We start from the raw sequence: 284,850 nt of genomic DNA, 5'->3' as shown, positions 1-284,850 counted from the left end.
ACTTTCGTAAGAACTAGAATTTGTAAAACACCGGTTACGTAGATCGGGAATCGCTGAGAAGAGGCACTTGTGAAATAATGAGCACTGAAGTTGTAGCAACGTATGGACTAGGGACTATTCAGTATTCGCAGCAAGTTTGAATTGTTACAGTTGTCTCGCGAGATTGTCGACTCAGCAAAGCATGATTGGTGCGTGACATACCTCTGAAGAATATCATCGCAAAATTAACTAAATACAGCAGTCAGCGTTGACTACTACTAAGCTGTTTACACAGGGCGGTGACCTGATCTCCAAGCAATTAAATAGTATATTAATATTGAAATGAACCCGAATATTTTCGGCTGACACTCGTCAGGGGTAATCGTCAGCAACTAGTAGAGAATTGGAAAGAACATTGTATATCAACAATCGTATTACAAAATATGACGTCACCAGCATGAAATTTCGAATGAGAGAGCGTTCAATGTACTATTTTTAGGTGATACACGAACTCCTTTTGTTGACAGAGTTTTGGTTGGTGTATTTTGATAAAAGTTGATTCCAAGGCACACAAATGGAATTGTGAACGGCCTCGACCTACGATTCGAAATCGGTCGTCTCGATAATTATTCGCACAAATCGGATTATCCAACAGATGTTTGCCGATGGCAGAATTAATTGCCTTTGATCGATCAGCATCAATCTTAAGTGGATGAGTTAAGGGTGAGCTTTTCACATCGCGTGACGCACGTGTTCTGATAAATCTGGGGACATGTTGGTTTATGCGGTCCTGCAGACGTCTTGACGTTCTTCCCACGTAGCCACAATCACAGTGGCACCTATATTCGTACACTACATTACTTTGTTGAAGTGATCTCCAAGCGTTAGTTCGCTAATTTGTCATTCCAAAACTTGAACGCCGCCGTGTACAAACTACTCATATTGTGAAGAAGGGTCGAGTCGATAATATTAATTCCCTGAAATCGTATTATAGCCAGAACTTGCCGCCTTCGGAGAACGCCATTGACTTTCCTTTCATGAGAATTTAACGTGAACGAAATGTTACTTTATTAGCTGAGTGACTTGCACTATAGAGGATATAGTAGTCCTACATCTACTATATTTGCACTTTGCACAGACTTTATAAATGCAATGATATTGGTTGTGAAATGATGGACAAGTCATTCATGCAAATCATTGTAGTAAATGACGTGTGCAATATGGTATTGATTGACAGGCCGCCATCACACACTTATTTTCGATGGGAGGATGGTAGCGGCAGGAAGGTACGAGTAGATTGGACGTGGCTACAGCGTTAGGTCGGCAAGTTAAAACAATTGGATTTGGAGTTATTGCCTGTATTTGCATCAGGCGAACTATTAAAATATAGGTTCACCTTTCCAACTATATAAACCTGATTTTGAATGTGTCGACAGACATGAACTGTATTTGTTTGCATTTTGACTGACAGTTTTGACTTTCTAAAATGGCGCTATTGGTTGAAAATGATAAGATTTTGCAAGACAGGAGTTGAATATCTTACATCAGGAAAAACTGATATTGATTGAGTTGATGAGCTCTATAGAAGCCTATCGCTGCAGATTTCACTTTTCAGTAATGTACCGTCAATCGGGGTGACTTTGATAGTTTTTGGCACTTCTGATACGTTTTGAGTAAGTTAAAGGGGTTTTTCATTTCTTATTCTTTGAACTAGTAACAATGTGGCTCTTGGCTATCAATATAACAGATCATTTTTTCTATCAGCTTTTGTCTTCATGCTTTTTCAAAAGGTCAAAAAAATATCAAAGTCACCCCGACGCCGGGGTGACTTTGATATTTTTTTGATACTCCATGAAAAAACAATATGTTATCAAATTGAAATCCTTATTGGTGTCTCTTTGATAACCAATTGTTTAAAAAATAATACTAGACATAAAAGTAACATCCACCAGCACAAATTACTCCACCAATAAGAAGTTTTCTGAGATGTTCAGACACCACCATAATTCTGAGAGTTGGAACTTGCAGTTGCACTGATTTTCCCTTCTGTCTCAAGGCAGAGTTCATGTAACAGGTTATCACAATTGTCACACTGTTCCCAGAGGTAGGTTCATCTTCTAACATCCAAGTTTAGTGTAGCAGCCCGTCAGAATCGCGTCACGGGACGCATTTGGGGGCAACCCTAAAAGACGGAGAAGCGGAGGCAGCGGAGACAGCGGAGGCAGCGGAGAACGGACCCTAAAACGCGGAGACAGCGGAGACAGCGGAGAGAGCCAAAATGCCGATTCCTAAAAGACGGAGATAGCGGAGGAAGCGGAGAGCGGAGCTTTCGGTCATTGACCTTTATAGACACGCGCATACGCAACTCTAAAACGTGTAGACGGCGGAGAATAACGGAGAAGTCAGCCATGCGAGTTTCAGGCCAATTTGGTGACTGATTGCCCATCGATGAGATGACATAGCGGACGGTTATAATATACTGAAAGCGGAGTTCGGGGCGTAGCGAAATATATTTCGAAACAGCAGAGAATAACGGAGAAGTCAGCCATACGAGTTTCAGGCCAATTTGGTGACTGATTGCCCATCGATGAGACGACATAGCGGACGGTTATAATATACTGAAAGCGGAGTTCGGGGCGTAGCGAAATAGGCCTATATTTCGAAACAGCAGAGAATAACGGAGAAGTCAGCCATACGAGTTTCAGGCCAATTTGGCGACTGATTGCCCATCGATGAGATGACATAGCGGACGGTTATAATATACTGAAGCGGAGTTCGGGGCGTAGCGATATATATTTCGAAACAGCAGAGAATAACGGAGAAGTCAGCCATACGAGTTTCAGGCCAATTTGGTGACTGATTGCCCATCGATGAGATGACATAGCGGACGGTTATAATATACTGAAAGCGGAGTTCGGGGCGTAGCGAAATATATTTCGAAACAGCAGAGAATACAGGAGAATTCAACCATGCGAGTTTCAGGCCAATTTGGTGACTGATTGCCAATCGATGAGACGACATAGCGGACGGTTATAATATACTGAAAGCGGAGTTCGGGGCGTAGCGAAATAGGCCTATATTTCGAAACAGCAGAGAATAACGGAGAAGTCAGCCATACGAGTTTCAGGCCAATTTGGCGACTGATTGCCCATCGATGAGATGACATAGCGGACGGTTATAATATACTGAAGCAGAGTTCGGGGCGTAGCGATATATATTTCGAAACAGCAGAGAATAGCGGAGAAGTCAGCCATACGAGTTTCAGGCCAATTTGGTGACTGATTGCCCATCGATGAGATGACATAGCGGACGGTTATAATATACTGAAAGCGGAGTTCGGGGCGTAGCGAAATATATTTCGAAACAGCAGAGAATACAGGAGAATTCAGCCATGCGAGTTTCAGGCCAATTTGGTGACTGATTGCCAATCGATGAGACGACATAGCGGACGGTTATATAATATACTGAAAGCGGAGTTCGGGGCGTAGCGAAATATATTTCGAAACAGCAGAGAATAACGGATAATTCAGCCATGCGAGTTTCAGGCCAATTTGGTGACTGATTGCCCATCGATGAGATGACATAGCGGACGGTTATAATATACTGAAAGCGGAGTTCGGGGCGTAGCGAAATATATTTCGAAACAGCAGAGAATAACGGAGAAGTCCGCCATACGAGTTTCAGGCCAATTTGGCGACTGATTGCCCATCGATGAGATGACATAGCGGACGGATATAATATACTGAAAGCGGAGTTCGGGGCGTAGCGAAATATATTTCGAAACAGCAGAGAATAACGGAGAATTCAGCCATGCGAGTTTCAGGCCAATTTGGTGACTGATTGCCCATCGATGAGACGACATAGCGGACGGTTATAATATAACATCTTCCCCTACGCCCCGATCTCCGCTTTCAATATATTATATAACCGTCCGATACGTCGTCTCATTGATCGGTTCCATCGTTCGGTTTATTAGGAATTTTCAGTATATTATAACCGTCCGCAATGTCATCTCATCGATGGGCAATCAGTCCCCAAATTGGCCTGAAACTCGCATGGCTGAATTCTCCGTTATTCTCTGCTGTTTCGAAATATATTTCGCTACGCCCCGAACTCCGCTTTCAGTATATTATAACCGTCGGCTATGTCATCTCATCGATGTGCAATCAGTCACCAAATTGGCCTGAAACTCGCATGGCTGAATTCTCCGTTATTCTCTGCTGTTTCGAAATATATTTCGCTACGCCCCGAACTCCGCTTTCAGTATATTATAACCGTCCGCAATGTCGTCTCATCGATGGGCAATCAGTCACCAAATTGGCCTGAAACTCGCATGGCTGAATTCTCCGTTATTCTCTGCTGTTTCGAAATATATTTCGCTACGCCCCGAACTCCGCTTTCAGTATATTATATCCGTCCGCTATGTCATCTCATCGATGGGCAATCAGTCGCCAAATTGGCCTGAAACTCGTATGGCGGACTTCTCCGTTATTCTCTGCTGTTTCGAAATATATATCGCTACGCCCCGATCTCCGCTTTCAATATATTATATAACCGTCCGATACGTCGTCTCATTGATCGGTTCCATCGTTCGGTTTATTAGGAATTTTCAGTATATTATAACCGTCCGCAATGTCTTCTCATCGATGGGCAATCAGTCACCAAATTGGCCTGAAACTCGCATGGCTGAATTCTCCGTTATTCTCTGGTGTTTCGAAATATATTTCGCTACGCCCCGAACTCCGCTTTCAGTATATTATAACCGTCCGCTATGTCATCTCATCGATGGGCAATCAGTCGCCAAATTGGCCTGAAACTCGTATGGCTGACTTCTCCGTTATTCTCTGCTGTTTCGAAATATAGGCCTATTTCGCTACGCCCCGAACTCCGCTTTCAGTATATTATAACCGTCCGCTATGTCGTCTCATCGATGGGCAATCAGTCACCAAATTGGCCTGGAACTCGCATGGCTGAATTCTCCGGTATTCTCTGCTGTTTCGAAATATATTTCGCTACGCCCCGAACTCCGCTTTCAGTATATTATGGCAATATAACCGTCGGCTATGTCATCTCATCGATGGGCCATCAGTCACCAAATTGGCCTGAAACTCGCATGGCTGAATTCTCCGTTATTCTCTGCTGTTTCGAAATATATTTCGCTACGCCCCGAACTCCGCTTTCAGTATATTATATAACCGTCCGCTATGTCGTCTCATCGATTGGCAATCAGTCACCAAATTGGCCTGAAACTCGCATGGCTGAATTCTCCGGTATTCTCTGCTGTTTCGAAATATATTTCGCTACGCCCCGAACTCCGCTTTCAGTATATTATAACCGTCCGCTATGTCATCTCATCGATGGGCAATCAGTCACCAAATTGGCCTGAAACTCGTATGGCTGACTTCTCCGTTATTCTCTGCTGTTTCGAAATATATATCGCTACGCCCCGAACTCCGCTTCAGTATATTATAACCGTCCGCTATGTCATCTCATCGATGGGGGCAATCAGTCGCCAAATTGACCTGAAACTCGTATGGCTGACTTCTCCGTTATTCTCTGCTGTTTCGAAATATAGGCCTATTTCGCTACGCCCCGAACTCCGCTTTCAGTATATTATAACCGTCCGCTATGTCATCTCATCGATGGGCAATCAGTCACCAAATTGGCCTGAAACTCGCATGGCTGACTTCTCCGTTATTCTCCGCCGTCTACACGTTTTAGAGTTGCGTATGCGCGTGTCTATAAAGGTCAATGACCGAAAGCTCCGCTCTCCGCTTCCTCCGCTATCTCCGTCTTTTAGGAATCGGCATTTTGGCTCTCTCCGCTGTCTCCGCTGTCTCCGCGTTTTAGGGTCCGTTCTCCGCTGCCTCCGCTGTCTCCGCTGCCTCCGCTTCTCCGTCTTTTAGGGATGCCCCGCATTTGGTTCGCCCAGATCTGAACTAATCCTAGCCCCAACTAGTTAGAGAATTCCACACTATTAGATCGTATCCTTCGCTGCTTTAAAACTTGCTATTTGAACTATGGTTTTCATACATCCTCCTCAGGAGGATTTGTCCTCCATTTTCAAGAAATGTCGTCCCTTCGCTCAAATATTCTCCGTTTTGTCAATTTGTTTTCCTTTTTAGCACTAGATGCCTCAAAAGACCGTAAATGACATTAAATTTTGGCCTAAAAGATAGATCATAGGTCACATGCGTGTATAAACTGGTTTTATTTTAGTCAACACCACAAAACTGTAGGTAAAGAGTGGGTAACTCGGGACTCGAGCCGAGTGATGACCTTTTTTCACAGTTATCAAAGTCACCCTGACTATCAAAGTCACCCCGATTGACGGTATGTGGTGTGTGGTGTATACAACTGTGCACTACCTCCGTAGATTACCAGTGAACCCGTCCCTCGGTGAACCCGTCCCGTGAACCCGTCCCTCCGAGGGACGGGTTCACCGAGGGACGGGTTCACTGGCAACCTGGCAACTGTCGTTTTCCATTGTGTCGCATGCTCATATGTCGGGCAACCATATTTTTGATTACCAGTGAACCCGTCCCTCGGTGAACCCGTCCCTCGGGAAATTTTGTATTCACCGGCAACCCTAATATCCCACCTCCGGCAACCCTAATATCCTACCCCAACCCTAATGTCCCCCCACCCCCAACCCTAATATCCCACCTCCGGCAACCCTAATAACCCACCTCCGGCAACCCTAATATCCTAACCCTAACCCTAATATCCTACCCCAACCTTAATATCTCCCCTCCCCCAACCCTAATATCCCCCCTCCCCCAACCCTAATATCCCATCTCCGGCAACCCTAATATCCTAACCCTAACCCTAATATCCCCCCTCCCCCATCCCTAATATCCCCCCTCCCCCAACCCTAATATCCCACCTCCGGCAACCCTAATATCCTAACCCTAACCCTAATATCCTACCCCAACCTTAATATCTCCCCTCCCCCAACGCTAATATCCCCCCTCCCCCAACCCTAATATCCCATCTCCGGCAACCCTAATATCCTAACCCTAACCCTAATATCCCCCCTCCCCCATCCCTAATATCCCCCCTCCCCCAACCCTAATATCCCACCTCCGGCAACCCTAATATCCTAACCCTAACCCTAATATCCCCCCTCCCCCATCCCTAATATCCCCCTCCCCCAACCCTAATATCCCACCTCCGGCAACCCTAATATCCTAACCCTAATATCCCACCTCCCCCAACCCTAGTATCCTACCCGAACCCAATGTCCCACTCCCCGAACCCAAATGTCTCCCTCTCCCCGAACCCTAATGTCTCCATCCCCCCTACCCTACCCGACCCTAACACCCCACCTCAACCTACAGTTGCAATAACGAGCAGACCACGCGTGGTTGATATGTGAGCAATAACAATCGTTGGGATATATTTTTCATCTGAACAAGTCACACACAATATACAATGACCCAATGCGATGTCATGAACACATACGAGGATGTGGAACGTCGCATGTCCGCCCCTCGCCAAGTCAATTCAACAATGAGCCGACCACGCAATCGTGATCACGTGATCTGATCACTCCGTGACCTCATGATCTACGCATGCCCTGACCACTTTACAAGATCGACAAATCAGTTGATAATAACATTATTAGTTTAATAATTCATATTAATACTTGTTAATACACTTAATTTCAAAATTTCCCGAGGGTGGAATTCACCGAGGGACGGGTTCACTGGCAACCCCTCCGTATACTGGAGCTAACACTGTGTTGACTGTAAGGTTCTGTACTATACGTCTGATCGGCACATATCCTTGAGATGACAAGGTGAGCTGTCCATTGAATTAGTTGGTCATGGTGAAGGGTTGAGGCTGGTGAAGGGTTAAAGGGGAGTAGTTGATAATTTGATCATGATCATCATAATGCTTTATGTGATTGCTAAATCCAGACTGGTTTCAAACAGACCATTTTCCTCAATCCTACGGCATTTTAGAGATTTCTTGACCAACCAATGTGATTAATACGAATTACATAGTCAACTCAACACAAATGTACCGTAGTGTATCATTTATTTTCATCCTAAATATATCTTCAATTGTAAGAGAAACTTGTGCAATTGGTAATTATAATTGCACTGGTAGCCTAATTATCAGCAAACGTGACCAGCGCAAATTTTAGAGATGAGTTTTATTTTGCTAACCATACCAATATTCATACTGCGCAGTAGATCGTAAGCATACACTTCTTTCATTTTGGTAGTTCTGTTGGTGTGTGTATTTCGGATCTTCTCGAAGGAGAAAGAGGCAAATTAATTTCATTATACGTCAGGCCTACATCACGGAAATTTATGTTAAGACCGTTGTGGAGAAGTCGGATAAGGTTTAATGATATTAACCAATCACACAGTGATCATTACGATGCATGCATGGCACTCTCATTTTCCACGCTGTAATTTTAGCGTTTTCATCCAATAGCGATGAAATATAATCAGTCTTAGATGTTTAGTTGCGCCATGACTGCGATCCCACACAATTTTACCGATGTCGACTGCCCAACATACTTCAGATAACTCGGAATTGCGAAAAAGACGACAACCCAAGAAAGACATGGTACCGAGAGCGTCACATAACGTAGAGTACAGACGATTACCGAGGGATGATGAAGACGAATTGATTACCGACGCTACCATCCTTCCCAGAGCAAATATCCCAAATAAGGCAAAAAACTCTAACATACAACTGGCGGATTTAGTCCCGTCAAAAAACTGCAATACATTCTCCGAAGAATCGCCGCCGTGGTTGTCTGATGATGTTCCCGATACAATAGACTGTGAATCCTATTCCGAAACAATATTAGGATATGATGATCGTAAAAAACTGTTGCCGCACCGAGACGGCATGCGTCTCGATGAATGTGACAAGTTGGTTCCGGAAGAGACTTCGTGTACGATTGCGCTGCAGATTTCATTTCCGTTTCTCATTGCCGGACTGGGCATGGTCGCTGCTGGATTGGTACTTGATAAAGTGCAAGTGAGATTATTATATTCTTGTATCACTGGAATCAGGAATCCTTTAAGGAAAATCGATCAGTGTGTCATCTTTTGTTCTATTTCATTTATCGATTATTTTTCTGAGCTATATTGACTGACCTATAATAGAACATGGATTGTGAACTAAACTAGACAAACTTCGAACTAGACGCGGGTTTTTGAAAATCTCCAATCCATACTACTTCCCTTATATTCCCAAGAAATGTTGGTAATGACTTTAATTACAGGCCGGGAGAGTAATTTCCTTAATTTCCGTTGACAACCGGGAAGGCAGATATTGGTATTTAACAAATATATTACTATCGCTATTTCAACAATTTTTCCATGGTTGCTTAATGGTGCATAAGTTTATATTTGATGTAACAAGATATTTTAAATGTGCATCAGCAGCCGTATTGAAATTTGTTTTCACCGTAGAGCCGTGTTTCTTGTAATTCCTAACAGTCCAATACTCTGTGTATTACCGGTAGATGTTTTCCTAATACATAGGATAGCCGCAAACAGCGATGCTGTATGCTTCCGTTGGCTGAAGGCTAACCTATTGCTACCTAAATCAAGCTAGTGAAAAGATTGAAAAGTATTCGAACAAGTCATTTTAACATGTATGTTTGACTGAGGCCTGAGACCTATAGCTGTAAGAGGTGTGCTACCTCGAGAATTGAAAACTGACTTGCACAAAATGGCACTTTTCGAAAGAATATGCACTGTTCACTGTTCAGTTACTGTCATGACAATTTCACTCGTAATGATGATGCAAACCTATCCAATTACACTACTTTATAGCCTACTTTATATATTATTCAAAATCTAAAGGATTATTAAGTTTTGCTTTTAAACACCATTCAGTTGCAGTAGACTAAAAGCATTTCCACGTAAAAAAGTAACGTATGTAGGCAAAGCCTATTTGAGTCCTGTGGAAATACACGAGTATCGAGCAGTTTGTTGGTGATCTCTGATTATTGCATAAGAAGTTATTGCCAAGAATGTGCTTTCCACTTGGCAGTCTGAAACAAAATGTGCATTGTGTCATAACACAAGTGTCAAATACCTGCTGTGGATATACTGCACGGTATTGTGATATTATTGGGAAATAGTTCGCTATGTCAGAAGTACAGGAACTTCTCTCAGCCTCGGAAAAATGTACGAATAAGCGTTCGCGCTCACTTTGAATTATTCCATGTGGTTGGCGTAGGCCTACTCAAATCATTATTGAATTAAAAACAATTATTTGTATTAAAATGGACCAACTAATCCATAATTTTTATTCTGGCCGATTGCCCAATTTTATGAAAACTTTATTTAGTTCACGTCGACTCGGTCAGAACAGCTAAAAGTTTAAAGCGAATTTCGATCCCATTCTCATTCATTTTTCAGCATTGGGAGGTTTTTCAAAAAGTGTCTGAAGTTTTTATACTCGTTCCTGCTTTACTCGGTCTGAAAGGAAACCTAGAAATGACACTCGCATCAAGGTTATCGACCGTGGTAAGACAAGTAATCGGGAAGTCCCCCCTTCACCACCTCTGGCTGCTTTCTGAGCACCTTGCATTCAACAGGCGCATCTCGGGCACCTTGATGACCGCAAGAAAAAGTGGTCCATCATCGCGGGGAACATGATACTCGTCGAAGCGCAGGCGATGGTGGTGGCTTTTGTAGCGTCGTTGGTGGCGATGGTACTGGGGTGGATACCCGACGGGAAGTGGGAGACCAACCACGCTCTCATTCTTTGTGCCAGCAGCCTTCTGACTGGAGCTATCGCATCGGGAGTGTTAGGTACTTTATGGTCTTTATTTTTTGTGAATTGAACATAGGCCTAGGCGCATAGGTATTCGTGTGTTATACGTTTGAGCCATTCATACGGATAACTTCGATATTCACCTCGAACGGACGTTGAATAGGTAACCCCGACTATTGCATAATTTGGGTATTTATGATTATTATTAACACCGCATTCTTGAAAATAGGATCGTTTGTACTGGTTTGTTCGATTTTCCCCGAAGAGAATGTCGAATATTTGACCTTAGCTATTGTGTAATTTAAGTATTGATCTTATAATTGTTCATAAAGTATATGTTTGGGTCACCGGTGTGGGTCTTTGGGATTTTCACCTGGATTCAATGCTGAATATTTGACACCCCCCCTGAGTATTACTGTTAACATTGTTCGAATGTTTGAAGGTTTGTAATGAGTCACTCTGCCATGGCATCGGAATGCAGTTGGACCAATGTATGGAATATAACGCCACACTATCTATCTGCAATCTGATTAATCTCGATAATGAGGCCATTGAATGTCTACATTGCGAGGACGTAACGAGTGGTCGAATTCGGCCGGTTTTATAGAACCGTCTCCCGAAATTTTATGAGATCACAGGATCGGTTACCATTTCTGGCTAGGTGGCTACTGACGGTGACTTTGTAAGGGAACCAGCTGAAAAATATGATATTAGTGGTAGAACCGACTGACAGAGAATTTGAATCTGACCACTGGGCATAACTATAAAGTGCTTTATATTTTGTCGCTTACCATTCATACTAAGATCGTCTGTTTAGGCGCGATTATGATAATTGTGATTTTGATGTCACGTAAATGCGGCGTTAATCCCGATAATGTCGCGACGCCAATCGCAGCTTCGCTCGGAGATCTCACTACCCTATCTTTGCTGTCCGGAATAGCAATGGTAAGCATAATCAGTAATATCCTAGCTATGCAAAGAGGATTACAGCAAATGCTTTTCCAGGGCTTGTATAATATCCTGCTTGATCCATCGAAGACGTGGATTGTGTGGGGCATCATCGTCGTGTTTATCATTCTCACCCCTGTCACGATTTACTTTTCGTACCGCAACGAACACACAAGAGACGTAATACAGAATGGGTGGTTTCCGATTTTAGCGGCGATGGGAATAAGCAGGTGGATAACTGCGCCTAAGACTCGCACCATTATAATTTAGCGTTGACATTTGTAATGCATACCCTCGGAATTGTCCAATATTTACAAATGTTGCACTTTTTTTGGAATTCTGAGTAAATAAATAAAGTTACTGATGAAAAAACATTGGGGTGGGCACAAACTTGAAAATCCATGTAGTATTTCGTTTACACAAAAAAAAATATTGCAAAATGTACTCTGAAGCAGTGTGGTTGATATAAAATTGGATTTTCAAATTATACTCTATTCCGCCATGAAGCAACGTAATTAATGACGGTTGCCAACATGACATTTTTATATACCGTTGGCTAATTCATGGTGAAATAAAGTATAGTTTGAACATCCAATTTTATACAACTATACTCCTTCAAAGTACATTTGGACATAATTTATATTTGTGTAAACGGAATGATACATGATTTTCAAGTCCGTGCCCCCCCTCCCAATTTTTTTCATCTGTAACTTTTTTTTCGTTGATTTTAGAGCAAAAAAGTTGATTTTTTTCAATTCCTTGACCCCAGAATTGGCTAATAAGACATTTTAGTTGGTTCTCTACCATTATGAAAGCAAAAAATATTGATTTAAAAACTTTTTGCATGCAGCGCCACCTAGTGAAAAGAGAATTTTATAACCCATTATCTTCTAAACTGCTGAAAACTTCTCAATATCTTTTTAAAATTTACTCAGATTTCAAAAAAGAACAACATTTATAAATATTGAACAATTCTGTCGGTATGCATTACAGCCCGTGCTAAATTATAATGGAATTAGCCCTAACGTAGCCTTGACGATTCGAGCTGACCGTGGCCACCTTGTTTAGCATCGGCGGCTTTATTCTGGATTTCGCAGTGTCCGCCAACCCGGGGATAGCCGTTTTTTCTCCTGTGATAAACGGAGTGGGCGGTAACTTTGTGGCGGTTCAAGCCAGCCGGATATCGACGTATTTGCACAAGTCTGAATATCCGCTGGGATCGTTGCCGTCGGCACGCTGTTGCGACTGTACGACGCCGTGCGTGTTGTACTGCGGGAAGGGTATGTGTTTCGACGGCCGTTGGTGTTTGGTAATTTCGTTGTAGGAACCTGTACCTGCGCGGAAGCGATTTTGTGCACATTGGCGCCATTGTAATCTAGGCATGACTTTTTGCACAAATACCACGGCATGTCCACTAGCGCCTCTCGTAATACTCAAGATTACTCTATTTCGCGACTCGGTCAAGACTTGTCCTTGAAACCCGCAACTAGAAGTAACAACCTTTAAAAATTATCAACTAACCCACCAAAACACATCTAGCTAGATTCAATTTCGAAGCAATCCATTAATTTTCTATTTTATCGGAATCGGATATTCTGTCCGGAAGAATAAGACCTACAGAACTTGACATGGGAACCGTTTCGACCCAAAAAACCTACATCCTGGCTACGCCACTGTTTGTAGCGATGACTCTGAGCTAGCAATGGCAGCAAGAACGTCACACAGTAGAACAGCGGTATCACGGCTCATGTCAAATGCTGACAAGTGTTTCCTAACTGTTTAAATGCAGTTTAAATGCACAACTAGGACTAAAACTACTCTTAAATCCATAACTAGACCGTCAACTATATTTTAATTCCGGACTCTGTCTCTCCAGCCCTGGCGACATTTAATCTCCGATAATTTTTGTTTGAGAAATGAGTTTTAGAATGTTTATCCCGTGCGTGAGAAATGCAATTTTCGGTACCCATACAACATTTCACTGAATTTGAGCGCAAACCCTATTGAAATAACGTGATGTCTAGGTCAAAAATTTAGAGGCCGCATTATGGCCTTTTACCCCCTGGCTATGGCACTGAGCTCACCGGCTTCGCTGATCACAATGCCACAGCTGTGTCTTGATGAACAGTGATTTGTTTCAGACAACCCACACGCAAGAAGTGCCCGGGTGATGACCTTTTTAGCAATTCCTGGACAACTTCTTTTTCTGTTGGTAATTGCATTCTTAAACGCCGGGCATACGTCTATAACGCCGCAATTCGTATCGGTGTACGTCATCGTCTCGCTAGTACAGGTAAGAAAGCACCGATGAGTGGGATGAAGCATGTAACATTTTCCTGTCCAGTGTGGCAGGAATACATAGGTCTGCGCACTGTCATAAATGCTATTCGGGTACTGGAACCACAGGCAGCTAACAGTTGAAATGATACGTGTTGAATAGTGATGGCTTTTGTCTTTGGTTCTTCCGAATACTGATAACACCCTCCTTTGCGACTGATGTATTTTTAAACAGCTTCTTTGAGGTACAGAACTTCAATATACAATTGAATAGTATATTCATATTAAAATGAACCCGAATATTTTCGGCTGACACTCGTCAGGGGTAATCGTCAGCAACTAGTTGCTCTACTAGTTGCTGACGATTACCCCTGACGAGTGTCAGCCGAAAATATTCGGGTTCATTTTAATATGAATATACTATTCAATTGATGTATTTTTGTGTTGTGACAATGTGACATACAGTTGTTATGACCAGAGGTGGTCAAAGTAGTCAAGAAAGCTACTCGAGTAGAAGTAGCGACGAAAAAATCTACTCAAGTAAGTAAGTAGTTGTGAAAACGATCGTAATTCGTTCGCATGGATTGTCAAAAGGTGCAAATTGAGCCATGCGAAAGGTGCCGAGCTTGATTCATATTGATGCATACCAAGAGGGATTCAAGTTTCGACAGCATAAGCGTTCGTCCGCATCATGGAATGACTATGGAAATGCGACACTAATCCTCCGTTTAATCGAACGGCCCGTTCTAGAAAATATCACGGTATGGCGCCCGCCCCCATAGTATAAGGCCCGTGGTTTAGTCGAAGAGCAATACGGAGAAGTTGTATAGGATACGGTGTGAACACTTTGTGCGATTAGTGAATGTGAATAAAAAATATGTTGGACCATAAAAATGCTATATTGTGTAGCTTTATTTCTGGAAATTGAAGGCATCAATAAACTTGCTTTTATACTTCAACATGTTTGTTATCGATACAAAACAACTGATATTAATTAGAGCTCAAAGTATATGATACTGGGAATTGGAAGTGAACTATAAAAACCACTTCTAAACGCGGAATATGTGTTTCATGTCTAAAGACAGAAAGTTTCAAAGGTGGTATGCTAAAACAGCTCTAAAACTGAAAAAGAAGTCAGAGTCCACTTTTCCAGATTAGGACACGCCATGGACTGCTAGATTGCGATATGATAAGTAAATGCTAGATTGCGAAACGTCAGTTTCAAACGTTATTTTGAGCCATATATACTGTGGTGAAATATTCCATATGGGCAAAGGGCGACCATGCGGTGTGAACAAAACGACACCAACCCGCTACCCAAATTGTCTACACCGATATTTTCGTGAAATCATACTGTGGTTACTCCGTATCCACTGAGCGCGAAGCGCGACGAAAATTCTGTGTTTTACCCAACTTTTATGAAAATTAAATGTCGATACTCCGTGAAAACAGCCCTGAAATTCCTCAGGCTATCTCCCTGATTGGAGGATTGAACTACTTCTACTTGACAAACTGAAAAGAGCGAAAAGTAAGTAGATCACAATATATTACGAAGTAGAAGTAGCAAAAATCAGAACTACTTGTGTAAGTACCAGAAGTAGAGGAAAACTACTTGAGTACTTCCAAAAAGTAGAAGTACTTCGTTACTGACCACCTCTGGTTATGACATGTGGCAAAGGTCCGTTTGAAGTGAATTTCAACCCTCGACTATTGTCCATCCCATTGGATGTTCGTGGAAATTTTAAAAGGGCTCGATATCATGGTATCAACTTATTGACAATGATCTTGCAATGGGGATACTCGAGTACTCAACTTTTAATCAACTCGGTAAAATAATTGATTTTGCTGGACATAAATGCGTTAACGTTAGTAATTGCTTCACATTCAATATTCAAATGAGTGGCATTTTGTCACCAGTTATGATCAGAAGTTTAAACTGCTGAAAGTGACCACTGACCATCATTCAATGCGCTATACCCAAGCCAAATTCATCTAAAATGTTCGAATCAGCATTTTTCAAATCTGTACTAATTGCTGTTCCACAAGGTGGGATGAGAATGGGAACATGTAGTCGGGTCCATCGCGGCCCAATTTCTGCAATGCACTATTGTAATGACCGTATGTTGGACAGTTGCAGTCTGTAACTTATCCCTGCTTGTTACAATTGCCAGGACGCTAGTCGGCCATGTTATCGTGGATATAGCTATAACGAGTCGGCCAAGTGCTGTTAAATATTTGCGCCTCCATTTTCAGGTCACTGTGCTCCTGTACGTGTGTCACTGCCTCGTTCATAGATTGTGGAGGACTGGCCAGGACCCGGACAATTGTGCAATACCATATTTAACAGCTCTCGGAGATTTACTCGGCACTGGCCTGCTGGGTCTGGGATTTCTGTTTCTGTGGAGCATCGGCGATAGAGATCAAGATGTCGGCGATTGATTGCTTTTGCCGCGCTGTCACTGTTATTCCAGCGTTGAAGTTGTCAGCGTGGAACAGTCATTTCAACCGATAGAAGCTCTCTCCAACTGTGCCATTATGTATTTGCGCTTACGAATTCTGGAATTCATATGTTAACAGGGTTAAATATATGCGTTTTTCGAACTAATTACTAGCGAGTCACGTCGAGTATCTATGATGTGTTAGTTGTGCGAGCTGTGAGCGGCAGGACAGAGTAGATACTGTGACTCTGAGCGAAAGGAGTGATTTTGAAAAAGCTTTAGATAACGGTGCGCAGTTGGTCAATGGTCAGGTACCTGTTGTGTTGCCTATGTGCAAATACTGCATATGCCGTGTTTGCTTTCAGTATTGATAACAGTAAGTATCTGTAGCGCGTGCAGTATCTCGTTGTTTTAGTCGATTGCTGCACCCCGGTCCTGGTAAGGCTTGAATGGATGCGAGTTGGTGAAATATAAACGACGGGTCGACGCTGGCCTGAGTCATGACTTTTGAAATGAAGAACATTCCTGTCTGAGGACGGAGTTTTAGGTAGTACAGTAATTCAGAGGACAACGGGACATATGAGCATTTGGGTTGGGGCTGTACCTAGTGTATTGTAGACCATTGAGACACAGCCAGGGTGGATCTTGACCGGACCCGGAATGAAGACAGTCTCGGTTGGTCGACAATGTTTTTGATGAGAATGAATGCGGCCAGGCAAAAACCTTATTAGTCCCATGGAATGAATACATGCACATTGCACATCTCGACGGATTACCAATAGTAAACACTCGATTATGGTCAATACTGTTAGTCACACGCCTGTGTGTTGTAGCGGCCCGGGTTTTCTCTCCGCAATGCTTCGCTCCCTGACTAATACCAATATGCGAGACACGTCATGAGGTCATCTTCTACTTTCCATGCTTCAAGTTCAAGGTTCGTCACGACATATTGGCGTCACAAACTGATTTTTCTAGCTGTCTAAATTTCCGTCCTAGCCACACCTTTGCATATCGCCTCATTCCATCACAGTGGCTCTCAACCTGAAAAAAATTTTCGCGCTACGCTCGATTTACCTCCAATTCACGCGTTGTTTCTCTATATATAGACCGAATTTCATATTTTTGAATTCCCTCATCAACAGTCATAACCTTCCATTCCATCAAACAATCTGTTGGGGTTGCTAACATCCCTGTTGGATTTTGTGATATGACGATAAGAGGGGCGTGAAATTTTCCACTATCATGAAGGGGGGCATGTCTAAAAAAAGTCTGAGAACCACTGTTCTAGGATGATGGAGACTTAGCTTCTACTTTTTCGGAGTTCTCAAGTTGGTTTTGATGAGTCACATTACTTACTGGTTCCATAGATTTCGGGCAATACTACTTGTTTTTTTTCACAATCCTGATCTTGAAGACTAGATGGTTTTTGGATAAGTTTGCATTACTTTTATGAGATTGTCATAAAATCTGCGAGAAATAGCATGTATCAACTGGAGTACTTTTCAAACTTTCATTTTCTGCTTCCTCGATGTTCCTGGAATCTCTATTTCTACTTGTAGTTTAATAGAAATATACTGTGTCACTTGTCATTTTACTCGGATAGCAATGGCGACTACTTGCGTACCTCTGGATCCTACCTACTGCATACAAAGGCACTTGACATGGGAATTAATATTTATGTATATATAACGAATAGATTCATTTCTTTTTCTTATTAGACACTTTTCTACCGTTTTCCATCGCTTTTAAGCGCTGATCCAGTTTCCTTTGAAGGGCCGCGTGTTTTTCGGGCGGCAGCTTTTTACTGGGAGTCCCGCTTCCCGGATAAACCATCCGGTCGCGCCCTATCTGCCGCCTCGCGGCAAGCCGGGCCGCGTCCCCGCAACCGTGTAGCTCTGGCAGATGATGCTCCAAGCAGAAGAGTCTTTTACAGAAAGGGCAGTTCTTACCGAGGACAGACACGAATTTTTCACAGCCTCCAATGGAACACGATTTGTTTGCACTGATTGCTTTTTCCAATATTTCCTCTTCCGTTTCTTCCAGTCTTTCTCTTTGTCTGTCTTTGACCTTTTTCTCGCGGCTCTGATTCCTAGGTTTTTTCTTACGCTGTTTCACTTTGGCGGCTGGCTGCGTTTGTAATTTTTTCTTCATCGCCTCCAGACGTGCACAGTGAATTTCATGAAGGCCGATGTTGGATGTCGGTATCTCACGACCACAAATATCACAAGTACAGGCTTTGGTCTTCAACTGTGCTTGAACCGTGGGTAGCAAAGCCTCCTCAACGTGTGCAGCCACATCTAAACCATCTTGTGACTTGACTTGATTGTTTTCTGTCACATTAACATCCAAAGTCTGATTCACACTGGTAACAGATGCTATTTCAGTAGAAACATGATGGCTCTCTGTCACAGTATTATCTGAAATCTGCTTCAAGTGGATATTGGACGGCGTTGCAGTATTCACGACTGCGTCGGTATCTAAATTTTCCTTATGTTTTTCCACTATAACGTCGACGGTTGAAGACAAATTTATGCGACTATCGTAAGACTTGCTTGGGACATTCATGTTCGATTGATCAAGTGAGATTTGCGACGGTAGTTCTGCTTCATTTGACACCTCCTCGTCACCACGTGTCGGATCTTCAACCCCGATTCGGATGTGTCTGTTCTTATCTTCCCCAGTGCTCGCGTGATGCAGCCCCATTTCTTCGCACAGTTCGTGTACGGCCAATCTTTCGTATCCGAATAGCGTTTTTGGAAAGTCATAAAATTTCGGACCCCCGGTTTTTTCTCGCTGTACGAAATCGTTGATCACCTTCCTAAACCGTTTCTTTGTCTCCTCCAAGTCATGCCGGTCGTTGGATTTCCCTACGCCACCATCAGTGTTCTTGTATTTCGCAAGATTTTTCGGTGGTGTGTGGCATTCTACCTCTAAGTACTCAAGAGCGGTCTTAATTTCTCCCTTTTCCGACATGTAATCGATCAGACTTTTCAGGAACTTATGACGACCGACCGTGTCCGAGTCTCCGACCACAGTCAGATGTCTCCTGGCGCGGGTGACAGCCACATTCATCCTTCTGACATCCGACAAGAATCCAACTACGCCTCTCTCGTTCGACCTCACCATGGATATAACAACCGCCTCTTTCTCCCGTCCTTGAAATCCGTCGACGGACCGTATTTCAAGCGAGCTGTACCTTTCTTTAAGCAGCTTTCTCAACATATCCACTTGCATGTTGTAGGGCGATATAACCGCAATATCGATTGGGTTGACTCCGGATATGATCAGAAATTCAACGTGCTGTGCGACTATATTAGCTTCACCTTCATTACCTATCGATTCGCTATCGGCTGTTTGAAGCTCAGGCATATCGCAACCCGCGGTATCAATAAAAAGTAAAGGAGTGATTGTAGCTTCATTATCCGCGACATTGTCAAGTTGATGGAGAGTGTGTCCAGCTACAGAACAGTGCGCCTTCAATTTCGAATCGTACAACTCGAAGGACGACCAATTCATAATATCCGCATTCATCCTGTATTGTGTATCCAACATTTTCACGACATCCTTATGCAAGTTTACAATACGTTCCAACAGTGTGACTGACAATCCTTTCTCAGCAGCAGCTCGTGATTTCACGGTAGGCGGGAGTTGTAGGTGGTCCCCCGCTAGTATAACTTTGGGCGCGTTGAGAATCGGTATCCAGCACGACGCTTCTAATGCCTGCCCGCATTCATCGATCACGACTACGTCAAAATGGTCGGTTGGTAAGTGTTTCAAGGGACCGTCACAGTGCGCGCCGACGTTGGTAGCTAGCACGACTTCTGCGGATGATAATATCTCAGTAATCGCCTTTTTCTCGCGTTCCCTCAGCTCTTTGGTCAACAATTTCTTTTCGTCCCGCATCTTGGCACGTTCTGTTTTGTTGTGTCTTTTCCTAAAGTGCGAATGCAACCCGTCTATGTCCTTACGGACGTCTTGGACTATTGCGGCGGAATCGCTTTTGGCGATTATCGCGTCTAGGGAGAGCTTCTGTAACTCTGGCGTTAAAATTCTGGCAGGATGACCGAGTCTTATTGTTTTAATCACAGATTTTTTACCATCGCGTCGGTCCACTACAATCCCGGACAACTTCTCCAAGATATTATCAATGGCTACGTTGGAAGGCGCGCATGCTAGTACTTTTTGCTTGTTACGTACAAACTGCGCGATGACTTCGGCTACCGTGGTTGTTTTACCGGTGCCAGGCGGGCCGTGGATCACAGCAATGTCGCGTTGAGACAAAGAGAATATGACAGCATCCTTTTGAGATTGGTTCAAGTCTCCGTTGTAGTATTCGATAGTTTCTATTGACCCGGAGTAGCTCGTGGGCTGCGCATTTCCGAAAATAATCTCCGCTAGATTAGTGGCAGGTCCGCTGTGATGCAGCAGTCTGTCTAGACCTTTCTGAAGTCGCTTATACGTGACTTCATTCGCAGTCTTGATAAGAGTCAGGCTAGTGTCACAGGAGTACAGTTCGTTGATCTTCGCTTGCGAACCTTCGCCGTCAACAGCTATACTGATTGATGCATCTTTCACAGTGAGAACAACTCCCTGTATTTCAGGCTTGGTAAAGTCTGAGGTTGTCTTCAAGTGCACATCAACAATATCTCCCGAAGAGAAACGGTTGGAGGGCAAAGACCTGCCGGACGAGCCTCTCAATCCAAGCTTAGCGACAATCCTGCCATAAAGGCCTGTTTTCACCGAGAATATGTGCACTTTTCTCAGACAAATCCCACGATTTTGCAATTCTGATAACGGCAGGGATTTGTGGAGAGTTAAGCATTCGTCGATTTCAGCCTGATGCTCTTCTTTCAGTAGATCCTTCTGCGCGGCGACAAATTCCTCCATAAAATATTACCAAGAAGAGCGAGAAAGCACACCTTTGCGTTTATCATTAACATAAATTGTAATGTTACAGTATACGGTTCTGTTGGACAAAATGGATCGTATACTGTTTATCACAAGCTGAATTGCTTAGCCCGATTCATATTAATCGGAGGAATCTAATTGTGGCGCATTGATACACATTCGAAAAATTCTAATAACCCATCGTAACTTGGTAACTTTCTCACAGCTGATTCTGGTTAAGCAGTTTCGTGAAAATTAAAGTCAAGATCATGAAAGATTTGCGAACAATCCAACATTAATTGTGGCGAAACTGACGCAGGGAACACAGAAGAAAGTAACATTTTATTTTCTATTTGTAAGGCGAAGGTGACTAGTAAAGGGGCATCGCTTTTATATATACTATACAGTGTGAAAAGGGTCTGTAAAGTATCAGTACCACATAGTCATAACTTGAGCACGTTATTTTTAAAATTACTCAACATCAACATAGTAAAGTGAATTATCCGACATCTCCCTTTCTGCCTCTGAATCGCGCTCTCATGTCAAGTATCGAACGGCGACACAGATAATACGTATATTTAACATTTTGACACGATTCGGTGAGGTCGCCATTTTTCATACAGTCACTGGCAGATCTGCCTTCCTTGAGCATGCAGTCGCTTTCCATAATGCATTTTTTCAGTTCGCTTCTCAGCATCCAACACGCTTTAGTTGTGTCTTCGTCGATTTCGATCGGCCTCTCAGCGGGAGGTTCGATATATGAAGTCTCCCCCGGAGTGGACATCGGTTTTGTGAAGATGAAATAGCTTTATAATTCTACAAACACATGCTATTTGATTATTGAATAATGCAGTTACTGCAAATTACGTGGAAATCAAGAGCTTGCATAAGTCGCCAAGTTTAAAATTATACATACAGTAATGATGATGCATAAAAAATAATTCAATACAATTAATAATACCCCAACATGAACCAGTCAATCATGTTAATCTAACAAATGCAATTTCGAACAATAGTCTACAGTGTTTTTTGCGATACGGGTACAACTCCAGAGCCATTATTATGGTTTTGTAAATTTCATATAAAACAACGTAAAACTTGACTAATAGAAATCACTTTGATCGGAAAATATATGAAGACAAACATTATTTGCGAGGAAATTAGAAGTTATTTGACCAGTACAATGACAAAGCTGCATTTCATTGCGTACTAGCACTTATCCAATCTGCTATTTTACATTTCATTTGATTTTATATTCAATTTGATTAATTTAGAACTCTGACGGCTTCTTCGATCCATCGCTTCGGATTTTCCAACATCCAGAAATGCCCGTTTCGCTTCACTATAACCATTTTAAAATCTGGCACCATCGTTTCGAATGACTGAGGTATCGTTACTGGCGACACTGCATCAGAATCCGACCATATAAATCGCGACGGGATATCCAATTCACGCAATGCACCAAACCAACGAAATTCAAAATTGGACCTATCCCACAAATAATAACATAATTTATAATTATGTAATATTTTGTTTTTATAAGCATTGAGAATATATAGGTTATGTATCTCCCGATCGCGGTCCTCAACATCCTCCACAAAAGGGCTCCAAACAGACAACAATTGTTTCTTAAAAGTGTACTCTGTAGCACCCATCATGTTACCAAACTTCACCAACGGTTTCGCTATCATTGGATACATGCAGATACTCTGAGTTATACGGAAGTTGATCAGATCAAACCTCATTCCACCGTTTGTGAAAGTTACACTTTGAAAGAACCTGTCAAAATACGACGGAAGCATTTTGCGATGCCTCCGCGCTAGAATCTCTGTTATGACAGAGTCGCCCATGTCGTGAGCGATGACGTGAGCTTTTTTCAATCCAGCGTGTCGCCATACTGACAGTAGGTTTTCTGCCGCTTCTCCTAGTGAATAAGTGTAGTTATCCACGGGAAAATCAGAAAGCCCGAAGCCGAGATGATCATTAACAAATACGTTGCCGTACATTGCCAACTCGTCGATGACCTTGTGGTAATCATAACTTGATGAGGGGAATCCGTGGACGAGGGCAAATGTTGCAGGCTTCTTAACGGTTTTATCTCGGCATTTTTTGTAAATGAAGAACATTTCGTGTCCATTTATGGTCACAGTTTTTCCCAAGTCCCTCCATCTTCTTATATCCGATGGTAAATCCTCAAACTTCACCATCAATTTGTTAGCATCACGCTCGAGTTTTGTTCCTAGAAAATATACAGCGATCCCTAGAACGACGGCCACGTATTTTCCGAAAGCCATACCTACATTCACGGAACACGGGTCTAATACATCACTTTCGCACAACTATAAGTAAAGCAGAGGAGTGAGCATTTAAAATTAAACATAAAAACAAACACACTAAAGTTTGACCTGAAACTAACCATCCATAATCTACAAAACTAGATAACTAACCTCCGAAGAGATTCAGGAAGGGGGAACCACCCAAATTTCGAGCAACATTGCAGAATTCCGTTTTGCAGTCGTGAATTATTTCGTCATAGTCGATGATTGGAAGTATATTTTTCACGAATAGTTTTTGCATATTTTTTTAACTCTTTTGCGTGACTAGTTGCTGTGTGTTAGTGTAGAAATATGTCGTTCATTACTTCATACCATTTGAGATCCGTCCTACGTGTTTTTGGTAAGTACCGTCTTGACAACATGATAGGCCTACCTGTGATTTGCAAAGGACGGCCATATTCATCTGAAATCAAACAAGTCACCATGGTACCTGGAGATGGTGTTGGTCCAGAGCTTATGGCGTCTGTGCGACAGGTGTTTAAAGCAAATGATATTCCTGTTGAATTTGATGAATTCTGGGTTAGTGAAATACAGGACAAGGCGGACGAGGGAATGGTGCAGAATCTTGTGAATTCAATCAACCAAAATAGAGTCGCATTGATCGGTGATATTTCATCGCGATTGTCAGCTACCGACGGGGAACTAGCATCTACTAAATTTCTAGTAAGACGAAGACTTGACTTGTATGCTAATGTAGTTCGAGTGCAAAGCTTCGCGGGCTATGAGACGAGACATGGCGGATTGGATTTTGTGATCATACGAGAGCAAACAGAGGGGGAGTATAGTGCTTTGGAACACGAAAGTGTTAAAGGGGTTGTAGAATGTCTCAAAATAATAACAAGAGAAAAATCAAGAAGAATAGCAAGGTTCGCATTCGATTATGCTGCCCATCACGGAAGGAAAAAAGTGACTGCGGTTCATAAAGCTAATATCATGAAGCTTGGTGATGGTATGTTTCTCGACTCTTGCAAAGACGTTGCCAAATATTATCCGAGCATCGAGTTTGAGTCAATGATTGTTGATAACACTTGTATGCAGCTCGTCTCCAACCCAAATCAGTTTGATGTCATGGTAATGCCGAATCTATACGGCAATATAATCGATAACTTAGCTGCGGGGCTGGTCGGGGGCGCTGGAGTTGTTCCTGGAGAGAGCTGGAGTCCCAATTGTGTGGTCTTTGAGGCTGGCGCAAGACACCCTTTTGCTCAAGCCGTTGGACGCAATATTGCAAATCCAACTGCCATGCTACTGTCAGCGGCACGTATGTTGCAGCACATGGGTCTCCGGGATCACGGAAATTCGCTCTCTGAAGCAGTCCACCACGTCATAAATGAAGGAAAAGCACGAACGCATGATCTTGGAGGATATTCAACAACTAATGAATTTACCTCGGCCGTGATATCAGAGCTGAGGAAATCCCGTTGATAAATCTCGAAAATATGTTCACCGAGTCTTGCACATCGATGGAAGGAAAGGTGTAGCCTACTCTATGCGGAATAATTTGTTGTCATAAGTATTGCCCGATTTCTTGTCTTCATCACGAATTATGCACCAGTCTTATAATATCCATTATACACCGACATCTACAATGTCACAAATCTAACTATTATGAATGTTGAACTTGTCAAATGTTTCTCGCTATAACTGTATCTATTCGTGTGAATTTCATTGAATCATGGATAAAATCAATTAGGCTTATTTCTGCAGTATTGACAAGGGAGAAGCCCGATATCGAATTGGAAATCTGCACTGATAAGATGAAAGTACAAAATAGCCCAATGCAAGTTTTGACATCCGCTGGACACGTTGATCTGATAATTTTCATATATTATTTATTCAACTGTTAGATGGAGCTACAGTGTTTCGACTGTAGTGGATAAACAACGGTTACCGATAAACCCAGAATAGATGAGTTGTGTAGCCTATATAGGCCATAGGTGGTCAGCAACAATAGTACGCTATTTCTACTGTTCCGGAGTACTCAAGTGAGTTTTCCTACTTGTAATACTTATTCAAACTACTTCCACTTCTACTTGACAGTTATGATGACTATACTTAAACACCTCTGACGAGAGCCGCTGTTAGTCATTATAGCGGAATGTCTCTACAATAATCTATGCATGATTAGCAAAGGTTGGCTTCCTTCCCTTAAATGCTCCCGTTATGTGCAGACTGCGACTCTTCCAATTGGACCTTGACTATCGTAGATCTCGCAATCGTACGATATCACTTTGGCGTTAACTTTCCGCACGCCAAACTTCGGCAAACAATTGCGAGAATTTGACACTTGACCTCTACATGCACAATGCTTTCACGCTGGCTTAGATGCGGCTAATGAAAACTAATTGAGTCAACCACAATCACAGAGAAAACATATATATTATAAATTTTCAGTAATAAATATTCATGATAAATATAGATGCCGACAAGCATATAGTACACGATACAGTATCCGACCAGGAGGCATGAATTGGAAAAAGGCGGTGATATGTTCTCTCAAATATCAAGCATTATACTTTTCTTCTGCCATAGAATACACCAATAGAAAATATTGTCCATCGCATAGCTATACTACCAAACGTTATGGCCAAGATAGCAGTCCATCATCTAATAGACCTATAGCAAGAATTGTTTCGAATAGTGGTCCTCAATAGGGGCCTAGTGTAGGTTTCCAGAATCAGAAACAACATTCATTTCTCGCGAAAGTGATGCAATGAGTGGCAAGAATGTGCCCTGAACCCCACAATTTGGAGAGCGAAGATTGAATTATTTGCTAATTCAACAAAAATATATATTTTGGCTCGGTGTTTTAAAATTTCAAATTTTAGTCGCATTTCGCGGAATCAATGTGTTCCAGACCACCATTAACTTTGATGTGTGGACAACAATATGGCGGCCCAACTCCAAATATTTTTGAGGAACTGTCATAGTCCTGTAACGGCCGCTTTCGCAGAAGTGTCTGTTACAATATTTAGTATCGGCAAGTCTTATCTAAAACTTGGCGTATTTGCGACATTATTATTGTTCAATATGATTGATAGCTTTTGAAATGGATGTGTTAATTGAAAAAGATTGGGAACCACTGGTCTAGAAGAGCCAGAATATTCGAAGAATTTCGATTGTTCATTTGGTCTGGGCGATGATTTCGAAATGCGGACTGAAATTTTAAATTTTGGATATACTTGCACCACATTCTCCGTCACGTCCCACGGAAGGGGTATGTGCCAATATAGTTCTCCCAGTCCGTTAATATTATCTCTACTACATTAATTCCAAGTGATGATCAGGGCATCAATAAGCTGTTTTCGCCCATTGTACAGGAGTTTTTGCACCATGGCTCCCGTATAGTAGTGTAGATAGGGGCAATATATAAATACGACGTCACGAGTTAATTAATCGATACGAGAAAGAGGAAAATAAAAATCACAGTATAAGCCGAAACGTCAGACCTCACTTCACTTAACATCGGTGCGTTTCAATACCGGTACACAGTATCATCATCGTCGACTAATCTGATCATTTCGGGTTGCACGAGTCTGTCTGTTCTGTTCGATTCTTCTAATTGCGATCTTCGGTATTGGGTTGCACGATTCACCCTTTCGAGACCGTGTCGGAACGCTTTAATCAACCGAGTTCGCGACGGAACGATTGGATCTTCTTTCGTTTTGGTGCACGAATGATCGTTGCTGCAACCGTCTGAAAATTTGAAAAACGTACACACGTTTTACATCACACATTCTGTCAAAAGCATGGCTGTATCAATTACCATCATTACAACACACTCCTCCGTCGATGCAAACTCCAGGCTTTTGTACTCCTGTCCGCGGCTCGCGGCGGTTGCAGACCGGGGCGGACGACTCGCATTGGTGGTAGAAGCGAGATTCTTTCTGACACGGGGCGGTATATTCGTTGTCGCCCCATAAGCAGCCGGTACCGGGCGCGCAACAAAGATTTGACATCATGCATTCTCCCAGGCCGTCGGGGCCGCACGTAGGACACTAAATTCAAATTCATGCGTCGAATTAATCAGAACTACACGACGGACACTAAGTAGGTTATAATGCATGCAGGTACTGCTCATATTTACGGTATTTATACACATTATATGTTATATTAATGTAGTATCATCAATAATTTATCATTGAATAAAATTCCGGCATAACAAAGATATCATATGTGATCACAGTGCTTCACGTCTAAACTATTCCAGTCTTGTGACATATACATAAAGTCTTTCTTTTACGGGGTGTTAACATCGATATGAAGATGTGGTGCCTGCGGAGACATGGTATGTATATTATATGCATAAAGATGATTTGTTAGATATTTAGATTATTGACATTTCCCACGGTATAAATTAACAAATATAAACTCAAGCTATTTACCTTTCGCGTTGTCACTTCCACGGAATCTCGCTTTTTCTCCGAATCGAAAAATCGTTTACCGATATAATATTCTGAATTTGGGCAGTCTAGTACGTAGCAGCTTTCGGCAGTGATAGCTCCGCAAATCATTAGCAAAACTCCGCGATATAAGTTACTCATATTCGAATTTTTCCGATTTAAATTATACAATTATAACATCAATCTGATTCAATAAAAAAAGAAGGTTAATATAGTACAATGCGGATAACTGCACTGTTGTCTGCGGCATAAACATAGTCGAAGTTTGCCCAGGATATATATTTCTATAACTTTTGACGATAGATGACTCCGGAACTGATTTCATCAGAAGAGAATGAGCTTAGAAGGTACAGTTGAGGGATTCATCCTTGCTGAAACGCTGTCTAAAATTCTAATTCATATCGCCTGGTTTTCGGCGCAAAAATATCGTACGATTTTCCTGCGCCAATAGCTATTCCGACCAGCTTGTTGGTTTTATACGCCTCATTTTTTTCTACATAAAATCAACTTTTTCGGAAAGGCAAAGGCTGGAAAATCTGAACACGTGGTCCCGTTTATCTGATATCGAGAATCTCGTCTTCCTCCACATAAGATTTTACTAGTTTGGTACATGAGGTGATTTTCCAGAGTTGCATCATTCCACTGTAGTATAGTATTTTACCATTACGAAACGTGGTCAAAGAGGGGCACCGAGAGATTGATTCTCTCCTGACTAGATATCTCTCGGTGTGCCGTACAGATAGTAGTATCTTGTTGAACAGCTTATACTATATGGTATAGCGTAAAACAAAGCTGTGCTTATTGCGCCATCTCATTCACCGACGTTTCATGACATCACCCCGTGATTTCATAACCACGAAAATCCATTGATATAAGTCTCCGCATGGAACGAAAATTTGGCCGTAGGAGAATAGAGCGGATTTAACGAAATTAAAAGTACTGTCATTGTTAATTACGCTTCCATATAAAGTAACCGCAAAATATTCCATCCCAAATATAATCGCTACCGGTTGATTGCCATTTCTGGATTGCGTCACGAACAGGCGAGTCTAGTGAAACTGTGTTTATGAAGTCAGAAGAAATACAGACAGAGTCGCGCATGTAACAATTTCCGGGTTCAGGTAATTGTTAACAATATTTGTGTTCGATCTAGTTTTGATAGCCTGACATCTTTGATATATGGCGACAATTCCGACAATTCCTCGCAATAAAACGCCAATACTGGAAAATTGTAAATCATTGATTGCCAATCTCTTATTAAACCGTAGCGCTTGTCCCCGTTTGCTATCTGGTTGGAAAACAAGAGTGGACGATTACAGAAAAAAATTCCATTACATCTCGAAAGCATGTATAGATCTGATACGGAGTTGGATTTCATGATCTCACTATATTTGAACAATTCGTCGGTTGAACAGGAATTCCAACTATGCTACATACCTCGAAACGCGTCAATGTGTACGGCTCTAATAGCTGTCGATTGCTTAGTCATACAATTGGAAAGTATTATCGGGTGTTTGAGTAGTGTTGAAATCGGGCATCAAGGGACCTTGTGAGGTGAGTTTCTCAACGTGCACGGATCACTTAATCAAGCAAATAATGAACATAACAGTGATTGATAGAGGACAAATAGCATGCTGGAATCCGTAAAATCTCCATTGTTTTCGACTTGGCTGAGGTTGCCATTCGGAATCTGATCTCTCATTGCGTTTGATTTTTATTAGTAGCAATATAGTAGTAAAATCGTGATAATGGCGCTTATCACATCACAGGTTTTGCTGGTCCCGTCTATAAGGGTAATGACAAGATTATAAATTTCATCGTTTATTGTTTGGTTAATTGGTAAGGAATATTGCAACGAAAACAACGTCGCTTTCGAGAAATCACTGTCGCCACCCATAATCACCAAATTCCGAGACACGGTATTCAGGATTTCGGTAACAAGGCACGTGGTTACAGAAAGCTGCGATCCCGGCATGCCACCGACATCTTTGTCAAGGTCCATCGTAATTTTGTTTTTACATCTCAGATATTTTCACTTACATGATGTAAAAACAAAATCACTATGGATATTGACAAAGATGTCTGTATTGCTATCTTAACATGTAACACAGATACATAAATTATACTGCAAGTTAACACTGAATGATAACACATATTTTGCCTGAAATTTTAATTTCTATGATTGCTTGCCAGTACCTAGCGCATCCACCGTGCGCAAAGTAAAAGCCCTTTTCGGTTTATCATTTATAAACTTTATTTACGGTAATCTTTTTTTCAATTTCGAAAGATGCATCCCGAAGAATGATAAACATTTAGTCCGGCGGAATGCATTTTCACAATATTATTCATCAATGCCTTCTTGTAATTCGTCATAAAGAGAACAACTGGTTATGAGGTTGCACTTTTGATGTCGCGAACGGTCGTGAAAGCACCGAAGATATCCCGATCTTGCGGTACGGTAGTTTATGAAATTCTGACCATCGGGCTGATCTTCCGGCACCAACCACATTTTCTAATACAAGAGTCCTTCAAAGCTTTGATATGATTTCGGATAATGACACTTCCACATACTGTGACGTAAATGCGATAATGTCCACGTCGGCAAGGAAATGCAGACCGATGGTGCCCTTATCACATTCTTAAATTATATATAGCCGATTCAATCTCGGTATGGATGTAACACTCGGCCCATCAAAATGTCAGATTCTTCCTATGCTCGTAAATCTTTAATCGGGTGCAAATTGTTTCGGCTTGAAAGTGCACTTGCGTCAGAACACGTTAAGCTCGCTTTTGCATCGACTCTGATATTGCGGGTAAATATAATTACTCATTGATTAAAGATCACAAATCCGGATCAAGCACATGTACAAAGATACCAAAGTTGCAACACATTTCTACTTGATATTTTGTGAATCATAAATCGTAGTCGCTCGTCCTCATTCCAAGTCGTTGCGATGGATAAACTGGACAGTGGACACGATTCATCGGATTGCTCGCCCGAACTCGTATCTTTTTGCGACATATTACCACATAACACGACCCGCAGACTGAATAGTAGTCACGAAAATGGTAATAGATACATATAAAACGGCTTAAATCTAGATATCCGCTCATAAGAACTCGTACCCTCGCAATACAGGGTCTCACACATGAGCTGACAACCCGTGCAAGTTTTCATTCATTGATTACTTTACTGCGATGCGAATGTTCAATCTAGGCCTCAATATCACTCTTAGCTTGTGTACAAATTAGTTCCAGCAGGTTATAACATGAAGTAAGTCCCACAGGGAGTCACGATCAATTTGTTTTGTTGTTGGCGTTCTGTCGGAAAAGGTGCATGTGTAGTGTAGCAAGGACGGATTTGTTACGTTTTTTATAGGTCGTACCGACCGTGTATTTAATAAAGATGTCATAAAAGACCGCGCGGTCTTCTTCTTATTTCATTTGCTGAATTATTTGATGAAACGGTCATTCCATTGTTACAAGCAAATGATTGTCGCATGCGCAAACGCGGGAAACGCGAATTCAAGTTAAAAGCTACGTGATCGAGAAATCGCGTATCTTACGTTGTTCAAGATTCACTTGATAAGGGGTGATATTCAGTTCTGCGATCCTACATACGAAAGTTATGTATGAATATTTACGACGATTTCGCTTGCGCCTGTCGACGTTCTCAATGACTTGTCAATATGCTGTGAATGACTTAATCATTGAAATTTATGGGATAGGCTAGATTCTACCATGGCACCGCATTGGCAATCCTCTATGTTTAGGGAACTCAGCCATATGGTTGATGCATTTTCCGATATCATTCGCGTTTAGGCTGCAACTTCCAATAACGATACTCACGCGCAATATTATCGCGTAACCATGGCATGGTCCGATATTATTTTAATACCGTGCACATGCACACATTCTTTCGTCATTAAGCCTTTAAAAAGCTTTCGGTACGATTATTGAGACATTTACGATCATATAACCTGTGTCATCGCGGCTTGTAAATGTGTCAGGTCCAGTCAGGTAGCTATCATTTATAATGGTGTCGAGGGTCGTGGTCACTATCGCTAAACACAATTGAACCGATACTAAGGTATATATTTGGAAATTGAAAATAAACCTCACTACAGCAAAATAAACTTCTATTGAGCCAAAAGTTACCTAATATGCATATCGACTAGTTCACCCAGACAGAAAAACGGAAATAACCCTGAACTACGAGACAGCATTAACGAATAGTGAGTGTGAGTTCAATAACACTTAATATGGGAATAAGATAAAACCGCTTTTTAAACACTATTTCACTTCGTCTTGGTTAACTTCCATGTAAAGCATCATTATTTCGCAAACGAAAGTCATTTAGATTTCATTCACATTGCTTTGTACGTGTCGCATAGTTCTTGAACGTGTAATTTTTGCCGGTCTATAAAATTATAGAGTATAAAGATATGTAGGCAATTACTTATATGTGGCGGTTGACTTTGTGGATTTGGCAAAATGGCAGTTGCCGTAACCGCAAGCTCGCCATTCCGCTTCTCCTGTCAACGTTGGGCAATGTGGACACCGGACATGCTATACAATCACCCACGCGCTGTTTAGTCACCGGTTTGGTGACAAGAGAGAATTAGCGATTAGCAAAAAGTTGTGAAAGTGAAAATGGCATTTTACCAGTTCCGTCGAAATCGATAGGCTCGCACCTCAAAGAAACTTGAGGTTAAAAATATTGTTTAAATTTAACTCCACCGCAAGCTGAAATCACCCTGGGCCGGGAAATCAAAGAGCAAACACGTATACGAAGTCTGCTTCCGTATACTTCCGTGTCATTTTAAACGATACCGAACGGATGAAAATTAAAGATAAATACGTATGAAAGTCAGAAAGCCATAAATACATTATCGTCCCATAAATATGTGACGATGTTTTGGGTTAACGCTGACCTACAAATCATTATCGCTGCTGCCATCGCTTGATAGTACAAATTTATGTTAGAGACTCCTGCATTCAAAAAAACTTCAACAGCATACCTCAAATATTTTACGACCGCGATGTTTTCCAAATCAACCCTCTACTTTGTAATCACCATTTCGCGAATGTCGGAATAGAAATGGAAAGATATGACCTTGTAACGAATACCGCGAGGTTAAAAGGTTTCCTGTTCGCCATAGTTAGGGAGTTTCGGAAAGTCTTCATTTCAGTGTTGTTTGTATATGTAAATTGTTGAAATATGGGATGCAGTACATGCATGCTCCTCCAATTTATGCTGCATCGCATTAAATTTCCGCATCCATTTTACATCCAAAAGTTTAGCAATAAAGGGTATATAAATTAATATCTCTGAGTCGACTGGGATATTAAATAGATATCAACTGAGAAATTGTATACTGTGTACTTGGTTGTTGAAAAAAAGTATGTTCCGCGGAACGTTCATTATATGATGTCATGGAACAGTGGTTCTCAACCATGTCGCCAACGCCCCCTGGGGGCGATTTTTATTTCAAAGGGGGTGAAACACTCCGGGCGATATGGGGAGAGCTGGGACATTATTGGGGCGCCAAAGAAAATAATGTAACAGTACAGGTGGTGTAGTAGTTGTCACAGGAATACAAAGTTTTATAGTTCTATATATATCCTTGAGATCTCTTGGCAAAATACATTCATTCATTCCAAACAAAATTTATCAATTATCCAAAATTTTAATTTGCGCCTCGCGCGAAATATACCGACGATGTATTAGTGTTTCCGCGAATGTAGTTGTTGCTTTCATCCAAAATGTGTTTTTGTGCTTCATGCGCGTGCTTTTAGATAGCACAATCTCTCTGAACACAGTTCTATTACACTAGATAGGGAGTTTTGAACTAGGTATTATATATTGCAGCACACTGCTTCTCGTAATGTGGAGGCGTGGTTCTATACCACTTTTGAGAGTGAAAGCCATTGGTACAGTAAACATGATTTGAAGCGTTCTGACAAGATTGATCAAATCAATATCCTTGTTTTTGAGAGCTACAAAATACAACGTCACCGAATCGGAGTGTGCACATTGGGCTCATGAGCCCTTACCCAACAATTAAGAACCTTGATTTGATCACGAAAATAGTTCATACAATGATTAGATCATTAATTAGTCGAGTGGTCATCGGACGCGATTCAAGCTCGAAATATTTCCAATAGTAAATTCCAAACCCGAAAAATGGACTGGACATGGACCTCTACCCATCATCTTTAGTCATACAGTTCGTCGAATATGGGGAGGGGGCAAACCATGGAAAATTTTCGAAGGGGCGCTCGATGAAAAAGGGTAAGAATCACTGTCCTATAACATTAGAAATACGACTATGAAACGAATTTGAAAGAGGGTATTAGACTTCCTTGCAGCGCATGATTAGTGACAAAGTACAGGAAATTCTGTGTCGCAAGATCCTATCCATCAGTATAAACAATATATAATCAGTCGTTGACAGGATTCGGCGTGGTGCGATTTTCCTCTTGAAACGAAGATAGCCAATGCTATCCGATCCGAAATCCCAGTGCAAGGAAACATTTCAACAATCTGCATTTTGCACTTTTCTGTTTTTCCATGCTCGATTGGAAGCATGGCATGAGGATTTCGTTACCGCAAAATCGATATAGGCTGTTTGTGACATGTGACGTTGTCGGTGATTTTTAGCTGACGATGCGATAATACATGCATGAGCATTGAATACTGAATCTGTAGAAGATCGATTTCAATTATTTTGAAGTAGGCCTACGGGACGCTGTTCTGGATTATCCAAAGATACGGAACAAAATCGTGAATCATGTTTTTGCCGTGCGAAGTGTCGCATATACGCCGTGCGCATCAAAACAAGACTTCCTCCATCTAATTTTAATTGAGATGCTCAAGTGGACGCCAAAGTGTTTGAGAAAATACTTTTCCTAAAATTTATTTGTTTCGATTTTACGAATGCATGCTACGCGCACTGATTGTGTCGAAAATGTTTTTTTAAGAACTATATCAGTCGAAAATCTCGAAAATATTTACGACAGAACTGTCAACGGCGTTGGGATTAATGGTTACTTTTCAAATAAAAATGATCAACTGTCGCTGGCCAGCGACTAATTTCATGTAAACAAACTTTAAAACAGACAGACAGTACCTCTTCAAGCTTTAGCTATTCTTGGTATATTTATTGTCGTGTCTGGTAATCAATTTCCCCATTACTCTACAGAGCCGAAAAAAGGTAATTAGCGCACTCATTTGCGGTGCAAGGAAGATCGATCTACGCGTCTTGACAGCGTGTTCCCATGAAACGCATCATATGGGCGTATATAGGGCTCTAATTCAATTGATATACACATTGATAGCAATCGCATGTCACCTTATCTTTCCGCAGGTATATTCCGGAGCGCCAATCGTACGTGCGAATTGTCTCGGAATTTAAGGAGCGCTGATTCTATCTATTATATTTCAAAATCTTAAATCTACACTATGGACGGGGGCAGACTTCTAGTAGTAATTGCTGGTTTTCCTTCAGTACTTGAAAGCGTTTATCGTGAGCACGACCCGTGTACAAATGTAAATATGCATGTACGTACAATGTACATACATGTGTATAGTTATATAAAGAAGTATTATTTGAAAACTTCTACGACGTGATACCTTGACAAAGACAATTGAAGATGCGATTACACTGTTAACGTAGATTTATTCATATACTTTTCCATCTTTGCACGCATATAAAAAGGCATTCAAATCGTCATATGTATCTACTGATCCTATTCTTGAAACCATTCTTTGTTTTACTAGATATTCAACTCAACAACCTACGTGTAGGTAGCCCTATTCATTGTACAGATTTTTGTTTTCAATATGTAGTGAAGTCGACAATAGCAGTTTAATATTGCTTTGGGCATCTCACGCTGCCTAAGACCGTGAAAAAGTTAGGGAATAATGCTTTGGGAGAATTCCGACATTATTTTATGCATTCGGTCTGCGTAGATCTCGGAACGATGAGTAAAGCAACGGACGGAATATGCGAAATCTTGGATCAGCAGAACTACGTCTAATTCAGATTCCATAACTCCGGCATTTAGTTGCAAAGGAATGTTGGTTAGTCTATAGGTCTGCCACTTAAATATTTTGCAGGAAACATATCCGAGAGCAACTATTAGTCGAAATTACGAAAAAGAACACCACACGGCTTGATTCATGTCACTATAGCCAGTCAAGAGAAGAAAGGCAGTTTGATCGCTGACATTTGACTTTCGATAACGATCTCAGCAAAATGACCGAAACAATTGCTCACGTGACACATTTTTTTCTGCGTGGCATCAACGTAAGCGAATTTGGTATGGAATTACGAGTTATTTTGTCGGAGCCGGATGGGATCTGGAGTCAAAACTACCACTAACACCCCTTGCTTAATTACTGTGTGGTTGTTCAAGCAACTGAGTTACATTTGTAGCAGATATGCGAGAACACGTTAGTAATTGGATGTCAGGAGTCTGAAATCATCAACTTTCCGCACTAAGACGTATATACGGCAATCACAAATCCGCACCGCATCGGCTATTAGAGTCAGAATCATATTTGTGTTCACACTGAAACTGTAACTTGAAACTGTCGAACACAACAATATGTCTGGTTCACAAGTGCGACGGCTCAGAGAAGTGAGCCGTGCTACAAGTCGGCGGATACGGAATCAAAATAAAGACAATCGGCATCTGATGGTGTAAATGACCATTGCAGTCGACAAACACCGTGAATAACACAAACAGCAACCAACAGGACCAAAGTTGAACGTGCTTCAGAGAGAAACAGGAAGAAGAAGACAGTTTATTTTCGTCTTCACCGGCGTGGGGATTGGACGATGAATATGGAACGAGGTCATATTCTGCGGTCCGCGATCTCATTTGAGATTTCGGAAGAATGCAAAGTAAAACATTTCGAAATGCTGAAATTGAGTTCAGTTTCAAAATGTTGTTGGTGTATCAAAATAAGGTATTCGCCTTTGCCCAACATTTCCTCACTATAGCAAAAACGGATTCGGCGATGGAAACAGAATTCCAACGAACAGAATCGGTTGATATGAATGGGCAATAGGCATATTACTTGAAGGTGTAATTTTCTAAACACTGCCAAGACTAAGACGCTTAGAATACGGCCGAGGGTTTCCCCACGTGACCAATCTTTAGGGGGGAGATAGTCTTTCGGCTAGTTTCGTGTCCCAAACTAGCCCCAATATCGATTCCTTAGTCGCTGAAAAGCGTTTTCAGGTATATGGTGCGCAGCTCACTGCTCAAAATAAAGCGATATTTCTTGTTGTAATTGTACTCCTTCAATAAAATATTAATTCTTTTGTGGTAACTATGCCCGTCGCGCATGTTAGAGAGCACAGCGTTGTATTTAGGTAAAGTTTTAACCGTGGTTGCTGAGTGGCCTATTTTGGCTTGATATTGCATTCTTGCGGCCTGCAACCCGTTTTGAGTAGGCGGCCCCTCATCTACAGCCTATTATTAGGGCGATTTTTTATTGACCTAAAAAACGAAATATTTTGACCTAAAAAATCTAAATTTTGACATTTTTTTACCTTAAAAAACTAAATTTTGACCAAATTTTGACCTAACGTATGCAAATTAGGTATTTTCCCAAAAAATGTTAGAATTGTACTACTTATCCTCATTTCTGGTTTGGGCTGTCTGTTCTTACGAAGTAGTTTTCCCTGAAAAAACTATTTTGACTTAAAAACTGACAAATTTTTTCATGACAAAATATTATTTCAAACAAAATCTGGCCCTATGATGAATGCCAGTACATGACATAATATGGCGAAAATAATTAAAATTTGTTGTAGTAGAATGAAAGATACTTTCCTACATTCTCGGCATGGATATTTAGATATCTAGTTCTAGATACCCCTGATTCTCGGGTGAAAATGTCTGTCTTTACTGAGTAGCTTGCCAAGGATGGAGATGTGGCGAGATAGCGTAGTGGGATAATCCACAGCTACAGCACCAATGGGTTGTGGGTTCTAATCCGACCGAGGTCGACTCCAGAATTCCTACCCAAGTGTTGAAGGTTTAAAAGGGCTTCTCCTCGCCGTCTCATCCGCGTAAGCGGTGTCTTACAAAAAGCATAGAAGTGGGCCGTGCTACAAGTCGTCAGATACTCGGCGGATACGGAATCGAAAATAAGGAATATCGGCCTGGTGTAAATGATCATTGTAGTCGACAAACACCATAAATATACAAACAACAACAAGAAGAATGAAGAAATAACGTTCAACTGTAGCAGCTGTTGGGTGACAACACTGAAGTTGTGTGTGCGTACACTGGTCGTGACACACCGTGTTGCTTCATTCTGACAATGGTGTACATCTCAACTTTTGTAAGAACCTGCCCACGCAGTCTTGCTTCACTTAGGATATTGCGGTACGTTGAGCATAACACCGTGTCAACCTATTTGTTTCATTTCCCTGTTTATGATTCACAATGAGCAGACAATGCGCCGTCTGCAACGGTAGGCCTATAAAGTAGTCTACAAGCTGTAAAATGTCAAACGATAAGTACACCGATTGTGCAAATACTACAATACAAATGAAATGCAGGTTGCAAAAAATGTCTTGTCTTTGTAAACAATTTTGACATTTTTTGACCTAACGCTGAAATTTTGCCCTTATTTTGACCTTTTTTGACATGTCAAAAAGAAAATCGCCCTACCTATTATATATTACAGTTATACCGGAATGTGGTCAAATTGGCGCTACAACCGCAACTGGAATTTTACCTCAGTGGTGAGAGTGTGCGCATCTCACTTTCTTGATTTTCAAGGTCGCGTGACGCGCTCGCGCTGAAGGAAAAATGTGCACCCGTCTCTTTCACATAACTGCCTCTGCGCTATGTGCGCATTCTCGAAATAACCCATCGAAATAGCGTGGAGTACTGTACGGAAATTTTCACCGCCACGGTAAAATAATAATCCGCATGGCGTTATAATCCGGCGATGATCGAGGCACCTTCAAGATAATGTTTTTGTGGCAGCTGGTTAACAAACAGGTTAAACCGCTCTCGCATTTATCCGTTTCACCTTCGTATTGATGCAATGCGAAATTGCGAATACAAGACAGGCGAAGTTGAATCAATTTAGATTACGCATCAGCCTAAGACACGCGTCCATACGTGGTACCAATCACTGAATTAAACGTAAGTGTCACTTTCACTCGTCAGAGGTGGCATACCAAGAGACACATAGAATGAAAAAGCAAATCCAGAGCAAAGATCGTGCGCATATTTTATTGTTACTGTCTATGTGAGGTTTCACGAGACTAGACTTTTCTCTCGTACATGACAAGCGTTACTCGTCTAGCGTTGTGCTGGACTAATGGGCATGGAAGCATTAGTGGCACATGGCAAAAGATGGTTTAAAGGCGCTCTTGTATACTCTCAAACTCGGGGTTTCAGCATCATAAATAGGGTTGTTTAAAACATGATGCTTGTTTAAAACATGTTTTTTTATTGTTTATGTTTTTGATTTATTAGCCAATTAAATATTTGTGACGTCACAGCGGATTGACATTGACAATTGAAAATATAGGGTAAATATGACTCCTTCAACGAAAAGGGCTACCGACCACTGTCATAAACAGACCAAAATATATTTAACAAGGACTACATCGTTATGTAGCATTTCTACGGTCGACGGTCATCATCATCAGAACACCCATTGCTGTAACTGTTGAACCGATTACGATTTCGAGGGTTCCAGCTACCCCATATCGTGTACGTCGACTATATCGGCTGCAGATCGTCCGTAGGGTCATACCACATGTTTTTCGAAAGTATTCAAACAATTATTGCATCATTATACAACGTTTGAAAAAAAAGCAATTAAAAAAAGGCATGTGTTCAAAACACTGTTTAAAACATGTTTTAAACAACGTGTGTTTTAAAACACCGAGTATTTTAAATGTAACCCTAATCATAACGTAACATCTAGTCTGGGGATGGTGCAACCGTTCGGTTCATGTTCGTATTCCGTATGCGCACCTTTATATAATGCAGAGGTCCGCGTTCGCAAACGAAGGTCGGCGGGTTCTATCCTGCGAGCATTGTGAAATACCAATATTTCATAGTAATGTATAATCATCAACGATCAAAATTCCTTGGATTTGAACTGTGTCACGATGACGGCAAGAGAAATTCAACACAAAACTACGAGGAAATCTGTGACGTAATAAATTACACTGGATTTTGAGAATGTTGCTTGCCATACCACCAAGCATAGTTATTTTTGGCATATGCCAGAAATGTCACAAATACTTTAGTTTTTGCATTTTCAGGCTCTCTTTTTGGCATGGCCATGAATCAGTATTTGAATGCTCGAATCAGTCATTCAAAATTTTCAGCACAAACACTAATCCAAACACTACTACTTATGAGCCTCGACGCCACTTACGCAGGAGGAAGTATATCTGGGCTCATCTTCCACCTGTCGTCGTTCTTGCGGCGACAAAAAGCCCAGAGAAAGACCTGACGAAGGACGTATACTCAAGAAGGAAACCGAATGGAAAGAGCAAGAAAGGAAATAAAGATTACCATCGAAAACAATGACATCGGGCATTAGACCAAGGTGGATGCCAGATTAAGAGACCGCAACTGGTCGTTTCGGCATCCTCCTATCTGTTCATTACAACGTATTGTGTCTTGTGCATCGCATTGTACATAGCGTGTGTGTTGATCGGATGAAAATATATAACTCGGCCATTATTGATTGATCATTACTAGGGCGATTTTTTGACATGTTAAAATAAGTCAAAATTCTGTGAAAAATGTAACGTTAGGTCAAAACATGTCAAAACTGTTTACAAAGTCAAAATGTCTGCAACCTGCATTTCGTTTGTATCGTAGATGTTTGCACTGTCGGGGAACTTATCATTTGACATTTTACAGCTTGTAGCCTACGTTATAGGCCGACCGTTGTAGATAGGGTTGCATTTAAAACAAAAATCAATTTAAAACAAACATGTTTAAAACAAGGCCCTAATTTGAAACATGCTTTTTATTGTGGTTTTTTCAAGCCATGACGTCACGAACATGCAATTGTGACGTCATAGTGGATTGACATTGACAATTGAAAATGTAGGGTAAATATAGCTCCTTTTGACGAAATATCTGTACTATTAATGTTGAACCGACTATTTTGAGGGTTTCAACTAGGGATGGTGTGAACGTGAGGTTCACGTTCGTGTTCTGTGTGTGAACCTCGGAAAATTTGAGGTTCGCGTTCACAACAGAACCTTGGTAGGTTCTGCACTGTGAACCTTTTTCATATATTGCAATTTTCATTTCATTATAACATCTTTGGCTCAAATTTATTGACTTTCAACTGCGGGACACTTTATGCATGGAGCTGGGAGCATAAACATTCAACACTAAACGAGCATGCCCTTGACAATCTCAAAAAATATTGTTGCAAAAGTTTGCTCGAAATATCCAGCTTTCCGTTTGTACATGTATTTTGTCAGCGAATGATCCTAATTCAACCAATCAATGAGATTGATATCGTCTTCTGATGTAAAAATCTAGCAGGCGTACGGGGTCAATCTTGACTACATATGTATACTGTGTCGTAAAAACCAAATCCGTGCGGCTGGGGTGTTGGCTATACTGCTGTATAACTTGTTAATGGGGTAATATCGGTAGCAAGTATAGAAACCTATTTTACACTCTGCGTAATATCCATGTGACAATACTCAGACGCCGAATACATTGTCCGATCAGGTCGAAATTTATGGCAAAGCGACGCAAGATACTGATTTTATGGGATTATTATATCATTTGATTGCCTCAGTTGATACATTTGGTGACGTTTAAAACGTCAATATGTATACTTAAGTATTGAGCTATTATGTGGCCGCTAGTCGTCGCTCGGTATCGTGTACAGTAGATTAATATAGGCAATCACCTAATTGAAATATGGGGTTAAAATTAGCAATATGATATCACGTGACGTCATGAAGTTCACGTTCGTGTTCACACAGAACCTTTCAAAAAGGTTCACGTTCACACGAACCTGAACCTGTCAGAGGTTCACACCATCCCTAGTTCCAACTATCCCATATCGATATACGTCGGCTATATTAGGTGATAATTGTCCGTAGGCTCACACAACATGTTTTTTTGAATATTTACACAATTATGGCATAATTTTACAGCTTGGAAGAAAAAATTTGCTTATTTTAAAAAGGCCTTTGTCTAAAACACTGTTTAAAACATGTTTTAAACAAAGTGTTTTAAAACACCGTTTGTTTTAAATGCAACCCTAGTTGTAGACGGCCCGTTGTCTGATCATTGCGAATTATAAACGGTAAAATGAAACAAATAGGTTGACATGGTGTTATGCTCAACGTTCGTGAACCATGTAAAAATAGTACATTGAACGCTCTCGCATTCGAAATTTCATGCTGGTGACGTCATATTTTGTGACACGATTGTTGATATACGATGTTCTTTTGAATTCTCTACTATAGTTGCTGATGATTGGCCCTGACGAGTGTCAGCCGAAAATATTCGGGTTCATTTCAATATGAATATACTATTCGATGTAAAGATTGCCCAGTTTTTAAGTCAAAAAAAGTTGTTTCGTGTCAACCTACTTCGTAAGGACAGACAGTTCCAACCGAAAATGAAGACAAGTAGTACAATTGTAACATAATGTGGGAGAACACTTAATTTCCATATATTATGTCAAAATTTGGTCAAAATTAAGTTTTTTAACGTAAAAAAAAGTCAGAATTTTGATTTTTTAGGTTAAAATCTTCCGTTTTTTAGGTAAAAAAAATCGCCCTAATCACAACATTCCATAGGGGTTCCTCACACTTTTGGATCATAGCATTCCCTACCTGACCAATGGTTAGTAGCCAAGAGTAGCTTTAATTTTCAATACATTCTGAACCCATATCGACCTGGAAGAAATGCTTAGGAAAGGGACTGAGTCCTATATATACTACCATGTCTGTTTATTAATGAAACTATGTCCCTACTGGAACACGTGGCAGAATCTATCAATGAGTAAACTGTGTAGAGCAGGGGTTGCCAACTCAAAAGGGGTCGCGGGCCACTGTTCAATTTCGTACAGTCTGCGGGCCGCAAGAATGCAATATTGAGACAAAATAGGCCATACCCTTTAGCAGGCATGTTTTTAAAGCTTACGTCAGTACAACGCTGTGCTCCCTAACCTTGTCGAGGGGCATAGTTGCAACAAGAAAAATAATATTCTAGTAAAGAAATTTAAAATACAGCAAAAAATATCATGACTTGCAATGCTTTTCAGAGACTAAGGAATCGATATTGGCGCTAGCGAGAGTACGGTACTGTAGCTGAAAGACTATCCCCTCGTAAAATTTGGTATTGTGGGGAAGGAATAAGCATTTTTCTAAGCGTCTCGGTCTTGGGAGTGACTTGGCCATTGCACGTCAAGACAATGGCCCAATGCCCATTGATATCATCTGATTCTCCCTCGATGAAATGCTGTTGCCATCGCCGAAGCCTTTTCATCTAGTGAGGAATAGTGAGGTTGGACTCAGGAGAATAGCTTATTTTGAGATAAAAACAACAATATTATGAAACTGAAATCATTTTCAGCATCTCAAAACGCTTTACTTTTCGCTCTTCCGAAATGCCAAATCCGATCGGAGGCCGCAAAGTATGACCTCGAGGGCTGCATGCGGTGTTGGTGAACCCTGGTGTAGAGCAAGCACTTTTCAATAGCGAGTTAAAGCTGAATATAATAATCTGATATCAATACGCGGGTCGAGCTAAATACAACCTGGATGTGGGCCGCGCGTAGCGGTTACATGATGTAACAAAATGCCCGAGCGTCTCATGCAGAATCATGTCGTTGACGACAGGAAAATGTTTTTAATTGAGCTAAATTCACAGATTATACCAATCATTTATTGATTGCAAAATCTTCTGATCACTACTAAAATCCTACCTTTTGGTGCAAGGATCATCTACTCCCTTGTGGCTGGATTGGCCGTAAACCCAAAATTAATTACTCGACCTATTCACTTCAACCCTAATATTATCATTGGCCGTTCACGGACCCCAATTAAGATTTCGCTTTGTACACTTCTTTTTTCGCTGGAAATGCGCTCCTTTTAATCCCAATTGACGTCTCTTTTTTAATTTCCATGAATATATATTCCTCAAAAAGCCTTATTTTGAACTAATTATTTTTTTTTATTTTTAGAAATTTTGGCATATGGTTTCAGAAATGCCCAAAATGACTCAGACTATGTCTGTGTATCACCTATTTTAGTTCCGTCACTACCATGGGGATGGCCTCGGCCTATAGATATTCCCGCGCAGTGGCGGACGTCTGATGAAACCAGAATATAATATTTGGGTCTGTGGTTCAGCATATTTCTTGGACACGGAGATTTTTTTAGTATCCCTATAATACAAGGTACGAATCCACTATGTCAAGTAAAATGAAACCAAGAAGAAGAATCTACCATCAAAAATGAAGATAGTCGTGGAATGTGGGTTTCCTGTGTATTTATGGAATGTGTCATGTTTTAAATTGATAAACGCGCATATAGCTCTGATTATTTATATTGCATCATGCGTACCCACGTGGACAATCAGCCCAGACAGCAATAGAATGTAGTTTCAAAATTTTACAAGGGATTATGTCGTGCAATTGAAATAATCGGATCGATGTCAAGATTAAGTCTTTGACTGTTAGTAAATATTTATCGCCAATAAAAATGCACCGTCTCCTGGCGGTCAGCATTTTACGACACGCCATACGATTCGTGGTAATTGGTTTAAAATTCTTCTTGAATCTAACCGCTGTGGATCTGGAATCACAGAAATCGTTTTGATAATCTTGAGATTCTACCACTCCGTACAATAAACATTAAATTTTTTTGGGAGATATGGTTCAATGCATACAATGGCAGAGGTTCTAAATCAATACCACGGACATATTAATAGCATATTATCGTGAGGCAAACTGAGTATTCGTGGATCGGGATATAGTATATATAAAGTATACATATGTAAAGTCCAAAGCATGCTTGCGCAATGGAATCTTATAATTACAACTCGCGGTTTAAATATAGTGAACCAGCAGCGACCTTCCGTGATTAATTTTAGCGCAGATTTAGTGATTGATAACGTGCAGGTAAACTATCGGTACACGTATGCGTGTAATTACCCGCCACATATTTAACATTATCGGCTTTACGTATTCGCCGGGATATTGAGTTAATTGTTGACGATAAATAATCTCAGCTGACATCGGTTATATAATTTGAAGCAGATGTGAGTTGTGAAATAACCGCGAAACGTGGAGAATTATGGTGAAATTGCTTTGAAGTAAACAACGCATTGCATAACTTTTTTAATCGTACTATCGCTTTTTGTGATGTATCCTTTCTGGAACTGTACTGTAGCGTTGTTCAAAAATAACTTTTTTATTTAAATTTTACTATTCAATAAATTTTTTAGGTGTGCTGAAAATACGACAAACACCAAATTTGGCTCAATTCTAACATGCAAAAGCAAGGCTATTAGAGCTCGAAAATTTGTGATTTGTTGAAAAAAAATTAAAAAAATCAATATTTAAATTTAACTGTCAACCACATGAAATTGTTAAGTTGACTAAAAAAACGATGGACGACATATTAAGCTCAATTCCAACTTGTAGAAGCGAAGTTATCGATGGTCCAAATTTGGGATTTAAAATAAACAGTGGCATATTTAATCTCAAATTCTTCAAGTTTTGTTGCTGTGTACTATAATGTAATGCGACAGCAAGTCAAAGAAGAATGTTTCGTCGCCGCGGCATTCCATTCGCATGGAATGGCGTTCCGATGTGAGCTCGAGGTTACACATTTGAGGGTAGGATACCCATATACATTGCCCGTAGATCCACATTTTGGCAAAATAGGCAAAATCTACTTGAGCACTATTAAAAATTTATTCTTCGTTCCTGACCACTTGCGATGGTGCAAGATGCGTCAGCAGCTTGTCGAGCCACACCTGATTCACTTCTGAATGAGTAATTGACGAATAATAACAACATCAACAACGGGTCGATGCACCAGCAGTGGCTCACGCACTTAACCCTATTTCTGCACGTGCCGTCAATGTAATGTTTGTCGGCAGATACATTGATATATATTACTAGCCGGGATAATGTCTTTATATGTAAGGTTTAATGCGCACTTACCAGAGATAGTCAGTAACGAAGTATGTCTACTTTGCATTTTGTAACCTGATCTATCAGATTACCTATCACTAAATTTTATGTATTTTTTGCTTAATATTCAATTCTGAAAATGTAAATGCTATTCTATGAGGGCACCAGAACCTCCCCTAAACCAGCCAAGGCCATGGCATATAGGCAATCAGGCATTGTTTCAGACAATCGCAGCGCATGGATCAGGGTTATAGCCAAGTCACAAGGCTCCGAGTCCCAAGTCAATCTCAGTTTTGAATCGAGTCAGGTCGAGTCATTTTCAATTCACCACCGAGTCAAGTCCGAGTCCAAGTCAGCGATCAGAGAGTCGAGTCCGAGTCCAAGTCATTCTGTTGAATGCTCAGTTTCCAGCCTTGTTTACCCACTTTTTATAACTCTGTTTGGTGATATCGAATGGTTCGCATTCATAATATACTAATTTTCCTCGCTTTTAGCAGTTTCTGGTCGCATTTTCGAGTACCAGTACCACTATGAGACGAAACCAATTCTTCGAAATTACAATGAAATGTCGGTCTTGGCCGTCTGAGTCTCGGGTCATATGACTTCGTTCGAGTCATACGCAATGACTCGAGTCCAAGTCGAGTCAATACACAGATTGACTCGAGTCAAGTCGTGTCATTTCTGAATTTTGCGAAAATGACTCTCGAGTCAAGCTGAGTCATCAGAAAATCGTGACTCGAGTCATTGCAACCCTGGCATGGATATAAGCACTGACAGTTGACATGTGTAAATATCATTGCAATGCATATATACTTTGCAACAGAAAGCATAGGTGCTAGAGTCAGTGCCGCATCTGTCACGAATCTCACCGCACGTCAATGTACAGAGGACAGGTAAATTAATCGGTACATTTCCATCATAATAGTTCGTTGAGTCTTTTATAATGCTTAATGCATACCAGACGTACATAGAGAGATTATCAGCAAAAATGTAAAAAGACAATAAATGTAGACGACGAGACATGTTAATCTGGTACCATCGTCGTCAATGTGGTTATGCAAATATACCAGAAATACCTATGGCGTGCATTGAATCATTCACAAGAGATTGGGCGGGTAAGTCAAAAAATATTAGAATCGCCGGGTGATTGTGTGCGACTGTGAGTGATCGTTTCTTCTCGCAATTTTGGCGTGAACTCAACTGACATCGACCAATGTTGCATTATAGAAAAGGACATTTCTATTATCATATTCTTTATTCACAGTATATATCTGGTATATACACACGTAATCCAGGGAGTAACCTACTGCCTAAGGAAAAGGAAGAGATTGAAGTATACTTTTAAAATATCAGTAATACAGTCAAATTGTTATTCCTGTGCAATGCATGACCATATAATATTACAGGATTGCGGTGGATGAAGAATTGCAATTATTAATATTAATATTGAGTTTTACTGGCGCCCGCCGCCGTATCAGGCCTATGCGCCTCGGATAATATTATTCCCTCCAGTACAATGGTTCTCAAACTTTTTTTAGACACCCCCCCTTTTATGATAGTGAAAATCTTCGCGCTCCCTTTATCGTCATATCTTAAAATGCAACCAGAATGCTAGCAATCCCAAAGGATAGTTTGATGACGCGGAAGGTTATGACTGTTGATGAGAGTATTCTTCAATATGAAATTCGGATCATACACAGAGCCAAAAATCCAAGATAGGCCAAAGCGCGAAATTTTTTTCAGTTGACCGGAGCTTCGCGCCCCTTCAGATGGTTTCAACCCCAAAATGGAGGGGCGCCCCCCCAGTTTGAGAACCACTGCTCTAGTATTTGCTTTCTACGCTATGGGCCAGCAGCGAGGATAATTGAAAACAATTTTAAAACTGGTGGCGAGATAGCGCAGTGGTGTAATCCGCGGCTGCAACACGAATGGGTGCTGGTTCGAGTCCGACCGAGGTCGACTTCAGAATTCCGATACCTAAGTGTTGGAGGTTAACCTAGGCTCCTCCTCGCCACCTCATCCGCGTAGGCGGTGTCTTAGAAATAGCTTAGAGGTGGGCCGTGCTATAAGTCGGCAGTTACGGAAAATAATGAACAATATCGGCCTGGTGTAAATGACCATAGTTGTCGACAAACACCATGAATACCACAAACAAACAAAAACAAATTTTAAACCTAGATAGGCTTGTCACATGAAACGATAAACCCGGCGACTGGGGTGGAATAATTGCGGCAGGATCAGTAGATCATGCATGTGTCGGCAAGGAATGTTCGGTATTACAGAGTAGCAATAACAAGATATGGTAACTTGTTTCGAGAACACTACACCTTACACGCTTCACAAGGTTCCGAGTCAAAAGTCAATTTGAATTTTAGCATTTTTACTTTTGAGTCGAGTCAACTACGAGTCCAATTCAAAGAGAAACGGGTCGAGTCAGAGTCACGGTGTTAAGACTTGAGTCCGAGTGCAAGACATAGTTTTTACTGTTCAGTATCGAGTTCAAGTCAGGTTCAACTCAATTCTGTAAAACTCTTGGGAGATATCGAAGGCCTCGAATTCATAATACTCAGTTTTCTCACTCTAAACATGTTTATTCAAACGGGAAAAAGACTGTTTCTGGGTCTATATTTTGGTTACGATACTTTAATAAGCCATATAGAATATGTTGAGTCAGATGACTTGGCCTGGTCAAGCGCAATGAGTCGAGTACAAGACTCGTCAATGCATAAATTAACTCGAGTCGAGTCGAGTCATTTTACATTTTTGTTAATGAATCGACTCAAATCGAGTCAATAAAAATTGCGACAGAGTCGAGTCATTTCATTTCGCGTAACTATATAACTGTGAAACATTAACACTATTAGAGTAGGCTACACCGGCATACAAAGGATTATGAATGAATGATGATCGAATGAACCGATAAGAGAAGGACGGTGAATTTTCGTCTGGATAATTGAGGGGCTTGGACTGCATGGGGATATGAGCAGAAGGTCATCGAGTCAGTACCACCATTTTCGTGTTCACGCTATCCTGTCTTCATTAGAGACCAGCTTGAATAAAATGCAATCACAATCAGGGATCTCAAAATGTGATGCCATCGTTTCGGTTCATGTAAACTGGTGTAACTTTCAGTTTTCCAAATACTACCTTCGCCACAGGCCGAGAAAACGCTGACCTACATCGCGGAATGTTGCCCCCACCCCACCTGAGCTGTAAAACTTGCCCTTCACCATCACGTTTGCATTCGAGAGCATTGATAAATATAGATAGCCCCATCAGCCTAGCACACAGCACTATAGACTTTTAACTCCGTAGCGCCACCTCAGTTCCGGTTTTAGGAATATGTCGGCTCATTTCTGCCTGATTGCACAAGATGCTGCTGCAGTCGTAATCACACTCTGATTGGTAGGTTTTTATTCCGTTTCTGTCGATAGCAGGTTTAAAACCTGGTGGTTTCCTATAAAACCATGCCATCGTAATCGCAATCTATCCGGAGGTGACTGAAATCGATTATAACGTTGAAATTGATGTTAGAAACTTGTTGATGGTTATATTCAGACTGGTTCATTCCTTCTCTTACACTGAAAATCACTCCTTACAGTCGCGGTTTCGTGGAATAGGTTTGAAGAAATTAACGGTATAGTTTATAGGGCAAGACGATGTGGCTATGCGACTATGCGAGTAATGCGGGTCTATTGCTGTGGTCTGATATCTGTGAGCGACTCCAATACCTTTTGAGTAACCACAATCTTTACTGGAGGCAACGACATAACATGTTTCAAGAAAGTAATTAATTACAATGGACCTTATGAACAGCGATCGACAGACATAAACAGATGAGTCTTGCGTTCGCCGGCTCGTTCGTAAATCGCATTGAGCTTGAATCGTCACGTGTATGACGTATGTCTCTGTGTCCGTGAATTGTATGTATGAAGGGAAGTGATGAAGGAATCCATAGAATGGTGGAGGTCTGCGACACTGCGGGACATTGTTGGTCCCCAGAAGTTGTGTTGATCCCCAACGGGCAGCCAAGACCATCCATCGTTTTGGAGTTCTGTTACGAGTACGCTTAAACAAACACCTTTTATCTCCGGTCAAGTCATCACATACCACCCCCCCCCCCCCCGCATTATTTTCAGGCTACGCCACTGGCTCGCTGTACCCCATTATTGGGTCCTCTTTAAAATTCAACATTCCGAATAACGGTATCAGATAGCCCCAACTACGTTTTTATATAACCTATTTTCTATACAGTCCGACCGATGACTTTAATAATTCATTTTTAAAGATTGTAAAGGGTAATTACTTTGCTTTGATTCAACCATAGGTGGTCAATGTAGTCAAGAAAGCTACTCAAGTAGAAGTGGAAGTAGCGACGAAAAAATCTACTCAAGTACGAGTAGAAGTACTTCTTCCATAAGTCGGCTAAAACTACTTGAAGTAGAAATAGAATTGACTGACTTTAAATCTACTCAAGTAAGTAAGTAGTTTTGAAAACAGCCTTAATTAGTTCGCATGAACTGACAAAAGCTGCAAATCGAGCTATGCGGAAGGTGCAGAGAGCTTTCTTTCAGATCATGAGATGCGAATTATAGTATTGATATGAAAATGCGATACTAACCCTTTGTTTACTAGAAGACCCCGTTTTAGAGAATATCATGGCATGGGTCCCTACCAGTGTTGGGATCAAGTCACTACTTTCGAGTCACGAGTCATTTCGAGTCATTGCGCATTTTGACTCGAGTCAAGTCAAGTCAATCGATTTTCAAAGGTGACTCGAGTCAAGTCAAGTCACTCGATTTTTGGAGGTGACTCGAGTCAAGTCGAGTCAAGTCAAGTCAAGTCACGAGTCAAGTCACAATTCAAGTCAAGTCGCCTTTTCGAAGTAAAGTATGAAGCATGATAACGTCATTGCATTTTGCTAGCTGTCTGAAATACAGATTGAGTGGTCATTGACTTTGAACCGATGAACGAATATAGAGTTAAATGTACACACAAGAAGGCGCTGTATCGCTCACATATACATAACTGCTAAACCTCAGTTCAGCCAGCCAAGATAGAGAATAGATACGAATTGATAAGATGCAATACATTACGCATTTACAAATCGATATGATACAATTCGAGCCTGCGCCAATGGTTGAGGACTATTTAAACTATATTCGATCAGTTTCAATAAAACAATAGGTTTGGTTAAGGTAAAAACAGAGAACAAAAATTACTTTACTGTACGAGTTTACGGCCACGTAAGCTGTAAGCTTCGATCACATCGTTTGCGGTCAATTTATTTGTGAGAGAACAATGGAGGCTCAGTAAAACGCACGATCATTAAATGATTGGTCGCTCTCACGGGTTACACAAGCGTTTCACGAACAATACGACCATATGCAAGATACGGTGATTTTAATCGACACCGATTACTTGATGACTTGAAATTGACTCGTGAATTTTGCTCCGAGTCACGAGTCAATCCACATTTCTGATAGTCCGAGTCAAGTCAAGTCGAGTCATTTTAGCAAAGTGACTCGAGTCAAGTCAAGTCATACGAAAAAGGTGACTCGAGTCTGACTCGAGTCAAGTCATGACTCGAGTCATCCCAACACTGGTCCCTACCCCATATTATAAGGCCCCAAGTTTAGGCGAAGAGCAATGCGGGGAAGTTGTATCGGATACGGTTTCAACACTTTGCGATTAGTATACGTTAATAACAAATATTGTGGACCGTAAAATTTGTATTCAGTGTAGCCGTAGTTTTATTTTCGGAAAATAGAGGCATTACTACACTTGCTTTTATGCTTCAACATGTATGGTCTGCAGACAAAAGAACTGAAAATAATAATCAGTTAAGTGAAGGTATCATACTCGGAATTGAAAATGAAATACAAATACCACTTCTAAAAAGCGGACAATATATTTCATGTCTTTTGTCCATAAACCTTCAAAGGTGATCTGCTAAAATAGGTGTAACGTTCCAAAAAGCCGGATTTTCCAGATTAGCAGGACACGTCATGGGCTACTAGATAACGATAGGACAGGTAATTGCTAAATTGCAAAACGGTAGTTTCAAACGTTATGGTGGGCCATATTTACTGTGATGAAATATTTGATACGGGGGACAATGCGGTGTGGGCGAAACCATAAGCAATCCGGTACCTAAATTATATTCACTGATAGTTTCGTGAAAACATATTTGTCACTCCATAACTACTGTAAGCGAAGCGCAACAAAATTTATGTGCTTTAATTGACTTTTATAAATATTAAATGTTGATGTTCTGTGAAAACAGCCCCGAAATCATCTTTCGTATTGGGAAGTAAATTACTTCTACTTGACAAACGGAAAATTGCGAAGAGTAAGTAAATCACACAATATTACGAAGTAAAAGTAGAAGTAGCGAAAATCAGATCTACTTGAGTAAGTACCAGAAGTAGAGGAACAATACTTGAGTACTTTCAAAAAGTAGAAGTACTTCGTTACTGACCACCTCTGGATTCAACACAGCGTGAGACACATAGCGACTTGCCAGGGGTGCTTGTTGTTGCAAGCCGGCGACCCGAACTGCAAATGTATTCAAACCGGTATTATTATAAAGCTATTATAGATTTTATTACAGAAATGCATTCTCTGCACACCAGTCTCTTGTACTGCATTACGCAAATCGCCTGGTCTCCAGATAATAATCGAACAGCAGCGAAACTGCGCCGTCCACTGTGTCAAAGCCATGTATCAAGTTTGTTTAGGCACCGAAATCAGGCGGGCTTGGCAAAGTTTACGTCGTGACGCAGAGAATGAGCAGCCTGTGCCTTTCCTTTCCAATCACGAACCGTAACGTCACCGAGATGTACGTACAGAAAATCCGCGCGTAAACTGAACAAGGTAATACCCCATGCAATAGGCCTATACTGCATTACCTCACATCACCCTTGAGCGTTACAAATGAAAATGACACTCTCGTTGCTATTGAGAGCCACTGCCCTTCAGTCTACTTTACACAGTCGCAAATAAAAATTCAACAGTCACTCATTGTTTTGACTCGATGTCATTCAGTCAGTTTAGTTCAGTCTAATAATAATGTCGTCATTCCAAAACACCCTTACGATTCCGATAAAATGAAAAGATAGCAGTCGAAGCGACTTCGACTAGTGTAGGCTTTCAATTAAATTCCAACATTGGCCTATGATGCATACATGTAAATCAGAACCGTAACAGCACTTAGCCGCCCCCCCCTAAAAAAAGTTGGTCTTGGGCCCCCCATAGGGTGATAAACCAAACTTCTGGGGGGCTTCGCAGGCTCCACAGGTTAGTCGTGTTTTCCGCGACTTGTAACCGACATTTATTGTACTGTCTAGTGAGACGCATTACTTCACCTAAACGCGCCAAGCGCGAAAATTTTCAACAAATCATGATGGAATCGGTCAGCATAAGGGCAGTCCATTTCGGCCCCGGTTTTCTCGTCGCCGCCCAAGTTTTCACGACGCCAATCGTTCTGGCACACTTCTTGGAGTCGCATGTTGCATGGCCTGAAATTGTATATGTCTTGGTGCGTCGTGTCGTGGTAACGGCCGACGACGAAATGCCCATTTGTATAAATCATGCGTAAGCCCCCCTTCGAGCTCGCCCCTCCCCCAATTGGGGGGTTCGGGGTGCGGCAGTTATGACCATGATGTAAATAAAGACCCAAGTACACTGAATTAAAAGTAACAGAAGATTAAATACCAATGACAAGCGATGAATATGAAGTGCAATGCGTCCGTATGTGAAATAGATCGTGGTCCGGTAACCCGAGAGCAGACTATATATAGCATTCACTCAGTAAAATCTGTTGATTTTCGGATATGCTGGGCGACTGTCTGATTGCCGACGAAATATTCTCCCAGAATCGCGGTCCGCCCTTACTTGGGAGAGTGATGCGTTTTCTTGTAATTCGTTCTGCTTCTGAACGTATGGCAATTGGACGACGACGACGACGCATACGTGTTGTACAAATGCTCTTCAGACTCGTAAGTAAAATGGGGAAGTGATACAATGGAGCTGATGCATAAACTTGACATTCACGCTCAGCAATGCATATATTTGGATTTAGTTATTTTTAACTGGTTGTTTGGCGATTTAGTTACGGTATGTAGTCGTACACCGTACGGTACCGGCGCTCAACCAACTAGGTCTATTTTTCTTTGAAGCTTGTTAGCGGTGCAGTAAGACGGTAGCAACTATGTTGCACTCGTCGCTGGTACTTCTTCCGATGAGCGCCGGTATAGTACGGCTTCGCACTTACAACTTAAATTTGAGTCCACATCATATTTAGAGCGCAGTGCCCCTTTAATTGTAATGTAGGAATGAAGTTGAAGCTTGTGGAGGTATGGCGAAACACGTGGAAAACGAATTGGCAAAGAATCGGACTCAATCTAATGCCATCTTATAAGACCGCTGGTGCACATAACCCCAGTGGTCGAGCACAATATGTATCGATACACACACCTGACAAAGTGCTTGGTAATTAAGAAAACATAAAACCTTATTCGTCACTCGTATGGGAATGCGGCTTCAGTCCGCGGCTTCAGTTCACGTGCCGTGAATAGTTCGCAATAGCAGGCGTGTGTTTGTCAATTTATCGCTTTTCTAATGTAAACAAAGGGGCAGAGCAACAAGATCCGCCAACAATACAAGCATTGTGGGCATCACGTAGGCTCCTTTCGTTATCTTATCCATTATCGTTAACCCGTATTTAAATTGTTGAGTTGTTCGTGTGGGTTCCTAATCTTGGTGTAAGCGTGGCGCGGGTGAACGAGACAGGGTTAAATATTAAGAACCATATGTGCTTCATGGATTTGTGGAGGTGAAGTTGTATTTTTGCGACATCATAACATATAACAACTTTTAGATGGTATTGAGGATACGAAACGCCTCTTGAGTGAGATTATTCCCTGTTAGATACATATAGGTTAGATAAGATCGATATGACGACCGTAGTCATCTTTGCTAAAAGACCAGGGATTTGCGTGTATTGTCGCCACATCGGCAGCTGAAATACACTATAGCATCAGAGAATGATTATCCTACGCATCCAACGACGCTTTGATCCGCTAGATAATTTACGGTGTTGGTTGTCATGATATCGACCAAGGAAATTTCAATATATGTATAATTGTATATTTACCGGGAATATGCTACTGTTACGTGATTCTTTAGATACAGATACATAGTCTACGTACTACGTATTCGTACACGTACAAAATGCTATGGTATATGTAAAGGCGAGGTCAGGCCTGTGTGGTATATGACATAGTAGTACATATTAGGTGGATGCGTAATGGCGTATAGTGGACTTCAGGTATAAATGAACAATTTGTCGGTTTCACGTCACTGAAACGCTGTCCTGTCCTTCCATACCTTAATCTTAGGCTTCGAGGTGCCAGGATATTATTTTACTGATGATTTACTCCTCCTTAACGTGTTTATAAAGACGCACATAATGTTTGTCCTGTTTCCGAGTTCAAATTTAACAATCCATGTATAGTTAAAGAGACCCGTCATGCTATATGAATAACGATCTCGAATTAAATTTGCCACACACGTTGGATTAATGACATTTTACCGCTGTAAATTTCATTTAGCGCGAGCCGATCTAATATCGGTATTTGGTTTACGACCATATCTCAATCCGATTTGCTCAAAGATTCCTACAATTTAAACAAAGCAAAGAATTAATTCTTTTCAAAGTTTATATAACGGCAGGGATATGTAGGCAAAATGGTCTCGTATAAAAGGCCCAGTGGTGTCATACAAAAGTAAATATTACCTGATTCAATTGCGCACAGCAAACTATAGCCATAGTTAGCGATATACACATAGAGCAACTGTAGATTGTGCAGTTAAGGACATAGGTCGACGTGAGCGTCCCCAAATCTCCGTTATAAGCCAACACTCGCCGTATATATTCAGAGCGGTAGGCCATTGGAGATATTTGTACAGCAAAGATTTTGAAAGACCAAGTCTCGGCGAGAAAAAATACTTCAACGGATATGTATCTTTCTACCAAGCCAGACCCTTGTCGACGTGATAGCGGTGTGATGTCGGATGTTGATTCCAGTTCAAGCAAATGCGGAACCCCGGTATAAGCGACTATGATAAGAATAAATTTTCAATTCGGACATGCTTTGAGTGTAATATGTTTAGGAAAAAGCCGCGAAAGAAACAAGTAGCTTGGAGTACGCAAAGTTATGGGAGGTAAATTTTAATTTTCACTGAAATGCGTCAGTTTTTATGTGCTTGCTGAGTATCAAACCAAGACCATTGGCACAAAAGTGGTTCCACTTGAGAAAACATGCAATTGTGTCAATATGAATCCGTAGATGCGAGCCTGTCTCAATCAACAAAGGCCAATACTTCCTGTCCTTGAGCAACAAGGACGATTTCTTGCCAGCGCTTCTTCTTTTTTGTTATCGGTTAATATCTGGGGTATGGTCTTAGTTATAATATTATTACCATCATTATCATATATGGAGAATTTTGTGGCGCAACAATCTGGAATATAAGTTTCATAGGTTTGTTTGTTTGTTGTATTCATAGTGTTTGTCGACTACTGTGGTCATTTACACCAGGCCGATATTCTTCAGTTTTATTCCGTATCTGCCGACTTGAAGCACGACCCACTTCTAGGCTTTTATAAGACACCGCCTACACGGACGAGCGGATGGGCGAGGAGGAGCCTAGATAAACCTTCAACACTTAGGTGGGAATTCTGGAGTCGATCTCGGTCTGACTCGAACCCACAACTCATTGGCGTTGCAGCTGTGGATTTTACCACTACGCTCTCTCGCCACGTTTCATAGATTATTTGAGACAATGTATACTGAATATAACAGTATGTCTTAGCTTAATATGTCTTATAATCGTTAGGAACTGCGAAACACCGGTCAAGGACTGGACGACCTGTTTGAACAGAGCAAAAACAGTGCATATGACATAAAAAGCGCATATGACTCAATTCACCAACTCATCACAATTAACGAAGGGCGAAAGCTAAAATACTATGAGGCACTTACTAGCAAGAAGAAATTTGAAGAGGAGAGAGATGAATACTTCAAGGTTTGAGCTGTCCCTACCATATCAGATACATATGCTTTAATATGCATCTTTTCAATATTTGATATTGCGTGTGATTGATCAATATCTTGTCTACAAGTCGTTGGACTTCTATACCATGCAGGCATTGTGTTAGTGTTTAGCTAGTGTTTTATAATGTATTGACCCAAAGTCGGCGGTTGGGATTAGCACCATTTGAAGATAAAGAAAACGTTTCACTATAATTTTATTATTTAAGCGATGAACAAATTATTGATATTCATATGCGTTTATACACATAAGCAAGGCATTCACTGTAAAGCTATCGATGCTCTGTGATTTCCCGACGAACCGTTGTCATGTAGCAGTGATGCTTTCATTTCCTTGTATGTGTCCTATTGATGCGGATAAAACTTGAACAGGCTGATGTTGAATTGGCGAAGAGAAAGGACGAATTCATAGAAGACAGCCAAACGCACGCCTTGCAGCACTCCAGGTGGGTGATGGTTTAGTGTTGAAGTCCGAAACGAGAAAATTTTTCAATCGCCTAATGATGTGTGGTCGCCGGCTACACTTCGAATATATCCGCGGAGATAAAATTATATACCCCGGATTTGGAAAGAGAATGCAATCAACTATTGTACTGCCGTTATTTTTAAACAGATACGTGGAGTACTCGAAGCGATTTTCGAAAAGAAGAGAAGAGTATATCGAAAGATTGTTGAAAGATGTGGAGAGATATCTTAATCAAGTGGAGTCTCTTTCCAGAGAAAAACAGAATTTAAGGACAGAGGTGAGTTACCTGGATATGCAACTGTAACGACAACATGCAGTTTCGCCTATCCCGTTGAAATGTATCTCCGGTACGCACACTCGCACAGTCGCGCACGAACCGAACTATGAGATGCTTGCTGCTCCTAGACCATGTATGTATTCCTAAAAATCAACCGTCAATATTTCATGCATTAGAAAATTATAGATATTATGTCAGTGACCACTAATGTATCTCTAGTGGACTTTATGCATAAGTATTTCCGTTCGTAACTTTATGATCATTCTCAAATTAATCGTATGGCACTGCGATTAACGTCATCATGCCGACATTCTTATACTCGATTCTTCGGTTCGTATAGGTATCCAAACAGCGCTCAGAAATCTATTCACTGAGAAACAATTTAAAAACGCTCTCCGCGCAACACGAAACTGCCCTTCAATCATGCGAGAAATTCAAGAAAGAACTGGAAGTGAAAAGGAAAGAAAACCAATGGCTTAATAACCAAGTGGAGAAGCAGAAAGGTATTTATGCTATATTCTCAAGACCCTTCAGAAACATAGATTATGTCTCCGATACAATTTATTTTACTGACCCGGTGAAGAGCTCAGACGGTACCAACACTACGACAATTATAACATTCGAGTACAATGTACGAGTTTTGGGTATTACTTTCATTTTGCATATTATTGAAGATTAACATATCATTCGTGACTGATTTCTTACTTGTAATTCATATTTCACAGCGACAAAACAGCACTTGGATGACGATATCGGTAACCTGAAACGTAAGGAAGAAGAGCTGCAGAACGATCTTCAAAAATATGTCAAAACAATAGACGAGCTATCCGAAAAGCGCAGAGAGCTTGTAGACAGGTTTGATATGACTCTATTACCGAGGTCGGCTCCTGGTCGTCTGTCTATACACAATGAATACTATATGGACTGTTATGGACCACGCTCTGGTAATGCGTATATAGCAGAGGTGTTCAGTTACGAGGTAGCCTATACTTCTACTTTTTCAAAGTACTCAAGTGGATTTTGTCTATTTTCATTATATCTATAGGGAGTTGCGTTTTCAGACTATAATTCAACTTCTGTTTCAACAGCTTTTGAAGTCATGCTCACTTTCTACTTTTGATATTTAGTCAACGTAGAAAACAGTATATGGATGGATTTGCACGGGAGGAGTTGGTATGGATAACTGGTCCCCTATTAGCTATTTTTCGTCGGCCAGGAAGACGCTTTGGCGATTGAAAACTGGCGTCAGTGTGGGACACACAAAAGTTTGGAATGTCGCGTCCTAATCTAATTTTTCAAATAGTACATACATATACGCGAGTGCTTCTCATATCTGTTCGATTCTACTTGAATTAGTTTTGGTATGTTCGGAAATCGCTGCTTTTACCGGTGCATGGGTAGGGTACCAAGAATGACTACTTTTACCTTCTCTGTGGTGTAGAGCTGCTACATAGCTGTCCACTGACTATTATGGGCCCCTTTCTCGAGTATGGAAATAATAGCATGCTAATGTAATTTTCATCGGAGGCTGAAGCGTGTGATCTCATTGTTCATATATTGTCTGTATTCAATGTAGGTGCTCCCAACTCAACCAGTTGCTGGAAGGCAAAACGGAAGAGCTCGCTGCCGAAGAAGAGGAGCGGGATTTAGATAAAAAGAGACACGAGGAAGAAGTGCGAGAACTCCAAAAGTGTCTTAACGATACTGAGTGTCAGAAACGAAATCTGCGAGATAGCAATATCAAACTTTTGAAGCAGTTGGGGCAAATGAGAAAGCGGTAAGCAACGTTTCGTGCAATGCAATCATTAATTCCTGCTTTCATTGAATGGTATTTTCGAGGTGGTCATAAACTCTCAAAGCAATTTATGGCGTAAAAGTCGATTACGCTTAATTACGCTTAATTCGGATACTTTGTTTCTGCTTACTTGGGCGGAAAATCAATTGCTCGTTTCACGGTCCTGCGTAAACGCAGACCACCGCAATAAAATACTAACTGTTGCGTAATAAATGAATTGCAGGACTGATCACATAAAAGCATAACATGATGCAGCTATACCATCAGGTTAGTTGTATGGTATTGTATAGTATTTCGATACCAAACGACTAAACAAATACTGTATATTGTTGTGTTAAACACACGTATAGGGTAAAAATAGTACAGTTTTCTTCAAATACAGTACTAAGCCATATGCAGTAAGGGCTGAAACGGTATTTTCTCTTGATAAAAGTATATGAAAACCGTGTGAATTAAAGCAAGCTTTTAGCGGGAAGAAAATAATGTATGGAAAAACTAACAAGCAAGCGTCTTTACTTTTGTTTTCGTTGTGTTTAGTGACCAAATTCACTTTTTCTGTTAAACTTTTTGTGTATCAGCCTGTTCTACAAGAGATAGACGCAATTATACTGAAGTAAAAGCGACTACAAAGCTGGCACGGCCCAATATGAGTTCATTGTCGATTGTTACTGTACGGAATGTCATCGTTTCGCCGTTATCACTCATAATGCAATTGCATCTTGTGTTAAAACGGACGAAGTAAATGCTGTTTATTGTGTCATACGTAACGATAGAAATTAGGAATCTGTATCCAGAATTAGGCGGAGAATTGTCCGAATTAACGGGAGTTTATGTGCAATATTTACTTTTGTTCCGTTTCCGAGCATTTTGGCCAGAATAAAGCCGTTAGTTGCCCTGGTTTTCGGGTGTCAGAATTAAATGGTTTCGACTGTATGTGAAACTGTATAGTGTATACTGTGACATTTTCCTACCAGTACTGATTTGGTTGGATTTCAGCGGTGTGTTCATGTCACCATCTATATGACTGTACCCTTACATATAGGCATATGCACATATTTGATAGGCTATTATTGAATGCTACAAGATGACTTAATAAGTACCAGGACCTACACTTGGGCTACCTCAATAAGCTAGGACGTATTGATATTAGCATTATTCGCTCTGGAGGTTTCATCTCATTAATATTTTATCGGCATATATTAAAACTCCGGTTTAATTCAGCACGTTCCGGGATTATCGCTGTTATGAAATATTTACCATATACCTAATGGATATTTGAAAAGTAAGACTTTGTATGTGAGTTCTATTTATTTATCCAATCCATATAGCTTTGACGAAACGAAGAAGAGAGGCGCCACCGTCGAGAAAGAAAAGAATAAATCTGTTAGCAGAGAGCATCAGACGAGTGAAAAGAATGTCAAATTGACAACGCAACATCTTCAACTTATCGACGAAGTTCTGGCGCTTAAGAAAACATTCTACGAAGATCAAGAAAAATTGAAGCGCGGGGGAAGACAATACAAGAGAATGGATGCGAAAATGAATGCCCTGAAACAACAGGTAGCGTTGAGGCTATATAATTTGAGCTATGTACAATGGACACAACACAAACTGTGTCATACACCATTATAGTCCGAATTATAGCTATACGTCAATGGCGTTATTTCATCGAGGATGCAAAGCAGTCAAAGTCTTTTCACGCAAAGCCTGATATATACGATTGGTGTCGGTATAAACATAACCGAAAGGGTACATAATATATAATTATATTATTTATCATTAGATTTCGGCATAAGAGCAATTCTGGCATTAGTCCAATAATAAGCCATTATATATGCTAGGGGTCGCCAACTCAAAACGGGTCGCGGCCGGGCCACTTTTCAAATTTCGCAGAGGCCGCTGGCCGCATGCATTCAATATGCATTCAATAGTCAACAACCACGTTTAAACATGGACCACGGGCATAAAGTTACCACAAAAGAAATAAAATCTTATTAAAGAATTACAAATACAACAAAAACACCATGGTCATCGCTTTCATTCCATTTTGAACTGAGCTGACAATACTTGCCGAATCGATGTCGCGGTTAGCTATAGACGCCGTATATTCACAGGATAACTATCTCCTCGTAAGTAAGGCTTGGTCTTGTGGGGAAGCCCCGAGTCATTTTCTAAGCGTCTCGGTCACGGCCGTGTGTGGAATCATAATGTCCTATATGGTGAGGACGCAGCGAGATTGAACGGCTCACAGCATTTGGGTTACGTCATACTTTCCATTTGACCAAAGGCAACTTTACAGCCATTTTTGACCGGCTTGCCGAGCGCTGAATTTGATAAAACGGGTATTAATGAAAAGCTGCTGCTTTACTGATTACGAAAATATAAGTTTTATTCTGCTCATGGTCCTGGAAACCCCAAAATCAGACTCGAATTTTGCATTGCGATTAAGTTTGGCATTTGTGACGCAACAATTCTGTCCGACAAAACGAGAGTGAAGCTAAGAAGACAGCATTGTTGCGTCACCGCTGGGTGTTCCATTTGGCGTTTGGGTCTGGGTGTTCCATTTGGCGCATTCGGGGAGTCTATAGCTGTGTCGGTCGCTAATTTGAATCGGAGCAGTAATTACCTGGAATCTAATCAGAGGACTACATAGCTCGCGATTCATCGGTATTATAGAAGCAGAGCCAATACAGCAAACAGTAACAATATGCATTGTGACGCCCAAAAATGAAACACGAGATATATTACCTGAGTCTAATAACTACATATGGAGTACTTGCGTGCTTGATACTACAATACGTAGGCAGTGGTGGCTTTTGGGGTGGGCGAGGTGGGCGTCGCCCGGGCCCCCCTGGTCGAAGGCCCCTCCCCCTATTTGGATTATGCGCTTTTTTTCAGGGATAATAACGAATATACATGGAAATCCGTGTACCAAGCAAGAATAAGATTCCGTACGGATGTGTCAATCATCATCAAATCGCTGCATTTGTTAGAAAAGTCCCGTATCCCGATAATCATCACGTCTTTGCATGAGGTAGAATTTTGATGTAGTCTATCCCTGCACACGTGCAATAATAGACATGGCCGAATCCAGAACCTGGCCAAACCTAGCCGTGGTGAAATATAGATAATAATAACAGATGCGAAAGGGGGGTCAGAAGTTACGGTTAGATACTTATAGGGTGCCCCCGGTAAGTCTCGCCCAGGGCCCCCCGTTCGTAGGGCCACCACTGTGTAGGCCTATATCAAGATCAACACAATTACAGTTTCGGAGTTCGCATGGCCAACTCGTTTGGGCGAGCGGCCGTATACGTTTAATTCGATGTTCCATTAGTCACATGGGCATTGGGCATATATGACGCAGGCCCAGTCAAAGCATTTACAGTACCTACAATTTTTGTACTCATAAAACTAAATTTAAAGCTACCGGAAATAGATTGAGAATGCCTCTGATCTATTCAAATATCCTATGCTCTTCTCGCAACACCTGGTACTTTGTCGCTGTATCGTTCATAACTATGAGTAAATTCGCCATATACACTATTATATGATTTCGACAAATTCAATACCGTAACGATTCCTATATCATTTTTTACAGATTGATATACTCAAAGAAAATCCCATGGTCATGAATCCGGAAGAATTTTCGAAGGACTATCGGGAGCAAGTGGTAAAAAGAATCGTCAATTCGCCTGTCCAAAATCCACCGAGATATGGGTCGACGTATCACGATACGGTACCAAGGAGTAAGAGAACTCCGGTCATAGGTCACGTATCCAAACCCAATGTAAAACCTGATGATGCAAGGTTGCTCGACCATCGACTCCGACTGAGCAGAGGCTAATCACTTCATGTAACCATCTATAGTTCGCGATGACGAGCATATCCAGAATTCATGTATTATGAAGATACGGTTATAGTTGAGGGTATCGATGCGACAGTCGCTCAACTTTGAAAGATACGATAGCCAACATCGGGGCTCGGAGTATCAAATGATTACAAGCATCAGCATCAGTCATACTACATTGATAGCAACTGCAGTGCTGTTTTTGTTATATATATATATCGGCTTTCAATTAAATAAAAGGGCAAAAGAAAACAGGAAACAAATGAACATCAAGATAATGAGTTTTGGGCCCTTATTAAGCGCCTCCATCGTGGGCGGTCGTGGGCGTCTTCGAGCGATAGCCCGCGTTGCGCTAGCTCGGTCTCTATTGTTGAGCGCCATGTGGTTCTATTCCAGCCACCTCAGCGCCATGGCTCCGTCGGAATGTGGTTGATGATGTTTTTGTTCACACTTCGCTGGGTTAATTATGACATGAATACACACTGACTTTTCATGACACAGTTGTCATCGATTTCGGATGGTTATTTAACTCCTAGATCAGGGGTTCTCAACCTGGGGGCGCGAAAGCATCTGAAGGGGGCTCGAAGAAGCGGTCAACTGACCATTTTTTCGCGCTCTGTGGGATTTAGGCCTACCTCCAATTCACGCGTGTTTCTTTATATATAGACCGAATTTCATATTTTTGAATTCTCTCATCAACAGTCATAACCTTCCATGCCATCAAACAATCTGTTGGGGTTGCTAGCATAGGGTTACCATATTTTTGAAATCCAAATTTCGGACGCTCTTGAGCACCCACTAGCGGATTTCAAATGGAGGTATGGGCACATTGTGGATCAATATGACGTCACACCAGCTAAGCTATGTTTATCGACTAGAGGTGGGCACTAGGGATGGTGTGAACGCGAGGTTCACGTTCGCGTTCTGTGTGTGAACCTTGGAAATTTAGAGGTTCACGTTCACAAACGAACCTCGATAGGTTCTGCACTGTGAACCTTTTTCATTTATTACAATTTTCACTTCATTATAACATCTTTGGTTGAAATTTATTGCATTATAACGGCGGGCCACTATAGGCATGGCACTGGTAGCATAAAAAATCAACACTAAACGAGCATGCACCCTGACAATTTCAAATTTTCAACTTGCTTTGTTACAATATTTAGTGACTCTCTGCTATGAGCTTGACCCGCAATCACAAAATATCAAGACCGAAAAGCGATTGATGCTTATTCAACCAATTAATGAAATTGATATCGGTGTCAGATGTAATAAATCTAGGAAGAGTACGGGGTTCATCTCGATTTCATATGTTTATTGTATCATTAAAACCAAATACGTGCGATTGAAGTGCTGGCCACTGCTGTCTAACTTGTTAATGGGGTAAAACCCGTTTACACTCTGCTTAATATCAACGTGGGAACACTCAAACGCCGAATACATTGTCCGGTTTGGCCTAGACGGTTAAGGCGTATGATTATATTCCCATGCAAGTCCTCGTCGAATTGTTGACTAAGTGACGGAAGATATTGATTTTATAGGATAATTATATCATTTGATTGCTTCGCAGTTGATACATTTGGCGACGATTAAAAAGTCAGTATGTGACAGTATGTGACCCGACTCGGCGCTTGGTATCTTGTACATTACTATATATCCCTTCACTGAAATGTAGGGTCGGAATTAGCAATATGACGTCACGTGACGTCATGAGGTTCACGTTCGCGTTCACACAGAACCTTTCAAAAAGGTTCGTGTTCACACGAACCTGAACCTTTCAGAGGTTCACACCATCCCTAGTGGTCACGATCCGGTTCAGGAGTATGTGGTTGTGTGTTGTAGGTTGTAACTAGGGCCGAAGCCACATTTTTCAGCCTCCTCCCGCCCAAATAAACACTGATCTTGAGCCCAATCGATGCAATTTCTGGGGCTTACTATGTGCATCTGGTTTCTATATGCATCTGGTCGTTAAATGATTTAAATGAATTATATCAATAATATTGTTTTTTTCATATATTACTATATAATTTGATCCGCTCTCCGCCCACATGATCAGAGTTTGCGGTAGAGCTGGTGGAGGATGATGACTTCGAAAATGCATGAAGCGTAATTGTACATCGTTAAGTCATGTCCAAACGACCTAAACCGGCTCTATGAACATACCGTTATCTTGTAATTGCGATAAAAATTAGATTCATTTCTGTAACTGACTGTTATTTTTATATATTTTTGATCGCAGTTTTGGAAGGTGGTAGTCCCACTGAGCAACTTGTCCCCATATTAAAACCAATGTACATGGTACTAAAAATTTCATGTAGCCTAAATATGCCAAAAAATAATGTTGATTTATTGATTTAGGAAAAATTATTAGCTTACTTTAAAATTCCGTACATTTAGGCATATTTCAGAAATTCATCCCGGACGCAGTTTTACCAGTGAAATTCCGGACATGTCCGGGAAATTCCGGACGTATGGCAACCCTGCCAGCATCCCGGTTAGATTTTGCGATATGACGATAGGTTGAGAACCATTGTCCTAGATAAAGACTTCTGCTCGCGCAAATCCTTCCTTAGCACAATCTTTCCAAATTGAAGTACTTTGATACCATAGCAATTTACGACGTTGTATGTTGATACGGTCCATAAGTCGGGGGTATTCAAGCGTTTCAAGCGGTCAGTTTGTTTTCATCAGTTCGTTATCGGTATCGTTGGTATCGGATTTCGTTGCTGAATGTTGAGATTTGGTCGGTCATGCTGTAATACGCATTTCGCCGCTGTTGACGATCTAAATTTGGATTCCGCCACTCAAAAGTTGATTCGTTTTATAAAAAAGTTGATTCAACGACATGGAAGAATGTAGAGCTAGAAGTTATCAAAATAGGCTCTCTCCCATTATTTCACGAGAAGAGGACAGCCTGTCTTCCGGTGCGGGGCTCAAGGACAATACACGCAGCAGTTCCTCATGTACTACCACAAGCAGCACTTCATCCTTAACTCACGATGTCGTCACGGAAACTTTGAGAGATGTAATTAACCTACAGCATTCTGCAATGAGTCGGATTCGTGATGACGCCGAAAAGCAAAAGCTTGACTACGTTTTGAAAGTAACATACGACGACGTAAGTGATTCTCATTTATGTATGGTATCCATAAAAAATGTGTTGCTGTGGCAGAAATCGATGGATATCCATGAATTACGATTTCAATTGGGTCAAGAGTCCTGAAAACCCAGAGTGGAATCGGTGGCAACGGCATGCGCAACGTTGCGCGAGCATTTATATCTGATCACGCCGATTAATGAATTATGCTGACGTCACAAAGCGATACCATAGTCCAGATCCTGAATAAGGCACTTGCGCTTTACAATGAACTCAAACAAGCGTGGCATTTGCGTAACAGTGAATATACGGCGTAGCCCTAGTCCCGCGTCTTCCAGGTCTATTTTAGCACATTGTGTCGTTTAATAAGTAGCCTAATTAAGTATTGAATCAGAGCGAAAAATATCTCCGTCACGCGACTGAAATTTTCCAATCACGCGAGAAATCCGTCTGTCACGCACAACATGACCCACTGATTCCAGTCTTGCTAAAAACTATAATCTTGTAGTTTTCCTGTTACGTGTACACACACAGACTGTACTATACTCATCTCATCTTAATTCTCACTGTTCGTTTTGTCCAGTAGCTGCTATTTGTATACTTCTCTGACTGAGAAGCAATCATTATTATTATTTTCGAAAATCATATCATTGACAGCAAAATTCAGTTTTGATCGGATATGTGCTTGAAATGAAAGCAGATTTTAATTTTTTTCTCATCATAGATGTCAAGAACAGAGAGTCTTGTCCACTGCAATGTTCCCACTTCAACATATTTGTACTCAGAATATTCGAACTAATATTTCCAAGAAAATGTTTTCAATTTTTGTCCATTATAGTGATCCTTAAAAAACGAATTTCGGAAAGTTGTTGGTCTGACCCTGTCAAAATGTTCCTTTTGACTAGAAAACACACTGTGTAAAATTTTATTGATATTCATTGATGTTTAGAGGTGGCTCATCGGATCCGAAATTTTACCTAGATATCAGCTATGCCATGGAGCATATAGGCCTATAGTAAATACATAGGTGCTATTGGGTCAACACTGGAAAGCCTGGATTACCTCGTCTGGTTAATAGCTGATCATTGGTGGGGGTACCATGATGACCAACATCATTTTATTTTGCCAAGTAAGCTCTGTTTGATGGTGTTGGGGCACATTTTGTGGAGGTCAGCAACAACCCCAAATGCAAACTGCAGTTGCTCCTCGTTTTTTTGTGAGATGGGCATAAACATCCTGAAGCATTGCGTTGGACTGAGCCACTGGATTGAACCATCTCTAAACATAATGAAAATCAATAAAATTTCACACAGTGTGTTTTTCAACCAAAAGGAACATTTTGGCAGGGTCAGACCAACAACTTTCCAAATTTCATTTTTTAAGGACCACCCCAACGTCCATGTACTCTTCTAGCAATAGCATTATTAATCATACTGCTACACCATACCAACTTCGAATCAAAACATGAAAGATGCGTAAATAATTTCAGCTCATGTATTTGGAACACTGGCAATACTGATTAGTGATCTATCATTTGGTAGGCATGTACAGTACATGAATAAATCAATATCAGATATGCATAGGTCGTAATTTATTAAGACAACTTGTTGCTATATTGACTTCTCATAAGCTTTAGAACCATAATCACATATCTCAGCTGTTGTAGTTTTATTTCTGCCAAACTGTGATAAAAAAATCTAAATCATATTCAAACTTAATAGCCCGAAAAAGATCAGTTTATCACAGTATTATAATCCTGTGATGAATCAATTTGGTAAAATAACATAATATGAACCTGTTCCCCCATTCGTAAACTCTCTAGGTAAAATATTTGCAGATCTTCGAATCAATTCATCAATTGAGCTTATTTATTTTGTTATCACAATAAATATGTCATAAATCAGAATAACGAAGGAAAAGAGATAGGCCTGATACGGCTGCAGGGAATGGATAGAGAATCATTAAGTCAACTGCAGCATTAATCCAGATTCACTACTTGGTATTATGATGGTTGCTTCTAGATCAGGCCTGGGCAAAGTGCTGCCCGCGAAGCTATTTTGTGCGGCCCGCGAAAGGTTGCTTGGAATTCAAAAAATAAAACTTGCGTTTTGAATGACTGTAGGCTGTATCAAGTGAACAGGAAATTCATTTACTTTGAAGTCTGTACATTAATATGCCACGATTACGCTGCCGACGTAACTCTCATGCGTAATCCATATTCCAAATAAAGGCAATGTGACAAAGTATGAATAGCAATTAAATCACAAGAAATCACTCTGTCCACATAGTTTAGTTGAAACCTTCTTTGTTGCCGTTCTCACATTACGCATTTTACGGTATGTGTTGCAAATTGTTACGTTATACGTTTTGAAATCCCTAATTCGCAAAACAAGTCGATCAGTGCTGGCGATTACTATATGACTGACCATATCGATCACCCATTACCGGGCATGGCAAAAACAAGAAAGCAGAAAACTGAAATTCAAAGAAGGTTAAGACTTAAGAGCACTAAGTATTTGTATACTGGAGTCAGGTGTAAAGCTCTCCTTTTAGTTTTGGCCGAGCATGTCATCGAGATTAAAGATTATATTTAAAGTCCGTCTTCTGACAAAAACAGGAAACACTCGGTCAAGGGAGGTTAAAAAAAGTTTAAAAAAGATGCTTCATGAAAAAATGAAAAAATTTTTTGCGCTCCTCGCGATTTATCCCAAGCTTATACTTATTGCTCTGTGTATTGTCCGACTTTGATATTTCAGAATTCTCTCATCAATAGCCATAACTTTCCATGCCACCATGGGATTGCTAGCATTCTGGTTGCACTTTTTAATATTTTGTGATATCATCATAAGGGGGGCGCGAAAATTTTCACTATCATTAAGGGAGAGGTGCCTAAAAAAGTTTGAGAACCACTGTTTTAGAGTCTTAATGGAAGAACGTTGATAGGGCGATAGGGGTTTAAAGAGAGTTGAAAATGTATCGTATTTAACATTGTTTCGAATCCTGACGGCTAATAGATATTTTTTAATTAATTGTCACTTTCTAATCACCTAACATCAACACATTATTCACAGAGCGGCATTTATTAACAATGTAATTTAGAAATAAAATTAAAATACGTTGGAGAATATAGCTGAAAAATGTCACTCGGCCCGCCAACATATTTGTACTTCCCATTTGGCCCACGGAGGAAAATAATTGCCCACCCCTGTTCTAGATGGTAAAACAATGCAACGAAGAAAGATTGGAACATTCAAAAACGAAAATTCTTCTCGAAAAGGAGAGGGAAAAACTAAACTTCACGCTAGGAGAAGTAGACATCCTCAAACAGCATTTGCAACGGGAAAAGCGCGAGCATGATGAACTGATAAAATCCTCAGGTCAAAGGTACTTGAATTTGATTTCTTATCTCCTTCACTTGTTGCATTATCTACATCAAACATTTCATATTTTTGTGGTAATAGCCAGCAGTAGTTGGCATCTTCGGTACCGGAACCTAAGTACTAGTAATAGCAACATGGTAAATTTCTACTAGTACAAGTAGTGATTTCCAAGTTGAAAAGTATTCTAGGCCTGAAAATAGTAGAAGTAGTCTATAATCAAAACTAGAGCCCGACCGATTATCGGTTCGCCGATAATATCGAATCGATATCACACTTTGAAAGAATTATCGGTATCGGTCATTAGAGGTTAAAAAATATTGGCATTTTTCGTGACGTCACAACATGGTTGTAGGAAGTCAGAAAGCTATAACCCTTGGCCGTTAGAGTGGGAATATTGCGTTATTTCATATAGCTTACACTTTCAAGATGTCAAGATGCAGCCTTTCTAGTTTATTTCATGTTCAAGTGACAGTGGCTGTAAATCTGTTGAAATAAATGTTCTGAAGCTTTGAAACAGGCTTTTGGGGTAGATTCCACCTATTTGAATATCGGCTAAATATATCGGTGTTATCGGTGAAGGTGTTAGATTTCGGTTTTATCGGTATCGGCCAAAAAATCCAATATCGGTCGGGCTCTAATCATAACCACTAGGGATATTAGTTCAAGTATGCAAAAATTTATTGTGAGTACTTCAAAAAGTAGAAGTACTTCATTACTGATCACTAGGGCGTTTTTTTTTTACCTAAAAACGAAAGATTTTGACCTGAAAAATCAAAATTTTGACATGTTATTGACCTAAACAAACTTTATTTTCACCAAATTTTGACATGACCGTATGCAAATTAGGTGTTGTTGATGTTAGAATTGTACTACTTATCTTCATTTCCCGTTGGAACTGTCTGTCCTTTCCAAGTAGTTTGACCCGGAAAGAAAATTTTTTGACTCAAAAACTGACAAATTTTTACATGAAAAACATTTATTTGAAACGAAATCTGCTACATTACGTATTATGGTAGAAATAATTGAAATTTGTTGTAGTACAACGAAAGATTCAGTGCCTCAGATCGTGTATTTTACCTTTCTAACGTTAGCAATCGTACAAACTGTCCCTATACGTAATCAACCAATTTGAAACGCAATTGGGAATTTATTTGTAGACTGTCAAGAGAATCCAAGCGAAGTGACTTGCTGCATCAAAAGTGTGCCCAGCACAAAGACCTGCTCCAGGCCAAGCAAGATGAACTGGATTTGAAAGACAATGAAATTGCCGCCTTAAAGCTGAGACTCCAGTCGCAGAAGGATGCCCACAAAAAACTGCTCGCCGATATCGAACTGCAACACGCCCAGCAAGAGTATATGTCCAAATCTTTGAATAAGGATTCTCGGAGATGAGCTACATTTTATTTAAATATTCAATACCTTTCTTTACTATATTTTTACTCTTATAGCTGTCGTTATGCTATTGGATTTTGCTATTGTATATGAATTATCTGGTCTTCTTGGATGGAAAGGAATCTGGAGGGAATATAGTACAGGTACACTGCTCGAAATACACCTCGTCTGTCACTGTAGCTCCGTGGCTGCTGCAGAACACAAAGTGACTACTATACATAGGCTTACCATACGTCCCGTTTTAGGCGGGATAGTCCCGCTTTTTAACGTCTTGTCCCGGCGTCCCGACCAGTCAGCCAAACGTCCCGCTTTTTAAGGCCGTAAGGTAGGCCTACTGCTGAACTAACAAAAATTTCCAAATTTTTTTTATTGCAGAATCCCGAAGTATGAAACTAGTTTTTTTTTTCAAAAATGTATTGCTTTTGTCTGATTTCGAATTAGAAGTATGTTAAAATACGATTTGAAATCAGCCATTTTGAGGGATTGAAAAGTTACTTCAACTCCCAAGAAGTTTGTCCTACTCTCATCAAAAAATGCTTCGAAGAACCACCACAAGAGCTCTATTTGAAATTTGTTCATGGGCAGTTGAAATACTTCAACGAGACTATTCTAAACTTAGAAAAGGAAAACGCTAGTGCCGTAGATGTGGCACATGTTCTGTCAGAGCTAAAGCTAAACATACTTGAAAAGAAAGAAAACGACTTCATCCCATCTGCAGCATTGACTCTCTTGGGCAAGCTAGAAGAAGCAGGCGAAGTAAACGTAAATTTGTTTTGCAAAGAAGCAAGAGATTTTTACGATAATTGCTTATCGTATCTGGATCTTTATGATGGTTCTTATAAAGATGTGCTTCCTCATCTTTGGATCGACCTAAACAAAGAAATATCCTGGGTGCGAGTGTGTGAGTCTGCGGAAAAGATCAACATAATGTTTGGGAAGCAGATGATCAACAGCGACTCTCTTTTCGACGAACATGTACTAGTGAAAAGGCACATGTCTGAACGTTGTAAGGGAGAGAGCTGGCAAAATCCGTCTTTGGAACAAAAGTGGGCCGAGATGTTCAAAGAATTTGAAAAAAAGGCATACACGTTTCAGACTTTCAAAAGCTGGTAGAGTTCATATTTTGTTTACCCGGAACATCCGCACCCGTTGAAAGAATTTTTTCCATTATGAAGAGCATGTGGTCTGAGAGCAGAAGCAGGATGCTGGACAGGGATATCTAGATATCTAGATATCCCTGATGCTGGAGCAGAACGTGGAAGCCGTTAACACATGTAAAATCAATACTGATTGGTCCTGCTCTGACTTTTACGAGAATGTAAAATTGAACAATGTCTTTTTGAGTAAAGTGTTATCTACAGAAAAGTATGATTGGGCGAATAAGTAAATTTTGTATCGTTAACGTCAATTCCTTTCTATTTTTCGAACTGAAACCGATATTTAGACAGAGAATATGCGCATGAACTCTCGATGACAAATATGGGCCCATGTAATAATATCGGAAAATGTAAAGTTAAAAAATCACAGCTAAGTGGTCTTGGTCTTTGGAGGCGTCCCGCTTTGAAGTCACAAAAATATGGTAAGCCTAACCATACAACACCGAAAGCATTTATAATGTGTCAAGTTGATCGACTATTTGTATCTTTACCAGTATAACGGCGAAGGTGAACTCAACATCATCACCATCATTAGTTTATTTGCAATTTTATCAGTTCAATACACCACAAACAATGCGATACAATGAAAAGACAGGAAGATGTCGAAGCGACTTGGGGTAGTCTATGGAATCAGACACCCACCTTGGCCTAGGCCAGTGGTTCCCAACCTTTTTCGACCTATCGCCCCCTTTTCAGGGTCAACTCCGATCATCGCCCCCCAAATTTTGTGTACCGAAAATTGGGCATACAAACTGTAAAAAAAGGTCAAATTTTTGGATCGATGTCTAATTTGACACACTTTTGTAACAAATTTCCGTGGGTTGACTAAAAAAAAAGGTCAGCCGATTTGACGCGTCATCGCCCCCTAGACCGCCAAATCGCCCACGTTGGGAACCACTGGCCTAGGCGATGTAAAGAGGAGGCATAGGCCTACACATGCACACTGAATGAAAGTAAAGAAGATAGTATAGAAAGAAAAACGACAAGAAAACATGGCGGCATTTCATGGGAAGCGAGATCGATAGGTCAGTCGTGGTCCGGTAATCTTGAGGATGGACTGTATTTATTTAGTAGTAATTGCTTGTATTTCGACTTGAATGTGGACAATGGACATGCTCGCCGACTGTCGTATGGCCGGCGGGATACTGTTCCACACATCAGGTCCGGCATATGAACTGTGAGGAAGTTCTTCGAATGAAGAAGCTGGGATGGCAGGTCTTTCGTGCTAATTGATCAGTCGTGTTGATCGAGTGAATTTAAGCATTCCTTACCCTCGGTAAGACTGCGAAGAACTGTATAGATGCCAGTAATGGATAATAGTTCTATGCAAGTTCAAGTTTATTCATAAAATTTCATCACTTCAAAACATCACAAGACTGCAATACAATGAATGATGGGAAGATGCCGATGAACGACTATAGGAGTCGCCTTTGAGATCAGACACCCACCTGGGTCTCTCTATAGGCGATGCGCGATTGAAAGCGGCGCAACTGTGGAGAGAGAGAGAGAGAGAGTCTTTATTTTCATCGAACCAAAATACATAACAAACGGCAGTGAATGTGATACAGAAAATATGCGGAAAATGTGTGGAAAATGGCTTCTCTATCACATCATCATCATTCGTATATTAGCAATTTTAATCTGTCCAATATACCACAGAATGCGATACAATGAAAAGATAGGAAGGTGTCGATGCGACTCGGCGTATAGTCTATGGAATCAGACACCCACCTTGGCCTCTAGGCGACGTAATGAGGAGGCAAGCACTGCACACTGAATGAAAAGTAGAAGAAGATAGTATAGAAATAAGCGAGCGACAAAAACTAGGGTGGCATGTCACGGAAGGCGGGATCGATATATGTCAGGTCGTGGTCGTGGTCCGGTAATCTTGAGGATGGATTAGTATATTTATTTAGTAGTATAATTGCTTGTATTTCGACTTGAATGTGGACATGCTCGTCGACTGTCAGGTAGCCGACGGGATACTTCTACTGAATCTTAACCAGAAATGATAGACCGTTTATTGTTTATTTAATGGACGACTGTAGGCCAGATAGTTTAGCCCGCATTTATATATGTGAGATTCCTCGATTAATTTCGAAGATACAAGAAAGTGTAGGCCTACCGATTGTTAATGCCGAATCTTGTTGGGAGATGTGTATAGGTTTAATGTTACGTCATTGAGAGAGAGAGGTGATATTCTTCTTCGCCTGCACCAACGTGATGCTTTGACGACGGAGATGCGATACCACCGTAAGGTAGCGTTACCATATACTGGAATCGGTGAAGGAGGATACTTTTTCAAAATTTTAAGAATTTGGAATACCGGAGGAAAAATAGTAACTTTTTCCCACTTCGTGGTGTGTCGACTAAAAATAGGACAACTTTCTCGCTCAGTGCCCAAAATACAGTTTTTCTTTCACAATCAGGTGGTTGACCAAAAAAATGTCGACTTTCTCTCTCAGTCACCAAAATACAGTTTTTGTTTCACATTATCAGGTGGCTGACTAAAAAAAAGGTCAACTTTCCGGCTCACCTCCCGAAATAGCCGCGGTCCTGCGGATACCAGATTTCGGTCTGACCATAGCAATTTACAACGTAGCTACGTTGTAAATTGCTATGGTCTGACCCTGCCGGGGATCGAACCCACCTACCGACCAAGAAGCCGGACGCATCACCATTACACCATCTCGCTGATTTTATACAAACAAAATTACTTGATATGGTTGCAAGATCTCCCATTGTAATCCCCAATATCTTTCGTAAAATGGGTCATACTGAAGCACTCCTGGAGGGGGCGGGGGGTGGAGCTACGTTCATTAAATCACAATCGGTAAGTTCATGATTTCTGCAGTGTGAGTGAAAATTAGATTCCATCGTGATCGTATTCAACTATTCATGCTAGAATTGCCGTTCATGAATACATGACTTGTGTAACTACCGTACATATTTCTGAAGAATGGACGGGATTATATGAGTAACTGATCAGTTTTTACTACTAGTTAATCAAAATCAGTCGTAGCCTATAAACTGCGGCAGGGCTTGCTTGGGGGAAATTGGAGCGTTGTCCATCGTTTTCTGAAAGTGCTCCATGCGTAACGGATTGTCGTTTCAGCGATTTCGTCCATCGTCGGTCCTTTTCTACTTCTCGCCGAAGTGGCTACGTGTGTCTGTTGCTGTCCTGCCAATAGTCTTTTAGAATCTAGAAGAATCGGATTTGAGTCGCGACAAAATGCCACCCAAGTTCGATCCAACTGCTATTACCGTTGGTAAGTTGCTATTTCGTAAATATTGCTGATGATTCAGTCTGATTTCGAAACCGAACGCTCGTTTTATACCACCACGTCAAATCCTGTTCGATTTTGCTACATTTACGAAGAGTTGAAGCAGTGCTTGACAATGATTTGATATTTCAAATGATATTCATATAGATTTCCTGGCAGAAACTGGTCTCTCTGCCCAAATTTGGGGGACAATAACTTACTATTTATATAACCAACAAATTGCGTGTGACAGTGACAGGAGGGTTCTTGCATAAAATAATGAATTCATTAAATACAATATTGCATGTGACATTGCCACTAATTCCACTCATGCAGGAATTCCTGCATTAGTATATAGTCATATCCCAACCCAGTAAATAACCAGTAGAGCTATTCAGTGTCTCAACTCGCTTTGGATTATGTCCAAATAAATATGGCAAAGAAGCAAGCTTCGGCTATATCTCAACGTAATATTAGAGTCATTTATTTCACAGTCTACCTCAGAGCTACTGGGGGCGAAGTAGGAGCCACGGCAGCCCTTGCTCCAAAGATTGGTCCACTTGGTCTCAGCCCTAAAAAGGTCGGAGACGACATCGCAAAAGCGACACAGGAGTGGAAGGGTCTACGAATCACTGTCAAGCTCACTGTTCAAAACAGGTCAGTTTGCATTATCTGGTTCGACCACTTGGCCTAATCTACTTCTTTATTCTGTCTCGAATATAATTTCCTATGTTGTATACTTTTTCTACTAGAAGTAACCAACCAACGGTAACTACTTCAAACACCACAAGTCTTACATGCTCGCTCTCTCTACAGGCAAGCTACAGTTTCGGTCGTCCCATCCGCCTCCTCTCTCATCATTCGCGCTCTCAAAGAGCCTCCGCGTGATAGAAAGAAAGTGAAGAACAGTAAGCTGGCTTGCAGGCTTCTCGCTAGCTTTAGTTTCGCTACTACAGAGGTGGTAGGGGTTGGCATCCCATCCACGCCTCATGACGAGGTCTAGTTTCGCCTTCGGTGAGCGCACACCGACATCAAAGCATACAGATAGAACTCTGCTATTCCCCCGTTCTTTGAAGGTTATTTTGCTTTCTAGTCAAGCACAGCGGAAATGTCACCATCGATGAGATCATCGACATCGCCAGAGTGATGAGGGAGAGATCACTGGCTCGTGAACTTAGTGGAACCGTCAAGGTGAGAATTTGCTGTATTCAACAGAAGTTATTGATCAGGTGTGGGCATATCGCTTCAACTGTTGAAATCAATGTTGGGTATCAAATTTGATTATTAGAGTACTGAAATAAAATTATACGCACCTCAAACCCTTACCACTGATGGATATTTCATGAAGAAGAGTTGTCGATTAGATATATTTTTATTTGCTGGGCTTTGAATCTGGATCATGGCGTATAATTGACATTCTCTACTTCGTCATCACCATCTAAACCCCTGAATTGTACATATTTAAACTCTTAATCTGTCATTTGCTCATGTCTGGTAGAGGATTCTGATCGGAAAAATAGGCAATGACAGGTTTCTATGAAGAGCAAACTGCTGACAATCGAAATTCTGGTTTTTACTTGTGGTAAAAAGTGTTGTTGTTTTTCATAGGAAATTCTCGGCACAGCACAAAGCGTTGGATGCACTGTAGCCGGAAAACCCCCGCACGACGTCATTGATGAAATCAACGAGGGGTTAATGGAAATCCCGCAGGTACTGGTATTAAAAAATCAAGCCCTGGTAGCGTTGCCTCAAATGTGTTTTCTGTTTCAGGAATGAACCTGTTCGAACGTTGAATTTCAATTCTTGGGGATGCAATAAATGAAAATGATATATGTATTTGTCTGTTGCTATGGTGTGTTGGGATCGACCTGAGATTTGGGTCATATAATTGCAGTGCTGTGCAAACTACCCAATTTCCGGATCGAAATCCTTGTGCGGTTGAGTGTAGGTTTGAGTTCTAGTTGAACTGCATATAATCAAGTACTGAGTAGGCTGGGCTGAGCTCCAGGTAATTAGTACAAATAGTAGTTGTAACATCTCAGAAGGGTGGAACGATAACCAGTGAACGAACGGATTAGTATTGAGGAAGTGGCCACTTTGCGCAGATGTGAGCTTCAGAAATCCTTTGCAGAGTAAAATGGTCTAACTCAGTGGAACTTTTTTAAATGCCCCCTTTATGGTGGTAATAATTCAAGCGCATATTAGTTATATCACGAAATATATAGTATGATGGCTTGGATGGTTATGGCTGCTGATGCGATAGTTGTAAGATATGAAACTAGGCCTACATAGTATATACACAGAACAATGACAAGGAGATAAGATGGGGCATCGCTTTGAGAACCACTGGTCTAATCGTTGAGTTGACAGGCAAGTTGTTTGATAAATGGAATATGAGTATGTTGTGTAATGAACGGTCCATGAATTCTCATTTCACTAAGGTGGGATTTGTAAATGTAATCGGAATGGTGGATGCAAAATCCAATTGTAGATCCGTGTTGGTGTCACTATATCCGGACGACTGATCGCTAATTAAACCCAAAATTCAATGCTTAATATATTATAAAACAAATGAACTTGAGAAATAATAAATCAATAATAACTAGCTACTTGGTTATAGCAAGGGTCCTATCGCAGCTCCACAAGACGCTGAGCGATTGTCCATTCAACACAGCCAGATTATCCAGTATGTATACACTTCTAAGAGGGTCGATTGGGACAGAACAATTTCTCTTGATGACGGAGTCTTCTCCTAGAATCCACGACCCCTTCCACTGACCAGATTTCCGTTCATCGTATGGGACAAATGGTCTGGCCACCACGACTTCGTATCGGCCAGTAGAGAGACTCCATGATAATATGAACTCGGCTTGTTGGCATAGCGGTCTCTCCTGTGCAACAGAGAGGAGTAGCTTGGTTTTGGAGTGTCTGATGTTTAAAATTGCAGCAATGTGGACAACAACGGACCTTGTAGCAGTGCAAACATCCAGTATATTTGCTTCGTAATCAACCAAGTATCCATACTTGTAGGCAGTGTAACACCGTGTACGCAAGATATCAAATATGACGTGCTCCAAATCTAATACCATATTTTGACTGTAAGCCTGAATGCGAGAGTGCCCCTTGTCCAAAGGGTGGAGTGTTTCTCCAAACCCTCCAGTACAAGACATCGCACAGAACTGGACGCTTGTATCTCCGGCTGGCAACGGATGGTCTTCATCAACCTCGCTACTGTTAACTGGTCCGTAAAAGGTTTCGCTGAATGAGACTAGGCCATCTGAATTGGGTGGACCATTGGCTTTTCCATTGTATATCGGAATGCCCGAGTCAGAAAATGGTAAGCTACTGCTTCCGTCACTTGCTGTCGGACTTGGCGTCATGAAACTAAGCTCAGAGCGAGAGTTCATTCCTGAAATATGTCTTTCATTTAAGACAGACGGGTGCGCGAACCATGTCAAGCTCTTTATTTTGCTAGAAGTTTGACAAGAGCACCCACCTTCAATCGAAGTACTCTGTGACAGAGAACCATGGTTACAATTATTGGAGACGGTAGAACCATTTCTAGTATTGGACCAATTCAAGACAATGCTTTTAGGTTCAGGATCATAGTATGGATCAACTTCGAGGGATATCTGGGTTTCAAATATTTCACAGTGGTTTGAATACATGTTTTCTTTGTCGGCTTTCCGTTTTGGACCTTGCCGGCTCAAGTTGATCCTCTCACAGTTTTCGTTATCGTCAATGTCATATACACTAGGATTAGAGCATTCCTCCTTGACGGAATAGGACTCGTCAGCATTGCTCATACACGATTTTTTAAGTGACACTCCGGCTGATGTATCGAGTCCACTTTTATAAGTAAGATTCATATCCGCAGCTGGATTGCACGATTCTTCAGGCACTAGGATATCTCCCTCCATGTCAACCATTGGTTCCTCACAGGCACTTCGTTTTATCTGACTTAAAGGCAGGTTCTCTAAATCGGTATCATCAAAGAGACTTCCAGTGCTGAGAACGGCAATTGAATGTCCAATGTTCAAGACAAGAACATCATCAATTTTGAAGCTGCTACGATTCAGCACGCCAGTATCTGAAGTCCCCGAAGCCTGCTTGAAGTGAACAGTGTATCCGTGTTTTATGCATAGTGGTTTTGAAGTAGGAGCTTCTTCAATTCCATGTTCAGTTACATAGGGAGTCAAGTCACATTCTTTGCAAGGTGAAAGTGATGGGACAGTAGCTATTGTAATGTAGGCACTGTCACCATATGTTCTGAATCCATACAAAACGATATGAGATTTTGATGTTGGCCATTCAGCGTAACATAAGAAGAGGGAATACTCAATTTCTTCATTTCCGAAAAGTCCGACTCTTCCCACCTGCTTTGCTTTGCGTTGAGGCTCCCATAACCACCAATACAGGGTATAAACATGTGATAAAAATCCGGAATGCCTCGACTCCGCAAGAGCTTCAGTGTATGAAATCAGGAAGTTATTGCAGCTACTGAAGCCAAGAAACACATGACCTTCTTCATGCAGATAGTGGTCGTCGATAAGTGACTTTATGGGGAATGCGAATCTTTTCGGAAGAAATCGTTTCTTACTCCCACCAGATGACAATGTCTTGCTACAGAACCCATTGATCTCACGGTACCTCAATCGAGTAGGAACCGATGGTAATGCCCGGTGCTGTTCTTTGGTAGAGCGCAGGATTTTGTCGCGGTTGCGACGATTTGTAATAACTTTCGAGTCCATGCCTTCTAATGATATAAATATACATCGATACCATCTATACGAGGCTACGGTACCATCAAAGCCGATCAGGACGTTGCAATACCGATAACCAATGTCGCCTTCGCCAAATCATAACAAACGCGCTGGTCAGAGCCAGTGTTGCCAACTCCGGACGGACAAAAATCGCTAAAACTCATGTAAAAAATCGCTAGATGTCGCTAAATCTTGAAACAAAATCGCTAAAAAATGTCGCTAAATCCGCATTAATTCCTAAAGATGTTAAATTGAACCAGTAATATCCATACATTCTTGTCAGCTCTATTTTAATCGTTTATGTCACATTACACTTATCCTATTTCTAGTTCGTAATACGCAAGAGTCATGTCAGTCATCTCAAAACAGGACAAAATGCGCGGTGCATTTCAACAAACTAGATCGCTCCCCGCAATGATCGCCCTGCATGACCAGGTTTGCAGTCCTGAATACTCACTATATAGGCGTGACACAAACTGCCGCTGAAAGGGAAGTGGATGTGAAAATCATCCTGGATATACAAGTGCTTTGCTCGATGCGTCTACGTCAGTGGTTCTTAACCTTGCCCCCAGCGCCCCCCAGGGGGCGCTGGCGATGTTGAAGGGGGGCAGAAACGCTCAGGGGTCGATATGGGGGGCGCTGGGCTCAGGGGGGCGGTATGGGGGGCGCTGGAGAAAAAGGCTTCGCAGTAAATGATGTGGTGACCAGAGTTGGATCAATTGTAATTTGTAATTGTAATTGAATGTATTTAATTACATTTTTCAATGTAATTGTAATGTAATTGTAATTGAAGCATTTTTATTTTGTGTAATTGTAATTGTAATTGTAATTTGACAAAAATTTTGCTCAATTACAATTTCAATTACATTAAATTGCTATTGAGACCTGACAAGCACAACATAAAATAATTGACTTATAATGCATTCTCTTTAAATGTCGACAAGGAATTTGGTGGATCCATTCGCGGAAGCCCTTGACTGCGCCCTTGCGGGCGAAGTTTTTTTTATTTTTACCGCTATGCTGGCATCGGCTGCCATTGTATACAATTTTTAGATTACTAACCAACGGATGGATTCGCAACACGTGACTCACGATTGAATACGCCGAGAAGCGAACTGCTGAGCCGGCTAAAAGCAGCAGAATTGATAGTCCCATAGCTGGCGATCCAAGCGTCGAAATTTGATATGTATGGTCCTAATCGAAAGCTAGTGTCGCACTGATTCCGCAATAAAAGTATCTTTCCAGGCAATGGTACCATCCCAAAATAGTCGTGAAAGTCTGGGAATCGGCATTGTTCTGAACAATCGCTGGGCGTAATTGGTAATTGTTGTGGTCATGCTGCTGCAGCGCTCTCACTTTTCAGAACAGTCGGCCTTAAACGGCTATTTTGGAGCAGTTACATTGTCTTGACGAGATTTTATTTTGTATTTTCGGAATTAGTACATCAATAGCTTACGATAAAGACCAGATGCATCAAATTTGGACGCTTGGATCGCCAGCTCTAGGACTACAAAGTTTGCTGCTTTTAGCCGGCTCTGCAGTACGTTTGTCGGTGCATTCATCCGTGACTCACATCTTGCGCATCTATCCGTGGGTTGGCAATCTACAATACGATTTCAGATCACGATGCTGCATCGTTACTTCGTCTGGCTAACTAACCAGACCACTGGATATTATATAACTTCTTATCTGACAAAGCACGGTTTTGTTTTTACTCCTCATCCTAATTCCTACGTCCCTCGATAAAAATAATATTATTTCTTTAATTATATACTATATACGCAAATCCAACACGTGCATATATTATAATACTTTTTCAACGACATACTGCACCCTATCCTTAATCCTAACCCATAGGAAATTAGCTAAATAACATTTTACATTTCCAATTACGTGAGCCATAATTACCGAGCATACAAAACACGCTTATACTACGTCACAATGACATCTTACATAGCATACTATGTACTCACATAAACGCATTTATTACTACACAATCTGAACTAGACTTGAATTGTTGTTAAATACGACGCTACAGTTGTCAAGGAGCATGGTTGAATTTATGATTATTCAATTACATGTTTAACAGCAGCAATTGTAATTGTAATTGTAATGTAATTGAAGCATGCAAGGAGTAATTGTAATTGTAATTGTAATTTGATATTTTTAGCATTGAGTAATTGTAATTGTAATGTAATTGAAACATGCATGAAAGTAATTGTAATTGTAATTGTAATTGAACTGAAATAATGTAATTGATCCAACTCTGGTGGTGACAGGACATATCCTTAATGAGTATTCAGAGCAAATTATCACCGAAAACTTCGTTACATATAGCCTTCAAAATACATATATGGTTAATTGTCCATGGGCGCCTAAAAACTGACACCGAATGTTCATGTCTTGGCAATCTGAACCCCAGAAGACGAATTCCATCTGGCAGGGAAAAATTATATGTCAGTGAAGAAATACCAATCTGAAATCGTGTGCGTCTTTCAGTTTAGTACGATGGGGCGACAGGGATATTCCTGTTGGGCGATATCCCCATTGAGTGATTCTATATTTTTTGATATTGCAGACAGGGGGTCACGAAATAACATCATGCAACGAAGTCATACCAACGGGTTCGCCCGCCCGAATATGTTTAATTATTAGTAACGGGCCCTACAGTTTCCAAGAAACCTCACAATGTTCGCATCAAGTTTTGATGAGTCTGCGCACACTCAACAACTCACTGCGCTGACCCCTGGACAACAGTGCGTATCGACTAAAAAAAAGTTAATAACTTCGGATTTGTTGTGCGCAACGTAGATTTTCTGTGCGCAGAGACCGTGTCAGCACTGCGCACGGGCGCAGCTTAGAGGGAACATTGCACCTCCCTCAGCTCTACCGGTAAATGTGTTTACGTGAGCAGAGAGAGGATAAAAATTAATCTCAATTTACATGCAATTTCCGATGATATTGACCAATTCAATCATTAATTAGTGAAATTTTTCGCGCTTCGCGCGACTAGGTGACAATAGCTGCCTCAGTAAATGGACACCGAATGTAGATACCTAACAGGCTTTCAGCAAATAGAGGACAGCCTAATGGGGGTCTGGGAGTGAAGTCCCCCGGAAGCTCGGTTTATCACCCAATGGGCGCCCAGGACAACGTTTTTTGTTTGGGGGGGGCTGGCGAAGTGCTGTTACGGCCCGGGTGACGAATAATTGTGCCTGCGGGCACGCCCGAATATGTTTAATTATTAATTACGTGCCCTTTATCTTCCCATACAACAGCTCACTCAGTTTATCGCGACGTATATATGTAATTGCCACCTATTCATTCATGCATTATAGAAAATTTTGGTACCTAGGGTGACCAGGCCACACAAACTTTGCTGACCATCGAAATCACGATAGGGGGTTCGTGGGGGCGAAGCCCTCAGAAGTTCGGTTTATCACGCTATGGGTGCGCAAGGCAATCGTTTTTAGGGGGTTGACGAAGTGCTGTTACGGCCCTCCCTCTTACTCATTGTCTTTATTACATTCCTTACATTATGAAGTTTGGGGGGGGCGCTGGAGCACGATAATTTTTGAAAGGGGGCGCTGGAGGAAAAAAGGTTAAGAACCACTGGTCTACGTGATGCGATATACAGGTGATTGCGGAAAGCCTCTTGCCGCCCCTAACTGGGTGGGAATACTTGAACGCGACATGACTTGCAACGGGTGTGCCGACAACTATAAGTAGTGACGACGTCCATTCTAGAAAATAAAGGAGGGCCGAACCGCTGAGTAGTACATACCACTGAGTAGTACATACCACTACCTAGAGCGGCTGGCTATCCAATTATATATTTCCATTTCCCTATCCATCCACCTGATCAATGGTATAATGTCAATTATTATGTATGACATTTGTCCGAGTATAAGTAGGATGTTAAATCTCAATGAAACTTGTTACGAATAACGAATATTTATATCATTTTTAGGAGGGGTGGGTATTTAAATCTTGTTCGAATGCTGTTACATCTTGTGTGGTGTCAAATGTCCGTGGCGTATACTTGGCGTGGCGTATCTTTCGCGAATCCAATATCAAACTCGTTATTCGACATTCGAGTAATGTGGGGATGGACGATTTGAACCGCGTGCTCCCATTGGATATCGATAGAATTGGATACGAATACTGGTATGGTACTGCTGCCATTGTTACGTCTCGTTTTGGTGAGAAAAGTCCGATGTAATACAGTTTTCTTAGTCATATTGAATCCAGCTACCCCTATAGAAAGTCGCAATTTCAGTTTTGGAGGGTCGACCCTATATTCGTCAGGCGTGGTCGCAAAGAATTCATATATCGGACCTTGTATAGCACATTGCATTGGACGAGCATACATGATTATGATTACCAGTATCGTGTTGGGAGTCAATTGTTCGGGATCTTGACAACGAGTTTGGCGAACAAGATATTGTAGATTTTTACGGCGGGAAAAGTTATGACTAACTTCGCTTCCATGGCCATTGTTCAGTGTTCATTGACCAGAAAAGTCAGTATAACACGTTCCTATCCATGCGTGCTACCTGCTGACTGCTGATGGGTGATACGTGCTGACGCAGTGGCGCGCATAAGATATGGCGAACGTGCATGATGTTTGCTGCTCAAACCTGATTATTATCAGATATTTTCGAAAAAAATCGCTAGAAAATCGCTAAATATTTTTTCAAAAGTCGCTAGATTTATCGCTAGTCGCTAGATCGATATTTTTGTCGCTAAACCGAATGAAAAATCGCTAGATCTAGCGACAAAATCGCTAAATTGGCAACACTGGTCAGAGCAGATATTTCGTGTAGGTCTGCTGTTTAGTTAAAATGTGCAGAATCGGGATCCGGATCCGTTTGTGTTTGATGAAAATAAAATCCGATTCACATAAAATAAAACTTTGTATCATTACGAATATATTAGTCAATTTCTGGGGAATTTCCTCACCTCCAAAGTATCTTAACTCTTAACAATTCTGTCTGGCAAAACGAGAGTGAAGCTAAGAAGAAAGAGTCTGATAGTTTCGGTTTATTTTCGCGCGAACTCTGGTCAATAATATTGAAACTAACATATTTTACGCAATCAGATTAGATTTTTTAGTGTACCTCTACCCCAAACATAAAAATGGAATAAACGAATAAAAATAGACATAAATTGATTGTACATAATTCAGTCTGTATCCGAAATCATGATAGAACTATACAGCACAGGGCAACGAAAAGTATTTTTTTCAAAAATCATGATATGTGAGATCGATTTAGGGGCATATGAGGGGCGCTGATTCCGAAAATTGCATTACTTTTGCCGAATTAGCTCTATTTTTGACTCATTGCCTCTTCCTACATATTCCATGAAAAGTAATATTTTGTGGGTAATATACAGGTAAACTCGCGCTTGAGGAGGTGAATATAGGCTTAGATTAGTTTATATAATTTCCCATGTAGTACTACCATGTGTGTTGTAGTGCACTGATATAGCAATAGTTAGTTTTATCCTGAAAATTATCAGTTATAGAGACTATTTTTCCGACAGATTAAGTCAATTAACACCCCCCTCATTTTAGCTACAGAAAGAGTCAAATGACACTCATCTCATCACCGATGATTAGTGGGCTATAATTCAACACGCTTCCCGAAGCTTTTTAATATTAAATACTGTCCCTTGGTATCATTTTCAGAAATTTCGATTCGTGGGTGTTTTAATATGTATGTTGAAAATTGAGTGATAGTTGGAGAGAGACAGTGTCGTAATGACCTAGATTTGTATTGCAACATATATGTTACAAGAACACGTTGAAGGTTGAACATGAAGCGATTCAAAATATCAAATGTCACCAAGTGCACTTGCAAGGAGTAGCCTACTTTGGTATGACGACGTTGAGAAATCAAGATAAACGCCGGCCACCGCAAAGGTCCGCCAGCATTAGGCTGAAGCTTCGCACTTATGGACTCAACGTCAAGTCTAAATGATGCAATTTGTAATACCCGCAGTTTTGTGCGAGCCAAAGAGCCACCATGATGATTGATATTTTTACATGAATGAGATGTAAGGTTGGAACAAAAACAAGAAGTCATAGCACTTCCTCGACATTGACTCTGCTCCACAAATTACCCACTCCCCTGAAATTCCAGTTGCAGCTTATTACGTCTCTGGCAGATATGATTTCGAATGATGCTACGATATAGGATGTAGTGGAAGATGTAGATTGCAATAGTATATGCTGTAGAAAATCCATTAACACCGACTCCTCAACATTATTACGAATACCGAGTGAACCAACGCCTACTAGAGATCGGCTAAACAACGAAGGTCTTGACTTGTGTCGAGCAGAGTTGGATCAATTGTAATTTGTAATGTAATTGAATGTAATTAATTACATATTTCAATGTAATTGTAATGTAATTGTAATTGAAGCATTTTTATTTTGTGTTATTGTAATTGTAATTGTAATTTGATAAAAATTTTGCTCAATTACAATTTCAATTACATTAAATTGCTATTGAGACCTGACAAGCACAACATAAAATATTTTTTTTACCGCTATGCTGGCCTCGGCTGCCATTGTATACAATTATTAGATTACTAACCAACGGATGGATTCGCAACACGTGACTCACGATTGAATACGCCGAGAAGCGAACTGCTGAGCCGGCTAAAGGCAGCAGAATTGATAGTCCCATAGCTAACGATCCAAGCGTCGAAATTTGATATGTATGGTCCTAAACGAAAGCTAGTGTCGCACTGATTCCGCAATAAAAGTATATTTCCAGGCAATGGTACCATCCCAAAATAGTCGTGAAAGTCTGGGAATCGGCATTGTTCGGAACAATCGCTGGGAGTAATTGGTCATTGTTGTGGTCATGCTGCTGCGGCGCTCTCACTTTTCAGAACAGTCGGCCTTAAACGGCTATTTTGGAGCAGTTACATTGTCCTGACGAGATTTTAATTTGTATTTTCGGAATTAGTGCATCATTAGCTTACGATAAAGACCAGATGCATCAAATTTGGACGCCTGAATCGCCAGCTCTAGGACTATAAAGTTTGCTGCTTTTAGCCGGCTCTGCAGTACGTTTGTCGGTGCATTCATCCGTTACTCACATCTTGCGCATCTTTCCGTGGGTTGGCAATCTACAATACGATTTCAGATCACGATGCTGCATCGTTATACTTCGTCTGTCTAACTAACCAGACCACTGGATATTATATAACGTCTTATCTGACAAAACACGGTTTTGTTTTCACCCCTCATCTTAATTCCTACGTCCCTCGATAAAAATAATATTATTTCTTTAATTATATACTATATACGCAAATCCAACCCGTGCATGATTATAATACTTTTTTCAACGACATACTGCATACTGGAATAGTTCGAAAACGTTTTTCTTTTATTAATTACCGGGTATTTGCGTATCATGAATGAAACATGAATACTTGAATTGTTGTTGATTACGACGCAACGGTTGTCAAGGAGCACGGTTGAATTTATCATTATTCAATTACATGTTCAACAGCAGCAATTGTAATTGTAATTGTAATGTAATTGAAGCATGCAAGAAGTAATTGTAATTGTAATTGTAATTTGATATTTTTAGCATGGAGTAATTGTAATTGTAATGTAATTGAAACATGCATGAAAGTAATTGTAATTGTAATTGTAATAGAACTGAAATAATGTAATTGATCCAACTCTGGTGTCGAGGCGAAAAAATATGAAACTATGGGGATAACGTGGAGGTGATGCTGTTCACGAACGTTCTTGGATCAAGGATAAGCATGAGGATAAAACTTCAGCATCATCGCTTCCCCGAAAACCCGGAAAATATGAGTGAGAAACGAGGTGGAAGGTTTCTTCTATAAATCAAATAAATGGAAGAGAAATATCAAGATAGTTGGAATGCTCACATTATGATTGATTACTGCCAGCTGCCTATTGCGAATCTGTCCCCATCAAAATCGTACAAGAGGAGTTTTCTGCAGATGACTTTAAGCTAATTTGAGTTAATAACTTATAACAGGAGTTGCATCTAAGAACTTCACTAATGCACATCCCGATATTGATTCGTTTCTACGAGAAGATTTGAATACTCATTGGTAAACAAAAAATATTGCTTGCTTGTTTATTTCGTCCGTGTTTACAAATTGTCGTCGTTGTGTAGGTCCAGGCATACTTGGTTTGTTATTACCGAATTACTGCTATTTGTTGTTCACTTCAAGCACATTGATCGGTATAGGAAGCTTATTGTCACAAATTACAATATATTAGGAGCATCCTATGGATTACGAATAAATGGAGTATTTTTGTGTTCGATATGTCGAAAAGAATAGATTTATGCAGCATAGTTTCGTTTCGCTAATCTAATTGTGTTTTACCTTTCTCACATTCTCGTGGTTTCAATAAAGACGGACCTACTAAAACATTTAATATAGGCTTTTAAGATAAAAAGAATAACCTAGTTTTAATAAGATAAAAAATGTCCAAATCCGGGATATCTTGAAAAATAGAGCCAAAATCTGTATAAACCAATGCCAATTTCCAACTTAGCGCCCCGATTTATGCTAAATATCGTTCTCACCTTCAGTGATGAATTTTTTGTTGCTGTCCAGTGTAATCAGTATCGCTCAAGGCCGTTGGGATTCTTTAGTCTAGGGGTGTGCACTTTAAAGTAATTACTTATTGCGGGTGCGGTAATATTTTACGGATGCATTTTGGCGCCTGCCATTTCCGCAAGAGGACGCACCAAGACATAAAAAGTTACAAGAAAGTTCGACGGCGAAAGAACCTTGGTCCAAGAGGACCAAGGCATATTGGTCTTCGATACTTATATAACCAGATGCAGAGATGGGCTTGGCCGTATAGTCCTCATCCTTGCAATCTGAATTCCGCGACCCAAACCCGCGGAGGAAAAATTTTCACTAGTTGGTCCGATTCGTGTGAGTGATTTCAATATATCTTTTGGGTAGCGACAATGTTGCAATAAATTATATATGCTCCTAATCCGACAACTTTCTTTGTGGTCCTTATTTTCACTATTTTCCTTGTGCAAAATAAAGAAACCCCTGAAAACGTGGATTTTTTGAAATTTGATCAACCCTGAACAGCGCTATTATTCCTATAATATCCAGTATGAAATACTTGCCAAACGCATGCAGAATTGCCGTTCCGTTCATTTGGGTTTATTAGCAATTTTTATCAGTTCACTGCACCACAAAAATTGCGATACGATGAAAAGATTGGAAGGTGTCGAAACGACTTGGAGCATTCTTTGAAATCAGACACCCACGTTGGCCTAGGCCCTAGGCCAGGGGTGACCAACCCATGGCCTGCGGGCCACATGTGGCGCGCAAGAAGGTTTTGAGTGGCCCGTGAGGTAATTATCAAAATCAGTTTTATTATAACAAATATTGCCCGTGTAATTTATTACGAACTTGCAAAGACAAACCAAAATTTGATTAGCCTGATCGCGAAATTTGGGAGGTTGATGACTAAGATATCAGTTAGGACGATGCATAGCCACGAGCCACAATTTTCGTAGATCTTCGTATGACCATAGAGTAGAATATATCGAGGCAGATTTATTTGACTTGAAATTTTTCTCAGCACTTCGCGCCATTTGTTTCCACTCGATTTCTTGCTTTTAGCATGGGTAACCCCAAATACGTCCAGAATACAGAATCGATACTACCTAGTAGGCCTAACTATATCCGCAATTTGAGAGAACCTGTCGTCCAACAGGCGCCTTCGCGTCTGCACTGGCAGAAAGTTCGTCGGCGATAAAACCTTTGCACAATATGATAGATGCATGTTCGCCGAAACCTTTGATATTGATATGTTCATTGTCCAAGCGCTGATTGATCGTGCACTTTCCCAACGAGCCTAGCGGTTAACAGAGGCGACCCGTGATATATGCGAGTAACAATATAATTGACCGAATTCATTCATTAGCTATGAATTTTTTCCCTTCGCGCGGCTACGAGTTTTTATGGAATAATAATAGTTATCGATTTTGATGCAGTAAGATATAGATCTTGTTTCCACCGTTACTTAATCCGGTTTACTCCTATCGGACGACTAAAAAGGTCATCAAAATTCAAGTGGCCTGCGCAATGGTTCGTAAATCGCATGCGGCCCTCTGGCTGAAAAGGTTGACCACCCCTGCCCTAGGCGATGTAAAGGAGGCATGCACACTGAATGAAAAGTAAAAGAACATAATATAGAAAAGCAAGCGACAAAAATGAGGTGGCATGTCACGGAAGGCGAGATCGATAGGTCAGGTCGTGGTCTGGTGATCTTGAGGACGGACTAGTATTCATTTAGTAGAAATTGCTTGTATGTTGTATTTCGGCTTGAATGTGGACATCCGTCGACCGTAGGATAGCCGACGTTTCGCTTAACTATTCATAAATTTCCTACGTCGTGCAAATATCTAAACGTCCGTTGCCTCGTGAAGGCTGTTGGTAGTTAAGCAGTGGCGGCTCGTCCTATAGGGCAACTGGGGCATTGCCCCACCTAAAATTCTGTTAAATAACAATTCTTTACCATTTATAGACGCACACCAATCTATATATACCGAAATCACAGCGAAAATGGTATTCTTCTTGTCCTTTCGCTTGTAAATGCCCATATATATAGCGAAGTCTCTGCGAAAATCGAATTCTCTTCTGTGTTTTCGCTTTGCGAATGCCTTGCCTAGCCGGGGCATGCCCCGGTAGCGCTCATAACAAGCTTTCACTGTCTATTCTCTCAAAGCCGCGCACAATAAAGAAACGGTGATTTACTCTCTTCTATTCATAAAATTACCGAGCAACCGGGGCACAATAGCTCTGTGCCCCTAAGGTGTGATGTAACAATCGTATCTATAGCTGAACTCAGTTACCGTCATATGCGTTTGGTCGACCTTTGCTGGTATGGGTTGATTTTGATGGTGTTTCACACCACGAAAACTCTTGAAACTTGGTATGTCATGTCGTGATGGTGGTATTTAACACTGCCCCAAGTTTCAGGGTTTCTGCTTAAAGTTTAGGGTAGTAATTCCGTTTCCGAAGTTGAGTGTGTGCTGATCCGTCATGTATCGCAAACAGATTTTACTCAAAAGCCGGTATTGGTATCTATTGATTTTGACGATGTTCAATACTGAGATCGGTTATGACATTTGGCACGGTAAGTCTTAATGTTAGTATCGAACGCTGTACCAAGTTTTAAGTTTGTCACTGGACTGTGTTAGTGGTAATTTCGTTTCCTAATTCGAGTGAGAGCTGACTCGTCATTTATCGCTAACAGATTATACGCAAAGCCGGTATTAGTCTCTATTGATTTTAACGTTGCTCCTTACCTAGATCCGTCATAAGCTTTTGTACGGTATGTCTTGATTTTAGTATCGAACGCTGTGCCAAGTCTCATGGTTGACACTCAATGATTAGGGCAGTAATTTCGTTTTCAAGGTCGAGTATGGTAGAGATGTGCTCCGATCTGACACTTAAGCCTACAACGCATTGCGGATTTCACGCAAAAGCCAGTGTATCTGCGGTAACGTTAACTGAGATGATGATATCATTCTCAGTTTGCATTCAAATATTTACTTTGATATTATATTCTCCAATGTCAATTTCACCGTGAAATTGTGGCCTTCAAGCCTTTGCTTACAACCCCCTGTCAAGCGCGATAGCTACTTCGTTTTCGATGGCGTCTAACAGCTGATCACTTGATCAGCCTATTCCTCAGTAAATTTTACGCAAAATTCGGTCTGTTCGCATTAATTTTGACAGTGTGCCATACCGAAAAGGGCCATGAGGCTACTTCTTGATCATGTCGTGTAACAGTGTACTAAGTTTACGGCTTTCATCCACGTATTTATTCGGTAATATATTTTCCAAAGGCGATTTCGCAGCAGACCTATAGACAGTAATAAAACCATATGTGTCGTGTTACAGTCTCCAGTTTCAAGGCCAAAATCTCCTATGCTGTACCGAGACCGAGTTTCCGAGACTGCTATTCTCTTCAGAATGATGTTTTGGATTCAATATGACAGGCCCAATCTATGAGATAACAATTGCGTATCTGTCCGAACTCGTTGACCTTTCCAATTAGGCTTACGCTATCTCTCGAGGAATAGTCATTTCCATTTCTGCAGATAATTAGTCAGGTCTAGTGCGAACATGAACCATGTTGAATCTTTGTTCCGTACGCCGTTTACGCAGTTACCACACTTCAAGTCACAGCTCACCGGCGGGTCTCTCGTGGCACATCGTTAAAATCACTGTTGGCGGGAAATTCATGTTACCGTGCCCAGTGGTGGCTTTCGGGGTGGGCGAGGTGGGCGGTCGCCCGCCCCCCCCTGGTCGAAGCCCCCCCCCCCCCTATTTGGATTTTGCGCTTTTTTCAAGGAGAATGACGAATAAACATGGAAATCCGTGCACCAAGCAAGAATATGATTCCGTACAGATGTGTCAATCATCATCATCAAATCCCTGCATTTGTTAGAAAAGTCCCGTATCCGTATCCGTAAGTTTCGCATAGATACTTATAAGGGGCCCCCCGGTAAGTCTCGCCCAGACCCCCCCCCCGTTCGTAGGGCCACCACTGACCGTACCATCATTAAGTTACTTGTTTACGTTGGAAAACGCCATTGTGACGTCATCTTGATAAAAAGTCGCTTGCAGCCCTTGCCCCACCACCCGATATTGTCACGAGCCGCCACTGTTTAGTATTGATAGTAAATATCCTATAGTAGACTTTTTAGATTATGATCAAAATCATTACTCCCGATTTTCGTCATCCGTAAGGTAGCGGTATATGCTCATTGCTCCTGGTCAAATTGTGCGATCAAAACGAAGCAGGTTTTGAGCAGGCATGTGAAAATTACATTCATGAGACGTTCACGGCTCGCGTTGGCGGTTTCGAGACTGTTCCCAGGGCCTCTTGACTGATTCTGTAAATTGAAGCGAAAAATTGACCGGTCGCCTGTTCACAGATCTCCGTGACTTCCTGTAGATTCAGATTTTGCCGAAGGCGAGCAGAAGGATCTGTAGACTATTGACTATTCACGATCGGTAACTCGCAGTGACTCACAGTCATGCAGCGTAGCCGTAAATCCCTTGTTCATCATGAGTCGATGACCAACGGATCGTAGCTGTTCTGTCGTTTGAATGTTACCGCATATCAGTTGTAAGAGTTGGCCAAACCTATTCTGGAATCAAGTTTAGCGAAAGAGACGTCAACTAGGACCAGGGCTGCACTTATTGTTTTTTAGGTCTCAATCGATATACTGCGCTCGTTTACAACAGCTGATCGAATGTATTGAGATACTGTAGTAAGGCCAAGGCAGCCTGTGATTGCCGACTAAGATTGCTGACCAGGAGGCCTCTGCCATAGCTGGTTGAATTCGACCGGCAAATTGTACTGCTTTCAAACTTACGCGCATTGAATATCATGCATGTAAGTTGAATCGGTATTCGGCACTCTCGATGTAACCGATTTATTAATTCTTCACGCTCTTTGGCACGTGCGATTCTTGACTTTATTCCATTGTGCCTCACTCGTGTCTAAGATAAGTTTATTACTTAATAGCGTATATTTGCCGATAAACCAAAAACGTCGACTTGAAATATCTACCATGTATAATAATATACAATACATACGTTTCTTTAATTCTGTTACGGTACAAGATTTGTCAAGTGTTGTGATAATTGACTTCAATTCTATCACAGATGGTCTTCAAAATTGCATAATTTTCCGTTATTTCTTTGTTTCTTATTGTTTTCTTGCCGATCGGCCCGATGAGTCAGGAGTCAAACGTGCGTTCTTCTTCCGACATCGAATTTACACGGAGTTTACTTTGCTCCAACGCAGAATGTAATATTTCTCGTTATATAGGCATATATAAACCACCGGCGTGATACAAAGCGTTATTATCTGTTTGAGTGCACGCCGCTACGAGAAGAGTTATGCTCAACAAAAAACGGAAATTACCCGGGAAGGGTGGGAATAATGAACTTCATTGCTACGACAACAAAGCTATGATATCAGAATTTGGGTAATTCATTTCTTCGATTTAGACACATATAGTTATATCCACGATTCAAATTAAAGATTTCGTCTCACAGAAATGGGACGGAAAAGTCTGGTTTCGAAAATGGTGATGAATACGACAAAAGCGCGATGGAATATTCAGTGAAACTACCGAAAATCCACCGAACGACAGAAGAAAACCCTGCACCTACCTCATTTATATCCTTAGTACGTTAACGCGCTTTCGTGATGTCCAAACACATGTAATCTCTAATATTGAAATTCCATTCAATAGTTCAGGCACTCGGATGTGTCAGACAAGCTCCTCATATTATTAGGCATCATTGGCGCTATCGTTCATGGGGTATCTTCGCCGTTTATGGTTATTGGTAAGTACACTATTGTATTGTTGAGGTGCCGTTGAACTTGTGATATGTTCTGAGATTCCTTGCTCATACTTGATGCTTTAAGACGTCGTGTTCGCGAGAAAAATTTCCATATTTTGCAACATCAAAATATCTGAAGGTATAGCGAGGTATTGGGGCCGTTGTCGAGACTTTCCGCTTGATCGGTGATTTAATGAACAACATTTATCATGCGTAATTTCGATAAAATTATGAACACATCGTATCGTAATCTAATTTCCTGACCACAAGGATTGTTGCCCATTCCGTACTCAGACCTTGGATTTATTGCCTACGAATCGTACCATAACAAACGCGTAATAACTGTAAATGTAATTCTGACAACAACTCTGCGAGTCACATTCTACAATCTACATAGTCTCCATACACCGCAAGTCAGGGTTGCCATTTGGGGGTTTTCACCGTCAAGTAGCTAAAATATTGTATTGCATATGCACTAACGCTCATTCAATTTCTAAACGTCAGATGCCAGAGTTACGAGATCCGTTCGATTTTGAGTTGTCTTTTCGAGAACGAGAATGCATGTAAAGGCGCAGTGTAGGCGATAGGTTGCGGTCAACTCCGATGTAATAGCCTGTATATCATCAAGTCGTGACCAATTATATCGGACTAACATAGAAATCTGCTTTGGTTGTTCGTCATAACACCACCACGCTTACTTCAGCTTGTCTGGTTTATACATGCGGAGATTGGAGAATGGAGAGGTTGACTTATGACTAGTTTCGTGGTTAAATTTGTTCTTCAGCGTGCCTCATGAGAGTCTTATGAAATCTCGGCTTAAGCCGCAATGCGTCATCACACCCTTTAATCGGGGTTAGCACTTAACCCGCTATGATGATTCGAAAGAGTATATTTTCCTGCCTTCATATCCAATTCGGGATTAAACTCGGCCGCTTTAATTGTCATTACATAATTCGTGCGGTGAATCTAACTGCGCTTCGTCGTGTATCTGTATAATATACAGTGTATATAGATCGGCGTTGACTTATTTTTGCCAAGACATCAAAATGCCCTAGGCACCCAAACGCCTTCCGCACACAAACAAACCTCTGCGAAATTGAGCTCAGAATGAACGTACTCATGGACTTTCGGCGCAATCCGGGTTAGAGTGAATTCGCATTCGCCTGCACATTGCACAAATCATCTGCATGTCGTGGGAACTTGCCTGCTAATGCGAGCCGTTTCGAATTACTAATCAGTCTCCGACTGCGCGATATTATTTTTGACGGTATTGTTTCGTGGTATGCGACCTCGGCTGTGTGAGCGGGATTTACCTGTTTTAGGTTGCAACAAATTGCCTCGTATCATTACTTTGAAACCGCATCGTTACCGATGGGATATAAAATTCTTTTCGTGATAGAGATCTTATCTACGATTATTTATATATTTGTTGCCATATTTCTCGGGTATCACCGTTCGTCTCGATTATTACGGGCCTTAGGGTGAGCTATAAAATGTATCGGATTTCCGCCACATTTTTGTACTGCCGGGTTCATCCGTTTACTGCGACGGGAATGTTGGTCTCGAACCGCGGCATCATTTCATATATACTGCGTCACTGTAGGTGTCTTTGTTTGTTGTATCGGCGATTGCGGAGTTGATATCGCGCTAGAAAAATCCCGCGTAATGTCATCGCGTTCTGGGATCTTCGAATAGCGTGAGTTTAGGGACTTCTGTTTCGCTAAGCACTGCGTCTTGATATCACTACTCTGGAAGAATTCACACTTTCTTTACGTCTTCAGATACCACGTTTTCGATTACCGCTAGTTTCAGTTGCTAGCTTTCCGCAGCGCTCGCGCGCATCGGAAGAGATACAAATCATCTTATTGTCACTGCTGTCGAAATTGCAGGAATATTTAGAATTACAAGTCCAACATCTTTTCCCATAGTTATTTCATATGTTTTGAACTACTTGCTATTCTTTCTTCCACAATAAAAATTGTATCAAGCACACTCAGAAGCCATAAGATCATGCATGAAGCGATTCAATGTCGGAAAATTAAATTAACGGTTATCCGTCATATAGGGCAAGTTTTGACAACTTTTTTACAGCTTTCGGCAGCTTTCTAAATACTCAGAGGTTATGTGATATGGTGTTTTAAGCTATTGGTGAGAATCTTATATTGCAACCTTTTGCAACTTTTCTCCAATTTTTGCGACTTTTTCGATTTTTCATGCAACCAACTTTTTACTGGAAATATTTTTCACTATATGTAAATAGATCGCTTGGTTATTTCACTGTCGTTTCAATTTGAGGTCCTTTCTGATTGTACGTATATATTCAGGCTAGACCGCCGAAAATTATATTTTTACTAGGTCAATTTTTTCAGGCTATTTGTTTTGTTTAAGTCGCCAACACCGAGTTTTGCTACAGTGCGTTGGATACGGATCGATTCGAGTATCTCATACTCTAATAACTGCGAGGAACTTGTCCATAAATGTAACTTTATACTGCAACTTTTGTGAAAAATAAGTGCACCTTTCCAAAAACTTGCCCTATAGTCATAACTTATCAACGAAAATTGTAGTTTCGATATCATTTTCCATTGTGGTTGTCATATCGTAGCGAAGAAAACATGTATTGCAAAGCTATATCTTTGTGGTGTACAGCGGGCGTTATATTCTTTGAGGTAGCATATAAGGTACGTCTTTGAACTTTCCATATCTTTCATACCGTTTTGACGTCATAATAAGAGATATGCTCGAATACTCGACAGGACTCGAAGCCTAATACCCGAACATTGGAAGAATTCCTTATTGTCTTGATTTCGTCCTCTTCCGATCCCAACTGGGTAACCGAAAAACAGGTTAAACGACATAATATGCTACATTATAGAAGAGTAGGGGAAATGTTACACGTGACTCTAGATTTGGATAAACGGAAGTGAAATTAGCGTATAAATATAACAGACGACTTCAATTATATCAGATTGGTTCCTTAATGCAAAAGCACATTTGCGTAATCCTGATAAACATATCCATTATCCTTTAATGATGATGGAATGACAGTTGAATGGTATCAGAATCCTGTTTATGATTATTGTGTCTCCCAAGTCTACATGCTGGCTACATGCTTATCTGTACGAGATTTTGACGCCTGCGTTATTGCGGTACATCCTGCACTTTCGTATTTGTATAGTTTTGCGCGACACGGCGTGACCGAAGGAGAATTACCTTTAATACAATATCTTATTAACTTGGCTGGACGCCAGTTTCTATTCACTTGCAAAGCGTCGACTTCCTTATAATTATTGCGCTGGAAAATAAAACTGCTTCGTCATACGATCAAATGTCAACGAGGCCACGCGATGAATCATTGGAGGATTTGTTTGTTGTATATGCCAGCATTAATTTGATAGTGTGGTATACGCAAACGCGTTTTCGAATTTTGGAGCGCTTTTTTGCGCTGTGTGCCCTTGGTGCATGCACTGATATACGATATATTTATGTGTTACATCAGATGCTTTTGACGCAACTCAATTAATCATGACTGTTAATAATATTTCAGACTCGTTGTGTAGGTGAACTGAAGACCCGCACAGTTACTTTCTGTCTCCCAAAAGAAGGTCGTGCTAATCAGGCTAACCAAGTGTTATGACCATTTTTTATGCTAGACCAGTGGATCTCAACCTTTTTGACTTCACGGACCGGTAAAACGCCCAAACAAATCCTGCGGACCGGTGAACTGTCAAAAATCGAATTAACCCAAAGTTTATTTACGAGAAGTGTATGCATCTCAAATGTAATGTGGGAAACTACATTTCTGCTGCCTTTTCAATGTTGGATATTCACACGTGGTTCTGTTGAAGGACAAGGACCAGGATAAAAATATAAAACGTCCTAATCGTAATAATAGTTCACATCGCGTGAACTACGTTAGTTACCCGGGCATTGATGCATTGTATATTGAAGTTTCTGTTCGAAGCTCGCAAAATCATGTCAAAGATCTCTAACCTAATTGTGATTGATCTGTATTTTTTAAAAGAAATGTGACTTTGCTGTTTGCTGAAGCCTCTATTATACTGTCAGGTGTCGCTTAATGGCACTTACGGAATTTAAGGAGGTTTGTTTAAAAACAAGTTGTAGTATAGTTTTGAATTAAAACAATTTCGTACCGCACTTGCACCATCGTTACGTAGCTACGCGAGGTAGACCATGAACTCTCTATTACGACACCATGCAGAAAATTAATCTCCAAACGTCTAAATCGATTTAAAATTATATGTTTTATTTCATTAATAATGGAGAACCGTCTAACTTTCCTTTTTTAAATTTAGATATAAAATTTTAATATATTTCGCGGACCAGCAGGAAACTTGCCACGGACCGGCGGTTGAGAACCACTGTGCTAGAAAATTGTCCGGATCGAGTACATCATCATATATAGTCCGGTTCCGAATCTTTGAAAATCCGTGGCCCGGGCATAGAGGGGCGTGCTATTGGTACCTCACACTGACGGTGCCTCGAAAAATATCAACAATAAAATTTCCCTTGAGCCTGAAAAGTCGGCAACTTCTGAAATCAAACAAAATCATCGCTTTTAATTAACAGACACTCATCGAACGTACTGTACTCCGACAAAATGGTTAAAGCTTAATCTGGCACAGCCCACGAACTTGCTCAACCGCGCGGGATTTGCCGGGCCGTATTTCTGTGAAACATGTCCCCTATTCATGTTTGTCAATGGTTATTAGTTACTGTTCATGAAATTGATTATCGTGGTAATTTATAATACTAATGCGGACCGCGGCGAATACATTTTAGAATATAAGATCAATAGTAGCCATCAGAGGGCCAGTTCGGCATCTGCGATAAATTGTGGAATCTCCTGTTGTATATTGGAGATAACAAGATATTCATAAAATGACATGACATAAAATGACATAAAATGACAGTGTGGCAGAGAACACGCATTGTTTCAATCAGTAGTTATTATCAATACACTCAGACACTGTGTAGTTTTATTGTAGGTGACATATATCCTACCCTACCCTACAATGAATTGGACTGGATTACGATTTAATGTCTTGTAGGATCGTGACCTGTCATGGAATTATAACGCACTTTGGTGTTAGCGACAGGAAAATCTCCGTAGTCAAGTTGGTGGGAATTCCGTAATGATTCTCGCTTGCGATCAAAAGTTCATTCTGCGTTATTTTAAATCCGACATCGATTTCGTTTTAGTGTTTGGAGAGCTTGCCGATTCATTTGTGAGATATTCCTCTTGCATCGGCGTAGCGGGTGAACCACGAATTCGTAACATCTCAACTACGAATTGTAGCCAGTACGCTAACCTCGAAACCAACGAAACCGGAGGGTATGGCATTGTTTCTGTATTACGTCACACTGCCCGACGTTGAATTATGCCAAATATTGTGTTTGCGTCTCGAAGAAGTCGATTACCGTGTCATTTGTCAACAGCAAAATATATCATTTTCTGTATTTCATGCGCATAGGAAAATTCGATGCGGTTGGTTAATGTGAACAACGCGTAGTTGCTCACAATACTGAAAACCTTAACACGATAATTGATCACTGATCAGTCGATCATGGTCTGACACGTGATGTATGAAAATGTATGATTACTGCCCGGAGGAATACCGTGTAGGTTTCGCAAATAGGAATTAACCTAGGCCTAGATATTACGTGCATTCCGTCTCTTGAAACTCTATTTATCGAACGGTAAGCTTGCAAGGCCGGCGTGAAATTAGGTGGAAAAATGAAGTGAATTGAGTTCATTTTGCTTTTCGCGCGGAGCTTGTAGACGCTTGTTGTGTATTATTTGCATAACTATAGGATGCACGAATATGTGTGTAAACGCCGAATGAACAACTTCACAATACATTCAGTAAACATGTTATTTCTAGACATCAGTTTTGGTTTTAGATCTCACGCCATGTAATAATGTTCCTTTCGATGATGCAATTGCACTACAGAAACACAACATTCTACGTTGTGCTCAAATAATGGGTTTGGTCATTATGGCTGTTTGATGTTGATGGTGCGTTTTCATCCAACAAATTCCATGTACTATATTAATGGCAATTATGTTGCTTAACCAATAAGCGGTGTTCACCGTACTGAAGTCCTGCAATTAGCAAGTGATCAAAATTATGTAGAGTATTCGCGTTAAGTACAGAGAGTGCTTGATATATAAACTTGTGCATATTTTTGTAGATCTGAAGACTTGACCACGCAGATGGCATACTTTGCCGTATACTATCTCATATGCTCAGCTGTTGTTTTAGTCTGCGGCTTTCTGCAGGTAAGACAAGACAAGTGACACGCTTTCAAATTTCCTGATGCCTTTGGCTGGAGGGCTACTACTTCCAAGCACTTACGTGAAATTTCTTGTGACATTATCTAATTAGGCGCCCACTGTCATGGACTATAAATTTACAACTTCCATTCAAGGAGATTTAGAAGATTCCATAACGTTCGTATCGATAATTGAGTGCTCTTAGTGAAACATACAAAATTCGAAAGTTTCGAGCACTCGGCGATTAGATGTAAGTACGCTGTCATTAAAAAAGGGGTGCCAAAACTTTTTCACCTTGCGCCTTTCGTAAGCTTCCGAGGATCACACCATTACTTGAGTTGTTGATATTCCTAACATTGTATATTAATCTTTGTGCTACCGTTAGAAATTATAAAATTTCAGAACTGGTGCCATATCATGCAGTACGTTTCATTACCGACCATGGATTCATTAAATGAACAACTTTTTAGTAGACAATCTTAAGTCAAGAGACTATATTGCACTTTGGCACATGTAGTGTACAGAATCTAGATAAGGCTTACAAGATCGAGGGGACAGCACTTGCCACCCTCTCGATTACGCTAGTGACTATATTTACTATAACTTTGATTCGTGGCTCAGGTCAAATTCGCCGGGCACCCGTTTGAAAACAAGATACGCATACGAATTATATTTCTATTTCGAATTCGAATACACACCTTTTCTTTTGTGATTTCACTGAAACTGAAGATTTGTAATGATATTGAATCGCACCATAAGCGAATAAATAGTTTCAAGTTACGATTATTAGATCGAATATAGGAAGCTACTCAAAAATCGCTATGCAAAAAGTATAACTTTCAATGATTATGACCCTTCGGTCCCTTTTATAAGCCTGACCTCACTTGCGAATTTTGGTCGTGGCAATAAATCTACTGATTACAATGATTAGTCTGAGTCGAGTAACATACGGAAACAATGGAGTGCGAAAATTTTTACTGAGTCAAACTCCAAACAACAACAATCCAATCATATAGCGCCTCGTCATAAGTACAGCACATGGATCATTTCGGCAGGTGTTTTCACTGTCAATGTCGGCGAACCGTCAATCCAGAAGAATACGATATCTTCTCTTCCGGTCCATCATATACCAAGAGAGAGAATGGATAGATAGCAGGGAGGCGCACGAAGTCAACACGAAACTCGATAGGTATGACGGCCATTATTGCACATGCGAAATTTAAAACGTAACAGAATCCGTTCGCAGTCCTACCTAAATGATATATTCCACGACAAGCCAAATATATCACAAAATAAACTCACGCAGAAATCTAGTAGAAATTAGAGTTTATGCAAAAATATAACGTAACATGGGCGTCCAAACATTTTTGATGCGGGCCAAATACGCAAAAATACGCCGAAGCCAAGGCTTCAAGGTGACATAATGACACATAATTTCTGTACGGCTATACGCATAAGTGTAACGAGGGTGAAAATTTTGGAGCGCGGGAGAATTATAACTCAACAATCATATGACGTCACACGCAGCAGGTGTAGAATTGTGGCGGAAGAGACAAAGCCCCTTTCGCCCACATCCATAGACTATTCCAGTTACTATAGGCTATGTATGGGTGTTCTGTCATTTCTGATACCATAAGTAAAACCACAGCTTACTGAATTCACGAAAGGGAACTGGATTTCAGCCTTCAAATTTGCCTGGGCCCTGAAAAGCGTACGCTGGCTGGTGATTTTTGTTGTGTCATGGAAATAAGACGACCCATTATATTTAAAAATTCTAAATTTCATATTTAAATTTAAAAAATTTAAATTCATCTCCATTGGCTGGATTTGATCTCATTTGGCAAATATCTCCGGTAAATCGGAAATATGTCATGATTTACAACATTTAAGTATTGCGTAGAATGACTTTTCACTTACTGCGTTACTGCCATAATCTAATGTTGAAAGTTTGAAGAATTTTGTTGAAGAGAGTATATAGTCATGTACCAGCCGTTTTCAGTTATGTATTCACGAATTTCTCTTTACCAAGAAGGGATAAGGCAAGCCTTGCGGGTTGTCAGCGATCCCGCGATATCAAAATCTAGGCCGATAATCGTCGATCGTTGCTATTTACCGTGGTCAAATGAGAATTTCAGGTCGCATCATAAGGCATAAGCGACGAAAAACGGAAAAAACTATCTACAAACTAGTACGGGTATGGCAAAATGGCGAAAGCCATTATTGGGTGGCAACGAAATTCCAGGTACAATATCGTCCAATACCCGCGGTTGGAGGCCAATATATATCGCGTAACAGCGTAACGCGTTTTCTTAATTGGAATGAGGTTATAGAATTGATTTCATGATTGTTAACTCACAAGCAACTTTTATAGCTGTTATTATTGTCCTCGTCAGTCAGATATTGTAACAATTTGAACGAGTCCTGATCTATGCGTCAGAGCTTGAAAGTGTTGCCGGTTATCTTTACATCCCGAGTCAAAATGTTTTTGACATCCCTAGTATCCGCTGTCGATTTTGGTAGATATATTTACCAAACCCATTTCGTAGATTAAATAAACTTCTCTATCACGCTGATTACAAATCTTTCTCTGGTGCACAACTCTTTTACTCAACTCTTTTACTCAACGGTCAAAGGTGTGCCAGTGGCACATCATCATGACACGGGTCGAACGAAGATCGTGCATATACGCTCTTCGACAAATATGAGTCAACATTTTGCCTATACTTTGATCACGCCGACCCTTGTGCCGTTTGATTAGCAATTCGTGTGCGATTGGTTTCCTTTGGTACCTTGACACTGAACGCTGCAAAAGGTTGCTGCGATCCTCATTCTATAATATCTATGGATTTGAGCTTTGACCGCCTTTGGATCTTTTTTCTGACCTGTTTTAGTTCGTCTATAATGTCGACTATTATGTCATGCCTTTTGTGTTTTCGTTGCATATCTGAAATACATTTTACGATCCGCTATAATCCAGACTATACTGTCTGCATTTACGGTAAAATGAGACAAAGAAGTCCAATTGGCACAGATTCATCTGAGACAGTTTTCTTACGCCGCAATTAACTATCTATTGCAGTGGTTCTTAAAGTATGGGTCGCGACCCAAACATAGGTCGCGAAGGGTATAATTTTGGGTCGCGACGGTACCAGAGCGGTCTTTTAATATGTATGTAATATTATTTGAGGTCATTGCAACAACAAAAATATCTTCGCTTTTCGCGCGATTTACTGTAGTTGGTTTGAGCATATCAGGGGTCACTGAGTTTGGTACCACGGCCAATAAGCGAGACACGCGGAGAAGTCGCCACCACAGCATGACTTGATCATGAAAATGTGCCGACCTTTGTATTAAACGAATTGGTTTGAATTCATGATAAGATTTTTTCAACATTGGTTTCTCTGGAAAACACCGTCGGAGACCTGGGACTCTTTAGTGTAGAGTTGTACAACGAGCGGTTGCCGGTTTATGAGGCCAAACCCCGTCCACGCTTGGACACATGAATATATGGCGTTGGGCCAACATACGGCTGGGCAAAGTGCGGTACCAAAAAGTTCGGTGGCGATAATTGACCGTCGTTGGGTGGCCAAACCCTTCGTTATTGATATAATTGGTCGGCACCCAAATGCATTCATTTTGGCGTGTGTTGCTTGGGTCGCGAGATACCACTAAAAGTCAGATTTGGGTCGCGATCTAAATAGTATTAGAACCACCGATCTATTGTCACCAAGTATGGCTGATGGATATACAAAAAGATTCACGCTTCTTTTACTCATACCAGTTAGGCTCGCGTGTTTTGCTAAATCACACTGATTTCAATTTTGCTTGTTCAGGGATGTGGCGAAGATTAGCGAAGTGATCGGCGACAAAACAGGTTGTTTTGTACAATGCCTGTCGGCGTCCGCCTTCGGACTTGGCATCGGTTTTTATTACGAGTGGCGACTCACGTTCGTAATTCTGGCCGCGGCACCTGTTCTGGCCGGGGCAACTGTGCTGATGGGGAAGGTGAGAAGGGTTTCGTTTCAAGACATCTCGTGATTGACGCTTGAATAATGCAGTTTAAGGCGTATTAAAACAAACGACGCCATTTTTACGATGTGGTAAATGTGTGGGAATTTCCTATTAGTATTCAGGAAATTTGCTTATACTTCTGACAGTTATGAATACGCGGCCATGAAATATATTTGTTGACGAAATGGACGCGTATCAACCATGAGGTGATCAAAGTCCTCAGCCTTTCTACCCAAGTAGAAGTATAATTAGAGACAGACCAGGGGCGTATTTCATCTGTTCGAACCGGCTTCCGTTGAGTGTGAGAACTAGGGTTGGATTTAAAACATTTAGTTCAAAACATATTTGAAATAGTGTTTTAAACAAATGCCTTTAGAAAAATGTGGTTTTTATTCAAACGTTGTATAATCATGCCATAATTGTGTAAACACTTTTGAAAAACATGTACGATATGGAGTGGCTGAACCCTCAAAATCGTCGTTAGTTCGAGAGTTATAACAAGTAGACATAGATAAATTGGTACGGAATGGGTGTTCTGATGATGATGACCGCTGACCGTAAAATGCTGCATAACGATGCAGTCCTATGGTTAAAGATATTTTTGGTCTGTTTACGACAGAGGACGAAAGCCCTTCTCGTCGAAGGAGCCATATTTGCACTATATTTTCAATTTCAATCCACTGTCATGTCACAATTACAGATTCATGACGCCATGGCTAATAAACAAAAAATATGAAAAACATGTTTTAAACAAGGGTAATTTTTCAAACATGTGTTTGTTTAAAATTGATTTTTGTTTTAAATGCAACCCTAGTGAGAACTGAACGTTGTTCCAGAAAGTTCAGTTGACTTGACTCGCGGCCTGCGCTAACGCGAAAATCTGGAAATCTGACTTTTTGTCGTTTACTGTGTACCTGAAAACAAACGTCCTATTGAGTAATTCCCTATTCATTAAAGTATCATGTCGGAATTACCTTGCTATTGCATGCATCGTGCTTTCAATAACCCCGTGAAAGACACTCGCAAGTGAATGTGATCGCAATGATAACAAACCCTTAATACGTCAATTGTTTCAGTTCCACAACATTTGGTGCGAGAAGGAGGCGAAAGCATACTCTAAGGCCGGATCTATCGTGGAGAGCGTGCTGAAAAACATACGCACGGTTGTCGCGTACGGAGCCGAGGAATTGGAAGTGAACAGGTGAATTGAATACATTTCAACTGCGTAGGCGGATTTATTGGCTACACGCCTAAAAGCTAATATCTATTCGCTGTTTCCAGTTCTGAGTACTTCAGATGCAATCGTTCGTTTGCCGTTTCGATGGGGATTACTCAAAGGGCCACTTTGTTACAAGCTCAATAATGCAGCAACGCTCAGTTATCCACTCAATTCGACATTTTCTGTGGTGATGCTTGTACTGTAAAAATAAATCTTAACAATAGACGGCACGTCTATAATTTATAAGAAAGAATTAAGTTTGAAAGGGATTCAGATCTTTTACTTAATCAGTCGCAAACTAATGTCACATTGAAGCGCCAAACCAAAATACTCCGTAGTGCCAATGCTTGGTCATTTCAAAGTCCGGCGAAGTGACGTTGGGCTATTTGATCTTACAGAACTGGTGTTTTTAGTCAATTAATTCATATTTAATGGCAGAGCCGTGGAAGATATCTGATTTCAAGGTCCGATATCTACATGACTTACGTTATTTTGTGTTTAAATTCCCGGTATTATCGTGCGGATTAACATATACCACACCGCATCGTACATTCCTAGTCTCTGTACGGAATACTTGAAAAAGTATTAAAGTTCTGTTATATTATGATCTAGTTCGTCGCACGTGATGTGGTTAGAAATTCCGGGGTTATTTAAGCTAGTGCAAAATTTTCACATTGTCCCTGTATGATTGCAGCGGGATAGCTAACTAAATTAGTAATGTCACTGGAATAAATTTAATGTCAGAGCACTATACAGTGCACTCTCGTATATGCCCCGTCACACCAACCGATAAACTCATGGCTCAATTTTTAGATTTTGTCACAGTATACATATAGCCAAGTAACTACAGTTTATAAAAAATAAGTGGTGAAATAGATAAACATGTCACTTTAATTATTATGAATAGAATATTATGAAGCGTTGAATATGTTCACCAGAGATTATCTTCCACGTACAAGTCTTTTCCGATATGACCAACCACATGCGAACCACGATCGGCGGAGCTCCGCCAGCTGTGTACAACATGAAATATGATTGATAAATGTCGGATTGAAAATATTCTATCTTCATATTAGTATGTAATGTGGTCTTGGTCGCCGCGTAATCGCGCCGATTGGACTTATTTAACCGCCTTTTGTGATAAATGACCACTGGATTGCTTACGAGATGCAGGAATTCGACAATAGTACCCGCTTAAGCGTGATTGATGAATCACACTAATAAGGAATGGTAATTACTGGCATATTGAAGTCTTAAGCGGGTTGTTTCCATAGCAAATTCAATTTTGGTTGGGAATACTGTAATTAGCGAAAACAACCGAAGAAAACTGTTCGTGATTGGTGTCATGATGGGAGCTTGATAGGTTCCAGTCAATACTATAACTTTAAATCCATATTTACTTTTATAGGATACGGACAAGACACCTGATGATAGTACTAAGCTCGTTTGCGTTCGTCATCAATCTAATATAATTCACGAAGTATTTATGTAACTTGAACCCACTATTGCGCAAAGTTATACTTCATTTCGATTCCTGTAAATTCTGTACGTTAATAAGTTTCCCGTCCGCGTGATATGCAGAAAACCGGCCAGTAGGGGTTGCGTGACAAAACGGGTATGCCATGTCATGCATCAACTTCATATCACCCAAACTCGCTTCGAAATTCGATCCGAAATCATGCAGCAAAACAGTCACATCTTCAAAATTCCATTTAGATATGACGAAAGACTTGCCGAGGCGAAGAAGATAGGGATTAAGAAAGGCGTGATGCGTGGCGGTTTTCAAGGAGTCATCTGGTGTGCTTTGATTCTGACATTCGCGTTGGCGTTCTGGTATGGCTCCATTCTCGTCCTCAACAATCAAAATGGATTCACTCTCGGAAAGTTGTTAACGGTAATATTATTTGATGTCGTAATTAACGTGGTATACAACCCATGCGATGGATGTATTGAGATATTCAACCTTATCAAACTTTCGATTTAATGATCCTATACGCACACAGGTGTTTCTGTCTATTATGTATGCTGTCAGCAGCTTGGGCCACGCTGCATCTATCGCGGATTCGATTTTCTCAGCGAAAAGTACAGCCCGCTCCATCTTCGATATTATTGACAAGGTGTGTTGTGGTGCAATAGAATCTTAGCGCGACATTCTTAAAGATAATTTTGCAGAAAAGTAACATCGACTCATCCTTGGTAGCTGAGGAAGATTACGAGACAAGGGGACATCTATCTTTAGAGAATGTGTCCTTCTGCTATCCTAACAGGGAAAAACACGCTGTAAGTACATTCTTACAAAGAAAACAACTGCATGCGGGCGTTGTTAATCGATTTGTATAGAGTATAGACCGGTAATGTTATCGTTAAGTTGCGACTTATTTTCGGAAAGCTTGGCAATTACTCGCCGCCATACCGTTGATAATGCCAATTTTGTTATGACATTTCTTTCAAAAGGATTTAGAATAAGAAATAGTTTCATGTATTAGTGATCCGCGAGAATGCAAATGTCCAACATGTTCTTATGTCGCATTATAACTATCTATGGCAGCAATATTTCCTCCTCGCTATAGTCATATTGGTTTAAACTAGGGATGGTGTGAACCTCTGAAAGGTTCAGGTTCGTGTGAACGCGAACCTTTTTGAAAGGTTCTGTGTGAACGCGAACGTGAACCTCGTGACGTCACGTGACGTCATATTGCTAATTGCAACCCTATCTTTCAATGAAGTGATAGCCTATATTAATGTACACGATACCTAGCGACGACTCGGGCCACATAATGCCACAATGCTGAAGTACATTTTGGCGTTTTAAACGTCGCTAAATGTATCAACTGAGGCAATCAAATGATATATAATACTCCCATAAAATCAATATCATCCGTCGCCTTGCCAATAATTTCGAAGAGGAGTTGCCGGGGAATTGACCAGACCAGGCAATGTATTCGGTGTATGAGTATTGCTTCATTGATATTGGGCAGAGTGTAAAACGGGTTTTTATACTTGCTACCGATATTAGGCTACCCCAAAAGTTATACAGCTGTAGCCAACACCTCAATCGCACGGATTTGGTTTTAATGATACAGTAAACATATGAAGTGAAGATAGACCCCGTACGCTAGCTAGATTTGTTACATCAAGAACGATATCAATCTCATTGATTGGTTAAATAAGCATCATTCGTTCTCTACATGTTATGTATGTCGCTCGTGATGTTGTGTGATTGCGGGTCAGCTCACAGCGGAGAGTCACTAAATATTCACAAACGGAAACTTGGATATTTCGAGCAAAATTTTTGTAACAAAGCAAGTAAAATCTTTGAGATTGTCAAAGTGCATGCTCGGCGTTTTGAGTTGGTTTTTTATGCTGCCGGCGTCATTCATAGAGTGGCCCGCAGTTGAAATGCAGTAAATCCGAACCAAAGGTGTCATTATGAAGTGAAAATTGTAATATATGAAAAAGGTTCACAGTGCAGAACCTACCAAGGTTCTGTTGTGAACGCGAACCTCCAAATTCTCGAGGTTCACACACAGAACGCGAACGTGAACCTCGCGTTCACACCATCCCTAGTTTAAACCACAATCGGGATAGGCCCGGCCTTTATAGTATTTTGTTATTCTGTTTCTTTTCACTGAATACAATCGTTGTTAACTGGATACAATTGCTATTTACACACGGGAGATATATTTTTTAAAGACTTTTTTGGTTAACCATTCACGTGCACGTGTAAATTTGTGGTGGCGTATAAATCCCACCTCTATAGGTGTCAGAACAAAAAGTTTGAGAAGTCCTGAACTAAATGATCGGCATTTAGGTGCTCAGTCAATATTACGCGAATTTATCACCGGGGAAAATATATGCAATCAAAGGACCGAGTGGATCTGGGAAATCAACTATTTTGAAACTTATTCAAAGAATGTATGACCCCAAAAGAGGAAAGGTGAGTCACCAATACTATCAGATCCTAAACTACGAATACAGGCCCGTGCGATACTGATCGACAAATTACAAAAAGTAACATGCGTGTACGATATTTGCATTTTCTCATATTATTTGCAATATATCAATAATTTCTACGCTTTCCCCGTATAGAGCTACAGAAATGACACAATGCGTTCGAAAGTCGTGCTTACATTTCAGATCATTTTGGACGGGCACGACATAAATAATTTGAATGTTAACTGGCTGAGAAGTCTAATGGGCGTTGTGACACAAGAACCAATGTTGTTTGCCACTACTATTATGGACAATATAAAACTTGGCTGCGACAGGGCTACGGACAATGACGCGATAGAAGCCGCAAAAGCCGCCAACGCTTACGATTTTGTAATGGCGCTGCCACAGGTATAGTGACGTAAGGTATACTCTGGACTACATGTACCGCATACAGTATGCTGACTATATCAGTCTATTTTATACGCAGAATAAAATTCTTTCAGGTGAAAGTTTAACTAAATATGCCAATTAATATCCATGTATTCTTTTCTCTGCCAGTAATTAGCATGTTTGAAATTATATTGCAATGACTCTCGTGTTCCAATTGAATAATCAAGTATGACTTTAACAATATTTCACAGACCTCTTGCACATTGCTATAGAAACGAAGATTCATATCAATCTTGACATTGGTGTAGGAGTTGAGAGAAATGGCCTTCGTCAACTTAAATCCTTGGTATTTTAATATCGTTTAAATTCGGTTATTACCAGCTGCGGTACTTACGGCCTCATTGTATGCGTGGAGTGTGCGGTGCGCTTTCCACATGTTGCACTTGAAAGGATTCATTACGAAATTCTAAATATTATGGAAATTCCTGGCACGGGTCGGCGATAGCTCAGTCAATACCATGTCGATTTATCGACTTGTCGACATGTTCACACAGTCCACACACATCACTCACACGGGTTCTTCTTGCATTTCCCGAGAATCATTTCTCACTTGCAACGAACCATGCGACACTTTAAACTTTTTCTGCAATGTCGTCAGTGTTACTTTGGTATCAGATAACACCTGACAACCGATTCAATTGCGTTTGTGCGAGTATTGTGTGGTATGTCGTTGAAATTTAGCAAGTCCTCAAGTATCCACGCGCCTGACAGATTGAGATGTACATGTGCAATGTGCATGAATATATAATTTGATAGAATTTGATCGAATTTGATTCTTGATAGATAATCAAGAATGGCTAATGATACAAAGTGCTGGAATCTGCACGGCGTAGACAGTAAACAATAATGACTGTACTGACGTGTTGTTAATTGTTATTTCAACAAGTATTCAGAAACCGGACTGTTTTTAGGTCGCGTTGATGACAAATATACCATTGGCCTTGGCGTGATTCATCTATTTCTTTTTTGTCTCGACAGCAATTCGAGACGCTCGTTGGAAATCAAGGTTGTCAACTGAGCGGCGGTCAAAAACAAAGGATAGCGATCGCGAGGGCGCTGGTACGCAAGCCTAAGATTCTTCTTCTGGACCAGCCCTGCTCTGCGCTGGACACGCACAGCGAATCGCGCGTCCTGGATGCTCTCCGGGAGGTTGGTGAATTTTTATGATCACGAGAAAGGAAGAAAAAACGTTACCCAACCTTGCCCCGCGTGTTTACTTTATTCATATTCGTGGCGTGCGTGAATGTGTGCGGTCGACAAGTGATACTTCGGTACATCCAGTATCAGTGGGGAAACATATTTCCTGTATTTCAGTTGCTTGTTTCTTTATCCTTCTTCGTAGTCGCTGATTTCAGTGTTGAGAGTATTTCATTTGTGAACTATATCATCATCGTTTTCATCGGGCCACCTCAATGAAACTGACTACTTTCCAGCTAATCCGCGTTACAATGTAATTTCATTGGCAATGTCTATATCCAAGCGCTCTCGCTGATAATCCATCTCAGATAATAAAAAAAAACACGTGTAAAAACACGATTCTCTCTTCAGACGTACCTGAAACACCATATTTTATCATGGTGTAACGATGAAATGTGCCGCCGTATACAGATACAATATATATAAATGTCACATTGTAATTATACTTTGCATCGATTCTACTGATTTTACCGATTCTTCTGACTTCTATTTTAGTTTTAAGCCTTAAACACGAATACGTATTGCTAATAATTCACTTGATTCATAAATAGTTGGAGTCTTTTTCGGCTATTCCACACATTGAGTGAGATTTTCGAATGTTTGTCCGTCCGCATTTTCACGCTTAGTTCTTATGCACCTTTTTTTAGGAATAAAATCGACTGTGCTCAACGCTATTGTATAATGAGACGGTATTTGGATGATAGTTTTTCGTAAGCCGTTTTTCGATACGTCTTTGTCGTAATATTGTGGCGCTTGGAAGTAAACGATTTACCAATTGGGAACTCGATTTTATTGCATTTATATTGTGATGCCTGTCTACCAGTTTCTGGTTCGTTTTATTAATATCTTCATCATTTAAAAGCGCCACAAGATTGCGATAAAATGAAACGATAAGAAGGTGTCGAAACGACTTGGAGCATCCTTGCAGTAAGACACCCACCTTGACCTGTAACTATATTTATTGCGATGTTTGCCGTTCATCACGCAATTTTCTTCATTTGATCATTAAGCCGTTTACTTCATAGACAGATCTCAACAAGATAACAATATATTCTCATCAGCGACCGTGATCATGATCATTATCGTACTCTCGACAGGGCCGACTCGCGAGAACAACAATCATTGTGACGCACAAGCCTTCGACGATACGCATCGCTGATCACGTACTGGAAACGAAGCATGATGGGTGCTTAGGAAAATCGCTCAAAGATCGCCACAGGAGCGTGCGAAGTATGATGGATATTACGACTTTACGGGCTTGATTCGCAACCCCGTTTTTATGGCAGGCTCGCGCGTAAAGAGCGTCGACGCGTGCAGGATGATCGAATTTCTGGCGCAGCACAACGGCAACAGGAAGGATTCCTTCGACTCCGAGACATCATTAGAGGACCCGTCATGGGTAATACACAATGCTTAATGTTTGTGCGCCTGTTCACGCCTATCCGGACCAGAGACGGGTGAATTCCGAACTAGTTTCTGAATTAGGCATCCATGATGTAAAACAAGAAAATCTGAACTCTGCGTGTATAGTACTCCGCGATAACCATAGCGATAACGCTTTTTGCTGCAGGTATCCGCTTGCGAAACCGAGACGGGAGAAAGCGATGACGGAAGTAATGACGTGAACAACCGAAAAAGACAGACCGGCGTCACGACGCGGCGTATCTTAAGCTTGAATCGACCCGAATGGCCGCTATTTGCTATCGGGTCATTCGCGGCGTTGCTGAACGGCGCCACACAGCCGCTGTTCGCCGTCATCCTGTCTGCTGTGATTGGGGTAAGATTCGCCTGTTGCTGGCTCAATTTTGAGGTGTGTAGCATACTGGCTATGATCTGCATAATGATCACGTGAGGTCATTCCAATCTTCAGCTCGATGCTGAAAATTTCAATCTGTCCTGTTACTTTCGTAGTCTTAAGTCAAGTTGTTAGTTTAGTAGGCCTATTCATGGTATTCGACTATACTATGGTCATTTACACCTGGCCGATATTTCTTATTATGATTCCTGACCGGCTGACTTGTATCACGACTCATCTTCCTTCTGGGCTTTTGTAAGACACCGCTTACGCGGATCACATTGCAAGGAGGAGCCTCGATTACCTGCAACACTTCGATAGGAGTTCTGCAGTTGGACTCGCAACCCCTCGATGTTGCGGTTGTGGAACGTACTATACAACGCCATCGCGCCACTGCAAATGAAGTCTGTCCGTGAATGTAGTTGGCGTCGGAACTGGTTTTATTCTTCGCATTTTACTTAGGGGACATGCTCGGTTTGTTCACCCCATATAGGATTCTGTTTATATTTAGGGTTGCATTTACAACAAATGGTGGTCTTTCAAAACACTTTGTTCAAAACATTTTTAAACAGTGTATTAGACAAAGGCCCTTTTTAAACATGTTTGTTTTAAATTGATTTTTGTTTTAAATGCAACCCTATTTATATTCACCAGTTGACGGGGGATTAAAGATGTGACAATATATAAAATTATCGAGAGTCCTTGAGTCATATATTTCATTATTTATCATTAACATTTGTCGCAGGCTCACGTGCTACCGGACGACTCGGAAAAAAGACAGTCGATCAATTTAGACTGCATTCTGATGGCGGGGCTCGGAGCTGTGACGTTCTTTGTATATCTGGTGCAGGTGTGTGTTGATGGTTTATTAGGAAAAATACTTGTTGGTGCGTATCGCATGTGCTGACGGTTCGGTGCACCACGCTAAGCAAACATTCCCGCGTGCATATGAGCACTTTTGCTGCACATCCGGTATTTGTACCGCCCATGTGGGGCAAGTATAACTGTGTTATTTATAACTAAAAACGAAAGAAATTATCAACGAAAACGGGAGCACGAATTGTATTGTATAAAACTAAAGAAAGAGAAGTTTAAACGCTTCCAGGCTATACGTCCCATCGCATTTTGGCATCTGAATACGGTATCACCCTTCGTGCCTTCTTCATGAGCCGAACGTGTATAAGAAACACATTCATTCCATCATCTCCCTACACATATTCGGCTTCTTCTACCAAGGTGCTGCTGTTCAGCGTGTATATAACGGGTTTGGCATTCGGTCAACTGACTAAAATATCTTGGTTGGATGGGCCGATGATGGTGTAGAAAAACGAGGACGCAGCATCCTGTGGCGTCAAAGCTAATGGCATTCTTCTGTTCTGTGCAAAGTTAAAATAAATTGTTCACACCAAATGAAATGGAGTCATGCTCAAAGCCAGGGGATCAGGATTCAGTGATGGGCGAGTTCTTAACGATCATTGAAGCCAACACACCAAAAGTCAATCAACATGAGAAAGGGTGGTAGAATCACGGAAATATCCGAACCCTAAGATTCACATAACCACTTCTGTACATGGCCGTTACCGACAGATGATCATGTTAGAATTGGTATGCCAAGGGTATCTGTTCTGGTATTGAACTTCTGGCTGTTGCAACGTTTATCTGCAGTATAGATAAATGGGCTATACCAACATATGAACAAAGATATTCAGCATTGTAAAGATACTGTAATGGGGCGAAAGTAACAGGGTGTTACAATTGCCCCTGACACTCTCGACCCTGATAACTGTCCAAGCATGGTGCTTTCCCTGCTATGCCAGTCCTAGTTTACCTATCATCGCGGTAGACTATGGTCACATTGTTCCAGCTACATATATTACGTTGTAACCACTCCAGGTATTATTTTTCGGAACAAATTATTCCAGACCAGAAAATATTTACTCAAGTGTCCAAAATTTCGATTTTTTCCAAATTATTCTGGGGTTTCGCATAGCAGCTCAATGTAACTTCAGGTATGTTAGACATAACTACCGCATACGCACTCAAAATATCATGGCGATTTTTCCACCCTACTATCGGTGAGGTCGATTGTTACATTTGTCCTTATATAGTTACATTTGTCCCCGGTCTCCCCTAAATAGTAGTTTTGTAATGAGTTTGCATCATCTTGGAGGTACAGAACTTCAATATATTCAATTGAATAATATAATCATGTTGAAATGAACCCGAATATTTTCGGCTGATACTCGTCAGGGGTAATCGTCAGAAACTAGTAGAGAATTGGAAAGAACATCGTATATCAATAATCGTAGCACAAAATGTGACGTCACCAGCATGAAATGTCGCATACGAGAGCGTTCAATGTACTATTTTTAGATGGTACACGAACTCTTTTTGTTGACACAGCCTTGGCTATGGTGTATTGTGATAAAAGTCGACTCCAAGACACAAAAATGAAAGTGTGAACGGCCCCATCCTTGAGCAACTATACGCTAACTACCTTAGCAACCGTTAGCGGCGTTAGGTAAATGAAATTTCTCTCCCAACCGGTTACGATCTATTTCCAAACATTCACACATCTGCGTCTGTAAGAATCTGTATATTATTGAGAATGCCTGAGAAACATTTACCTAGCCCGTACTTACGAAGGCCGCGCGGCTATTTTAAAAGATTAATTACAGTGTAACGTTTTTCAGCATGGCGTTTTCGCGTTTTCCGGCGAGGCGTTGACAAGGCGATTGCGAAAAATGGCGTTCGGGGCAATTCTGCGCCAGGAAATGAGTTTCTTCGACGAGCACACGAAGAAATCGTGCTCACTGCCTTATTTGCTGGCTTACCACGTTCCGCAAGTGCAAGGGGTGAGATACGTGAACCAATTTCGATATTTATTATCCATTGTACCCACTGTTAAATGCTACACACATTTTTTTCTTATCTTTCATTGCTTACACGCTTTCAATAATCGTCGTTGCTCAAGTGATCATCATCGTTATAATACCATTGCATGGCATGTAATTTTTGAAAAACTAGGACAGTAATCGTACCACGGTATTCGCATTTCAATGCATTTTTGTAACGTCTTGTGAGCTGCATGTAGATCCGGTGTCGTGTTGATGTGGAAATGCATCTTTCGCGGAATGGCAAATTGTGTCGCTTGTCGGGTTCGGTAATAAATTCGATGATGCGATGGCACTTGATGTGCGAGAGCCGCATTGAATTTGCTGTAATCTGTGAAGCGTGTCCTGCCGACACTGCCGTATGTAAATGCAGTGGATTGGTTCTTAGCGTTCGTGTCTCGTAGCGCTCGGAACAGTCGTTCATGAATAGGAGATAAACTCGTCCACACGTGAGCGTCGGTGGTGTAAAGGTTAGCATTGTTGCCTTCCAAGCAATAGATCCGGGTTCGATTCCCGGCCGACGCACGTTTTCTCCACCGTAACGACTATGGTGGCCACTGGCCAGTGATGATTCATCTTAACTGTATGATTACTGATTATATATAGAGGCTGTTTCTGAGGCAAATTGTCCTTTTTGTCGTGTACTTTTGATGTATAGCATCTTGTCTGTCGATCGGCAACCTGCTGGCTCGTAACCTTGCAGGATCAAACCAAAGCTTTCTTGTAAAACTTGTAGCGATTGCTTCTATGTCCCTAGGCGTACGGCATAGCGTGGATTGGAAAATATGGTGGTTGAACTCGATCACCTTGCGGTTCCTTCGCACGTAGACGGAAATAATTCTTCTTGCTTACATAATATATTAGGCAAACATACCTTGGCCTGAAACAAACTAGTAGTTAGAAGCTTGTGAAGTTGAATATGTGGGTCACATCCAGGGTGTAATCATGTAACAAGGCTCCGAGTCACAACTCAATCTGACTGTTATAGTCTTGACTTGAGTCAAGTCGAGTCATTTACAATTCCCCACCGAGTCTGACTTTTAATGTTGAGACTCGAGTCCGAATGCAAGTCAAAGTTCTCACTGTTCAGTCTCGAGTTAAGTCATGCTCGATACATTTTCTTATATTACGACACTGATGCTTGGATAATGGCTCGAGTCTTAACACTACTACAATATACATATTTTCTTGCCATGTATATTTTCGTCACCTGTCTGCGTGCGGTATCCAAATCCGATACCTAATTTGTTTTGGAAAGCCTCATTTGCTTGAGCGTCAATCAAAGAGTTTAAATCTATCTAATAGTTCTTACATAGAGATCTAATGATATCTAGCGCCAACCAAGAGGGCCCTTCATCGCGACATACAGCACCTGCTAGAACCGACAAAACAGCGTGTAGCGTCCGGCTTCTAGATAGGTAAGCCGTGGGTTCAATCCCCGACTGGGTCAGACCGAACACTGGTATCCATTGCTTCCCCGCTTGGCGTTTGTCAGCTCTACCGGGATGCCATGAAGGGGTTGTGCAAGATTTAAAAAGCCTTGCAAGGCTAATTTTGCAAATTCCTTGTCCAGCGCCATATGCAGACCATGCACTCATGGTATGTATAATGCCACGCATCGATTCTATACTTACTTATAATGTAACTGTGAACAAGTCTAGGCCTATACTTAATTGCTACTTACAATTGGTATTTATTACTTCTCCAGCTTTCTGGCACATTGATCGGGATTGTAGTGTGCACGACAACAACTGTGCTGCTGGCGTTAGCGATAACGTTATACAGCGGTTGGCAACTGGCCTTGCTGCAATTGGCCTGCTTTCCGATTATAGTCGCTTCGCACGCATTGGATTCGAAAATGCACGGGAATACAGTCAGAGACCAAAGGCACATTGAGGAAGGGGGCGAGGTGAGATAGTTATTGCAGAAAAAATATATTTGTTTTATATTTATTTTAATTAATATTTTTATTACTAATTCTCGAAATTAGTTATAATATCAAACAATAAATTACCCAGGTTGTGAAATTGCAAGGCCAACCAATTTTATCAGCCTGACCGCGAAAGATAACGGGAAGTTTCCGACGCATTGACGTAGCCAAGGTCCAGCCACAATATCCGTAGATCTTCGTAGATGACCAATGACCATTGAGTAAAATATTTCGTGACAAATTTATTTGACTTGATATTTTTCTTATTACTTCGTGCGATTTATTGTCACTCGATTTCTTGTTTTAGTATTGGTACCCCATCCTGAATATTTGAAATACGCACAATTTACAGAATTGAGTCCAACTATATTCGCAATTATAATAGAACGTGTAATCCAACATGCGACTTCGCGTCTGCACTCGCAGAATGATCGTCGGCTATGTGACCTTTGCACAAAATGATAGACTCATCGTGTTCGCCGAAATCTTCGATATTGATATGATATGTCCACAGTCCTTGACAAATGAGCCCAGCGGTATACAGAGGAGACCCGCAATATATGCATTATGCGCGCGTAATTTGATATCTCTCCATACGATATGGTATACTTAATCCTGATATGTTCGTAATTTTTTGAAATTTTAGATCGTGCTTGAAGCGCTGAATTCGCACGAGACGGTCGTACATTTAGGCAAGGAAGATTACTTCTTGTCGAAGTTTTCAGCTGTCCTGTCCGCGATAGCAAGGTTGGTATTTTTGTTTTTTTTATCAACTAGCCTTCCATCGATCCATAGTGATTCACGTTAAAAACCGCTCCAGAAACAAGAGGAAAAGATCGATACTCCAAGGGATTTCCCACGGATTTGCGCACGCCGTGACGTATTTAACGTACGCCGCCACATTCAGGCTCGGCGCGTATTTAATCGAGCAGAACGACATTACGTTCGAAAATCTATTCAGGTGAGCGTACATTTATTATCGCCAAGGATGTTATTGCCCACCAAGTATCAATGCGTCTGTGGGTGATGACAGGGGAAAAAGCTCCCATGCCTTAATGCCAATTTTCCGTTGTTTACGTCATAATATATCAGTGACGTGACTTTATTGTAGTAGTCTTTCGCATCTCTCAAGCTTTTAAATCTGCCTTGCCTGCCTCGCCTGCCATCTTACCCGTGATGACGTACATAACTTTAGTGAAATTCACACTTGGATTAGATTTCTGGCCGAACGGTAATGACGCAAAAACCATTAGTGTGATATGCGTCACTCAACTTGTTTTTAAATATAATAACTTAGATTAGTGGCGCGCTTTGTCTAATCCGCCAAGAACGAGATAGACTTGAAATTCGACACCCAGATCGCCGCCGTTACCAGGATACTATCGTTTCTCACGTTGAACGTTTCTGTGGCTCGGGCTGGTACGAACCAGATCAATATTGTAGTTTTAGATGCGATTCACTAAACTCAGTAGCTTTGTCAGTGGCGGCTCGTGACAATATCGGGTGGTGGGGCAAGGGCTGCAAGCGACTTTTTATCAAGATGACGTCACAATCGCGTTTTCCAACGTAAACAAGTAACTTAATGATGGTACGGTAACATGAATTTCCCGGCAACAGTGATTTTAACGTATGTGCCACGAGACTCGAGAGGTCCGCCGGTGAGCTGTGACTTGAAGTTTGGGAATTGCGTAAACGGCGTACGGAAAAAAGATTCAACACGGTTCATGTTCGCACTAGGCCTGACTAATTATCTGCAGAAATGGAAATGACTATAACTCCAGAGATAGCGTAAGCCTAATTGGAAAGGTCAACGAGTTCGGACAGATACGCAATTGTTATCTCATAGATTGGGCCTGTCATATTGAATCCAAAACATCATTCTGAAGAACTAAGAATAGCAGCCTCGGAAATTCGGTCTCGGTACAGCATAGAAGATTTTGGCCTTGAAACTGGAGACTGTAACACGACACATACGGCTTTATTACTGTCTATAGGTCTGCTGCGAAATCGCCTTTGGAATATATATATTACCGAATAAATACGTGGATGAAAGCCTTAAACTTAGTACACTGTTACATGACATCATCGAGAAGTGTCCTCATGGCCCTTTTCGGTATGGCACACTGTCAAAATTAATGCGAACAGACCAACACCGAATTTTGCGTAAAATTTACTGAGGAATAGGCTGATCAAGTGATCAGCTGTTACCCGCATCGAAAACTAAATAGCTATCGCGCTTGAGGGGGTTGTAGGCAAATGGCTTGACGGCCACAATTTCACGGTGAAATTGACATTGGAGGATATAATATCAAAGTAAATATTTGAATGGAATCTGAGAATGATATCATCATCTCAGTTAACGTTACCGCAGATACAACGGCTTTTGCGTGATATCCGCAATGCGTTGAAGGCTAAAGTGTCAGATCGGAGCGCATCTCTACCATGCTCGACCTTGATAACGAAATTACTGCCCTAATCATTGAGTGTCAACCTTGAGACTTGGCACAGCGTTCGATATAAAAATCAAGACATACTGTTCAAAAGCTTATGACGGATCTAGGTAAGGAGCATCGTTAAAATCAATAGAGACCAATACCGGCTTTGCGTATAATCTGTTAGCGATAAATGAGAGTCAGCTCTCACTCGAATTAGGAAACGAAATTACCACTAACACAGTTCAGTGACAAACTTTACACTTGGTACAGCGTTCGATACTAACGTTAAGACTTACCGTGCCAAATGTCATAACCGATCTCAGTATTGAACATCGTCAAAATCAATGGATTGGATACCAATACCAGCTTTTGAGTAAAATCTGTTTGCGATACATGAAGGATCAGCACACACTCAACTTCGGAAACGGAATTACTACCCTAAACTTTAAGTAAAAACCCTGAAACTTGGGGCAGTGTTAAATACCACCATCACGACATGACATACCAAGTTTCAAGAGTTTTCATGGTGTGAAACACCATCAAAATCGACCTATACCACCAAAGGTCGACTAAACGCATATGACGGTAACAGAGTTCAGCTATAGATACGATTGTTACATCACACCTTAAGGGCACAGAGCTAATTTGCCCCGGTTGCTCGGTCATTTTATGAATAGGAGAGAGTAAATTACCGTTTCTTTATTGTGCGCGGCTTTGAGAGAATAGACAGTGAAAGCTTGTTATGAGCGCTACCGGGGCATGCCCCGGCTAGGCATTCGCAAAGCAAAAACACAGAAGAGAATTCGATTTTCGTAGAGACTTCGCTATATATGGGCATTTACAAGCGAAAGGACAAGAAGAATACGATTTTCGCTGTGGTTTCGGTATATATAGATTGGTGTGCGTCTATAAATGGTAAAGAATTGTTATTGAAGAGAATTTTAGGTGGGGCAATGCCCCAGTTGCCCTATAGGACGAGCCGCCACTGAGCTTTGTACTATATGTTTTGGATACTATGATAAAACCAATCGTAGTTTCTAGGATTCCACGGCGAAAAAGTACGGAAACGGTTGACACTCCAAGTGAAAATGGGCTTATAATCTCAGCACTTTAAAAATGCACGACGCACATTCGCCCTGATTCATTTCCCGCCTCTCCTGCTTTACAGAGTGTATTTCGTTATTGTGTTCGCCGGCCTGTCGATCGGACGCAACATCAAGCACATGCCCGACTTCACGCTGGCCCGCAAATCGGCGGCGAAGATATTTCGGATCATCGACAGACAGTCGGCCATCGACGCGGAGAGCAGTTCGGGGATAGAGCCGCTAAACGTGAATATATGTAGCTTATTATACACTGGTTGAAAATACAACGCATAGGAATGACATAAGGGGTGGTATTGGTGTAAAGTGCTAAGATGTTCGCTGTGAACTAGGGTTGGATTATTCGGATAATGGTTAGGTTAACCCAGTGGTTCTTAACCTTGCCCCCAGCGCCCCCCAGGGGGCGCTGGCGATGTTGAAGGGGGGCGGAAACGCTCAGGGGGCGATATGGGGGGCGCTGGGCTCAGGGGGGCGGTATGGGGGGCGCTGGAGAAAAATGGCTTCGCAGTAGATGATGTGGTGAAAGGACATATCCTTAATGAGTATTCAGAGCAAATTAACACCGAAAACTTCGTTACATATAGCCTTCAAAATACATATAGGTTTAATTGTCCATGGGCGCCTAAATGACTGACACCGAATGTTCCTGTCTTGGAAATCAGAACCCCAGAAGACGAATTCCATCTGGCAGGGAAAAATTATATGTCAGTGAAGAAATACCAATCTGAAATCGTGTGCGTCTTTTAGTTTAGTACGATTGGGCGACAGGGATATTCCTGTTGAGCGATATCACCGTTGAGCGATTCTATATTTTTTGATATTGCAGACAGGGGGTCACGAAATAACATCATGCAACGAGGTCATACCAACGGGTTCGCCTGCCCGAATATGTTTAATTATTGGTAACGGGCCCTACAGTTTCCAAGAAACCTTACAATGTTCGCTTTAAGTTTTGATGAGTCTGCGCACACTCAACAACTCACTGCGCTGACCCTTGGACAACAGTGCGTAACGACTAAAAAAAGGTAATAACTCCGGATTTGTTGTGCGCAACGTAGATTTTCTGTGCGCAGAGACCGTGTCAGCACTGCGCACGTGCGCAGCTTAAAGGGAACATTGCACCTAACTCAGCTCTACCGGTAAATGTGTTTACGTGAGCAGAGAGAGGATAAAAATTGATCTCAATTTACATGCAATTCCCGATGATATTGACCAATTCAATCATTAATTAGTGAAATTTTTCGCACTTCGCGCGACTAGGCTAGAATAGCTCCCTCAGTAAATGTACACCCAATGTAGATACCTAATAGGCTATCAGCAAATAGCGGACAGCCTAATGGGGGTCTGGGAGCGAAGTCCCCCGGAAGTTTGGTTTATCACCCGATGGGGGCCCAGGACCAACGTTTTATGTTTGGGGAGGGGGGCTGACGAAGTGCTGTTACGGCCCTGGTAACGAATAATTGTACCTGCGGGAACGCCCGAATATGTTTAATTATTAATTACGTGCCCCTTATTTTCCTATACAACAGCTCACTCAGTGCTACTGGTAAATCCGATTACGTGGGCTGAGAGGATAAAAAGTTTATAGCGACTTATAAATGTAATTACCATGCATTATAGCAAATTTTGGTACCTAGGGCGACCAGGCCACACAAACTTTGCTGACCATCAAAATCACGATATGGGGTTCGTGGGGGCGAAGCCCTCAGATGTTCGGTTTATCACGCTATGGGTGCGCAAGGCAATCGTTTTTAGGGGGGTTGACGAAGTGCTGTTACGGCCCTCCCACTTACTCATTGTCTTTATTGCATTCCTTACAATATGAAGTTGAGGGGGGCGCTGGAGCACGATAATTTTTGAAAGGGGGCGCTGGACGAAAAAAGGTTAAGAACCACTGGGTTAACCGGTTAACCGCAGGTTTTTTTGTTATCCGATATCCGGATATAAATCTGCCGGTTAACCGGATAAAATAGTATCCTTAATATTGCGTTTTACACTTTTCGGAAGCTTCAATAAATCGTATTATCAGTGTTGCGCGGGGCCAATCAGCTAGAAGCGTGTCGCCAATTAGCGAGATACGTCAATGCAGTGTGTAACGCGACGCAATTTCCCGCTGAGAAGATCGCCAAATTAGGTCATTGATTGCTGCGAACTCGGCTATCGTTGCTGGCCTGATTTTTCGTGTCTTCAACAAGCCGATAGTTCCGCTGGCAGAATCACATCTGCAATAGGCTCTGTGGACTTTATACCATCACTGGTCCACATAATCGCATTGACTTGGTACTCACGATATTATCGCTGGCCTACACAATCGCATCTGCAATAGGCATGGTACGAACGATATCAACGCTGGCGTAACCATCGAGTCTCGGGCCTGGCATGCGTTGGCTCCTATCTCTTGGTGGCTTGGAGACAATATGCCGCTACGACTATTATGATCCGCGATTGTGATTAATGAGTGACATCGCGAAACTGAATGACATCGAATGTTCGCATTTCGCAAACATGTTCGTGCGTGCAAGCGTAATTGATTTCCGCTGATACTAAATTAAAAAAAAATCGAAACCCCCTCGTTTAATTTAAAGCACCCCTCGTTTTTATTTCAAACACCCACCCCCTTATTTTTCGGCTGGCTACGGGCCTGATCATGTGAATTCCCCATGGAGGAATTAGAGCGAGCTATCATGTCGGCCTCAATTCCAGTATCAGCTACTCGTCCTTGCAGTACTGGACAGTGGACACCTAAAGAGAAGAATGGGCAAAAAGGAAGCGCTGCTTACTATATTCAGCCCATTTTGTGGAAGCAGAATGGGCATTTAATACGTGTGGACTCTTTGTTACAAATCTCCGGTCTCGGCTACAGGATACCACTATTGATGTAGTGTACTTTATAAGGAGGGAGTTGCAGAAGCAGTGAACATGAAATTTGCGTGATTTTTCTCGTGTTCGCTCGTACTGCGCGTGTGCGTATAAATCTACCATAACACTGTGCAATGATTTTGCGATCCATTTTTCATGCAGACCTCGTGAAATCGATTATCTCACTTAGCATTCATTATCCGGTTAACCGGTTAGCTAAATTTCAAATATCCGGATATATCCGTTATCCGGATAGTGAAAATTATTGATATCCGAACTAACCCTACTGTGAACACGAACATATGACGTCATGTGATGCCACAATGCTAATTTAAACACGAATGTATAATGTTTTGTCTTCTTGTCCTCTGTCTGTATAAGATAGCCGTATGCGTTTGGTGTCATTCGGAAGACGTCACTCATAGCAATGTGATTGGAGCGAAAAGTCCTAGCATGATCTTAGACTCTCGGGGCATCATGTTGGTTAAATTCTAATGGATAGGGGTTTAGGGACCCCACATTCGCATTATTGTCGGACTGCTCAGATAATATTCCGAGCTCGGAAATATCTTTCGTGGTTACATCAGGAAATGTTGAACTCCACCATTGCTCGGGAATATAAACTCATGATTTCAACTAGCCAGTATCGGTGACTGATTCGCGTTTATATATTATATGCAGCCGAGCCGGAATTGTGATTTCTCGCACCATCGCACAATCCCTCCCTATAGATTACATTCTAGCTATGCTTGTGATGCCTGCTGCAAATGCTGCGATCATGTGGTATCTGTATTTTAGACCATACGATTTAAAATGTGCGATTTCCCAGGATAATCATGTCGCAATTACGGAAAGTTGTTGTCCGCCCGAATATTTTTCTCTGTGGTCTGGTACAAGTCTGTCACAACAATTTTTCAGCTTAAGTCATTTGCGATATGTCATTTTTCCACACGGAGTAATCGGGATTTTTTGCCAGAAACCTGGTAATTTTCACAACTGCCAAAGGCCAAAGCGATCACACAGTACGAACAACAAAATCCGATACTTTCGTATTGGTATAAATCGATGATTTACCATTACTACTATGACGGGGCATAAATATCCTTCCTTTTTCGAGATGGCCGGAATTAACAAATCGTGACTCATACCTCAAGCGATTACTATGACAATAGGCTAAGCCCCGGTGCTAATCCTCGCGAACATATTATTTCCAGATCGGCAACCCCAGCGGCGAGCTGCAATTGAAGTCTTGCTCGTTTAAGTACGCTACAAGATCAGACTGCGTCGTGTTGGAAAATCTGGAAGTAAGCATACCGATGGGCCAGACGCTGGCGCTCGTGGGCAAGAGCGGGTGCGGCAAGAGCACGGTTGTGCAGATGATTGAAAGATTTTACGATCCGACAGATGGCGCCGTGGTGAGAAACGACTCCACTGATAACTGGAGCTGGGCTATTCAAGTCTTTTAGGCCCATAAGCTGTCTTTTATCGGTTTGAATAAACATGTTTAGAGTGATGAAAATTAGCATATTATGAATCCGAGGCCTTGGATATCACCCAAGAGTTTCACAGAATTGAGATGAAGCTGATATGAACTCGCTACTGAACAGTAAACACTATGACTTGGACTCGGACTCGACCCGACCCGTTTCTCCCAGACTTGGACTAGGACATGACGTGGTGGTGAACAGAAAATCACTCGACTTGACTTTAGTCAAAACTATACAAGTCAAATTGACTTGTGACTAGGAACCTTGTGAATTGATTACAACCCTGCTTCATACATTGCAAGTCTGATTAAAAAGGTTAAAATGTACCTTTCACAACAGAATAAAAATATTGTCAGTTAAACTCATCAAAATAATTATTTTCCTATTTACGGATATCCAATTTTTGAATGTACTACCATTACAACAAGTAGGCCACGCGTCGTATTAAAAACAATCTACTCGTAGTCCTATAGGATTCGTCGTCTAATTGCCCACGGGAGCTTGAGTTCTTGGATTTTTCAGCGAGATTTATGAGAGCTAGCATCATGTAAAACGTGTAAAATAAAACCGTGCTGCACATAGTGGCATCGGGTTAGTGCTTTTTATGGCTCAGTGAACCTAGGCAATATGTCGTCTTGATTTGTAGTAAGAACGTTATGACGTTTCTCTCATTATTACGTCATATCGTAAATCTAAGACCATGCGATATCGGCATTCCTCGTGGCAGAATCTCGATGGCTAGCTAAGCTGTGATAAGGCAGCGTGTATGGCCTGCATTTTTAGAAACGTCTCGTAACGAGATGATTTCTTCTTCAGCTCATCAACGGCCGCGACGTTAGGGAATACAACATCCAATTTCTGCGCTCAAAGATCGGCGTCGTTTTCCAAGATCCCGTGCTGTTCGAAGGCACCGTTTACGAAAACATCGCGTACGGACGAAATCCCAGCAATCCGAGCGCGGAAGAAGTCCAAACTGCGGCGCGTATCGCCAATATCCACGACGAGATTTGTCGTTTGGATAAGGTGACGTATAATTCCCGGTTGCTAGACTGGATACTAATCGCAAACCTCTCATAACGAACATTATTTACATTGTTTGTAGGGATACGACACTAGACTAGGGACAGGCGGGAAAGGTCTATCTCGCGGCGAAAAACAACGGATCGCCATCGCCAGGGCGATCTTACGCAATCCACCGATTCTACTCTTAGACGAAGCGACATCCTGTCTAGATCAAGGCGAGGATAAATTTTTAAATTTTTCAGTCGCAAGAGTGTCGTCAAACTTATGTACTGCAAACATAGCAGAGACATAGTATGGCTTCGGACATCTAGTGACATCAAGTGGTCATGGGTAGTTCGGTACAGTACCTGGCGACGTAGCTTTGATCTGGCTCTATGCCTGCTTTCATATAGTAGTGTGCTCTGCATCAGTTGCAATATATCCATCGACTCTGCAAAGTCTCTCCATCCAGTAGCTCCACCTCATCTGGGAGTTCAATAGCAGAACGACTCAATTCATATAGATGGCGTTACGATCCTCGCTCTCCTACATTGGGCATGGGGATGTCACGCATAACGAATCTTTTGTGCTGCAGAAAACGAAAGTCTGGTGCAGAGCGCTTTGAAAAGGGCGAGAGAAGGGCGGACCACTATTATCGTCGCCCACAAACTCAAGACTATTGAAGATGCCGATAAAATCGCCGTTATATCTGGAGGTATGTATGAGCGCTTTTAATGTGTATCCGGTAAATGGTGTTATATTTCTCTTCGTCTCTGTGTCGTTTCGACTCTACCTGTCTTTCGTAGTGTCACAATCTTGTATTGCTTCAAAATGATGGAATTAATGAACGAATGTTAATACGGCAGAGATTCACATATCCTATTACTTTGACAGGACAAGTGATGGAGTCTGGCACTCACCAAGGTTTGATGGAAGCCCAAGGAGCTTACTATAATATGGTGCGGACGGGTGCCGCTCTAGCATAATAACTTCCGACCTCTTCATTGAGATAAATTCGTAACATTTTTTCATGTGCAATTCCTTTATATATCATATATTACTTTTTTTTTAATCTCTCTGCCACTGTCTGAAAATTAAAAACTTTGAAACTTTGTCAAGTCGTTTGTATAAGTGTTCATGATTTGGAATGTTTACTTCACTTCACTGATACTGTATCCTAGACCAGATAGAAAAATATCCCAGTTAACAGATCAATGTTGTGATCACGCACGGATGAGTGGAGAATCGAAAGTTCAGCTATAATAGCTTTCTACCTATCACCATACCCAGATGTTGTGGATTTAGTCCACTGGGTTAGAGGCAGCAATGGTCGAAGGCCTTTCAGCATGTACATTGTACGTGTGCGAGATGTCGTATGATCAGTAAGGGAGAGGGAGAGAGATGATGAGAGATGCTTTGACGACGGAGTTGCGATACGATTGCTGAGCGTCTAGCAGGATAGCTGCTGATACCAATTTTCGAGTCTTTGATACGACCCGGCCGGGGATCGAACCCACGACCTACCACACGAGAAGCCGGACGCATCGCCATTACACTAGGGTTACCATATATTGGAATGTAAAAAGAGGACCTTTTTCAGAAATTTGAGGCTTGCAAAACCGGAGAAGAATTCTCAAAAATCGGTAAATTTTCCCCACTTTGTGATCGGCTGACTGAAAAAAAAGGTCAACTTTCCGCTCAGAGCTCAAAATACCGTTTTTCTCTCCACATCAGTGTTGGGATCAAGTCACTACCTTCGAGTCACGAGTCATTTCGAGTCATTGCCCATTTTGACTCGAGTCAGGTCAAGTCAATCGAATTTCAAAGGTGACTCGAGTCAAGTCAAGTCACTCGATTTTTGGAGGTGACTCGAGTCAAGTCAAGTCAAGTCGCGAGTCAAGTCACAATTCAAGTCAAGTAGCCTTTTCGAAGTATGGGGCATGATAACGTCATTGCATTTTGCAAGCTGTCTGAAATACAGATTGAGTGGTCATTGATTTTGAACCGATGAACGAATACAGAGTTAAATATGCACGCAAGAAGGCGCTGTATCGCTCACATATACGTAGAACTGCTAGACCACAATGAATAGTTACCATGCAACCAAAATAGAGAATAGATACGAATTGATAGGATGCAATACATTACCCATTTACAAATCGATATGATGCAATTCGAGCCTGTGCCATTGGTTGAGTACTATATACATAGGCGCCGAGTTACGGGGTGGCGGGGTGGCGCAGCCACCCCATGACACATTTATGGGGTGGCAGCCACCCCATACAATGAGATTGAACGCCCGCCGTCTGCGATTTCAAATCATCAGAGCTGTCTATTAGCGAGTCCGTGATAGCGCCAATAATGAATACGAAGCTTCGTTGGCGACGACTAACTAGTAATTGTAATCCTTGATTAGTGATCAGACAATCGAGGCCACCTCGTTTACGACGTGCACCTCAACGTCGTTATAACGAGCAAACAATTTTCGCGATGTCGACTTGGAACCCCATTGTGTTGTACGCAAGTTGAGGAATTACCGATTCAATGCGCGTTTTCTCGTTTGCTTTCATCTGTAGGCTACGACCTCTTGTCTGCTTTATACACTCGTATTCCCTCGATGTCACTTGACAGTGTTTGATTTGTTATTAATACTGCGCATTATTCAATGCACGGCGTTGAATTAAGTTGTCAAAAATTGATGCAACACGAGATTTTCGGTGGCGCAAATTCTGGATTTATTCGATTAGTTTGAACGGGAACCTTTATGTTCCAATAAACTTCATTGCTGGACGGACTCTATCGTGCGCAACCACATCGCGGATCGAATTTGAAACCTTTGGGATATGTATTTCTATTGATAAGGTCGCGGCATGCGCCCATATCGCTCTTACTGTAATAACACGTGGATAATTAAAAGCGTACCATTTTACGATCAAATTCTACTGGCTGATCGTGATCGGGGCCTACGTAGGCCCCGGGTTGGTATTAACCAGCGCGTTGTCGGTATAAAAAAACCAGGTGCGTAGCTGGGGAGCTGCTCATTTATAACTAAAAATCCCGTCCTTGTGAAATGCCAATTAACTGAACCGTATTATCGATGCTGCGTACTGCAAATTAGCGAGAAACATTTGTGTGCGAAATGGGTCATCGATATATCATCTGCACTATCGTCAGTGGTTTGATTTAGCGCGCCCGCATGCAGGCCTGCTACCGTCCGCAGAAACACTTCCGCCAAATAGTAACAATCTCTGAGTGTAATATCGTTTGTGTTTGTGTTTATGTAGCTTTTTGATTAAAACTTATGCCCGCGTCTGAACAAATTGTGCTCGTTGCCATTGCCGAATCTGGGTATTTAGGTATGACTAGCGCACCCTGTGATTGTAAGTAGTGTAGGTTTGTGGCATGTCTGCAATTTCAGTGCAACTTTGTCGGCCGATTCTACAGTCCGATAGAATTGAGCCCTACTATGTATTTCGCACAGCGCACTGATGGTGATTTCAGCAAACTAAAGATCCTTATTAAACTATAAATTCGACCTCATCCTTAGAAACGTAGATTTCGTCGCGCGCTCTGAGAAACACCATTTCCTATCGCGATTTGACGACCAAATATACGTTCACCTTCTACAAATTGAAGTGCATTATTTGCATCGAAGAGGGTCGCAAGCCGCGTTTAAAATATTTTGTGAACCATTTTTGTGACAAATATTCTCGGAGCGCGAAGTTGAACAGTGTTTTATAGCGTGTGCCTACTGGTTGAATTTATTCCAGTGCCCATAATAATAATCCAACTATGCTTTGCGAACGAAAATCGGGGAATGCAGCAATGCAGTCAAAATCGATTTTTTAATCAGCAAAAACAGCAACCAATTGTCACGATGCGAGCTACTCGATACTAAGTAAAAACCCTTTGTGTCGGTGGTAAGAGAAACTGATTGGCCGCATTCGTTTGTAATAATAATTCTTGTCCGTCTTTCGTGTTACAGAATTGTCGCGCTGTGTGACTGCTCAGCCCAGCGACGAATGCCGAGCGCGCGGCAATCAATGACCTAATTACGCAATCATCTCAGCGGGTGATCGCGTCGCATTGCATTGTGCGATGCGATATGCGTGCACAGACGAATCTCGCTAATTGGTCGCGGCCCCGCGTTACACTGATAATACGACTTGTTGAATTGCAACTGAATATTAGCGTCAGAATGGTCATTTAAAAAGGACGGGGTTTTGCGTTTCAAAAGTAGGGGGTTTCGACACCCCCTAACTACGCGCCTGTCGCCACCCCATGCTAAAATAAAAGTCGGCGCCTATGACTATATAAACTATATTTGAATTCAATTTCAATAAAACAAGAGGTTTGGTTAAGGTAAAAACATACATTAATTACTTTACCATACTAGTTTACAACAACATTAGCTGTAAGCTTCGATCACTTCGTTTGCGGTCAATTTATTTGTGAGCGAACAATGGAGGCTCAGTAAAACACACGATCATTAAATGACTGGTCGCGCTCACGGCTACACCAGCGTTTCGCGAACAATCCGAACATATGCAAGATTCAGTGATTCAAATCGACACCGATTACTTGATGACTTGAAATTGACTCGTGAATTTTGCTCCGAGTCACGAGTCAACCCATATTTCTGATACGCCGAGTCAAGTCAAGTCAAGTCATTTGATCAAAGTGACTCGAGTCAAGTCAAGTCATTCAAAAAAGGTGACTGGAGTCTGACTCGAGTCAAGTTATGACTCGAGTCATCCCAACACTGCTCCACTGCTAGGTGGTTCACTAGGTCAACTTTTCGCCCAACCGGAGCGTCATTTCTGTGCTAATTTACGGCATATCACTCTAATTTTGCTCTAAATATGACCTAAATTTTCAAAAAAGAGAACAAAATCTCAAAAAAGAGGACAAAAGGGCGTCCTCCGAGGACACTTTCAAAAAAGTCAAAAAAGAGGACAAATCCTCTTAAAAGAGGACGTATGGTAACCCTAGATTACACTATCTCGTAGCCTCCATAACTTTAATCTTTTCAGTAGGCCTTACTACTCGGCGTAGCCGGCGTTTCGGCTTTCGGCGCGAAAGACAAACGACTCTCGGCGGTCGACTCAGCAGACGCAGTACCATAAAATTACATCGATGTCATCGCGAACACAATTAATTACGATTATCATAACCCTCCAAATATCACTCTCTAGCACCATATCCTTGCAAAAAAACGTTTGCATACTTTACATTTTTATTTGATTTCAATTTTTGAAAGCCCACTGGCCAGTGGCCACTGTACTTGCAGCGATGGAGAGCATTTATCAGGGTTAAGGACGAGTTTTCAAAATTTCTGAATCATATATCGTAACAACATAGCTATGCTGCGTTAGTCGCAAACAACTTGAAATGTAGCAGACGTATGAAATCCTTGGGACCCTTTCCCAATCTAAGGATACATAGTTGAGAACTTGAAAATTTTTCATTTCCTGTTCTAGTTGAAAGAATTAATATCTTGCTTAGAAATGGAATGTTACAACCTGATGTCGAGGAAAATTTGAAAGTTCTTGCTGCATGTTACTACAGTTCTCCATATGTGCTACGTGCCAGCATGTATTTGCAACACATGAGTAGCTACTTCAGTCATAACCTGTATAGGACGTAAGGCAACGTAGAAATTGCTTGCATTTCGACTTGAATGTGGACATGCTCGATAACTGTAGGATAGCCGGTGAGCTGACCAAATACTTCAATATAATACAACTATAGAGACTACAGTCTCTACTACAGTCTCTATAGTACAGCGCAGACTAATACGTTGGATCAAGAAAGTGTTGACTTGGCAAACGAATCCATGGGCGTCTGTGGTATAGAGAAATATTTCGCTGTAACGAATAACTTCAATAAAACCGAAGTATCAACCAAAATCGCAAAACCTTCGGGTGCTAAAGTTAACAAGTTATTAGATGCGTATATTTAGCGGAATTGTTACGGGAGGAGTGTTATTAGGTTGGAACTACGTGTTATCAAAACGAAATATAGTTCTCTACCGTTTGTCGTCACATTTAACATGATTTCTTTCGCTTCACGTGAAATGTTATATCTCTGAAGTTATTTTCACCTTAATTTTGAATTATTTTTAATCAATGTTGTGTGGTTAGATATGTAATGCATGTTTCACATTGGATGTTTCATTTCACAGAAATATGATACAGAAGGTGAACTCAACGTTATTGAGAGTGTGAAGCTTTCTGTTGACTCGGGATTTACTCCAAAGCAAATCCACGAAAAGTAATTTTGCAGATGCCAGCTTCTACAAGGTGGAGACGTGGCTCCGACGAATTGAACTTGGTACCACCGAGCTATCTACATTGAAATCATACAGATAGGTTTTGTACCCGTCTCTTAATATCAAACTGGAGAAATAGAAGAAAAATTCAGGTTTGTTTGATATGATTTTGGGAGAAGTTAGAAATGAAATGACTAGACATCTATATGACTGTCCACATGCCTGGTCGTTTAGGTATCAGCTAAATTCGTGATAATTGCTCCAAGTCATGTTAAATATTGAAACAATGCCTTGATTATACGTTAAAACCATAGTGGCAGTAATCGTAATAGTTGTTTCTGAATATCGGTGGGCCCAATAAATCGTAATTCTTTCTAGACAGATTCGGATGATTATAAAAAATACTATGGAATTATTGGTATAGATGTGTGCAGATGGCAGTTTCTATCAATTTCAGTTAATAATCCTATTATGTCATTGAATTGGAATTTGAGATAATGATTATAAATAACATCATAGGCTATAGGCTATAGGACGTATTACATGTATCGTGTCATCATCACACCCTCATAGTTCTTGGAAATTGACCTCATTGGCGAAGGTACATAGTTTGCTCATAAATAGCAATGTAGACCGATATAATATCCTCCAAATCGTGATACGATTGTTGATATACAGTGTTCTTTCCAATTATCTACTAGCTGCTGACCGCTGACGAGCGTCAGCCGAAAATATTCGGGCTCATTGCAATTTGAATATACTTTCCAATTGGATATTGAAATTCTGAAGGAGCTCTTCAAATGAACTCATGTATCAACATATTTCCAGACCAATGACTGCTACGTTTACATGTCGTAGCAACTCGCATCCCTTCCAAGAGAGACGAGTCGCGCTATCCGAACCTGCCAAAATCGGAAGATCAGTCGCTAGAGCGCGACCTGCCGTTAACAATGCTATATTTGATTGTAAAGTACTCTCCAGGAATCATGCATTACTGTGGTATGAAGATGGCAAAGTGAGTAATAGAACTTGTATTGACACCATGACATTGACATTATGAGAGTCGGTTAAATTATAATCCATTCAACCATCTGGCTGTCAGAAGCAATAAGGGTTTTCCCTGTCTATTTTATGGTTGTATTGTGTTGTTCTGACTCCTGGTGGCTATCAAAGTCATAGAACAGGCCTACATTTTGTATCTTCCCAAGTTTTGCAGACTTGTGATACTGAGGAAGTATATTAGTATATCATGACTGGGTTTGATGTACCTGTGTTTAACTTGATATTTAGCATGCAGTCATTTTCAACCACAATTTTTCCGTCACATTGATCGTGGAGTGTCATACGATGGTGATTTCATGGTGAAGCTACAACTACAACGAATTTGTAATCAAGACAACCACGCAATTAGTCACAGTTTTGCTCTTTCCAGTTGACTCATCCAAACAGTGATAAATAGCAAATCAGTCATGTATTAGCTAGTGAACTATACCGATTCTAGTTCTGTCTTCGTTATGATGTGCATATTTATATATAATATTGAGAGTTTTTCATCGAAGAACTCTTTGACACTTGAAACTCAACTTTCATATCTTTCAATCTGACCCAAGTGGAAATCGCTCCCATGTAAAGCAATTATATATGTTCTTTTATTTTATATACTGCATACTGTAGATATGCTTAACCCGGTGTTGCTGTGGGTTAAATGAGCATAATCACTAACATGCTAATCGCTGCATGTTCTCAGACCCTGATATTGTTCTTTCCATTGTGTTGTCGGCAAAAATCATTATTGTTCTGTCATTCATTTTAATTACAGTTACATATGACAGAGGTATCGACCTGTGAGAATGTATTGACTTGTTCATTAAAGCTCAGACCTTTTGGAGCGAGAATAGTGTTTCATATTTAATTTCATGGTCGGTCGAATCTTTAATCTCCGTGCCTTGCCAAGTTTCATTGCACTTTTGAGGCAGATTCCAAATATCATATTTTACTGTTAATTAATCGGTATCGTAGTCTATGAGAACGAGATGCATTTTTTTGTAAACTGTAGATTTTTGATGTTCAAGTTTTGCGCCTTTTATTTTAAATATTGGAGCAGGCTTATATAAGATTAAATATTGGATTAGTCATTCTCTTTTCCTTCAAAGTTAACGAAACTTTCCACTTGAAGCTGCTTCTAGTATGCGAGTAATTGTAATCAGTGTAAAGCTACCGATCCCGGTAAATATTTCTCGAGCAATATATCGGGTGCAATAGAACTGGAGCTGCGAAAATAGGAACTTTATCAATACTTCTCTTTTAGTTCTTCTTGAAAGACACAAAAAGCAGCAACGGGACCTTCGTCAACAACCGCCGCTTGAGCGAGGGTTCGCAAGAAAGCGCCGCGTTTGAAGTCAACTCCGGAGACGTTGTGCAGTTTGGAGTTGATGTGATCGAAAATTCCAGGCGGGGTGAGTAACTTGCATTGTGAGTTATATGAGTGCACCACGAATGCTATATGATCGAGACATCGGAACAATGTATTTTTATTATTCAAGTGGATATATGATATGACCCAATGAATCTGAAGTAATTGGTAGTCATTTTCAAGTACAAACGCACAAATATTTTCGTCCCAATTTTCAGGACACCGTGTTAAAGCTCAATAGTTGCATTTTCTTTGTGAAGACAATCTTTTCAGAAGTATATTCAGTTTGTGATGGTTTTGAACTTAATTTTGAGAGATATATTGCCATTTATAATCCAACTTCTGTCAAGCTGCATGAACAGTTGCACACGTCAGTCTCCATTATTATTTTTTCCCGATTTTTTTTCTTACAGTCACGCACGGATGCATCATATCGGAAATCCGTCTTTTTCTTCCCAATGGCGAAGAGGCGAAGCAAAGGTGTGTATTCGTTGCGATATTTGTAATCAACCGTTACGTACGTGGATTAGGATTATCTAAAATTGTAAGATTTTACAAAGTGGAGATTACCTGGTCGAAAATACTCTCTCAGCTTGCACCTGGCTAGCCTTGACTTAATCTCAAAGAAGACTTAGCCAAATCACTTGACCGGAATTAATTCCGTTTGATATGATACAGCCAGGTGAGGCACACTGTCCACATAGGTATGTCATAATTTGTCATGGCGGATTACCGCCATTAAAACAGTGTTTGTATCTTTACACCACTACAGGGTCGTATTTTGTATTGCTTCATTAGTATTGGAATGTGATAATTTAGATGTCGCAATGTTATTCAGAATGATTTGATTCATTTGTTTTGTAGAGCGATGATTGAATTATCGTTTTTTCTACTCATTTAATCGAAATCATTTAATATTGGAGTTTAAGTGGTCTTGGTTTGAAATGTATCGATAAATATGTTAGTTGCAATTGCTCATGTTTTCGATGGAAACACGTCCATCACAAATCTTGATAGATTGATGTCATGTAAGCTATCAGCACTTGTCACCTGCTTAATTCTTTTTCGTCACTAATAGCTGGAACCCAATACTTTGTAGGCTAGTAAGGCTACTGTAGGTGCAGCTATTATGAATACTCAGCCATCTCAAGAAAACAATCGCCTGTGATGTTCATGGTGGAAATATACTCTTGATGTACACCAGCAGATGTTGTTTTATTCTAACTGAACAGTTAACACTAAGCATTTCCAATGTCTGAATAAGTGAACCCCAGAACTGCCATCAATCACAGGGATATCTAGATATCCCTGATCAAGTGATCAATCATTATGCTTATGCAGATGCTTCCTTTTAGTATCCTAAATGTTGGGACTTCAAATATAAAAAAAATATCAAGTGCTAAACTGTGCCGTTATGAATGTTTGTTTGTTTAGTAAGTTCAGACAAATACAGTGTGATGCTGGGTTTCACAATGAACACCAATTGATGCTTAGGCTATTTATATATCTCCCTGTATGGGATGTATATTTCACTATGGGGATAACAGGACTATGAGTCATGTCACCTTTATGAATGAAAATTGCTTTCTCTTGTAAGCATGAGCAATGTGTGGTCTTGCTACGCGTTCTGATAGGTGACATCTATCTTGTTCAAACTGCTTAATATACAGTAGCAGCCATGCTCAGTTTGCAGGTTTACAGTGCTATGACGAGAGATATCAATAAGCAAATAGGCTGCCTCAATTTGCCAAATTATTGCGTGCCAAATCGATATCTTGATGCGTAATGTTTGTTTTCGTTTTGCAGCGATGTTTCGGTGACATCAAAAGTGGACAAAGTAAGTATGACCGCAAGGATTTGCTATTTCCTGTATTTGCTCAACTTGTGCCTGAATCTTTTACTCAAAAGTTCATTCACGCAAGTCTCACTATAACTGTCCATAGCAATTATGTTTGCTGCTTTTTTATTGATGCGGCAACATCTTTAGTTTCGTAAGATAGAACTAAGTTATCCATTTACTATTTCTTTTATTACTGTTGCCTTGCATAGCCTGGATAAGGGTGTCGGACTGCAGGTACTACTCAATTTGAATTAGGGACCAACATATGTACACAGCAGTTGTCTGATTTCCAAGTGTCATTCGAGACTTTAAGTCCTAGCTATGCTGGGCTTCTCAACTTGTATGTCTTTATGCCATACTCCCCACTTATCAGAATGCAATATTCATATAATAAATCGATTTCATCATGATTTGGCTTGTACTTATTTTCCCTGGTACACAGGAATCTAAAAGAAGCTAAAAAGACATGGAATAGTCGGAATACAGGGTTATTATCACATAGGGATTAGTTAATGTTTATTTACTATTGATTCTAAGGAAAACAAATGTGAATGCCAACCATACACTTCATTTACAGGTTTCTCACAGCCAAGTATTTCCGACGCTGCAGTCTCAAGATCTGTATCAACTACACGATTATCTAAAGGTAGCTACCGTCAGGCCTTGCGTGCTGTGTTTGAGTAGATGCCGGTTTCTATTTGCTCGCCCATGCCGGTGATCCAAAATCTGGCTTACTTTAAACACGCGCCTGTCGCTAACAAAAGATGAATTGATATAGTTTAGCCCTGGTCAACTTGTTGAAGTTTTGATTTGTGTATATCTACTCACCTTTGCTGCAAATAGTTTCTCAAATGCTACACATCCCTGGATGTTCGCTAAATTCACGTACCGGTAATGCATTCTGTCTCAAAAATCTCGCATGCCATATTGTGTTGTGATACCATTTTTTGAGGTGGCATTGTGCGCCGATAGTTTACTGACTGTAGCAACACCAGATCAAGGTCATTTGTTGATGGCTGATTGGGCGTGACTTATTGCTACTGATCGACGTGCTGTGAGCATTGAGCAAACCACTTACGTTGCATGCATTGCACAGCGCTGATATCACACCAACAAATTCATGCTATTGCAATGTCGAACGCTATCAGAGCGCCCAGAGAAAGTTCACAACCTGGCAAACAAATGGACAGAGAATGTTTTTATTTATTGGTAGAATTCTTATTGAGAGTGATGGCAAGCTACTGCCCCCAATTTCAGACACGGTAATTGTAGCCTTCCCCCAACGTGTTCGTTACTGCGTGATGGATCCTTAACGCTAGCTTGTTGTAAAATGTGTAACTACCAATCTTACCAAATTTTGGTTCCGAGTTTTGATTATGGCGAGAAAAGAGGCAATGTTTTTGCGAGTCCATATGTATGGCGTGACTCTTTACTCTACTCTGAAAATGCGGCACTGGCCACCACTGCGCCAGAGTACGTGTGGAAATAGTTCCCTAGAATGAAATGGGAAGTCGGTGACGTTATTTCATGAGTTCGTAATCGCTGGTATGAGAAACGCCACTGTTTTTATTTGCTTCCTTCATTCACGTTTATTGCGGTCAGTGAGACGGAACGTAGGCGTTCCGATTGGTGTAGTATTATTCTTGGCACTACGATTAGAGTACTCCAATACAGAAACCAGTTTTCACAATATAACAAAATTTTACGTGTCGATGGATTTTGATAAATGTTGACTCCAAGACACAAAATTATTTTTGGTGTGATGTAGGCTAATTGGCGTTATTTTCCTTTATGGTGGAGTAAAAAGTGCATTTAATATTTTTCAAGTCATACTGTGATGATAACATGTTGAATGGAAGCCTACTCGCTTAATACTAATACACACCTCAGAATCGATTCACTCATACTCGATATCGCACAGCCCTGGATATTATGATAACACATCTGGCCTAACTTCAATCCTGGAAATACTCAATGGATCACCACAGGGGTCGTCAACGCAAAACGGCTCACGGGCCACTTTTCGAATTTCGTCGAGGCTGCGGGCCGCATGAATTCAATAAATATATTGAAATAGAACACACAGTTTAACACCACGTTTTTAAAACTTTTGCTTCAGTGCAACGCCATACTTTTCATGGAATGTTATTACCATCGCGGAGAACGTATCAGCTAGTGAGGGATAGTGGTGTTGGGCACAGGAGAATACCTTATTCTGAATAACAACAATAATATTTTTAAACTGAAATCAATTTCAGTATTTCAAAATGCTTTAATAAGCGTTCTTCCGAAATCTGAAATCATGTCGCTGGCTGCAAAATATGACTGCGGGCCGCGTGTTGGTCACCCCTGGATTACCAGATACACCATTTTGATAAATAATTGTGTCTTCCTGAAACACATTGATTTTTTGATCCGCTGCAGTTTCGACCACACAACGCGGTCCGTTCTCGGAAAATGCTTTAGACCCGCGTCTGTTTCTCTCGACAGGAAGCGCTGCATCGCGAGCAGATGCTCGAGCAAAAGCTCGTACTCCTGCAGAGGCTGGTCGCCGACTCGCACGACACGTCGGAAAAGGGTTGGCAGGCGCTGATCGACGAGGACAAGCTGCTTTCCAGGCTGGAGTTTCTCGAAAACCAGCTGCAGATCTATTCCAAGGTAATGCGATGGTTTGAAAATCGCTTCTGAATTTTTCAGTCGTTGACGGCAATTGATTCGGCAGACTACATAAAGCAGTGCCCACGATTGTCAAATGATGATTATTATGTTACGGTGCGGTGTCACCTCTGATTTCATGGTACGGTGTTGAGGAAAGCGCTTTCAATGGGAATTCTTTTTGTAGGATCCTAGGATAAGTAGTTGGCCGGATTGATGTTGACGTTTGAAAATGCGATGTAATTTCTCGCAATCAATCGGACAAATGTTTATTTTCTCGTTACATATTGTTCAGCTATGATTTACTTCGGAATAATTGTGTTGGAAACAATTGCTACGTACCGGTCTCAACAATATGTGACATACGGTTGCGCTACGCAAGTGTGTGTCTTCATTGTTGGATAGATATTTATGAACATATGTTTATTAACGGGTATTGCATGCTGTTGCACTCGCGTCTTTCCTTGCGTAGTGAGGAGTAGACGTAGTGAGGAGTAGACGTAATTATGGATATGCCAGCTAGTCTCTTGGGATGTGGTTTCAATATGCAGATGTGTCTCATCTCTTTTATTAGATGAGTCTTTCATTTCTGAAATTGAAAGTAAAAACCCCACAGAGTCTTAATGAAATTTGAATGCATTTTGTATACTGCAGTTTCTATCGTTTTCCTGCCATAATATCTTTCGTACAACATCTATATATTTGATGCAGCCTGCTTAATGAGTTGACAGGCTTGTTTCGTTTGCTTATTCGCATGGATCATTTGCTCGTTTTCATGTTCCACGATGATATCGCCGCCAGCAGTACGCGGGCGAGTTTGACTATTCTTTAATTCTGTTCCCGACCTTTAGACACTGTCAGAAGATGCCATCCAGAAGGAGCTTTGCCAACTCCAAGAGGAGAAACATAACTACGAAACTACCTCAAAGGTCAGTAGCGCTTTCGCTAGCCCGCCTTGGACTAATTTCTTCATCGTGCTGAATCCTTCCCAAGTGCTGCCGAAGGGTCGCAATTTCTCGAATGGATTTCCAAAGACACGACTGAATATTATCTTTGAAGAGACACCAAATTGTTGCAAAATTTTAAATGCTTATGACCTGTGAACCAGGCTATCATTTAGTATTTCTGTTCCTCTCATTAGCTGATTAGGTCAATGATTGTTTGACCGTTACGTCAGGACGTACTGTATAAATGTGTTTGTGTGTTCGCTAGCCCATGCTCTTAATTCACCTGTGTTGTCTATGCTGGATGCTGCTTGCAGCCAATTTCGCAACGCTACAGAATCTAGTTTGCCGACTGTCACAATGATTTATTGCCTCGCCTGGATGATGTTGTTTTAATTAGCGTGACAGAAACATTGATAGAAAGGTATTTGTCAAATCAATTACCGGCTGTGTTGTCGCTCATGATATCTCTCATCAAACCTTTTTTCTCTTTGAGTGTAGGATCGTAACTTCGCGAAATTAATCAAGTTTTGCAGGCCGGCGAATTCTCGGTAATTCTCTCCTTAATTGCTTTTCGATAGCATGATCCGACATATGTCTTGCTCGAAGTGTATTGTGCTTCGATCAGGCCGCGCCGTGCCATTGTAAGGTCTGCCTTGTGTACGGTTGCGCGATTGTGCGTGTTCTTAGAAATCGGAATGTTATAGGAGGCGATGCCGCATATTATTTGTGCTCATCACATGCTGGTGCCATAGGACCAGGGTTGTAGCAAAAACACAAGGGCCCGAGTCATGAGTCAATTCGACTATTATAGTTTTGACTCGAGTCGAGTCATTTTCAATTCACCACCAAGTCTGGGTTCAAAGGTTCCAGTCCGAGTCCCAGTGTTGTAAATTTTGTCATTGTGTTCGTTTTCGAATTCAATCCTGTTCAACTCGCAATTTCACAGCTCTGTTTGGGTGATATTGAACGTCTTATAGTCATAACTAGGGCAAGTTTTTGTTGCACTAAATACCTGAGAAAGTTGCATTTATTTTTTTAATTTTAACAAAAGTCGCAGAAGTTGCATTTATACAATTTTTTGAAATCATGACTGTATGAGACACTCGAAAGGTTCCAGCAGTTAAAAATTTGCATGGTGTCTGCTTGTTCCGTTTCTTCCTTCGCGATTCAATCGATTATGGTTACATTTTTATTTACATAGGGTTTGCACAATTTACCAGTTAGTTCAGGGAGTTTCATGACTAACTGAATAGTGGGTATGCCGCATACCCGAAAAAATTGCTAGGTAAACACAGCATACCCAGTATACCTGCGTCCGGCGCCTATGGTGGGCCGCATTGTCACTTGAAATCCATTAATTTAGTCTTTATTATAGTTTTATAGCATATTTTGCGTAATGCTTGATAAAAGTTGCAGAAAAAAGTTGCATGAAAAGTATAGCCTAGACGAAAGTTGCAACAGAAAACTCCTCCAAACAGATTAAAACACCATACTACATACATTATGAGTATTTACGAAGCTTCCAGAAGCTGTAAAAAAAGTTGCAAAAACTTGCCCTAACACACTGATAGTCCTCACTTTACGCAGTTTCTGGTCCTATTTTACTAATACCAGTAATGATAGGTTCGAAATACCAATAATGTGTACTGCGGTGCTGTTCTTTGACGTAGCAACGAAATGCCTGTCTGGGCCGTTCGAGTCATGCTCAATGACTTGAGTACAAGTCCAGTCAATACACAAATGTTCTCAAGTCAAGTAGAGTCCTTACAACCCTGCTGTAAGTGTGGGACATGATTTTGAGCAAATGATCTTCTGTTGTCACAGAAAGCACTGCAGCTCGTTCTCAGCGAAAAACTGGAAGTGCAACAAAAGCTCGGAAATCTCGAGGTACATAATTGCTTTTCAACACGCTAGATCCGATTCTTGGGTTTCTGTCATTTCGTGCGTTTGTTTCGGCAGCGATCCTACAGCAATACGGAAGACGAATGCGCTCACTTGCGGGACGCGTTAGCCAAGGCGCAGAACGATTTGCGTGATCTCGCTAGCAAACACCAGCAATTGTCAACCGAAACACAGGTGAATTATCGGTGTTGTTGTATGCATCTGGGTAGCTTATACCCATCATAGAACTGTAAAGCTTTGATCGCTGGCATTGAACCTCGCAAGTTTGATAACGGCAAGGCATTGAAATTAGTTAGCGTCAAAATAGTGAGGCGTTGAAAATAGCAGCCATCGAAATAGTGAGGCATTCAAAATATAAGTGGCACGAGAGTGATTCATTCAAAATAAGCAAAGTTGAGGTTAACCCTATATCCTACCCTAACACAAGCTAACCTTAATCCAACCATAACCACTACATCCTCAATAACACAACAGAAGATAACTGGACCCCTATCTGTTATAACCTGACCTTGTCCCTTACGGCTAACCTCTTTTTCCTAACTGTGACAGAGCCTGACCTGACCCCAACCCCACAATTCCTGACCTTGTTCCCGACACTAACCCAAAACTGGGTATATTGAATGCCTCATTGTTAAGACACTCCCTATTTGGAATTCGCTATTTCTGCTTTTGCAATTTCACCCAGACTCCTGCTTTTATACTGTTTTTGAACTAGAATAATGCTTTGATACAAAAAGTCTCTGCATTGCTGTAACCGAAGTGATTTAAAATAACCATACCTAATACTGCTGACTGATTCGTCGATATCCTTGTCGACTTCGCCTTTGCAGTAATTTTGCGATCCGCTAGATGACCGTTGACACAAAACCCTGGAGGCCCAACTACACCTGAAAGATATCTGCTACAGCGTTTTAGTTCTAGTTGTTTGTATTTGCAAATTCCACATGCATATGGCGCGGATAGTTAATTTTCACCAAATTTTGACCTAACATATGCAAATTTCGGGTTGGAACTGTCAGTCCTTTCGAAGTAGTTTGGCCCAAAAAAACTTTTTTGACTCAAAAACTGACAAATTTTTACATGGAAAAACTTTACTTTAATGAAATCTGGCCCTATGAAGAATTCCCGTAGTTCCATCACGTATTATGGTAGAAATAATTGAAATTTGTTGTAGTACGACGAAAGATACATTCCCACATTCTCGGGTAGAAAGTGTCGGTCCTTACTAAGCAGCTTGCCAATAATGGAGAAAGAACGTTCAACAGCAGCAGTTGTTGGCTGACGACACTGAAGTTATACGTACACTGCTGGTGACACACCGTGTTGCTTCATTCTGACAATGTTGTCTACATCACAATTTTTCATCATGCGCTTGTTGATATAAGAACCATGCCATGCGCACGCAGTCTTGCTTCAGTAAGGATGTTGCGGTACGTTGAATAACATCGTGTCAACCTATTTGTTTCATTTGAATGTGTATGATCGCAATGAGTAGACAATGGGCTCAATGGTAGGCCTGTAGAGTAGGCTACAAGCTGTAAAATGTCAAATGATAAGTTCCCCGACAGTGCTAAATCTACGATACAAACGAAATGCAGGTTGCAAAAAAATTTTGACATTGAAAACAATTTTGACAAAATTTTGTATTTTTTTGACAAGTCAGTAAAAAATCGCCCTACTAATGACGTTTCAAGTCACTAGCTTTTGTAGTTATTGAGCGAATCTTGACAGATAAACCACATAGGCTTACCTCCTTTATCACTGAATGCAAACTCTTCCTTCCATTCTGTTTTAAAAATTCTATTTTCCTGGTCATACTTTCCTGCTCGATTCGACATTTCAATTGCAAAGTCCTAACCTTCTAGGGCCCCCCTCTCCTCTATTTTACAAATGTAATCCATAAAGAAAGAAGTAACGCGAAAGCAATATGCATATTGTCAACACGTCATCGAATGCGTCAATTTATAATCAGGTTAAACCTCTGTAATATCCCAGGATGCATAATAGTTGCCGTTGAATAATTTCTGCCCGCACAGGCTTGAACTGTCGCCCGACCAATTTTCACCGTATACGCTTTTGACAGGATCTGGAGAATACGAGGCAGGAAGAGCGCAAGAGGCTCGACCTGGAACTCGAAAGCCGCCAGAACAGGATCGAAACTCTGGAGGAGAGCGAACGGGTGCTCCAGCAGAGGCTACGGGATTCTCTGACTGACGTCGAGAAATATCGGGAGGAAATCTCAGAGTTGAAAAGTATGACCGGAGGGGAACTTATCTCCAGATCAGTCGTTCTTAACCTTTTTCATATCGTTACCCCCGAGAAGAAAATGACGGATGGCAGTTACCCCTTTTCAAAAAGTAACAAATTACAGCTTGCACTAAGTTATTTGTAAAACCGCACAAAGATGACATCATAATGTACACTGAAATGTCTGATAGAAATAAAAAGTCAATGGGAAAGCTGATCCTGTTTTCGTGTAATCCGGTGGTCAAATCTAGACAAAGGGGAGGATAATAGACATCATCTCATGTAATTGTCAATCGCAAACTTATTTCGTTTTGATAGATACCATTGCAGAAAATCCTACTTCACAGCAATAACTTGGAAGGAATTCAATCAGCAAGTTCAATGCCATTGTGACGAAGAATGGTAATTCATTTTGAAGGCAAAATCAAAAGGTTCCAAAATCTTCCCCTCGTTATTTCGAAGGCATTTTGATGATTTCAGACTTAGTCTCAATGACTAGAGCACACCACTACACTACACTTTTTGATACTAACAACTCTATTTCCACAATCTTGTTACTGCATTATATGGTAAAGCTAAACTTAGACGCCCCTTGTTGTTTTTCAATTCGACAGCATGCGCAACAATATATGATCCGCACTACTGCAAAATACATTGGACTGACCTAGCATTACACTAAACTACATTCGCCCCTGTTATTCATAATCGCTATAATGCTTACTATGATATCACAACAGGCATGGTGTGTTGAGTGAAACGACATACATACAGGCTCACAAGAATATATGTTAAGCAATTCATACTCGCGTTTGAAACTACTTCAGCATTGTAAGTAAATAAAAAACGTTAATCTGAATTACCCCCAAGAAATTGGTAAATAGACTTTGATCTTTTTTTCTTTGCTGTTTGTATCCGCGGCGCGTTGTCGTTCATAGTTGTAACCGAGATGAAAATTTGGCGGGGGCATTTGAAAATATTTCTACAGGTTACAAGGTTTTTCACAATGTCACTGATCCATTGTAATATACTGATGCTGAACTCGCAAAGTTTAAATCTGTACCAAATATGCTACCTCAAAGAATTTATGGCTCGTTGTATACCACAAAGGTAATTTGTATCCACAATTCGCATTTACTGTCAAGGCTCACAGTGATAAAATGCTGGCAGGCCAGTTTCGGGAAATAGTCTTCGGTCAGCATGTGCGATACTTGATGTATCATTTTGAAATGAAACCTCTTCTCCCTTTCCGCTTAAAATACGCTTTGCTTACAATACACTTTCGATGTTCCATTTTCAGATGAAGCCAACGTCACGAAAATACAATCCGAGTCAACTATTAATGCGAAAGGTCAGTTTACGGATGGGAAAATTTAAATTTTGGTTTAGGTTTCGTTTTCTATCATAAATTAAGTACAAGTCCGTAAAATGCTGATAATTTTGCCCAATAGCATGATTTAAATCCACAGTCTCGTTTATCACGGTACACAGTAGACCTATACATGCGTGTAACTGTGTATGCGTTGTAAGAACTGGTAATTCGCATATATTCCTTAATTCCGCATTCGGAAACACCGTGTGGTGTCCTTCATGGTAGCAATCATATGTGGTCGGCAACTGATATGCCGGTTTTCTTTACAGATTCTTCAAACACAGATGCACTTAATGGCCCCGCCAAATTGATAATTAACGATATCACAAGAGCCGAAGGTAAAGATATCTATTAATTGATGGCATGTTGTATTTAATCTATGATCTGTGAATTTATTGTCCCGATATGGAGTCAGTTTCAACGTGTTGAAATTTACCAATCGATAGACCAGATTACCTTTCATTGGAAAAATCGGCATATCGTTGTGTCGCAAAGTATAGTGCGTGGATGCTGAATACAGATGAACGTTGTCACAGATTTTCAGCAAGAAAAAAGCATATTGTGTTGTGCATGATGTACTTTATAAGGAAATATTTGAGATAGATTTCACGGAAACGTGCCTTTATAGTTGTTATTTAAGACAGAGCTGTTTAATGCTCGTGGCCGTTCTTAGCTAGTCACATTGCAGCTTCGTAGTATACAATGACGGTTGATTCATAAAAAAAATTGCTGTCGTTGTGGAATTTGTAGCACGACCAACACTCAAAACTTACTGACAGGGTTTCAACCCCCCTCATAATGTTTCACCCCCGCTCCCCAGTTTGAAGACCACTAGTGTGGCTGGAGTAGAATACTATTCCTGTGGCGTTAGATGGCCCGATCATGAACCTCAATATCACTGCTTTACAAGTACACAAACTATGCACTTCGTGGGTTTGAGCCATTATCCAGGGCTTTTTTTGTTTGTGATCCCCTTATGGCTTGGAACTATGTTGTTTTGGATTTGGCCTACTTAGCGATATTGATCAAACGCATCTGCTTACAGGTGATATGGTCTCGACCGAAGTGAATGGATTTCTCAATGAAGTTCCTAATACGGGTGAAGACGCCGTGGGTAAGTGCACAACCAATTTTTGCCTTGCGATGGTCTGCAGGGTGGGAGACCTTGGAGTGATAAATCGAAAATAGGTCACAGCGCCATTCAGCAAGGTCGTAGTTTAATATTCTGGTAGCAGTAGCTGAGCTTTCAGCGATAAGACAAATGAAATATTTTGATGGTTCGGTGAGTTGAATAGCTTCAAGAGATATTCCCTTTCATCTGCATTCGATCAAAAGCCCTCAGATCTAAATGGTTCGTTCAGAATACAGTCCTCGTTCAGTAACTCTTATAAATACTCGGGTAGGGTACCAAGCCACTCGCGCTTGATGTGAATCTGTTTTTCCCTACTTCGGATTCAAGAGTTATTCACTGTTGACACCGTTCCCAAGCATTGCATTGAGATACTGTAGACCAGGGCTAGGCAAACTTTTTAGACATCGAACTACATTTACGTATCCAGATTTCTTTGTGGGCCACACCAATTCAGAGGTGGTCAGTAACTAGCTAATTACTTCTCCTCTTATGATCTCTCAAGTAGTTTAGTGTAATTGCATAACTTATTCAAGCAGCTATGGTGTAAGCCAAACTTGATATTCTTTTACAGGGCTATATGTATTATGTAGTCTATGTATGTTTCCATGAGTTTACATTAAGATTTTGTTGAGTAGGAAACACTATGACATAGTGCAGACTGTGCAATGAGCAACTGCCTTGAATTATTCTTTCTGCTACTGTTAAGCTGCCACTCATAATGTTGGTACGATGAAAATTGAATCCCAGGTGGTGTTTCTCTTTCTTTTTGCTTGTTCTTGCAAACCGGTTCTTGCAGCCGGCCCACGTCTGCTATAGGCGAGCAATTCTGTGTAGGTTCCCAGATGTAGTATCGATAGAGATAATTATGCGATCAATGCTCTGTAGATAGACACTGCGGATTGGGGTCTTGCTACCTGTAGAATTAGCCGGTATTGATTTGTGGATGTAACTGGATCTTCGATGGGCATGAGGTCGATCACACCCGTTCCTTTGTTTGGAATTGTGCGGGATGTAGCGGCCTGTTGGTTAACAATGGTAATCACGAGCGTATATTGGTTATCAGTTATTTGTAGTGTATATCTGTTTTGTTAGATTTTTCTTGTTTGAAATGAAGGAAGCTTGTTATCATATTGAAATGATAATTACTTGTGACAGTGCAGTAGCAGCCTATTTGTGTGTAGTGTGTGTCTATTTCATAAAATTTACTTGAAGGTAGTGTAGCACGATATTACATAAATCACAGGCTGAGTTAAGATTAAAATAGTGGTTAATCATCACAGTGCCGTATCTCAACAGGTAGTACCGTGACATGCATTGGCTGTATCAATCATCTCGAGATTATCATAACAAGACCTAGGAATGAGCAACTGAGCGTTAAGTTTTATAATCACTATCTCCACACACAGCCGGGAAGATGTGTGCCTATCTGCACTCCCAATCATGTGATCAGTTGACATATATATCTTGAAATGGGTGGGTTACATTTCGCACTAGCAGATAGCACTGGTAGGAAGGTGCACGTTTGTAGGTGTCAGATTGAATTTTGTGGGATATCGACTGTGATGTGTGCACACTGGGATAACGACGTCTGCGTTTTGTTTACTCGGATTGTGGCAGTGGTGATAAAAATATATATTTTGTCAGTATTTTTATGTTTGTTGGGTGTGGAGAATGGTGAGAGAGCGGATATCGTAATGTTGAATGGCACTCGGGATTTACTGCTCCAAAATTTAGATTCAGGGAGTGAATAGGTTATGAGTGGTGGGCGTTTTTGTCCGTGTAGATTTGTTTTACTTAGCACACTTGCTGTGATATAAGAGTAAATTAGATATTTTATAACTCAGTTAAATCATGTATATAGTGAGCAGAAAGAGATATATGCACTATGCTGTTGTGTTGCTGGGTTTTTATGTGCTACTATTACTACACTGTTTGTTTTATCTGAAAGTATACTACTCGGATAAACATCACGATAGAAAAAGCTTGGCTGTCTTCATCAGGTTGTATTTTGTTCTTTCAGTTAAACTGACGTACAGTTATTAACATTCAATGGGAGTGTGATCCCAATATCAAGTATGTGTTTCCTGCTGTCATTCAATCACTAGGCCCTAGGTCGTGTAGACAGGCATGTGAACTCGTGAGACTGGTCAGGCGAGGATATTAGTCTCGCTTGTTATTTAGCAGTGTCATTTTCTGCATGCACTGAATTTCCTATCTGACTGTAATAGGCTGAGTAGATTTATTCTCATCGTGAATGAACGGTTTATTGCTTTTGTCTGTGTGCTAATAATATTATTATTGCTGTGCGACACTGCTGGTACTTCCTGCATAATCTCGAGATAGCGCCGTTTGTATTTAGCTCGATACAAATCCTCGAAGCAAGAGGCATCCTGAGTAATGCGTTATTTTGTAGAAGGATTGACAATTGACACTGTCCGTCTTGGGCAACAGGAAACTGCTAGCTACTTTCATTGTGAGATGCACAGCTCCTTGTGTAGCACTACTTTATCACGTTTTTCTTCCTAGTTTCGATCATGATTATGATTCGACCCTTCCTGCGCATTTGGTAACTAGGAAATGAAATTCTGTGCAAAGTTGATGGACTTGCCTTTTGAAAATTTAGAAGCGCTTAGTCAGACAGTCAGCGACTTCCTTTGGAATTGGCAGGGCGCAGACTTTGGCATTCTGTCGCTGCGATTTTGCAGCAGTCGCCCTATTGATCTGATAGATATATTCCCCGTGGAAAATGCTTGCTCCCAGGCTGCATGCGTGATATCTCGCATTTCGTTTTGCAGAGGTTAGTTCAGACAAGAAACCTGCGACAGACGACATGAGCGATGCCGATACTGTAAATGCGGTCAATAATAAAGTGGATGAGAGTGACCGGCCCGCGGTTGACGCCAAATTGGAAAATTCGGATAAAGACGTGATAGCGAAGCTTCAAGGTGAGGTGCAGTTTTATTTGGGTGTTATAATTCCGGTAGATTTATTGGTGCCTGTAGGCCGATATTTAGGTTTTTTGAAGCATTGGTGTCTCCGAGCGTTTGTGCTTTATTGACCGGTATCAGATTTTAAGAATGATCGTTGTCTTCTTCAGTCTGGCTTCACCGCTGCCGTCACCGACTCGAGTGATTTGATATGTCTGGAAATTTCGTCAAACCATTCATGCATACGATATGTTGCAATAATGCAATTTGTGGTGCTGTGTTTATGAAGTTTTTGAAACATAAAATTAAATAGATTTTCATGCACTTTTCAGCTGTGTTTCGGCATGAAAGTATATTCTATCCGGTTTATATTGATTCCGTGTCATTCTATGCCACTATCTTGGTATATTTGCGATGGTGAGGATGGATCATAAATCATTGATAACGTGAATTTTTCCTGTGCCCAACGCCGATTTGTGACGGGCCTTGTATCGGTTTTTAGACCGAATCTCCGAGCTCGAGGGTCTGGTTTCGCATGCGCAGTCCTCGCTAAAAGCCGAGGAGGCCAAACGGCAAGAAATCGAGCAGAAATTGGAACAAATCGAAATCGATCGCTTCAGCGAGAAGGAAATGTTGACTGAGACGGCCAGGTATGAGTCGAATTTACTGAGTTCTTATTTATGCTGATGTTTAGATGAAATATGGCAGACTGTTGTAACTGAGGGGCAGCAATTCTACCTCTTACTTCAAGACTATCCATGCTTTACATTGGCTGATTTTATTTCGATTATTAGTGGTTGCATATATTTTGTAATTACTCGCTGAATGGTATGAATGGTATGTCTCATGCGTTACAGTACGATAAACCGTCCAGAACGGTAGCTCTGCTGCTGCTCTGGTAGACCTTGATCGTAATCAGCGGTTGAGGTTCCTATTATTATTTCCATCTGCTCAAAACATGTAATGTGCAATGCAATACGGAAGGCACAATGTGATGCGTGATGCGATACACCGTGGTCTTAACCCTATGTAACAGCGTTGAATCTTGATCTTTTGGCTGTCATCGTTTGAGACGCTTTCGATACCTTGTATTCACCCTTCACCTGGTATTTTTGGGCTTATTGTGAAAACGTTGTAAGAACAGTTATGTAGGGTGGAGGGACCCTTGCAATTGAGAGCACCCGCGTAGCGTTCTGGGTATTGGTACCATTTAGCGCTAGCCACTAGAGTATTGGAGTGCAGAGCGATTGTTTTCCACGTAGCGGCATACCTGTAGTTTGATATAACGCAAAGAGGCTAATTTTGACTGATTTGGCACCACTCTCACTTGAAAGAAAGTGCGTTGCAGTACCTTCGGTAAATGCTGTGTATTATCCCTTGGCTGGCGGACAACAAATCAACTATTGCATTGTGTTTTCGCAGGGAATTGCAACTGGCGCTCAACGAGCGGGAGAATCTCATGCGTTCCGAAGAGAAATTGAAGTCTCGCATCGAAGAGTCTGAAAAATTATTGAAGACTTGCGATAGCGACAGCGTCAGCAGCAGCAGCGGGGCAGAAGACGCGCCACAACGTGAGCTTTAGCGGTTTCTGTTATGGATCGCATTCGATAGCAAATGTGTGCGCAATTTGAGTGGCATGAAAATGCGAGCAATGTTTGGAATCTATCGACCCAGGGAAGTAGAGTAGACATAAACGGTGGAAAATAATAAAGATTATTGGATGACATGCCACTGATAGAGCGAATGGTGTAAAGCAAAAAAATGAGAAACATCCTCAAGGAAAACCACAAGTTAAAAAAATTTGCAGAGCTAGTTTCGAAATGCGCGACGTAGCGACCGACTAGGCAGTGCGCAAACAAACGTCAAAATATGTCGTGCTGCAAAGTGTCACGATGTCTGTTACTGTTCTTTGCTCACACTTGAGCTACTGGTGATATAGAAACAAATTTCCCGCCACGTGGTTTTTCATATTGTAGCAAAGTATCATCCAGACGGTTTTGTAATTTGACAATGCTCTGTGGTATCGATTTAATCGCCCCTTTCCATCCCAGGGGACGAAGACAGCCTGATGAGCGGATCGCTTGCAATCGCCAAAGCCAAATTGAAAGAGTTGAAAAGTAAGTTTAATTACAGTGCACAATTGATTCCCAGACGCTGCTGTCTTTGCTCCATCTTCTTTCACGACGCTTGCGCACGAGATACATTCCACATCCATGTATTCCACTATTTGCTTACCAACAACGAGACTGAAACTATTGAACTTTCCAGCCCTTACTTATACGACCCCTCATTCCAAGATTGAAATTAACACGGAAAAAGTGGGATTTAACCTGCGGTAATCAATAACAAAGCACTTCTACTTTTCAAGAGTACTAGGAAAGTTAAAAAAACCTACATGAAAACTCCTGAGAATTAGACGTACTTTGTTACTCACGATCTTTTCCGTACCAAGTTCAGGTTCAAGGTTCAAGCCCGCTTTCGTTACTGACGCGATTTTATTTTCAGAGTACTTAACACCTAGACTACGTACTTTTTGAACATTGTCTTTGACGGCTTTGATTTTTTGAAGTAGAAAATTGTTAGGATCAGTTTTTACCGCTTTTGTGGGTGAAATTATCATAGCAACATGGCAAAATAGTCCCTGATTGATTGATTGATTAAAAATCTCTCCGTTTGTAGTATCGTCAGTCATTTTTTGCTGTCATCCGACGATTGGTCTTGCAATTTTTAAAGAACCCCGTCTCAGATTTACTGCTTCTAAAAGCTGCACACATCACACATGAGTAGGTCTACTTTTCATACTATTTGTTTTCTGCTTCCGCTTGTGGTAGTGGTGGTGTCCAACCTTTTCGGCGCACGGGCCGCATGAGATTTACGAACTATTGCGCGGGCCAGTTGAATGTTGATGAACCTTTTTGTAGTCCGATAGCAGCGAACCGAAATAGGTAACGTTGAAACCAAGACTTATATTGCTATGCTTCAAAATCGATAGCAACTATACCATGAAAACTGAGCGTCCAGTGTGTATTAGCCGCGCGAAGTGTGAAATTTTTAAATAGGTAATGAATTAATTCGGTCAATAATAATATTACTTGCATATATTGCGGGTCGCCTCTGTATTTTGCTGGGCTCATTTGGCACGGACAGGATGATTACATATCAATACCGTAAATTTCGGTGAACATACGTCTATCATTTTGGGCAAAGGTTTCGTCGCCGACGATCTTTCTGTGAGTGCAGAGGCAAAGTCACAAGTTAGCGACACGTTCTCTCAATTCTGTCTATTGGGGTTATTTTCAATTTCCCAGAGGGGGCACCAATAGCAAAAGCAAGTATTCGAGTGACAATAAATGGAAAAATATACGAAAAATGTGGCTGGTCTCTGGCTACGGGAATTCGTCGTGACTGATATTTTAGTCATCAACATAACAAATTTCGCGGTCACGCTAATCAATCTTTGGTTGGCCTTGCAAGTTCACAATAAATTTCCTGGGTAATTAATTTTTTTGATATTTGAACTAACTTCTGGAATTACCTCGCGGGCCACTCAAAATCTTCCGGTTGGCCGCCCCTGCTGTAGCAGGTCTTAGAAATCACGTTCCAGCGTCTATGATACAGTCTGGTTTATGTCCCGAAAATCTACACAATCGATTGCTGGATCGGTCTTTTTCAGAAAAATTGAAGCAGAAAGAATCGGAGTTGGAGCAAACCAGATCCGTTTTGGAAGGTACGCGATATTGGCGAAATTTTTCCCTATGAATTTCTTATGCAATTTTTCTCGTTTTCCGGTAGAATCAAACACCGACGCGGCGCAAAAGTCTTCCGAACTTGAAAAGCTGACGTCAGTCCTGCAGAGTAGCGAAGAAAAAATCATAAATTTACAAGGTAAAGAGCAAAATATGAATGAGGAGCGCCCATGAGTTTAAGTGCAGGCGTAGTGGCTGTGGCGCGCTCAAAATAGCCATTGACGGGCAGTATGGAGTAATATCTTCACTAGGATTTTTCAAAAACAACTTATTTTCAAATTTTAATGGCTACTTCATGAAATTTTCATTCCGCTACCTTGTGGATTTCTCAAATTTGCCGTTCCGATCCCAGCCGAAATATTGGCGTTGCGCACCGTTTCGGAGCAGTCGTCCAAGTTAAAGTCGGAATTGGAGGCGGCCAGGGAGCTTGCCCAGCAACAGTGTCAGCTGTACGAGCAGGCCCAGCTTAAGATCAAGGATTCGTCGGAAAGCGAACAAAGTTTTAAAGAGATGATCGGTGAGTCGTGAGCTAGTTGCTATTATTTTATGACGTCTGTCATTTTGGAATAAAACGCCTCACGTGACCTCCATCCAGAGTTGGTCAGTCACGATGTACTTGTATTTTGGGGTACTCGAGTAGAGTTTACCCTCCTTCCACTTATTTCTCCTGTCGCTACGGGTTTAGAGTACTTTTACCTCTACTTGGCGGCTTGTAAGCAAGACCAATTACTTTTTTTGCTTGTAAAGTAGTTTTCAGATAGGAGCGCATTACTTCTATTGGCTTGCTCAAATCATTTCGTTTAGAATACTCCCACTTCTGCTGGACACTTTATTCTTCGCGAACTGCTTACTTCTTAAGCTTTGGTAACTTGAAAGTAGTTTAGTGATAGGTTTGCGATATGCATCAGTTTTACATCGGCATTAATAGAATCTATGTTACGATTTCTTCTATTCATTGGCTACTAATGGCCCATTGCTGGTGTATTAGTGCCAAGCTGGAGTTTTAATGTGCGATAAAAAATCTCCCATTACTTGAACCCGACCGAGAAAACCGATAACTATCACCTTCACCGATAACCCCGTTATATTCGGCGGATATTCAAAAGATATGGTGTCTAGCTTAAGGGACATTTCCAAAACTTTAGAGCATTTGAAAAGTGTTACAGCCATTACTAGGTTTGTACATGAAATTAACTAGAAAGGCCGCATTAGGACACTGGTAAGCTGTAACAACTATAATAATATCCCTAGTCACGTGGTCGCCGATTATATATCTCTAACTTCCTGCAACCATGTTGTGACTTCAATACTGCTATTCCTTTGAAATGTGTGATGTCAGCGAACTGATAAATGGATCGGGCTAGACTTAATACTGCGAAATTCTTTTTTAGAACAACTTGAAATGGAGAAAGCGGAGAAAGACAAAAGAATGACGGAAGTCGAACAGCTGTTGGCTTCTTCCGACACGAAACAAAAAGAATACGAGGCGATAACTCAGGAAAAGTCGGAGCTGGAACGCAGTATGACAGAGTAAGTTATCTGACAACAGATACAGATGTGTACTTGACCTTGCTGGTTCAGCTGGACTGAATTTAATGCAAATTTATGAAATTGAAAATTGAGTATTGTTCTTTCACTCTGTTGTTTTCGAATTGCTGAGATCTTGAGCTAACCTGCGTTTTGATTCTTTGTTCCAAAATACTACAAATTTTTGGAAACTTTGGAAAATGTCTGTATCTTAATGCCCCAGACAACCGAATTTGGTGTTACCGGATGAATAATATTTCAAGCTTGGTGTCTTCCATATTCGTGACACTTACTGGAAGCGGTCGACCTTCTCGTGACTGCCAGCAAGTGTTTGTCGAAACGATTTGGGTTTTATTGATGAGAGCCACATTTTTTATTGGCCAAATATCAAAATGCAACCCTTGAGTTTGTAAATTGAGTACCGAAATGTCGGTTTGCTGTGGTCCGTGGCATATTTCAGAAGTGTTGCACGTGGCAGTGCATGTTGCAGCGTTTATGTTAATTGCCCGTTGACGCCTACACTTGTGATAGTTTGTCCCTTTGTACTGCAATGATATGCACATTCTCCAATAATTTCCTAATTTTTTATATATTTATAGTATAGGTATTTATTTATAGTATATTTTCACCACAGGGCTCGTAAAGCAGTAATTCACTAAAAATTTGCCATACCAAGAATTTAAGCCAAATTAGTAAATCTATTGCAAGAAATAACACACAACACCCAATTAGCACTAATTCAAGGATATAGCACAAGATCAGATAGCAAAGAACTTGAAAATACCGTCCGTTGTCCTGCTTTCCAGTGCTGAATTAATCACACCTTCTCATATCATGCCAAACAGGCGATTTACTTCATCTCGATTTTGCGATTGTGACGTCATAATGACAATACGATTCCCCTTTTTCAGATGTTTGGAACAAATTGCAGTTCTCAAACAGTTTGAGGCAGACTCCTTGGAGCTTAGCAAAAAGAATGAAAAGTAAGTTGCCAGTTCTTGCGTTGTGTTTCAAGAGAGGTTAAGCGTAATATAGTTGGCATTCCGTTGTTCTTGCCTATATTCAACCCCGGGTATTCACAATGACTACTATTCAGAACGGTTATTATCATAACTGTTGTGCTATTACTGTGTAGCTATGATTCTTTACCACAAAGGAGTCTGTAGTTCAGTCTTGTTTTCAATGTTTGCAACTACTTGTGGGTTAGGTTTGTGGTAAAAGGATTCACCATTGCCTGTTAAATCTATGTGTGGTATTTTATTGCAGTAACAGTGGTCAGTGTTCATGCACTACATATTGGAGTTGCACCAACTATTTATTGGCTGCCTTTAAGTGGTGCGTGCTGGGAAAGGGTTTTATAATGTTTGTTTGGGTGCTATTAAGCTCTTATAGATTCTGTTGATATCAGGAAGGATTATTGCACGTAGCAGGTATCCTGGACGGAGAAGATGAAATGTAATGGTTGATATATGTGGTTGATATTCTATGGAAAACCAGTATTATCAACGCTATTCTGTGAGATGCGGTTAGAGAAGGTTAAGAGCCACGACTTCACCCGTAGGCAGTTATTCTCGTAGGCTTGCAGGTATATATTTGTCATCTGATTGTTGCCTATATTTTCTTGATGGTGGTTTGACGTTAATTTATGACAAGCTGTTTGAAAGTATTTCATGTTCTGCAGTTGCTTTCATGCGCAACCCGGATTAACGATTTCTGTTGTACAACACAGTAATTGCCGGAGTATATCAAAGGCGCTTGTTGAAAATTGACAGGGTTTTCGGTATTTGAATACCTTTCGTTGTGTCAACCTACATTAAAACGTTCTTGCCGGTGTTTTACAACTTGCCATTTCCATACATTACACGCTGTAAACGATGCCTCGATACTTAAGTGTCATGGTACATACTGTTGAGATATCTAAGAAGCTATTATTTTATCAGGTTAGGATTTGTGCACGGGTAAAGTGAAATGGTATCCATGTCTTCTCAGTCTAATTTCTTGTTCTTTATCTCACCTCTGGATATTGTATAAGCATCGGATTCATTGATAAATATTCAATTTGATTCCTGGTTGCTTTTGTAAGCTGATTTACTGCTAGTTTGAATACAGCCCGCCTCTTTTATGCTCTTACATTACTGAATTGATCCTTTGAAGAACGGATAGCCTGGGGCTAGCATTCTATGTCTGCTGACATTACCACTAAGTGAACTTTGCTAAAAAGCATAATTGTAGATTAGCTAGTTTTATCACGGCGAGGTCACAGCCATGTGGCTCGGTTTAGTGAGAAATACTGCGTGTGTGGTATAGGTCAGTGTGGATCATGCGTTCTGCTTGCTTATGTGCTAAGGGTAGAGTCAGTAAACCCACATTACTAAGCTTCACTCCACTGTTGCAGCGTCTTAGCAGGTACCGGTATAGAATCGTGATCAGTCGAGTTCCTGGTATGATTCTGGAAATAATTTCTGAATCCAGTATAACTGTTTCTGTGCCATTTTGACCCTCAGCGGAATAACCTATAACATATCAGCAGTTCAACTGCGGAATAGATTTGGCAGTAGGGTAGGATTATGTGGGCCTATTCACACTCGATTAGACAGTTTTGTAATAACGATTTCGACGGCTTTTCATCTTCCATGTTTTGATTGAAATCAACGGCATGGCCTGTGCATCACTCGCATTTAGAAGTGTCGCCTTCATGAATCGTGATCTGTGAATTTGTGTCAAGCTATTTTCAGTGAAATTTTCCTTGTATCTTATTGTTCCAGATTTTCTATTTGGACCTTACTGCACAGCGTGCTGTGTAGGCCTATCTTGTAGCCGAGTGTTGACATAACCGTAGAACAGGCTGTTTTTCCTAATTCAGATATACGGGTTACTGCGTGACTCTGTAGTTCCGTCACTTTCTCACATCAACACCCCCTGCTTGTCACCCATATTTAGAAGTGTCTACTCCTCAGTTTGTCACCATTTATATTTTTTATCAGGAACTCACTGTGTAATAGGATAGGCCTATATCTTAGCGTGAGGGGAGACGTGACCATAGATCAGGCTGTTTTTCCCACTTCAGATATGGATGACACGGTAGCTCCGTCGGTGTCTGGGCGTGCTGCATCGTCTGCCGCAACACACGCCGCGACTAAGATACCGAGACTCACTCCGAGGACCCCAAGGGGCGACACTAAACCAAAAAGTGCCACCGCGTCGCCGCGTCCGTCGAAACTACCCACGCCGCTATCTTCAGCCAGGGCTAAAAAGGCAGGGGCTCAGGATCACGGTGAAGGGACAGAGTCTAAATCCGACAACGGGGCTAAAGCTATCGGGTCGGCGATTCCAAAATCGGCCGGGTCGAAACGGCAGGCAACGCCAAGGCATGTTCTGTCTTCCAGGACTTTGAAAGTCCCGACGAAAACCGATCGGACCGGGCCGGCGGAAATCAAACCCGGTGTTTATCCGTCCCGGGAAAAATACGCCGAAGCGAGTAAGAGGGATACGGCAGCACTAGCGGGACGGTGTCCACCTTGGAGAGTTTCCAGTGGGGAGGTTTCATCGAAAAACTCAGCTATAGCCGAAAGTTTGAAAAAGCCTAGCAGCGTGGACAACACGATTGCAGTTCCTTCTCTTCCCTTGCATCTTTTGGATGACGCTGATGACACCAATTGCGGCGCTCGGACCAGCCCGGGGCCGGCCGGGGACGACGTGGAATGGTGATTATCATTCCTAGGTTTCTCGAGAGTTGACGTTTTTAGAAATTTGGAAATGTGGACAGGCAGCTTTTCAATCTGTTTGAGCGAGGTACTTGCTGGTGCGCCACGGATACGCGTTGCTAAAAGTCTTGGAGAAGACTTAATTTCGGGAAAGTGTTTTATTCAAAGCCGTCCCTCTGCTACGCTGACTACTGTATTCTTTACCCTGACTGCTATACTCCTTTTTTTGGAATGTCAATGGTTAAATCGATGTAATCAATCCGCTATCTGTTGTTCAATAATGCTCTGGTGCCCGGAACCCAGTAACAGCGAAGAAAAGTTCTTGCGGCCGGCAATTTTTACAACCTCACTTTCTCCACAGGCTTATGGAAGAAAAAGTTCAGCTCGAGAAAGACGTGCAGTCGCTACACGAAAAGCTCAACACGCAGACGCCGTTGACCACCATATCCGGCGACGAAAGTTTCTCTAAAGAATTAGAGGTAGGTCTTTGCACTGGCACTTAACCTGGTTTCGGCTGTAGCAAGGAATTGTAATGTCCGAATGCTCAGCGGTCAAAACATACTCCGACTAAACTATAATATGGATCTAGGACCGGGTGTGGCAACCCCTGCATTGAAAGATTGATAATAATATCCAAATGCATCTCTGTCTTTCGTGTCTCCCCAGGCTTGAAATAAGAAATAGGCAAGCTAGATTATGATCAGAGGCAACTTGTCGAGTTTCAGATTTTAATACAAGACACTCGCTTCCGATGTTTTGTTCTTTTCTTTACTTGAAAATTATCCATCACGGTGACCAGATCTCCTAAACTGCATTTTGCGTCTTTTTTATTGTGCGTAATATATCGACAAGTGTTAATGTGCCTGTGCTGAATCCTTGCTGCATCATATTTTCCTTGCTAGCGTTCTAGGATACGGCAGTTGCATTTCTATCTGTTTCTCGACGAATGTACTTCAGACTTGGACAACTAGTTAATTCCAGTTGTCTAAATAAACTACTTAAAGCGAAATGCCTGTAATCTGATTCTAATCTGATTTGTTGAATGTTTCTATCGCTCTGATTTTAATTCTAATCCAATTTCTAACTTCGCTGAAAATGCTACAGGTCAACTGTATAGTGCGAAAGGAGCCAAGCTTTTTGTAGAGACGGTTGCTATTCTCATGTATTTCCTTCTAATTCGAAATTTAATTCAATTTCCAAGTTTTTGCAAATTCAGTGATTCTAATTCTAATGCTAAAAATTTTGTAGTTTTCCAACTTTGCTTCATTAATGATGTGTGGCTATACGCACGCTCGAATTTTGATCGGTGACACCTAGTGATAAGATAGGCCTACGCGTTCTGTTGTGTTGTTTTCATTCGTCATATCGGAGACACCCAGTGCTTCATTGGTCTTTGCAATGTAACAGAATCCTTGTTCTTCCAATTCAGGGCCGGCAAACGTGACAGAACGTCTCCCCCCCTATCTTCTCTCTTGCCTTGCGTTAACACTCACGTCGCTAACACGACTAAACATAACCGCGTAGTAGCCGCCAACTGAAAACGTGCTTGCTCGCATGTTTCCGTGCCGACTGACAGCGAAACCGCCTGTTCATTTGGCTTGTAGCTTCATCGAGCGTATTAGCAATTCGTGTCGTAGATGTCGGGTTTGTGTGGACGTTCTAACAGATTTTCGCGTAGTCTGCAACTGGCACTATGCTTTCACTGCAGCCAATTTGTCTATTCGCAAACATTGTGGTGTTACGTGCGATCCATGAGTTTTTAAAATCGTTATTATTGAAAACTTGTGCCTCAAAATTGTCCCTTTATCTCCAGTAAAAATTCTTGCCTCACTGTCGAATTCAATTTTTTTATTACACTAAATTAGACAGAAGTTATGTGTGTGAAATATTAGCTTTTTTTGTAACAAGTTATGTTTTAATCTCGATCGCGGAGTTCAACTGCACTCTCATGCAAGAGGTTTTCTGAGCTGCGAAAATCCGTTGAGTTTCGTGTAATACCGTGAAGACTTGGTGATGTGTGCGGATTTTGCGATTTCATTGAAACAAATGAATCGGTTCTTTCTGATCAGGTGACGGGTGACAACCTTCATTCATTAATATGTTACCGTAAGAAGATAAAAACTCGTTTTGCTGGATCCCAATGTGGCTTTCCTAGGATGTTGCATATTTCTGACCAGCAAAGCCATTACTTGCTTACAGTATTTAGCCTACATTCAAAATGTCAAAATGTAACTGCTCCATCAAACCATTACCTTGACTGTTCCTTCGGAAAAAATATCGACATCAATCTCAATATTTTATCAGCAGTTAATTGAAGTTATTCATCGATACAAGTCGCCCATGTTGGCATGAATATTTACGCCACAGTTTATCAGTTAAATTTAGTCCACGCAATACTGCCACGGATCAACAACATTGTGACTCTTGCCATTCACGCACTTCCATAACCGATGTAAGATACATGCGCCGGTGTCATTTGCTCTTGTAGCCTCCAAATGCTGGTAACAGGATGCCTTTCTTACCCCTAGTACGTTTTTAGGTAGATTTTTTGACTTGAAAGACATATTGGCGCATCGCAACCGCACAGTATTAGATGTGATGAGTGTTACCTAAATGTGGCCAAGGTTCTTGCTTGACAAAAATTTGAACATGTAAATTTATTGAGAAAGCATCGCCTCCACACGAATACTAGACTTTCCCAACCAACCCATGCGGCCCAGTGTTGCTAATCGTATCATATATCACGCCTGATCACCACTGTTACTAAAACCGCTAGACATAAAGAATGACGTTTCCCGCATATAGCATCGTGTAGATCTGGTCATCGTGATAACTAATTTGCTTTTAGCGTCGATTTGGTACTCTTTTATGCCGAATTCGGCTTCCGTACTGCCTTCTATGCATGAATAACGGTGTCGGCTGTCAACATTTAGCTGTGCCTTAGATGTTACGTTAACGCTAGCGTGGGCTTGCCTCGGATATGGGGCGGCCGGTTTTGTTGAGTCACACGTAGACCTGCCGTAGCTTGTCGGAACGCGAAATAATACTGTGCATTATTTGCCCGTTCCGTTAGCAGTCGTGTGTGTTCCGATAGACCGCTAACGGATTTGTATGCTATTTCTTCTCTCCTATGTACATCTTCGCCCTACGGACGTGTCTTGGACCTTTTACTTTAACAATTCTGGCATGGCAATTATTCTTCCTGCTGGTGGGGATTACGCTACTAACGGGGGCCTTCCGTGACGCCGCGTTTCCTGGTGACGCTAAAACCCCTTTCCCGTCCGCCTGAATCGACGATCGGGGCTAATCGAAAGGATTTGAAGAGTCGGCTCGAAGAGTCCCAACGCGAATGCAGTACCCTTCACGAGGAGAAGGAGAAATTTGATAATAAAGGACTGAAGGTAGGCAGACTGGGAAACTAGCGGAACTGCTTCGGAGGTTGCAAGTAACGATGTACTTCCACTTTTTCAAAGTACTCACGCGGTACAACCGAGTAGAATGTGTGCCGCTTCTTCCCAATCTACTTCTCATAATAATCTCGAACGATTTGTATAGTGTGACTACATAATCGACTCAACGTACTGGGTGTAAGGTTGAAAGCCAGTTGTTGAGTTGAGACTACTCTAGTAGGTGTTGAAGTCAAGCTAATGTGAAATATGTTATGTCGCCGAGGTACCATAGTCGCGTTCTCCAGATGTTCTGATACATTCACTTGTAAAAGTGCTGCAAATCCATCCAAAATCTACTCTGCATTTGACAAAATCTAGTATGTTTAAGAAGCGACCTGTGGAATCGGTCTTGCAGTGCGCTCGTTTTTGTAAATAGCGCATGTAGTGTGTAGTCCAAAAGAATAGAAGTCATACCTGCTGGATCAGAACCTTCGTTTTCAAAATGTTTTACCGGAATATATTGCTATAAAGCACATTGGACTATTTGTACTCGCGATGCAACCGACTGCGCCCTACAAAGAGGTGGTCAAAGATGTCGCAATTGCTGCCTGCGTAGAAGAAGACGTAATACCGTTAATTTCTGCTCCATTAGATGTGGAGGTATCGATTTATGGGATGTGTCAAAAGTCAAAACTACTTTGAGTAGAAGTAAAAAGTGAGATGTTTCAAATTCACAAGTACTCGAGTAATTTAAAAAAGCAGATTCGGTTACATCATTGCATACTTGTAGTGAACCGGCCGTGGGTGCTTTCAAAATTGAAAGGTGCGTCGCTGCAGCCCGCACAAAATCACTATTGATAACGAGAACAGGTGCACTTTCTGAAATATAGTCAGTTCAGACAAAACGGGGGCTACGACGATATCACTCGCAACAGCGATGCAAACATACTCAAATCTAGTTTCTAATTCACAAAATCCGAGGTATAAAAAACAAGAAGCGTCAAATACCGTGAAGTAGAACAAGGAGGTACAGTCCAAAAGCTATCAACTTGAGTACATCGAAAAAGGGAAAGCACTCAGTCACTGACCACCTCCGACCCTACATCAACGGTTAAAACCGAAATCGCCGGCACAACAATGTCCGTTTTTGTTTGCAGGGTCCTCTGATAGCGGCAGTGTTAGCGATACTCGTCGGGATCGGCTATCTCGTCCTTCGAAGCGGATGACCGCACGCTCGTTCGAGTTTTGCTATTTATATCAAAGAGAAATGAGTCCTTTATGAAAAAATAAATATAAACCACACGCCAGATATAGTCCGCGGTGTCGCTGCTAATATCTTGCCCGTTGTTGCGTGCGTTGGATATGTCTTTCCCTTCCCGAAAAATCAGATGTTACGGATTGGATCGATGCTTGATGTATGCCGATAATGGCGATATTATTACGGCGCGCAGCCTCATGTGATTCCGAAGAAACAAGACTCCATCTGGCCGCATTTGCGATTGTACTGATCCGCCACTAGCATTATCTCGCAGTCACGAAAACAGCATCCTTTTACAAGCGCCGGCTATGGTCGGTAATTTCCCAGCAACCGACTTCTTTCGCCGCGACCCTGTCATCCGACGCATATTCCGAATTCATCTCTCTTAATTCGTCATTTTTGCACCGAAACTGCAGCCGAACGTGCAGCTGTGTGGTTGATCACCGCGGTTTTCAGGTACTTGTAATCATAACCGTTTTTTGTACCGACTCGATGTCGTGTCGGACTGATACTCGACGATTATTCGGATGCTCAAATTGTTCCTTTTGAATTGATATGTTTTCCGCTACGATTTTTCTTACTTCTCTTACATTATTTGAGACACAATACATCGGTATCATATATACGTATCGGGTATGGGTGATTTTTTTTATTTTAGATCGACAGGCTCAGTCTGCGTGCTTTTGAAAGTAGTTCGAGTAAAACTTTTAATCATCGAAACCAATGGAATCATACAAAGTGTACCTGTACAGTGTACACTGACTCGCACAGTTCAGGGCGGAGTGAAAAATGTAATTTACAGAGGCGCCAATGCGCCGTTCAGGACCACTTGGTGGACGGTTTACTTTAGCCAGTCGTCTGGGGCATTCCATGGTGTAATCCCTGTCGTGAGGCATGCAGTCGCGGTCCTATGATGATAAATGAATACTTGAAAGATATATCCCAGGCCAGTGGTTGACAAACGGGGGTACGTGAAGTATTTTCAGGGGGTCCGCGAAGTCTCTAAATTTGTAAAATGATTGACAACCTAATTCTTATTTATCTTTTAATTAGGAAAAACGTGACTCAGTTTCGCTTCGTAATCGCTAAAACTTTGGAACGCAAATCATTCGCATTGTCGTCGGAGATGAAATATCCTACTGTGCAAACCTATTTTGATTGTCAAATTGCCGATAGCCTGCTGGTGCAAACTTATTGCTGTTTAGAGATGTCTTGATGGGGTTTGTGGAAAAATGAAATGTTGGAGATAACAAAATCAAACAGGGGGACTTCGAAATGCTTGCAAAACATTTCGGATACGGTGTTGGCAGTCTCAGCAAATTAGTAAACAGTCATTTGAAATAGAAATTCCCTAATTGTTTGTTAATCTGTCCCAATGAAGGAATTGAAACCTCGCCACGAAATCCATTTTCTTCTTTGATATAACCACTAAATTACTTCAATATAAAATATGTTAGTTGGAAATGACTAGGCTGGAGTGATATATTCAATAAAAATTCACACCAAAAGCTGTCCTCGGAAGCTTTGCGCGTTAATATTACATTCGCCACCAATATAACTTTATGGAAATGGATTTTGGGCATTCGTTCATATCAAATCGAAGACGCGGATTTTCAGGACAATGAAAACAGCTGGAAAATTACCTTCGAAATAATAAAAGTCTACCAATTTTTATGTTTAGTGTACTGAAATTTTCAAGAAAAGTCATTTTGTGGCTGTTTATCACTAGCCTGCAATTAATATTTGCGCGAGACGGCTGACGGTTGCGCGATAATAGAGCTGATTTTGAACGAAAACTTGAGGGGGTCAGCGGGAGTCCGTGACGGTCGAAAAGGGATCCGCGAAAACAAAAACCTTGAGAACCACTGTCCTAGGCCTTGTAACAAATTTTCGTTATACGTCGACTTTATTGGCACACAGGTTGAGAACCACTGGACTAAGCACACGAAACCTTCATTCTCTGCAGGCGCTCACGACCCGCACTCAATACACAGGAAAATTTGGAAATCTGTGGTGACTCGTTCATGGAAATTGACTTTCACACCGCCCTAGATAACTGATGCACACAATGAGCAGTGCATCAACATATTGTTGAAAGAACAAACCCATTATAATATGATTTTAACACAAATTCAAACATTTATTGCAAATCAGCTTGACTTCAGCTGTTCGCTTGCAGAGGCATCTTTGAAGTGTGTCGCTTTGTCTTAGAATGTGCCTTCGGATTGTTTGGGGAAAAACAGCGTGATACCAATTAATTGATCATGAGCTGATGAATATTGGAGATACGGATGAGAGCATTATAATGAGTTCTGATTGAATACGGTTTGAACGGTTGCGAACGACGTGACCGCAGATAGAGCTTCAGCTATTAGTTTGAGGATTTTTCAAAGAGAAATAGTGCTATACCAGCATCACCTTTTAATCTCAACCTCTTCTGTCAACCCCTTATCGACCAAATTGTAACTAGCTAGATTGCTGCGTACCCAGTGGGACGTCAGTACCCACTTTGGGAACCACTGCGTTAAACAAATGCTCGACTCAGATTCGAGTGCTGAAAGTGCTCTCATATCCGCGTCTACTAAACCTGCGAGTCAAATTCTTAATTCCGAAAATTATTCGAAACCTCGTGACTTGGTCACAAACCCTAATATACGGACTCTAAGTTGTGCACAAAAAAATCCGAAGTGATGACATTTTTTTAATCGTTACGCACCGTTGTCCAAGAATCTGCGCAGTGAGTTGGTGAGTGTGCGCAGACTCATCAAAAATTATAGGGAACATTGCTTGTCACGCGAGCAGGATTTCAGGAAACGTGGACCTATACTGCAGTTATGCCTTATGATGGTTATCAGACCATTGATTGTAACTCGTTTTTCTGCGCTTGACACGGTAATTTATGCATAGAACATGGAATCGATTTCGACTTGAGATTCATTCATTCGCTTTTTGAAAATTTGAAAACATCACTAGATATAGAGACAGTGAAAATTTCGCATTATCCACCAAAATTTCTCTCAAAGAACGATGATATCGATCCATCTGCATATTAACAGCTCTTCCCGAAATTGCCCAAATTGTCTGCGGACTGTTCACATTTTCCTCTAGCAGATTGATTTTTCTGATTGCGCCACTTAATACGCCTGTTCTGAAACCAAATCTTAATTTGCGCGTCCCCCAATCGCAGTTCCTTGGCAAGCTTGGCTCTTTGTTCTCCGACCATGTATCGCTGTCTAGAAAATTCAGCCTCGAGCCTTTCCAGTTGTTTCGGAATGAAAACTGTCCGCGATCTCTTTCGCCTGATATTGCCAGAATGAGTATCCTCGACGATACTTTTGAAAGGCAAACATGCCATATCAAGGTGCTGCTTAGACGCAGCAGAATTAACGATGGGATAATAGTAATGGTTATTACAATGAAAATGGAACTTCGGCGAGTAAACTTGTGACACGTTGGTTATATTTCGGCCTACGTCGTTCCTTCGTGCATCATCTTTTACTTGTCCGGTCAAGCGAGCTGTGTTTATAGAACTCTTGCTTTCAGTATTACTGCCACAGGATACCTTTTGATGCAACACCGTTTCGGAAGTAAACCGTAAGTCGGCGTAACCGTTGTGTGCGGGCCCCGGTGTGGTGGTGCACCCTCCATAAGACACACAATTCTCTGCTTCGTTGCGAAAGTGGTTCATCACCAGACTATTTGTCTGAAGTATTGCATCGATCGTGAAGCCGGTCGCTTTCTTCGGATCGAAGCGACGCGGAGCACTTGCTTGACATCCAATATTTCTTTGAATTCTTGTAATATCCTTTTCATCTGTAGGGTTTCCACAATTGGCAGATAATTTATGTTCTTGGGTTGCTCGTGGTTCCATTCTGCTTTCTCACGCGATCTTTGTTCCGGCTCTATATTCGGTCCGAGCTCGATGAATTGATATGCGGCAAATAATTAAGTACAGAGCCTAAAATTAAAGACACTCCCAAAATAGGAAACTAGCTGCATATGCAATTATGCATATATTTATATACTTATTGATTTGACCGACCAAAGCTAACCGTATTATCACCCTCAAATGTGCGATCCTACTCCTAGTACCATTCCAAATAAATCTGTATTCTGCAGATCCCCAACAGGGCGGAGGCCTCAATTAGATAATGACAGCGGTTTGTCTTATAGGGTTATGACATTGATCGTTTGATGTTGCCTTTGGCGTGATGATTCCACACCTTATCGGCTCCATTTAGTTCAATCAGACAGACGCGTGGAACAAGCGTTCAAGAGTTAAATGATATCAATAGACCTATTTCGGGGCTGTAAAAAGGGAATAGATCAAGCTATCAAATATCAACGTCCAGTCCACGCGCATTCGCGCAATGTCGCATGCTTCATAATCGACTTGAAGGCACTGATGTATCGGACAGTAAATAAACAATGTAGTGTAAGCCCCGTTACGTTACATCATGTGCAGTTGTGCACATTGCATACAGCAACGACAATCAATAATATCCTTTCAGAGATGCCAGACATATATATCTAACATATTCATTTACTGATACTTCCATCCTGGTATGAAATGAAAACTTCGTGCGCGACCGTACAGTTTTTCATTTATTTAAGGGCTGTTGTGGTTTGTAGTAGGCTATTCATGGTATTTTTCGACTACGATGGTCATTCACACCAGGCCAATATTTTTATTATGATTCCCTTGCCGTCGAGTTAACCACTCCAATAAATGATTAAGCTGGCTATAAACGAATAATAACCTGAACCTAAACGTTTACTTGGCTGTGTTGGCACACAACAATATCTGTCAGCACTGTCATCGCTATCAGTGACAAAACTCCGTCTTATACGGCATGCATATATCTTCCCTCGGAAGTATGACACCGGCAGGCACGACCAAGTGGCCAACCAGAGGCTCTTATCGCGTAAGTTTTGACTTGTGTTTTCAACAATTTCTGTACCGCTTATCCCTGTACTTGTATACATAGCCAATTACCACATATCGCTATATTTAACAGACCGAAAAGAATCAATAGTAATTGTACTTTCGTTTGAACAAATTAGATAACTTTGTTGTGCTTCAGATTCACGTGTTGTTCTATATATGTAGGTGTAGGAGTGATTGAGGGCGTTTGCGAGTGGGGCACAGCTGAGAATAACCCCACGTCGACCGTGAGATCGTACCGCTGGATACCGCACATTGTCGAAACTGTGACTTTCGGTAATAAATCTGTCCTTTGCTGTCATCCATAATCCCGCGGCGGCGTTTGAAGAATTGGTGATTATTAAGTACTAAATTAACGGCTGCATGCTGCAATGACCGCAATTAGGTCTAGAAAGCTTTGTGTATTAAGAATTTGTTTGAATGGCTATATAGTCTCGCGTTCGATTTCCGCTATCCGTCCCGTAAGAACTCTGTTGGTCGACGGCAAGGAAACCCATAGTGCCGTTCAATCGTTACATGTCTTTGTGTACTGATCTTCATGAATGATCAATTGATTATGGGCCAATAACAATACCTTTGAAAGCTGTTATACAGAGTATGCAGTTTGCATATTTATAATTCATAGGGCGAAAGGGTAGGTGCGACAGAGACTATATATCCCGGCCTCACCTGTAATTGCGCGTTTCATAATAAACAAAGCATATACGACAAGGTCATGTACCAGTAACATTGTACCTGTTGCCAGTGTGGTTGCAGAATTCAGATGCGTTTATATACCGCGATCTTCTTCATGTCTTCAACCATTTAAGTTTAACGTAATTGGTTTTAGTGATGGAATAACATGGAATCGTGTGTATCGCCACAGAATGTGGCGGCGCTAAATTAGCTGTCTCACAGAGTCGGCTCACTCGTAAAGTGATTCGCAGGCTGCTATCAAAGGATCATGTTAGAAAAATACTGTGAATATTTCTTGTGAAAATATTTCAGTGTTTGTTGAGACTTTTGCTTGAAATATCACAGCACTGTTGCGGCTGTGAAAATAGATTGGTTCGTCCCCGTAACCACTATATGTTAAGCTCGCTAGAGCAAGATCACGAACCTAAATTCCAGCGCAACTGTTGGATTTTTCTTTCCAGTGAAACCACAAATAATATTTGTGTCCTGTGTTGTCAAATTGCCCCTCCGCGGGCTTAGATTCTCTGTGAACCCACTGAATAATACTGCGCTTGAATATAGGATCTTTGTACGTGGGTGGGAAAACTAACTCCAGACCAAAACAAGTTCTCACGAGACCACGATAAGATATTTCGCTTTAGTCGCTTCGCCATGATGCGAGTGACATCTTTCGAACTACAAAAACAACATACTCTAATCCAGTGCTCTTCAACCTTTTTTGGTCGTGGTACACCATTTTAACGTTTACTCAATACTCGTACACCCCGGACCACATAATAAACCGATTCCGTAATAAGCCTTATCCGGGAGTGTTCAACCTTTTTGCTATTCACGTCCGCACTTCGATTAGGCCTACATATGTAGCATACGACCGCATTCCAGTGGAGAGTCATCAGGGCCCATCCGGAGGACAAATACTCATATTCAACTTCGCACCGCGGGGAGACCTTGTGATGTTCTGTGCCTTCACTGTTTAATTGAGCTATGCCTTGTGTATAGAAGTTTCTAATTGTAGAATCAGAACAAACGCACAGACCATCTATATTTATGCACCCGAATAGTGAGTATTATTATTTTGGAAAGTGACTTGGACTCGCTCAAGAGTCGCGCGGAGCGAGAAAATTTTTTCAACCTCATGAATGAATTTCGTCGGTAAAATTGGTAGTTTCACATATTTTACTGTCAAATATTTATCCATTCCAAGGCCACGTGACATTATTAACCGGTAGAGCTGATGGAGGGGTGTCTTCGAAACTTTTGGCTTCATAATGAATGGTGATGCATCTTCCGGTTTTGGTAATCACTTTGTTGCCAGTATAGCCAAAATATATTGGAATCGCTCAAGTAATAGAAAAACCGCCATTCGTGAGACGCACATGATTGCAACTTGGTATATCTTAATGTAGCGCATAACCTATCTGCGTGTTTTGCATTTGTAAGGTTATGCTCTAATTCAGTGGTTCTCAACCTTTTTCACCTCGCGGACCGGTGAAATTTCAAAAAATGTCCTGACGGACCGGTGAACTTTCAATATTGAAATGAAGCTAAAATGTAGAGTATGCAACCGTTGTTTGCAATTACATGGTGCTAGCGAGTGATATTTAGCGGGTTTTTATCGAGACTAATTATCTTCATGATGGCATCCATGTGATTTTATGGTAATAGTCAGTCAGCTGTGTAAAGGTAAAATTGCGTTGTCCAGATATACGTGCTACCGCCGAGAGTCGTTTACAGTCTTTCGCGCCGAATGCAGTGGGTTTAACCGACCACGCCAACTCGAATAATATTCTTCTCTTTGACAATATCGAGAGAAGAAGCGTTTCGGAGTCGAACCGAGCACCTTGTCGTGCTACCTTGCCCAAGGCTCACTGCAACCAGACGCATAGGCTACTCTGGCGACTACGAACACAATGCGTGCCGCAAGAAAACACCATACCGCAACTATACCGGCCATCCATGCCGAAAAAGCATTTCGTCAGCCCTCCCCAAAAACGTTGGTCTTGCCCCCGCCCCCAGTGCGACAAGATAAACTTCCGGGTGCTTCACCCCCAGACCCTACAGTGGGGTGGATGTTTTCACCTGTGCTTGTCATAGCACATTCATTCTGCTCAGTGTAAGCAGAGAGTTTATGTAGCTTAATCGTGCCAATAGCGACAATTTTCGATTATTCATGACTGAATCGGTTTTATCGCTGCCGAAGTTTTAGCATACGTTTCGGGGTCCCATGTTAGCCTATACTTCATTACGTGTTGGTACGTCGTGACGCGGTAATGGCTGACGCCAAAATGCCTATTTCTATAAATCATGCGTATTTCTCGGAGAAGGGCACCTAATAAATAAGACATTTAGTGACACTAAATCGGACAAAGCGCGAAATGAAATTGAAAATGTTGGGAAAAGTTTCAAAAGAAGACGTTATGATTTATTCTAATTTGGAAAATAATTTTGGACTCTTCTCAAGCTCGGCCCCTCTCCAATTGGGTGGTTTGGGGTGCCTCGGTTACGGTCCTGCACAAAATGAATGAATCGAAAACGAATAATCGCGCAAACTGCGCTGTTTAGCGATAAGTCAGCTCGTACCTGCTCTGTATTTGTCGCTCGCATGTCGTCAAATGACACGCCTGGAACTTTACGTCAAATCGAACATGTTTCCAGAACTAATGTTACCTCGCGAAGTTCTGAATCAGTTTAGAATTTGATATTACATTTATTTTGTCAATGGACAAGCCCTCAACATTGCATCTTGAATTTCAGGTATAGAATTGTAATATACCTGGCGGACCGGCACCGGTCCGCGGACCGGCGGTTGAGAACCACTGCTCTAATTGCAAAGACACTATTATATTAAAAACGAAAAATCCTAGTTACCCTGAATCGCGCTAAGCGTGAAGAAAAAATTTATGTCGAATTAAAATCTCTCAGATATTGGGGAACCAATTTAAATTGCACATTGACGGCCGCCAACACACACTTATATAAATATGTGTAGACGGCCATATAATTATAATTACGATTTTACGAGTGCATGAGGGCGTATACCTCCGAAGGTTGGCCACCCTTGGCCTAATAGAAATGAGAATGAGCAAGGCTGCAACGTATAGGAAATGTTAAATGCTAATCAGAACTCGAGGGTCCCGGACCCCCATCTAACATAGTGGTTTTCGAAATCGACCCCGTGGCTACACCACCGCAATTATATACAATGCGCTCTTCATGAGCATTGAGCATTTGGTATGAAGTATCAATTGAAAATTTCTGAGCCATCGTAGAGTAGGGTTGCCATACCTCCGGAATTTCCCGGACATGTCCGGAATTCCACTGAAAAATCTGCGTCCGGGAGGAATTTCTAAAATATGCCAAAATGTCCGGAATTTTGAAGGCTTGAAACAGCAGGCTCAAAAGTTTTTCGTAAATCAACATAAACAATAATATTTTCAAGTAGATTTATGCTATTCAAAACTCTTCTTCGCGCGCGCGACTTAATGCAACTTATAATGATATTAGTATGGGCACCAGGCACCACCCTCGTCGAAAAATGCAATCAAAATAATATAAATAACCATCATTTACTGAAATAAGTCTGATTGTAATCGCAATTATAAGCTATTCCTAGAGTTGGTTAAGGCCGATGGGATGCTTCAGTCACAGACAGTGGTTCCAAATCTTGGGGTCGTTTGCCTTTATCTGGGGTTCGCGATGGCTTTAGACGTAATCAGCTTTCTAGGCCATGAGTAAGTTTGGGCAAGCTGAATTTTTATTTAGTAATCAGCTTATCAAGTTTTGAGCTTTTGCGACGGAACATTTTCAAGTGCGAAATGAGGTCGCGACCATGAAAGGTCGGAAATCACCAGATGTGTACCCTGCTGGTGCATTTTATAGTAGCCTAATATACGAAAGAATCAATATTATTGACAGAATTCATACATAAAATTTAACAGCCAAATGCATATAGTAAGTACACAACAGGTTACATCGACTACCCTATGATGGGCCCAAGATCAGTGCTATTTTGGGCGGAAGGGGGCAGAAAAAATGTTGTTTCGGACCTGATTAAAACACATAACCAGATAGCCGCACCGACCTATCAGTATAGCAGGGCTTTCAATTACAATCCTGACAGGCCTGACACCGCCCGCTGACGATTTCATCCAGCCCGTGGAGGAATCTATTGCAGTCCGTAGCAAGTAGCAATCACCAGAGCTCACATTACAGATGGCCCGATTCATGACCTATCTATCTTCCAATCCATTCCTGTATAGTGTATCACATTCGATGGACGATGCTTTGCTAGTGTGACGTCATATTGACGGGCAATGTGTTACACCTCATATTAAAATCCGCTGGTGGGCGCTAAAGAGTATCCGGATTTTGCTTCACAAAAATATGGTAACCCCATCGTCGCGGTTTCCTCGAGGATCATTATATAGATAGGCAGATATCGCAAGCTGAACACACGTTAACTCCACCCTGTGAATTGAACCAATAAGTCCATTACCAACAGTGATGATGAGGAGCAACATTTCGTGATGACAGCACAAAAGGAATGCTATTTGCAAGCTGCGTACAGTTGATATAAACATTTTGCGATATTGCACATCCAGCCAACCTGTTCTGAAGCATGAACTTGCTTATTTATTGTGATAGCTAGTTATGGGTCCATTGTAATGCTAATATGGTACACCCCGGTACACCTCTTCCGAGTGGTACACCGTTCAAACATTCTGCTACACCCTGGGGTGTACGATACACCGGGTGGAAGAGCCATGCTCTAATCAACGACTGCAACTTTGACAATATATTTTAGAAAGACAGGGTCGCAGACAGGAACGGAAAGAGTGATTCATGTTTTAATTAGCATTATGACGGGATTTGTTCGTGCTCACACCATTCCTACTTCTACCCTGCGCGCTCGTCAACAGAATAAGTTATCCATTTTGGTTCTATATATTATCTTGTATCCCCACTCCCCAGTCATGAAACTGGCAGTACGTCACTATATTCTATTTAGTAGCCTATATGCGACTTTCGATTCAACTGAGCATGGGAACCTAGGTGGCACGGCTGGCCTCATGGATTGCACATTGAAGGGGCAAGTTTCTTTTTTTTCAAATTTATAAGAAAAGACCCGAATTGCAAATGGTAGCAACGAAGGCTCTTCTAAACTCCCTGTACCCGATGAAACTTGTGTATAGTGATACCTATGAATAACATATCCTGTTTACGGTTTTTATTTGATTTATTAACACGTGATACGAACTAGAAATAGTCACTGATGCTGTACTCGAACGCTGTAATCGACAGGATATTCAGTGCTTACAGCTGGTATACCTTGTGTATTCTGGTTGGCATGTTTTGATTGTTTTCGTAGATGCGATGTACCGATGTACAGGGTTACCATGCGTCCTCCTTTAGGAGGATTTGTCCTCCTTTTTTTGGAAATCGAAAATGTCCTCCGGGGACGCCGAAATGTCCTGTTTTTTGGAAATTCGTCCTCTTTTACAGCTTTTACAGTTAGGCTAATGAAACGGGTCAATTGCAAGCCGCCATAAATGACGCGAGATACGTAACGCGGTCATTCGAGAATGTCATTCGGGAGTCGAGTCATAATGATGACTTATTTTTTTGATCGCAACAAGATTTTAACTAAATATTTCAAAATCAGCTGCTTCCAATTTCAGTAAGCTAACTTTTATGAGTTCGTAAAAGTGTCCTCATTTCCCGATTCCTAAATATGGTAACCCTAGATGTAAGCGCATCCGACTCGACACTTTAGTAACTCCAATGCTGTATTTTGAATAATGATAGTAATTTAGGATTCTAAATTGTAGGATCATTCAAGAATATCTAGACGTAGCCACAGGTGCGCAACAGGCTGCAAGACAAGACTGCAACATTGCTAGGTCACTATTGTAGTAGGCCGGCCCTTCATGTGAATAAACCCTAGAAAAATTTATTATGTTTTTCATATCCTACTAGGAGAGCTCCCCATGTGTCCCTTATGTTGATCTGTCATATTTTTTATTAGTACATACACGATACCATCTTGTCAATTATCTTAAAGTTTAACTCACCTCGTATCAGATACGGTATACCGTCTACCTCATTAATACCATACATAGTCCAACTTTCATCACCATAATATCCTGCCGTTTACTGTAACCAGATGATAGCACAAATACCAGTAATCACATATCAATGAAGATTGAAAATGTACTTGACGTATAATGATCGGGTGTCGAACATGCATAAACGTTGCGCAAAACGATTGGAACAGGTTATCAGGGAAACGTAATAATGAGACGAAAGTGTTAATGACTTTCAAACAGGATATCGCGATGAAGTGCAAGCGATTCCGATTTAGTAGAAAAGGCAAGTTCAAAGGAGTAATTTGCCCAATTGACAGGGATTAGTGATATCACACGGCAGAATTGCTTGACGCCTTTCAAATTTGCTGTGCAATGTAAATAAGCTCATCGGGAGCAGACTTTCTTAAACTCCTTCAGAGCGTTGTTGGTAAGCTTACATGTTTAGTCGTACGGGATAGTTTCAATAAAAAGTCTCTATATATAAATTTTAGGTGCTATCCGCAAGCCATGGCTAAGCTCTTAAATCGTGATTCATTTCGATTGTTCCATGGATCTGCTGAAAACCAACTGTTAGATTTTGGTATTTTCGGCAAAACTCAGCTTCCGTACGCCTCCAGTCATTGCGTGGGAATGCATTCCAGCTGCGAATTGATCAAGAGGAGTGAAATTGACGTCAGTCATTGCCTCGAAACAATGACGAGTGTTCCGAGGAAAAATAAGAGGCGGAAGTATACGTCGTTCTCTATTGACGAAATTCTAAGTGAAGATCCTGGATTTCGTGCTATAGAGACCACAGCCGGCTCTATGCCAGATGACAGCAATCGGATTGAGTCCATATATAGGTCGTTCCCAATAGGATTTGGCGTGCAGGATTTGGAAATACGTACCAGTACCCAATCTCTGCGATTGCCGCTACAGAACTTATCGGAAACCATGCTAAACAAGTCAGCATTGTCTAAGAGTCTATACTTGCGTTCCAACAGTCAACTCATATGTGAAGCGCCTTGTCATCCACAAGAAAACGTCAGCACAAGGAAGCGTAGGTTGCGGACGGTGTTTACGAAGATCCAACTCGCCGAATTGGAAAACGTGTTTTCTCGAAAGCAGTATTTGGTGGGAATAGAGCGATATAGCTTGGCCAAAAGCTTGGGGCTGACTGAAAATCAAGTGAAGGTGTGGTTCCAAAATCGGAGGATAAAACAACGAAGGCAGAAACAAAACGCGAATAATAGCACTACTGAGAGTAATATCAGTGACGATGTAGATTCGTAACGTATGTCAGATAGTTTGCTGGCAATGAAAATTTCCAATCACAAAATTTCAAAATATATTTGCTGCTTTGAAAAGATCGTATTTATATATTCATTAAAAACAAACTGCATGTTGATATAATAAGTTCAAATTGAGGTTAGAGCAGGGTTTCTTAGCCTTTCTTAACCTCCGGAACATACTTACGCTAATCTACAAGACTTCGCGGAACCCCAAATTTTCGGAACCAACTAGACCTCTAATACATTACTGATGCAAACGCAAAAATGAACTGTCCATTGACAGATTGCTAACAGATTAAACCCTTTAAAATATGATTTTTATTTTAAAAAATAACATCACAATTATTATACATTGCAAATCAATGTGAGTTCAGAAATGCTCACGGCTTCCCCTTGGAAAGTGGCATCGTCTTGTTCTGTCGAAACGCAACTGCGTGGCACCAATTGCATCAGTCTGGCCGATAAGGGTGCGCATTTCCACCCGTATAGCACCCCTGATATACAAGTGTGAATAGATACACCTGTGTCACATGAAACCAGAACCTACCTCTGACTTATACCGCGGTATAAATCGAGTAGCCTACAACATTTTAATCCATACATGCATATACATACATAGTTACATACATACATGTAGGAATGTAGGAAGGTATTACGTATAGTCACGCTAGGAGTGTGGGCTTATAAGTACTGAAGATAGATGCGTACGCCATTTTCCACTGCACACGATGTACCACCACAAGCGCCAGCATTGCACTACTAGCCGGCCTAATCGTCTGCAATCAATGACCAAGACGGACGTATCATCACAACGCTTGAGTATGTGTGTTTTCTGTCTTGGCCTCCACGGAACCCCCAGTATGCAATGGAACACCGGTTAAAAACCACTGGATTAGACGAGTCAGTTGCCTGTTTTCCTGTGGTACAGAATCAGAAACATACGACTGTCGCAGATCAGGAACAGATTCAGTTTATTAGTAACTTTCATCATTTCAAAACACCACAAGACTGCCATACAACAAAAAGGGAAGGTGTCGAGACAGCTTGGAATAGTATTTGAAATAAAACGCCCACCTCGGCCTACAGGCGATGTGTGAAGAAGAGGCATCCACAGATTGCACACTAGATGGTCGGCAGACGTAACCACATAGCGTTTTCGGCATGTACGGCGTTTATATTGGTTGTGTAGGACAATAGCCCTATACGCTTGTCAATTACGCGAAACAATAACTTCATATTGTTAATTTATTCGTTAAAAGCTCTTCGACTGACCCTCATCAGTAGCGAACGTCAGTGATAGGGTGAATTAAATTCGAAATTTAAGAACTAAACAAACTAACAAAAACAAACAACTAGTAGACGGGCAAGATACGGTAGTAACGGTACAAAACAAACGTAAACGAGTGCATATTCGGTTATAAATAACCGAGAACACAACACAAAACATTAATGAAATATTCCAAGAGTGTAGAGGCGTTCCTTCTGGCGACAGAGAATCGGCTTTCGCAGCTTTATGATCGTAGATTCCAGGACCTTCAAATGAAAAAGAGAACGGCCACGAGCAACGATAGAAAATTGACTGTCATTGTTATGGTCAGCATATTCTGGATGGGATAATAGATTAGGCTTTTTTTTTAGTCAACCGATCACAAAGTGGGAAAAATTAACCGGTTTTTGAGAATTTCACTCCGGTTTTGCAAGTTGCAAATTTCTGAAAAAGTGTCCTCTTTTTTGATTTCCAAAATATGGTAAGCCTATAATAGATGCTGTCCAATAGCCGAATTACAATTACTACGCGAAGCATATCTTATCTGTCTATGACTGTTTAATATTAAGCATATTCAATTGTTCATCTATCATCTAGCCAAAATTCTACATTTTAGATTTTTGCGTAATATCCAAAGGTCGAGCGGTCGATACTTATACCAAATGTGTAGTGTACGGCGTATACTTAAAATCAAGTCGATTATGACGAAACAGCAAACACATTCGAGATAGCGTTGCTCCGTTTACAATTTTAGTAACTCCGCGCGCAGAAGGGCCAGGCAATGGATGAGGCAATCGGAACACCTGCAGCAGAAGACAGGAAAGATCCCTCCTCAGGTTGGACTGAGGGGGCCAATGATTAAATCTATGAAATAATTATAAACCACCACCGTGTTTAGATTTCCAGTTTACTTTGACATTCCTGCTACACTAAAGGTTTAGCAATTAAAAAATATTTCAAGAATGCAAACTACTGTAACGATCCCAATCAGGGATATCTCGGCATTTCTGGTCTGACTATCTCACTATAGTACTATTAATTATTATAGTCTGGTCACTCGGCAAGTGGAAGATTGATAGTAAAATGAGCAATTGTGATTGCCGCGATAACTGCACAAAACTCAAAGTGTACTCAAGTTTATATCCCCGTATAAATATGGCAGATCTCCCACAGAAGCAATACCAGCCAGAAACCTACAATCCTACACAAATGTGAGTGAGCTGCTATAATTTTTCTTTCAGCCGTGCATTCGTTGTCGCCTCCTTGCGTAGAATATACGTCACTCGCGAATAAAGGGGAGGATTTGGATTTCATTCTGCCAAAGTTAACGTCAACACCCGAACAAGTGAGTGATGGAGCGCTACTGAGCAGGCACCGTTTGCAGGACCGCATAAAACAGCAAGCCCCTAGATATATTAGAACACAAGCACTCATCACGCTTGGAGAAAATGATAAAGGCTTTATGACTTCTGCAATTGGCAAACATTTATTGGAAGATTCTATTTGTGCGAAAAATGATTAGAGACGACAGATTTCGTGGTGATCGGGGAAGGCCGTTCACTTTTTTATGTGTCTGCCCTGAGTCGACCATTATCAAAATACGCCAGCGTAGTTTGCGCCAACAGGAGTTCGTGCATCATCTAAAAATAGTACGGTACATGGAGCTGTTTGCTCATCTCGGCTAGATTCGAAATTCCATGCTGCATGGTCACGTCATATCTGGTGATACGATGGTTGCTATACAATATTCTTTCCAATTCTCTACTAGTTGCTGACTAGTTTCAGCCGTATGTATTCGGGTTTATTTCAATATGAATATATTATTCGAATGATTACGAATGCTTTAAGATTACGATTATTTGGAAATGCTGTTCTATTTCGATTACAAATTATAGGATTACCCCGTTCCTGCTTCTTAGGGATGGTACAAACCCCTGAAAGGTTCTGGTTCGTGTTAATTCCAACCCTACAATTCCGTAATGTATTATATTCATGTTGTACAATGTGCAACTGTGCAAGTTTCCTAGCGACGATTCAGGCTGTACTATATCCCACTATGGTGAAGTACGTGCTGACTTTTTAAACGTCACCAAATGTATCAACTGGAACAATCAAATGCTAAAATAATTCCATAAAATCAATATCTTCCGACGCTTTGCCAACAATTTCGACGACGTCTCGGCTAAGCCGGATGTAAGGGCGTATAGTCCAGACTATTGCTACGTTGATATTGACCAGTAAAACAAGTGATACAGTATTATCCAACACCCCAATCGGACGGATTTTTTTTTATGAAACAATAAGCATATAAAATCAAGATAGGTCTCGTACGCCCGATATATTTTTTTACATAAGAAAACGATGAATTCTTGATACCAATTTCGTTGATGTAAATATTTATTGGTTGGTTTAGCACAACTCGCTGACTAGCTACATGGAAAGTATTTCGTTATTTGTGTGGTTGCTGTCAAAGCTCACAGCAGATAGTCACTAAATATTCACAAATGGAAAGCTGAATATTTCGAGCAAACATTGAAGCAAATAGTGTTTGAGATTGGTAAGGTTTTGTTTTCTTTTTGTTTTTGTGATATTTATGGTGTTTGTCGACTACTATGGTCATTTACCGCAGGCCGATTATCCTTCATTTTCATTCCGTAACTGCCGACTTATAGCACGACCCACTCCTAGGCTTTTTTCGTAAGACACCGCTTACGCGGATGAGGTGGCGAGGAACCTAGATAAACTTCCAACACCTAGGAATTCTGAAGTCGACCTCGGTCGGACTCGAAACCGCAACCCATTGGTGTTACAGCCGCGGATTATACCACTGCGCTATCTAGCCAGCTTAGATTGGCAAGGTACATGCTCGTTTAGTGCTAAATTTATTTTCATTCTGCCGCACCATGCGAGAGTGGTACGAAGTTGAAATGTAAATATTTTCAACCAAGGACACATTATAACGACGTGAAAAATTGTAATATATGAAAAAGGTTCACAGTGCAGAACCTACCGCCTACCGCCAAATTTCTGAGGTTCACACACAGAACGCGAACTCGAACCTCACGCTCACACCATCCCTACTGCTTCTGATATATATTCTTTAGTGATTGTGGTGTCATCAAAATTATGTTCATCAAAGATTCGAAACACTCTGCACAACGTCAATCGGAGGTTGAGCGACCTTGATGATAAAACAAGGATTGTGAAGAGTCGAGCAGATGACATGTTCGCCGAAATCATGACTTACAGAAGTAGATGGAGCGTACTTCAGGTCAGATTAGATATCATCCGTAAGGTGAGATTTATCCGAATTCACAATACAAATCGGATGCGATTGCTTAACATACGAAATAATCACATTTTAGTGATTATTTTGATGCATGGTAGTAGTAGGAGCAGCAAGTGAGGAGCGTTGTGGCGGGAGTGATGGTGAGAATGCTCAATCGGCGGCGTCAAAAAGACCCGACAAGATAGTGTTTTGGTAAAGCGTCCGGCTTCTCGACGGTAGGTCGTGGGTTCAATCGCCGGCCGGGTCAGACCAAAGACCTGATTAGTAACACTGGTATTCATGAGTTCCCCGCTTGGCGCTCATGCATTACTGGGATACCCGGGCTGAATCCAATTTATATCTTCGTATATAGTATCGCGGTAGTTTTCGATTGATACCAATTTTATCATATTTCTCGCTCGGTAAGCCACTCTAAATAGTAAATTGCCTTATTATTGGTCAAATGGAGTGAATGACGTGGGCTAACCCAATCTCAGTGCGCCATGTGATTTTGTTGTGTCCATCGACAATATGAAGAACACTATGATAGTATGATGGTAGTAGGGACTATAGGATGTCAATCTGCAACTGCTACGCTGGGAACTTTGTACATGTGTACAATACGTACTGTAGGCTACAGTACATAGTACAGATGCAGCCTTCTCAGTTTAATTCGCGAATTCATGCCCAAGTATAGTAATTAATGCCTGCAAAGATGTCCAAATAAATGCTATGAAGTTTTCAAATATAGATCTACGCCTTAAAGCTAAAGCCAAATCATTGATTTATCGGCGGAATATACCGTGAAGTTACAATCAGTTATCGATTTTATCGTTATCGACCGGTATTTAATTATATAATATCTATATTCAGGATGACCGTGAGGAACTTTTGAGGAGAGAATGTATCAAGATGACGAACGAAAGAACGTCTATGGGAGACAAAGCTACAACTAGCGATTTTCCCTCAAAATCAAATAAGTAAATCCTCTGAATGATCTTATATTATAGAAATAAACGATCGTGGGAGAGGATGTTTGATTGATGGATCATACACGAGATAAAAGCAAAATAAAGTGACGGAACTCCTTAGGTGATTCCTAATGGTTAGTACCCTATATCGTTTGGGGCAGGCACAATGATAGCCTATATGTAATTGGCAGGAAGCAGGTTAAAGCAGAAACGTGATTCAGCATACAGCAATTAGACATGCTCAATTATGGCTCATGCTCACTCTTGCGCTGCAATGAAAGTTTTTTTTTACCTTAGGCGATTGGGTGGGATCGCGAAAATATTTCTCCCGCCATCTCACGAATGCTATGACGTATGCACCCGAATGTCTTATATGTTATTCAATATGACATTCGATACTTATACTATATAGACTGTAGTGTATAGTCTCTATACTTATACCGTAGCCTTTATAAAGACTATGCTTATTGCTTATGCTATAGTAGGCTCAAGGTTGTAACCAAGTCACAAGGCTCCGAGTCACAAGTCAATCTCACTTTTATTGTTTTGACTCGAGTCAAGTCGAGTCATTTTCAATTCACCGCCGAGTCAAGTCCGAATCCAAGTCAGCGAGCAGAGGGTCGAGTCCGAGTCATGGTGTTATGACTCAAGTCCGAGTCCAAGTCATTGTGTTGACTGCTCAGTTTCCAGTGTCTTGTTAAACTCAATTTTTATAACTCTGTTTGGTGATATCGAATGGTTCGCATTTATATTATACAAATTTCCCTCACTTTTAGCATTTCTGGTTGCATTTCAAGTACCAGTACCAACAGGCGAAATCCCAATAGTGCGGTTACTTCACTATTTTTCGAAACTACAATGAAATGTCGGCCTTCGCCGTCTGAGTCTCGAGTCATATGACTTGGTTCGAGTCATGCACAATGATTCGAGTCCAAGTCGATTCAATACACAAATTGACTCGAGTCGAGTCGAGTCATTTCCGTATTCTGAGAAAATGACTCGAGTCAAGTCGAGTCATCAGAAAATCGTGACTCGAGTCATTGCAACCCTGAGTAGGCTTTACCATATTTTGGGACCCGGAAAGGAGGACACTTTTTACAAAGTACAAAAGTTGGATTACCGGACTAGAAAACTACCGATTCTGGAACTTTTACGGGAAGTTATGTTGTTTTGACTTAAAAATAATGGTAATTTTTACAACTCGACTCCCAAATGACCCACTGTACAACTACTATGGTGTTGACTAAAAAGGTCATTTTCCAGTACAATTCCTGAAAGACCAGCAAGTATCCTACATCCACATCGCAGATTTCACGTCATTTATGGTGTTTTTCAGTTGTGCCTGACCATTAGCCGGGCTCTCAAAGCGATAAAGGAAGACGAATTCCTAAAATTGCAGGACATTGAGGCGTCCTCTGGGATATTTTCGGTTTCCTGTAAAAGGAGGACAAATCCTTCTAAAGGAGGATAAATGGTAACCCGGACCATAGCCCAGGGGTTATCAATGCTATGCAGGCGGGTACCAGGTCGCCCGCCAGGACCAGATGAATTGCCGCGGAGAGTTATCTTTTCTTGGTAAGGAGCGCAAACCTTGCCCAGTAGGCTACTCGTGTGTGAATGAATCAACAGTACTCAAGCAGTAACTCTTGGTCTTGAACAAAAATGTTGGTGGCCTAAGCGATAAATAATGCCTATTTATACCTACCTCTTCCTCAAAGCCACTCAACTTTGAATCATCAGAGTTGAGAGCTTAGTCCTTTACAGTGCTGTAAACGATTATGGCTGTGATTGTTGACTGCTGAATGCTGAATACGGGCTTCGCCCCCAGACCCCCTCAGCCTGCGCGATGTTTCCCGCTACTTGTCCTATACATTGGCTCTCCATTCAGTGTGTCAGCTTTTCTCGCCTAAACGCGCTAAGCGCTACGAATTTTTATAATTCGACGACTGAATCGGTCAATATCATCGGGAATTGCATATATATTGCTATTAATTTTACCTTCTCTCTGCTCACGTAATCGGATTTACCGGTAGAGCTGAGAGAGGTGTGTTTGAAAAGGTAGGAACCCTCAATAATGATTAAGCATCTCCGGGTGTATACCCGTTGCCAGGAACGAAACAACACTTCTTCAGGCCCCACTCCCCGAAACAAACTTGAGTCACGGGCTTCCACGCGGTAATAAACCGTCCCCCATGACGTTGTTCGCATTTACCACGAAATTATAGTGGTACCGTTTCGCGAGCCAGCGCCAGCCGCGAAAATATTCGATCAGTCATGATAAATCAGTCAATAAGGTCGGCAATTGCATATATATTGTTATGAATTTATTTTCCTATCTACTCATATTTACCTGGATAGCTGAGTGAGGTGTCTTCGAAACTGCAGAGTCCGTATATAATAATTAAACATATTCGGGCAGGCGGACCCGTTCGTATGACTTCGTTACATGATGTTATTTCGTGACCTCCTGTCTGTTGTATCAAAAAATATTGAATCGCCCAAACGTACGTACTAAACCAAAAGTTGACACGATTTCAAATTGGCATTTCTTCACTGCCATATAATTTTTCCCTGCGGGATGGTATTTGTCTTGTGAGGTTTAGATTGCCAAGACAGGAACATTCGGCGCCAGTCATTTAAGCGCCTATATGGACAATCAAACCTAAGTGTATTTTGTAGGCCTATATATAACGAAGTTTTCGGTCATTTTAAGGGCAGTCCCTTTCGGCCAAGGATTTCTCGCCGCCGATCGTTCTGTCACACTTCTTGGAGTTGCATATTACATGGCCTAAAGTTTTATGCCTTGGTGCGTGGTAGGGCGGTAATGGCCAACGCCGATATGCCTATTTTTGTAAATGTTGCGTATTTTTTCTTGGGGGAAGAGTACACAATAATAAGGATATTTGGCAACTTGAAATCGCGTCCTGCGCGAATTTTTTTTAAAGAAGTTCCACAAATTTCCAAAACATACTCTATAATTGATGCTAATTCACGAAATAATTTTGGGTCCCCTTCGAGCTTGCCCCCCAATTGGAGGAGGGGGGGTTGGGGTGCGGCAGTTACGGCCCTGTTTAGCATAACACTGTTGAACTTTCTGGACTAAAGACATGAAATATATTTTTCGCTTTTTAAAAGTAGTATTTGTATTTCTCTTTTAATTCCCATGTATCATACTTTAGCTTCTAATTAGTTTCAATTCTTTTTTTTTATCTGAAGAATATAAATTTTGAAGTATAAAATTAAGTGTACCGAATGGCTCTATTTTACGAAAAAAAAGCTACTCTATATGACATTTTCAAGATCCGATATACTTTTTACCGTATACCAATGATATATATATATATCATTACGTATACGAATCGCGCAAAGTGTTGATACCTTACAACTTCTCCGTATTCCTCTTCGACTGAACTACGGGGAGGGCGCCATGCATGCCATAATATTTTTTAAAATGGGGTGTTCCAGCAAACAAAGCGTTAGTATGGCATTTCGCCATATCAACACTATCATTTGTATCACATGATGGGGACAACAACAACAACAACAACAATCATTGGGTTATAATTTTCATCTGAACAAGTTACACACAATGTACAATGCGATAGGACACAATGCGATGTAATGAACAGATAGGAGGATGCGCATCAGTAGCGATCCTTTACTCTAGCATCCACCTCGGCCTAGAGAGCCCGATGTCACAGTTCTGTTCGATGTTGATCTTTTTTGAAGCCGCGGTCCTTTCAACTAGGTCATCCATTCCTTGTGAGTGCTTTCTGTGAGTCTTTTTTCTGGGGAAGAGGATCCCAGATGAACCTCCGATGGGAATCGAACCCGCTCCACCGGCTTAGTAGGCACTTATCGTTACCACTACGCTATCTCCCCCGCTTATTCTGTCGAAAATTGATACCTCCTGGGATGCATGACTATAAATCAAGCTCTCTACACCTTTCGCATAGCTCAATCACTGGTTTTGACAGTCCATGCGAACGAATACGACCGTTTTCACAACTACTTACTTATTGAGTAGATTTAAAGTCAGTAAATTCGACTTCTATTCCAAGTACTTTTAGGTTGCTTTTAAAATGACTACTTCTCCTCGTACTTGAGTAGATTTCAGCATCGCTACTTCTACTTCTACTACCTGAGTAGCTTTCTTGACTACTTTGACCACCTCTGGGACTTCCTAACTTCTCGACACTTTGCTGCAATTTCATTTTGACGCTAGCTCTTACAAAGTTTTCCATGTACATCAGTACTTTATAGTAAACGTGCAACAGTCACGTCTGTTTTGCTTTGAGGACTTTCTGATCTGATAGGACACAAGCGAACTGACCTTCTGCTTCGACCTCAGCCTTTGCTTATATTTATAGTGCCGTATTTCTGCGATTTCCACATTTGTGTTCCGTTCTAGTGTCAATTATGAGTTCTATAATACGGGCAGTGGTTTCGAGGAGGCTAGTGGCAGCCGTAACTCCTGCTAGAGCGATGTCTGGTGACGGGGCAATTCGCGACGCGGGTGGTGTGCTGTCGGATAAAGAAAAGGCAGAAGAAAACATGTACTTTCGTAAGCTGCAGCAAGAGCAGCTGAAATCTCTGAAAAAACATCATGATGACGAGATAAAAAATCATGAGGACGAAATAGCAAGGCTTCAGAAGAAAATTGAAGAACATAAGGGAAAGATTGATACACTGGACAAACACTAAAGCGCGATTTGTATCCAACGTTCAGATGAATTGTTTGATGTCATTTGTTTGCAAGTATCAATTCAACTTGTGTGTTGAATTTCCTCAGCAGACTGAGTAAAATCTGGCATGCTAATTTAATTTTGGAAAATTTGTCAAATGTGAATTTTATTATTATTGGAAATCTAAAGCGTTGTGTGCATCTATAATGCTGATAATTTCCGTGAATTTATGATGAAAAAACTGTATTTTCTGGGCTCTCTCACAGCGCATAACTATTTGTTTCGTTATAGACTTCGTAGCAACAGAAATAGAATTACTATATAGTTGAACCAGACGTTGATCCCTGAGCAGTCATAAAGTTTTCTGAATTTACTTGAAAATGGGGAAAAAGAAGGGACAACAGCAGAGAGTCAAAGGCAATGTTCTCCCCTCTAGTAGTGTACGGTCAGCAGAACTTCTGACCAGAGAGGGCGTCAATGCTGGTCTAGGCTTATTTCAGTCGCTCCCATCCCTGGCTTTGGGCAGCCTGCCCGAACTTGCAGGCTTGGATTCGATATCAAATATCGAATTACGTACCACGCTCAAGAAATTATACAAACGGGATGTGACAACGAAATTGAAGGGACTGGCAGAATTTTCTGATCTTTGTAGATCCGTGGAGCAACATGAGATCCTTGCAATGTTACCATATTGGCCTCGGATTTTTAATCGTCTTTTTGAAGATAATGACAGAAGAGTGCGTGAAAACGCCCAAAAGGCCATGTCTGCAGTTGTGATGGCATCTGGTAAGAACCTGGCTCTGCAATTAAAAAACTTGATGGGCAGTTGGTTTGTGAGTCAGTGTGATCCATATTCTCCTGCAGCCCTCGCAGCGGAAAATTCTATCAATCAAGCATTCGTGGTGGATAAAAAACTGAGTGCGTTTGCTTTTTGTCAAGAAGAAATTCTGAATTGTATCAAAGCATACGTGTTTGCGCCACAAGGTAAAAAAGACAAGACCGCCGACGAAGATGGAAATAATTCCCACAGAATGGTGGCTTCATGTTTAGAGGCTTTGTCACTATTTTTAAGAACTGTAACAAAACACAAACCATCAGACGGAGAAGTTGAAGCGTTTTTGGATAATGCTAGTTTTTGGAAATTCCCAAAACACCCAAGGCCTTTCGTTCGTGGCGGGTACTATTCTGTACTAGAAAGTCTATGTATTGTATGTCCCACTCTTGCTAACAAGCACACCAAAGAACTGTGTCGATCTATATTCCATCGGTTAGATGACGATAATGTGATTGTATGTAAGCCACTGTATGCTGCGGCTGTCGCGGCATCAGCGAAATGTGATAATTGGCACACGGAAATCGACATGCAAAAGGGCCTGCTTGCCGGACTGCGTAACATATTGAAAATGGGATGTTATGGACTCTGTGGTTACGTGCTCCCTACCTTACTTCCGATATTTGTCAGTATTCCTTTCGGCGAAGATTCGCCCAATCGTTTCACGAAAATATCAGAAGCACTTCGCATTTGTGTCGTTCATGAAACGATAAAACAAAGTAAGCGTGGATCGGAAATCGCGATCACTTCGTACATGGAAATTTTGAAATTATTTGTCAAGAGATTTTCCGATAATATCAGCGACAACGATGTTCTGACAACTTTTTGTGATTCTATTATCCGAGAAAATATTTTATTTCTGTTACGAATGTCATGGTCAAATGAAGGCAGTAAATTTACGACTCGATATGCGTTGGAGATTATTCCGTCGGTTATCCAGGCATGGGTGTCTCGTTTCGCAGACAGTGATCTTATGCATCGACCGCTCTGTATTGCATTCTGGGAACGTCTGAATGATCTAATTAAAACTGAGTCCTTCAAGCCTGATAATATGATCGCCACAGAGCACATAGCTACGTTCCTTCATCGTCTTGGATTGAAGCCAACGTGCACTGTCAAAAATTCTGTGAAGTTCCAAGATGCATCCCATATCATCTCCGAACCGACAGATTTGAGCAATACTACAAATGCCGAATCATTCTGTTATGAAGAGAGCATGCAAGCTTGCATCGACAAAGTTGTCATTGATTGCAAATTGCTTTTCCCGCTCAAACCACAGAAAGAAATGCTGAAAGTGCAAAAGGACATGTACGAGAAATTAGGAAATAGCAACGTTTTCTCTGAATTAGCCGTATCTTTGCATACTACCAGTCTACCTGACCTTGACAATGTGTCACTGTTTCTCAATAGCATGGTGGTGCCTGATATACTCGAAATACTCAAGACTAATTCGGACAAAGACATTGTAGAGGATTTGTCAGTGATACTTGCTTGCGTCATCAGGAATTGTAAAGAAGGGAAGCCTCCTCTTCAGCTGTCACCATTTCTCAACGGTCAAAATCTTGTGTACAAGACAGTGTTAGTGCAGTGTCTGTTAAATTTATCATGTCCAATTGAGCTGAAGACTGGACCATGGCTGTATTCCATGTTCAGTGAGAACTGCCTGTTAGACTCGAGAATTATGGAATCTTTGTATGCTTGCGTAACAATGCAGGACTCTTCCGAGCAGATGAGTCTTTTGCTTGATACAGATTGCTGTTGGGAATTTTTCGAAAAGCTAGTCTTCTCATCATATCAAGACAGTTCTGATCGGACTGCTTATATCTGTTCTAATGAAATGTGTTATAAAACGATGACCGCTTTGTATGAAAAGATAAGTAGTCGAAAAGGACACTTGGAGTGCTACGAAACTGCAATCATGCGATACACTACTATTATGATGATGGTAGTGAGTAGAAAAAGAGAATGGCTGGGGGAAAACTGGCATGATGACTGTGAAAATTTGTATGAAAGACTCATGACCGACCTATACGAATTGAGTTTTGTTGCTGACGATACGTCTGGTGTCGTTGAATCTTTTCAGGGCTTGTTCTGTCACGCCGTTGAAGGCAATCAGCCTTTTTCTAAGATGTCTCGCTTAAACATGTGCATATATCTTGAGTCTCTCGGATATTATGTGTCGAGACGGATCCTATCCGACGAGGAAAATGTTCCAAGCTTGATATCAAACGCGAAGGCAGTAATTGGAGTGATAGCGCAGTCATTGGGTGATAATGACCACGTACTGTCGTTACTTCAAGCTTTATTACCTTCATTGGAAAAGTGGGAACAACTGCGAGAATTCGACCTGTCTTCCGTGAAGATTGATACGATCGGCTGCTGCCTGTTAAGTCATATTGAAGTGCAGCGGACTGCCGATGCGTTACGCAGTTTCCGTGAATTGTTAGATGTGATCACCGCTTCCATCGATGAAAGTATTGACTTGACCCATTCTGAAAATTATATATTACTTTTGGAAGAATCCGCCATCTTATGCACCGTATCACAAGATTCGATGAGTGTCTTTGACCGTGTGTCATGCTTGGTCAAAAGTACGTTCGCAACTAGGGTTATAAGCAAAAGTAAAACGCTTGGCGGCGTGTGGGCTTTCTCTATGAAACAACTGGATTGGTCGTTTGACAATGAGCATTATGATGCTTTGATAGATCAATTTTTATCGTCATTGAAGAAATCCGATATAGATCGCTGTATGTTTCAGAGTTTACGGTTTTCGTTGGAAAGATTTGGCGACGATGCTGTTCTGAAAATTCTTCGTGCAATAAACGATATCATTGCCAATATGGATCCTCAGAAGGCGTCCGTCTCTGAACTGTATGCCATTTGCTTCGGCCTTAATGCCGTGTGCGATGTAAAAACTGTGAGTGACTCGGATGCGATGGCTATATTTCACGAGCTGCTGTTGAAATTGAAAAGGGAAAACGTGATGGGTTTTCTGGATGATGAAAGCGACATTACCCAGGAAGAGGTTACGATATTCAAGAATTCGATCGCGAAGTTCTATGCGCATTTGATCGTGCGGTCGCCTGATTTTTTGGGCGAAGAAGATTGGGATTTTGTTCAATGCTCGCTGCTGTCTTGGATTGAGGGTGTCGCCAAGTATGTGTCTGAATTTGGTGGCGATAATGCGTCGGCTTTAGCTTTGCTCAGTAACTCCTGTAAGTTGTTGAAAGTTGTCGTGCAGTTTATGTCATCGTCAACGGCCGTGGAAGATCCGACCATCCCGAGCAATTTGACTTCTGAATGGAACGGATTCTTTTCGAACGCAATCGATTGTGCGCTTGTGAAAATATTTGTAAACCTACGAGAACTTCCTGTACCGTTGTGTGTTCTGAACGTTCTTTGCGAATGCGTCAAAACCGCAAGCGAAGAGAGTATTCTCTCTAGCGTCGCCGAATTGAAACCAAAGTTGACAGCAAATTCAGCTCTTCCTGAGGACGTGCAGACGATTGTTAATCATTTGTGTTTGTCGATGTTCCCAGACAAAAATATGTTTGACGGTCGTCGGAGGCAAGTTTTCGCAGTCACCGCGTACGTACTTCTCATCAAAATTCTTGATAGACTTTCGTCACCGGAAACTGAGTCTGTACCGGATGAGATTTGGAACGTGTTGCGGAAGCTTTTTGTAGAAGTTGCCGGTGTGTTTGTAGTTGAAGAAGTCATCGTGCCAAAGTCTACAACACCTGTTGATGACGAAACTGAATCGGAGGAGTCGGATGATGCAGATGATTTCAATGGGCTCACAAGAAACGCGACTGTTTGGGATGCTATCGAAACCGATTCAGTTGCTGTGGTATTGTATTTGCTCGCGTGGGACGTAATCATCAAATTCACAAAGTTTGTCAATCCTGACAAGAGATCAACTTACGTCAACGACATCCTGAGACAATCCAGTCCGAATATATCGGAAGACCTGCTGCCTCACCTCTTTAAAATCATGGTCGGGAGAAAATCTCATTTCAGAACTGCTCCCGACTTGAGCGCGTACGCCGATTTAGATATGGAATCTATCGAACATATTGCGGCCAGTCTGTATAAAGACTTTCTTTTAGAAATGCCCGCAGCATCTCGAGCGTGGTTTAATGATTTGCCGAAAGTAGTCAGGTCTCGAGTGTACAAGTTCACTTCCTCGAATGTGAGTCCCGTTTTAATCGAGAATGAATTCAAAGCGATTCGAGCTACTGTGGCGCAGCAAAACGAAGAGGGTATGGAGATTAGCGCGAAGCCCGGCGTCAGGGAAGTGCACGCTTCTTACCAGATCAACGAACTGAAGATGGAGATATCCGTGTGTCTGCCGCAGAATCACCCATTAGGACCGATCGTGGTGAACACGGAGAAACGGGCCGGTGTTGTGGTCGGTCAATGGAGATACTGGATTCTCCAAATCACGACGTTTCTCCAATATCAAAACGGTGGCATTATAGACGGTTTGCTGATGTGGAAGGAGAAAGTCGATAAGAAATTTGAGGGAATGGAAGAGTGTATGATATGCTTTTCGTTGGTTCACGGAAGCAATCAGAGCTTGCCGAAACTGAAGTGTAAAACGTGCAAAAAGAAATACCACGCTCAGTGCCTTTACAAATGGTTCGATACAAGTAATAATTCGACTTGTCCACTATGCAGGAGTCCTATGATATTTCGGTGATGCAATATTGTCTTTTATTGATGTTGATTTTTATTCGGAACCGTTCAATGCCGATATGTGTTATCTTTGCACCAAATGGCTACAATATTGTGTAAATGTGTTGCTGCTGGTGAATCTAAACTCATACAATCCATTTATGCTGCTGGATTAGTTTCATTGCAAGTATCTGTAGGCTATTTGTTATAATTGTTCATGTGACTCGTTGACTATAATTTACCGGGTTCATGGTGATTAGTTTCAGATTCTTTATCGCTGCTATATATTTTATTGATAGCTCATTACAGTTACTTGCGTACCTCGCAAATTGTTGCTAAATCAGCTGGCCGCTGAAAGTGATAGTTGTAATGAGCGACGCCAGTTCCCATGAAACCCAGCTCCCGAAATCAGCTACGGGCGATGCCTCCTCTACTGGTTTCTACACGAAGGTATTGTTCTTCATTGGCATATCGTCAGTAGCAGCTGCTGGAAGCTTTGGCGCAATGTTGTCACGAACTGAGAGTAAGGGTAAGCAGCAACCAGGAGCAAAACTCGACCCTGCCGCTATGGAAACGGGGGCATCCTTGGCGCGGAAAGCTTTGGGACGTGCTACTTTATATGCTGTCGGTGGTTTTTCGATATTCTGCTATGCATCTTGGAAATTGATAGGCGCTCGAGATCTCTCAGAATTCAAAGAGATTATGGGACGAAAATTTCCCAAGATACACAGGCCGCGTGAGCCAGAGGTTATTGATTGGGATGAGATATTGTATGGGAAGCCAGACGAGATCAAATCGGAGCAAGATGAAACGTGACGACTTGGAATCGTGCTCAATAGCTGTGAGAGATGTCATGAAAGACGGATTCGGTTGAGTTTCGGAGTGACACTGTGTTTGAAAGCTTGGAACCGCCATGCGTTTCTGTTGAGCAACTTGTGATGAAATTTTGCCTTGAGGAAAATGCTTTGCTGCACCGCATACGCAGTCGTTTGAACATGTTGGTTAGTTATTGTGGGTTGGAATAGGTGAGATGTTTTGAAGCCGCAGCTTGAATTCGGGATAATGGAGTGTCAAATTCAGTAGATGGGAAAACTTATTGCCAAGAATGTCTGTGTGCCAGATTTTTACGATCAAGTAGCCTACTATTTTACAACTTTTATTAGTTATAACCAGGGAGAAAGTTGGGTGAACAAACATTTGTGAGGAATCTTGGCGTAGTGAAAATAGATGCCAAATTTCGAATTCGAAGTTGAGATCAAATGAATAGGACAGTAAATAACGCGATAGAGTCGAAGCGACTTGTAGTAGTCTCTGATTCAAATACCCACCGTGACGATGGCATACACTCTGCATAGTGCACACTGACGTTCACATCTGATCTGGTTCACCAGTATACTATCTTACCTTCGGTATCTATCGATGTTTATTCGTAATCGTATGTCGTAGATTTGAGTTCGCGAGATCCTGAATATTCAAATACCATTAAAGTTAGTTGACCGAAAATGAAAACAGCTGATTTTAAAATAATTAATGAAAAATAAGGTCATCACCCCGACCAGACTCCCGAATGACATGCCCGAAAGTTTCCATTACGTATTTCGCGTCATCTATGGTGAATTTCCGAAAACGAGGTAATAGGCCTTTTGCAGGACTTAGATCACGTGACTAGGTCGCATAGCAACCACAAATTGGTTAGCAAGCTACTTTCTCGCGCACCTGCTTCAGTGCTAAATATAGCATATTGTACTGTTGATTTCTGGTTGTAAATGTTTCGGAAATTTGTTGTAGAAGTCATCAGAGATTCACCTATGCTAGATGCCAATCCTGTACAAAGCATATAGAATGATATCGTCAGAATTACGCAGAAATCCGTCGTTAACGTAGCCGTATTTCGGATACAGTATATTATCGTTATCTGGCTGTAAACGTTTTATATAAAACGCAAGTGTCATGGAAATGCGCAAGGATTCGAATATGTTTGATGTCTTCGATTCATGAACTATGTAAACTTCTTGCGTCAAAATGATCGACATTGTAGCCGTTATTTAGTAGTCAACTATGATTTTATGACACAAAATTCGACATTGCAGGACATTGACTGCGTGATATTTATTGCAGCATTAAGTTAGGTGTGGATAGTAAGTATACTATACTATAGTTGTATTGTAGTGGTAGTTGATAATCATTGCAGCATTTTGATGATTGATATCGATTGCAATATATATAGGATACTGCTATTTTTAAGCCTAGAGACAATGACTGCCAGTGCCAGTACGTTGATGTGTTAGGAATTCATGCCATGTGCTACATACTATATATATATTAAACATCCTATGCTATTGTATGGCTTCTCAGTTAAACAATTCAAAATATTTAGACCTCTACACCTATATTACAAGTTATTGATCATTCTGTCATGCTGCCAAGTGCCACTACCCGAAGAAAAATGATCATCAGCTCCAATTGAGGGTGCAACAAACTGTCCCGAGGCCTGGATTACTTGATTGATTGCCTGGATTGGATTACTTCACTCTTTGGCACAGTGCAAATATCTTGAGTTTCAAGACATGGCTATACCACATGTATACGAATTAATGATCTGATGGATTATCCAAAGAGAGCCGAACATAGGCAACTAAGAAATTGATGATGCCCTCGTCAAGAATTCAGCCTGGAGCCAATTATTATCACCACATAAAATTCGGTCATGCAGTAGAAGGCAGCGTGGTTTCATGCCAACAGAAAATGTCAGCAGATGATCTGGTCACTGACTAACTGTCCTGAACTTCTTTCCCGATGTTGATGTCTGCTTCGAAAATGATATTTCATTTGTGTACAGCAAGACAAGCGCTCTTCCGTAGATGCTATGAATCTGTCTAGACAAGTGGCTATGGAGGTAGATGAAAATACATAGGCATAAGAGTCTCGGCAGTTATTGAACTTGATAAGGTTAACATGCATTTTTCTTCAACTATTTCTTATGCTCTGGGTATCGAATGCACAAAAATTAATAAATTGCACTTCTTTCCAAGTTTATTTGTAAATTCAATGAATCAAAGAATATCATAAGTTCAGAATATTACGGAGTCAATGCAAAAGAAACAATGTTCGTCGTCTTTAGAGGATGTTTCTGAGTTGGTTGAACCAATACACAGAGGGGGTCAGCAACGAAGTACTATTTTACCTGAGTACTAGCGTCATTATGAGTTTAGGCTACTTCCACTTCTACTTGACACTTTTTAGGTAGTACTTTTTTGTCAGTTTGGGGATTTTGTCAACTAGAAAGTAGCTTTGGCGCATGATTGCATCCCCTTCAAGCGTGAGGTTGTCATAACAACTGGGCAAAATAGCCCCAGTACCACGGTAACTAAATTAATTTTTGAAAATTGCACGTATTTGTGGTGTCATCACCCTTTTGCGTTGATCAAGAAGATGCAACATGAAATGTTTACAGTTGTCACGTGGCATTAATTTCTAAATCCAAGGGACCCAACCAAATCTACTTCATGTAACGAATTTCTTGACTACTTTTCAGAAATTTATTTCTACTTCCACTTGAAGTACTTTGGACATGTCCTGGAAGTAATTAGTGCTACTTGTACTGGAGTATAAATTAAGGCATTACTTGTACTCGGTTCCCAACAATGACCACGTTGACCACCTCTGGGTATAGGATGACCGATCTTGTCACTGCGTTTGAGCTGCTCTAAGAGTTATTTGATAGTTACTTCCCTTAGTTCGCTAAATAGCGCACATATGTGACATCAACTATTTATCAAAATCGCGTGTGATTTGCCAAATCCACTTCAATCGCAGTTGTGAAGTAGTGCTAATAAGATCGGCATTGTATAAGGCAACAATAAATTGCACTGCTTTGCTTAGTCTTGATCGCAGGTTCTCCCAAAAGATACTTCCGATGTGTTCAGCGGTTTTATAGCAGCACGCCAGCACCCAAACCAGCAGACAGTATATCCTGATCCTTGCGGGTCCCGGCTGCTTCAGTCATATCTTCCATCCAAAATCAGGCTCCACAACAGACAAATAGTTCTGCTTGAACTAAAAAATACTCTTACCAGAATATAAACCAATCGCTTTACTTCAAATGCATAAATTTAAGTACATATGATCAGAGTTGAGTACCGTAATACGACTACGTTACCGATGGATTTCTGCGTAATTCTGACGATATCATTCTAAATGCTTTGTACATGATTGACATCTAGCATAGGTGAATCTCTGATGACTTCTACAACAAATTTCCGAAACGTTTACAACCAGAAATCAACAGTACAATATGCGAGGTGCGCGAGAAAGTAGCTTGCTAACCAATTTGTGGTTGCTATGCGACCTAGTCACGTGATCGAAGTCCTGCAAAAGGCCTATTTAGGCGTCCTCGAAGGATATTTTCGATTTCCTGAAAATGGAGGACAAATCCTCCTGAGGAAGGACATATGGAAACCCTACTTCACAGGTCCCGCGTAACTGCTCCAAGTGCTAATGAACTTTCGATTTGCACTCCAACAGTTGAAAGCGTATCCGCCGTATCGTTTCTCGAACTAAACAGACAATCGAATAGGAATACAGGACAAATCGCTCCAGAGTATGAAATATTACCGCAATATCTAAGAAAATCCAGCTTGTAGAACCGGGCCGGAAAAGAAATCATTCGTGTCCGCAACCGGTGTTACCTGCTTCTGACTTCGAGATCCGATTATAACCGATTCGTCTCTTGTCGGATTATTTCGGGTGTCGCCGCGTGGTTGGTGAGGCGCGTACGTTGAGTTGAGGCTTGAGAAGCGACAAAGCAAATGAAGAAATACTTCATTTTTCGTTGTACTTCGCCTGCTTTGTAATTGTAAGTAGTAGCTCAGCATAATTTTTATGGAAGCGGGTTTTCTTTTGCCACCAGAGTCTACAGATAGGGCGACAAAACGGCAGTGCTTCGAATTACAGTTCAAGTAGAGCCGGACTAGGCTCCATCGTATTTTTGAAATTAATGACTTCGATCAATACGAATCTAACGAATGTCCTAATTCAGAAGCAACCTTTCGTTATGTTTCGGACGAATCAGGCTCTTCACATATTGTCACATTTATAGGCCAAACTAGTGAGAATAGAGGTGTTTCTGACTTTCCTCACTGTGATGGTACTGATAGCGTAAGCATACCGAGCGAGAAGGTGTAATGGTCAAATGGTGATGCGTCCTGCTTCTTGATCGATAGGTTGTGGGTTTAATCCCCGGCCGGGTCAGACCAAAGAGTCGAAAACTGGGTGCTAGGCAATCACGAATAGCATGAGAGAAAAAACCGGGGGTGCAGCTGCAGACCATAGATGACCTTGCATCTCCGTCGACCGTCGTCAAAGCATCTCGAAAGTGCAAGCGAACAAAGAATACCATATCTCTTCCTCTTTCTATGCTGATATAGTGGTAATTGCTGATGGTATTGTTAGATTTCCTGGCCAAAACTTGGAATTTTTCGGTTCGTGCTGAAGCTGAGTGAATGCGTAATAATAACTGAACATGATGACCTATGCCCGATATCAGACGTCAGTGCCCGTGAACATGGTATTATGAACTGACTAAAAATATCGTGCCTGCGACTGTGATTCTAATGTGATGATTAATTACATAGTCTCGTCATGCTGCAAATTAACCAGTAATATTGAATTGCTATAGTTCCGTAATATGAAGTATGTGTAGCTCGCTATTATTCATGTACGTAACTGCATTTTGTCTAGTGAAGTGTCAAGCTGTTTTCCAACTTCCAATTAATTTATGAAAAGGCACCAATGTTCACCGCTTACAGATTTCCTATAAGAAGCCATCATATGGGTATGGTATATCGCCTGAAGTATACACACGCTTGGTGGTTGTGCAACTGATGAAAAATCAGCATTCAAGATTAATGCTGATCAATAGGCTATACCAATAAAAACCTGTTCTACCGCTTTGACTTTTCATTATATCGTAATCTTGTGGTGTTTTGATTTGATGAACATATTTATTAAATGATGATGATGTGGTGTGAGGCTGTAAGCATTTGGTCAACCTCTTACCTATGTGTTTATTTCCGATTTTGAATTAGTATGATGTTGCTTTGATCGTTATTTCTTTAAAAACACACAGGGCTACATATTTTTATTGTACAGGTATGATTCATAAAGCTCATTCTCTGCGTGCGTTGTGGACAAACTCTGTCAGGAAATTTTCACTCTCAACCTCAAAGCTCAATCAGTATCAGGCGCAAAACATTCCATCGTTAGAGAACAAAGCGTTTGTCGATGGGAAATGGCTGGCGACTGAAAACCAATTCACTGTCACAAACCCATTCGATGGAAGTGTGATTGGATTAGCAGCTGACTGTGATGAGCACGTTACGTTAGCAGCTGTTGAGTCTGCGTCGGTGGCTCTTAGCGCGTGGAAGAAGACAACAGTTAAAGAAAGGTCGAAGATACTGAGCAAGTGGTACGATTTGATGATTTCGGAAATAGAAAATCTAGCCAAAATTATTACACTCGAAAATGGAAAGCCGATCTTACAAGCTGACGGTGAAATACAATACGCGGCCGATTTTCTGGATTGGTTCACGGGAGAGGGAAGGAGAACGTATGGAATTACAATACCATCCCCTGTCCCAAACAAACGGATGATAACAATCAAGCAACCGATAGGTGTCGTGTCCATGATAACGCCTTGGAACTTTCCCTCCGCTATGATCACAAGAAAAGCAGCACCTGCATTGATGGCCGGGTGTACCGTTGTGCTGAAGCCATCCGAAGAAACACCCTTCTCGGCTCTTGCGCTCGCGAAGCTGGCCGAGGAAGCTGGGATCCCACGTGGGGTTTTCAATATCGTGCCTTGCTCGCGGGCGAATGTGCCCACTGTTGGATCTGTGCTAGCCACACATCCATCTGTAGCGGGAGTTTCATTTACCGGGTCTACTGCTACCGGGAAAATGCTTCTGAAACAAGCCTCGTCCACTGTGAAGAAAGTGTCTTTAGAAAATGGGGGCAACGCTGCCTTTATCGTGTTTGACACGTGCGACATCGATAAGGCAGTGGCAGGCGCGATGGAAAGCAAATTTCGATATTCCGGTCAAACGTGCATATGCGCCAGTCGCTTTTTAGTGCAGGCTAAGATTCACGATGAATTCGTATCAAAATTGACTAATGCCGTGCAAAGTCAGCTCGTTATCGGTGATGGGATGAACCCGAACACCACGTTTGGACCTTTGATTAATCAGCAGGCAGTTTTGAAAATGGAATCTTTTGTCGCTGATGCCGTTGACATGGGTGCGAAGGTTGCCACTGGTGGCAAGCGTAGTAATGTCGGATTGAATATATTTGAACCTACTATTTTAACTAACGCAAACGTGTCGATGCAGTGCTTATCATCCGAGACGTTTGGCCCGATCGTTCCTGTTCTAAAATTCGAAACCGAGGACGAAGCTGTCAAGATTGCGAATCAAAGTACTTACGGTCTCGCCGGTTATGTGTTTTCCGAGGATGTTAGCCAGTGTTGGCGGGTGGCGGAAAAACTGGAGTGCGGTGTCGTGGGAGTGAATGAAGGCTTGATCAGTGCGGCCGAGGCTCCTTTTGGCGGGGTTAAAGAATCTGGATTAGGAAGGGAAGGGTCTATTTACGGCATGGACGAATTCATGGATGTGAAATACATGTGTTTTGGTGTTAAATAATAAGGGCAGTAATGTGTCAGTGTCGTGTCGGGTTATAGCTGTAGCGTGCCTCGTAAAAGTTTGGTTTATGTCTAAAAGTAAAGATGGTTTGCTGACAATATATTCTAGAATTGAAAGTATTTTACAATTGATCACATCATTTGCTACAAATCCGCATTGTGCTATCGAAAAGTATTCCAAAAATGTTATCTATAACGGTACTGTGTTTAGATATAACTTTCCTTCACTTATGATACATCACCTGCTATGCATCTAGTGCTTGTCTCACAGATCACTTTTAAAAAGCCTATTTTTGTTTGCATGCTTTTTGCCTTCCAACTTGTTCCGTTTGCCAAAGATATATTGTAGAAACCGCACATTTTATCATGACCGCCTCTAGTGTTATCAGTGCTTGTCTCGTGCAATCTCAGAAGTTATTTTTTCTGTTCCAGAACACCTATAAATTATATTTAAGAATTCCATTGTAGCAGCATTACCTTGTCCAAAAATGTCTGACGAAAAGAGCGACTTAGTCTACAAGGCCAAGCTGTGCGAGCAGGTCGAACGTTTTGACGACATGGTAGAACATATGAACGCCGTCGCCAAAATGCCTCCGCTGTCTGTGGAAGAGAGAAACCTCCTGTCGGTGGCGTACAAGAACGTCATCGGCGCGAAACGTGCGTCCTGGCGTATACTGACGACGATTGGCGGCAAGCTTGATGACAGTGAATCTGCGAAGAAGGCTATCTTACAGAAATACAAGGAAGAGGTCGAGAAGCAGCTTCAGGACACAAGTGACGACATCCTGAAAATCATCGACGACTATCTGATCCCGAACGCGGATGAGGAGTCGCAGATTTTCTACAACAAGATGAAAGGCGACTACCTGCGGTACCTGGCTGAATATCGTGTTGGGGAGGAGCGTAAGGAAGTGGCCAACAACAGCCTGCTCGCGTACAAGGCTGCGAGTGATAAGGCTTCAAAAGAATTGCCGCCTACTCACCCTATCCGACTTGGGCTGGCGCTAAACTTTTCTGTGTTCTACTACGAGATTCTCAACTCGTCGGACCGCGCGTGTCGCCTGGCAAAAGCGGCCTTCGACGAGGCTATCGCCGAGCTCGACAGCTTGAACGAAGACTCCTACAAGGACTCGACCTTGATCATGCAGCTGCTACGTGACAACCTGACCCTGTGGACGTCTGACGTTCAGGGCGACGGCGACGCTGACAAAAACGACGTAGAGTGCGAGGACCTGGACCAGGTCGAAGACGAGAAGAAATAATAATTCGAGGCGGTGCGAGCTTGATTTCTGTAACCTCTCGATGTGCGGTAGCTTCCCAGCGTCTATTCATATGTAGTTTGATTCTATCGACGGCTCGTAGGCCGGTCATCGTTTTATATTCATCGATTTTGTTTTTAGCGACGCCCGATTTTGTGACGTTTTTTCCGGCGCGATGCGAGATTCGTCTCGTAAAGCTGGAGGCGTCAGTGATGTGATAATTGTTTTCTTTTTATATCATCCTCGCTGCATTCATACCTAGTAGCTGCTCGTGTTGTTATCGTCACTTTGTCGTTTTCAATCCGTTTGGTGACTGACTGACTGTGCGTGACTCGAAAACCGGATAGTTTTGAGATGTCTGTATTCATCTCTCGGTGTTTGAATTTGAATTTCTGTTGTTCTCTATGACTGTCCTACTGTTTTTTGACTGACAAATGTACTATACGACGCGGTGTTAGTTGTTTTGCCGTTGCACGATTGCACATAATGGAATGCACTCTGAATTGACGGGTCTCTTTTGATTTCACTGTCTGCTAACCTACGGAACTGGGCGGGTTATTTGTGCGCGATGTCAAGTATTTTGTTATAGTAAATTAATTCTCGTCGAACCGTCGACTTGAGATCTATGTATATTTTTTCATGCCTTTGTGTTTGATGCAGTATGGATTCGGGTAAAGCGGCGGGTCTTCTGAAAAGTGTCGTTTTGGTTTTGTCGCGAAAATCACGAGTGTAATTTTGCTGATTCATTATTATGTTCAGTGTTGACTAAAACGGGTTTCGGTTTTTGAGCATTGTTCGTTGTCGATGACTTGACGATTGCGATGTTGTTTAGGTACCTCGATCGCGCCTAGTATTAATCAGTAGCTATAATGTCCGACCACGAAGATGACGATTTCGAAGGCTTCGACGATGAGGCTGATGGCATGGAGGAGGTGGAAGACGCGGACGGAAATGAACTGGAGAATCGAGAAGAGGGCGGAGTCGGGATTATCAACAGCCATGAAGCCGGTCCGATCGACAAGTCACAGCGCATCACGTCGCCGTACATGACAAAGTACGAGCGTGCCAGAGTCTTGGGAACGAGGGCGCTGCAGATATCGATGAACGCCCCGGTTATGGTGGAGCTGGAGGGCGAGACCGACCCGCTGCAGATCGCGATGAAGGAGCTGAAGGCGAAGAAGATACCGATCGTCATCAGGCGGTATCTGCCCGACGGTAGCTACGAGGACTGGGGCATCGACGAGTTGATTGTGGAATGATTCGCGCGCTGATACAGCGGGGCCAGAGGGTGCCGCCAACGGAATATGATCTTGGGATAGGCAATATATCTCGTTGGTTGGGATGTTATTTGAAGGCTTATTGGACGCAAAAAAGTCGTTGCGCTAGTGGCTCGCTGACTGCTGAGCTTGGATACTTGTGTGAGCCATCTTCATTGCGTTGTCATAGAGCATTGCGCACTGCGTTCGAGCCACGCACCGAAATGGCAGTGACGCTTGTGCATTTCTGTGTACAAGAGATCGTCCTCGTGTAAGCTTTGATTTTTAGAATAGAATGGTTTATACGTTGGAACAGTGGATTGTCTTCGAAATCTTTTTTTTTTGCTCAAATTTTGCTTTCGGCAGTCGAAAATTATTGAGTCTGGCCCTCGCAAATAGTGCTAATTTGTTTCCAAGTTTGGTGATTCAAGTGTGCCATACATTCATGTGATTTGGTATGCTCCTTACAGTTATATTTAATATTTGACACGCTGTGGGAAGGATTAACTTCGATCCCTGGTAGGTGGGAGGATGCATTAAAGTGATGACATGCCATCCTACATTGTCTGAGGTCAATAGCAAGAATGATCTGTCCATTTAAGTACATCTGTAATGGGCTAGGCTTCCCTCTGTTGCATTTGATATGGACTGTTCCTCATTGTTCGTTCGCATTTGTAAAGTTTAGGAATCCAGTAAAGGACTGGGAGTAAATGTAAGATTTATGAGGGCCGATTCTATTACATCTCCAACACTGGGATACTATGTTGCAGGCTTGCTATAATCGCTGTAGGTTTAATTGTGAGAGCTCACTGTGCTATCGGTGTTAGCGATCATTCTATGTGACTGACAAAAATCTTTGACATTTTCATTGCTGAAACGGTGGCTATCTGCGTACTGGAGATTAGCTGCACTTGGTTTTTTAACAAAACTTTTAAAAAATACATACAAGCTCACTTTCACGAATTTGTCATTCGTTTTCTTGGGTGGTTAGGGAAAAGATAACGGGGGAGAATGTTACAGTGTGCATTTTCAAAAGTGACCAAGTAAAACTAGGATTCCTCTATGGAGATCTGTAACTGATGTAAGATGATATTGTTGCGGCTGACCATTGTGGCTGGGTAATTTTGGTAGAGAACTTATGTGTGCTTCATGGTCCTTTCATCTTTTTTTCAGTATTAGTGTTCGAGATAAATCTGTACATATTTTGTGAGTAGCTCGGAAGCATTTGAAATGAAGACCTGGAATATTGCGGTGATTGGAGCAGGGGCGGCAGGTCAAGTTATTCAATTGCTTGGTGATGTTCACTATTAATATTAATGTCAATGTAGAAAGTATTTTGTTGGTCGTGGCATGAACTCGACTCGAATGATGTCCGTTCTATGTGGTTCACATCAAGTCTGGACAATATTTATAATCCAATTGATATTTTGTAGGTCTTTGTGCTGCCCGGCACATAGCCTCAAGAGGTAACATGAAGCCTGTGATATTTGAAAAAGCTCACACGGTAGGAGGAGTGTGGTGTTACACAGATAAAACTGACAAAGACGAGTATGGTTTGAAAATACACCCCGCCATGTATAAAAACCTCAGGTAAATTGAGGAAGTGGCTTCTTACAAAATGTATCTGTCAGTAGTCACATAAAACTGTTTTCAAAAAGGACGAACTTGCCGAAAGAGGTGATGGAGTTTCCGGATTTTCCTTTTCGTTCTGAATATCCGTCTTTCATGACACACGAGCTGCTGAGCGAATACCTTTCGTCATATTCCAAACACTTCGAATTGGACAAATATATTAAGGTAGCTTTCATGGCGTGATTTCTTTTTCATGCTACATTGCCAGGCGGCATATTAATGAGCAGTGTGCGTTCTTTAGTTTGGATGTCTTGTTCGAAATGTGAAACCGAATACGTTGGAGGATACCAGCAGTTGGGAAGTCACAGTTGAAGATCTTAGAAAGAAGTCAACGTATACTACGACGTTTGATGCAGTATTTGTGTGCAATGGGTAAGTTTGGTAATGTCAACAGACTCAGTGCGCGGCTACCTGAATTGAACAATTCTGAGAAGTCACATAACTTTGAATCTAAACGCACCAATGGCCATAGCGACCATTGAAGTTGTTCAATGCCTGCTTGGTCTGATTCGTAAAGGTTAACTAGTATTACAGGAAATAGTATTTGAATACAAATATCTCTTCATAAGTGTATTAAATAAACCAAATGTATGTCAGAGTTTATTCAATCAACTTCTTTTGAATATAGATTTCAAATTCTGTATTCGCAGCAATGTCAGGATCGAATCACTACCCTCGAGTTCAAAATCACTTCCAGCTAATATGCAGATTTTGTCTCCAGTCATTTTAAAATTTTCAAGGTGACTCTAGTTATCTCAAATTTTCCGATTTGGAGTAAATTTCAAGTCTCCAAATTTGAATTATAAGTTCCGGTTCAAGTTGTTAGTCGATGTGTGTGTGCTATACAACAGTTAACTTCATACCATGCGATTTCAAACGTAAAACAAGTCCTGGATGCTGTTTACAGGGTATATATTATGACCGAGTATAGTTCAATGTAAATGATGTTTATTTACTGAAATGGTGTATGGCGGGGAGCGCCTTATATTTGTATAGAGGAGAATAGTGTTTGAGTATTTGGGAGAAAGTTGTTAGCAAATTTTGTCAAAATGAAAGAACCAAATTTAGCTTAAGTAAAATAACTTCAACTCTTACATGTTTTTTTGTTTGGGATCGTGCCACCAGCTTCTGAATACACGTATCGATGCATGCCTTTAGTATGTATTTGAATAGGCCTGCAACGACCGACTTCCCAAACTGCATGCAAAGTGTATCGTTATGCTGAAATCCTTGTCCATTATTGCCGCTCGTAAATCTCATTTGCAATGTCACACAGGGTATAGCCACAGATGGATTCAGACATGTGATACCATAGTAGCACACTATAGCACAATATGATGATACATACACTGATCAACTTTGTGGAGCCGCAGCTATAGTTCCACACAAACGATACTGAATATATTTATACATGGTTGTAGTGATATATTGTAATAAAAGCCCTTATGATGGCAGTTAAGGGTATGTCAAGCTGTTTGTGTCAGCAATGTTGCTGCGAATGGAATTATTCATATTAAAATATAGGCAAATATATTCGTGTAGATTAGTATTGGTGACATGATCACTTCTCACTGCGGCTGACAGGCTTAGAATTCTTTGCGAAGTATTTAATGATCTGAACATCGACTCGAAATCCAAGTCATTTCATGAAGTCCAGTCATTCGAAAAATGTGACTCGAGTCAGTTCAACACTGATTTGCAGTGTCCATCACACACCCCAGGTAAGTATTGCTAGATATAGTAGATGTGTTTGAGAATTGGGAGCATCAAAAGAAGTTTTTTTAATATGACTGGAATATGCGTTGCTCTGTTTGTATCAAATCACTCATTCTTATATCAGAAATTCACAGGAAGAGACTCTAGTAGGTACAGAACTGCAATATACAATTGCATAGTATATCCACACCTCATTGAAGTATATCCGAATAATTTTGGCTATCACATGTCAGGGGTATTTGTTTGCAACTGGTAGATAATTGGCGAGAACGTTTCGTACAATAACAATCATATTCACAGGAGCGTATGTATTACTAGTTGCTTATGATTCGATTTCAAATCACTTACCAAGGCCTCTTTATATGAGTAATTATATATATCAACATGTTACTTAAGATTGGTAATATTGATCATGTGTTAAGTGCAGGCTTGCTTGACCGAGAGAGGATGCTGTTAAATGTTTCTATTTGTTAAGACATTATGCAACTCCCCTTCATCCTAACTTCGTGAACCAAGGATATTTCAAAGGAAACGTTATCCACAGCCACTCATATCGAACCCCAGAACAATACAGCGGAAAGAAGGTGTTGATTGTGGGATGTAAGTCATCGGGTCAAGACATCTCGTTGGACATCGCAAAGCATGCAGAAAGTGTCATAATCAGCCATCGCACTTCCTTAGTCACCTGCCCTCTTCCTGAAAATGTCAATCAGGTGTGTATATCAATAATTGTCGATAATATTTTCATCTGATGAAGACACGCACAATGTACTATAAGACACAATGTGATGTAATGAACCGATAGAAGGATGCCGAACGACCAGTTGCGGTCTCTTAACCGGCTGGCAACGGCGGGGTGGGTGTTTCCGAAGAATTTTGCTTCACTTTTCAAAACTGTATAGCACGACCTTAATGGGGTGCGATACCAACAAGTAATATATCGTTGGATTCAGAATTTCAACGCCTAACGAACTATGTCACGAAGCTAGACGAGAGCAGGACAACCGAGTGTGTATATAATCAAGAAGACGAGATAACCTTGTAAAAATAGACATGTTTTGGTTACATCCTTACAGTGTCCACAACGTATACCTAGTGCGAATTAGCACATGATATTCATTGAGACAGATGTCTTCTTTCAAACAAGCCATGAGTGGCCGCTTTTGCTCAGCTAATTCAATCGATACTATCAAAACATGGTAGAGCGTTTCACCATAAAAACGTCTGAGAGGGTCGGACTCAGTTTTGAAAAGTAAAGCAAAATTTTTCGGAAAAACTCGCCGGTGCCAGCCGGTTGAACTGGCATCCACCTAGACCTAGTGCCCGATGTCACAGTACTTTTTCGATGTTAATCTCTATTCCACGGCTCTTACTTGCTGTTTCCATTTCTTGTGAGTGCGTTCTCTCATCGGGTCTTTTGGGCTTTTTTTGTGGGGGAAGAGGAGCCCAGATAAACCTCCGACGCGGAATCGAACCTGGGAAGCCTGGGTAGCAGGCGCTTAGCATAGCCGCTACGATAAGCGTATGTGTCTAAAATGGGTTCCAAAGGTAGCATCATTTCATAACACTTTGTGGTATTTCATTTAGATTCATCAGAATTGGTGTACTTAAGTCTAAACCTGCTCGATGAGTTACTCGGGGAATAGAAACTTCGACACGTCACGATAGCTGTTCGTAATTCACAATAAGTGCCGTCAATATCTTTTTCATTTTGTCCGGACTTGTAGTGATAACTGTCCGTGTCAGTAATATACAATGAGTGGCAACATTACCTTTGCTGTATCATATTGTCCCGGTATGTAAATCGCAAGTGGAAATTCCTTTCTGCCGCTATCAAGATGTGACTTTTTTCAACCAGAAGTAGGCCAATAAATATTGATCTCCAGAGTTGGCCGATACGATAAAAATATTTCTTTGGGGACTGTTATTAGTCGGACATAATAGCATTACACACAAGTTCTGTATTGGAAGTTACTACTGAAATGGTGGTGCTCATTGAGGTGTGATGACTGCCTTTACATTGACTGAATTAATTTCAGGACTAATTTGATACAAACACTGTAGAAAAATAAAATGATTTGTGTGATAAAAAGTGATAATTTGTTGTTTGCTGGACTTGAGTAGCCGTGATTTGCTATACTAGTGACCAGTCTCTTTACAAATTACACATTCGCTTATTGAGTTTCACTAGTTAAACATTCTCTAATCTTTCACAGAGACCACCTATCGCTACCTTCAAAGAAGATGGTCGAACTATATGCTTCGCGGATGGTTCCGAAGCAGAATTCGATGATATCGTAAATTGTACGGGATATCTATACGATTTCCCCTTTCTGGATGAAGACTGCGATATCAAAGTGGACGATGGGAGAATATGTCATTTATACAAACATATCATCAACCCGTCTCATCCGTCGTTGATGTTTATCGGGGTGTGCGGTGTCATTTGCCCGTTTCCGCAGTTTCATTTTCAGGTGAAACTAGATTTGTGTTTCTCGTCCTTACCTTATCTGATTACATTTGCATAATGGATGCTTGTGATATCATCAATAATGTATGGACACTGTATGCGACGTTTTCACTAGATGCCACAGTATCGTGCGAGGTCAACATTTTCATTTCAGTAAGAAGTCCATACGTATTTGGCATGTGATACATGGGGGTTTGTATCCCTAGTGATTTTGTGCATGAATTGGCTTGCTAGAGATTTTGCAATTGCTTATTTAAATGATCTTGATCACTTTCTGTAAGGTCGATTTTATTATCTCAAGGTTCTTTATTCCCTTGCTGCATTGGACGGCTCGCTGAAGTTACCGTCGAAGGCAGCGATGATGAATGATATAGAAAATGATTACCAAGAACGATTAAGAAATGGAATTCCTCACAGGTGAATATTGTTTTTCAAGGGATAGCATCAAGTCTCGTGTTTAATTGATTGTAAGCAATGTAGGTGAAGAGTGTCTTTGGCGTTTGATTCGAATGTTTGCGAAAATGCTATGTCATTCGAAAGATACAGAATAGTTAGGAAGTCACGACGAGAGCCCTACCAACATGAGAGTTGTGGTTTCTTATCAAAATATGATTTGATATGATTTAAGTAGAGCTCCTAATTCTTGAATAGTGACAGTAATTTGATAAACACATCTCATATCAACTTCCTTTATTCACGATAAAACTGCAGCCGAACTGCTGTATGTTCTACGGCAGTTGAGGAAACACACCTTTCTGCATTTCCCGCAATATGTGAGCTCCTATGGTCGTCATGGATCAGTTCTACCGAACTGAATGCGGAGAATAAGTCCCATATCTTCCTTTTCGTCGTCATCATCAATCAAAACACCAACATTGCCTTTAAACGTTCAGACAGCAGGGAAACATTATGCGAACAAGATTAGGCGTTAGTAGGGAATTGGAATTATTGGATTTAAAGATGGACATCAGGATATGGACTGGATCTTGAAGATCTTTGTCCTGAATATCTCTAGTTGGGATATTTCGTTGCGGCATTTATATTAAATAGATAGGCTAATTCCATCAAGTTTTTCTAATTGCCGTTTATTTTTTTGTTAGTAAAAGCACATATGTAAAAGTGGCTATACAGGTGGTTACAACGCGCTAGTAAGTAGGCTATCTAGAATAGTATTTTAAATTCAATTCAATGCAATCTATTGCTAACAATTTCATCATTTCAATACACCGCAAGACTGCGATACAATGACAGATAAGGTGTCGAAACTACTTGCATTCGTCTTCAAAATCAGACACCCACCTGGCGTAGGCGAATTAAAAAAGGAGGCATGCCCACCGAATAAAAAGTGAAAGAAGATAATATAAAAGGACTGGTGACAAATTGAACTGGCATGTGTCGGAAGGCGAGGTCGCTGTGTCAGATCGTGGTCCGGTAAACTAGAGGGCTAACTTGGAGGCTAGCTTCGAAATTAATGTATGTATAATGTATATATGTTCCCCGGATCGACCTGATGCAGAAAAAATAGGTTATTTTTACTCAATTATAATTGCATACCTTTAGAAAATCACATGTGATGGGTGCGGCGCAGTGGGCTTACAATGATATGCTAGCGGATGCCATCTCAGAACCACGACTTCACCCTAGAGTCGAAAAATTGTACAACGACGTTCACGATACAAGAACCGCGAATTTGTGTCGCTACCGCGAGCACGAAGCCCGTCTGTTGGATACAGGGATGTATGAATTGCACCGTTCACCTGGTGATTAATTGCGACAGTCTACTGCTGAATCAAGAGTTCATGTCATTGTAGAGTTTCATTGATGTTGTCTGTAGTCTATTAATCCGATTCATATGTAATAAAATTTTGATCTATGCACTCCGTATTATGATCCTTTTACTTGCGCAGAGTACATACTGCATTTGTAGAGGTTCATAGTTCCATGTAGGTTATGGTTGCCATATTTTTGTGACACAAATTCCGGACGCTACTTAGCGCCCACTAGCGGATTGCAGAATGAGTGGTGAGCAAATGGTCGATCAATATGACGCCACACCAGCAAAGCTTCGTCTATCGACTAGGGGTAGTCACGATTCGGTTCAGGAGTATGTGGTTCTGTGGTGTAAGTTGTAACCAGGGCCGAAGCCTCATTTTTTCAGTCTCCCGCCCAAATAAACACTGATCTTGGGCCCACCGTAGGGTCATCGATACGACTTCTAGGGCAGGGGTGGGCAACCTTTTTGCTATTCACGGTCGCATTTCGATTACTTATGTAGCCTACGGCCGCATTCCTGTGGATAAGTCGTAATCAACTAACTGGGCGTCAAATACCCATATTAAACTCTCCATGGCCATTTCCGCTGAACTTCGGACTAATCTACTTTCTGATGTTGGCTTTCTATCAGAGGTGGTTAAAGTAGTCAAGAAATCTACTCAAGTAGAAGTAGCGACGAAAAATCTACTCAAGTACGAGTAGAAGTACTTCTTCCATAAGCAACCTAAAACTACTTGAAGTAGAATTGACTGACTTTAAAAGTACTCAAGTAAGTAGTTATGAAAACGATCCTAATTCGTTCACATGGACTGTAAAAAGGTGCAAATTGAGCTGTGCGATAGGTGACGAGCTTGATTCATATTGATGCATACCAGCAGGTATCCAATTTTCGCTAGCATAAGTATTCGTCCACATCATGGGATGAGAATGATAGTATTGATATGGAAATGCGATGCTAATCCTCTGTTTTCTCGAACACGTTTTAAAAAATAACATGGTATGGCGCCATTCCCCATATTATAAGGCTCGTAGTTTAGTCGAAGAGCAATACGGAGAAGTTGTATAGGATACGGCGTATACACTTCTGCGCGATTAGTAAACGTTAATAAAAAATATGGTGGACCGTAAAAATGCCATATTGTGTAGCTTTATTTCCAGGAATTAAAAGTATTACTATTACACTTGCTTTTATACTTCAACATGTATGTTATCCAGACAAAAGAACTGATAATAATTATAACTCAAAGTATATGATACTGGGAATTGAAAGTGAAATATAAATACTACTTCTAAAAGCAGAACACGTATTTCATGTTTTAGTCCAGAAAGTTTCAAAGGTGGTATGCTAAGACAGCTCTAAAACTAAAAAAAAAGTCAGAGTCCACTTTTCCAGATTTGGACACGCCATGGTCATGCTAGATTACGATATGACAAGTAAATGCTAGATTGTGATACATCAGTTTGAAACGTTGTATACTGTGATGAATTATTTGATATGGACGAAGGACGACAATGTGGTGTGAACGGAACAGCGCCAACCCTCTACCTAAATTATATTCACCGATACTTTCGTGAAATCATACTGGTCAATGCGCGACGAAAATTCCGGGCTTTTATGAAAATTAAATGTTGATACTCCGCGAAAACAGCCCCTAAATTCCTCAGGCTATCTTACTGATTGGAAGATTGAACTATACTTCTACTTGACAAACTGAAAATAGCGAAAAGTAAGTAAGTAGATCACAAAAATATTACGAAGTAGAAGTAGAAGTAGCGAAAATCAGATCTACTTGAGTAAGTATCAGAAGTAGAGGAAAACTACTTGAGTACTTTGAAAAAGTAGAAGTACTTCGTTACTGACAACCTCTGCTTACTATACACACCGAATAATAACTGGGAAACACTATGGTCGCGCGAAGCGCGAAAATGTTTTCAGAGTTACAAATAAATTTCGTCATTATGATTAGTATATTCACATCAGGGATATCTAGAAGTTCTAGATTTCCCTGATTCACATATTGCAATCAAATATCTATCCTTTATCAGCCCATGTGATCAGATTCGCTAGTGAAGTTGATGGAGGTATATTGTCTTCGCAAATTTAGGGCAAATTGCACACTATGTTATTAGTCACTTTGTTGCGTGCTATTATTTTTTGACATCCCATCAGGATTGTCGGTAGGCTACTGCGGGAATATATTGGAATCGGCTGAACCAGTGGTTCTAAACCTTTTTGGATGTCGGGACCGCATTTCAAACCTCTGAGTACGAATGGAGCCGCATGAAAACACTGGAGTATAGGCCATTTATAACGAAAACATAAAGGTAGCTAGCCTACCTATCTGTGCTCTCGCTATCCAGCTAATTCAAAAGCATGCACATATTGCACATGGACTTCTATAAATTCTATATCGGTTATTATGGCATTGATTCAAGCAAATTGGCGAGTACTATTATGTCGTGATGTGATGACTCTTCCTACATTCCTGCATTTGATGCACACGTTTGCGGGCTTTATACGCTGATAAATGTTGGACTTATTGCAATTTCTACTTGTCTATGAGCCTTTATTTTGTGGTTAGTAAAATTGTGTCAAAATTTACTCTTCACAGAGACGATATATAAAGGTCTATGATGACCAGCAGAACTCAAGATACATCCTTGTCTGACAGGTATATATATCAATGCGTTTGACGCCAGTCTGCAAGAATTCTCTTTCCCAGTTTTCAGAAGCAGCCTTGGACAGCTTTAGACATAACTAATATCCCTCCTTTTAGCATTCATATACAGAAATCGCCAATAGCTATTAATGGAAACAAACAGCAACTGTCGTCTCTTATATTTTTGTGCCACATTTAGAGGTCAATCAGAGCCGCAAGAACTCTTAAGGCTTTTAAGGCCTCAAGGCTTCCATGGAGCTGCATGTGGCTCTGAGAGCCGCAGTTGGACTAATAAATCACTGGCCTAAACGTACCAGAAACAAATTTCCTTCGTGAGCAGCACACTATTTCAAGATGGGGTGTCTATATGGGGCGCATCATTTTTATCTGCTCTTCACGTCTGCACTGCTTTGGGGCTCAGATTGCAAAGGGCGGTAGCATTAAATCGCGCCCAGCGCGAAGAAAATTTCAAGTTTTTGTTGCACTGAAATCGCGAGAAAGTTGCGTGCACTTAATTTTGAAAAAAAATTGCAGTAGAAGTTGCATTTATAATTTTTGTTGAATTAGTACCAAAGGTTCCCTTGTACAACCTAGCTCCTTCACAACTGTCAAATGTATTACTCTTACCATTTCACGGACATTCTGGCAAGCCAAAAATTCTGGTGAGACCGCGAAAATTATATTTTATCCAGGTACGCAGCAAGAAAATTACGCAATGCAGGAATAAACTTCCAAAAAAAAGCCAAACAGCATAGCGATAACCCTCCCTCTAAAACAAGTCAAATAACACACCCCAACCATCCTAGGTCTGCAACCTTGACCCATGGCTTTGCAGAAAAACTCACTCTTGCCGATTTCAACAAAATCAATAGCCTGAATAAGGTGAACCAGTGGAAGTGTAATTTTAGGCGGTCTCGCCAGGGCGTTCGTGAATTGGGGAACTATCTGAAATTAAAGCGATTGAATTAATAAAGCGATCTATTTACATGTTGTTCGGAGACGGTTTTGCTTGGCAGGGTTGGTTAAATTTCTTGCTTGCAAGACATTGTGTCATAGATAACATTGAGATGCACCTAACTATCATATAGCTCTATGTAATGCAAATCAAAGAGAATAGAACCATGCTAGAAATAGTTTATAGCATGTTTTAAATCACTCCTTACAGTTTGACGCAATATTTGATCAAAGCAGTGAAATCGGAATGAAAAATAGACAAAAGTTGCATATAATTGCACTATAAAATCACTCCAAACAGCCTAAAACATCATTGTACATATATTGTGAGCAGAGTTGGATCAATTGTAATTTGTAATTGAGCTGAATGTAATTAATTACATTTTTCATATAATTGTAATTGTAATTGTAATTGAAGCATTTCTATTTTGTGTAATTGTAATTGTAATTTGATCAAAATTTTGCTCAATTACAATCTCAATTACATTTTCGTGGAAACCTGACAATCACAACGTAAAATAATCATTCATTTAATCATTTATTCGAGATACGTCGGCTATATCGGGTGGTAATTGTCCGTAGGCTCATACAACATGTTTTTTAGAAAGTATTCACACAATTATGGCATAATTTTACAACTTTTAGAATCTTTTTTAAAAGGCCTTTGTTTAAAACACTGTTTACAACATGCTTTGAACGAAGTGTTTTAAAACACCGTTTGTTTTAAATGTAACCCTAACTATGGCACTTTCCAAGGTGACGCCCCGCATTTCTGAACTGGTATCTGAAAAGGAACAGCTGAAGCAGACTGATTTGCAATAACTATATTCATTACGATGTTTTCTTTTGGTGTGAAAATTATATCTTTAATGGTTTTGCTCTGCTGGGCAGGTCATTCTATGCACCAGTAATCTATAGTAATGTATTGGATGCGTAGTTAGATGTTTTGTGGTAGATTTTTGTTCTTATGAGTCAGCGAAAATGTTTCACGAAAGCTAGCTGTAAGGATGGTGCGAACCTCTGAAAGGTTCAGGTTCGTGTGAACGCGAACGTGAACATCATGACGTCAAGTGATAACATATCGCTAATTCCAACCCTACATTTCAGTGAAGTGATAGCAGCACATAGCATATGTTATTATTAGGGCAAGTTTTTGTTGCAGTTATTATTATTATTATTATTATTGGATACGACAGTGGTGCTTTTAGCCAGGTTAAGGCCTTGTGCTCCACGACATTGCAATTACACGAACAGTACACAATGAATTTCAATTTTTCGGGTCTCTGACGTTCTTCCACGCTCGCTTCATCGGCGTATCTTTGCTTCACTTTTTCATTCTTCTCGCACTCTCACACACAGTCTCTTTCACGCACACTTCATCAGTTGATAATCGTCTCTGTTGCTACCGAATTACAGCTCGGCTCACTGTAGCTGGGCTTTTAATGTCACTGACTAGCAGTGAGGTCGGCGATGAGGAGCCCATAGAACCTCCGACACATAGTAATTGGTTCGAACCGGGATTCGAACCACTACCATTGGTGTCGTGACGCAGGCGCTTAACCCACTGCGCCACTCGCTTCCCCTTTTGTTGCAGTTAAATCTGTGGAAAGTTGCATTTATTTTTAACAAAAGTTGCAGTGAAAAGTTGCAGTCATATTTTCACAAAATTTGCTCTAAAAGACCACATTTTGCTCGGTTGACTAAAAAACGGTCAACTTTCCGGCTCAGCTCCCGTAAGAGCGTCACTTCAGTGCTGATTTACGGTATTTCAGTCGAATTTGGCCGTATATTTCACACAAAATCAAAAATACTTTCATGAAAAATCGATGAAGTTGCAAAATGTGGCAAAAGGTTGCATGAAAAAAATGGTCAAAAGTTGCAAAAAGTTGCACCATAAGATTCCTTCAAACAGCTTGAAACAGCATTCTATAAATCTTACGAGTATTTAGGAAGCTGCCGGAAGCTGTAAAAAAAGTTGCAAAAGTTGCAAAAACTTGCCCTAGTTATTATGCAGTATACGCGAAACCTAGCGATCACTCGGGCCGCATAATGTCCAAATGCCGAAGTTCATATTAACGTTTTAAACGTCACCGAATGTATCAACTGGGGCAATGAAATGATATAATAATCACATAAAATCCATATCTTCAGTCGCCTTGCCAACAATTTCGACGAGGACTTCCAATGGAATATAAGCTTCCACCTTATACCTGTCTAGGCCAAACCGGACAATGCATTCGGCGTCCGAGTGTTGCTATACTCGTTGATATTGAGCAGGGTGTAAAACGGGTTTCTATACTTGCTACCGATATTACATCATTACCAAGCCCAATTACAGCCCAATCCCATGGATTTGGTTTTTATGATACAATAAACATATGAAATCAAGTACGCTAGATTTTTCACATCACACAACGATATCAATTCCATTGATTGGTTGAATAAGCATTATTCGCTGACCACATGTAGTGTATTTCGCTCTTGATGTTGTGTCATTGCTGGTCAAGCTCACAGCAGAGAGTCACTAAATATTCACAAACGGAAAGCTGGATGTTTCGAGCAAACTTTTGTAACAAAGCAAGTAAAATTTTTGAGATTGTCAAGGTGCATGCTCGTTTAGTGTTGATTTTTTATGCTGCCAGCGCCATGTATAGAGTGGCCCGCAGTTGAAATGCAATAAATTCCAACCAAAGATGTTGTAATGAAGTGGAAATTGTAATATATAACAAAGGTTCACGGTGCAGAACCTACCCAGGTTCGTTTGTGAGCGTGAGCCTCTAAATTTCTGAAGTTCACACACAGAACGCGAAGATTAACCTCACGTTCACACCAACGGTGAAGAACCACTGTTCTAAATTGTAATTTCCGGTAGCCGCAGCGGCAACCTCATAACCATAGCAAATTCTGTGGAACCGGAAATATTTCATCAAGTGGTATCAAATTGCGTGTGAATTATAGCGCCTCGTGCCAATAGCTGCGGAGTACGCAGTGCAAATTTTATGTGTCAGTGCGAGGGTGCCTGTACCGTGGAGAGTGATTGCTATGAAGATTACTTCGGCACTTGAACGGCAAACAGAAATTATTGAAATATTTGAGGGAATGTTGACGATCTAGCTTCGTATCACAGGCGATGTTGATTGATGTACGCCTTGCCCACGCATCACGTGATCTATTTGTCCGGTCTTCATAAAAATCGTTGACGTGGAGAAATTGTCAGCTATGAAGTGTTCGGCAGCGTATATATTGAGACTAAACAAGCAAGTGACGTATAATTTAAAAATAAAATAGTTCTCTTCTGGGGCCTTCTCATCGCATTCGTTATATTGTCTTCCAATATGTGTGCAAATATCAAATTCTAACAAGCAAAATAAATGTGATCGTGAGTAATCGTGATTACTTTTCCATATAATCGTAATCGACTAGTCCTAGATTTGCTGTAATATTAATCTTAAGCGTAGTAACGCGATTCAGAAGTAATCGTAATCGCACTCGATTACATTGATGATTCAATCACCCCATGTCTGGTCAGAGAGAATTAAATTCATTTATACAGCGAACACAGAATAAGGGTATACATGTGAGGAATTTAAAAACCTGCAATATTAGAGAAAGAAGTCTACAGACGCAGCCGTCAAGTACGCAGCGAAAAGAACGAATATCCACTCGAGTATAGTCAAAATGGTTGAACATGCCGAATTTTGATCCAACTAGATGTGATAAATGACCAACTGCCATGACGAGTTGGAATGGTCGGCGATGGAATTCCCTGTTAAATAGATTACGCGCATACGCGCGCATGTGACCGAGCATATTCAGTTTCAGTCATCGTAAAAGAAAACAAAGTTTACTATTACCATTACTATTACGATTATTTGAAAAAGTTTTAATCGTACGAATGAAAATCACAATAACCACATGTCTGGTCGAATCAACTCCTGATCTACTTATGTGCATATAGGCGAACGCGTATACCATTCATGTTTTTGCAAGACGAAAAACATATTGGAGTGATACTAGCAATGAAGACGACTTCATCGAGTTGCCATATTAACATGACTTTCTGCGTTGTAACTGTTACGCATAACACCAATGCCAAAGCCGTTCTTGTGTTAGTCGAGGCGACACAATAGTCTTCACAGACTGTGCCCACTGTGCCGTTACTATAACGGTTTAACCCAGTGGTTCTCAACCGGTGTGCCGCGGCACACTAGTGTGCCGTTTACGTCTTGCTAGTGTGCCGCGAGCGATTTCATCGAAATTTTGAAATTATGCGCAAAATAATTCTAGTCTATACCACACGAACATCAACGTAAAATCGAGCTTGATGTGAAGTTTGTATGCGCATTTGACATATGCTCGTAATCAATATCCGCCGCGAATTACCTTTACCCATCTCGCGTGCTTTGATGGCTGAATTCTTATCCTCATTGTCTCCCCAATCACCAGCGAGAAATGAACTCCTTTGAAAGGGACATAGCAATCCACATTGCGATTGTTAGGACCTGTTAGGTATAGCGTCGCGGCATTTTCGTTAAAATTTAGGCTTGTATAGCACTATCGTTGTGCTACCGGCGATTAATATGAGAATTGAGAAGTACGGTTGATCAAAATGTAATAGTTAACAAACTTCCTCGACGCTGAGGTTATTAACTTGGTTTGTTGGAAATATATTGAACTGCAGGTGGCTGCCAGTAGAACTATTGAGGTATGGCTACATCCTCACGCGATCTGCGTGGAAATGTACTGTATAGCCTACGCCTCTGTATTCGTTGGTGGCGATCGTGCTTGACCTCTTCGATGCGATGGTTGTTGTTGTTTGTGGTATTCATGGTGTTTGTCGACTACTATGGTCATTTACACCAGGCCGATATTCCGTATTTTTGATTCCGTATCTGCCCACTTCCAGGCTTTTTGTAAGACACCGCTTACGTGGATGCAATGGTTAATAAAGGCAATTGTTTGTTGCAATAAAGGCAATTGTCATTTTACTTCAATTTTCCACGTCATATTTGTGCGACACTGGATTTTCCTTTCTAGTCAATATTAAAACCAAAAAAGGGAGAGGTTACTTGCCGTTGAAGAAGAGATGAGAGTAGCATTATCAAATGTGCGTCCAGACATTAAAAGGATATGCGCTAGAAGTCAAGCGCAAATTTCGCATTGACTTTGTCTGTGATAAAATTCAATAAATTGTTTTGTTTTCGCGAAAACTGTTCTATTTAACGCAGAAACATCTTGTATTGACTGCAGAGGTGGTCACATTATTCAGCGTTATAATGAAGTCGAATCAGTTGAGTATTCTGGTAATTCAGAACCGCTGTGCTGGTGTGCCGCGAACAATTTTTCATTTCCAAAGGGTGCCGCGAGGTCAAAAAGGTTGAGAACCACTGGTTTAACCCAAAGGAGAACTGAAATTCATATATAATAAATAACATTATGATATTACTAATCTAATAATTAAGTTGGGAATGGAAAATGACCTGACGAATATAATGTTGATTAAAAATATGCTTCCGGAGAAAAATCCAGGTCTGTGCGAGAACAAGCGGGCTTGGGATCTCAAGCAGCACAGCCAATTGCAACCAACATATCCGATTTCGTGTCTATACGCCACGTCTATACGCAATAGCGTTTTTATGGAAAGAGCTGCATATAAGGAAGTATCATTAAATCGCGCGAGAAACGATCATTCTTCCCTACAGTGCACACTTGAGCAATGGGAAATGCGATACCGGCTACGAAATTGACTCACCAAAACTGAATTGTATTTAGCTGCCACCCACATCACATCGTTCAGTTGTGGATATCAGGGCCGTGCAGTCAAGGCGAGGCGAGGAAGGCAGTGCGTCACCTGTCGCTATGATAAGTATGACATTTCAAAATGTCAATATCTTTTGCTATATTCGATCATTAATCCTCTGAAAAATCAATGGCTCCATGCCGTTCTATGCTCGTGGCCGGATTTGTTCTTTGAAAATCTTCGGCCATTCACTTCTGACTTTGGTAATATTACTATAGGAAAAAATGACACCATCTTGGGCCAGAAAAACATATTTTAGAAGGTGATTATATGGTTACTAAATAACGTCAGCACCTTCGCAATACGAAGAAAAAAAGAAGACGATCCTCTGTGGGTCGCGACTCCATGATTGAAAACCACTCGTTAAGACCTATAGTAATGAGGGACGGTTAGGAAAAGAGGACGATAGGAAGAGGACGTTGTATATTTTGTCCCTGTTGTCTTTTTGAGCATATACACTGACTCAACCAGGGCTTCGGAGCAGGCAAAAATTTCAACTGCTCCGGCTCCGGAGCTCTATTTTATCATAACTAAGCTCCGGCTCCGGAGCAGCATTGACACCACTGCTCCGGCTCCAGCTCCGGCAACATTATGTCAAAAGCTGATGTATTTTGTATAAACGTTCAATTTTGAATACTTAGTGTTTCAAAGTAATTCCAAACAAAACACCACAATCAACGAACCAAAAACATTTATTTCAGCACAAAAAGTTTAGAAACCATTCGTACGAAGAAATAGTATCGCCTCTATTAAGTCTTCTTTCATTGAGCATCTCAAATCGGATCGAATGATGCGCAATGCGGAGAAAAGTCTCTCCACACTCACTTGTGTCGGCGGCAAAGCCGTAACAGAGTATGCTACTTTTTGCAGTATGTCTGGGTACATGGAAATGGCATCCATGACACTGACTTTGGAAGACCTGTCAATATTTTCCATAGTGGATAAAGCATTGGTAAAATCCATTCTGTACCGTTGAAGCGAACTTCCATCTGAAGCATCTGCTTCAATTTTGCGACATTTTGCCTGGCGATCAAGAATTTTTTCAAAATCTTCATCTTCTGAGGTGGGTGACGCGTTTGCTGAGTCTCCACTGTTGGTTAGATTTCCAGCTTGTGTCAGATTTTCAGCTAATATCCTTCCTTCATGATCCTTTATTGACAGAGCAATTTCGAGTAAAGTAGCTTTTCCTTTTGAATATTGCTCATCGTTCAACATTATCCTGTACATCGGGTCAACATATATTGCTGCAAGCAGCACATCATTGGCGAGAAGCGCCATCTCACGACGCTCCATGGATGTTCGTATTGCATCAGCCAATTTGCCACCAATTTGCGAAAACTGAAAGAGCAACTTTTTCCATTCTTTGAAAAATAACCCTGGTGTCAAATCGGAAGCCTGTAGTTTTTTGTAGTAAGGAAAGGATGGCGTAGCAACTCTTCCAGTATTTTTACTTCATTCCATTGAGCATCAGACAGTGACACATTTGGGTGTGCAATGTCTACCAAGACAGGTTTTAGTTGAAGAAGGCGTTCAAACATAAGATATGTGCTACCCCACCTTGTAGCTTGGTCAATAATAGCCCCTTTATTGGTTTTTCTCTTTAAAATTGCATCAATTTTTGGAGATCTTGCAGCTACCACAACCTGACGAATTTTGCCGAGCAGTGAATCTACCTGTCTCATTTTCAAGCCATCGCGGATTGCGAGTTGCAGTGTATGAGCTGCACACCGCATATGCGACATGTATTGAAACTCGGACTGGTATGCAAAAGCCATCGTAGTAATCTCATCTAAAGTTGGGATCCCCTCTACTTCAGCGTAATCTTCATTTTCATCAACGACACAGTCTTCAGATAATTTCTCAACTGCTAGAGTCATGTTGGAAGCATTGTCTGCTACTACTGCCAGTACCTGTTTCTTGGATATATCAAAGTCATTGAGAACATCTTCAACCACCCTTTTGATAAAATCGCTGGAGTGTTGGTTGTCTGTGTCTTTTACTGCTAACGTAGAGATACTCACTTCGTTTCTAGAGTTAACAAACTGAGCATTTACGGCAAAATAGTTGATTCTGTGTCTTGTGCATGCATCCCATTTCAAAAACAAAAATTTATCTCGTAAATCTTCTTTTAATTTGCTCTTCTGCTTCTCGGCTTCACATAGAATCATAGTTCTTACACTTGCTAGTGAAACATCAAGTTTCTCAGCCATTTCTCCATGCAAACCTACGAATGCTGATGAAGAGAAAAGTGTAAGAGCTACACCGTTATCCACAACCAATTGAATGAGATGACGTTTGAATTTTTCTTTCGTCATTGACACATTGATTTTTTCGCTTTCAAAGTATTTCGAAAGCCTTCGTTGTTTATTTGTACCGCTATCTTGAATATCTTCTTTCTTCTTTGGTTGCTCTGCAACTGCAAGGATAGTTTTGAAAATATCTGGGTGATACCGTTCTATGTGACGTCTCAAATTGAACATTTTTAATCCTAATTTCGCTGCACATATCTCTTCGTTTTTCAGAATCTGGCATATATAACCATCTCCATCCACTCTTTCAATCCAGTATTGACGAATCCAGTTATGACAACACCAGCGTACCATGTTACATCACAACGCACTTGTTCATATTAAAGACTGCATAGTATACAGTGCACTCAACTCATAGACATGACCCAGTTACATTATGTAGATCCAGCGTCGTATGTGACCGGATCTTCGCCTCTATAGTTACCGAAAGCGAGTTACGATACCAATCTTCATCATATCTTATAATTCGAAGCTGGAGATCTCATCAACTGGCCAGATTTCGTACCAATTAGAGCCCCGTGTCATGGATGATAATATAATATCCGAGGCGGGATTCGATAATGATAATTATAAATTTTAACATGATTTGGTTCGCTTGGAAGATAAACGTCTGTCAGACGCTTTAATCTTGATATATTGTATTACTGATCGTCCTGTTCTAATATGCTGGCAAATGAATTATACGCCATTATTCTAGCGCAACAATGGCCCAAATATCAGGAACCGATGCCAGGCAGCACTGAGCGTGCGTCGCGTCCCGGGAATGATCTAAATTTCGTTCCAAATCAGTGTCAACTCTCGGCAGCTCGGTAATATACATTCTTGGTAGGTTGTTATCTATAGTCAAATCCCTAGCAAAGTGTTAGTTAGCAAGGTGCCGCCAAAGGGGCATAAATTCCGAATTTTAATGAATTAAATTCCAAATTTAGGAAGTTTTAGTGGCATATCGTATTATTGAAGACACCGGAGCCGGAGCTGCTTTCCTAACATCGGGCTCCAGCTCCGGCTCCGGCTCCTTTGAAATTTTAAATAGAGCTCCGGCTCCGCTGAAATTGCACGGCTCCGGGGCTCCGGGCTCCGGCTCCAAAGCCCTGGACTCAACACACGATTTGTGCATATGCACACCATGAGTGCATGATGTGCATATGCCGCTCGACAAGGAAGGTACAGATATAGCCTCGTGAGACTTCATAATATGTCAAGCGGGGACGACACAGATACCAGATATTAGAAAAGATACTTCATAATGAATACCAAAATAGCATTTATTATTATATCAGCATTACTAAGCTGTCGGTTCAGGTTTCTACACACATAGGCTACTTAAGGGAGCTGAAGGAAGTACAAATCTATCGTAATATGCTTCACAATATACTTTTCCTCTTGATCGCAAAAATACTGCAAGCTATTGTTTTTATTATTATTATTATTGATGAAAAGATGAGTGACGCTTTTGGCCTGTAAGGCCAGGTGCGTCACGGACTAGAATGAGCGATATACCAAAATATGGGCACGGACCGATTTACAAGTAAGTACCACAAGATATAAGAAATTCTGCAGCATTGGATAACATTTCGGGGATGATCAGTAGATTTTCGAGAGTTGCAGTGATTTTGAGCTCGCGCGCCCTGTCTAATGAAAAGTTCCGATGAAAATCATATCGTTTGCAGTGCAGCAAAAAATGCTCGACTGTCTCAGATACTGTACAATGGTCGCATAGGTCGGTGTCGCTACATCCAATTTTATATAAATGCGCTTTCAGGCGGCAATGGCCTGAACGAAGCCGAAATATTAATCGTTCGTATAAAGCCTATGTCGATGCATCGATGAAAAGCAGCCATCAGTCAATGATCTTTGGAAATTTCGATAGTGACCTCCTCGCTCATTTCGTTGATATTTGGCGTTCCAGGTCGCTCTACAGTATTGACGTACTTTGGCTTTCGCCTCAGCGTGGCTAATTTCGTCCGGAAGCGTCTGAGAAGGGGTATTTTCGATATCGGTCCTGGCAGCTTGCCAAGCCAATTTATCGGCTAACTCATTACCACCGATATCAGCATGCCCCGGTACCCAAGCCAGGACAACGATGGCGCCTTTCTGAATCGCTTGATTCAGCAAGCGACCACATTCAAATATAACATTCTGCGTTTGCTGTGCCTGCAAGTTGGTCATAGCGGATAGCACGCTCAGACTGTCCGAGAGAATCAGATATAATCGCTAGACGTCGAGTACGGTCGTCTCTTGATTAGCTCTTGTCTGCTCTATCAAAGCCCCGAGTCGTTCAGACAGAGTCGCTTTGTCATATCACTATTCATTACCTAACCGCAGCAGTTAAGAAGCAATAGACACACCAGTCAGAGTAGTCGAGTCAGTAGTTCTCCAATTCCTCTTGTAGGAAATGGAGAACATGGACGCAGAAGCGTCTAGTCGTATGAAGCGCAAGCAGTGTAACGGTAAAGAAGCTGAGAGTGACTCCGATGATAATGGAAATGGTGCTAAGGTTATAGCTAGACTCTAGACTCTAGATTCGGACATGACTTTATGATAGGGTTACCATACGTCAGGGGTCACCAACCTGGTGCCCGCGGGCACCAGGTAGCCCGCGAGGACCAGATGAGTGGCCCGCGAGCCTGTTCTAAAAATATATCGAATAGCAGCATTTGCCAATATTCGTCAGATTATCACCAGTGAGCTTTTAAATATATAAATTGAGTGATGTTTAAATCACACTATAACATGTGACTTAGAAATGAAAATACATGGATAAACACTTGAAATGATGATATCAAATATCCCCAATTACAATTAGTAATATACCAACATGTAGTAGAATAACAAGATATCGAAGACGTAGAATAGGCCTACGGCGTACTGCCCATACAGGCGATATGACGGCATGACACCCACGGTCTTCATGAAAGGGTGGCGGGCTCCGTTATGGTAGCTCGACGTTCCGGACAATGCTAAAGTGGTAAACAACATTACTATCCGGTAGCAAATGGCGGTGACGTACTAGCAGATGCAGTATGCCCAATGCGTATTGCATCTTTTGACACAGCTTGTCTGTCTTACACTCAACGCAATTTATAGTACCATGTTTCTAACTTTCTGTAATCGATGCTGCTGTCAGGTATAATGAAATCAGTCATGTCTGGATGCTGAACAGTTAAAATTGTACCACTGCAAAATCACCTCCACCTCAAAGCCCACAAGGCTGCAGCAAACTTTCGGTGCCTTGTTGACACGGAAAAGTACAGTGGTGAATGCGCAGCAGCTATGAAGGTTGCAAGCGTGTTTGGTTCAACTTATCGTTGTGAATCGGCCTTTGCGGACACGACATTTATCAAATAACAAACAGGGAACGCGCTGCACATCTGGAACACTCACTCAGAATTGCAGTGTAAGTTACATACCAGAGTACAGCGCACTAGTTGATAACATGCAATGCCAGACCTCCCACTGACTGGTTAGAAACAGATAACACGATGTCCACATTTGTCCAGTCTAACGTGTGACGAGATTTATCTCAAAATCTAAGCTTACAGTTGTTATATAATTTATATAAACACGGTGCGAAGTAATTCGTGATTTCATAAAAAGTCTTAGTGGCTAGCTGGTTGAAATGAGATGTTTTGATTTAAAAGAATCTCTTAGAAGTCTTACCGCTATGCGATACCTGCCCAATGCTATGAATATCAAAGCGGAAATTCCGTCTGATACGGGAAAACGGCGGGAGTAAATGGTAGCCCGTCGCTTCAATCAGTACCCAAAAGTAGCCCTTGGTTGCAAAAAGGTTGGTGACCCATGAGCTAGAGACTACGCAACTACACCTAACAATCCGGACCCTTGTCCTAAAGTAACATCTCCTTCGCAAGTATCTTCTGTCGTGCCGTCTTCCGTCCCTGTCTCGGGAAATCTCAAGGTTTTGCTCAGTGGAAAGGGTAGACTAATGAAATCGTATCACCCAGACTTGGTCAAGAAGGCACTTTATGCGTCAATAGGCAGCTATGCTGATATCAAGGTTCTTCGCTCGGGCGACATCCTTATCACATGTAGCAACGAAAAGCAAGCAAAGAAACTCCTTGATTGCACCACTTTGAAGTCAGCATCGACAACCATTAAAATTAAGACATCAATCTTTCAACGCAGACCGTACGCAAGTCGCGCAGTTATCCCCGGAGTACCTGTTGAAATATCTGAACAGGAGCTCTTGGAAAGTTTTTGCAGCATGAATGTAATTCATGTTAAAAGGCTCACCAAAAAAACTAAAGATGGCACTGTTAGTACAACTGCAGTTCTACTGTCTTTCAGCACGGTCACGATTCCACCGCACGTTATGTTCCACTCTCCGTTTTATAACCAGACAATACAATCCACCGCCAACGAGATGCTTCCAACGCAATCGTTTTGGGCATGTCGCAAGCACTGTCGCGGAAAACGTTGCTGCTCCAAATGCGGTGGCCGTGATCACACGTACGACGACTGTTCAAACAACAAAAATGTGTAAATTGCAACGAGGAACACAGCGCTGCATATGGTGGTTGCATAATATATAAGGAAGAAGCAACGAGGAACACAGCGCTGCATATAGTGGTTGCATAATATATAAGGAAGAAGCAAAAATTAATGCTCTTCGCGAGGGATATCATATGTCCATCGCACAACCCAAGGAAACTCCCGAGTCCACGTCCGAGCACCACGAGTCGGTAATCGTAGACATCCTGCCCCCAACAGACTTAACGCACGAACGATCTCAAAGCCATACCCGCAGCAGCTTAGTTATAAGAATATACTAACCCGTGGTCGGAGTTACAGACCTACCACCCCACAACCCAACGACGGTGACCTGCGCCACTGGCGACAACCACCACCCTCTCGAACTACTGCCAACCCCACAGTCGAAACCGCAACAAGCGGGCTTGCTTCTATTGACTCCGTAGTCCCCCTTGCGCTCATTGCTGAAATCGTCAAGATAACTGTAAATGCTTGAAAATCTAGCGACAGTGGTACCGTTCTAAATAGTATTGTAGCCAAAGCTGCCAGCAAATATTTGCGATTTTCTGTTGACCCAGTCTCTCTGAAGAGTGTCACGAAAAGCTTCGGTGAAACCGAAGACACTCCCTCCTAGACGTCAAATAACACTTTGAATGGATAATCACAACTCTTTAGTCCTTTTACAGTGGAACTGCAGGGGCATCTATCGCAAACTACACGAATTTAAGCACTACTTGTCAACCTTAACCATTAAACCAGACGTTATTCTTGTTCAAGAATCCCATCTTGTCCAAAAGTACAAACCAAAACTAGGGGGGTACCAACCCGCCGTGATAAGACGGTGCACTCTGGCGGCATTTCCACTTTTGTTCGAGCATCACTCAATGCGTCTCTTTCGAACAACGTCTCGTCGTCCGTTTTTGAGGTACTATGTGTGCGTGTAGGGAACTTGAACATATGCAACGTTTACATACCCCCGGACTGTGAAACTACAGCTAGTGATTTTAGGATATTTGACTCTTTGTCATCACGCTCCATTATATGCGGCGACTTCAATGCGCACCATTCTTCATGGAGTCACTCGACAAATGCACGTGGCAACCAACTCTGCGAAATAATGGATAGAAACGACCTTGTCCTGTTGAATTCATCGTCACCCACTCGTATGAATATTGCGTGTGATGCCATCCATCGCTGGTCACTTCTTGACCTGTCGATCGCGTCTCGGGACATTGCGGCGAGATGTGTCACAACAGTAACCGACCAGCTCATAGGTAGTGATCACGTTGTAGTCTAGACCAGTGGTTCTCAACCTTCTTCGCCTCGCGGACCGGTAAAATTTCAAAAAATGTCTGGCGGGCCGATGAACTGTCAAAATTGAATTGAAGCCAGAATGTAAAGAAGAATGCAACCGTTTTTGGCAATTATATGATGCTAGAGAGTGACATTTGGAGGGTTTTGATCGTATTTAATAATATTCATGATAGCATCCATGTGATTTTATGGTAGTGAGTCTGCCAAGTGCCAAGTCGAGGTAAAATTGCCTTGTCCAGATAAACGTGCTACCGCTCAGAGTCGTTTACAGTCTTTCGCGCCAAAGGCCGTGGGTTTAAACGGCCACGCCAACTCAATACCGACTGACAATATCAAGAGAAGAAGCGTATCGGAGTCGAACCAAGCACCTTGTCGTGCAACCTTGCCATCAGATGCAGGCTACTCCGGCAACTGCGAATACAGTGCGTGCCACAAGAAAACACATTACAGCAGCTAATCCGGGCCGAAAAAGCACTTCGTCAACCCATCCCCAAAACGTTGATCTTGGGGCCCCCACAGGGCGATAAGCTAAACTTCCGGGGGCTTCGCCCCAAGACCCTACACTTGGGTGGATGTTTTCACCTATACTTGTGATCACATTCATTCTACTCAGCGCAAGCAGATAGTTTACGTAGCTTATCGCGACAATGGCGACAATTTTCGATCATTCACGACTGAAGCTCTTTTCTCGCGGTCGAATTTCAGGCCCAAATTTCGGAGTCCCATATGTTAACCTAAACTTCATTTTGTGTGGATACGTCGTGGTGCGGCAATGGCTGACGCCGAAATGCCTATAAATCATGCGTATTTCTCACAGAAGGGCACCTAATAAGCAAGACATTTAGGAACACTAAATCGTGCAAAGCCCGAAAAGAAATTGAAAAATGTTGGAAAAAGTTTCAAATGAAACGCTATGATTTATATTTATCTTCGAAATAATTTTGGACCCTTTTCAAGCTCGGCCCCTCTCCAATTGGGTGGTTTGGGTGCCCCAGTTACGGTCCTGCACAAAATAAATGAATCGAAAACCAATGATCAAACTGCGCTGCTTAGCGATGAGTGAGCCCGTATCTGTTCTGTATTTGTCGCTCGCATGTCGTCAAATGAAACGTCCTGTACTTCAAGTCAAATTGAACATGTTTCTACCCCTAATGTTACCTCACGAAGTTTTGAATCAGTTTAAAATTAGATGTTTTATTTATTTTATCGAAGGACAAGCCTTCAACATTGCATCTTGAAATTAAAGTATAAAATTGTAATACTCCTCGCGGACCGGCAGGAATGTCGTCGCGGACCGGCGGTTGAGAACCACTGGTCTAGACCACATACAATAATAGGGCGTCGTGAAATTCACCAAAACGAAGATGGGATTACAGTAAGGCGAACTGGTCAGCCTTCTCGGCTGCTGCGGATTTATACCTCCAATCCAACTTCGTTGATATGGGGGAAACTGAAGGCCTCCGCCGCCATTTCAGAAATAGCCTACTTTTAGCGGCGGGAGAGTCGATCCCATGACCGAAAATATCAACGAAAATAGCCGTACCTTGGTGGAATATACTCGTGCTGTGCGCAGGAAAAGGGCTGCTTACTTGAAAGTGAAACGTACTTTTCACATTCGAGACGTGATCGCCTTCAAACGTAGGAGAGAGCCGAATGTCGAAAAACCATCCTTTCTGCTAAACGCAAAGGTTGGGAGGATTTTTGTGGTACATTGTACTCCCGTACGCGGATGTCGAAAGTCTGGCAAGTTATGAGATCTGTGTCGGGGGTGCATGCGTTCAATTCCATACCAACGCTGAAGTCGAACGGATCCATTTCACAAAATAACAAAACCAAAGCTAATACACTGGCTTCACAATTCGCTAGAACGAGAAGCTCCGACAACTACCCAGCAGGATTTCGTATAACGAAGGCTAACTTTGAAAACACGGTTCATCTTACCGCTGACAACGAACCAGATCGGCACAGGAATTCGAACATGAACATCGAATTCACTCTTGACGAAATAAATCAAGCTTTGCATACCCGAAAATCCACTTCACCCGGGGAGGACTCTATGGTATGCGATGTTAAAAAATCTATCATCCTGCGGTCGCACCGATCTTTTGAAACTATACAGTGCATCCTGGGAGACGGGGAAATTGCCGGTCTCGTGGAAACATGGCATAGTCTGCCCAATTGCCATAAAGGGCAAAGATCCTACCTCGGCGGACTCGTACCGCCCTATATCTCTCACGAGTCACATTTGTCAAGTCATGGAAGTAATGGTCACCAATCGCTTAAGATGGTATTTGGGGTCGAAAAATCTAATACATCCCTCACAGTCTGGCTTCCGGCGTGGTCGAAGCACCCTGGACCACATACTGCGTCTTCACGACACGATTTACAAGAATATCCATCATCAGCGGTCCGGTGGTAGCGGTCTTCTTAGACATAAGTCGAGCCTACGATATGGTGTGGCGCCACGCACTTCTGTACAAACTATATCAACTCGGAATACGCGGACACGGACGCATGTACAGGTGGATTACAAATTTCCTTTCTGACAGAACTTTCCGGGTGACCGTAGGAAACACTCTTTCCGACAGTTACGTACTGCAGAACGGTATACCCCAGAGAAGCGTTCTCAGCCCTTTGCTGTTTGCGGTCATGATCAATGATTTACCGAGCTCGTTAGGTCATCGGTCTGAACATGCGGTGTTCGCAGATGACTGCGCTGTTCGGGATAGCGGTCTTCTTATCCAGCCCCTCTTGTCTTCCATTCAATCATCACTCGGTGTAATAAGCGACTGTTGTTCCAGATGGGGGTTTACCATCAGTAAGGCCTTACCGTAGGCATGCTGTTCACGAAGAAAAGGAAAATTCCTCCACTCATCTTGAAAACTGGTGTCCATGAACTTAAATTTGTGCACACCTACAAATATTTGGGTATCACGTTTGACAAATTGCTTAACTATAAGCAACATATCGATACGATTTCCAAAAAGTGCACCAACAGACTAAATCTAATCAGAGTCGTGACTGGTACCGCATGGGGAGCGAGTAAAAAACCATTGCTGCAGCTTTTCAGGGCGCTAATACGCTCACTTATTGATTATGGGTTACCAGCATATTACTTCGCCCCAAAAAAGTATATGGGCAAGTTACGCACCATACGAAATCAAGCTCTCCGCCTCTGCTACGGAGCAATGCGCAGCACCCCCATTTGTGCACTGGAAGCATCATGTGACGAACTTCCTCTCCATCTACGCCACAAACAGCTTAGCCTTAACTATCGCTGCCACCTTAGACGCTACCAGGCTCACGAACACCCAACATTAGGAGTGCTTGATGACTCTTGGCAGGAGATATATAGCCTCATGAACCGAAAATTCATTACCTTCAACATCGCCACCAATGTTGCGTCCCAATGCCAATCTCCATAACAAAGAAATTCGAGGCTGATTGCGGGGGTTCCAGGGCTGCGAGCGGAATAGAATTTATATTCTCGTAATCAGTGCAGAGTCAGCTTTCGATTGATAGCCGTTTTACCAATTTTAATACTCGGCAAGTCGGTCAAAAATGATCGTCAAATTGCCTGTCGCCAAATGGAAATTGTGACGTAAATCAATTTCACTGAGGTGTGAGATTTGCTTGTGTCGGCACCATATAGGACACTGTGACGTAAGCCTAGTTAACTATGCCTAATGTCTATATCCCATACAAACTGTGCGTGACCACCACGAAGTCACATTTCCATGTCGGAATACACTATTGTGACGTCATTTAGCAAATTCAAATCGTATGCACTCCTTGCCCCACCACCCTATATTGTCACGAGCCGCCACTGATATAAACCTCGTTTATTAAACGTCTGTATGAAATGCCGATCGTATCTCTAATATTTCTTAGCTCATTTGCGATTCAGCGATTCGCATTATCAGTGCCTCCAATTAGCAAGAATCGACTGGAAAGCGGCACGCGATCTGCCGCATAGGTTGTTGTTCATTCGATACCATACGCATAAGGTCGTCAACACCAGGAAAATATCAAACCGATGCATTATTCGGCATTTATACATGAAAATTGATGCTACCTCGCTACATTTGGAAAAATTTCAAATCCTTCCTATTTTTCTGTTACTGCTAGCAGTGTGTTACCACACCAGATTTAGGCCTACATGTCATGTATGTTGTGATTTCCAGATACCTCCGACCTCCGTGTGTATATAATATACTTTTCGTCTTCGATGATTAGCCAACCTATATAAACGCCGGGACATTTCCACACATCAAAAATATATTATCACTTGAGAGGCTGGGTAAGTTGCGAAAGTATGGAAAAGTGTCAAATGTGGTATTGAAGAATATTGCTATGGTATGGAAAATTGTTGAGTATGGTGTGGAACGATTGGGGCGGTTATGGAGTATGGAAAATTCCCATTCCATTCCATACCATACCATACCATGCCCCGGTGGGAGGTATGCATAGCATATGCACACTTTTTATGCGCCCACAAATACCCACAAATAATTTTATGCTAGTACTACATTACATTAAATATCATGTGTACATTGTTTTCGACCATACCCATTTCATAACACTCTGTGAACATCCGGTAGGTTGATCACAACATCACAGAGATATGTGACGTGCATACTGCATAATAGCTTTGCACTACATGTTTTGTATTTTGCAATGCGTCCAATCGAGGTTTATAACGTTTCGCAATGGAAAATAGCATTTAAACTATCATCCTCATTGATGTATTACCTGTTGGTGGCAGTGTTGGGATGACTCGAGTCATGACTTGACTCGAGTCAGACTCGAGTCACCTTTTTCGTATGACTTGACGTGACTCGAGTCACTTTGCTAAAATAACTTGACTTGACTTGACTTGACTCGGCCTATCAGAAATGTGGATTGACTCATGACTCGGAGCAAAATTCACGAGTCAATTTCAAGTCATCAAGTAATCGGTGTCGATCAAAATAACTGGATCTTGCATATGTTCGGATTGCTCGCCAAACGCTGGTGTAACCTGTGGGAGCGAGCAATCATTTAATGATCATACGTTTTACTGAGCCTCCATTGTTCTCTCACAAATAAATTGACCACAAACGAAGTGATCGAAGCATTACAGCTTACGTTGTCGTGAACTAGTGTATTACATCTTATCAATTCGTATCTATTATCTATATTGGCTGGTAACAATAAACTGAGGTTTAGCAGTTATACTTATATGTGAGCGATACAAACACCTTCTTGCGTGTATATTTAACTCTATGTTCGTTCATCAGTTCAAAATCAATGACCACTCAATCTGTGTTTCAGACAGCTAGCAAAATGCAATGACGTTATCATGCCTCATACTTTGAGAAGGTAACTTGACTTGAATTGTGACTTGACTCGTGGCTTGACTTGACTTGACTCGACTTGACTCGAGTCACCTCCAAAAATCTAGTGACTTGACTTGACTCGAGTCACCTTTGAAAATCGATTGACTTGACTTGACTTGATTTTGCGCGATTAGTAAACGTTAATCAAAAATATGGTGGATCGTAAAAATGCCATATTGTGTAGCATTATTTCTGTCTTTCATACTTCAACAGGTATGTTGTCCAGGCAAAAGAACTGAAACTAATTGAAACTCAACGTATGAAACTGGGAATTGAAAGAGAAATATAAATACTACTCCTAAAAGCGGAAGATATATGTCATGTCCTTGGTCCAGAAAGTTTCAAAGGTGGTATGCTAAAATAGGTCGAAAGCTAAGAAAAAGGCAGAGTCCACTTTTTCAGATTACGATATGATAAGTAAATATTAGATTGCGAAACATCAGTTTCAAACGTTATGATGGACCCCCATATACTTTTATGAAATATTTCGTATGGGCGACAATGCGGTGTGAACGGAACCACGCAACCCGCTACCTAAACTATATTCACCGATACTTTCGTTAAATCATATTAGTTTAGGCCTCCAGTGCGCGAAGCGCGACAAAAATACTGGGCTTTACTCATTTTTTATGAAAATTAAATGTTGATACTCCGTGAAAACAGCCCAAAATTCCTCAGGCTATTTTCCTGATTGGAGAATTAAACTAATTCTACTTGACAAGCTGAAAATATCGAGAAGTAAGTAAGTTGATCCCAAGATATTACGAAGTAGAAGTAGAAGTAACGGGAAATTAGATTTACTTGAGTAAGTACCCAATTAGCGGGAAACTAATTAAGTACTTCAAAAAATTAGAAGTACTTCGTTACCGACCACCTGATTAATACTCGCTTCATACGCAGAGCAAAGCGCAGCGGAATTCTATCACGACATGCTTGATCATCCTTAATCAAGTATCTTCATTTTCAGACATCATAGTCTACTAAATGTGATATGCCATCAGAAAAAGTATTACTGACAATGAGCCTGTTTTGTGCAGCTATTGGTGCAACTTATTACTTCAATAGGAAAGTCCCCGTGAAATTCCCTTCAGTTGGTAAAATGCAACCATCAGTTGGAAAAGAACAAAGTCAAATAATGAAAGCGCCTTCAGCAGTAGAAATGCAACCAGATGAAAACGCAGATAGTGGAATGATGCTTGGAGTTCGACTGATAAAGGAAAAAGGATACTCCAGTTTCACGGCGTCCGTGATAAAAAAATACCACAGAATGAAGAATGGGAGTGTGTTTATAGTACGTCACGTCGCCCAACACAATGATCAGTTGCTACAGCAATGGTATGGATCAGGTATTCAAGTCGTTGAATCTGATTCGGTTACTGGATTGCTGAAACCTCTCGTGGAAAGGTTCCTTGAAACAGATTACAAGATATTATTCTTAATCGACAGCGACATGGTGTTTCTCCAAGGCTCGAGCGATTTCATTACAAAGCACATGATTGAAGGCGACGTACCTTTAATGTCACTCTACCATTCAGCTCGTATGCATGATTATTCGAATGACTGTAGGTTTTCTATCGGTGATCTTTGCAAAGGAAATTTATCTTCTGCGCTTGGAATAGCGATGTCAAAGGAAGTGGGGAAATCGATCGTTTCCAAATATGCGGACTTATTACAAAAACATGAGTGGAATAGGATAGCAGAGAAAAATGATATGCTGGCACTTTATTCGAGAAAATCTCTTGTGATGAAAATCGGTCAAGTGAATCAGGACGAAAAGTTTTGCGGAGTAAACGAAGTGCCTTATAGATTTCAAGTATGCGGACTTCCCCAATGGGTACAAGATGGAATTGAATTTTATTTTGATCGGTGTACCAATCCAGAGGAATTTTATACTCCAGGAGAGTCTTTGGCTAAAATAAATACTGAACGTCGCTTGTGGGTGCGACCTGCCATTTCCTACAGTCTCTACGGCAGCAAAACAAGATACACGGATGGAGCGTTAGCGAACTGTAAACGTGTGTTCAGTATTTATCCTGGATGGAAGGTCTGGATTTTTATGGATAATACAGTCCCAAAACACATCACTGAGCAATTGTGCGAGAACAGTGTCAAATTTGTGAATATGACAGGCACTGACATCATAAATCAAATGTCATGGCGATTTCTGATCGCATCCGAGCCTCTAAGCATGTATGCAGTTCGGGATATCGACTCTCGATTACTCGACAGAGGCAAATCGGCGGTGGATGAATGGATAAAATCAGGAAAGAAGTTTCATGTCATGAGAGACCATCCCTATCACTCTCGTTTTGCGATCAGCGGGGGTATGTGGGGAGGTACGGGAGATGCGATACCAAACATCAAGGACTTGATTCAGAAGTACCGAGGGGATAATGCCTATTTGACTGACATGCGATTTTTACAGGATGTAATCTGGAAAATGGCAAAGGAATCAGTATGGGCCCACGACTCATCCTCTTTGAATAAGTTCGGGGAAGATCACCCATTCAATTCACCATGGAATAGTACGAACTATGTTGGCAGTATTGACTTTATTTAGTTAACATAATCAGATTGTTCCATGTATCTTCTGTTAGTGGATGCCCACAAAATAATGCGAAAATTTGCGAGACGGAATTTTCAGCAATCTAGACATTTCTGAGTACAAGCCATGAATAGCAACTCTCTGCCCCACGGTGGTAGCAACAGAGCGGGATGGACGCGAAACTAACCTTGCATGATCAAATTTTCCACAAATTCTCGCGAATATTGCTTAGAGCACCGTATGCTATTTGTGTAGTATCTCTCATAGAATATACCCATCCACAACCACGAACTTACCGAGACATCTAGCGGTAATATCGTTTGCCAGAAATATTGCTAGATATTCTCGCATGTAAAAAGGTCCAGATGTTACAGAGAACGTCGAACAATATTTACAATGACAATCAAGAAGGTATAGGACTGGTAAGGCAATTTGGTGGAAAACATTTTAAAATCAGAAATGTCGCATACTTCATACTACAGTATTTTTTGGAAATAAATACGTCTCGTCTAAAAGATTTGTTGAAAGTATAGGGGCTATATAAAAACTTAACTCGAAATGCGACATTTCTGTCTGGTGAATGTGACAGAATACAGACGTTAAACCAAACATCCTATTCAATACCACTTGGACTCTGCATTGCGACCAACTTGATATAGGAAATTTAACAACATCTCCATCACAACACAAGATCTCCATCAGATTTATCACATGACGTACATAAAGATTAGACTTTAACGCCTTGGGCTACAATTCGAACCCTTTGTTGCTTAATTATCTCAAGGTAAGTCACCTTGACTTGCCTAATCACTCTGCAGAAATGTTTGCCTCGAGACTACAAGAAAAACAGTGTAACATAGGCCTATATATTAAAGCAGATATTTTATTTCTGGGGACTTTTCGAAGTTGGGTTGTCTGAATACTATTTATGCTCCTTGCAGACGCACATAAAAGTGTGGATTACTTCGTAATTGGCAATCAACCTGGCCCATTTCCATAGAACAATCAGTTACTATAGTATATAGAGAAAAATATGAAGAGATCTAGCTTGATTTGATCAAATAAAAATATGAGCAATATGGTTGGCGATTGGCCAATCTGCGGCGACTTGAAAATGATTCACTTTATGCTTGGTCACAAGTAAAAAGTATACACAAAGTATCCCTGCATTATTCTTTATACTGGGATTCAAAATCAAACGGCAACATCGGACTATAGAAATTTATGGCCCTCAAGAAATATTTTCACCCGTGGGCCCTGGCAATAAAAATATCATCCATATGAGCCACTGGTGTCACCAGAAAAGATCTTTCCTCTGCCTTTGCAAACCAAACATGGGCTTATGAAGTAATATGTTAGCTATCATGGAGATTGCTTCAAGTACATGTGCCTGAACCTTGAAGTTACCTGCGTCAGATGAAGATAAACAGTTGGAATAGGGCCTATCCAATGGACCACCAATTCGACTATTACTAAACACAAATTTTACATCATTTATCTATGTCTGCCAAAGTAGCTACAGGCCTACGGCTTGGAAAGCTTTTGTTGTCTGTGTGTTGAAAGAGTAGCTCGCCAGATTTTAAGCTCTGGGTTGCATTTTGAGCAACGAGATTCACTTTCTGTATTGGAAATGGCATGTCGATGGATTCTCAAAAACTTGACAGTGTCTGTGAGTAGCGAGTGGATTGTTTTAACCAGGACAATAAAACTATGGAAGTGGGCTACAAAGAGCGATGGAACTGACAGACTTATTACTGGAGTATAGAAAGATATATTCAAAAAGCCTTATACTGCAGAATATCATTCATATCAATCAATATCATAACAACAGAAAATTTGTTGCAAATATTTTATAACTGATCTGGCATCTAATTTCGGTTTGAGTATATGGATCTGACAAACCTACACGTATAAATTAGATTTGTGAATACATTTAGCTTCTCACAATCTTCAAGATATGGCATAAATTATGAGATAATTGTGCCGAAGAACCAAGAATATCGATTTTTTTTTCTAGATATGTCACATATCTCAAAATCCTGAATAATTGTTGATTTGAATTCCAATACCCCAAATAACTCTAATTCAGCATTCAAAGTCAAAACCGTAAATTTTGGGTTGGCCAGTGAAATTCTCCACGTGTATTGCTAAGTATAGCATATAGGAATACCTCGTCAACTTCTCAGGGTCTCAAACACGCGCCCGCGGCCCGCCAGAACATTTCGTGCCGCCGCGTCGACATTTTGACAATAAATAAGTGTCACGTAAGCTTTTTTCCGATTTGAAAAGTTGAAATTGCTCTAAAGCATGAATCTTTTGATCAATCATTAGGCTACTATGTAGGGCTGCCTTTAAAACAAACGGTGTTTTAAACAAATGCTTTTTTGAATTTTTTTTTCTGACGTCGTATAATTTTGCCATTATTGTGTAAATACGCCCGAAAAACCATTTAGTATGAGCCTACGGATGATTTGCACCCAAAATAGTCGACGCATAGGAGGTGGGGTGACTGGAACCCCCGAAATCGTCGTTGTTTCAACAGTTATAGCACGTAGATACAGATCATTGGTACGGAATGGGTGTTCTGATGATGATGAACGCCGACCGTACAAATGCTGCATGTGCATAACGATGTAGTCCTGGTTAAAGATATTTTTGATCTGTTTATATCAATGATCGAAAGCCCTTTTCGTCGAAGGAGCCATATTTACCCTACATTTTCAATTGTCAACGCCAATCCACTGTGATGTCACAATCAAATATCTGTCCGTCATGGTTAAAAAACACAATAAACATGTTTTAACAAGGGATTTGTTTTGAACATGTTTGTTTTCAATTGATTTTTGTTTTATATCCAACCCTACTACTATCACGACATTTCCAAACGCTTCCACGATGTGGAAGATCTTCTATTTCGTCACATTGCCTATTCACGACGCGTAGATGGTTCGTGGCTAAAAATTCAGTCAAATGTCCGCTTGCTGGAAAATGATACCGCTACAGCTTTTATGACGACATCATGCATTTGTTCGCCCGCATGCAGTCTATATCTCATAATTTTGACAAATTTTGCTTAATTTCTAGCAAGTACAACAACAATTTTATTCAAATATTTATAAATGTGATTTTGTTTTGTGCCAGGCGTGAATTGTTACAATAGTAAATCTCATTTCACGATGTGTGTGGAATGTCAGTCTGCAAGGATGACTCTTTCAATTGAACAATTTCATCCCGTACAATACGGATGTCCAGGAAAGACCTTGAACCCCCTATTGATGCTGTGGCCCACGGCGTCATCAAAAGCTAGGAAATTGGCCCGCAAGCACATTTGAGTTCGGCCTATTTGATCCATTATATTAGTGTTTCAGTGGTCCTTAAACTCTTTAGAACCGACCCAAATCTGAGTATTAATGGCACCTCGCGACCCAAGCCCCACACAAAGAACAGAATGCACTTTTATTGTAAGTATGATACGTTTTTACGAGCATGTAGGCTATGACAAAGATAACGCGCAGACAACAGTTGTGGGCAGCGCAGCGATTTCAAATTGGGGTGCATTATTTCCTCTGTGGGTGGCATTTGTAGACCTACTCACTATCAGAATCAGTTTTATTAATATTTTTCACCATTTGAAAACACCACAAAACTCCGATACAATGAAAAGATAGGAAGTGGACTTGGAGTAGTCTTCGTACTGCTGTCTACTCAGATTGCAAGGATGGGACTATTCCGTTCTGACCATCTCGACGACGGAGCAATATCGAAGGTTTGGGCCAACCAGCGACGGTCATTTTAGTCATGGTTTTATCGCCGCCAATCTTTTTAGCACCGTCACTTTGCCCAGCAGTCTGTTGGCCTAAACTTCATGTTTTCATGTGTCTCGCCGTGGAAGGGGCTGACCTCGAAATATCTGCGTTGCGTGTCATATTCTCGGACCCGTTGCACATCCCTGCACCAATGCATATCAACGGTCTACGATGGTGTTTCCCAGAGAAACCAATGTCGGACAAATCTTATCAAGAATTGAAACCAATTTGTGCGCTACAAAGTTCGGTACATTTTCACGATAAAGCCATATTGTAGTAACGATTTTTCTACGTGCCACGCTTATTGGCAATAGTAGCGAGCACAGTGACTTCGCAAAGTATAATAAAATATACCCAGCAGATCGCACGAAGAGTTAGGAATTTTACTGGTGGAACAATTTCAACAAATATTACATAGATATTGAAAATTAAAAGATCGCTCTGGTGCCGTCGCGACTCCCAATTATACCCTTCGCGACACATACTCTAAGATCCCCTCCATCAGACCTCAACCGCTTGTAGTCGCGGTCAAATCCATCAACTCATGATGCCGATATGTCCGTATGTACTATAGTCGCACATGACTGGTTAGAGGCAGTGTTGGGATCAAGTCACTACCTTCGAGTCACGAGTCATCTCGAGTCATGGCACATTTTGACTCGAGTCAAGTCAGGTCAATCGATTTTCCAAGATGAATCAAGTCAAGTCAAGTCAAGTCACTCGTTTTTTGGAGATGACTCGAGTCAGGTCAAGTCAAGTCAAGTCACGAGTCAGGTCACAATTCAAGTCAAATTGGATTTTCGAAGTCTGAGTGATGATTTAAAGTCATTACATTTGGCTAGCTGTGCGAAAGACAAATTGGCCATTTATCTTGAATCAAATATACATGCGAAAACGCGTTGTATCGCTGACGCACATGTAGAACTGCTAATAAAATGCGCGATTAAGTGTACAGTGTACAGCTGAATGCTACAGTCAGTTGTTATCAGCCAAAATCTAGAACCGAATACGAAGCCTCGACAACGTGAAACAAATTGATATTGTACTATCGCCTACAACACCCATCTACACAAACATATCCGTGAGAATATAAACGCACAAACTATAGTTGTTCGATTTAAATCATACAAGAGGGTTGGTAAAGGTAAGTACTGCGCAACTTAAGCATTGAACCGTATAAGAAGTAAAGATACGTTGTTATTAGATTCATAAGCGCCGACTTTTATTTTTGCATGGGGTGGCAGCAGCCGAGTAGCCAGGGGGTGTCGAAACCCCCTCCTTTTGAAACGGAAAACCCCGTCCTTTTGAAATGGACATTCTGACGCTAATATTCAGTTGCAATTCAACAAGTCGTAATATCAGTATTACGCGGGGCCAATTAGCAAGATTCGCACAATGTAACGCGACGCGATCTCACGCTGAGAGGATCGCGAAATTAGGTCATTGATTGCCACGCGCTCGGCATTCGTCTCTGGACTGAGCAGTAAAACGGCGCGACAATTCTGGAACACGAAAGACAGTCAAGATAAGAATGATGATTACAAACGCGCGCGGCCAATCAGTAATCATCCCTTACCTCCTGGGTTTTACTTAGTATTGAGTAGCTCGCATCGCGACAATTGGTTGCTGATTAAAACATCGATTTTGACTGCATTGCTGCATTTCCCGATTTACGTTCGCAAAGAATAATTGGATTAATATTATGGGCACTGGAATAAATCCCAACTAGCAGGCACACACAATAAAACACTGTTCAACTTTGCGCTACGAGAATATTTATCACAAAAATGGTTCACAAAATATTTTGAACGAGGCTTGCGGCCCTCATCGATGCAAATGATGCACTCTAATTTGTAGAAGGTGAACGTATATTTGGTCGTCAAACCGCGATAGGAGATGGTGTGTCTCAGAGCGCACGATGAAATCTACGTTTCTAACGATGGGGTCGAATTTATACATCTAATAAGGTTCGTTAGTTTGCTGAAATCAGCATCAGTACGCTGTGCAAAATACATAGTACTGATCAATTTTATCGGACTGTACAAGCGGTCGGCAAGGTTGCGCTTATAACGAAATTGCAAACCTGCAATAATTACAATTACAGGGTGCGCTAGTCATACCTAAATACCTGGAATCGGCAATGGCAACGAGCACAATTTGTTCAGACGCGGGCATAAGTTTTAATCAAAAAGAAACACAAATATTACACTCAGAGATTGTTACTGTTTGGCGAAAGTGTTTCTGCGGACGGTAGTACGCCTGCATGCGGACGCGCTAAATCAAACCACCGCCGATAGTGCACATGAGATATCGATGACCCATTTCGCAAACAAAATGATTCTCGCTAATTTGCAGTACGCAGCATCGATAATACGAATTAGTGAATTGGCATTTCAAAAAGACTGGATTTCTAGTTTAAATGAGAAACTCCCTGGCTACGCACCTAGGGTTCTAATACCGACAACTCGCTGGTTACTATCAGCCCGGGGCCTACGGCCTACCTAAGTCCCGATCAGCCTGTCGAATTTGATCGTGAAATGGTGCGATTTTAATTATCCAGGTGTTATTGCAGAAAGAGCAATGTGGGCGCATGACGCAACCTTATCAATAGAAATCCCGATGGTTTGAAATTCGATCCGCGACACGGTTGCGACCGATAGACTCCGTCCAGCAATGAAGTTTGTTGGAACATTGAAGGTTTCCGAGCGCTCAAACTAATCGAATAAATTAAGAATTTACGCCACCGAGAATCTCTTGTTGCATCAATATTTGACAACATAATTCAACGCCGTACACTGCACAATGCGTAGTATTAAAAACAAATCAAACACCGATAAGTGTCTTCGAAGGAATACGAGTGTATAAAGCAGACAAGAATTAGTAGCCTAGAGATAATAGCAAACGAGAAAGCGCTTATCTAATCAGTAATTCCTCAACTTGCGTATAGCACGATAGGGTTCCGAGTCTGACATCGCGACAATTGTTTGCAATTGAATACGCGCACTTTGCGCAGGAATGACTCTCAATTCGCAGGCATACAATAACACACTGTCCTATTTCACGAAACTAACTCAAGAATTATTTCGTAAACGAATATACGCGCAAAGACAATTTAATTGAGAGAAGTAAAACGTGAATTCGCTCGTCCGGTAGAGAGAGCTGGTGTTTCTCAGAGCACGCGTGTCGAAATCGACGTCGTAAACGAGGTCGCTTCGATTGTATGATTACTAATCACGGATTACAATTTATTGAGGCGTTTTAAGCACTAGTTTAAGCTGCGTATTCAATTATTCGCGCGCGTATCGGTTAATAGTAATTAGTTGGCATTTACGCGATAATCACAGACTCACTAATTGACAGCACAGACGGCGGGCGTTCAAGCATTTTGTATGGGGTGGCCGCCACCCCATAATTATGTCATGGGGTGACTGGGCCACCCCGCCACCCCGTAACTCGGCGCCTATGATTAGATTAATCTACTACTGCAACGGCAACGTAAGCTGTGATAGTGAACAGCTTCTTGCAGGTACAGAACTTCAATATAGGCCTACAATTGAATAGTATATTCATATTGAAATGAACCCGAATATTTTCGACTGACACTCGTCAGGGGTAATCGTCAGCAACTAGTAGAGAATTCAAAAGAAGATTGTATATCCACGATCGTATCACAAAATGTGACGTCACCAGCATGAAATGTCGAATACGAGAGCGTTCAATGCACTGTTTTTAGATGATAAACGAACTCTTTTGTTGACACAACCTTGGCTCGTGTATTTTGATAAAACTCGACTCCAAGGCATGCAAATCCAAGTATTAACGACACTTTCAGAGTACGCGAAATCTGTCGTCACGATAATTCTAATCACAGGCGGGATGACCCAACAAGTGTTTCCAAATTGCAGAATCTATGGCCTTTGATTATTCCGCATCAATCTTGAGCGGATGACTCAAGGGTGAGCTTTTCACCGAACGTGATGTGCGTGTTCCAATGAATCTAGGGACCTGCTGATTTATGTGTTCCTGCAAGCGCTTTGACGTTCTTCCCACGTAGCCACAATCACAGTGACCCTTAAATTCGCAAACTATATGCTCAACACGATATATGTGATGTCAGAGCCACAACTCACAATCAGGGAATAAAATCGCAAAGCAAGTTCCTTTTACATATTCCATCGTATTTCGCTGTGAAGTATTAAACACTAATAACTTCGTCATCCTCGCCTGACAGGCTTTTCAATGCGCGTTCAGGACTTGACCTCAACAAACTAGTGCAGAGCATGGACCGGAGCCGGATTGGATATCCGGCCGGATATTTCAATTTTGGCCGGAGCCGGATTGGATCGGATCAGTACTTTTTTGATACGGCCGGAGCCGGATTGGAACCGGATGAGTACATTTTTGATAAGGCCAGAATCTTTATGGATAAGCATGAGGTTTGTAACTGAACGACAGCCAACCACACTCAAGTAACCGCCAAGCCAGTGCGAAAATAAACGAGCCATATTTATAAATTCACGGAACCACCCAACCGTGTAGGGCCGGATTTCCGCACGGACTTTTTCATTTTTGGCCGCAACCGGATCAGCACCTTTCATGGTACGGTCGGAGCCGGATCGGAGCCGGACCAGAGAATTGAAAAACCGGATCGGAGTCGGACCAGAGAATTTGTCGATCCGCTCCGCACTACAACAAACCTCGCTGTTTGTTGATTAATATATTATTTGATTAATTAGAAAACTCATGCTTGCATGAATTGACTGAGTCCTGTGCGTGTCGCTCTTAGTGCACAAATAGTGCTGCTAATTTAATATCTCTCTCTCAATTCTAAATGCATAACGCCTCCTTTTCTCTCAGCACCTCAATTGACCAGCGCCCGTCTAGGTCGCTAAATCCTCCAGGGGGCGTTGGCGCCCACTATTGGAACCACTGCTAAATATATTTCCATTTTCAGGAGATGATGCATATCGCTCCAGGCGGCTAGGCGCAGGCGTTAGGCGCATACTGGGGAGCGATGATGCCCTGCCCTATTTTCACTGATCACGTCACCAAATAATTGACGGTATATCACAACCAGATTAGCCAACGATGTCCTGTGCACTGCACAATTACGTTTATCTTGTTCCGACATTGCGAGTAGCGTTGAGAAAGGAACAATATTACTATCGCAGCAGGGGAAGCGAGTGGCGCAGTTAGTGAAACACTGCCGCCTCGACACCAAAGGTTGCTGGTTCGAGTCTCGGCTCTGCCATGTCTCGATGTGTCGGAGGTTTATCTGGGCTCCTCATCGCCGATGCCGTTGTGATTACAGCGCCTTGAAAAGCCCAGAGGAAGAGAGAGCCGAACTCCTGAAAGAAGGCAGCAAACGACCAGGAAAATCACGCAAGAGAAAAAAAGCGAAGAAATACCTTATGAAATTTACTGTGCGGGCGCGAATGACCGAAGTGTTTACAAGTGCCAATTACGTCAATAAAACAAACAAACAAACAAACTGTCGCAGAAACTTTGCATTATTCTTGACCCCACAGTAAACTCTGAAATCATTATGTCGCAATGTTGCAATGTTGCAATGTACCATCAGTTACGCTCCAGTGGTTCTTACACTTTTTGACCGCGACCCAAATCTGAGTTTTATTTCATCTCAAGACCCAAGTCTCACTCATCGACATGAATGCATTTCAAATGTCAGTATGCTGCTCATTTACGGGCGCTTTAGAAATAGAGAAGGCGCAAACCACTAGTTACACACAATACAGTTCTAAGAAGCATGAGCGACGCGTAGGATTTTAAATCGTGGTGCATTATCTTCCTATGTGGGTCACATTTGTACTGCATTTTTGTAATACAAAGGTCGGTAAATCTTCATGACCAAGCCATATTTCTGCGCTTCTCGCGTTTTGGTTACTGTACCCAACACAATGACCTAGGTGTAATATCTATTCAGAGGAAATCGCGCGAATAAATCTTGTTGCAACAAATTTTGCCAATATTGCATATTGACAGACCCCCAGTGTCGTGGTGACCCAAGATTATACCCTTTGTGGCCAATACTTTAAGAAGCGCTGAAAGGAGAAAATTTGCTTCATGCTACAGTAACATGCAAATGTGAGTCTGTAATGATGGTATTTATTACTCTTAGTGCAAGACAAAGGGATTGTAAAAGCTTCGATTAATGATGCGTCATAAGTCAACAAGTTTTTACAATTGCGTCGCAACAACAAAAGTTATGGAGCCACTGCACTTGAATTTCCTATTAGATTTAATTGAATTATTCCACGCCAAAAAAATGCAAATTATTTACGATCTACATCCACACGTATCCGAATTCTCATCAGCCTCATCCGCACCACGTTTGTCATCCGCACTGCGAATTTTTCCTCCACACAAGTGCATACCATCCTGCAGGTTGAAAAGCACTGCTCTATGGATTCATAATCCAAACCCCTGATATAGTTATCCCATGATGATTTAGGTACAATCTATAGTGGGTTGGTGCAACACAGCGATGAGAATACTATTTCACGTGGATCGTTTGTCACACAATCAGTTCAGCTTCCTCTTGCATGGTTCACCAATTTCTCGTTGTTTTAAGTATTGATAGTGTTGCGACTAATAGGTCATTCACACCTACAACTCTACATGTCCAAGCTTTCCGAAAGGATGGCGAGTAGGAGCGTATTTTAACCCCCAACACTTTCGTAGAAATCCATCAGTCGACCTTGGTCGAACTGGCAACGCGTGGAAACTTGCCTTCTTCAAGTTCGATTTTATAGCGTATAGCAGACTTACAACATTCGAAAAGGTAACCAATTTCAAAATGGGAAAATTTTGTAATAAATTATTTATTCGCACACGATAAAACACTGAGTAGAAAAAAACACTATAAAAAGATGTTTTAAAATGCAAAAAGAAGAGGCAGAAAATGATCAGATCATATTTCTGTAACAATACGGAAACAAATAGGTGAGTGGAAATCGATTTCAGAGATAGAATCAAAATATAGAAAGTATAGTCAAGAAATTTCGATCTCCATCCAAACCAGTAGGAACATAAAGACATGTAACAGTGCATAAGATGATTTGAACTTTGGTTAGTATGAGGTGACTAGTCGTTGACCCGCTGAATAGGCTTGAGTCAAAGAAACGTCTACAAAATCGCCTGTGGTCCTGTCTCAAGAGCGACCTGGTTTGGTTTACTTGTTTTTGACCTCTACTCACGAGATCTACAGTTGTAATTGGATTAGTTCTAAAGTGTTTGACTTGGAGCGTATGTCAGTAAGATGATTTAAAGGTTGCGCGCCAGTAGAAACGGCCAGATCTACAATATACATACACTCACAGTCAATTACTACGCGACTGTGTGGTCATCGTCAAAAACAACTTTTGCATTGTCGCATTACCGTCGATCGGTATATTCACGGCGAGACGTCAGCTATCGCATTTTATCTTGAAGGCATTACTAGCTAGATATTGGATAAATGGGGTCAGATGTCACATGGACTTTTCGAACTCGAGCAAGACACGTTGTCCCAAGGGGATATACCGCTAAAGCGTGTGTTTACTCGTGAAGGTCGGAACAGCGGTATAGATTTTCAATTATACAGAAATATATATTGCGGCCGCCATGATTCATTGGTGATTCACAACTGTATAGCGTGCGCCATCTGACCCAATATGAGTCCAAGACGGATTGTGCCCCGCAATTACTCAATAGTTTAGTTGAGAAGAGAGGCCATGCAGCGTTAAGATCTTGAAACGCAAAGCTTGTTTCAGCCCTGTGTTTCTGCTGCTCATTGTAAGCTTAGTGCATGCGTTTGGGTCCTCGGCTGGACATGCTATCTGTCGATGCGTAAGTTGGAATGCCGCATGGGCATTTCTCTCCGGTCTTGAATACCGTCGTTAGGTATCGCCGACATTGGCAGTACTGATAACGTTGTGTGCGTCACCTGTTCCGCGTGCCCGCCCCAAAGCGTTTATGGTGACTATTTTTCAAATCAACCCGCCGCGATAAAAGTCTTGTATTTCGGATGTTCGTTGAGACGTGATATGAAATCTCTCTCCTGTTTCTCTTCTTTCCTTTCCGCTTTTTTCCGTCCCTATTTTTTCTTTTCCTTCCCCTTGGCTTCTTTCTTCGCGCTTTTTTACCCCGTCGGCGACCCCTTGCAGCTTTGGTAGCAGAAGCGGCCGTGGGTATTCGTTCAGTAGACGAGACACTTGGATTTTCCGCTACGTCAAATTCGTCTTCTCCATTACAAGTATGAACATCCATGATCTGTGGTTCAGAAGAGAAAGTTAGTTACGTCTCATCAACTAAAAGTGATGCCAGCACGTGGCCGTAAAACTCTCAAATCAAAGCAAGGTATAGCTGCTGGGCTTCGCCTATACTTCACGTGCCGAATGCGACATCGCAATATTGACAACTCAATTTTTAGAAGATCCTGTTTCAGCGCACATTTACCAAACTATTTAGTCCTTGCTGTAGGGTTGCATCGAGGTATAATAGTTAAATGATGCCAACCTACTTACCTACTTACTTATCACAGCACTAGCCTAGAAGAAACCAATCAACATGGCCAGCTGCTATTGTAATAACAGGATAATGAGTATGATACAAGAAAAGGTCCATATTTGAGACAACTGTTGCCAAAACATTCACCAACCTGTTCTCGTTCTTTGCATCTAACTTCGCAGCACCAGTGAAATTCACACATATGCTGCTCAATTTTCTTTACTTTCTTCGTTGCGTACCCACGACCGCAACACAACTTATCGCATCCATCGCTCCCGTTCGATGTAGCGTTGCATTCCCGTCCCGCTGTACCGAAAGTACCTATACAACAGGAGAACGAATTGAGTTTATATTTATCAACAAGCAGTACAAAAATACAAAGGAATCTTAAAGTACATAATGCAGCATCAGAGTGCATCTGGACGATTCGAGAGGTCATCAAGTCAGTTACATGCTGCGAGGTACCGGAAACAGTTAGCAAGACGAATCAGATAGACGAGCGAGATAGTGTAATGGTTGTGCGTCCGGCTTCTCTATCGGTAGGTCGTGGGTTCGATCCCCGGCCGGGTCAGACCAAAGACTCGAAAATTGGTATCCGCGGCTATCCTGCTAGGCGCTCAGCAATCACGGATAGCATGGAGGAGAAAAAACCGGGGGTGCAGACTAGATGACCTTACTATAAAGGCCGTATCGCATCTCCGTCGTCAAGGCATCTCGATGGTGCAGGCGAAAAAGAATACCATATCTCTCTCTCTCTCTCTCATTAAAATAGTATAATATAGGTTACGAGACTAGGCTGGCAACAGTTCAACTATGCTCAGTTGCTCACCGATCACGCTGTTGCGATTGCAGTAGTTTGGCGAATTTTCGAGGTAAACAAGATCGTTTTTGGATGGTTGATTTCCTCCGTCCGCCGATGCGACGGTAGCTTTGGGTCCGTTTTGGGTGACGGTTACCCTGACTGCGTTGTCGTATCGTTCTTTTAAATAATCTCCCGTCTCCCTAAAGTCACCGAGAGACTCCCAGCAAGTTCTTAAGGTGCAAGAAGCTGTTTTTCCGTGACACTGACATTGTCGCTTCACAAATCGTTTCACTGCCTGGAATGAGAGACGATGTACATAAGTTAATGCATACATACACAAACTCATGAGCAATTGAAAATCGTAGCTCAAGCAACGTGTTGGAACAAGATTATTCTTCGGATAATGCGGAGTTTCAAGGGAAAATAGGAACACTTGTGAACAATTTAGGATATTTTGATGTCACTTTTGTCACACGAATTTGTTTGTGACGTCACCATCGGTACAACTATGACTCGGGTAATTCGATTTAGCAGCTTTTTGCATCTTCCAATTACGGCGTTGCTAGATAGCAACCATGCACATATTTATCGCTTATAACTATATATATTTAACTATATAGTGCGAGAGAAACGTTCAGACACTTTGGAGTATCTGTTTTGTCAACAATACATCTGATGATTGATTCTTGTTATATATAGTCTGCTGTACAAGGATTTTTTGATCTCTTTCTTACGAGTTTGTGATATCTACTAGTAAAGATTTTTCCGTTAAGAGGAAATTCGTAGATTTGTCCGTTGAAAGAAAACTCGTAGATTTTAGCATACAAGAACCGGGTGTTCTAATGAGCACATGCAGATGATTAGGAACCATCAATTTTCGTTAATTTGAACGTATTCGTAGATTCATACAATGCCGGGTGAATTTCTTATACTCCTGGCCAACCGCAGAATAAACTATATACAAACGGCTTGAATGACCCCTGTCTTGTGGTATTGACAGTGAGAACGTATAGAGCGAACTAATTCGATGATAGGATCGCGATTCGGGGCTTGTCGGGTTTCAGCGAAATTTTCCGGTTCAGTAATTGGAAAATCGAAGCATATCACCGGATCTTTCAAAATCGATTGAGCAAACATCTGTTGTAAACTGACTGAAATTACGCTTATCGGCGACCAGAAACAATAGAGTAATACGCGAAAAGATCTCAATTACGATAGAGCGCGTTGCGCAGGCGTGATCTTATAGCCGCTCGCGCAATGTACTTGATTGACGTGTGCAGTGTGCACGCAGGATTGTCTGGCAAGTTATTAGCAACGAACTTGAAAATTAAAAATACACGGCATTTCTTCTTTGAGTTTTCTAAAAGCTAAGCGACGGTGGTTTAGATCAGGGGTATCCAACCTTTTGGGCCAAAGGGCCAAATGCGGTTTGCTAATTATTGTGGGGGCCACTTGACCGTTCACTGATAGTTTGTAATCTTAGAAATGGCTGTCTTATAATTTCTTATTGGAACCGTCGCAACGAAATTCTAATCTTAGAAATGTGTATTATCCTCTTTTACAATAATACGAACAACAAGCATACCAAGAGTAAAGTGTACACGTCCACATTTCGTTGTGGAGTTTGCCATTGTTTTTCTCATAACAATTTTGGCATTATTTCGTGATACGAACGAGGTACCAATGATGCAAAACGAGTTTTCCATACGACTGCCAAACATTAGTAATGTCACAGGTATATTGACAGGCTGATTACACGCCAGTGAATTTGGATTATCGTCACCATCCACAAAGAAGTATAGTCACAGGTCCACACGTCTGTTTACGTTGCTGTTCGATTAATTTTCGTTTCGTATTTGACATATACTCTATATCGGGGTAGAAGATATTTCATTGCTAAATGCGGTAAGAGTCTCTTATATCAGATGTACGATGCATTGGAATAGTTGATACCCCTGCACTACAGACTAAAGCAGTGGTTTCTAACCTTTTTCATATCTTGAGCCAGATTAGCAACCCCATGGTTTTATTATATCAGAAGTGATTAGGCGATTACGTTGATGATGTAAGACATTTCGAAAAATACCGCACGGGTTGACCACTGATTGAACGGGTTGAACACTGGTTTGAATTATAACTTCGAAACGGGTACTACAAATAGGGTTGCATTTAAAATAAAAATCAACTTAAAACAAGCATGTTTAAAACAAGGCCCTTGTTCAAAGCATTTTATCAAGCCATGACGCCATGAATATTCAGTTGTGACGTCATATTGGATTGACACTGACAATTGAAAATACAGGGTAAATATAGGTCCCTTGGCGAAATATCTACGTGCTATAGCTGTTGAACCGACTATTCTGAGCGTTCCAACCATCCCATTATCGTAAAGGCCGGTTCTATCGGGAGGTGATCGTCCGTAGGCTCATACAACATGTTTTTGAAAAGTATTTACACAATTATGGCATAATTTTACAACTTGAAAAAACACAGTTTTTTTTTAACAGGCCTTTGTTTTTGTTTAAAACACCGTTTGTTTTAAATGCAACTCTAACTACAAATATCTTCAATAGCAGAAAATTGTACAACCAGTCGAACAGTTTATCGTAGGGATCGCCGTCGTTTGTCATTGAGATTTACCGTATTGAATGAAATGAATAGAGACATTGACGAATTTCGTAATCAATTTCAAAACGCACCCGTGTTCCAGCTCTGTTATTGTGTAGGTTCATCTGCGCTCGTGCATCGTGTACATCGCTTTCGCTGGCGTCTACGAATTGCCGTATGAAGTATGTGCCGTTACCGATATCATCGCTGCACCCTCCCCACGCGAAGGCTCCTAGAAAAACGTACACGACAATGTAGCTGAATACATTCCAGATTTTGACAACCCGCTTATAAAAGACCAGGATTTTGCAACAAACGTCCGAACACCGGTCAAAAAATTCCATACCTTGCTCGTCATTTCCGGGACCGTATTTATTGTTGTTACACGAGCAGGAGTTGATATCGCCTCTACTGCACGCTCTGGTAACGGCGTGCATGACTCCAGCGGTCGTGATGGCGTGGACAAACGAAGCCTCTCTGCTTCCTGATAGAGTAAAAGGGGGCTTGAGTTTTGGAATTCAGTGAGGGTTACTTTTATCAGCAGTCTGTTGTACTGCGATCGAATTTGCAACGACATTTCAAGGGACAATGAATAAAAGTTCATTGTGGTAGTAGTACATAGATTTTCTGTTACGAAATAATGATCGTGGTTGTACGCATGAACCAAATATGATTCACACCGATTTCGGCATGTGATCCGCAACTTACAGTAGCCTTCGCATACTGATCGCAAATCGGGGTATGCGGCTATACGTGTGCAGACTGCAGGTGCACTGTGCAGCCAGATTTGAACGGTGCAAAATTTCTAAGTAACGTTGCATCGTTACAGACGAAGAGAAATGAAACCCTGACACAATTTGTGGACGCTAATTTGAGAAGGGCCCTGGCGATTTGGGCTATAGGCTACGCAGCTGTGCGAGACTGCGGGAAAAAGCATGCATGACTCGTAAAGAGACTTATAATATACCGCGGTCTATAAATAGATATGGTAACTGGTAAGTGACGCATACATTCGTAATTCCAGCAGTTATTATGGAAACGACTTGGACAATGTTCCGTTTGAGAGTCCTTGTGGAGATGTCTTAATTTGCGATAGTGTCTCCGAAAACGTCTTTTGGTGTCATATATTTTGACGGCAGTCCCAACTATTGTGGCATCCACGCAAGGCATATTGAGTCATGTGACTGACAATGTATTATTACGGCTCAAAATCGACGATATTATCCAATTATTAACCGAGGAACAATGGCAGTAATGTCGTTGCTGCGGTAAGATATCGGCGATGGGTATCGTATAGCGGAAGATGTGATGCGTGCGTTCAAAGGCAATGTGGCAATTTAATAGATGACACTTGCACGTGCCGTTGCCAATTACCTGCTGTCCATACGAGCATTATCACGCCGATGTGGCTTGTAATTAGGAACTAGGTGTTTGGTTATTAGCGTGGGAATACTTGTGTCATCCCCATCCGATCAGTATAAGCGGCGGGTATGTAGCAAGAACTAAGCTGGATCATGCTACAAATCGGCAGCTCAAGAATCATAACGACCTGGTATAATATGATCAATGATCATAGAGGTCGAAACACCATCAACAATGCGTCGAGTCCGACCGAGGTCGACTCCAGAATTCCTACCTAAGTGTTGGAGGCAGGGTCGTAACAGCACTTCGCCCCTCCCCAAAACGTTGGTCTTGGGCCCCCCATATGTTGATGAACCGAAGATCTGGGGGGCTCCTCAGGCTGTTCGCTTATTACCGCTAATTACTTATCCTCCGCATTGATGGCCGTTTAGTGGGTCAGCTTTTCTTGCGTAAATGCGCGAAGCGCGAAAATTTTCTATAATTCATGACTCAATAGGTCAATATGATCGGGAATTGCATATATGTCGCTATCAATTTTTATCCTCTCTCAGCTCACGTCATCAGATTTAAAGGTAGAGCTGAGTGAGGTGTGTTAATCAAACATCTTCGTGCGGATACCAGTTGTAGGAATGAAAGAGCACTTCGTCAGGCCCCGCAAAAACTCTTGGGTCTGGGGCTCCCATAGGATGATAAACCTACCCCCCATCACCTTGTTCGCTTTTGCCGCGAAATGAATTGTATACTGCTTAGTGAGCCAGCGCGAAGCGCGAAAATTTTCGAAAATTTATGATAAAATCGGTCAATAAGAACGGGAATTGCACATATATTGCTATCAACTTCTTATCTTCTCTGCTCACGTGATCAGATTCACCGGTAGAGCTGAGTGAGGTGTCTTGGAAACTGTAGGGCTCGTTGGTATGACTCCTTAACATGATGGTATTGACCTCCTGTCTGCTATATCAAAAATATAGAATCGCCATAACGTAGGCTACGAAACTAAAAAGGCACCCGATTTCAAATTCGTATTTATTCACTGGCATATAATTTTTCCCTGCGGCACGGTATTTGTCTTGTGAGATTGCCAAGACAGTATTTTGTATATATAACGAAGTTTTTGGTCAGCATTAGGGCAGTCCTTTTCGGCCAAGGTTTTCTCGCTGCCTATCGTTCTGGCACACTTCTTGGAGTCGCATGATACATTGCCTACTTTATATGCCCATTTCAACAAATCTTTTTCTTGTGGAAAGAGTACCCAAAAATAAAGATAATTGGCAACATGAAATCGCGCCCGGCGCGAAAAAATTTGAAAAAGTTGCATAAAGTTTCCAAAAATACTCTATAATATATACTAATTCACGAAATAATTTTCGGCCTCCTTAGTGCTTTGGGGTGCGGCAGTTACGGGCCTGGTTAGAGGTTTCTTCATGCTTCACCTCGCCATATCATCCGCGTAAACGGCGTGTTAAAAAGCCAAGAAGTAGGCCATGTTACAAGTCGGCAGCTACGGAAGAATAAAAAACAAAGGAATATCGGCCTGGTGCAAATGACCATTGTAGTCGACAAACACCATGAATACCACAAACAATAACCCTCAACAATAAACAACAAGAACTTGAGTCTCAATATGTCAACATCCTATCGGAGATGTTTCACAGCTGACACAGCATGGCGGGTCGCTTCAATGACAAATTACTTGTTTTGGAAATGATTTAAAAATGTCAACACCGTTTTAACTCCATCGGCATATGTAGTATGTACCAGCACTTAAATTATACCAATACGCCTCTGATGGATGATTATGATCATGTTGATCTGTCCCTTTACATGACGAAACATGAAACGAACGATCAGGTTTAGTTTATCCTGTTTCGGCAGTGCTTGCGGTGAGAGTTGGCCGAAAATTACTTTTCTCCACTTGTCATAGCAAATTCGAAAGTAATATGCACAATGGACAAGGACATGTGTATACTGTATAGTACATGTTCTGAGTGTACACATTCACGCGATAGAGATGCTCGGCAGGGTTGTGCATTGTCGAATTTCAAAGCCAATGGGTGCATTACGGCTGTGTCAAGAAATTGCTGATAGGAGTGTTTATTGCCGTTGCTGTATCATAAAAATTGCGCACCGACCAGTAGTAATACACAGTTTAGTCAACAGCAATGCCGCGCGCTTTACAAAATGAACTTGTAATAATAGATATGTGTGGCAACTTCCTGGAAACCGGATTCTCGCGCTTTAAATTGAGACACTGCGGGCGAAGCTACAGATTGCACATTGTTGTCTTTACGAATTAGCTACATATCCAAACGGAGAGTATATTTCACGCAATAATATAATTCAAGTATGTTTAATTTGACGTTTGAGCATTTATTATGATAGATATTTTGTTGCATTAGGGAGTAGATAAGAGTGTCGGATTTTATCAGGATACGCTTATGGGTAAGTCGAATTCGAAGATATATCACCTTGGTTTATTACTTTCCCAAAAACGGTTTGCCCTTTCACTATCGTTGAGCAATTCCATCGTTCGTTTTTAAACTGATGCTGGCATTCTTGGATACCGTGGAAAGCACCATCGGCAACGCTGTCCATTACAATCGGGTCCCTGTAGCACGAATAGGCGTGGCGGGTCAGTAAACATAATGCGATATATACATATTCATTCGATTCATACTCTAGGCACATGGCTTTCTGCTTTGGAACCAGCGATAGTTGATCACACATCCTCGGTCCGATAGCCTTCTGCAATCCCCTGAACCTTCCGAACGCTCTGGAAAATGTTCAAAATTACTTAATACAGTTACCAAACATAAACAATGCTTTTCAGATGTTCGGCACATACTATGCAATCATGAAATAGCCGCGATATACTAAGTCCCGGCATCGTTATTGACAACTGATGCGAAAATGTCTCCTAAATGTTTGATTGCGACTACGCAAGGAAACCATGATCATGGCGTCAGTTTTCTATTGAAAGTATCTTTTTAGTACAGGGGTGTCAAACCCGTGGCCTGCCAGGCTGTTTCATACGACCCGAGAGAACCTCGAAAGTCTAACGGCTTGACAATGAATTAATCAAAATGGATATAGAAGCAAAATTTCCCCAATATTCCAAAGCAAGGGATCCTGGAGCGCGCCATGGGGTGTGCAATGTTGTTGACGTTGTTGTAATTTATTGTTAGACGTCAGCGATCATATGTGGGAGTCATGCTACTGTTTCCGGTGTGTGATATCGAGCCCGCGGTACACGCACTACGAAGTAAACAAGTATACAACAGCTGGTACACCACACAATGAATCACTTCGCCAGGAATCATATTAAAACCACGTATTAAAAACTCAATTGATAATTCTATCGACGCTCTGACACTTTGAAGTTAGTATTTTAGAATGCCTTTTAATGGGCACATGGACGGGCGGTCTCCTGATATTAACCTTACGAATTCCGCTCTTATACGTAATGCGTGGATATGCCGAAGAGAGAAACTGCATTACCGATGACTATGTATCGAAACGACCGCTGTCGAAGTACATGTAGATAGGTTGGGTTATCAAAATGTCAACAAGACAGAAATATTTTAGATAAAAGAAGCGAGTCTTCACAAATATATGACGCACGCCGTTCTGCCGCGATATGATACTTCTAGCTAAATATATTCCAGAGGTAGGACGTAAAGGGTGAAAATGATGTGTTTGCATTTACACAGCTGTTCCGTACCATAGCATTTTTAGCATATCTCTCGATATCATGCCTTTATTTAACAGCATCCTCGGCATAGCGAGGCAGCACCTGACTACCGACCTTGTACTTGACTAAACAGAAAGTCCAGCACTACCGTGCCACTGAGGTGAAGCATCACATTAATGTCACATCTTACGGGTATCGACATGTATTACATTGACCATCATCCGTAGCAATTGAAGAAATCGTAATAGCTTGTAATAATCTCGTCTAAAATACATATAGGCCTACTCTAACTATTGGTGACTTAGTCCGTGTTGTTGTTGTTTGTGGTATTCGTGGTGTTTGTCGACTACTATGGTCATTGCTCCTTTACACCAGGCCAATTTCTTCATTTACATTCCGTAGCTGCCGACTTGTAGCACGGCCAACTTCTGGGCTTTTTATAAGACACCGCCTAAACGGATACGATGGCGAGGAGGAGCCTAGACAAACCTCCAACACCTAGGTAGGAATTTCGGAGTCGACCTCGGCGGATTATAGTCCGTGTTCTGCGAGAGGACTGCAGTGGCGACAAGCACTACTCGAATTTAAGATAATAACACAACTGATTATAAAGAAGGGGTTGACCACAAGGCGTATTTAATAAATGGGTGCCTGCTGATGAGAGAAGGCACAATCGACCTATCGCGCCGCTGACTGATATGCTTGCAATTTCAGTCGCCAACTCCTATTATCTGCGACCTCTCATCCAAATCTACATTTCGAAACTACTTTCTCGAGTAATTTTAAACCTTCCATCTTGTACTTCCACTTGAAATAGTTGTGACATGTATTGCAAATTGCTACTTCTACTTGTAGTTCAGTAGAAATTTACGGCGTTATTTAAACTTCTACTTCAGTACCAATACTGACTGCACCGACTGCAAGAATTGTAGACATCACCAATAGGTGAGAATTTGAGAAGTATGTTGATGGCTCTGAAGGGGTCTGAACCCAGTTTGAAAGACTTGACTTCATAACCAATGACTTGTAATTGAATATATTATCCATACAATGAGATGCCTATCAATGCAATCGTAGCGTCCTAATTTAATGGCGAAACAAGGCTGACCAGTTGGCTTTGGAGTGGTCTTTACTCGTTGCTTTACGTTCAAGTACCTGACAAACGCGTTACCGAATCATCGCGGACAATATAGTTTGACTTAACCTTTGTTGACGTGCCTGACCTTGAAAAGGTATAAGCCTGCTATTAAAAGCAACGCGGGAGTTAAGCATGTGGTACTATAACGTTTCAGTTTTTAATTCATTGGGAAGATAGCTTTGGTAACCTGTTTCGTATTGTCACACACAGCTGTTGGAACTCGCGTTTGTATCGTGGTGTGAGGTAACGTAACCAGCCGCTAAATCGAAGCTACTTTTGTTTATGTAGATTTTCCTACCTCCCGGAATGCAGTTTCAATAAAACTCGAAGTCTTAACGCGTCCGTAGCGGAGTTTGTCTAAATAATACAGGTGTGCACCTAATGGATTCGTCACACATTGTCCTGGAGGCGGCGGCGGCGAAGCCACCGAATGCGTTGTTACATTCTGCGGTTGCGGGAATTCGTAATTACAATTTCGTTGTTTGTCAATCGTTTAAAATAAATTATAGCAAACCGTATCAATGTAAACGGAGCTGTTCGGTGCTGAACATATTATATTTATAGATGTTAAAGTGATAATAAACCGCGTGACTGGGTCCAATAGAACAGCGATATGATAAGGGTGATCGGTGTACTGTAGAATGTTACAAATCTGCATAAATCGCACACCGAAGTTGATACAGTAGTTGATGGTGCCATAAATTAACCTTTCCTAATCTGTTTTTAGCCGGAGAAACGCCCCCGTTCATGTATAGCGACGCGTAATAGTGTTACGCTTGCGAAATTCACAGGTTCGTATTGCTGATAACGAAAAAAATTCTGTCTGATCTCAAATAAAAATAACAATCGTGTAATAAATCATGTACCTGTAGCGGTACCACAGACTCTCGCTTCCCGAGCGGTTTGCCAAATGGAGTGAGTGCCTGTAATGGAACGCGCCACAGGTCGCGAGACAGTGTGTTTGGACTACAGATCTTGCTAAATAAATATACAAACTTCAAAAAGAGAGCCGATAATCATCTCCGCGATCTCATGTGGTTAGAAATGCGCAATCTAAAAACGCGTGGCGGTCGGAAATTTTTCGAATATCTCGGATTACCAGTTTTAGGCGCGATGCTGCCGGCATTGTTGGATGATGGATTGAGTTTAATAACTGAAATATGGGCCGTGGATCTATCTCATCCAGTCTAGCATGATAATGGTCACAAATCAACGATGTCATTCTGACGGATCGGATATGTCGCTACACCACAACGGTTCCATCTATCTCAATCGATTCGTAGTACAATTCATGCTGCGATACCGCCCCGTCACAAATCTAGCATCAAACTTTTTATCGCGATTACCCTTGTGTAACAACTGGATGTCATGCATCCGGATATCATCACGAACATGTTAGTGAAGAATTTTGATAGAGAAGTATCCGCAATAGTATATTTTTTATTATACAACGGTGGCTATATTATTTAGTGTGACCACTTGGCCAACGTCTTATGTATTACACAACTAAAATAGTGCAATACATTTTCTACTCTGGCAAACATTTTTCCAAAAATTAGCCGGTTACTGATCCAACCATTGAAATGTTTTCGCCACTTGAAAGTATTTGTGTCGCGTACCACGAGTTCTTATCTAATCTAATTATCAAGTAGGCCTACTAAATACGATGTGTAGTCAGAATTATAGACACTAGACAGCAATTTCACTCACTATATCTCTTCTGCCGGCCTGTATAAGGTCATCAAATATAGTAATTTTCACTTAGTTATAATAGTCCAAACAGCCGAAAATTATAGATTTTACACAATGCGTCATCGTTCCTTGTGATGTCACGAGCCATCGGGGGTGTCATATAAATTGACCATTATCTTGTAGTCATCTTGATATCGTCGTGTCGGTGCTTCATGGAAAGTTACGAAACTTTTGCATATCTTTGGAAATTAGCAATAGTGGAATATGCATGCACGAGTCGATCTCACAGCTTACTCCGACTTGAAAGACAAGGTTTTGTCTGGCTGTTGTTTGAAGGCGTGACGTGTACCAGACCTTGGTTATTGACTTTGTTTTACGTGACGATACATATGATTGTGAGCTGAGCAGTAAACTGCATGTATTCAGCGTAATCCAGACAGATTCGGTAGATCAAACGGATTTGTTCGCAATCGTTTTGAGATATTTGCCATTGACAAACAGAAGCTTTTGATCTGAAATACTAGAGAAAAGACCCGGTAATACGACACGAATGTAAAATTCCAGATATTTCAGTACGCTCAAATCTGATTGTCAATAAAAACGATAATGTTTTACAAGCAGGAGTAACGACCTCGTGGGTGTGCGGCCGAACCTTTGCGGTCTCGCAAGATGAAAATATTATCTTATTGTGCGCGAAGATATGTTATGTTATGCGGCTGGGGTTTATCTTGAAGTTGCTGAAATTCTGATTTAAAGGGACTGTCATGTAAAGCTTATTATATCGTATGGATGTGAATGTGAATTGAGAGAGTGTATGTAATGTATATTACCTTCGGATACTGTAACATTCAGACTGTACCTCGTAACTTTAATAGAGAGATTGGTAATTTTAAGATAGGAAATGAAAGTACAACGTTAAAAATACAAAAAGATTTTCTACAATGTCAATCATTATCGAAATTTAAAAATATTTTCACTGAAGAATTTCGTACATTGCAAGAGCTCTCTCTCTCTCTCTCCCTCTTTCTCACGTTGACGTTGTCATTACGCAGCTTACCGAAACACATTCTCCGGCAACATTTAAATTATCTCCCGAAGCGAGAAGTAATCCGACTGAAGATTCCGTTATAAGAATGACAAGCCACGATAATGCTAACGCAAAAGTGAATTTGATCTTTGAATTCAATGTGTGTATTTTGAATTCATTAATTAATCAATCTTGCTGTTTCATCTCAACAAGAAATATAATTAATTGGCGAGGATTGAGCGTGATCTGTTCGTGTTGAGCTATGCACTAATCCGAAACAAATTGGGGTGACATGAAGTTGAACATCACCGATATGTTGTATTAGATAGTATCCATGAAAATGTCCTATATTCAAATTACCAGAACATTTATGCCAAAGTGGTAGTAGCACAAACCCAGTATCATAGAGCTGATCCAACATCGGATACGATCGTCAGTGCATGGCGCTGATATTTAATTACTGATATGGTGACTGACGCTGATGCTTGTGTGTCATATGCAACGCAACAATTAATGGCTGCACTTCACATTGCGATGTGAATCGAAAATCTTAGTGATTCAGTCGTATAGCCGAATGCAGTTTTGTAATCTTTCAACAAGGAATTTATGCGTTGCGCGTTATCAACAAAAGTTCGATCTTGGCGCTGGTTACTTTTCAGTAGATTTTCGAATATCTGGCCTACGAGCTCGATACATGCTACTTTCTCATTAGATTTTATCCTTTCTGTCATCATAGAAAATCCCTTGAAACTTGTAGGCATATAGGATGAACCCTTTCATGTGTGGGCATAATGGCAGAAAGCAAATACTACCACCGTTATCGTAAATAGTAATAAAAACTTTGAAGTTACGTACGACCTTCCGGAAATGTAACGACTGTGCTGGAAAAATCTAGGTTTGCATCCAAATCTAGAAGTACAAATGTGATATTGCAAAATGGCGTTATGCGTATATTATTGTTTAATGTCGACAATGAGTTAATGAACCATAGATATAGTTAGATCTTCAAATATCTCCGCTATTTTGAAGTGAAGAGTGCGAATGTGGGTATTCGGATGCAAGAAAATACCTACGGAACCTACGATATTCAGGCTCAATTGAGAGCTTACGTCACGGAGAGAAGCGGCATTAAAAACAAAAAACTATGCAAGACGTTATGATTAAATGTCCAGAAATGTTAACTTCGCAATACAGCGGACGTTACGATGGAACCAACAACACAAAACCCCCGTGTCCTGCGTTTGATTCCCGAAAACTTTCACTGGAAATTCGCTCACCCTAAAAATCTGCTTTCCGGCGTATACTGTCCCTTTATAGTGTAGTCAAATTGTAGGCATGACTACCTTGTAATGAGGATTATAATATAGAATAAATTACCCGCTAATGCTATGATTCAACAGCATGAAAAAGCTTGTTAGGTAAATTAGTCTGCACGGGAAAGGGTGGTCGCATACCCCCGCAGCGACATGGGGTTGTTTGATATGTATATCTGGATATTGACGCACTGCGGTAATCTCTTTAGGTGGATACTAAATGGGACAAATTGAGAAATGAAAAGATGGAATATTTTTGATGTCACCGATGAGAAACCTAGGATTTGATTTGTAAAGTTGGCCCTTTCTTCACCCTTGGCCAACGCTGGTAATGAGAAAGATACAATCTCCCCCAAAGCGAAAACCACATAGTCATAATCATACACCGCGTGACTCATGATTTCTCGGGTGCGCTAACTATTATATTGTCATCAATATCGATAAAGCAAGGCGCTCGGACTGAGGTTCAACTAAATGTGTGGAATTCACACGAGTTATGACAGTCCAATAAGCCCATGCTCGGTATATAGTGCCAATTTCGGGATATAATCTTGAAAATAAAGAGGATAATTGATTGATCGATGTGCCCACTGCCCGGGGAATACGCAACGATAAGTGCCGACGCAGTATAGTTCCCACCACGCAAGTTACATTACACAGTGTGTATTGTTTACAAAACCTATCTGTTGCTTAAAACATATCTTCATATTTGCCAATGTCATTTGAGAAGACTGCGCGAAAATGTTCTAGATAAGCTAAGCACACAATGAAACGACAAAACCGGTTGGGAGTTGGTCTCCCGGTGCAACAAACGCAAATAACCAGTGGTCTGTTGACACTGGAAATTGAAAGTGTTCCTACTGCATGTCATTTAGCGCTGGCATATCCTGCAGAAGCAGGCTATCAGAAGGCCAAAAGCGTATTTTCAATATTAAACATTAATAGGCATAGCCACTGATGCCCCACCGTATATGCCACATTTCAATATCTACCAACCCCGGGACTTTACCTCTTGAAGCGGCCTGCTATGCATCATGATAACTTTCATGCTATCAGATTAGCTGGTCCAGTGATCACTGCGAATGTCCGGGAAGACAGATGCCCTGTTCAGCCTATTGCATAACACGGCAATTTTAACAACGAAAAATAAATTACTGTACTGTGCCGGATTTGTGGATATGAACGCGCATAATTGTGTTATGAAGCGCCATGACAGTTACAAGGGTAGCAGGAACGAAAACTGGAGGGGGCTGAATTAAAAAGAAGACGTTGCGTAGTGAACATAACGAATGACGTGATAATACTCGCGTCGAAATCATGGAGCGGACATTCATACCTTTCACCCCACCCCGGCTATACCACTGAGAACAGATCTATTTTATTTGAAATGTCTTACTCTCTTCCGGAGTGGGTCGAGTTTTGGCAAAAGAAAATATATACTCCAAGTTTCATTTGTCTCCTGCACCTACGCTCCGTCACAAGACGTTTCACTAATAAACGAGAATTTTATGACTATGTCTGCTGTATTAAATTGGCGTTGAAGTGGAAAATTGTATTCCATCACGCGTACGATGTATCTTCTCACGCTGCACGCCACTAAAATCTCAAGCGCAAGCGAGAATTTGCCATCATCAGCTGTTCGCGCTACGAAGAGCGGAATGGTGTACTTGTAGCCGAACACGACGCCGTTCGTAGTACGCCCGAGACTTGCGTACGTCTTGCGGTGATGTTAGAGCACTTGATTGGTCTAATTATCTTGTAATGAGCCTCGCCACTTTGTTCGAAAATTGACAGCTTTTTGTTTGTCGGCTTTGACATGTTCTTATAAGACATATATGTTACATTGTCCGCGGGCTTGTGCGAATAACGCGGTTCGCAATTGTCGCTTCACCGAAACGAGTGATTTCTACGTTGAATCGATTTTCTCTGAGTGGCCAAACATGTAAATTTGTAGCTGTTAGAAAACGCATCTATGCCACTATGCGAACGGCCGTTATCTACAGTTTTGATATGGTTCATGGGTCTGTCGACTTAACTGAGTTGCGAGCTATTTATGGCATATACAACGATCGAGATATTAAACCACAAATCAACATTTCACGTTAAAAGTATCAATATCACCACAAAATACAACTGTTATAAACTGTTTCTACACAATTTATCAAAAAATCTGCCGCTAAATATTAATTATGTTGCAGTTAATCGGCCCAGGATCACGTATTCCAGAACATCATAAAGTATTAGCCGGCAATGTCGAGTGGCGACGCGTTAGTTATGATATGTATCTTCCAGGTATATCGGGTACTTACATCGAGTTCAACCGCAACAAGTAGACATCGCAAACGTACAATTTCTCTCAGACTCAACGGTGCATGCGTTAAGAGGAGTCATTCACCACGAATGCCACGCGGAGCCCGGCAATGCCGTGCGAAAGTGGAAACAAGGATGCAGGAGTTCCAAGGCGCGCTGTTTCCTATGGTTCTGCAATCTGCATTCAGACCGTGTCCCACACGATTTGCGTGTCGTCACGCACGTTTATTTGACAAGGGGTTAAAAGCTTAGGTCTGATTTTTCTCGCCGTCTTAATTCCGGAAGACTTCGAGGAGCATATCGTGTGGCATCGGTTTCTTTTCAATCATTCGTTTATATCAAGATTATCGCGCGAATGGACTTATTGTAATCCAGTGTCGGATTTCAAACTAGCATTTTTGCTTACAAAAAAAAACTAAAAGTAACAATGGACGGTGTATTTTCGAACCCGGCTAAGTTATCGTAAACGGCTGCGACATTTCGTAACATTGCACTCCGTGGCACGCGAGTTCGTCGCAGGAATAGGACCCGGCAGGCGATGTCCTCGGACTTTGAACTTTTAATGAAACCCTGAATTCCTATCATTATTCCAAATAGTAAGCCGGCGCCTGATTATCGTCAACCGAGCTGGTTGTACACACGCACCTCGTGTACTCCTTGATTTTGATCAAATAACCAACTACTAGCAAGACAGTGAAAGTCTATGACCTGTTAAATGTTTGTTTTCTATGTTAAGACAAACACCTAATAAAGTAGGCTCATTGGACAAATCACGTTTGGCATGAATTGCTACAAAACAATTACCGAAAGGCGAGTTTAATAGGCAGGCAATGGACAATGGACATTGGACATATTTCCACGCTCGCTTCGTGACCGTGATTTATTTCGTTTGAGATATTATCAAGCGTTATATCACGGACAACGCGCGTTAACTGTCTGTCACGAAATCAACCCCATGTTTATAGCCTACTCAGATACCTTGATAGTAAATGTGTACTAATCTGTCTCTGAGTAAACATTTCTCGACATAAGTGCTTAAGAATGCATGTCAAGAATTGTTACCCACGATTGGGTATGACCATATTGTTAGGTCGTACCAACTAAGTTGGGCATGTAGGGCGAGAAGAATTACTTTTGACGTATAGGTGTGGCTTGCATTATCCGTGTCAATTAGGGAATCATATTGTCGCTCGACCGCACCCAACAATCATTGACTTCTATTTGAAATAAGATTTCAGATGGGGCCACGAAATAGTAATTCCTTACCTAAGTGGTTAATTGTAGTTTGGTATCACTGTGGATTTAAACGCTTAGAGAGGAATTAAACGTTCTAGAGCGCGTGGATTTTGCGTGCGGTATCCTGTTTCTGCAACGCTTATATCGGGGATTAGTCAACCTTGACGTGGTGTTGACACCGGGACCAAATGACCCGAAAAACCGGGATATGGTAGACAAAAATACCAACGATGGAATACGGCGTGAAGACAGTATCCAATCGTAAAATCCTTCCAAACACGAGCGACAAAAACAAGTAACCGTACGCGTTTGCAATGTGAAAGTGTCCCGGTATTTATCTCCGCGAATTCGCAATCAAAATAAAGGAGAGACAATGAGAAAACACCAGTTCGTTCAATGAGTTGTTTAACAAAATATCCACCAAGTACCGACTGGACTCTGTAACAAGTTTAAGTAGGGCCGCGAACAAGCGTGTGTCTGGCAAGGAATAAAAAACAACAGCCCGCAACGACCGATGCTCCAGCGCAAACCTTTGTGCTATATTTAAAACATTCTCCAGGGAGAATGTCATTAGACTCACCAGTATGAGTTGCGACGCGCTACGCGATAATAATAATAATAATGTATCTCGCTAGTCTATAACGCCTGTAATAATTGGTGGCAGGAAAGTAGCGGTGTAGTGGTAAACTAGTATTTGAAATGCAAGAACATCATTGTGGAATAACACACACTGCGATCAAGAGTTCGCGCCGTCATCGACAAAGATCTTGTAGTCGCTAATCCTTGCAACTTCAGTACACATTACCGCTGTCTTGTCGTGGGTTAAAACTTCGAATGCTAATGTATTGCGTTTGGCAATGCTCTCAAAAGAGTACGGATATAGCTCTTATGACACCGCGCTAAGTGAGTAGGCCTACCCTTGAGATTCGAGGGTCATAGCTATGATAATTGAGTTGACAATAAGACAAGTAAGTCGTGCGATCCGCAGTTTGTGCGACCAAAAGCGAAAAGATACTTGGGCGATCTTACCACATGAAAGCGGGCGATACTTATTGCAACAATCATAAACAAGGTCAGGCATAAAACGCAATATTACTCACAGCCACGAACAATGCGTTGTCGTAATCGTACTCCATAGTAAGATGAGGCTGAGTTGATTCAATATCTTGCAACATTGATGCATCTCCAAGCTGCGGTGATGGACACTTTTCGATAAAATTTAGCGGTCCAGAAATTGTCATTAGTTCGCAAGCTTCCGCACATTCACTCTTATCAGCTGTCAGTCGTCGAGAGGGCCGTCGGCTTTGTAGAGCGTTCCCGGCGGGTGCTGTGTTGATGATTTCTCGGCAATATCCCAGGCCTGTTTTCGGTTATCCTGTTCTATTTACTAGGACTGCAGTCCCGTAGTCAAATTTAAATATACTTTTCCCTACAGTGTTAGATTAGATATTTTCTGCCAAAGAAGAATAATCGTTTCGCTGTCTATACATACTGTGCGATCATTACGCGCGATTAGAGTCCGTAACGTCCGATTTGTCGTTATTAATGATTGAGATCATTACACTGATATTATCCGTTTTGCGCTATTCTGCCACTGAATGCGATTGGATTGGCCTGACTTCGCAGTTCCTGCATGCGAGAGAACATATTTATCTGTTGCCAAACTTATCTACCAAATATAATCCAAAAATGCACATTCCGAACGTAAAGTTGCGTTGTGGAGGTCTCTTTAATCTCGTCTAATTCAATCCACACTTGATGTTGTAAGCCATGTTTGCTAAACATGTACAGGTAAAAATCCTCTACAGATGCGTCGGCCATCGGTCGCCATATATAACAGAACGGAAGAGTTCTCACGGGGCATTTTTTCTCTGCCGTGTAACGAGAGGATTTTCAATCGTCTACCACCGGCATTAATCTAAGGAAAATTTCAGTATCAAAACTTTGAAATGATTTATATCTTAGGAAAAATGTCCGATTCACATTTGATGCCGGCAGAGATGGGCGGTGTGGAGTATTGCAGCTGGATTCGAGCGTATCCGACTCCTACTGATTCCTTACAATAGCTACTTCTAGTGAGACCTCATCCGACCAACTCTATATATACACCTTGTTGGTCACGCCACAACAGACTTTTTCCCATGCGCCGATGGGTCCGAGCGATATGGAATTTGCTCCATGATATTGCAGGCATTTTTTAAGTCACTGGTAAATGTGTCATGCATTTTCAATACAATGCTTTTCGAATAGGGTTGCTTCGAGTTGCACTGGCCACTGTTCCCATATGACTCGTATATAAAAGCATTTGTTATGGTAGGCCTACTGATGATTGTAATAATGCGAGCGTCATGATACTTGACCACTATATCATCCTCCTGCCCCCTTCCGTATAGATCCACGTCATCATCGTATCTTCCGCATGTATCCGTTGGCATACCTTGGATTCACAGTCATTACATCCGTTACAGGTGAACATAATGTGGGTCGAAGTTGTGCGAGATTATGGAAATGTCTTCTGCGTTCTGGAAAATCTGGGTGATATTTAACAATCGTGCTCATGAGTACGTACTATTTACGCTGGTTTAAATAAATAGACCATGGCCTTGTCTTAGTAGTAACTACGCAATATACATTTCGACGGTATTTGTCGCAATGCGTCACCTTACAAGCAATGACTGGAGCTGTTTATCTTCAGGGCGCGATTCTCCATTTTGCTTTCGTCGCGTACATGCTTTTTGCAATTTGAAACGATCCACAAATTCCACAGTAAATATCCATGCGTGGAAAACTTGGCGTTCATGTACTTTCGAAACCAATTATAGGCCTTACCTCAATGCGTAATAGTCAGATCCGTGATTGATATCACTAAACTTATTCTAGGTTTTACTATTATGTGTAGAAACTGTACTTGAGTGCCATTCGTGATTGCAGGCTTTGAGACGCGCGCGACGTGCATGTGTATGAGCGTGGGTATTCTTGTGACATTGAAAAGCGATTTTGCTACAGTTAGGTGTAGTTTACGTTTCAAGTGTGTACTATCACCCAACACGGGTCTGCGCTCTGAGAAAAGGCAGTGTTTACTGTTTTGGTTTAGTAAGGGTGACGCGATGCGACTGAGGCAATTCCACGCGAAGGTACCGTTCTTCCCACAACCCCGGCCTCCTGCGTGTCGGGAATGCGGTATTAACATCTGAATTTAGCGCGCTCGATGTACCTGGGTCGTTCAAGAGTCAGATTATCGCATTTGTTTGGATTTACGCCCCGCTTCGCGACCCTATTGTTTGTAATCCTGCTATTTTATCTGGATTATCCACAGCAAATTGCCGAGACGAGAATGCGTGCCGCCGGCATGCATGTATTAGTACTACACGAGTGTTCATTATGGATTTGCCAATATTCCGTAGTTAAACCCGTAAATGGTAAATATTGGAGCAAAAGTTTGGCATTTCAGTCTATATCACTTCAGCAGCATATTATAAGGGAACACAAAAGATGAATCGTCCATATTACACTCAAAACCATTATATTCATATACCAAGCAATTAATACTGAGAAAAGTACGAAAGCGATGTGATGAAAGTCCTTGCTATGTCGCATTCGAAGTAAAATATTATTCTCAAAATTATGTAATTGTACAGCTCTTTATCTTATTGGTTTTGAGAAAATGTACCTTAACACTATTTTGTGGTTCTTCTCCCGTCCATTTCCTCCCATACCTGCGCACATGTTGCAAACTACAGCCTTTCATATATGATTTGACTGTTAGTAGTCTCAGGTGTTGTTTTAATGTGAATTTGATAACAGTGACTATCACGCGTAATGCGCGGTCTATTGTGCGCGCGTCGACAATTGCAGTACATACAATAGCCGTTATAAGCAAATTGTTCTGATCCCCCGTCGATGTTCCCGCTGTCGCGGGTTATAATGGTTCTCGCGATGATCTGCGAATTGGAAAGCAATCAGAGTCCGGTGCCAATCGCCATGCCGGGTCTTTGCCGATCAAAGCGCGCGCGTGTCAGGACGTCACGGAATTCTGGTGACGCATCGCAGCCGTAAAATCGGGTGAAAACAATTTATTCCGACGGCACCGTGGAGAATCGCACGCACCTGACCGGTGGATTTTCGCCGGAGATATAGTTTGGAGCCGAAAGTCGGGTTAGCGGCTGCCGAAATTCGCCACAGGCATGTTTCTGGTGCCGAAGCATAAAATTTGGACGGCTCGTATTAATTTATTTCCACAATAGATTACACGCTTACCGTAAATACTTGAGGTTTCCCGCTAACAAGATCGGTTCTGTTCCAACACATTTCTGCGAAGTCGCTGTGACTGAATCTCCAGGTATTGGATACAGCAAAATCTCAAGATGATTTTCGATCTATAGCACCTTATTCTGACGTTTCAATAACATGAAGTCACAACATAAGGATTCGATGAGTATTATGATGGTTACATGTCTCACGAACAACAAGTAATAAATAGTCGCATTTTCCCTCATCTCGTCAAATAAAATGTGCAATCTGCTATCACTCGCGACGTTTTGGGTGTGAAACAAAATATCGCCTGGTAGTGAGTAAATGATGACCACGATTAATTGAACTCGATATGGTTGTCTCGGTTTTTATTAGCGGTAGTACACTATAGCATCAAATTCACGAACATAGTGAACACCAATGTCGTCATTCATGTGTGTCAGTCATTAGAATTAACTTGGTAATGTTCTCGACATGGGCAGAAGTTTGGTTGTAATTAAGGAGACAAAAGTCTTTTATTTTGGTTGATCGCTGGTGGCGTTGACACTTTGCATCTGTGAAGCTCCTCTGTGATTGTCTGCACCGGTGATGATAATGTCTGAAGGATTTTGCGAAGTTGTTTGGAACCAGATGAAAGGAATTGTACAAGTGAAAAAATACCAAAGGTGCCTGTAGTAGATACCAGTCCTGTGTTATTGACTTTGAAGGAGTTGTGCGCGATGAACGAGCAATTACGATGCTGCGCACGAGCTCATAGCGCTGATTTCGTCGTTAATTGTTACTCTATTTGCAATAATAGACTTTGAAATCGAGCGTGCGACACTATTAAACGAAAGTAACAGCCTACCCGATTATTAGGCTTGTCGTAGTTCGGTTTTCATGGGAACCAAATCATAGAATGGTATGAAAATTCGTGGTTAACAATACTAGGATTAGTTAAAATCACGGTTTTCTTGATTTTCATGTTCGCCTTCTATGATACATGACCTACTGTATGCGTGTCGGCATACTGCAGCTTTGTGGAGTTATCAGCAGATCGTAAATGCGCCTGCATCGCGCAATCATAGCCTTATATTTATTTTATGCTAAGAATGGATAAAATAAGATACCGAACTTACAGGGGCGCGAAAACTACAGCCAGCGAGTCAATTGTTTTTGTCTACTACCAAGCTGAAAATGGCCCCCGCATGCAAACGCTTCAGCAAAAATCTGTCGAACTTCGCAGTGCTAAAACTAGATTACGTAAATAAGCGATAAAAGGTGTTAATACGTGTAATATGATAGTTGTAAATCAATGCACACCAACATGCAGAATGGCAATCAAAATATAACACATGGTACAGCGATACGATCCTTAATGGCCCCGCGGATCATCTTGTCAGCTGCTTTGACGGAGTACAAAATCCATGCTATACTAAGTTGAGTCTCGCGTCATAAATAAATTAAAAACAAAGTTATATCGTTACAGGTGGAACAGCGGGAAGTCGGAACATCAACATTTCCATTTGAGTCGACAGAATGAAGAAAATGGGATCGCAGCATCCAAGCAATCCAGCATTCGAAATTAGTTTAATCCATGGCATAACAAAAATCATCCGAGCACGCGGGTATGCGTAGCGTGGCTTAGAAAGCTGTAGATTCGATTGGCGAAAGAAATAACAGAACCGATAAACGCGAATAATAGCAAATATTAGGGAAGCGAGCTAAAATACATACAGTCGCTGCTATCCCTGGATTATGAGGCTTTTATCTCAGCCTTTCAAATCTCCATGTTGGAAGGCACAAATAAAGAAATGCCGTTTAGTCGGTAGCAAGTCTAGTGAAGTGGCGAGATACGGCTTAGTGGTGCGTTCCACTGGTAAAACACACATGAGTTTCGAGTGCGAGTCCGACCAAGGTCGACTCCGCAATTCCTACCAAAATGTTGAAGGTTTGTGTATGGGCTCCTAATCAACATCTGATCCGCGCAAGTGGTGTCTAAGCCTAAAAGTGAACAGTGCTTTCCTTGGCCACAATGCGCGATCAACATTTAACTATATCAGGAAGCTTTGTTTACAATTTTTACTGCCGTCTGCTTGCGAGTTGGTGGGTCCTTTGCCGATGTTGTTTCTCGGTCGATTACGCAGAATGAAATCCGATTAGAAGATGTTATTACGATCGAATCGGTTGTGTTGTTATAAAGCTTACAACTAGTTTGTGAAGGTCACTGGCACAAGTCGACAACATGCGCGAGAATGTTCAGCGCGTGTATACTTGCATCTAATGCGTAGACGTGCTGTCGTTGATACGACCAATTTGCAGAAACAATCGTTCGCTAATCGCGCGAAACATTGTGGTTACAAAGTTTTAAACTTTCATTCCATCATCTCTACTACTACTACTACTGAAATCGGGTCGTTGATTATACTCATACTATACTATAGGGTTGCCAAACGTCCGGGATTTCCTGGACATGTCCGGAATTTCACTGTAAAGCTGCATCCGAGAGAAATTTCTAAAATATGCCCTAATGTCCGGAAATTTGAAGTAAGCCCACAATAAGTAACCTACATGAAATTTATCGTCGCGCAGTGGGCGATTAAGTAACACATATATTGGTTTTAATATGGGGACTACCACCCTCGCAAAAAGTGCGATCAAAAATAAATAAAAATAACATTAAGTTACAGAAATAAGTTTCCATGTAATCGCAATTACAAGATAACGGTATATTCATAGATTCGGGTTAGACCGTTGGACATATGACTTAGCCATGTACAAGATAGGGTCAAGATAGCGAAAACCGACAATATAGCATAGTGGTGAAGCGTCCGGCTTCTTGATCGGTAGGTCGTGGGTTCGATCCCCGGCAGGGTCAGACCAAAGACATGATTAGTAACACCGGTATCCGTGACTTCCTGGATTGGCGCATTGGGATAGCGTGGAGATTGGAGGGGTAGTGCAAGACTTAGAAAGCCGTAGAAGACTATTTCTGTACCTTCCTTGTCCATCGGCATATGCGCATCATGCACTCATGCATTTTGTGTATATTCACAGACCGTGGGTGTGTGTATTTTGAGTCGGTGTTATATGCCGCAAAACCATCAACTCTGACCATGTATAGTAATATATGGACGAACCAATATTATTGACATGATTCATTCAAATCATTCGTCGACCAGATTCATATAGTAAGCGCTCTGAAATTGCATCGATTACACTATGGGGATCTCAAGCTCAGTGTTTATTTGGGCGGGAGGGGGCTGAAAAACGTGGCTTCGGCCCTGGTTATAACTTGCATCACACAACCACACACTCCTGAACCGGATCGTGACTACCTCTAGTCGATAGACAAGAGTTTGCTGGTGTGACGTCACATTGACCCACAATGTGCCCGTACCTCATTTTTAAATCCGCTAAGGGGCGCTAAAGAGGGTCCGGAATTTGTGTTACAAAAGTAGGGTAACCCTATACTATACTAATGCCGTAGTTTACGAGCATGTCATTTCTGAATATTCATGGGGAAAAGGTATTATTCATCACTAGACATTTACTATAATGCGCGGAGACAGTACATATCGGATTATGAACTCCGCATTGAAAGTACTCAGATTGAAAAAGCATGGGGAAAAGTATAGCTATCACAGTAAAGAATCTTCAACCAAATGATTTTTACGAAAAACTTCATATTTCCAGAAGACAGTTCAGTGATATATGACACCAACATCCCTCTCGCGTTTGTTTGTCTGTTTTGGGGTATTCATGGTATTTGTCGACTACTATGGTCATTTACACCAGGCCGATATTCTTCTTATTTTCCGTAACTGCCGACTGCACGGCCCACCTCTAAGCTTTTTGTAAGACACCGCTGACGCGGATGAGGTGGCGAGGAGGAGCCTAGGTAAACCTCCAACACTTAGATATCGGACTTCGGAAGTCGACCTCGGTCGGACTCGAACCCGCACCCATTGGTGTTGCAGCCGCGGATCATACCACCGCGCTATCTCGCCACCATCTCGCGCTTGTGGCCACACATCGTATTTTGTATGAAAAGAAACGCCGGAGTTACTGTACGATACGATCCATTACAGCGATCGTTCAAGAGCATATAGGACGCTGTTTCTATGTTTACGTTGCATGTAGATGTGGATGTATATGGGAACATTTGTGCTGACTTGATGTTGGCATTGTTGAGGTGCGAATGAAACCTTCATGAAGGACTAATTACAGGTTCCTGCACTAAGCTACGGCATGCGGGTTTTGTTTATTGCTATACTGTACCTGGTCAATAATGATTACGGAACGATAAATTTTTCACTATAAAATACATTCGGTAGAACTTAATTCTAGCTAGGCATTGCATTGTATTGTAGTGGTAAAGTTGAAGTGACAAGCTTTATTGCTGGTGTTGAACGACACTTGTCCAATAAAAGAATTCATAAGGTTGTACCATACGTAAGACGTATCAATGAAGTGGAGCAGCTTATATCCAATTGGAATAGTACCGCTAGCATTATTTCAATTAACTCACCAAGTGACCTTCGCAAGATAGTGATGTTCAATTGCGATTTGCATAGTCGAATGTTTGACTTTTGACGATTCGGTAGGTAGTATTGTCACAACATCACGATTTACCAACTTTTTAAATCAATTTGTGTTTGTCCTATGGTTTATTTTCGGTCATTTCATTGCGTTTGACGCAAATCAATTTTCAGACTGCAGTTAATGATTGTAATCCTGTTCACGTATTCCTTTCAGCTCTGAACGACAACAAAACATCGTCCAAGCTGGGGAACACAAAATTAGCCCCGTATATACTAATCGCGCGTGACATCTGAAGAAGTAGTCGCTAAGCCGCGGGATGTATCTGTAAATTACAGCCCGAAACCAAATAGTTGGAATATTCAAGGACTGATTTAGTTAAAATAGCCGATCCGGACAATTAGCAGAACAAATGACTGAGAATAGGCATCAATTATGGCGCGGATGACGTCGACTACGGACTGTAACGATGTGCTGCAGTGAAGTCAGCGGATCTGTGCGCAACTCCTAAGCCGAGAACACGACTCGTGGTAAAATTATAATTTGATGATATTTTCAAGTCATATTCAGTGGGCGTTCCACAAGAACTGGCTGAATGTACTCTGAACGTCGACTGACTTCACGGGTAAGAAACGGCGGTAAATATGGATGTGTAAAAGTATAATAACTGCTTTCCAGAGTTGCAGTAGAAATAGACGCGTTGATTGGTATATGTATAAAAATCAATGCGACTTCCATTCATTTGTGTCAAGCAAAATAAACGAGCACAGTAAATCGTGGTCTCTCTTGTCAAATCCTTTCTGCCGCATATCTCCGTTCGTGGTTTTGTTTTGGAATTACATAGTTATAACAATCATTGGCGACTTGGCATGCAAAATATTATGATACAAGCTATGCATACGAAAATGAATGATTCGGGAATTTATTTCTCGGCCCGCAGAGGAAAACATTTGAATTTTTCTTAAAATCAGGAGTGCACTTTGATCCAATCCGTCAAATGTACATAATGGCATATTGACTGCGCTTTGTTACATTCCTTCGACTTCTATATATTGCTCGCCGAAACAGAGGCTTTATAGTTCCCCAAAGATATTTTTTTAAATAAGTAGCCTACTGGGGGCATGGTCAATTCCTTAAATGCGTACGTGGCATGGTGGTAAAATAGCATATTAGTGGTAAGTTACACAGCTACAACACCAATGGATTATTATCGGCCTGATGTAAAATTACCATATGTCGAAGAACGAGGAATACCAAAATAAAAATCAACGTAGGTCTATGCGGCAGTGGCTTTGATAGCCTGTACATACCTCTTATTCTCACAAACTATTGACTATTCACTGATCACCTGCGATTCCACACATGCATGTATGCACTGGGCAAGTATATCATCAGTTATCGTTTTATGTTACAGAGCATAATGTGAATTCCCCATATACATAATGGATGTATTATGATGCACCTGGTACCGTTGTGCATCTATTACATATCCATCCGGTTCTTAAGAGGTCGAAATTTTCGTATGGTGGATGCATACAATGATATTACAAATGAGCCGTTTCGAGTGCTCAAAATGGCGGTGCAAGAATCCTCCGGGAAAAAAATCGCTCCGCCTGTTTCTCAGAGATAAATCTTAAACAACAAAATGTTTCAGTTTCCGCACCCGAGAAATAGTAATGGGTGATACCGGAAATATATGATTGATAGGGCACGAATATTATGACATGACTTCAATATGCACCTGTTATCCGCAGCTTTGCAAAGGATCTGTGACAAATTTTGCCAAGGCGTTGTCAATTGTATATGATTGAAATATGAGTATCTCATATTGGCAAAGTTGGAGTTACATCCTATCTTTTTCATGCACGCACTTGTCTTTCCGGTACTAAGAAGGGTGAGATAATCTCACGCCATTAATACACCACTTCCGAGTCGACTAAGGAGCAGTCTTTTATGAAAAGCCGGCTATTACGCGAACAACTGCCTAATTGAACTTGTAAAAGTGAACTCGCGGTCGGAATTATTCATCATTAGTGTGGATTCTGAGAATGGAAAGAATGGAGGTGACAGTTAAGACACGGAGTTTCTAAACTTAGCCTGTGTCTATCGCGATTGTTGAGACCGCTGGTGTAATTGAACAAAACCTGCTGTATCGCGACTGTTATATTTCTTCCTTCTCATTAGGACTAAGAAATGAAATGACAGACCACACACTGACCATGATGTAATAGAACGAGTCAGCTGTATTGTGCAGATTTAATATTGCAAATTCACCGAATGCACTGTTCTGCGAGCAGAACAATGGGTATTACCGATTCCGACATCATACACGTTCCCACTTATGATGAATCGCGCGCAGGCCACGTTTCGTGAGTGGTCTTGGGCAATGAAATTGGAGAAGACTGTGGAGTGGATGCAGCAAGGAGCTGGTAATAATTTTTCACTATATCATTGCTAAATCCAGTCGTATATGCTTCCATAATTGTATTTTCACTGAAATCTTAAATGAGCACTGTCTCACGTTTATGCCAGTACACTCATGCGATAAGTAGAGTTCGAAAAATAACTTACAAATGCCCAATCAATCAATCGTATAAATTCATTTTTCTAATGTGAATGCTTTTTCATTAATAACATCTTCTGTGATGTTGACATTTCAATCGTTAATATTGCTCTGATATAGGCTACTTTCTCATTGATGTCGATTATACAGTGGGTATAACCATTGTGGAACCAAGGGCGGCGCCATATAGTTAAATCTCAGCGTAAACAGAGAAGAAGGACGTATTTATTCCGCGTAATTTCAAATGGATGCGAAACGGACCGGGAGAAACGACGCAAGTCTTGAGATATATTTGCGCGTATATCATTAATATTAGCGAGTGGTAATTATATATGTTTTTTTTGCGTCAGAAAAATCTCAAGCTTCGAACTATCCATCCGCCGGATCTGCTAACAAACACTACTTGGAAATCAATAATCAAGGGAATGAGCAATTGAGCACATCTCTAATCAACGCATCGTTTGCAGGAATGTGGGCTAATAATTTGCATAAGATCTTTAATAGACTTTTTAAAAATATGCTATGTGTTGACACGATTCTTATTTACAATTGCCACAGTTAAAGACACGGCCGACGTTGTTCATTTTCCTAAAAAATCTTTGGCCTTATTAGGCTAAGCTTGTTGGCGATGATGAATGCGATAACCGCTTCTTCGGTCGGAAATGTGAGACGTGTTACAAGTATTTTAATTGAGCACACTCTCGACTGCATCCTCACGTTAGCTTTTCGTGCGGGTGTTAGAGGTCAAAGAGTTACACTAATGCCGCGAACGTTCACTTGAAAACGTAAGAGGCTTTAGTCAACCGGGGTGGAAGGCTGCCGCCAAGTTCTGTGTGAAACTGAAATACGCGGCACGCGCGGAATCCTCTCCGTGACACATTCTGATGGTTCGGTAGGAGTGGTAGGTACTGGTGATTATTCGGTTCATGTGGTAACATACGACGAGAGTTGTACTGGGCTGTTTCCTTTTGATATTGGCGCCCGAAGTCTCAAAATAGCTACTGGGTATCAAAGATTATCCTCGATACAGCCTGTCACCAACGCCTTCTGAGTCATACGCGACGCCTCGTGTTGAGCGTCGTGCCTTTTTGCTGCACGGAATCCGGCCCTTCAAGTCGCCCCACCTCTAGATCCGGTATGTTGGAGTTATCGGGTTGAAAAACACAACGCATTTTTCAACCCTTTCTCCATAATGAACGCGGTTGCATTTTATGTCTACGACATCCGACTATTCGTGATATAATTGCACATCATATGCCGGAATTTCGTCTTTTTGCAAACTTCAGAATTCCATTTCCTAACTGCGCGACCAAAATGATGCCAGCTACATTATCAGAGGGTTCAATGAAATAGCGCTGAAATACGTAACGTACACCATCTTGATGCAAATAATTGTTGTCGAAGTCTCCATCCATACATACTAATATGGATAACACTAATATATACTAACATTACTACTAACAAATTAATATAGTATTGGCTTCGATGATAGTTCGGGATTGAAGACCAAGTTTGTATCACGTATGCATGGAATAGAATAGGGTCATGTCACGCCATATATTGAGTAGTATGAAAATGCATTGACAATGAATTCAGCATATCGGTATTGGTAAAGCTGGGCAAGCCCTTAGTTATTCGATTTCAAATCGAGTATTCGGCTTCGAGTCGAGTCGAATATTCGGGTAGCCCTCATTATGCTGTCATAAGCGTGGATCTGGAAAGTTCAATATGTACTTTTATTGCGACAACAAATACAATAATGCCACTTCCACACCACATAAAGATAATTTGGTATTTTTTGACAATACATATTTCATTGCAGTTTATGACAACGCTGTTGGTTGTTCAGAATGTTCACGACTTCGTAAAAATGTCGTTTCCATTAACGTCAATATATTTTAGTATATGCTTTGGAGCAATGGTTCCCAACCTTTTTGGATGTTGAAGCCGCATTTCAAACTTCAGAGTTCGCATGGAGCCGCATGAAAGCACTCGAGTAGGTTACTTATAACGAAAATCTAAAGGTAGCATAGCCTACCTCTGGATCTCATCATCCAGCTAATTCAAAAGCATGCACATAGACTTCTATATATTATATATCGGTTATTTTAGCATTGATAGACGCAGATTGGCGAGAGCTATACATTGAAATAAACTGACAATGCATATCATTACTACAACATGTGACAGCCCCTCATACATTCCAGAACTGATGCATAAGTTTGTGGGGGATTATACCCTGAGTTATGTTGGGCTTATTGCACTTTAACCTTGTGATCCGACCAATCGAGATTTCAAGGCTACCACGTTGGAAAGAAGTATCGAAACAATAATTCTCGCCGATAACTCTTTATTAGAGTGTAATTTCAGTATTCGAAAGAACAATCTTTCATTACTCGACCTAAATCATTACAACTAGCACTCGATTCGGATTCGACTGCTCGAATCATTGTGCCCAGCCATGATTATGAGTAGGGCGATTTTTTTGACAAGTCAAAATTTGTCAAAATTGTAGAGTTAGGTCAAAAAAATTTCAAAATTGTTTACCAAGTCAAAATTTTTTGCAACCTGTATTTCGTTTGTATCGCAGATGTTTGCACTGTCGGTGATCTTATCATTTGGCATGCTACATCTTGTAGCCTATTTTATAGGCCTAACGTTGTAGACGGTCCACCATCTGCCAATTGTGAATCATAAACGGCCAAATGAAACAAATGGGGTGACATGGTGTTATCCTCAACGCACCGCAATATCCAAACTGAAGCAAGACTGCGTGGGCATTGGTTCTTGTATCATGAAGCGCATGATGAAAAATTGTGATGTAGACAACATTGTCAGAATGAAGCAACACGGTGTCTCACCAGCACAACTTCAGTGTTGCCAACCAACAATTACTGCTGCTGTTGAACGTTCTTTCTTCATTCTTAGCAAGCTACTGAGTAAGGACAGACACTTTCTACCCGAGAATGTAGGAAAGTATCTTTCGCTGTACTACAACAAATTTGAATTATTTCTACCATAATGCGTGATGTAACTATATACTGAAATTCTTCATTGATCCAGATTTTGTTAGAGTAAAGTTTTTTCATATAAAATTTTGTCAGTTTTCAAGTGAAAAAAGTTTTTCGGGTGAAATTACTTCATAAGGATACACAGTTCCAACCAGAAATGAAGATAAATAGTACAATTCTAACATTATGTGCGAATACACCTAATTTACATACATGAGGGCAAAATTTGATCAAAATTAAGTTTTTAAAGGTCAAAAATTGTCAAAATTTTGATTTTTAGGTCAAAATAATCTGTTTTTTAAGTAAAAATAAATCGCCCTTCTCATGAGGGATTACGGGGTAAACATCTGATAACACACTATTCGAGAGTAATCGTCATTTTACAGTAAGTAGAAATCGGTTCCAAACTGTTGCTACGCTTAATGACGCCGAAATGATCTGCTGTTGACAAAGTACGCTACGTGACCTCGACTTTCACAGCTGACATTGTTTTGTTATCGATTGCGGGTTGTTGCTAGTAGGGTCTTCTCGCCGAGATAACAACACACATTGTGCAGCTGAAATTACTGCTCACCGAGTGGCCCTGCTACCAATTTGTATATTTTCTTACGGATAGTGTGGCGAGCGTTGAAGACAACGGTTTTGCGGACTTTGAACATTGCTTTGATGCTTACCCGATATTTCCGTTTACAATTGATGGTATGATATGATAAAGGACCCCAGGCGCAATAAACAGGTATCATGATGTAATTTTTCATTTTGATGTGTCATAGGCTCATAGCTTTTCCGGAATACCACATCAATGGTGTCGTGCTAGTCTTCAAACATAGTGATGTCATCTGTTCATTTGCATGTCGTCTCTTGGATAATGGTTAGAGGTTATTGGAATTACTGAGTGTCAGTTTTTCGGCTCTGGCGACTGGTAAAACAAAGTGTAAGTACGTACATGTGAATAGTCTGATCGCCTCCTGAAATTCACTTACTATTAGTTAGGCCTATGCGATATTGTTGGTATTACTGTACTTGGGGTTGCATTTAAAACAAATAATGCTTTGGAAAAATTTGTCTTAAAATGCCTAAAATGTCTAAAATGCCTTAAAAACATTTTTTCAAAATGTTGTGTAATTATCCTACGAATGAGTAAATATTTTCGAAAAAACTCGGACACGGACGATTTGCACCCGATATGGTCGACTTATGCGACATGGAATGGTTGGAACCCCGGAAATCGTCATCGGCACAACAGTTATAGCGCGTAGATATCGATCATTGGCACGGAATGGGTGTTCTGATGATGATGACCGCGGACAGTAAAATGATGCATTGCGATGTAGTCCTGGTTAACGATATTTTTGTCCGTTTATGACAGTGATCGAACGCCTTTTTCGTCAAACGTGCCATATTTAACCTATATACGTCATGGTTAAAAAACAAACAAAAATAAATATAATATATGTTTTAAACAGAGGCCATATTCTAAACAGGTTTGTTTTAAATTGATTTTTGTTTTAAATGCAACCCTTTGCAATAATTCAGCAAGTAGAACGAAACGAAGAAATCAATAAAACAATGTGTGATTTAGATATCGGTGGCTACCGAGTTCCGAACCATCATTTGGTCTTTGATGCATTGTCATCAATAAGATGGATGTCAATCAAATTACTATCGGCCGCTGATTTCGCAAATCCCTGCATGTTACAGAGAATTATAGAATTATAGAGGTTCTCTATACCAATACCGAGATAGCCATCACCGAGAATGGACATTACCGAGAATGCCATTAACGAGAGTGGTCATTACCGAGAATGGTCATGACCGGGAATGGTCATTACCGAGACTAGATACCACCGAGAATGGACATTACCGAAAAGGACCAATGCCGAGAATCTAAGTTACTGAGACGAACGTTGTCGAGAAATTTATTACCGAGAATCGACACCGAGTGTGGAAATGCCGTGAGGCACATACACACGACCTGTACATATGCATAACATGCCTGCATTACATACATTGGATTCTCGGTAATGTCCATTCTCGGTAATGTTCATTCTCGGTGGTGTCCATTCTCGGTAATGACATTCTCGGTAATGGTTTTCTCGGTATTGACCGGACACCTACTATAGAGGTGTGTTTAAAATGACCATGGATATAAAACAGATATGTCTAAATCAAGGTGTTTTAACATGTACTTTGTTGTTTTACGCAGCGTCATTGAACGATATCTCATATGCGTCGGTGATGCGGGGCGCCCGACTGGTGAAGCTGCCAGCAAGAGGGTTGTGCGCGAGATGCAACTGCCGATAAATCAGTAGCCTATAGGACGCCGAAGGTTCCATATCAAATATGTCCGGTCTCAGGGATTCTGCAGGTGGCCACAACACACACTCAACTCATATATGATTCTTGATCACACGCCCGTATTGGCCATCATTGGCTACAAGCAAACTGACACGATCAGTATAGTCTAATGGTGACTGTTGTGGTGACACGTCGTGTGCAGTGTCGCACACAGGGGAGGTTGGGGCTCGAAATCGAAACCCCGTCTTTCTGAAATGCCTATTCTACATCTCCAATATTTATTATGTCATTTGCATCTAAGCAATTGGTTTTATATGAAAATCATGTTTTATTGGCTTTGATCCTTTAATATTTTGTAGATGCACAGTTCATTTTGTGCTACAGTAATATGCAGTAATGGATTAGATGCGTATAGTTAGATGTATATAGTGGCAGATTGCTGGTTTAAGGAAGGGTTCCCCGGGTTAATAATGGTTACGAACCACGGGTCTAGTCTCTAGTGCAAGTCGTCCTCAAGCTCTTTGGAAAATATCTAGACAATTTTGCCACAATTGTATCATTCTTGAAAAATCAAGTTTTTAAAGTATTTTCTTTAAATATTGTTTAAAATATATTTGAAACGAGAGCATTTTAAAACACCGTTTGTTTTTAATACAACCCCAGGAATTACATTTAAACATCGATGGAGTCGGGGGTCGATTGTTTGATTATCTGGAAGTGGTTGCTGTATATAATTGTGCCTGCATTCGTTGCATTATATCCGCCGGATCTGCAAATCTCTCGATTCAGATGAACCTGGAGTAGAGTAGCTTAGTAGCCATCCTGTTTTGACTAGGGTTGCATTTAAAACAAAAATCAATTTAACCTTAACATATTTAAAACAAGAACCTTGTTTAAAACATGTTTTATTTTTGAAAGCCATGACGTCACGAATATTCCATTGTGACGTCATAATGGATTGACAATGACAAATGAAAATATAGGGTAAATATAGCTCATTTGACGAAATATCTACGTAATATAGCTGTTGAACAGACTATTTGGAGGGTTACAACCATCGCATATCGTATACGTCGGCTATCGAGTGGCTATTGTCCGTAGGCTCATATACAACATGTTTTTTGGAAAGTATTTAAACAACCATTTGTTTTAAATGCAACCCGACTTCTGACAGTTGGATATATCAATATTTTCGTATGCTCAATGTTCTAACAGCATTTGTTTCTACCACAATGGGAACACGGGGAAACGTTTGAGAACTTTATTTCGATCGTTCAACAGTAAGCACTGTCGTTTACAGGTCTATACTATCAACACAATTACGATAACATTGCTTGACCTTAACCGGTAAAGCTTCGATTTTGCAATACCTCGTTATCTCCCAGCACATTAACATCATGCACAGCATGTTGTGATTTAACAACTTGGTGGTCGACCTAGTGGCTGAAATGTGTTGCATGAGCGATTTGAGAAATCGAATTAACCTTGAGTATAAACAACAGTGTCCCTGAGACAATGCCTAATTCGTCAAACATCTGCATCACCTGGGGTATTTATAATATCGCCTTCTATGCGTTGTAATAGCAGTAACTGACCCTGCACAGTTTCACTTGAATGTGCATTCATGCGGAATATTTTTAGCGGAAAAATCAAGGACGTTTATCCAGGATAAATTAC

At 41.2% G+C, this 284,850-nt stretch overlaps 18 protein-coding genes, 1 non-coding gene and 3 pseudogenes across 26 annotated transcripts; 16 read left to right on the top strand and 6 right to left on the bottom strand.

Annotated features, from left to right (window-relative positions):
• The first annotated feature begins 7,128 nt into the window (after nucleotides 1–7,128).
• On the top strand, nucleotides 7,129–16,564 carry LOC145458061 (solute carrier family 41 member 1-like). Of its 3 annotated transcripts, none has more exons than XM_080336368.1 (8): nucleotides 7,129–7,780; nucleotides 8,519–8,982; nucleotides 10,377–10,484; nucleotides 10,556–10,772; nucleotides 11,552–11,912; nucleotides 12,751–12,962; nucleotides 13,824–13,975; nucleotides 16,213–16,564. In XM_080336368.1, the coding sequence occupies exons 2-8, from the start codon at nucleotides 8,560–8,562 to the stop codon at nucleotides 16,396–16,398; spliced, it is 1,659 nt and encodes a 552-aa protein (XP_080192494.1). In that variant the 5' UTR covers nucleotides 7,129–7,780; nucleotides 8,519–8,559; the 3' UTR covers nucleotides 16,399–16,564. The 3 variants fall into 3 exon arrangements, with proteins under 3 accessions (XP_080192494.1, XP_080192492.1, XP_080192493.1); XM_080336367.1 differs by lacking the exon at nucleotides 7,129–7,780 and having other exon boundaries at nucleotides 7,853–8,982; nucleotides 11,552–11,679; nucleotides 11,740–11,912; XM_080336366.1 differs by lacking the exon at nucleotides 7,129–7,780 and having other exon boundaries at nucleotides 7,847–8,982.
• Nucleotides 16,565–18,053: 1,489 nt separating this feature from the next.
• On the bottom strand, nucleotides 18,054–21,786 carry LOC145458059 (DNA-binding protein SMUBP-2-like). The gene has a single exon (XM_080336364.1). The coding sequence runs from the start codon at nucleotides 21,282–21,284 to the stop codon at nucleotides 18,096–18,098; it is 3,189 nt and encodes a 1,062-aa protein (XP_080192490.1). The 5' UTR covers nucleotides 21,285–21,786; the 3' UTR covers nucleotides 18,054–18,095.
• Nucleotides 21,787–21,843: 57 nt separating this feature from the next.
• Nucleotides 21,844–23,728, bottom strand: LOC145458062 (putative hydrolase LipZ). Of its 2 annotated transcripts, XM_080336370.1 has the most exons (2): nucleotides 23,585–23,720; nucleotides 21,844–23,523 (listed from the first exon to the last, which is right to left on the bottom strand). In XM_080336370.1, exon 2 carries the CDS (start codon nucleotides 23,489–23,491, stop codon nucleotides 22,550–22,552), a length of 942 nt encoding a protein of 313 aa, XP_080192496.1. In that variant the 5' UTR covers nucleotides 23,492–23,523; nucleotides 23,585–23,720; the 3' UTR covers nucleotides 21,844–22,549. The 2 variants fall into 2 exon arrangements, with proteins under 2 accessions (XP_080192496.1, XP_080192495.1); XM_080336369.1 differs by having other exon boundaries at nucleotides 21,844–23,728.
• Nucleotides 23,729–23,858: 130 nt separating this feature from the next.
• On the top strand, nucleotides 23,859–25,276 carry LOC145457884 (isocitrate dehydrogenase [NAD] subunit beta, mitochondrial pseudogene; annotated as a pseudogene).
• Nucleotides 25,277–25,980: 704 nt separating this feature from the next.
• LOC145457972 (uncharacterized) lies at nucleotides 25,981–28,230 on the bottom strand. Its single transcript, XM_080336254.1, has 3 exons — nucleotides 28,006–28,230; nucleotides 27,387–27,618; nucleotides 25,981–27,316 (listed from the first exon to the last, which is right to left on the bottom strand). The coding sequence occupies exons 1-3, from the start codon at nucleotides 28,162–28,164 to the stop codon at nucleotides 27,096–27,098; spliced, it is 612 nt and encodes a 203-aa protein (XP_080192380.1). The 5' UTR covers nucleotides 28,165–28,230; the 3' UTR covers nucleotides 25,981–27,095.
• A 27,786-nt stretch (nucleotides 28,231–56,016) lies between these two features.
• On the top strand, nucleotides 56,017–63,844 carry LOC145457384 (uncharacterized). The gene is made up of 10 exons (XM_080335586.1): nucleotides 56,017–56,322; nucleotides 56,387–56,437; nucleotides 57,110–57,298; nucleotides 57,697–57,770; nucleotides 57,938–58,067; nucleotides 58,408–58,570; nucleotides 58,793–58,922; nucleotides 59,644–59,844; nucleotides 61,191–61,422; nucleotides 63,461–63,844. Exons 1-10 carry the CDS (start codon nucleotides 56,233–56,235, stop codon nucleotides 63,704–63,706), a joined length of 1,506 nt encoding a protein of 501 aa, XP_080191712.1. The 5' UTR covers nucleotides 56,017–56,232; the 3' UTR covers nucleotides 63,707–63,844.
• Nucleotides 63,845–66,358: 2,514 nt separating this feature from the next.
• LOC145457074 (spermatogenesis-associated protein 24-like) lies at nucleotides 66,359–72,926 on the top strand. The gene is made up of 3 exons (XM_080335236.1): nucleotides 66,359–66,827; nucleotides 70,021–70,190; nucleotides 71,344–72,926. Exons 1-3 carry the CDS (start codon nucleotides 66,555–66,557, stop codon nucleotides 71,576–71,578), a joined length of 678 nt encoding a protein of 225 aa, XP_080191362.1. The 5' UTR covers nucleotides 66,359–66,554; the 3' UTR covers nucleotides 71,579–72,926.
• A 2,916-nt stretch (nucleotides 72,927–75,842) lies between these two features.
• LOC145457073 (large ribosomal subunit protein uL11-like) lies at nucleotides 75,843–77,830 on the top strand. The gene is made up of 6 exons (XM_080335235.1): nucleotides 75,843–76,004; nucleotides 76,493–76,655; nucleotides 76,815–76,906; nucleotides 77,092–77,189; nucleotides 77,607–77,708; nucleotides 77,769–77,830. The coding sequence occupies exons 1-6, from the start codon at nucleotides 75,968–75,970 to the stop codon at nucleotides 77,772–77,774; spliced, it is 498 nt and encodes a 165-aa protein (XP_080191361.1). The 5' UTR covers nucleotides 75,843–75,967; the 3' UTR covers nucleotides 77,775–77,830.
• A 712-nt stretch (nucleotides 77,831–78,542) lies between these two features.
• Nucleotides 78,543–80,876, bottom strand: LOC145457072 (uncharacterized). Its single transcript, XM_080335233.1, has one exon. It carries the CDS (start codon nucleotides 80,747–80,749, stop codon nucleotides 78,605–78,607), a length of 2,145 nt encoding a protein of 714 aa, XP_080191359.1. The 5' UTR covers nucleotides 80,750–80,876; the 3' UTR covers nucleotides 78,543–78,604.
• A 12,773-nt stretch (nucleotides 80,877–93,649) lies between these two features.
• LOC145458153 (ATP-dependent translocase ABCB1-like) lies at nucleotides 93,650–128,901 on the top strand. The gene is made up of 28 exons (XM_080336514.1): nucleotides 93,650–94,809; nucleotides 94,880–95,012; nucleotides 95,080–95,173; nucleotides 100,394–100,526; nucleotides 101,387–101,474; nucleotides 102,524–102,657; nucleotides 105,302–105,473; nucleotides 106,556–106,680; nucleotides 108,415–108,592; nucleotides 108,702–108,815; nucleotides 108,871–108,978; nucleotides 110,510–110,635; nucleotides 110,836–111,039; nucleotides 112,060–112,230; nucleotides 113,376–113,508; nucleotides 113,565–113,677; nucleotides 113,849–114,055; nucleotides 114,819–114,923; nucleotides 116,767–116,928; nucleotides 118,676–118,876; nucleotides 119,544–119,644; nucleotides 119,718–119,858; nucleotides 122,501–122,663; nucleotides 126,509–126,709; nucleotides 127,598–127,804; nucleotides 127,884–128,019; nucleotides 128,379–128,498; nucleotides 128,678–128,901. The coding sequence occupies exons 1-28, from the start codon at nucleotides 94,721–94,723 to the stop codon at nucleotides 128,767–128,769; spliced, it is 3,951 nt and encodes a 1,316-aa protein (XP_080192640.1). The 5' UTR covers nucleotides 93,650–94,720; the 3' UTR covers nucleotides 128,770–128,901.
• Trnag-ucc (transfer RNA glycine (anticodon UCC)) lies at nucleotides 117,421–117,492 on the top strand. Its single transcript has one exon. It is a non-coding gene; the product is annotated as a tRNA-Gly (tRNA).
• Nucleotides 128,902–133,776: 4,875 nt separating the features above from the next.
• LOC145458112 (uncharacterized) lies at nucleotides 133,777–165,739 on the top strand. Of its 4 annotated transcripts, XM_080336439.1 has the most exons (26): nucleotides 133,942–134,206; nucleotides 134,883–135,069; nucleotides 136,363–136,510; nucleotides 136,881–136,947; nucleotides 138,274–138,304; nucleotides 138,885–138,953; nucleotides 140,798–140,965; nucleotides 141,814–141,891; nucleotides 143,734–143,796; nucleotides 143,869–143,985; nucleotides 145,895–146,063; nucleotides 147,356–147,406; nucleotides 147,697–147,765; nucleotides 148,473–148,541; nucleotides 151,355–151,504; nucleotides 151,989–152,136; nucleotides 152,909–153,057; nucleotides 153,538–153,603; nucleotides 155,160–155,213; nucleotides 155,279–155,371; nucleotides 155,585–155,749; nucleotides 156,624–156,762; nucleotides 157,671–157,742; nucleotides 160,825–160,942; nucleotides 163,778–163,864; nucleotides 165,010–165,739. In XM_080336439.1, the coding sequence occupies exons 2-26, from the start codon at nucleotides 134,887–134,889 to the stop codon at nucleotides 165,076–165,078; spliced, it is 2,592 nt and encodes an 863-aa protein (XP_080192565.1). In that variant the 5' UTR covers nucleotides 133,942–134,206; nucleotides 134,883–134,886; the 3' UTR covers nucleotides 165,079–165,739. The 4 variants fall into 4 exon arrangements, 3 of the variants coding, with proteins under 3 accessions (XP_080192567.1, XP_080192565.1, XP_080192566.1); XM_080336441.1 differs by lacking the exons at nucleotides 163,778–163,864; nucleotides 165,010–165,739 and adding an exon at nucleotides 161,893–163,217 and having other exon boundaries at nucleotides 133,777–134,206; XR_013921071.1 differs by lacking the exons at nucleotides 163,778–163,864; nucleotides 165,010–165,739 and adding an exon at nucleotides 159,827–160,463 and having other exon boundaries at nucleotides 133,778–134,206; nucleotides 160,825–160,908.
• An 11,380-nt stretch (nucleotides 165,740–177,119) lies between these two features.
• LOC145457982 (uncharacterized) lies at nucleotides 177,120–178,162 on the top strand. Its single transcript, XM_080336267.1, has 2 exons — nucleotides 177,120–177,243; nucleotides 177,308–178,162. The coding sequence occupies exon 2, from the start codon at nucleotides 177,324–177,326 to the stop codon at nucleotides 178,086–178,088; it is 765 nt and encodes a 254-aa protein (XP_080192393.1). The 5' UTR covers nucleotides 177,120–177,243; nucleotides 177,308–177,323; the 3' UTR covers nucleotides 178,089–178,162.
• A 1,924-nt stretch (nucleotides 178,163–180,086) lies between these two features.
• LOC145456731 (uncharacterized) lies at nucleotides 180,087–183,711 on the top strand. Its single transcript, XM_080334834.1, has 4 exons — nucleotides 180,087–180,190; nucleotides 180,596–180,699; nucleotides 182,494–182,625; nucleotides 183,496–183,711. The coding sequence occupies exons 1-4, from the start codon at nucleotides 180,136–180,138 to the stop codon at nucleotides 183,604–183,606; spliced, it is 402 nt and encodes a 133-aa protein (XP_080190960.1). The 5' UTR covers nucleotides 180,087–180,135; the 3' UTR covers nucleotides 183,607–183,711.
• Nucleotides 183,712–187,881: 4,170 nt separating this feature from the next.
• Nucleotides 187,882–188,570, top strand: LOC145457940 (ATPase inhibitor, mitochondrial-like). Its single transcript, XM_080336232.1, has one exon. The coding sequence runs from the start codon at nucleotides 188,013–188,015 to the stop codon at nucleotides 188,295–188,297; it is 285 nt and encodes a 94-aa protein (XP_080192358.1). The 5' UTR covers nucleotides 187,882–188,012; the 3' UTR covers nucleotides 188,298–188,570.
• An 88-nt stretch (nucleotides 188,571–188,658) lies between these two features.
• LOC145457934 (E3 ubiquitin-protein ligase listerin-like) lies at nucleotides 188,659–194,116 on the top strand. The gene has a single exon (XM_080336228.1). The coding sequence runs from the start codon at nucleotides 188,659–188,661 to the stop codon at nucleotides 193,810–193,812; it is 5,154 nt and encodes a 1,717-aa protein (XP_080192354.1). The 3' UTR covers nucleotides 193,813–194,116.
• Nucleotides 194,117–198,286: 4,170 nt separating this feature from the next.
• Nucleotides 198,287–201,914, top strand: LOC145457935 (succinate-semialdehyde dehydrogenase, mitochondrial pseudogene; annotated as a pseudogene). Its single transcript, XR_013921010.1, has 2 exons — nucleotides 198,287–198,642; nucleotides 199,938–201,914. The product of XR_013921010.1 is annotated as a succinate-semialdehyde dehydrogenase, mitochondrial pseudogene (transcript).
• A 4-nt stretch (nucleotides 201,915–201,918) lies between these two features.
• LOC145457937 (14-3-3 protein epsilon-like) lies at nucleotides 201,919–203,571 on the top strand. The gene has a single exon (XM_080336230.1). It carries the CDS (start codon nucleotides 201,969–201,971, stop codon nucleotides 202,740–202,742), a length of 774 nt encoding a protein of 257 aa, XP_080192356.1. The 5' UTR covers nucleotides 201,919–201,968; the 3' UTR covers nucleotides 202,743–203,571.
• A 37-nt stretch (nucleotides 203,572–203,608) lies between these two features.
• On the top strand, nucleotides 203,609–204,954 carry LOC145457939 (DNA-directed RNA polymerases I, II, and III subunit RPABC2-like). Its single transcript, XM_080336231.1, has one exon. It carries the CDS (start codon nucleotides 203,609–203,611, stop codon nucleotides 203,996–203,998), a length of 390 nt encoding a protein of 129 aa, XP_080192357.1. The 3' UTR covers nucleotides 203,999–204,954.
• Nucleotides 204,955–205,104: 150 nt separating this feature from the next.
• LOC145457936 (uncharacterized) lies at nucleotides 205,105–211,690 on the top strand. The gene is made up of 8 exons (XM_080336229.1): nucleotides 205,105–205,268; nucleotides 205,429–205,585; nucleotides 205,654–205,792; nucleotides 205,869–205,999; nucleotides 207,819–208,056; nucleotides 209,560–209,817; nucleotides 210,115–210,230; nucleotides 211,374–211,690. The coding sequence occupies exons 1-8, from the start codon at nucleotides 205,226–205,228 to the stop codon at nucleotides 211,579–211,581; spliced, it is 1,290 nt and encodes a 429-aa protein (XP_080192355.1). The 5' UTR covers nucleotides 205,105–205,225; the 3' UTR covers nucleotides 211,582–211,690.
• An 8,829-nt stretch (nucleotides 211,691–220,519) lies between these two features.
• Nucleotides 220,520–223,368, bottom strand: LOC145457926 (uncharacterized; annotated as a pseudogene).
• A 24,301-nt stretch (nucleotides 223,369–247,669) lies between these two features.
• Nucleotides 247,670–268,432, bottom strand: LOC145457927 (protein Wnt-2b-A-like). The gene is made up of 8 exons (XM_080336221.1): nucleotides 267,630–268,432; nucleotides 256,800–256,895; nucleotides 256,591–256,730; nucleotides 253,107–253,244; nucleotides 252,853–252,992; nucleotides 250,181–250,448; nucleotides 249,503–249,672; nucleotides 247,670–249,114 (listed from the first exon to the last, which is right to left on the bottom strand). Exons 1-8 carry the CDS (start codon nucleotides 267,710–267,712, stop codon nucleotides 248,785–248,787), a joined length of 1,365 nt encoding a protein of 454 aa, XP_080192347.1. The 5' UTR covers nucleotides 267,713–268,432; the 3' UTR covers nucleotides 247,670–248,784.
• Between the last annotated feature and the right edge of the window lie 16,418 nt (nucleotides 268,433–284,850).

The sequence above is a fragment of the Botryllus schlosseri genome, chromosome 15 (assembly GCF_051294905.1).
Source record: "Botryllus schlosseri isolate E-star chromosome 15, Bs_hap1, whole genome shotgun sequence".
Classification (NCBI taxonomy): Eukaryota; Metazoa; Chordata; class Ascidiacea; order Stolidobranchia; family Styelidae; genus Botryllus; species Botryllus schlosseri.
Note: the sequence above shows the minus strand (reverse complement) of the source record. Positions and strands in the feature narration are given on the sequence as shown.

Coding starts and splice junctions, on each gene's coding strand:
- LOC145457939 (XM_080336231.1), top strand. CDS start 203,609: ATGTCCGACCACGAAGATGACGATTTCGAAGGCTTCGACGATGAGGCT.
- LOC145457934 (XM_080336228.1), top strand. CDS start 188,659: ATGGGGAAAAAGAAGGGACAACAGCAGAGAGTCAAAGGCAATGTTCTC.
- LOC145457073 (XM_080335235.1), top strand. CDS start 75,968: ATGCCACCCAAGTTCGATCCAACTGCTATTACCGTTG. Junction 76,656..76,814: donor AAGCTCACTGTTCAAAACAG/GTCAGTTTGCAT, acceptor CTCTCTCTACAG/GCAAGCTACAGTTTCGGTCG. Junction 77,190..77,606: donor AACTTAGTGGAACCGTCAAG/GTGAGAATTTGC, acceptor TGTTTTTCATAG/GAAATTCTCGGCACAGCACA.
- LOC145457072 (XM_080335233.1), bottom strand. CDS start 80,749: ATGGACTCGAAAGTTATTACAAATCGTCGCAACCGCGACAAAATCCTG.
- LOC145456731 (XM_080334834.1), top strand. CDS start 180,136: ATGGATGAGGCAATCGGAACACCTGCAGCAGAAGACAGGAAAGATCCC. Junction 180,700..182,493: donor TAACGTCAACACCCGAACAA/GTGAGTGATGGA, acceptor TGTTCATCAAAG/ATTCGAAACACTCTGCACAA. Junction 182,626..183,495: donor GTAGATGGAGCGTACTTCAG/GTCAGATTAGAT, acceptor ATCTATATTCAG/GATGACCGTGAGGAACTTTT.
- LOC145458059 (XM_080336364.1), bottom strand. CDS start 21,284: ATGGAGGAATTTGTCGCCGCGCAGAAGGATCTACTGAAAGAAGAGCAT.
- LOC145457982 (XM_080336267.1), top strand. CDS start 177,324: ATGGCTAAGCTCTTAAATCGTGATTCATTTCGATTGTTCCATGGATCT.
- LOC145457384 (XM_080335586.1), top strand. CDS start 56,233: ATGTATCTTTCTACCAAGCCAGACCCTTGTCGACGTGATAGCGGTGTG. Junction 56,438..57,109: donor AGTACGCAAAGTTATGGGAG/GTAAATTTTAAT, acceptor TATAATCGTTAG/GAACTGCGAAACACCGGTCA. Junction 58,923..59,643: donor CGCAGAGAGCTTGTAGACAG/GTTTGATATGAC, acceptor TATTCAATGTAG/GTGCTCCCAACTCAACCAGT.
- LOC145457936 (XM_080336229.1), top strand. CDS start 205,226: ATGAAGACCTGGAATATTGCGGTGATTGGAGCAGGGGCGGCAG. Junction 205,793..205,868: donor AATTGGACAAATATATTAAG/GTAGCTTTCATG, acceptor TGCGTTCTTTAG/TTTGGATGTCTTGTTCGAAA. Junction 210,231..211,373: donor AGAAATGGAATTCCTCACAG/GTGAATATTGTT, acceptor GCATACCTTTAG/AAAATCACATGTGATGGGTG.
- LOC145458153 (XM_080336514.1), top strand. CDS start 94,721: ATGCTCAACAAAAAACGGAAATTACCCGGGAAGGGTGGGAATAATGAA. Junction 111,040..112,059: donor TTGTAATGGCGCTGCCACAG/GTATAGTGACGT, acceptor TTGTCTCGACAG/CAATTCGAGACGCTCGTTGG. Junction 127,805..127,883: donor AGATTTGTCGTTTGGATAAG/GTGACGTATAAT, acceptor CATTGTTTGTAG/GGATACGACACTAGACTAGG.
- LOC145458112 (XM_080336439.1), top strand. CDS start 134,887: ATGACTGCTACGTTTACATGTCGTAGCAACTCGCATCCCTTCCAAGAG. Junction 140,966..141,813: donor AGCTGCAGATCTATTCCAAG/GTAATGCGATGG, acceptor CCCGACCTTTAG/ACACTGTCAGAAGATGCCAT. Junction 152,137..152,908: donor ATGTTGACTGAGACGGCCAG/GTATGAGTCGAA, acceptor GTGTTTTCGCAG/GGAATTGCAACTGGCGCTCA.
- LOC145457940 (XM_080336232.1), top strand. CDS start 188,013: ATGAGTTCTATAATACGGGCAGTGGTTTCGAGGAGGCTAGTGGCAGCC.
- LOC145458061 (XM_080336366.1), top strand. CDS start 8,494: ATGTCGACTGCCCAACATACTTCAGATAACTCGGAATTGCGAAAAAGA. Junction 8,983..10,376: donor TGGTACTTGATAAAGTGCAA/GTGAGATTATTA, acceptor TTCATTTTTCAG/CATTGGGAGGTTTTTCAAAA. Junction 10,773..11,551: donor TATCGCATCGGGAGTGTTAG/GTACTTTATGGT, acceptor TCGTCTGTTTAG/GCGCGATTATGATAATTGTG.
- LOC145457972 (XM_080336254.1), bottom strand. CDS start 28,164: ATGAGTAACTTATATCGCGGAGTTTTGCTAATGATTTGCGGAGCTATC. Junction 27,619..28,005: donor TGGAAGTGACAACGCGAAAG/GTAAATAGCTTG, acceptor ATTTGAATTTAG/TGTCCTACGTGCGGCCCCGA. Junction 27,317..27,386: donor AGGAGTGTGTTGTAATGATG/GTAATTGATACA, acceptor TCAAATTTTCAG/ACGGTTGCAGCAACGATCAT.
- LOC145457074 (XM_080335236.1), top strand. CDS start 66,555: ATGGAAGAATGTAGAGCTAGAAGTTATCAAAATAGGCTCTCTCCCATT. Junction 66,828..70,020: donor TGAAAGTAACATACGACGAC/GTAAGTGATTCT, acceptor CCCCTGTTCTAG/ATGGTAAAACAATGCAACGA. Junction 70,191..71,343: donor ATAAAATCCTCAGGTCAAAG/GTACTTGAATTT, acceptor ATTTATTTGTAG/ACTGTCAAGAGAATCCAAGC.
- LOC145457927 (XM_080336221.1), bottom strand. CDS start 267,712: ATGCATCAATGTTGCAAGATATTGAATCAACTCAGCCTCATCTTACTA. Junction 256,731..256,799: donor CAGAAAGCCATGTGCCTAGA/GTATGAATCGAA, acceptor TTCGTGCTACAG/GGACCCGATTGTAATGGACA. Junction 249,115..249,502: donor GATGCAAAGAACGAGAACAG/GTTGGTGAATGT, acceptor TCTGAACCACAG/ATCATGGATGTTCATACTTG.
- LOC145458062 (XM_080336369.1), bottom strand. CDS start 23,578: ATGGCTTTCGGAAAATACGTGGCCGTCGTTCTAGGGATCGCTGTATAT.
- LOC145457937 (XM_080336230.1), top strand. CDS start 201,969: ATGTCTGACGAAAAGAGCGACTTAGTCTACAAGGCCAAGCTGTGCGAG.